This window comes from Marmota monax, unplaced genomic scaffold (genome assembly GCF_021218885.2).
Source record: "Marmota monax isolate L192 unplaced genomic scaffold, Marmota_monax_Labrador192_F-V1.1 WCK01_AAM20220418_F8-fsc00008, whole genome shotgun sequence".
In the NCBI taxonomy this organism is placed as follows: Eukaryota; Metazoa; Chordata; class Mammalia; order Rodentia; family Sciuridae; genus Marmota; species Marmota monax.
The window spans coordinates 19,211,540-19,452,500 of record NW_026694432.1 but is presented as its reverse complement, the minus strand read 5'-3'; the positions used below and the strand labels follow the sequence as shown (position 1 = coordinate 19,452,500).

General features: G+C 40.9%; 6 protein-coding genes, 3 long non-coding RNA genes and 1 pseudogene across 16 annotated transcripts in view; 4 read left to right on the top strand and 6 right to left on the bottom strand.

The window, feature by feature from the left end:
• Eya3 (EYA transcriptional coactivator and phosphatase 3) overlaps positions 1-22,286 on the bottom strand; it is a 105,055-nt gene extending 82,769 nt beyond the window's left edge. For 2 of the 3 annotated variants that reach the window (XM_046468620.2, XM_046468622.2), the window contains exon 1: positions 22,134-22,286. The gene's annotated coding sequence lies outside the window, so the exon portion shown is untranslated. The remainder of the gene's footprint in view (positions 1-22,133) is intronic. The other variant, XM_046468621.2, reaches the window with a different exon arrangement.
• Positions 22,287-30,625: 8,339 nt separating this feature from the next.
• On the bottom strand, positions 30,626-37,090 carry LOC124110226 (uncharacterized). Its single transcript, XR_006857225.2, has 3 exons — positions 36,868-37,090; positions 35,549-35,736; positions 30,626-30,810 (listed from the first exon to the last, which is right to left on the bottom strand). It is a non-coding gene; the product is annotated as an uncharacterized LOC124110226 (long non-coding RNA).
• A 29,135-nt stretch (positions 37,091-66,225) lies between these two features.
• On the bottom strand, positions 66,226-98,579 carry Ptafr (platelet activating factor receptor). 4 transcript variants are annotated; one of them, XM_046469408.2, is made up of 3 exons: positions 84,591-85,177; positions 71,875-71,952; positions 66,226-69,502 (listed from the first exon to the last, which is right to left on the bottom strand). In XM_046469408.2, the coding sequence occupies exon 3, from the start codon at positions 69,454-69,456 to the stop codon at positions 68,428-68,430; it is 1,029 nt and encodes a 342-aa protein (XP_046325364.1). In that variant the 5' UTR covers positions 69,457-69,502; positions 71,875-71,952; positions 84,591-85,177; the 3' UTR covers positions 66,226-68,427. The 4 variants fall into 4 exon arrangements, with proteins under 4 accessions (XP_046325364.1, XP_058427009.1, XP_046325365.1 ...); XM_058571026.1 differs by lacking the exons at positions 71,875-71,952; positions 84,591-85,177 and adding an exon at positions 98,425-98,579; XM_046469409.2 differs by lacking the exons at positions 71,875-71,952; positions 84,591-85,177 and adding an exon at positions 96,030-96,144.
• A 3,579-nt stretch (positions 98,580-102,158) lies between these two features.
• Dnajc8 (DnaJ heat shock protein family (Hsp40) member C8) lies at positions 102,159-124,488 on the bottom strand. The gene is made up of 9 exons (XM_046469284.2): positions 124,351-124,488; positions 121,844-121,945; positions 114,533-114,589; positions 111,501-111,567; positions 110,814-110,908; positions 109,089-109,160; positions 105,741-105,832; positions 104,793-104,868; positions 102,159-102,973 (listed from the first exon to the last, which is right to left on the bottom strand). Exons 1-9 carry the CDS (start codon positions 124,426-124,428, stop codon positions 102,851-102,853), a joined length of 762 nt encoding a protein of 253 aa, XP_046325240.1. The 5' UTR covers positions 124,429-124,488; the 3' UTR covers positions 102,159-102,850.
• Positions 124,489-127,234: 2,746 nt separating this feature from the next.
• Atp5if1 (ATP synthase inhibitory factor subunit 1) lies at positions 127,235-130,412 on the top strand. Its single transcript, XM_046418837.2, has 3 exons — positions 127,235-127,394; positions 127,487-127,578; positions 130,154-130,412. Exons 1-3 carry the CDS (start codon positions 127,308-127,310, stop codon positions 130,293-130,295), a joined length of 321 nt encoding a protein of 106 aa, XP_046274793.1. The 5' UTR covers positions 127,235-127,307; the 3' UTR covers positions 130,296-130,412.
• Positions 130,413-134,598: 4,186 nt separating this feature from the next.
• Positions 134,599-136,521, bottom strand: LOC131423186 (uncharacterized). The gene is made up of 3 exons (XR_009224271.1): positions 135,563-136,521; positions 134,888-134,959; positions 134,599-134,788 (listed from the first exon to the last, which is right to left on the bottom strand). It is a non-coding gene; the product is annotated as an uncharacterized LOC131423186 (long non-coding RNA).
• A 9,734-nt stretch (positions 136,522-146,255) lies between these two features.
• Positions 146,256-166,353, top strand: Sesn2 (sestrin 2). Of its 2 annotated transcripts, none has more exons than XM_046469349.2 (10): positions 146,256-146,760; positions 154,577-154,639; positions 156,842-157,039; positions 157,424-157,606; positions 157,717-157,929; positions 158,953-159,103; positions 159,452-159,732; positions 160,108-160,298; positions 163,820-163,964; positions 164,514-166,353. In XM_046469349.2, the coding sequence occupies exons 1-10, from the start codon at positions 146,671-146,673 to the stop codon at positions 164,598-164,600; spliced, it is 1,602 nt and encodes a 533-aa protein (XP_046325305.1). In that variant the 5' UTR covers positions 146,256-146,670; the 3' UTR covers positions 164,601-166,353. The 2 variants fall into 2 exon arrangements, with proteins under 2 accessions (XP_046325305.1, XP_046325306.1); XM_046469350.2 differs by having other exon boundaries at positions 146,267-146,760; positions 159,614-159,732.
• Positions 166,354-168,341: 1,988 nt separating this feature from the next.
• LOC124110128 (uncharacterized) lies at positions 168,342-174,173 on the bottom strand. The gene is made up of 3 exons (XR_006857182.2): positions 174,064-174,173; positions 173,687-173,914; positions 168,342-169,581 (listed from the first exon to the last, which is right to left on the bottom strand). It is a non-coding gene; the product is annotated as an uncharacterized LOC124110128 (long non-coding RNA).
• Positions 174,174-174,185: 12 nt separating this feature from the next.
• On the top strand, positions 174,186-175,227 carry LOC124109699 (ribosomal biogenesis factor-like; annotated as a pseudogene).
• Positions 175,228-194,264: 19,037 nt separating this feature from the next.
• Positions 194,265-205,338, top strand: Med18 (mediator complex subunit 18). Of its 2 annotated transcripts, none has more exons than XM_046469029.2 (3): positions 194,265-194,389; positions 194,946-195,090; positions 204,216-205,338. In XM_046469029.2, the coding sequence occupies exons 2-3, from the start codon at positions 195,018-195,020 to the stop codon at positions 204,767-204,769; spliced, it is 627 nt and encodes a 208-aa protein (XP_046324985.1). In that variant the 5' UTR covers positions 194,265-194,389; positions 194,946-195,017; the 3' UTR covers positions 204,770-205,338. The 2 variants fall into 2 exon arrangements, with proteins under 2 accessions (XP_046324985.1, XP_058427008.1); XM_058571025.1 differs by having other exon boundaries at positions 194,279-194,374.
• The last annotated feature ends 35,623 nt before the right edge of the window (positions 205,339-240,961 follow it).

The following is a 240,961-nucleotide window of genomic DNA, read 5'->3' as shown; positions in this document are numbered from 1 at the left end:
TTAAGTTTTGACATTATTTTAACAACAGCTTACATATAACTTGATAAAAATCCAAAAGCACCTAAAATTGTATATTCAAATGTTTATGTAGAAAATTGTTTAAGGACATGTTAAAAATGCTTCTAACAAGAGTGTTCAAGACATTAAGCTAAAATTGAATATAAATTCTGAAATCTTATCTGAACTTTTTCCTCATGAAAAAATTTCAACTTTGAGGAATAACAACTTAAAGAGCAAAGATGCTCCTGTATCCTCAAAAATCTTAAAAGAAACTCATAACAATAATACAGGCAGGAAGATTCATATGATTTTCTTCCTCTTATTTCTCTCATAAGAAATCAAGTTACTTAAACACTGTACACAAACCCAGGGTTGCTTCACTTTATGATTCTGAGCTAAAATATTGAACTTCCAAAAGTTAAAAAATTTGCTATTTGAAGAGAGCTCACATTTGGTTTCACCATTCTAGACAAAATTTTCTCTTGCAAACATAAGAAAACACATAACATAACATGCTACAAGGAACTCATAGTATTGTAGATTGTTGGTGGTCATCATTATTTTAGAGTTGAGGAAATTAAATCCAAGAGATGAAGACACTGGCTCAGAACCTGTTAAGCATCAGAATCAATGGCAGATCCTAAGATTCTGAGCTCCCTTGTCTGAAGCTCTTTCCCCCCTTTACACAGAATTGAGCAAATGGCCCTCCTTTTTGAAAATTATATTCCTAATATTATTACAATAGGCTGCTTATTCCTTTTCTTTCACTAAATTTCTATTCTATGTTACATTTCTTGATCTTAGGGTATAACAAATCTGTAAAGTTTTAAAATGTTTTAAATTTATAAACATGAAACTTCTTTTCCAATGTGTAAGTTGGCACTTGAAGGACCTCCTAAAAATCCAAAAATGAGATACTTTTTAAATTAGTTATAAATTCCCGAGGAGTCTAGCAAAAAACAGTTTGATTTCTCTTTACAATCATAAATCCTTCATTTATTATGTACAGATTTTTATTTACTGCTAGTAAATTAATTTTAACTACAAATTATATTAAAATAAGTTATTATACAATTTCTAGGCAAAAGCAGGCATCATGTTTTCACAAAAACAAAATCTCTCCCAACCCACTAAAACCTGTTACTGGTGAGAGATCCCTACTTCATTATTAATTAGTAATTAATGAGTTCTTTAAAACTATTCCTCTTATGACCCCTATTTATGACTTGTAAATCTGGCAGTTTACAATTCCGTTAAAACACTTCATTTTACCTTGGACCAGGATTCCCGAAAAATCCTTATCTTAAATTTCACAATAACAAAGACAGACCCCTTTAGTCTTCTTTGTATCTAATAGCACACAGCAGGCATTCAAAAGGCTCTTGATTTCTGTAAGTATTTACTCAGAATCAGTTCAATATAAACCTGGCATAGTGGCACATGCATATATAATCCCAATAACTCTGGAGGTTGACACAGGAAGATCACAAGTTCAAGGCCAGCCTCAGCAATTTAGTGAGACCTTGTCTCAAATTTTTTAAAAAAAGGCCTGAAGATATGTGCTCAATCCCCAGAACCAAAAACAAGCAAACAAACAAAAGCCTTCAAAATATTTAGAGGCACAAAAACTCAAATCTTCACTTTTCCCATTTTCATCAGGGATGCCTAAGTCATAACTTTGATTCTTTACAATGTTAAAACTAATTCAAGTAATATCATGTTGAAACCTGTGTTAATTAAAAGTTCCCTTCAAATATAAACAAAGAATAAAATATTTCAAATGAATTTTTTTTTTTTTGTGTGTGTGTGTGGTGCTGGGGATTGAACCCAAGGCCTTGTACATGTGAGGCAAGCACTCTACCAACTGAGCTATATCCCCAACCCCTCAAATGAAATTTTAATGTCACATGAATAATAACAAGGGATCATACAAACTACTTACTCTGGGTTAAGAGCCCTTACATTTCTCCCTTTTAATTGGCTAAAGTTTTTAAATTAAACAAGAAAGAGAATGCAGCAAGAGAAGGAAGAGAGAAGAAAGGCAAGAGGACAGAGAAAGAGGTTTACTGAGGGAGAATCTTCTTCCCCAAACACATACACATAGCTATCACAAAATATATTTCCGGCCAAAGATGGTCCACATTCTAATGTCCAGAGAGGTGAATGGTACCTTATTTTGGAAAAGTGTCTTTGAAGATATAATTAAGGATTTCGAGACAAGATTATTCTGGATTATCTAGGTAGGTCCTAAATGCCATTACAGGTGACCTTATAAAGGAAAGGATATAAATATAATACACAGAGAAGAAAAGGCATGTATAGATGAACAGACTGGAGTGATAACCATCAAGAAATGGCAAGCAGTCTCTTCCAGAAGCTGCTAGAGAAAAGGAACAATTTCCCCTATAGCCTCTGAAGGGAGCGTCACCCTGCTAGCACCTCAGACTTCCAGCCTTCCCAACTTTGAGAGAATTCATTTCTGTTGTTTAAAGCCTCCAAATATGGCCCAGTGACTCAGGAGATTGAAGCAGGAGGATGGCAATTCCAGACCAGCCTCAGCAAATTAGCAAGACCCTGTCTCAAAAAAGGGCTGGGATGTAGCTCAGTAGTAGAGCACCCCTGGGTTCAATCCCTAGTATGGGGGGTTGGGAGGCATGTCCAAGCTTGGTAATTTGTTTGTTATAGCAGACACAGGGAATTAACACATTTAGTGAAAAAATTTGTATTTTTGGTTTGTTTTTTGCTATTACCTCTTTGCCTGGGATTGTTGGCCACCTCCTGGCCATTGAATGAAATACACAAGCTGCGAACAAAGGTGGGAAATGAAGAAAAATATGTAAAGAAAAGAGAACATGAGTGTACATACAGTTAAAAAAGAGCTTCCAAACATTAAGAAAAATGGGATGAACATAAAACAACCAAAAACTTTCCAATTTGCCTCTCTAATAGAACTGTAAAATAACTCCAAAGTTAGCATTCTCCTGCTTTCACTCTGGGTCAAACCCAAATTTAAGCAGTAGAAGAAATACTCAAGTAATAGAATACTTGGCAGTTATGGGTTCTTCATGGATCTTGAGAAGTCTTACAGATATTTCCAATGTCTTGAGAACAAATTCAAGAACCATTACTTATAAGACAGCACTTAATATCGAGAGATACATATATAGATAGATAGATATGTTTTGTGAAATAAATTTACTGCTAGAGTTAAATCTCAAAGATACATGAGTACTCTTTTCTGGTTGCTCTTAACCACCAATCTTAGGCAAACTATGGTACAAGATTAAAGACTATATTTTTCTAACTTGAAGTTCATATTTCGTTTTGAGTTTTACATAACTTTCATATTAGTCACCTTGCCATTCTCCACAAAAGCAGTTACTAAACATTTGTTAATTCTGTAACACTGCTATGCACTGTACTAAGAATATTGATAAAAGCTGGCTTGTAATCCTAGTGACTCAGAAGGTTGAGGAAAGATGAATGTAAATTCAAGGCCAGACTCAGAAATTCAGTGAAACCCTCAGCAACTTAGCAAGATCTTGTCTCAAAATAAAAAAAATAAAAAGGCCTGGAATGTAAATGTAAAATGCCCCTGATTCAATCCCGTGTTTCCAACCCCCATTACACACACAAATTATCTATTGATAAATATGCTTGTGATCCCAGCTACTCCAGAAGCTGAGGCAGGAGGACCACAAGTAAGAGGCCAGCCTGGGCAATTTAGCAAGCTCCACCTCAAAATAAAATTTAAAAATGACTGGGGATGCAGCTCAGTGATAAAGCATTTGCCCAGCATATGCTAGGCCCTGGATTCAATCCTCAAGACCACAAAAATAAACAAACAAACAAACAAATCAAAGGATGGTACTAAATAATCAGAATTCTTGTCATTAGAAAACTATGACTTTTCTACAATAAATGACTTTTTTTTTCGCATGTATTTCTTTCTTTGGAACTATGTTTCTTTTTTGTCTGTCTTGAATAAAGCCCTAAAATTCTTTCTAAACAAAATATCCATAGACTATATTGAGCCAGAAGAAAAACAGTGAAATAGAATCCATAGCATATTATGCCAAGTTATAAAGATGTATTCTGAAAGAAATAATTATTTTTGGTCACTATGTGTCAAAAATTCATGTCAGTGTTGAATATACTATTTAACTTAACACCAAAATGTACATATCAAAACAATGAAAACATAAAGCATTAGCTAATTTCATCAACAAAAGCAAAGTAAATGTGAAGGGTAATATTTAGGGATTTACTAATTTTCTTGGGGGGGAAAAAAAAAAAAAAGCTCCTAATTGAGGCAATTTTCCCAGAGGTTCTTTCTACTGTTTTCTGGTTGCCTAAATAAGAGGATCCAATCTAGAAGCTAGCAATCCCAAACTCTGGAATCTCCTCAATGCAACACAAAAAGAATGATACAAGTTCATTCATCAAAAGAAAAGTACAGCCATAAGCAGAACTGGAGAAGCTGAGACAGGAGAATGAAAGCTCAAGGCCAGCCTCAGCAATTTAATGACACGCCAAGCATTTAGTGAGACTCTGTCTCAAAAAAAAAAAAAAAAAGTACATGATATTCAAAGCACTGTGAGATAGAGAAAACTAAAAAAAGTTTCTTGTAAAATACAGAATCAAACAAGTATCTTATAAAATCAGTTATAACATGTTACAGCCAGAAATTAAAATTAAAATAAAATTACACTAAATGCAAAGTGGTATCCTGAACTGGATTCTGGAATAGTAAAAGGGCACTACAGAAAAAGTAGTGAAATCTGAATAAAGTCTGGAATCTACTAAATAGTAATATATCAATGTTTATTGACAAATGTGCCATGTTTAAGTCAGATGCTAACAAGAGGTGAATTTGATGGGAATAAATGAAGGGTAAAATTTCTATCTTTGAAAGATTTGTGAAAATCTAAAACTTTTCCAAAATGAAAAACTTATTTAAAGATGCTACTAACAAACCTAATAGAATGGCTAAAATAAAACAGACCAAGTGCTGTCAAGGATGTAGAGCAATGAGAACTCTGTACATCTGGAACAATGTACAATTAGAAATTGTACTCTGCTGATAGGAATGTAAAATGGTACAGAGCAACAATTATGGAAAACAGTATGGCAGTTCCTTATAAAGGTAAATATACTTTTACCGTAAAACCCAGTAATCCCACTCAGAGGTATCTACCTAAGTGAAAGGAAATCATTTAGGTAGATATGTTCACATAAAAACCTCTATGCAGTGAGTGTGTTTCAGTGATATATATATATATATATATATATATATATATATATATATATGCCAAAATTTGGAAATAATTCAAATATCCTTCAAACTGGTAAACAGATAAATAATCTGTAGTATAGCCATACAATGGACTACTGCAACACAATTTACAGAACAATTTAGATACATTATGCTAATAGAAGAAGCCAGACTCAAGCCTACATGTTTTAAATTCCATTTATATGACATTCTTTATATGATATTATTACAGGAATATAAAATAGATCAGTGGTTGCCAGAGGATCCAATCTAGAGGCTAGCAATCCCAAACTCTGGATTGCTAGGGATGGAGGAAGAGTAGGCTACAAAGATGCAAAAGGGAAATTTGGGGGGATGATATAACTATTCTGTATCTTCATTGTGGCGGCAGTTACACAATTATAAGCATTTTTGAAACTCACATATGTATGCTTAAAGAAGAATTTTCTGTATGTAAGTTATACCTCAAAAATTATAATGAATTAAATTTTTAGGAAGAAAATCACATATGAAATTGATAAAATTCTATGACTGGCCAGGCATGGTGGCACCAGCAGCTCGGGAGGCTGAAGCAGGAGGTTCACACACAAGCCAGCCTCAGCAATTTAGTGAGGCTCTGAGCAGCTTAGCAAGACTCTGTCTCAAAATAAAAAATAAAAAGGGCTGGAACTCGGGATATGGCTCAGTGGTTAAGCACCCCTGGGTTTAATCTCCAGTACAAAAAAAAAAAAATGACTATAATACAAATAAATAAAGTTATAAACACAGCTGGACCAACAGTTTTTAAGTACAGAGATCTGACATGTTGGCTAAAAATTATAAACAGTTGGGTCAACAGTTTATTTATGAGTACAGAGATTTGAAACACTGGCTAATAAAATTATAAACAAACTTGGATCAACAGTTTATTTATGACTAAAGAGATTTAAAATGTAAACTATATTACCTGATATCATCATAACAGAAGAGTTTTCCATTAGACAGATGACTTAAATAAGGTCAAATTTTATAAATTCTTATTATTTTAAATGTGACTGTAGTGACAGAACAATTCTACCACTTTAAATTATTAGAGACCTATACAACAATCATTCAGAAACAATTACACCTAAAGCAGATATTGATAATCACTTAAAAATAGAAAAACTTAGATTTCTCGACTTCAGAACTGTGAGATAATAAATTTGTTATTTAAGTCACCCAGTCTGTGGTGACAGGGCAAACTAATATAGTTCTCATATTGTCCTTTAGTTCTTTAGATATGGTTTCCTTTAGTTAAAGTCTTTGCCTAGTTAAGTCCAATAACTGGGCTTTCTCAGGGACAGTTTCTATTACTGCTTTATTTCCTAAATATGCGCACATGTTTTATTGTTTCTTTGCAGGTCTTATAAAATAAAACTCTTCTGAAGACCAGGCATAAATAATATAATGTGGACAACTCAAGAAATCAGATTCTCCTTCTATCCAGTATTTGTTGTTGTTACAGCTTATTGTTTCTTTCTTTTAGTAATCTGAACTAATTATAGAAAGTTTGGGTTCTTTGTCATATGTAGTCATTGAAGTCTCTGCCATTAGTTAGTGGTTACCTAAGAGATTTCCTTAGGGTGGCTGGAACCAGTAAGTCTCCCAGTCTGTACTGATTGGCTCCTAACACGTTAGGGCACACCTTTAACATAGTCAAACAGTTTCTAACTGTGTTAGCCTTCACTTGCTGCTTGCATAGAACCTCAAGATCAACCACAATTGACAGCTTAGGGCCTTTTTTGGTCTTTTTTAAGCATATTTATATACAGCCCCACACATATGAACAGTCTTCTAGATTCCCAGAAATCTAACAGTCTTACAAATTCCCTTAAGGTAATCTCATTCCCCAGCTTTTCCTTTCAGGTTTTTGAATTAGCCTGTTGTTTGCCCAACTGTTACTCACCATCACAGGCACTAGAAATATTAAACACTTGCTTTTAATTGTTTTCAGGGAACATTTGGAGGGGATGGGGAGACTGTTTATACTGGGTGACCTTCAAGTCAGGTCAAATATAGTTGGTCTTGTGAATGAAGTCTTTGAAGAAACCAGCAGATTCATAAAATAATGACAATTCTTGAGGAAAGGAGCTTTAAAGAAGCTCCAATTTATTCTGTTCCTTCCATTGGCTAGTTTTTACCAGGCATGAGCTGTCAAGCAAGAGAATGAAATGATCTGATTTACATAGGCTGAATGATATGTGAAGAATAGACTTTAAGGAAATATATACCTTCCCTAGGCAAATTGTTCAATGTGTCTGAAAAGCATTTCCCTGGGCTTTATCCAGGGACAAACAGATGCTCAACACTGAGAGCAAGGGCCAGGAAACTGATGAATTCTCTAGATACTCTTCCATTCTTCATATGTGTCTACTTGGAGTCTGGTACATTTCTGAAACTTCTACATAAACTTTCTGCTGTGAATTCTTCACCTAGTTTCTCCATCAATCCAATCTGTTTCCTATTTTTCAAAAAAAAAAAAAACAACAACATTTAAATCTCATCAGTTGAAGCCAATCTTTCTTGATTTGACATCTTTTGTCATCTTTTAAAAGTTAACATACAGAGCTGGGATTGCGGCTCAGTGGTAGAGCATTCACCCAGCCCGTGTGAGGTGCTGGGTTCAATCCTCAGCACCACATAAAAAATAATAAACAAAATAAAGGTATTTTGGTCAACTATGACTAATAGTTAACATACCTACTTAAAATCCTTAGTACTCATAGTCATGCAGAAGCAGACACAAACATCCAGGCAATCTATACACGGCTGGCCTCCCTTCAAGGTTCCCTTTATAGTGATCCTAAGAGAGGTTTCCAGCTTCTACAAGGCTTCCAACAGCATAAAACACATGTCTATGGCAAAAAAACAAAAAACAAAAAACAAAAAACAACCCATCACCTACACTGCAGATGCCCTGATGTACTTTTGACTGATGACTTTAAGCCATTACCATGCTGGTCTGCTCCCTCCATAAATAAACAGGCCAGCCAACTGACTGTGGTAAAGTTGGTGAATTCTTCTGGCTACTTTATTTGGGAAGCATGACTGACTAACATGTATTGTCAGCTGTAGAGATATTTATAGTAACTTTACACTTAACAGAATACATCAGAACATACTGAGAAAGTTATATATATAGACTATACCAAAATCTTAATAAGAAAGATATTTTATCAGGAATAGAACTATTTTTACAATTTTTAACATTACTTCTTAGAAAATCATCCTTTGAAGTAATAAAAATATCCTTAATAAAAATTAACACAAAATTTTGCCAGCAGTGTTGCATACCTGTAACCCCAGTTTCTTGGGAGGCTGAGTCAGGAGGCTCATAAGCTCAAGGCCAGCCTCACCAATACAGGGAGACTCTGTTTCAGAATAAAAAAATAAAAAGAACTGGGGATGAAGCTCAGTGGGAAGGTGGCCCTGGGTTTAATCTGTAGTACCAAAATAATAATAATACAAACTTTCCATCACAAGTTTTCAATAATAAAATAGAGAGATGAGCTTCACAGGAAAATATTCCAAAACCATAGCAAAAAAAAAAAAAAAAAATACTGAGAAGGGGCTAAGGTTGTAGCTCAGTGGTAGAGCGCTTGCTTTGCATGCATGAGGCACTGGGTTCAATCCTTGGCATCACATAAAAATAAATAAATAAAAATAAAAATATTGTGTCCATCTACGTCTAAAAAATATTTTTAAAAAATATTGAGAAGGAACTGTTTAATCTTAATTTTCCGTTACAAAGTGATCTTAGTAATAGCTCAACAGTTCTACTACATTCCTTCCAGTACTCCTCAGACTTCCCTTCAGTTTTTAGTCATTTGTCAGTCACAGAACATTAGAATTCCTCTAATGTTTAAAGATCCAGACTCCACAGAACTCAAAAACTTGAGAACTTATTTGGAGATTCTAGCAGGGGAGCACAGCTACTCATAACCCCCTCAATCAAAGAATGGTTCTCCTCTATTGGGGAAGGCCATACTCTTTGTCCCAGTGCACAGCTTTGAAAGGAAGACACATGGAGAGGTGACAGAGGAAGGGAATACCCTCCTAGCCAGCCACAACAGCCAAATCAACCCTGGTGATCAATGGGGTGACAGATGTTGCAGCCAGATTACCCTCATGACATCCCAGACTCCACAGAACTCAAAAACTTTGTATCTTCATCCTTTAATCTGTGAAGTCAACATTTTTAATAGGATCACATTATTTTTTATGTGGGTGTTGTAGCCTGGACATGAGATATATTCCAACATAAATATCTTAGAAATGTGTTGCTTCCAGTTATACAGAAAAAAAGTACCACATTTCATCTATTTTCTCACATTCTATATATCTATTTATCTTACCTACATGTCAATCCTATTTGAAATTGAAGAACATCTGAATATTTACTATGTACTATACTAATGGCAAAACTAAATCTTTTGAAATTATATAATTTTTAACTGTCAAAAGAACCACAAATCTAGGTTCAGTTCTCTTACTAATGTTATACTGCTCTAAACTTATTTATTTCTTTGAAAAACCTATAAAACAAAAAAAGCTATCATTCATAGTTTCAGTACTATCAACTCATTATTTTACCTTTTTCAACAAAATTCATCTAGGCAAGAAGCAGATTTGGCAAGCATAAGGAATTTTTAGAGCATAAACTCTGGGAGTGGGCTGGGATTGTGGCTCAGCGGTAGAGTGCTCAATTCGCATATGCGGGACCCTGGGTTCGATCCTCAGCACCACATTAAATAAATAAATAAATAAATGAAATGAAGATAATGTGTCCAACTACAACTAAAAAATAAATATTAAAAAAAAAAAAACCTCTGGGCGCCAGACCACTTAGGTCCATACTAGCTCTGCTATTAATGAATGATATAGGATCTTCTTCTTCTTTTTTTTAATCTAATGTGTTTTTTGAAACATTACCTTCATTTTATTTATTTTTTATTTTGTATGTGTTGCTGAGGATTGAACCTAGTGCCTCACACATGCTAGGCAAGCACTCTACCACTGAGCTACAATCCCATCCCTGGTATAAGATCTTAAAACTAGTTATTTAAATTTCTTAGTCCTCACTTACTTCATTGGTAAAATGTGAATAGTAATAGTGCCTTTCTCATAACTTGTTATAAAGACTGCATAAGTTAATATCTATAAAACTTTTAAAGTAGTGTAAGACACATAATAAGCATGATGTGGTATTTTGGTTTAGATATTAGGTATCCCCCAAAAGCTCAAATATAAGACAATACAAGAAGTTTAGAGGTGAAATGATTGGGTTATGAGAGTCTTAACCTAATTGGTGTATTAATAAATACCCTGATAAGGATTAACTGGGTGATAACTGTAGGCAGGTAGTGTGTAGCTGGAGGAGGTGGGTCCCTGGAGGTGTGCCTTTGGGGTATATATTTTGTCCTTATTGAGCAGAGTTTTGTCTTTGCTTCATGGTAACCACGTCCTGAGCCACTTTCCTCTTCCACACTCTTCTGCGGTAATGTTCTGCTTCACCTTGGGCCCAAAGCAGTGGAGGTGGCCATTTACAAACTGAGACCCCTGAAATGGAGAGCACTAAAAAACTTTTTCTCCACTAAAATTGTTCTTGCTAGGTATATTGGTCACAGCTACAGAAAAACATAGGCTAAACAGAAAAGAAATCTGGTCTTCAGTGAAAATCAACCCATTAACTAGTTCCTATCAGATTTTTTCCAAATGGCAAAATATTAGAACTATCAAGGATAAGGTCCAAATAACAGGAGATTCCTATGAGAAAATAAATAAATTGGGCCTGTACGCCTGATAACTTCTGTCACTTGGCTTTGATTCCAAAACTCTACATAAGAACTTTCCAGCCAGGTCCTAAAGAAAATATGTTTTCAAACTCCTGGGCTTATCATTAAATGTCAATCACATCCTGTTATTCAGCAAATACACAGAACTCATCACAATCACAGTCTCGGGAGATCCAACTGTGAGTCAATACTATTAATAGCTAACATTTATTTATTTATTTTTGAGAGAGAATTTTTAATATTTATTTTTTAGTTCTCGGCGGACACAACATCTTTGTTTGTATGTGGTGCTGAGGATCGAACCCGGGCCACACACATGCCAGGCGAGCGCGCTACCGCTTGAGCCACATCCCCAGCCCCAATAACTAACATTTATAGAATGCTTTTTTAATGGGCCAGGCACTGTTCTAAGTACTTCTCACATAATACTATTTTAATCCTTTCAAAATATCTATAAGATAGATATTATTTAGTATCATCACCATTTTACAGATGAGAAAACTGAGGTAGAAAGATTAATTTGCCCAAGGTTATACATATTTAGTAAGTGACCAACCTGGGATTCAAGCTCAGGCAGGGTAGCTTCAAAGCCTCAACATTCAAACCATAACTTGCCTCATAATGGAACAGCACAGATAACATTATTGATTTTAAAAGCCAAATGAGCTGAAAATGTGTGATATGTCACCAACAGCCAGGTAATGAGAAAATACTGAAAAGAAGGCAAGTTTTCTTTATTCATTCTCTTCTCTCTGATCTCCCAAGTGAGTATGAGTTAATACAAGTAAAGTGTTTTAAATAGTGCCTGGCACATAGTAAGCACTCATTAAGTGTTAAGAGGTGGTACTGGTAAAAATAGTAGAGTATGCCTACTGACCCTGTCTCACTCTAATGGCTAGGACAGACTAGGATAGCTATTGCTATCTCTTTGTCCCTCTGATTTCAAGAAATGAACTAAGACAATAAATAAATGCAGTCTATCATCACAAACCTCAATAATGTTACTTTAGCCTGACCACAAACACAAACTGTTTCACTCCTCATTCCTCTTTTCTTGGTTTACAAAACCTTTGGTGGAGCCAGGAGAAAAATAGAATAAAGCAGCTTTATAACTGCTTGACTAGATGCCAAAAACAGAAGCAAGATTTGTGAAAAGCAACTGAATGGGCCTAAATATTGACTGTTAGATGGAAACTAGCAAAGGATTCTAATGACAGAAGCTTGGTATAAGACTGAATATTTTCAAACTCATAATTCTAGATTACCAGTTTTTATGTGCCTAGATCTGGTAAAGTGATGACAGGAACAGTATCAGGATAATAACACCTCTTTCTCTCAATTGTTTACAATTTTTTAGGCTAAAAGCTTTACGGACAACTTAGTGAGTCCCTAAGCAACTCAGTGAAACCCTTTCTCAAAGTAAAAAGATTTTTAAAAAAGGGGGTGGGGAGGGCACGCACCTGGGGTTGTGGCTCAGTGATTAAGCACCCCTAGGCTCAATCCCCAGTACAAAAGAAAAAAGAAAAAAAAAAAAAAAAAAAACCTTTACAGAATCAGAATCAAAGTACATTTCAGGAAAGAAAACAAGCAAACAAACAACACAAACTAGCAAATCAAGCATTTCAATTCCCAAAAGACAATGTTAGGAAAAAAAACTAGCAGTCACTAGAAATGCTGTTGTACTGCATTATTAAATTATCATAGCAACTTAGTGAATGAAGACCAGCAGTTTTAATGAAATACAATATGACAAAATACAATAAATAATATTTATTTACAATAAAAAATATTAGGAACTTGAGGTATACCTCAGTAGCAGAGTGCTTGTCTAGCGTGCATAAGCCTGAGTTTGATCCCTAGTACTCAAAACAAACAAAAATACATATATACATATTATAATGTACCATCAGTAGTAAAAATAAATATGGTTTCACAAAACTTGTTTCAATTTTAAATACTAATATGTATATATATGAGTACTAACAATGTAAAATGCATCTTATAGTAAGCCATGTTCAAAAAAACTTTAAATCACTTTACCAAAAACAAAAAACTGACCTGTCAAAAAAAATAGGAAAATACCACTTCAAACTATACACAAAGGTTTGGTGGTTCTATAAATTATAGTTTTATTTGAAGAAAGCCTCTGAAAGAGAACAAAAGGGAAAACATCTGTATATGAATCAATAGTTCAAGATTTAGTCCTAAACACACAAAAAATTTCACTTAAAGTAAGTTACCTACACTAAAAATATACTAACAGGAGGGCAGGGGTGTAGCTCAGTGGTAGAGAACTTGCCTAACTTGTATGAGGCCCTGGGTTTGATCAAATACACACACACACACACACACACACACACACCCCTAAAAGGCGATATGGAAATGAGATAAAGCAAATACTTTCAATTCATCTATTTAATGGCCACCAAATATGAGACATGGCTATTCTCTGCCAAGCTCTAGTTCTCCCAAGAACACTTAATCTGTCAGTATTATCTCATCACTGCTACCTAACATATAGCCGAGGAAGACCAAGAAAAAGCAGATTTGAAATTTTCTGCTTTACATTATCACAAATGTTCCCTAAATTTGACATCTTTAAATGTAAAAAAGAAAAATTCAGTAAGGTACCAACACAATGATTATTAGGGTTTTTATAATATAAGACATTTATGTACTATTTCTTTTTTTTTATACCTTTATTTTATTCATTTATTTTTATGTGGTGCTGAGGATGGAACCCAGGGTCTCACACATACGAGGTGAGCACACTACTGCTGAGCCACGAGCCCAGCCCCTTATGTTCTTTCTTATCCTAAATTGTTCTCTAAAGTCTGACATATTCCAAGACAAAAATTCGTACACACGTATTTTTAGATCATGCTGTCGGCAAAGTCAGATTATCAAATTTATATCATCAATCTAGTCAGAAAACATTAATATCACTGTGTTAAAGTTTCCTCTTATTTTGAAAGGGGGAGGAAAGTAACAGATGAAGCTGACCTAAATCTTCTTTAAGTAGTATGGAAACTAAAGCATAAAGTATAATCCACCTAAGAGCTAATCATTCTAAAAGTACTGACCACAACAACCAACCAATTTTCCTAAACTCAGTAATTGCTACATTATTAAATTTCAAATGAAAGAAAACTATTAAGAATTTAAAAGACAAAATAGAATCAAACCCTCTTATAAAAAAGAAAATTGAGCAAAAAGTTGAATGTTTAGGCAAAGGTAAAGGACATCTAAATCCCAACAAGTAAGTCACCACAGCAAAGCTTACTTTTTTCACTTTTCATAACAAAAGCCAAGGGGGGAAAAGTCAAGACAAAAGCTACTATTAAAAAAAACGTGTGGGCTGGGGATGTGGCTCAAGCGGTAGCGCGCTCGCCTGGCATGCGTGCGGCCCAGGTTCGATCCTCAGCACCACATACCAACAAAGATGTTGTGTCCGCCGAAAACTAGAAAATAAATATTAAAAAAAAAAATTTAAAAAATGTGTATTTAATTAATATCTGAATTAATAAGAGAAGTTAACAAGTAAGACTTAAAATAAGTAGTATTTCTAATCAAGTGTTACTCCTTACTAGAATTATAATTTTTCTGTTAACCAGATTCCATGATTCTCAACTCTTCAAAATATTCAGAAAAATAATGTATTATTATCTGAGTACAAGACTAATATAAAATCATCTTCTTCCCCCAGATAGCAATTGAAATGTTTTCATTTGAAATAATAAAGGCACAAAATAATAATACAATATTATTAAGCTCTAAATGGGGGTTATTTGCATTTTTTAGTTTAATGAGGACCTGGTTTTGGAAAAGTTTGGTTTTCTTTTCTTTTTTAAAAATTTATTTATTTATTCTAATTAGGTATATATGACAGCAGAATGCATTTGGATTCATTGTACACAATTGCAAAAGTTTTCTTTTTCCTAAAGTAAAAATAAAAACACTATTACACTAATTAAATATATTACTACATATTACTGTATTTAGGACATGGTAGTCCAAAAAGATGGTGTGATTAACTTTTGCACAAATTTTCAAACCTGGAAATGAGACCAAAGGTAAGTCAGAAATTTCAGTTTCAGCCTTCTGTTATCATACTCAAAAGTTGTTAAATTCATTTGAGAGAACGTTAAGACTTTAGCATTTAAAGACTATTATATATTTAATATTCTGCAGATCAAAGACAGTAAAAACAAATATATGTGTACACACACACATATGTATGAAAACTTTAAGGGAGCATTTTATTAAAAACACTACCTTTTCACTGTATAAGGTCCCAACAACTCAGGAGGCTGAGGCAGGAGGATTGCCAGTCTCAGCAATTTAGCGAGGTCCTAATAAGCAAGTTAGTGAGACCTGACTGAAAATAAAAAATAAAAAGGGCTGGGATGTGGTTCTGAAATACCCCTGGATTCAATCCCCAGAAGCAAAAAACAAAAACAAAAGAACACTACCATTTCTCCAAGAAACTCCAAAGTAATTTCCATAAGATAACAATATTAAGAGGGGGAGGGATTTGATCAGTTTGCTTTCTAATATATGTTTTTTGAAATCAGAGAGAAATACATGTAGTAAAGGTTTACAATTTGTCTTAAGTCACCACTAATAAAAAGATGAGGTAAAACCTTCCTCTAAGGTTCCCAACCAAAAGGAATATTATTTTGTGTTTCAGAGAAATTTGATTTTCTTTAAACCTTAACCTATAAAGAAGTAACTGAAGTAGTAAACCTTTGTACAAAAAAAAATCAGAAAGACTAAATTCAAATTCAAATCTAAATTGTTATTTTGGGGCAAGTTATATAACCTCTGTGTCTTAGTTTCTTCATATATAAATTGAAGATAATAAAAATAGTACTTACTTCATAGGAGTAAGAATTAAAAGAGTTACTACATAGGGCTGGGGAGGAGTGCCTGCCTAGCTCAAATGGGCAATGCCAGTTGATCCCAATAACTAACACACACACACACATACACACACACACACAGTTAAAATAGGTAAACCAAAAATACTTTTACTTTTTTACCACTTCTTTTACTTTTTTACCACTCTGGATTTTTACAGTTCAGTTGTAAAAAAGTTTCCCAAATGAAAATTATTTAATTGTACCTATAAAGAAAGAACATGATTTTATACTTAACTATGATGCAGATTCACACAAAAACCTTAAAACCCACAAATGATGAGAAATCACTGCTTTCAAAGCAACAGAAAATTATAATATCTAACTTAAAAATTACATGCCATCATCGCTATAAAGAAGTGATACTTTTTCTCTGGTCCTCAGCGCTTAAAAAATATATATTTAGGATTATATTTTCTTTTTAGGCACCAGGAGCAAAAAAGAAAAAAAACACTGAGCAATATCCCCAGCCCTTTTACAAAAAAAAAAAAAATTTTTTTTAGTTGTTGATAGACCTTTATTTTATTTATTTATATGTGGTGCTGATAACTGAACCCAGTGCCTCACACATGCCAGGCAAGTACTCTACCGCTGAGCCTCATCCCCAGCCCTCTCCAGCCCTTTTTATTTTTTGAGACAGGGTCTTGCTAAGTTGCTTAGGTCTTAAATTGCTGAGGCTGGCCTTGAACCTGTGATCCTCCTGCCTTAATCTCCTGAGTTGCTGGGATTACAGGTATGTGCCACTGCATCCGGCTAGGATTTTACTTTAATTGTAATTAAGTATTATGTTCTTATATTTAATTCTGAAATGAACAATACGAACAAATTAAGAATTTAAATGCAAGGTGGGTGTGGTAGCAAACTCTGTAATTCCTCCTACTTAGAAGGCTGAGGTGGGAGGATCATTTCAGTTCAAGAGTTCAGGACTAGTCTGGGCAACATGGTGAGATTCTATCTCAATTAAAAAAATTATGATTCAAATATAATTGTCAGTCCTATAGAATGTCATCTAGTTCATTTGACCCTAGCCTAAATATGTATATTGTAATTGACAATATACAAATTATATTTTACTGAAAAAAAATGTATTGCAGGGCTGGGGTTGTAGCTCAGTGGTAGAGTGCTTGCCTCACACGCGTGAAGCACTGGGTTCGATCCTTAGCACCAAATAAAAATAAATAAATAAAATAAAGATACTGTGTCCATCAACATCTAAAAAACATTTTAAAAAATGTATTGCAGGGCTGGGGTTGTGGCTCAGTGGTGGAGCACTTGCCTCATACAGGGGAGGCATTGGGTTCAATCCTCAGCACTACATATAAATAAATAAATAAAGATGTTGTGTTCATCACTAATAATAATAATAAGTATTGCAAAGATACAATAGTTATTGATAATTATTTTCTAGGGAGGAAAAAAAAACCTAGACGTAGCTGGTACAAACATTAATAACCAAGCTTAAAAGTGCATCCAACACTACCTGTAGTAAGATCTTTTTTTTTTTTTTTTGGTACTGAGGACTGAACTCAAGGACCACTGAGCCACATCCCCAGCCCTATTTTATATTTTATTTAGAGACAGGGTCTCACTGAGTTGCTTAGTACCTTGCTTTTGCTGAGGCTGGTTTTGAACTCGCAATCCTCCTGTCTCAGCCTCCAGAGCGGCTGGAATCACAGGTGTGCACTCGGCTTGTAGTAAGATCTTTAAGATTTTAAATGCTGACTGCCTTGGGCTGATCTGTTAACTTATTCACAATAAGTCAGTATTACTTAAACTATACATTTCCTTTTCTGATTCAAAATGTTTTAAGGGGAAAACAGTAAAGACAAATGAAATCCTGTTTTATGTTTGTTTTTTTTTTAATTTACCATGAATAACAGAAAATATCTTAATTAATTCTATTTTTAATAGGTAGCTATCTTAGGACTTAGTTGATGGGACTTAAAAAAATCAGGATGATGATATGTTCCATTATTTATTGTTTTCTGACAGCAAAGCACACCTATCAATAGAATAATTTGAGCCATACCTACTATACAGGAGCATGCACTTGTATTTTATTCAGAAGATAAAGTCCACTTATTTTATTTTCTACTTTACTATAAATATAACAATTCAACTCTTTGGTATAAACCAATTAGATGACATATTGCAAGAAGAAACTGTTCCTAATATTTTAAAATATATATATTTCTATTTGAGCTCTTCTTCCATTTAAATCATGCATGAGCTAAAATATCCTCTAGTTATATGTAGTACACAAAAATCTTTCAAAAGAGGATGAAGTCATGAAGCAGCTTAGGCAGATCACAAAAACCACAATACAGCAAGGTACAAACGGTAAGGACATGTTGGAGGTATATTTTGTTTTCTAAATATTTAAAGCTGTATTTTCCTTAAAACACATCACAGGAGGGCAGCAGAATAGAATAGACAATATGATTGATGTATGTACATTCCATGTATATATTATATGTCAAAATACATTCTGCTGTCATGTATGACTAAAATAAACAAATAAATAAAAATTAAAAACAAAAAACACATCATAGGGTCCAAGGACAAAAATTAAAAGATGTAAGATGAAGTACAGTACTAAAAAGATGGTAAAAAAATAACCAAAAATTTATCAACTCAAAATAAACAACTAATATGCAGAAATGTATTTTTTTAGTCGTCAATGGACCTTTGTTGAGAGCCACAGCAGAAGAGGCCCCAGCAAACTTCCAGCTGCCAGCAAACTTCCAGCTGCTGGCTGATGATTGGCTCACAGCAGCCCCAGCAACATCTAGCTGATTGGCTCCTCTGCAGTGATGCTCATTGGGCTGTTTCCCTGCCCTTTCAAACCACTGAGCTGCTCATTGGGGGACTTTTTTGGCTCCGCCCACGTGACCCAGCCAATCGGCCTCAAGAGCAGGAGGATTGTGGGAGGTGGAGAGAAGCTTGTGGGGGAGAGAGAGGCTTGTGGAAAGCCGGTGGTGGCAGTTGAGGCTCTGAGGGTTTTTCCTGAGAGGCTGTTTTGTTTGGCATGTGTGGTTCTAAAAATAAAGTTAGTTTCTTTTGACAAGTGGCTCCTGATTGTGCCCAGCCAGACTGCGGCAGACCTTTATTTATATGCAGTGCTGAGAATCGAACCCAGTTCTCACACATGCTAGGCACGCGCTCTACCACTGAGTCACAGTGCCAGCCCCAAAAATGTGTTTTAAATTAAGCTCCTGAATTTACAAACTAAGACTTTACCAAACTAAGTTAGAAATGTCTATAGAAAACTAACAGTGAGCCTGGCACAGTGGCATACACCTATAATTCCAGCCACTCCTAGAGCAGAGGCCAGCCTGGAGTACCTAATGAGTGAGACCCAGTCTCAAAAAGAGCTGGGAATGTAGCTCAGTGACAGAGTGCAGGGATGGGGGGTGACACAGGTACTAAGCTGTCTCCAGTGATTTGGAAGGGGCTGGTAGTTAGGTAAGAGGCGCAGGCTTCTCAATAAACAGTCTAGTGTTCTAGACTAAGACCAGCAGCACAAAAACTGCTACAGTGAGAATGTAGAATGCTCACTTCACTTCATGGGTTTTATGCAGAATTTATATCATAATAGGCCAAAGTCATTTCAGAAGACAAAAGAGAAAGAGAATCCTAAAACTTTTCTATTTCTACTTCTGCACAAAACAGTTTCCTTCCCTAGTCCCTCTTTAAAGGCAAAATGATTTTGGCACAGATTAAAAATCTGTGTCATAGATTTCTGATCCTAATAGCTTCATTCCTATGACATAAACATTTGAAATGACCAATTAAATAATATACTGTGTTCTCCATCCTACAGCTTCTGATAAAATTAAAATTCATTACTCTAGTGAGTGAATATACAGGACTTCTTTACTTAAAAACAAACAAAAAATCTTGGGCCTGAAAAGTGGCGCACACCTGGAATCCCAGAGACTCAGAAGGCATCCAAAATTTGAAAATGGCATCAGCAACTTAGAGAGACCCTGTCTCAAAAATAAAATTTAAACGACTGGGGGTATAATTCAGTGGTATAGGACCCCTGGGTTCAATCCCTAGTACTGGGGTTGAAGGTTGCCTTGGGAAAAAATATCAATTCTTTTAAGCCCTGATTTCCTTATGGGTAAAATGAAGGGTATGTTTGAACTCTGTGGTTTCCTGAAACTGTAAACTGGAGAAATCTATATAGGTTTAAACTTAGTCATGCTCAAGAAATACAAAGTTCCGAAATGAGAATGGAAGAAAGATGGTCTGGCATCAACACAAATATGGGTCTATCTACAGAGTTGCCATGGCTTTGGGGAACAATATTCACAAACCTAGAGGTAAGGAAGCAAATGGAGTTAGCCATACTCATTAGGGTTAGGTTTTTAAAGATGGGAAATGATGGCCAGTTGAAAACAAATAAAAGCTAGTTTCCAGTGCAGATGCTGGGGAGGACGTACAAATTTCTAATGGGCTTCTCTCAGCAGTTACATTTTGATAGCCAACCAAAAGGGTTATTCTTTGTGGCATCTAGCCTAAGGAGGCCAAGTTCCAAAGTCCTTTGCTAAAAATAAGCAAAGGTAAAGCCCAATTTTAGAATAAATTAAGGTCTATTTTGCACACTCATATGTATATGTATCATGTAATAAGGGAGAACTCCGCCAACAGAAAAGCAGATACTAATGTTGTATTTGTTCTGTTCACATTTAAATACTAAATTTTAGAGTGTAATTTATATGATTACAGAAACTGATCACACACAAATGAAAACCTTTGCAATCAAATGCTAGACATACATCATTAACGCAACAAAAATAAAAATTATCCAACTCCTGTACCTCAAAATGTACCTTAGACAACAAAATTTGAGAAATAGGATACCAGCCATCATTAAATCCAGTTCTTTCATGTTATAGATAATTTAAAACCTCCAAAGAAATTTAAGATAGATGACAGGCCTCAAAGTGAAAAAAAGATATTTTTAAGACTAAGGTGGTAGTGATAAAGAAAAAACACGTTAGAACATTTTAATATGAAAATTATTGTAATATGTGACTTACGAAGAAGAAAAACAGAAAACACATTAATATGATAAAAATGACAAAAAATGTATAAGAAGCAAATATAAGGATACATATCTGCATACTGCATTCAAGTAAAATTACTTTGAAATTACCATAGTGAACTCTTTCGTCGTGGCAGTCACAAAAAGACATAAAAATTTTTGACAATAAACCTAAGTTTGAGGCTAACAATCTCCCACAAACTCCTTCTTCTGTCATAGCACTGTCTGCAAAGTAAAGCTCATGCAGTACAAGAACTGACCGTCCCAGAACATCCGCATTTTTGCCTCAGCTGTGCACATCCACTCTCCTGGGATAGCGAACACAAAACTGACAGAACTTCCTCATGACTTGTCAATTAACAAGATCACACAAGCCCAACCGCCAGCAGAACCGTGTGCCTGCCACCTGTTAGCTGCTCTTGAGAGAGCCCCAAAACCGAGCTCCAGCAAAGCACTGGGAACGCCTTTGTTGTTCTCTTAACTACGGAAGCTACCAGAGTTCAGTCTAACCCCGCGCCTGAAAGCAAAACTTCCCCCAGGATGGGCAAGTCTTCCAAGGTTGGGGCTTTGACAAAGCCCTCCTGTAGCTACGGCGAAGCACAAATGTCATCTGCTAGTCCCAGAAGGGGGTAAGGGTCAAAGGTGAGGAAAGTTGGGAGATGGATATCTAGGATTCTAAGAAAAGCTCAGTTTCGCGGGGGAGGAGGATGAGCACAACGAGGAGGTGGGCCGTCCCGCTGGGTGAAAGAACAGTGAAATCCCGGCTCAGGGGTCGGGGAAGAAAGGTGCTAAAACGAGACTAAGAGGAAAACGGAGAGACAGTGGATCAGGCGAAAGACAAGAAACCGAGTTTAAAAGGGATGGTTAGGCTGAGGAAAGAAAGGCTAAACTGAGGTGAAAGAGGCGAGGCCAGCGTGAAGGAAAGGGCCGAGATGAAGGAAGCATAGCAGAGACAAGGAACAGGCAGAGAGACCCCCACCCACAAGGTCCAAGGCAGAACTCTTGACCCGTCTTCCTACAGGATGTATTCGACTGACTGCGCTCAGACCCTATCGGCAGCGGAGACTCACCCAAAGGCTGCAGAAGCCCCACAACAAGACATGGGGACCGGTCCAGACCCACGGTAGAACCAGCACAGTGGAGGAAACCGCGGCGTTAGCGTAACCCGGATGCGCATCCTTAGGAACCGGAAGTAAGCGACCAGGGTCACCTCGCAATCCACACCCGGTTCGGACCAGAAGCCCCTGGGCGCTTGTGTTGGGCCTCTGGGGGCGGGGAAGTGCTTAGACCCTGCCCACTCCGCGGCCCTGGCGAGCCCCGCCCCTGGTCACGCCCAGTTCGGCGCCCTCGAGTCAAGTAGCGAAGGCTGAGCTGATCCTAGCTGCACTGCTAAGCCACAGTAACCAGTTAAGGAGTACTACAGCCCTCTTTTTCAAGGAGGTCTTTTTAAAATGCGCGTCATCCCTGCCTCCCTAAAGGGAACGTGAGGAGAAATGCTGGATTTAGAAAAACTGTGGGAGTTAGAATGGGTGGGAAGTTCGGGAAGACGCTTGGAGGCTGGACCAAGATGATCTTTTTTATGCCCATAGTTTATTCCTAATATTGCATTGAGCTTACAGTTAACCTCAGTTCATGCACATTGTCTTCAGAAGCAAAATTTTTAAATTCTTCGTTAATTTTACATTACAACCCAAATATGGACAAAGCGCAAGGTTGAATTCAGGTTTTGTGGAGATCCGAAGTATATTCAATTTAGGAGACCCTCTTTAAGAAAAAGAATCCAAAATTACACACACAGTATTAGATATAGAAGTGAGTTTTTTTATAATAAGAGAAGAAATCACATTTTTTTTAACTCACAAATTAAAAATCGAGAAAAAAGCTCGGTGTGGTGGTACATACCTGTAATCCCAGCTACTCAGGAGGTTGAGGCAGTTCTGGGCCAGACTGTCCTGTCTCAAAAATAAAAAGGGCTGGGGATGTAGCCCAGAAGTACAGTGCCCCTTGGATTTGATCCCCAGTACCACCAGTAAATAAACAAATAAATAAATATTTTAAAATCCAGAGGAAAACCAATACTTTATTATCTTAGTGCTTCTTATATCTCTCAAATACATTTATCTACACTTTTTGGCTGTATACTAATTCCTCACCTCTTTTAATGACAATTTACTAAGAAACATCATTTGGTAAGATCCTTCACTCCTCTTTCTCACACCCCACATCTAATTCATCAGCATCATCTATACGAGCTACTTTCAAAAATCTGTCCAGAATCTGTCCATTTACTGTCTCTGTTATTATAAGCCACAAACTGTGACTCTGAGCATCCTATTTATACCCTTGCCCTCCCACATCTGTTAACACAGTAGCGATGATTGGAGTTCAATCCCAGGGCTGCAAAGGCCTAAGCATACTGTATTCTAATTCCAAAGAAAGAACTTGGAAGACTGGACAAGAGGATTTGGATTTTACACAGTCCAGGGTGGCAGGCAGGCCAGCATAAAATGGATGACCACACTGTGCCTATAAGCAGGGAGAATATATGAAGGATAACTTGCATGCCAACTAAACATGTGGGTTTTTTCAGAGGTTTTAGGAGCATATGACTTTACTTCACAACCAAGGTCATCCTGTTTTGATTCCCATCTAAAGATTGGAGATAAAAGAAGTGGCCAGTTTCACTCCTCCTTGCCCCCCTCAACACATTCTTGGGAGTCCTTCTTAGTTCACCTTCAGAAACAACAAGCCATTAATACTGATTTAGTGATTACCCCAACAGGTGGGCTCCTGTTAAAACCTTAGTCAGATCATGTCCCTCTTTCAATGAATTCCTGTCTTCGAGTAAAAACCAAATGCTTACGCTGATCTACAAGACCCTCAAGATTTGACACCCCGCCCCCAGTACACCTCCATTCTGTCATCAGTCCACTTAAGGCAAACTGGCCTCTTTGCTGTTTTTCAAACCTGCAGATAGGCTCGGGGCCTTTGTACTTGCTGATTCTTGTGCTTGAACTGCTTTTCCCCTGCAAACACCTGCACCAATTCACCCTGTCACTTCATTTATGTCTTTATTCAAATATCACTTTCCCAATGAGAACTTCCCTGACACTATAAACACTATCATTCTTCTTGTACCTTCTACCTGTTTCCCACAAAATTTTTCTCTAATAAGTGTTCTCCCTCCAACAAGTAGCTTATAAACTTGATTTAATGTCCCTCCCTCCCCAGAAGAATATGAACTCCACAAGGGCATCTATGTTTGACCATTTTGTTCATGGAAATAGTTAGCACCAGAACAGAGTCTGGCACATTGCAGGTGCCCCATAAGTGTTTGTTGAATAAAAGAATTGATTATTCATTTATTTGGGGGCAAGTTGCTCATTAATTTGTTTTTGCTGTTGGAAAACCATGTAAACTTAACCACCAACTCCACCAGGGGGAGACCATGAGCGTACAATGGGACATCTTCAGAAAGGTTATTCCTGAAGCATTTAGGGTACATAAACATGATTCTAAAACAGAGCTATAAAGAAGCTCGCAAATTCCTCCCCAAAGCAGAGAAGGCTGTAGCAATTAAAAACAAACAAATAAACAAAAACCTTCCAATGCCTTTTACAGTCCTTTGAGAATAAATTCTAAGCTACTTGCTGTGGTTTCTAATAGGCCCTTCTTGGCCTGCCCTTCCCAGCTTTCAAATGGCATGTCCAGGCTCCTTCTCCTCACATATCCTGAGCTCCAGTCATGCTGGTACTTTTTTCTCTTTCCTTCACAAACCAAAATTTTAGCCTCAGGACCTGCTATCCCCCATCTCTCTCTCTCCCCAACCTTCCAATGCATGGTTCTTTTTTTTAAAATATTTTTTTAGTTATTGATGGACCTTTATTATTCATTTGCTTGCTCAGAATCTAACCCAGTGCCTCACACATACTAGGCAAGTGCTCTACCACTGAACCACAACCCCAGTCCCCCAATGCATGGTTCTTTATACTGGTCTCAGTTAAATCTTACCTCTGAAGGTCTCCCCTCATTTCCTGTCTGTCTTCTTTTTCAAGTAGCTCCCTTGTCCCTTCTATATATGTTATTCTTTTTTAAAAATATTTTTAGTTGTAGATGGACACAATATCTTTGTTTTATTTATTTATTTTTGTATGTGGTGCTGAGGATCGAACCCAGTGCCTCACGCATGCGAGGCGAGGGCTCAGCCACTATGGTACAACCCTAGCCCCTGTTATCTTTCTTCGTGTTCCTATTGCCACTTTCAGTTATCTTGTTTACTTGTTTATTATCTGTCACTAAAAAGTGGGGTCTTTATCTCTCTTGTTCATTGCTTAATTGGAAGCACTACATGAGTGATTGGCATATAGTGGGTGCTAAATAAAGAAAACAAAGTAATTACTAACATTTACTGAAGTTTTTACTATGTGTCACTGACTTTACATAGAAAATATATAAGTGTTGTGGTTCTTTATCAATTTTCCCACCAAACTTGGAAAGTATTATGATAATCTTCAGTTTACAGGTGAGAAAACTGAGGCAGGCAAAAGTTTTGTATTCCCTAAGACCATACTTGGGAGTATATTTAGGTTACCATTACTTAATAAACTATCTTAAAATTCAGTGACTTGAAACTGCACACCACTCTATTATTTCCTTTGTTTGTTTGGGTTTTGTTATGTGGTTCTGGGGATGGAACCTAGGACTTTGCATATGCCAAGCAAGCCCACTACCACTAAGCTACACTCCTAGCCCAACCACTGTCTTATATCTCACATATTTTGAGTCAGGAATTTAGTCAGTGCTCAACCAAGTGATTCCTCTGTTCCATACAATATCAAGAAGAGTCAGTAATGAGTGTTCTAGCTGGCAGTCTAGTAGGCTAGTCTGGAGGGTCCAACTATGTCTCTTACTTATGACACTGGCACTTAAAGGGAAGGACTGAAAGGCTCATCTCGCCATGTGGTCTCAGAGCCTCGCCATGTGGTCTCTTCATCAAGAAAGTTGAATGTCTTACAGGACAGCTGATGATGTCTCCAAAGAGACAAGTTGCAAACACTGTCATTCTTTTAAATCTGTCCTGGAAAATGGCATAGCATCACTTCCATCCCAGTCTATTAGTTAAAGCAATCATAGAGCTCACCTAAACTCAAGGGAGGTAACATATACGCCATCTGTGTTGGGTGGGATGTCAAGGAATATGTAGTCTTCTTCCATCACCACAAAATATTTCCTTTGCCCCCTTTCTCTGATTCTTTTTTTCTCCCTAGGGCTGTTGTCAGAATAACACAGATTTATTGCCGTTTCTGAAATCTTTCTGATGTTCACCAAAAGAGTTTCTGAGAAAACATTCATTTTGGTCTGAATCTCCCTGCTTTTTTACCAACTACTTTGTAATAATTTAAGCTCTGAAGACAGAGTAAAAAATAAATCAAACAAACCCTCATGGAGTTCACATTCTTATCAATCCACAGACAGAACATGGTGTTGAATATATGCAGCTAAAGCTCAACTGAAGCTCATCATCCTTTTTCATTTCATTCTATGGAGCCTTTCCTAAACTGTAGAGGAAGTGCTCACATTTCTTTTCTTTTTTTTTTTGAAATGAAATTTCTATCTGGGTGTGGTGGCATGTGTCTATGTGGTCCCAGCTACTTGGGAAGCTGAAGCAGGAGGATTGCTTGAGCCCAGGAATTAGGGACCAGCCTGGCAACATAGTGTGACCCCATCTCAAAAAAGGAATATGTAGTCTTCTTCCATCACCACAAAATATTTTCTTTGCTTTATGCAAAGCCCTGGGTTCAAACATTTTTTTTCCGCAGGCTCCAGATACAAACTAGATATTGTCAATTAGATGCTCTTGGGTAAGATTTTCAAGGTAGAGTTAAGGAAGAGGCATTTTCCTCTCTGTTGCCTATTTCTGTTGGCCTTTATGATCATCAGTAGAGACATGGGGTTTTCTATAGCAGGATGTCAGTTTCTAGTCCTCCTCCACTGTGGTGAGCCATTCTTATAGACCGTGGCCGCCATTAGAAGATGGCGCCGGCTTCCACTGTGGCCTGTGATAAACAACTCCTTTTTTGGAGAGTTGGCACGCAATCCCTTACCACCCTATGAGAGAGATCCACGTGGCAGCTTGGGATTGGTATGCGGGAGGCTTTATTAGGCTGTGCTTGGGCGCTCGGCGGGGGGGGGGTGTCACTAGAAGATGATACATGAATCAAGGCCTGAATAAACTGCTGAAAGAAGAATCCTGTGTCGTGTTTTCCCTTGCCGGCGAGGGGTCGCGACAATTGGTGGCCCGGACGGGGAATTATATTCCTCGAACCCAGGATCCAGAACTTTCAGTAGTCAGGGTGGTGCACCGGTAAGTTCCCAGGTAAAGTGGGAATCCGCAAGCTAATAGCGGGACGCTCCCCTGTAAAAGGAAGAGAGCGGGGATTTTTGTACTTTCACTTTCTTTATAGCTCTAAAAACATTATGGGCGCTACCTCTTCAAGCCCAATTTTGTTGGCCCTAGATGGGTTGTTACATTCAAAAGGACTTAAGATAAAGCAGAGTACTTTGCAGATGTTTTTAAGAGAAGCTGATAGAGCGGCTCCTTGGTTTGCTTTTTCAGGGAGTCTTACGATTCCTAGCTGGGACAAATTAGGGAAAGATCTAGATTTCGCTCGTGAGCAAGGCACCTTAGAGGGTGGTGTTATACCACTTTGGAAGTTAGTTAGAGGATGTATAACAGATGGTAAATGCCAGGTAGCTGTGAGTGAGGGTCAAGCTATTCTTGAGCAACTGCATGAGGAAAAATCTGAAGGATCATGTAGTGAAGTGGCAGAGAGTATTAAAAGTAACAGTAGTGAGAAGGCAAAAGAGCCTGAAGATAAAAATAGGAGAAGGCTCTACCCAGACTTGACCGAATTAAAAACGCCTGAGAACACAAGCGACTCAGAGAGTTCTGAGGACCTTGATATATTGTTACAACAACTACATAAGATAAAAATGAAAAAGAAGAAAAAGGAGACACAGGGCACGCAGGCCTACTGTAAGAAGGGGAAGGGAGTTAACATCCGTCAACAAAACTCTGAGGAGGAGGAGGTAGAATATCTAGAAGAAGATATGGTGCCGATTGCCCCACCTCCGTATGTGGGGGGGAGCCAAGGTTCCGGGAGATCTTTTCATGCACAAGTTTGGAGGACAGTTAATACAGATATGGGACTTGCATACCCTGTATTTCAGGACAATAACAGGGGAAGATATCATGAGCCTTTAGACTTTAAGATAATTAAAACCTTGGCAGAATCTGTCCGCACTTATGGCATAGATGCCGCTTTCACCCTTACTCAGGTGGAGGGACTTACTAGATTTTGCATGACTCCTTCAGATTGGGCTAGTCTAGTCTGCGCTTGTGTTTCCCCAGGGAAATACTTGGATTGGAGAGCATTTATGCTAGAGGGTGCAGTAGAGCAAGCTGCCCAAAATCATGCAGCGGGACGCCCTGCCTGGGATAAGGATATGCTTTTGGGACAAGGCAGGTTTGCTAATCAACAAACAGGATACCCCCCTGAGGTATATGAACAGATTAATAACATTTGCATCCGTGCATGGAAATCACTCCCAAACAGAGGAGAAGTGTCTGGCAATTTGACAAAAATTATACAAGGCCCCACAGAACCTTTCTCAGACTTTGTTGCCAGGATGGTGGATGCCGCAGGAAAAATCTTTGGTGACCCTGATAGAGCAATGCCCTTGATTAAACAACTTGTCTTTGAACAATGTACTAAAGAATGTAAAGCAGCTATTACTCCTTATAAAAACAAAGGCATAGAGGCCTGGATGAAAGTCTGTAGAGAAATAGGTGGGCCGTTAACTAATGCAGGCCTTGCTGCTGCTGTCCTTCAATTATCACATAAATCCAGCCCTGTTGTCGGAAAGTGTTTTGGGTGCGGTCAAGGAGGACATTTTAAACGAGAATGTCCTAACAAGAAGGGAACATCCAAAAATGAGCCCGTAGAGATTTTGGAATTACGGCAGCTATGGTGACAGCTGTGGCGGTATCTGCTGCTGCAGCAGTTACAGCTGGAGTAGCCATGGCCAGCCAAGTACAAACTGCTGCCACTATTAATCAGGTTATTCAACAAACATCCACCATACTTGAATCTCAAAGTAAAATTAATCAACACATTTTATCTGGGATTTTGGCTGCTAATCAAAGGATAGATCTGCTTCAAGCTCAAGTTGAGGAGTTGTCTGTTCTAGTACATTTAGGTTGTGTTGATCAACGTGCACATTTATGTATAACCTCTGTCAGATTTAATGATTCCAGAAATGCCTCCCGCATCATCGGAGAGTATCTATCCGGAACCTGGTCCATGGAAGCAGAAAACTTGATCCAGTCTCAACTAACTCATATTGCTGTTCTGAATAGCACCCGTGTCGAACCAGTGACTTTGGGTCAATTCACCAGTTGGCTATCCTCTGCCTTTTCCTTTTTTAAGGAATGGGTGGGAGTGGGCATTTTTGGGGCAATGTGTTGCTTCGGTGTTGTGCTTTGTTTGTGGCTTCTCTGTCGCCTTAAAACTCGCCATGCGCAAGAGAAGGCTATGATTGTACAGGCTCTTGCGGCCTTAGAAAATGGCATTTCTCCACAAATCTGGCTTGCACATCTTAAACAGTGATTTCTGGGCATGGCCATTGCACCCCAAGTTAGTTTCACATTGCACTGGGATTGGCATGTCCTCTTCCTTATTCTCTCCCAGTGCTGAATAGCCCTTGCACTCTGCAGGTCTTGTTACCATTGCACGCAGATGGGTTTCAGGACTGGTCTTTCTTCTCGGCTATAGACCTTTTACCTTCCTCTGGGGTTTAGGGATGGTGTTGCCAACTTAAATTTTGTCATTACTACCAGGCTACTTGTGTTATCCTACTTCTCACCGTCGTCACGATGCAGGATGCGAGGCAAGGCACTGCACTTGAGTGATCCCTCAACGGACCTCAAGGAAAGCATGTCCTATTGCATGCGGGTTTGACGTCCACGCCCCGCCCTACGAAAAAAGGCGTCGGCTGATATGGGACCAGGTCTAGGGAAGGGCCCTCCTTAGGACTGAACCATACACTGCAGCCACTTCTGCACAGTGGGATAGGACCTCTACTTTCGCCTGCATTGTTTTATAAAATAGAAGGGGGAACTGTGGTGAGCCATTCTTATAGACCGTGGCCGCCATTAGAAGATGGCGCCGGCTTCCACTGTGGCCTGTGATAAACAACTCCTTTTTTGGAGAGTTGGCACGCAATCCCTTACCACCCTATGAGAGAGATCCACGTGGCAGCTTGGGATTGGTATGCGGGAGGCTTTATTAGGCTGTGCTTGGGCGCTCGGCGGGGGGGGGGGGGCGCTAGAAGATGATACATGAATCAAGGCCTGAATAAACTGCTGAAAGAAGAATCCTGTGTCGTGTTTTCCCTTGCCGGCGAGGGGTCGCAACACTCCACGAGTTGATTTTTTTTTTTTTTTTGGTACCTGGGATTGAGCCCAGGGGCACTTAACTACTGAACCACATCTCCAGCCCTTTGTTTTTTATTTTGAGACAGGTCTTGCTAAGTTGCTTAAGGCATCACTAAGTTACTGGTGCTGGCTTCAAACCTTCTGCTTCAGCCTCCCGAGCTGCTGGAAGCATATGATTTTCTTGATTGTCCTCCCAGACAGTACACAATAGCTCCACAGCTTTCCAGGACTGAGTGGACATGCTGAGCTCCCTGGCCATAAGAAAACCAAGAACAAAATGTGTTTTATAGCAGAGGACAAGACTTAATAGCCATAAACTACTTAGACACTTAGGAAGCAGCAATCCTAGTGCACTAGCTGCAGCAGCAGTCCCTTCAAAGTCAGGATGGCTGGGTCCATTCCTTGTTCCCTAGCAATGTTTGGCTATGAAATGGGATTAAGAACATTTTTCCTGATTTATGGTGCACTGTAAGCTGTATAGTACTATACAAATAAAAGCTATCATTCTTAATTACATCAGTAGCTCTCAAAGTATGATCTGGATTTCCCCTGGAGTTTTCAAAATACCATCAGGGAGTAAATTAAAACAAAACTGCTTTATGAATCAGGCTTGATGGTACACACCTGTAATCCCAGCTACTTGGGAGACTGAGGCAGGAGGATCACAAGTTCAAGGTCAGCCTGAGCAATTTAGAAAGCCCCTGTCTTAAAATTTTAAAAGGGCTGGGGTTGTAACTCAGTGGTAGAACAATTGCCTACCATGTGCAAAGCCCTGGGTTCATTCCCAGTACCAAAATAAAATAAAATAAAAAATAAACCTACTTTACTGCTTTAAAAATAATACTAACCCAGGGGTTGGGGATGTAGCTCAGTGGTAGAGCACTTGCCTGGCATATGTGAAGTCTTGGGTTTTATTCCCAGCACTGCAAAAGGAAAAAAAAAAAACTAGCCCATTATTTGCCTTTTTCACTCATTCTTTCAAAAACATGGAGGTGCTTTCCAAACTATATGATGAAGTCCTTACTGATGAAAGTGTTATAACTTGTAAATTTTTTGTTTTTAAATAAATTCTGACATTGTGGAAAGACAGAAATCTGTCCAATCCATATTAATGGCATAGCTCGTTTACAACATGTAACCCATATAAACAAAAGCTCTTTGGGGTCCTCAGTAATTTTTAAGAGTTTTAAGAGATGCTGACGTCAAAACATTTGAGCACTCCCGCCCAAGGTCACTGTGTTTACTCATTCTTGTACTATCTGCAGTGGCCCCCACTTTGACCATTTCTGGATGCTTCATTCCACACGCAGTCATACCGCTGCCGTGTCCAACCCTCTTTTACTAGGATGCCTTTCTATTTTGATTAACACACTTGCGACAGAATCTTCTTGCACAGATGTCCGATAACAGCTGTCTTGGCACAGCCTCAAACATAACTGTGGTCTGTTCTCATGAACAATGTTAGACCTGCAGACCAGTCCCTCGCCTTGCGGCTGCTAAATTATTCTTTCTGGCTGGACTCATCTTGTTACCTGGTTACTAACCCTGCCTTTACCCTACTGAGTGCTAGTCCGACACATAGCCTCCTGTTCCTACTTTTGATTTCCTTTCTGTTCAGATGACCCCTTGCTGTGGAGGTCATTTGTCAGCTGCCCACAACTAAGCTGAGCCATCCCCACCCTTATCCCTGTCCAACTCCAGAGTGTGAGCTGGGTCAAACTGAGGTCACTTGGAGGCTTCTACCCACCAGAAAATGGATTAATATTTGCTTTTAAATATGGCTACACCTTCCCCCAAGATTGCCATTGTCTGTGCCTTTATGTGCTGTAATCACTTAAAACAAACACTGTTAGCAATGGGTATTTCTTGTAGATAGAATTAAGACAATTAATTATTATATGTAACTGCCAAGGTTGGTATTTTTTTTTGGGGGGGGTACTGGAGACTGAACTCAGGGGCACTCGACCACTGAGCCACATCCCCAGTACCCCACTTTTTAATCTTTATTTATTTTATTTTTTATGTGGTGCTGAGGATCGAACCCAGTTCCTCACATGTGCTAGGCAAGTGCTGTGCCACTGAGCCACAACCCCAGCCCCACCCAGACCTTTTTGAATTTTGTCTAGAAACAGGGTCTCACTGAGTTGCTTAGTGCCTCGCTTTTGCTGAGGCTGTCTTTGAACTTGCAATCCTTCTGCCTCAGCCTCCTGAGCTGCTGGGATTATAGGCATGCACAACTGCCTCCCCACTCCTGGAAAGGTTTTTTTTTTTTTTTTTTTTTTTTTTCCCCACCTCCTCCTCCTCCCTCTCTTCCCACCTTCTCCTTTTCCTAAAGAAAGTATGTACAGTGATTGAGAACGAGACTCTGGAGACAGAGTGCATGTTTGAATCCCAGCTCTCCCCCTGATAGTTGTGTCCCATTTGATAGTTGTGTTTGATATTGTAAAAAGACACAAACATGTTCAGTCTGTGGACAGGTCAAGTAATCTCTTAGATCAAATAATCTCTCTGTGCCTCAGTTTTCTCCTGGGTAAAGTAGAAATTTTTTAAAGTAGCACTATTGAAAGAAAAAGAGAGGGAGGTTCTATGAGGATTAATATATGTAAAGACCTTAGAAATGTGCCAGATAGGGCTGGGGATAGAGTATAGGGGGGAGCACTTGCCTAGCATATGTAAGGCCCTGTGTTCAATCCCCAGCACCACCTCCACACACACAAATTATGCCAGATACATATAATATATAAGTGATTAAAAATCAGAAAAGGGCCAAGCACAGTGGCTCACGTCTGTAATCCCCAGCAGCTCCGGAGGCTGAGGCAGGAGTCTGAGGCAGGAGGATCATGGGTTCAAAGCCAGCCTCTGCAAAAGCAAGGCGCTAAGGTTTCACTGAGTTGCTTAGCACCTCGTAGACATATTTTATGTCTCTAAATAAAATACAAAATAGGTCTGGGGATGTGGCTCAGTGGTTGAGCACCCCTGAATTCCATCCCCAGTTACCCTCCACAATCAGAAAAGAATGAAAACTATGAAATTTCCATTATTTATTTATTTTCTCTTTTTGGCACAGGGGATTGAACTCAGATCTTGGGTGCTTTATCACCTAGCTACATCCCCTAACCTTCCTTTAAATTTTTTACTTTGAGACAGTGTCACGCTAAGTTGCCCAGGCTAAAACTTGCCAAGGCTGGCCTGAATCTTGTGCTTCAGCCTCCCAAGTAGCTTGGATTATAGGTGTGTTCCAGGGTGTCTGGTGCTTTCATGAGTTTAGGGATATGGGGGAAAGTTATAATAAACCTTAAAGTCCTGATTTTCAATAGGAAACTTGAGGTGAAACACTATTAACCTAAGGGCATTAAAGAATGCCAACCGCTGGATTATCTGTCTCCTTTGTTTAGAAAGATTAAGAAAGAAGGTTAGTGAATCTTTATATGAGAAGAATCATAAAATTTAAGCTAAATCTAAATGAGTTCTGAATCATGTCATTGTAAGAATAGTCTGCTTAATTAAAGAGAAAAAGAACTTTTCTGTAATATAAATTACTTTTTAAAATGATATTATATAAATTACTTTTTTTAAAAGGTAGTATTTACTTGAAAGCTAATAATTTTTATTATAAGAAATTACATTTTTTTAAAAAAATTACATTTTTAAATTAATGTTTGTGACAAAAAATAGTGGTTATTCATTTAGAATGGTAAACTGCTAGGTGTAGAGGAGCATGCCTGTAATCCCAGGGACTCGCGAGGCTGAGGCAGGAGGATCTCAAATTTAAGGCTAGCTTCAACAACTTAGCAATACATTGTCTCAAGATAAAAATTAAAAGGGCTGGGGATGAAACTCAGTGGTAAAGTATTTCTGGGTTCAACTCCCAGTACCCAAAACAAACAACAGAAAGAAAGTAGTAAACTCTGTTTATTACAGTATTTACTCCAACTTGGTGACAAATTAAACTCTTGTGCTCTTGTGACCTTACCTTACTGATCTAAATATAATTAAGTTGGCCAGTATAAAAGTCTGGAAAGATTCTCTTAAACTTGGGAATAGATCTAAATACATTCCTTCAAGTGAAGAAAAGTGATAAGAAAATAAGTATAACAGTAACAAATTAAGGCTGGGCTGTAGCTTAATGGTAGCGAGCAGGCTTAGCATGCATAAGGTCTTGGGCTCAATTCCTTACCACAAAAGAAAAAAAAAAAAGCAGTACAGAAAATGAGATTTTATACATGCTACAACATGAATGAACTCTGAAAATATTATGCACAGCACAGACAAAATTTCTAGCATGAGAAATCTACTGCTTTTATATGACAGTTTAATATTTTCCAGGAAAGAGACAAATTACAACTGTGAAATGAGTTGTGAACCATAAAACCAATAAAAAGCATTCAGAGTGCGCAAACGCGAGGCGAGACAGGAATTATATTTACTCCCTTGAATACACTCCCACTTTCCTCCCAAAGTAGGAAATGGGAGAGAAAATAGAAAAAGATTCTCTGGTTCCCCTGAGTAGTAATCTCTCAAAAATATGCTGCTATTTATGGAGCACCCATCCTTCCCTGCCCCATGTTAACCCTTCACGTGCATCCCTTCACCGAACCTCCCAACGACACAATTAATTATTATCTAATAATATACTATACTAATATTTGAATGTACTCAGATTATCTCCACTTTCCAGAAAACTGAGGCTCAAGGTTGTGAAATCACTAAGCCAAAGTCCCAGAAGTCACAGCTCGAGACTCCAGCCCTGGGGTAGCAGCACCAAGCAGCTCCAGCTCCCTGAGGCTTAAGCCCCGCCCCCTGAGGTTCCTGAACCAATCCGAGAGAGGCCAATGGATATTGACCAAGTCTGCTTGTCTCCACCCACTCTGGACCCAAGAGCTCCCATAGCGCTCAACTGCTGGCTCCTGAGGCACCTGATCTTGCCTGAAGGACTGGTTCTGGGTGAGCTGTAGCCACTCTGTGTCCCATCCTCCCAAGATATGTCACCTGCAAAGTACTGCTTCTCCAGGTTAGCATCATCTCCAGGTGCTAGGCTTCTCCCACTCTCGTTCACCTTGACTTAGTAAAGCCTGATGGTTAAATGAAGCAAGGAGTCTTAGGGTTGAACAGAGCTTCGTTCCAGTCTCTCCTTCACCATTTCCTCTGTAAGATTCTTCATGTACAAGGTACTCAATCTAAAAATAGGGATGGTAAATGCTTTAGATTTGGATGTGATTTACCCCTCAAAAGTTCATGTGCTGGAAAACTGGAAAAAAAAATAAAAGGTTCATAGGCTCAATACTGCATTGAGGTGTTGGAGCCTTTAAAGAGGTGGCTAGTGAGAGGAAATTAGGTCATCGGGGCTCCACCCTCCTAAATGGATTAATACTGATCTCTTGCAGAGTGGGTTAGGTCTCAAGATAGTTAGGGAGTTAGAAAGCAAAGCCATCCCATAGGCTTAGCCTCTTCTGCACACAGCCATTTCCTTTTCTGTTCCTTTGTCGTCTGTCACAGCCAAGGTGGCCATGCCAGGATGCAGGCTCCCTGCAATTTGGATCTTCCATCCACCCCCAAAATCATAAGCCAAATAAACGTCTTCAGTTATAAAGTACCCAGTCTCAGATGTTTTGTTGCAGCAACACAAAATGGACTAATACAATAGTCCTGCCTTTTTAGTAGGATGGTTGTGAGAATAAAATGTACTCATCTTTGGAAAACACCTGGTAGAGTGCCTGGCACCTTGTAAGCACTCAATAGACAGATTTGTCATTCTTAGGACTTTCATTGTTATCCCTGTGCTATAGCTATCCAGACTCTCAGTCTCAATTTTCTGGTTTGAGGCCTACACTTCATGTCTTCTCTTATCAGTATTTCTTCTCTTCCCTTCATATACACACACACAAAAACACACACCGCACCTAAATCTCTCCATATATAGATATGTGTCTCTGAATATATGTGTATATCTATCTATAGATAGGTGTAGATATATATCTGAATTCAACCCTGGAGGACTCCCACTCACTGATGGGTACTTCTTCAACTATACAGACTTCCCAGAACCAAAAATTTGACCAGCCTGACTTTTCAATTATTAAACTTATTTCAGGTGGACATTTGATGCAAAGCCCACCAATTTTTATCTGAACGTAGGTGGTAGACCCTTGAGAGAACCGATAAAGGATTGGGGGGACACAGGGTGGGGCTAGAGCCTGCGCTCTTGAGTCAGCTGAGCCTGATCTGGAACTTGCAGGCTGCGAGGCAAGGATATACTACTACACATCTCTGAACCTCCATGTCCTCAGCTGTGAAGTGGAGAGTCTCACCATTAACTCGCAGGGGTGTGATGAGGATTCTGTGGGACAATGCTGGAAATCCCACGTGCCCGGCACAGAATAGGCATGGATGATGTTAGTGTCCTTCCTCCAGCAGCCCATCATTGTCTTGAAATACTGCCAACAGCATCCGAAAATAAAATGCCTCACTTCTAAGGAAATAGCAAGGCTCCGTTTTCCCTGTTGTCCCCTTGACTTTCCACCCCGTAGTCACTCCCTCCTTTCTCTAAAGCTTAGTCATTCTGACACAGAAAGGCTATTCCCAGGGACACAACCCACACACACGCCCAAAGCAGCCCTGCTCAAATGCCACTTGGTCAGAAGCCAGACTTGCTCTTTAGAAAAACACATCAGAGATCTGGGGACTCAGCTCAGTGGCAGAGAGTTTGCACCCACAGGCCCTGGGTTCAATCCCCAGTACTGCAAAACAAAAGAAAACCATGTTCACCCTGGGCACCACCACCTCAGGGAAAAATTCTCCAAGACTTTAAAAATTGCAGTAAAAATGATTCATGAGTTAGAGAATAGGACTTCTAAGGAAAATTACAGAATCTAGATTGTTTGGGTTTAGGAAGTAAAGGCTGGAGGGGACAGGGCTGGAGAGGCGCTGCTGAGAAACCATATTCAAGGACGTAGAGCCAGCTTAGCCTGGTGGCCCACACCTGTAGTCCCAGCTGTTTGAGGGGCTGAGTCAGGAAGATCACTTGAGCCGAGAGTCTGAGGCCAACCTGGACAACCTAGTGAGAGCGAGACCTGGTCTAAAAAAAAAAGAGGCAGAATCAAAGATTCCTAGTAAGTACATGCTGTATGCTGTAGATTGGGAGGGAAAATGGCAGAGCATCAGAAGGGTCTTGGGAAATCCACTGAAGCAGGAACAGAAGATGGGGGACGCTTTTTATTTTTAAATCTATTTACTTATTTGTATGTAGTGCTGAGGATCCAACTCAGTACTTCACGCATGCGAGGCAAGCGCTCTACCACTGAGCTACAACCCCAGCCCAGGGAGACCCTTCTTAAGACAAAGAATGAAAAATTATAAACACAAAATTGCTAGGGTCTTTCAGGCTTAAAAGGGTTTGGGGAAGGTAAGGGATCCTGAAGTTGAAGCTCTGCTGACTTCCCAGTAAATTTACCTCTAACCAGGAATGTGACAAGTGGCCTGGTCAGAGGGCTGGGGGCGTAGGTCAGTGGGACAGGACCTGTCTAATATTCATAGTTTCCATCCCCAGAACTGCCCCACCATACACACACACACACACACACACACTATGTGCTGGTAACATGGATTTGGGAAATGGTTTCAGTTTGCCTGTTCTATAACCCTGACTAGAAACTCCTTCTCTCCCATCTTCCCCTAAATCATGCCTAGTTAGTCTGCAAAATGCACACAAGCCTGCCCTCCTTCCAGGAATCCTACCATTTGTGACCTTCCCCACCACAGTGACGTTGTGCCCCACCTTCGTGTGTGCACCTGTTACACACTCTGCTTATCTGTGCCATTCCACTTGTGTTAGTTATTTTTTTTTAAGAATTTTTTAATTTTTTTTTTTTTTTTTTTTTAGTTTTCGGCGGACACAACATCTTTGTTTGTATGTGGTGCTGAGGATCGAACCCGGGGCGTACGCATGCCAGGCGAGCGCCCTACCGCTTGAGCCACATCCCCAGCCCCTTGTGTTAGTTATTTATTGATGTGTACAAATTCCTCCAAAATGCAGTAGTTTTAAACAATACAGGTTCATTGATTCACGGTTTCTATGGATCAGGTATCCAGGAGTGACTTTGCTGTGACCTTTGTCAACCTAAGGCCTGACTGGAAAAGATCTGCTTCCTAGCTCACATGGTGATGGTTACAGGATTCAGTTCCTCTCAGGCTGCTGTATTAAGGTCTCAGTTCCTCAAGTGCTGTGGGCCAGAGGCCTCCCTGGGTTCCTAGCCATATGTAGGCCTCTCCATTAGGCGGGCATGGTAGCTTTCTTCATCAAAGTGAAGATAAAGGGGGAAGGGATGTTAGGTAGACAACTAGCTGTTGCCCCCTTTACATAGGCATGGTCACCTCACTCCTTTTAGTCCCATACCTAGATGGCTCATCACCTGCCAGGCCCCTGAAGACATTTGACCTTTCAGTAGTGGCTCAGGGTTGGAAAGTAGGAAAGATCATTTCTCATCCTGTATTATCCATTGTTTTCCTATTTCTTCTAGCCAATTAAAAAAAAAAAAAAAAAAAAACTCTTCCCAAGATGTAGCAGGGTATATGGCTGCCAAGCTCAAAATCACATTTCCCAGCCTCTCTTGCAGCTAGTTGGATGTGACCACCTAACTAAGTCCTCATCTTCAGAAAATGAATAAAATTGATATAAACATCATGTCTACATCTTAAATAGAAATTATTCGCCATCTATTTCCTCTTTTCATTTTTCTGACAAGATGGAGTGTGGATGTATCGATGGAAGCATGTTTCCAAGGAAACAGCAAAGCAACATGATAAGGAACCTGTCTGCATCTCTAAGTGACTACCTGTAGCAGATCCACTTACCTCCACTGACCCGGAACCACTCCAATGCCTAAAGAGATAAAGCAACTAGAAAAACTAGAAAAACAAACAAAAATAAAAACAAAAACAAAACTTCCGGGCAAGCTCTGGGAATTCCACCTGCAAAAACTTCTTGTTTCTCTAGGGTACTTCTCAGGGTGCAAAAGAATCGCCCGGAAGCGTTGTTAAACCACAAAGTGTTGAGGACTAGCCCTGGAGTTTCTGATTCAGTAGATGTGGGTGGAACCTGGGGTTTGGGATGTCTAACAAGTTCGCAGATGCTGTTGCTGCTGGTCTGGGGATTACAGTAAGAGAAGCTCTGGTCTAGGGGAAACACGTGAAATGACTCAGTGCCTCCTGCCTTCCATCCTGGGGTGTCTCCACTTCTGGTTCCAAAGTCTTAAGAAAATCTATTTGACCCAGGACTGAGACATTCCTGTGGTTCTGTGATTGGCAGCCCAGTGAGTATCACCTGGGGTGGGGTGGAGGAGGTTTCCCAAAAGAAGGAAATACTGGACATACAAAACTAGATGTCCTCAAAGTGGTAGCTGGACAGACTTTCACCATCTGGAGCAAGGTTTGCTGCAGCAATGTCTCCTCTCAGAGCAGAAAGCACCAGAAGACAGAAGGGGTTGTGGGGGAGAGATTGCGCTCCTACAGATGATTTATCTCTACTCAAACTCATTGTGTTTTTCTGCCCAAGAGAGGGGATTCCTGCCCCTTAGAGGCCTGTCATCCATTTCCCATTCTGCTTTTGGTGACTCTGGGCAGTGAGAGGAGGCAGGAGACTGTGTAAGTCCATCTTGACCAGTTAGGCTGCCACCCAGGACAACAGGTCATCATGAGTATTATAGATTTTCTCAACCTTGCAGATAATGACACCAACAGATAGTTCCTAAAAATCCTGATCATCTTATTTTCACATCATATTTTCTATGCTATAGGAGAGGAGATACTTCCTTCTACACTCTTAGGTCCCTGTGGATAGCCTCAGAACTAAACTGACATAAGAGAATAACAGTAGAAAAGGGTACAAATGTATTTAATATTTTTACATGTCTTAACACAGGAGTCTTCAGAAGGTGGATGAAGACCAGAAGAAGTCGTTAGGCACAAAAGCTTTTATTCATTTTTACACAAAGAATGATAACATTATAGCAATATAACAAAAGAAAGGGGATTGGGCTAGGGGCAGTAAATTGTGGGACAATGACCAGAAAATATCTGGAGGAAAGTAATGGAAGATAAGAGTTATTTTTGGTTTGTTTGTACAGTTCTATTTTGGTGTCAGTCTGCAGTGTCTAGCAATGACTGCTCTTCTCTTCTCAGACAGGGAAGGAACCTTTCTCAGAGAATCTTTCATGAGATGCATTCAGGTGGAAAGGAGGAAGTCAGAGAGCTTTTCCTGAATCTGTTTCTCAAGGGCCTTTAGTTCATCATAATAAACATGTGAAAATGACACATTCTGTGGTAGCATGTCCTAAACCCCTTTACTCACAATTTCCCTTCTGAAAAATTCTGTACCCTGGTGGCACACACCTGTAATCACAATGACTTGGGAGGCTGAGGCAGGAGGATTGCAAGTTTGAGGCCAGCCTCAGCAACTTAGTGAGAACTCTGTCTCAAAATTAGAAGAAGAAGAGGAGGAGGAGGAGGAGGAGGAGGAAGAAAGAAAAAGGGCTGGGGATGTGGCTTAGTGGTAAAGTGTATCTAGAATCAATCCTTGGTACAGGGGTGGGGGGTTGGGGAGAAAGAGAAAGAGAAAAAAAAAAAAGAAAAATTCAAAACAAAACTTTGTTACCCTAAGAGAACAAGCCCATAGTTATTTTAGTCGGGATTGTCATCCATCAGATTTTCTTAAGATGGGACCACTTGAGCTTATAAACCTACATGATGGTTTAACACTTAAACATGAGTGTGTTAAAACCATCACATTAATATTTACAGAGCAATCAATGTAATACACCATACTCTAAGAATAAATGGCAAAACCAACATGATTTCTCAATAGACATATTAACAACATTTGGAAGAAAGTAACAGCACCCCTTCATGACAAAAAACACTCAACAAACCAGGAATAGAAATTTTCAGTGTCTCAAACTGATAAAGGACATCTACCAAAACTTACTGGCTTAACATTATTCTTACTGGTGAAAGACTGAATGCTCCCCCCTGAGATGGGTTGTTAAGATTAATGGTTGTGTGCCGCAGTCTGGCTGGGCACAATCAGGAGCCACTTGTCAAAAGAAACTAACTTTATTTTTAGAACCACACACGCCAAACAAAACAGCCTCTCAGGAAAAATCCTCAGAGCCTCAACTGCCACCACCGGCTTTCCACAAGCCTCTCTCTCCCACACAAGCTTCTCTCCACCTCCCACAATCCTCCTGCTCTTGAGGCCGATTGGCTGGGTCACGTGGGCGGAGCCAAAAAAGTCCCCCAATGAGCAGCTCCGTGGTCTGAAAGGGCAGGGAAACAGCCCAATGAGCATCACCGCAGAGGAGCCAATCAGCTAGATGTTGCTGGGGCCGCTGTGAGCCAATCATCAGCCGGCAGCTGGAAGTTTGCTGGCATCCGGAAGTTTGCTGGGGCCCCTTCGGCTGTGGCTCTCAACAGTTGTGGGTGCGGTTGTGGCTCAGTGGTAGAGCACTCGCCTAGCATGTGCAAGGCCCTGGGTTCAGTTCTCAGCACCCCATAAAAATAAAATAAAGATATTGTGTCCAACTACAACTAAAATAAAAAATTAAAAAAGATTAATGGTTGCTATCCTCTGGAAAAAGGGGAAACAGGAACTATAGGGTGATGGGTCTGGGTTTCTTTTGGGGATGATGAAAATGTTCTGAAATTCGATGGTGGCGATGGTTGCAACACCTTCTAAATGCATATACCAAAACCCACTGAAGTGTATGCTTTAAAAGGGTGAATTTTATGGTATGTGAATATATCTCAGGGGCCTATAGCTGGAAGGAAAAGAAAATCCCATAATTCCTGGAAGCTTATTTGGGACAGAAAGAGAATCAATCATTTGTTATTCTATTGTCTTTCACTTAAAAAAAAACTGGTGGCAAAGAGCCTAAGAATATTACTTTGTTAAGGGAAAACACCTGTATTTTTCATGTTTCTGTCCCTTCTTTGTGATGTTAAAGAATATGTAAGATGTTAAAAATAAATGTTGGTGAAGATGTGGGAGAAAAGATTTATTCATACATTGCTGGTGGGACTGCAAATTGGTATAATCACTATGGAAAGCAGTATGGAGACTCCTCAGAAAACTTGGAATGGAACCACCATTTGACCCAGTTATCCCATTCCTTGATATATACCCAAAGGACTTAAAATAAGCATAGTATAGTGACACAGTCACATTAGTGTTGACAACAGCTCAGTTCACAATAGCTAAGCTGTGGAACCATCCTTCAACATGGATAAAGTGGATAAAGAAAATGGAATATTTGGGGCTGGGGATGTGGCTCAAGTGGTAGCGTGCTTGCCTGGCATGCACAGGGTGCTGGGTTCCATCCTCAGCACCACATAAAAATAAAATAAAAGATGTTGTGATCACCAGAAAAAAAAAAGAAAATGGAATATTACTCAGCTATAAAGAAGAATGAAACTATGATATTTGCTGGTACATGGATGAAAGTGAAGACTATCTTGCTAAGTGAAATAAGCCAATCCCCCAAAACCAAAGGCCAAATGTTCTCTCTGATAAGTGGATGCTAACACACAATAAGAGAGGGAAGGAAGAATAGAAGTTCAGTGGATTAGACAAAGAGGAATGAAGGGAAGGGAGCGGGGATGGGAATAGGAAAGACAGTAGAATGAATCAGACATCACTTTCCTATGTCCATATATAAATACACGATCAGTGAAGTTCCACATCATGTACAATCCCAAGAATGGGATTCTAATTAGAATAAGTTATACTCCATGGATGTATGTACAATATGTCAAAATACACTCTACTGGCATGTATATCTAAAAAGAACAAAGAAACAAAAAAAAATATTTAAGATGCAATGGACTTGCTCCTTTGTTTAGAAGGGCACTTCAATGAGCCTCTGTCGGTTACCTTCAGCCTGTGATTTAGCCTGAAGTCTGGGTCAGAGAAGAAAGTATTGTGCACTCTAGAGAAAGAATTTGAGAAGTTGAGAGCTGGAAGCTAGAAGGAGCTGGAGAGAGGCTGAAGGGGGTGGATGGTAGCAAGATGATTCCCGGGGAAGGATGTGACCAGAAAGAAATTCCTTTTGGCAGGAAAGGCCCATTAGATTTTAGGACAGTGACAATTTATATAGTCAGCCCTCTAGATCCGCAAGTTCTGCATCCTTAGATTCAACCAACTGCAAATGGAACATACTCAAAGTGAAAAACCCAGAAAATGTTGCTGACATATCGTAGTTAGGCCAACAACATATAAATCTATACAGAACATACATAGACGTTTTTCTTGTTGTTATTCCCTAGACAAGACAATATAATAACTATTTACATTAGTATTTACATTGCATGAGGTATTGTAGGTTATCAAGAGATGACTATGCAAATATAATAGAAGATTATATGCAAATATAATGCCATTTTCTATAAGGGATTTGAGCATCATGGACGGGTGTCCTATTGATCTGCTATGATACAGGGATGACTGTGTAGCTCTAAGTTGGTGTCGATACTGTGTGTTGGCATTCTCCCTTTCTCCCCCACATCTCAGTAGAACATGCTAAGTGTTAGAGATACTTGGAGAAATGAAGAAATCAGGAATGTGCCCAGAAGAGACCAAAAAGGCCTGTGAGAAGCCCTGAGGTTGTAGCTCAGTGGTGGAGCGCTTGCCTGGCGTGTGTGAGGCACCAGGTTCGAATCTCAGCACCCCCATATAAATAAATAAAATAAATAAAGGTCCATTGACAATTAAAAGAAAGCATTAAAAAGAAAAGATATTGTGTCCATCTACAATTAAAATTTAAAAAAAAAGACCTGTGGGGGAAAAATAGTATCAGAAAAGCAGGTTAAACGGTGAGAAACAAGCTGTCCCTTGGCCTAGGAGGCAGGGGTTCTGGGTGGTGTGGGGTGGGGTGAGGATGGGTGTCACCCCATCATCTCCTCATCCCTTGCCAAAAGCACAGGAAGTTGGAGAAGAGGACTGGAGGGCAGGTTTTGGGCTACATGTAATTTTAAAAACCTGATTCAAAATTATTTAGTCAATATAATAAAGAAATATTATTTCATATAACAAGAAGTCCTAAATTAAGCTTCAGGGTTGGCTAATTCAGAAGCTTAACTGAGCCATCGAGTGTCTTTGCCTCTTGCTGCTCTGTTACCCTTAGCTTGTTGGCTTGGCTTCTGGTCACCTCACATCCGGTCATCCTGTTTGCATATTAAAGTGAACTCCTATTGGTGAAAATTCCTTTGGTTCAAATGTCAGAAATCTAACCTAGACCAGCTTAAGAAAAATAGTCCAAAGAGACTTCAAACATATCTGGATCCAGGAGAGTTTCAGAGCTCTCTTTTCTTCCTTATTTCAGGATTATTTGATTCTGTTTGGCTTCACTTGTGACAGGCAGCAAGATGGCAGCTGGTGGTCAAGCCTTCATGCTGATCTCAGAGAGAGAGAGAGGAGAGAGTGATTTTGTCTTTTAATGTCCATATAAGAAGCAACATGAAGGGACTCTGTTTAACTCACAGACCTGTCCCTGGACCAATCACTGGGACCAGTAAGTAGAGAGCCTAGATTGGCCAGTCATGGATCTTTTGAACACCCCTGGAACTGGGAAGTCAGGACCACTCAAACTACAAGGACTGAGCTGAATTTGTGTGTGGGGGGGGATGTTTTCCCATAGATAGACAAGCCAAGCAACAGAAAATGTGGCTGCCACTCCCCAGATGGCTTTAAAACCTAAGGATAGCCAGGTTCCAATGCAAAATGATGCTAAATGGACACCTTCCAAGAAACCAGAAGGAAAGAAGGAAAGAAATGTGGCTTTTTAGCCACTCTATGCTTTCCAAAGGCTGAAGAGCTAGAAAGTAGCATAATCTGGACTTAGAGTTGATTTTTGGTTCCAAAGTCTATGCTTTTAGCACTGGGGTGATTGTGTGTGTGCGTGCATGTATGTGCGTGTGTATGTACTGGGGAGTGAACCTAGGGACACTGAGCCACATCCACAGCCCTTTTTTATTTTTAAGAAAGGGTCTTGCTAAATTCCTAAGACTGGCCTCAAACTTGTGATCCTCCTACCTCAGTCTCCAGAGCTGCTGGGATTATAGGTGCTATTACACCTGGTTTAAGGTGACTGATTGAAGGCAGAGAGGCCAAGACTGAGAGGAGCTGTACTATTGTGACAAGGAGAGGTGCCCTGAGGGTGCTGTGGAGAGCACTTACATCAGTGTGGAAGAACAAATCTGGGGAGCCCTTCTGGAGGACTTGATATTGTAATTGATCCTTAAAGGACTACAGAAATGTGTCCAAGAGGGTGAAGGAGAGAAGTGAGAAGGAAGTTGGTTGGGTAAGTAGGGAAAGCCAAGAGTTTCAGCTTTGGACTGTCACTGTTTTCATGAGATGGGGACTTCCTCGTCCTCCCTGGCTCCTGTCTCCTCCCAGCTCTCTACCACAGGCCACTGCATCACTATGACCCATCAGTTTTCCACTTGGGGGTTTTCCAGAAGCATCCTCACAGTAGTGGGATGTGGCCAGGGTTCTAGCAGCCTGCTCTTTGTATGACCATTAGCTAAACACTTTCCCTCTTGGGAATGGAGCTCCCTTATTTATAAAATTATGATGGGTAAATTGACTATAACGATGATTGCCCTGTAACTACACTAAAAACCACTGGTTTGTATGTTTTAAATGGGCAAATCCTGTGGTATGTGAATTGCATCTCAATAAAACTGTTTTTAAAAACAATTGCAGTGGGCTCAGTCATGAAGGAAGGTGACCTAAGGGCTACGGGGCTGCCACAATCCAGGTCTTATTACTCTGCAGCCATGTGACCTTGGGCACAGTACTTTATCTCTTCAAACCTCATTTTCCTCCTCCTAAGAGGGGAATTAGAGTCCTATTGTGCAAGGTGGAGTAGATGGTTAAGGGCAATTGCAGTCTGAGGCTGGAGCAGCTGCTGGCACCCTGGCTCTATCACTGCCTCTGCTTCCTCACTGGTTAAATGGGGATGAGAGAACTACTTCATAGGGTTGTTGGTACCTATAAGATACAGGCATATATGAAGTTTTTACAACTATGCTTGGCACATAGTTCAATATATAGTAGTAGTTTATTATATCTATTTTATATCCCAGATCCTGTTTGGGCTCTCTGTGACAAGGTGTAACTACCTACTCAAAGCTAGTACTGAATTTCCACTCCCCAGGACTGAGTATTACCCGAGTATTGTCTGAACCTTATCCTCAAAGTACTATGCAATTTGGGGTGAGGGGGTTCTGATAGCCCATGCTCCTCTTTTTTGAAAAATGCCCTTCCCATAGAGATGGGCTCCAATAACACTCAGCCATAACTAAATGGGAAGGGGTGGATCCCTCACCCAGGTTAGGGCAGTCAATTTATCTCCCCCAAAAATGTAGAATTAGGATTCTGGGATATGTTAGCAAGTGGTGCTGGAGCTGAGAAGTGACATATCTTTAGGCTGGGGCAGTCTTTGGAGTCAAATGAATATCAAGAAGCCAGAGAAAGAATCACAAAATAGATTTATAGAGAGTAACAAGAAACTCTGTAGCCTCTGAGGGAGAAGATCAGAGAGGTCCTCTCATGGATTCTTCCTTGGTACATTTTCTGTTTCTATAACAAAATGCCTGAGGCTGGAAACTTTATAAAGAAAAGAGGCTTAAGGATGGAAATGTAGCTTAGTGCTTGCTTAGCATGTGCAAATCCCTAGATTTGATCTCCAGTACTGAATGTTCTGATATGTAGATGCTAACATGCAATGGATTAGACAAAGAGGAATGAAGGGAAGGGAGGGGGGATAAGAATAGAAAGACAGTAGAATGAATCAGACATAGTTTCCTATGTTCAAATACGAATACACCAGTGGAACTCCACATCATGTACAACCACAAAAATATATATGTATAATATGTCAATATGTCAAAATATGTATAATATGTCAAAATACATTCTACCGTCATGTATAACTAAAAAGAACAAATAAAAAATAAATTTAAAAAAACCCTCAGGCCTCACATATGCTAGGCAAGCACTCTACCACCAAGCTCCATCCCCAACCCGAGCTTACAGTTGAAGACTGAAAAGTCCAATAATGGATGGCCCCATCTGTTCAGCCTCTGGTGAGGGGCCCTCCACTAAGTCACATCATGGTGAGAGCACATGGGACAGGGAGAGATCACATGACAAAAATGGGAGTCACGTAGGGGCTGGGGTTGTGGCTCAGTGGTAGAGCGCTTGCCTAGTACATGTGAGGAACTGGGTTCAATTCTCAGCACCACATAATAAATAAATAAAGATATCTTGTCCATCTACGACTAAAAATATTTTTTAATATTTTTTTTTTTTAGTATTCGGTGGACACAACATCTTTATTTTATTTTTATGTGGTGCTGAGGATCAAACCCAGCACCAAGCACATGCCAGGTGAGGGCGCTACCGCTTGAGCTACATCCCCAGCCCTAAAAATATTTTTTAAATGGGTCATTTATACTATCAATATTCATCACTACTCAAGAGCATGTGTGAAAATTCTGCTAATTCTGACTCAGAGAAATTCGGGGGGCCAGACCTTTTCTTTTATAATAATTCACTTTTTCAGGAACGACCTGGGTCCCTTGAGAACTACATCAGTGCCTTCCCGTGAACTAATTGCCTCTTACTGCCCCTCTCCTCTTAAGTGTTCCACCACCTCTAACACCACCACACTGGGGACCAATCCTCCAGCGCATAAAGCTTTGTGGGACATACTATATCCAAACCACAGCAGACCCCAAAGCATTTCATTCATTCAACAAATTTCTTGAGCATCTTTTACATGCCATGCCCAGATATAGTGGCAAACAAGGACAGTTTCCTGTTCTTACGAAAACAGTAAACCAGTAATAAAAACAGTAAACCAGTGGGGAAAACAGTAAACCAGTAAATAAAAGCTAAAATGTCAGGGAATTATGTCTACTATAAATATTTTTTTTTTTTTTTTTTTTTTTAATTTTTTATTGTGGGTTGTTCAAAACATTACAAATTTCTTGACATATCATATTCCACACTTTGATTCTAGTGGGTTATGAACTCCCACCTTCACCCCATACACAGATTGCAGATTCACATCAGTTACACATCCATTGATTTACAAATTGCCATACTAGTGTCTGTTGTGCTCCGCTGCCTTTCCCATCATCCACCCTCCCCCCTCCCCACCTCTCCCCTCCCCTCCCCTCCTCTCTCTCTACCCCCTCCACTGTATAACCCTGAGGGTCTCCTTCCATTACCGTGCAATTTACCTTCTCTCTCCCTTTCCCTCCCACCTCTCATCCCTGTTAAATGTTAATCTTCTTCTCCTGTTCTTCGTCCCTACTCTGTTCTTAGTTACTTTCCTTATATCAAAGAAGACATTTGGCATTTGTTTTTTAGGGATTGGCTAGCTTCACTTAGCATAATCTGCTCTAATGCCATCCATTTCCCTGTAAATTCTATGATTTTGTCATTTTTTAATGCAGAGTAATACTCCATTGTGTATAAATGCCACATTTTTTTTATCCATTCGTCTATTGAAGGGCATCTAGGTTGGTTCCACAGTCTTGCTATTGTGAACTGTGCTGCTATGAACATCGATGTAGCAGTGTCCCTGTTACTATAAATATTTAAAAAGAATGAGCAGCTGGGGAGGGATGGAGGTGAGTGAAAGGGCAGTCGTTTTAGTCTGGCTGTTCAGGGCTGAGCTTTCTGGGGAGGAGATAAGAAGTTACAGATGAGATCCCCAGGATAGAAGAGCAGGGTGTCAAGGAGACTGGATATTCACAACAGCAGCAAGAAAGCCTTGAGTTTTGTTTTCACAAAAACCACTGCAAATTTTTGTACAGAGAAACAACACAATCTTATTGCTTTTTGTAAAAATGGCTCTGGCTGCTCTACGAAGCAGGGACCGTGGGGGAAGGCAAGGGAAGAAACAGAGAGAATGTGTGATAGTGCGGGCCCTCGTGGTGGCCACCAGGACTCGGGGTTTTGGAGGGAGAGGGAAGAGTGGGAGTTGGGATCTATTTTGACGGTTCCAGTTCCTGCTTCTGGTTCCTCATGAGGCCTGTGTACATCTTGCCCCTGAGTTCATCCGATTTCCTCTTTTTACACTCCTTTCAAATTTCCTTCCTGCTTGGGCTAGTAGGCAAGAAGGGTTCTGGTAGGAGAGACTGAACGCATCCTGGCTAGACAGGCCGGCTTGCCAGAGTGGTCTAACTCACCATCCAGGGCAGGACAGGCCTCAGGTTTTATTTTTCATTATTTTTTTTTTGTAGGGGGTTACTGGGAATTGAACTCAGAGGCACTAAACCACTGAGCCACATCCCCAGCCCCTTTTTCTGTATTTTATTTAGAGACAGGGTCTCACTGAGTTGCTTAGCACCTTGCTTTTTCTGAGGCTGGCTTTGAACTCGCAATCCTCCTGCCTCAGCTTCCTGAGCCACTGGGATTACAAGCGTGCATGCGCCACGGCGCTCAGCCAGGCCTCAGTTTTATTTTTCTAGAGTTGGGCAAAGTGTTTTCTCTTGTGCGTGATACACACACAGTAATTAACAACCTCCTAAGGGATTTTTTTTTTTTCCTTTTTGGCAGGGAACTTAGGAAGTAGTCAAGGAAAATTTACTTTATGATGTGAGGGAAATACTTATGATCTGTTATATGCCACCCCCAGTGATGCCTGCCACACCAGATAAGAGGTGCCGATAACAGTATCAGATGCCCAAATATATAAAATAATGTGGGCCAGGGCTGTTCTAGAAGCTTTGCATATGTCAATTCATTTAAGCCTCGCACAGCCCTGGGGAGTAGGCTGTCACTGTTCTTATTTAACAGATGAGTTAGCTGAGAATGTTTCCGGTATCTAAAATTGCAAAACCAGAATTAGAGATGTAGTTTTGTGGCACTTGCCTAGGACATGCAAGGCCCTGGGTTTGATCCTCAGCACTGCGAGAAAAGAGAGAAAAAATAAAATCACAGAACTAGTAGTGGCAGGTAGGCGGTCAGCTGAGGTCTTTGGGATGCATGCTCTTAGCCAGAGTGTCTCCTGCTCTACTGGTATGTGGGTTGGGAGGATTCTTTGTTGCACAGGACTGTCCTTCTCTCTCATAGAGGTGAGTTTAGTAGCCATTATGAACATTAACTCAGTTTAACCTTCTTGGCAGCACCATGCATTAGGTGTTGTTACGTGATCTTTTTTGTGTGTGTGTGCCAGGGATTGAACTCAGGAGCACTTAACCACTGAGTCACATCCCCAGACCTTTATTTTTATTTTTATTTTTTGAGATAGGCTCTCACTAAGTTGCTTAGGGCTTTGCTAAGTTGCTGAGGCTGTCTTTGTACTTGTGATCCTCCTGCCTCAGCCTCCTGAAGCACTAGGATTACAGGTGTGCACCACCATGCCAGGTTGTTGTTACATATTCTTTTTAAAAAATATATATTTATTTTTTAGTTGCACTTGGACAGAATATCTTTATTTTATTTATTTATTTATTTATTTATTTTTATGTGGTGCTAAGGATGGAACCCAGGGCCTCACTCATGCTAGGCGAGCCCTCTCCTGCTGAGCCACAGTCCCAGCCCAGTTATATATTCTAATCACCATTTTACAGAAAAGAAAATTAGACACAGGGAGAAAAAAATAGTTTACTCTGACTTGTCCAGCTCATGATTGAGGATTCAGCATTTGAGCCCAAGAGTTTGCCTCCAGGTCCTATGCTTTTAACCATTCTGCTATCCTACCTAAGGGTTAAGAGAATAGATAAGGGGTGGAATGCCCTTGAAATAGAGTCCAACAGACCTTTCACATACAGCTCAGGAGTTCAAGAGAACCAATCCACGCTGGAAAGACAAAGATTTGCAGGAACCAGAGTCCCTTCCCTTAGGCAGGTTTGGCCAGCAGCAGATGAGGGATGTCTTAATCCATTTCATGTTGCTGTAACACAATACCTGAGGCTGGGTACTCTACACAGAAAAGAGGTTTATTTGGCTCATGGTTTTGGAGGCTGGAAAACTGAAACAGCACAGTGCTGGAGTCTGGTAAAGTCCCCTACTCTCCATTGCATCACAACATGACAGAGAAAATAGAGAAGGAAATAGCTGGGTGCAGAAGGGACCGTGTGTGTGTGTGGGGGGGGGGGGGGGCTGAGAATAATCAAGTGACAGTCAGGAATGCACAGCAAAGCCAAGCCCAAGGAATGTCCAGAATGCTGCCCTTCTGGTTGGTACCTTATCTTCCCCAACTGTTTTCCTCCAGCCCCTCCTGCTGCAGCTGTTCTTCCCATAAAGAACATCCTGGACCCTCTTTACCTATAAGTCTGTGCCTTCATACTCTTCGCTATATGCTCACACATGGCTTATGGCGGTGCTAATATTGGCACCACTGGAGACAAAGTCAAATCTTCTAACACTATAATCCCACCCCAAAAACAATTTAACAAAAGCTGGAGGTCAAAGGACAGGAGACGGAGTTGGCTGCCCTTCCTGACCCTGTCCCTATTAGCCAGTCATACATCATAGGCAACAGTGTCTGAAAAGCAGAAAAAGCAAGAGCAGGCCATTGCCCAAGACACCAGTCAACAGCTTTCATTACAGCTCAGCTGCGAGGCCCTGGCCCTGACCCCTAACTCTGTCTTCTGATTTCTGTTCAGCCTTTGAATTTGTGGAGGATTTTGAACTCAGACTCTGCTCTGGTTCCTCTTCCTCCTGCCCACTTCAAGAGGACCACCCCATCCAAGGTCAGTAGTTAGAACCTGTGTCTTGATTAGCAATTATTTGTTCACAAGTAAGAGAAACCAACTCAAGCTAGTACAAAGGAAGACTGTATGCTGAGAACCTGGGGGTTGCCCAGAGTCCAAGGCAATAACAGCAGCCATATAATAGAATGTGGAAATGGCCTCTGTTTCCTTCTTTCCTTTTTTGTCCCAGTACTGGGGATTAAACCCAATGACACTTTACTACTGAGCTACATCCCTGGTCCTTTTTATTCTATATTTTGAGACATGCTATGTTCCTGGGCCGTCTTTGCTCAGCGTCTGATCGATATCAGTGACCAGCAGCTCTTGACAGTTTCCTGTTCCCAGATCCGATCACCAGCACCATGTGATACCTTGATCTGATAATAGCCTTCCGAAAAGCTGTGAGGCAAGGGAGAAATTAGGTAGTTGAGAAATAATGAAGATACCGAATTCCTTTTCTCCTATAGTGGTGTATGGAGAAGACACTGCTCACTAAGTTGCTGAGGGTCTTGCTAAATTGCTGAGGCTGGCCTTGAACTTAAAATCTTCCTGCCTCAGCCTCTTAAATTGCTGGGATCATAGGCATGCACTACTGTGCCCCACCAACTCATTTAATCTTCAGAAGACCATGCAAGGCATGATATGTGGAATTATCTCACTTGCAAATGGGCTTAGAGAGCCCGAGACACTCTTATTCAAGTTTCCACAACCAGAAAGCAGCTGAGCTGGGGTTTAAACCTAGGAGGAGAACCTACATATCACCTGCTCTTTCTTCCACACTATGCTGCCTCTGCCCTGAAACAAATTTAGCACCTCCTTTCCCCAGCCTTTCTTGGTCTTGGCTTAATTCCTCCTCCTGCTCCCAAGACATGTTTTGGCAGTGAACTCCTAGCAGACAAACCTGTTCCCTTAGAAGATGACTTCATCTCATTCCTCCCCTGCCTTTCAGATAGAGAAACTGACTCTTAACATCTTCAACAATTTTCTAGAGGAATTCAAGTTTCTCCTCTGAATTGTAAAGTCATGGTACAGTGTACCTTTGAAGGCTTTTAGAAATTGATGTAACATTTTATCCCATGTTTATCTCCAGCTGTTAAATAGTCATCACTTCCACATTGCAGACCTACCAGAGTCAAAGCCAGGGGAACTGAATGAGATACATAGAAATGATGTCCCAGAAAAGAGAAGCAGCAACAGTTGACAAGAACAACATCCTCAATTTTCAAGATATTCACAGAATGTGTGTATGTTTTTTCTAAGTTCCCTCTTCAAAGAAACTATCCCACCCCAGTTCCAATTAACTTAATGGCACGCCCTAGTCATCTTTTTCTATTAAAGGGACAAAAATGAAGTCAGGAGCTGAAATTGTGGCTCTGTGGTAGAGCACTTGCCTCGGAAGCATGAGGAACTGGGTTCGATCCTCAGCACCACATAAAAATAAATAAATAAAAATAAAGATATTGTGTCCATCTACAGCTAAAAAAAATTTTTAAAGATGAAGTCAGCTATGAAATCCCTTATAAAAACTAAAAATGATTATAATAGTCATGGCTGGCAACAATATGACAAAACCACTTCTTACATAATTTGCTGCTAACATTGTAACTGGAACAACCCTTTTAAAAGCAATTTGGCAATGTATTTTAGGAGGCAGGAATCCCTCTCTTGGAGTTTTATCTGAATGAAATCGTATTACATAGGAAACCAAGTAATGAAAACTTTGATATATCAAAGGTACATTACTTTGATATACAGGTGCTTACACTGGGACAGGTCTCACAATAAACTCAGCCCAGGTGACCTCATTTAGTCCTCAGCACAATTCTATGAGGTGTGTGCTATTTTACCTCTCATATACCAAATGGGGAAACTGAGGCTACAGGAAATGACATCATTTGCCCATGGTTCAACAGAGTTGAATCTGTTGGGTTCTGTTGAGCAGCTGGGTTCTTAGGATCACATGCTATGTTCCTGGGCCACCTTTACTCAGTGTCTGATGGCTATCAGTGACCAGCTGCTTTTGACAATTTCCTATTCCCAGACCCAACCACCAGCACCATGCTGATATCTTGATCTGATAATAACCTTCTGAAAAGCTGTGTGGCAAGGGAGAAATTAAGTAGTTGAGGAATAATGAAGATGCGAATTCCTTTTCTCCTATAGTGGTGTATGGAGAAGCCATTACTCAAGCTTCTACAAAGTGCTAAGTACCCTAGATGGGTCACCATTAAAACCTAGGGAATCATTTGTCTCTCTGATAGATGTGAAAACTGATACTCAGCTCAAAGTCACACAGCAAGTAAGTGGTCACAGTCTCATAGCCTAGCCCAGCCTGTCTCTTTCTAGAACTCAAGGCTGTCTCTTTGACCAAGACTCACACTATAGTAACCAAAGTCAACTTGGGCAAGGAACATTGGCTGGTGGAGATGGGAGGATGTTTGGCTGCTGGGTCTAGGGGTTACTGACCCAGCTCCAGAGGCAGGTCCTGGATGGGAAGTCCCAGGTTTCGGATCTAAGGAGTGGAGAACTTGGTGTGGGCTCAGCAGAGACTTAACTGACTCAGCTAAGAGAAGAAGATAGTATGCAAAGTCTAAAACTATATTCAGCATCAGGTGGAGAAATAAATAGACAAATTGAGGCAGAATCCCAGTGAAGGACCAGGCCAGGGCTGGAGATGTGTCTCAGTGGTAGAGTATTTGCCTAGCATGGGCGAGGCCCTGGGTTTGATCCCTGGCACCACAAGAAAAACAAAATAACGACAATGATGACAAAATAAAGGACCAGGCCAGCATGACAGGAGAAGGCTAAAGACTGTGATTTGTGGGTCTCCAGGAGCACCCTCCAACACTTTAGGACCTTTCCTATATCCACCACTTCTTTCCCCAGAAAAGAAAAGGGACAAGTTCTAGGACAATCTGATTCAGTTCTGGGGAATCTCACTCCTATTTGTCAGCTGAGGGACAAATGGATACAGGGTCCGGAACCATCCACCCACTTAACCATACTTCATGCCCTCGCTGGCTCAAGGGGTACGTGAACTGACAGAGGAGTCCCGAGGGAGGCACTGGAAAGGCTGAGGAAGCTGGTCCACTGTAGGAAAATGTCTCTTCAGTGGACTTCTTCTCCACCCTGGAATATTGTCACAGGAAACAAGAAACCCTGTCCATGCCTCTTGCCCCCTGTCCTCTTACGTTAGTGACACACCTTTTCCCTTTCTCTTATGGTTCTAAGAAGACCAATAAAGGGAGAGTACTGGCAGGGGACCTAGGAGGGAAACTGGGTAAAGGTCTCTGTTTTTCCTACAAGAGCTGCTGTGCCCCGAGTTACTTCCCAACAGTAAGAAAATCTAGAGTGGATCAAAGATGAAGACTTCCTGCGGGAGGCCACCTCAGGATCAGTGACTCACTCCCTGGAATGTAGAATGAGGTGTCAAGGTGAGTATTCTGAGAAACCTGTCAGAACAGATCAGACTCACCTTTGAAAGAGGCCAAACCAAGCTATAGGCAAGACCACCCACACCAGAAGCACCATCTCCCTGCCTTGGATCCAGCCTGGCCAAGGCAGATGAAGGCGGACAATCTAGACAAGAGGGACAGGAAGAATGGGGAGCCTGAGAATATTGAGCACCTGCGGTGTGCCCAAAATTCCACGCATCTCAATGAGTACTCACTATCCCCTAAGAAGTCGAGATTCTTAACTTTCAACGTTTTACAAATGAAAAAAGATTAACTCAGATATTCCATTGGTATCAAAAGTTCGCTGAAGTGACCTATTCCCCAAAAAAAGTAACTTGGGGAAATTTATTTTTTAAAGACCAAAGGGCATGGCCTGGAATTCAGACACTTCAATAACGAGAGATGCTTCATACTCACCAGGTGTAAGGTATTGTTCCCACACTTTTAATTCTTAGGGAAACTGCATGAAGTAGATAATAATATCATTTCCATTTTATAGAGAACTAGGACCTAGAGAAGTTACATGACTCACCCAGGGTCACACAACTAGGAAGTGGCAAGGCCAGCCAGCATCTAAACCAAGGTAGTCTGGGTACAGAAACAGTGCCCTTAACCATTATACCAAGGGTTATATCTGTGTGTGAAAAGTAGCTGGGCCTAAGGATAATCTAGAGTGAAGGCTTTATTCTCTCCTGCTATAATCAATTCTCGGGTGGAAAATAGCCATAACCAGCTTCTGGGTTCCTATCTCCTCCACTCAAAAGGCCAGTCAGACCCAAACTGGAATTCCAAAATCCTGAGCAAGGGACTCTGATTGACCCATTTGGGTCAGTCCCATGCCCCTGGTCCAATCAGCCAGGTTGGGGGTGGAGGATGGGGACAGAGTCACATTACAACAGAAGCCCCATCACAGTAAACATATTGATGTGAGAGGCAATTACCAGAAAGAAAGGAAGATTGCACTCAAGTGTCATCACAAAGGAATTCCACCACAGGAAGCTGAGTCTCAAGAAGGCTGAACAATCTGTGCTCAAGATCACCCAGTAGTAAATGAGGAAGCCTGGATTCTAACCAGATTGTTTTTGTTTTTGTTTTCTCCAATCCTAAGTTATTTGCTCCATAACACACAGCCTCCCTACAAAAGGTGAGAAAACTTTGTTAGATGAATAAGGTAAGATCACAACCCAACTTCCATTCAACCAATATCCAGCAAGCACCTGTTATATATCAGGCCCTGTTCTGGGCACTAGAATTACATGATGAACAAAACAGATAAATATTCCTTTTCTCATAGAGCTGACATTTTAGTGAATGCACCTTTGCTGGGGCCCCAGATGGTGTGACACATGAAAAGAAAAGAACTTGGATTTTAATGTCTGCCACAGGTGCTGCCTCCTTTTATTTGCACGAATTGTTTTCCTGTGTTTTCCCCACAGTCACACCCTTTTGTCATGAAACTTTGCTATGCTTCATTGTTCTAATGTTGGGCTTAATCATGTGACTTGATTTGACCCATAGGGTATTAGCAAATGCCATGTGCTACAGTTTGGATGTTAAAGTTCCCATGTATTAAAGGTTTGGTCTCCAGGGTGATAATTTTGGAAGGTGGTGTAAACTTTAGGAGGTAGCTTCTAGTGGGAGGTCCTTAGGTCATGGGGGGTGTGCCCTCAAAGGGGCTTTTGGCTACTGGTTTCTTCTTCCTTATCTGCTTCTTGGCTCATGAGGTGAGTGATTTGCTCTACCATGTGCATCCGCCATGATGTGCTGCCCTTACCAGGGTCCCAAAACAGTGGAGCCACCTGATCTTGGATGGAAACTTCCAGAACCATGGCCCAAAATAAACCTTCTCTCTCTCCCTTAACCCCCTCTTAGGTATTGAACCCATGACCTCACACCTGCAGGCAAGTGCTCTACCACTGAGCCACATCCCCAGCCCAACCTTTTCTCTTCATAAGTTAATTGCCTCAGATATTTTGTGTTATAGTGACAGAAAGATGACTAATACACCTTACAAACTGGGGCTATATAAAGCACTTGTATGGGGCTGGGGCTGTAGCTCAACGGCAGAGTGTTTTCCTAGCATGCTTGAGGTACTGGGTTCAATCCTCAGCACCACCAAAAAAAAAAAAAATGAACAAATAAAATAAAGGCATTCTGTCCATTTACAATTATGAAAAAAAAATAAAAGCACTTGTATGATAGGTTTGCCCACTCTTGTGCCTCTGCCATACTTGTGGGATCATATCAGACTATTCTACTGGAGAAACAGAGTTGATATACCAGCCAAGGTCAAACTAGATCAACCAACAGCCAATCAACCTCTACACATATGAGCAAGTCCAATCCAGACCAGGAGAGCTGCCAAGTTGGCCATCAAATGAGCAATACATGTTTATTGTTCCATGCTTCCAAGCATGTGATTATTCCAAGCTATGTACAAATAACACTTCCCCAACAATAGTTTTATCAAGTACATCAAGATGGCCCATTCACTAAAGAAACCATATTCTTTTTTTTTAAAAGAGAGAAAGAGAGAGAGAGAGAGAGAGAGAATTTTTCAATATTTATTTTTTAGTTTTTGGCGGACACAACATCTTTGTTTGTATGTGGTGCTGAGGATTGAACCCGGGCTGCACGCATGCCAGGCGAGCGCACTACTGCTTGAGCCACATCCCCAGCCCAAGAAACCATATTCTTCTTGCCCTGCAGTACTGGCCCATGATGAAGGTTGATTCCATCAGACTCCCTGTCCTGAGAATTTTGAGACACTCAGCCTAGATAGGAGATCCTGTTGAACATTGCTCCTCATGGTGGTAGTGGCAGCTACAACCTGGGGCTAGACCTTTCAGCTCTCCTTTGGTTCCTCTCTGCTCCACTTACTTCTTCAGCTACTCATAAATTCCTTGATCCCCACCTACATACTTTCAATAAATTTTCTTTTGCTGAAAACAGGCACTGATGATGTCTTTTGTGTTCTATCTACTAGTCAAGTTTCAGGCCTGCTGCCTACCAGTTGCACTGTCCAGAGGCTTGATGGATAGGTGAACTCCCAAGAAGTTCTTTGGCCTTGATGTCACCCAAGAACCACAGGACAATGGTGTCTGAGCATTGGAAAACAAGCAGATATATCTCCTTGCTGCTTCTAGGTAGCAAGAGTCTAGTCAGGTAGTCTGTGCTGGGTTCACAGGATGCTCCCAAATGGAGTATTTGACTCTTTGAGCACTCGACTCTGACTCTTGAGGGACAGTCTTAAAAACACTGAGACAGCTGAAGTGGTCTCAGTGGGAATAGTGACAGTGACAATGCTAGGGGCATTGTCCACTGTCCTCCAAGTCCATGTTCCACCTTGCTCCTGGAACATGGACTTGGTTAGCTGCCCACCCTCTTGCTTCCTGAGCCTGGTTCACCTACTTTCCTTTCGATCCTAGAGTTCATTGGTTATTCCTTCATAAGTTCAATCACAGGATCAGTTTTAGTTGTATGTTTCCCAAAATGACTGGAATATTAAAAATGGCATCCATTTTACAGAGAAGGAAACCATAATGGGTTGTAATTTATTTATTAGTCTAGACCTCTGTTGGACTAGATTTTGTGCTCTTTGAGGACAGAGGCTGTATGATTTATTGCTATTGCCAGCTCCCAGGACAGAGTCTAGCAGTGAGAAGGAACACTTCACGTTTTGGAAGGAAGGGAGAGAAGCAAGGAAGGAAAGAAGAGAGCAAGAGAGATGGGGAGGAAGGAAAGAAAGAAAGAAAAAAATGTAAATGGAAGAGAAGCAAAAAGAGAACTTATCCTCTTTCCTCTGAGGCCAGGAAAACCATCAGCCTCTTTAGATTTATTTCCAAAAGCTTGAAGAAGCAGATGAGGTTTCTAGAGCTACATGCCCAGGAATGGCAGAGTCCCAAATCTTTTCCCGTCCCAGAGGAAAGGAGAGTGAAAAGATAAAAGGGTTAAGTTTTAGAGTCAAATCCCCTCTGCTTGCTGTATGAACTTGGGACAAGCCTCACTGTTCTGATCTGAAAATGATCATGTGATCAAGATTCTGAGGATTTAGTACTGAACAGACATGGGCCAAGTCCTTTTCCCCCTGTAGCTTACAGATTTATAGAGGTTGTATTGAGGAGAACAGGCATTAATCCGATAAATACAAATTCCTGAACAATTAGAATTGTGTAAGTTAGGTGAAATACACAGTATTTAAGGTCTGTAACGGAGCCTAGCAACAGGGTACAGTGAGGGGATTTGATCTAATCTGGGAAGTTGAAGAAGGATCCATGAAATAACCATAAGAGAAGAGTTGGAAGATATCTGACAGTGTCTTAGCAGGTGGCACAGACTACACAATGGCTAAATGGTAAGAACTGCAAGTTTGAGGGAAAGAAAAAAGGTAGAGAGCCCCAGAACACGATGGAAGACAGGTTTGAGAAAAATAGGGAGCGATCCTTCAGAGCTTTAAGGAAGAGTTTTGATTTCTCTCCAAAAAGGGTTAGGCCCTCTTAGAGAATTACTAATTCCTTGGGTATCTCCCATGTAAAGGTGAGATACACAAGTAAATAAACTTGTTTCTTTTTCTCTTATTAATCTCTCCTTTTTTTTTTTTTTAAATAAAGCTCTGTCCTAGCTAAGAACTAGGAAGGGTAGAGAGAAAATTCTTTTTCTCCCCTACAACTTCCATCCCATTGGCCAGAACTTAGTCAGGGGGAACTAGCTACAAGAAAATGTCATATTCTGGTGGCGAGGTACATGGCTACTGCTAATATAGAAGTTCTGTAATTTAGGAAGAGGGAGAGAATAGATATTAGGCCACTAATCACTACAGATAATTGTTCATGTTTTATGATAAAATAATAGTCCTTGACAGATTACAAAATGACTTTCTCTCTATTCCCTCCCCAGAACCTGCTAATATGACTGTGTAGTAGTTATTGTTGTTTGCATTTTTACAGTTGGGGAAACTGAGATTCAGAGACAGGCAGATATTACCTAAGGCAAAACAACTAGGAATGGCAGAACTAGGAGACAACTTCAGATCTAAATCCAAAACCCAAGTTCTTTCCCTTTTCCCCTCTGGCTTTCCTGAACTAATTTTGACGTCTGCTATAGTTCAAGGTCATTTGTGGTAAAACATTCCTAACGTTAAGAACCATTATCAGGCCATATGATCAAGTATAAACAATGAAACAACAGACCTCGAAGACCTTCAACCATCTGCTTCCTTTTCCTCTCCCCGCCACCCACCCTCACCCACCCTTCCCAGCTCCTCTGTGCCCACAGTGTACACAATAAGTGTGTGTAAAGTTACTTCTGGGACACTGCCTCTCTGGCCAACCTCCAGACGGGGCAACACTGATGCCAACTGTGGAGATGGGGGAAGGGGATCAACAATAACCTAAAGAGAGGCAGCCTCCCTGTCATTCAAGAGCAACCAATGCCCCCATCCAGTGCCAAATTATCCCTCTTCCTCCAAGAGGGATGTTGAACCACGACACAAAGAAAAGACCACTGACTCCAATTTTAAACCAAATTAAAGCAAGCTGATATTGTGGACATGAAGAGAGCTGGCCAGCAGCTTCCTCACCCAAAATTTCAGGACTTGAAGACAGCCCCGCTCTCAGGGAAGAAAAGGTTTTTATAGCACAAAAAGTTGCAAAGGGGTGTCTTGGGAACTTACAGCTAATAGGGTTCTGGCAAACGGAATACAAGGGCAGAGAGTAGATTAATGATCTACAAGCATGGTATTTCAAGGTAGGGAGTAATTTCAGATCCCAACATCAGAATTTATGTGGCGCCACTAAGGTTTCAGAGAGGGTTGTTATCTGGTCAGGGAGAACAAGGATTTATGAGGTGCCACTAAGGTTTTAGGGAGGGTAGCTATCTGGTCAAGGAGAGCCAGGCATGGGTGAGTTCAGAGCACAGGCAGGAATTCCCAACAAGTTTAGAATTCTCAGTATTTTATAGTAAAACAGAAATTAACTTTTCGTGACTTTGTGACGAGATGACTCCCAATCTTAAAGGGAATTAGACTGGGTTCATCAGGATGAGAAGGGAATTAACATTTATTGTACATACTTTTCAAATAAAAAAAAACTGAGGCTCAGGACATGAAATGATTTGCCCGGGATCACACAGTATGTGACAGAGCTGAAATTCAAATTATAATATCCCTACTATCAATTATTTTGGATATACAACCAAAAATGGAATTACTAAATCATATGGTGAATCCATGTTTAATTTTTTGAAGAACCACCATACTGTTTTCCACAGCCACTGCACTAATTCTCGTTCCTATCAACAGTGCACAAGGGTTCCAGTTTTTCCACATCCTTACCAAACTTATTATTTTCTGTTTTTAATTTTGTTGACATTTTGATTTGTTTTCTCATAATAATTGGTGGTATTAAATATCTTTTCATGTGACTTTTAGCCATTTGTCTAACTTCTTTGGAGAAATATATATTCAAATCCTTTATCTGTTTTTTTCTTTTTAATGTCAAGTTGTTTGGGTTTTTTATTAAGTTGTAGGAGTTTTCCATATATTCTAGATATCAATTCTTTTGTTTTCTAATATTTATTTTTTAGGTATAGATGGACACAACACAATGCCTTTATTTTTATGTGGTGCTGAGGATCAAACCCGGGTCCCGCCCACGCTAGGCGAGGGCTCTTCCGCTGAGCCACAATCCCAGCCCCCTAGATATCAATTCTTTATCAGATATATAATGTGCGAATAATTTCTCCCATTCCATGGGGGTTGCCTTTTCACTCTGTTGATAATGTTCTCTGATGCTCTATCCTCCCTTTCAAGGAATTTATTCATCCAGACATGGTGGCATATGCCTGTAATCCCAGCGACCTACGAGGTTGAGGTAGGAGGGTCACAAGTTCAAGGCCAGCCTCAGTATCTCAATGGTAAAATGCATCTGGATTCAATCCCCAGCACCAAAAAAAAAAAAAAAGGAACTAATTCATCTTTTCCATTCAAAGATCACAATCCCCTGATTCATATATGTGGCAATTGTGACTTCTTAAAACACTCTCTGAATGTATGTAGGAAGACCTGGGATGTCAAATAAAAGGAAAGCCTGACTAGTCACACTCTGTTCCTCTCTACAGTTTCACATTCTAAGGAAAATACAGGGTTACACAATATTAACTTGGTAAAAAGAAGCAGGGCCCTGGGTTTATGAACTGGAGTAAAAAGGGAGGCTGTGTGGAGAACACACAATCCATTAGAATAGATACAATGTTTACTATTTTTATTCTGGGCCACACATTGTCCTGAGCAATTCTAATTTCACAAAACCATTTATTATGTAAACAGTGTAATTATTCCCATATTACAGAAAAAGAAATAGGCCCAGAGAGGTTACATAGCTTACCCCAAATCATAGGCAAGCCAGAAATGGAACCCTGACTCTGGGCCCCAGAGGCCATTGTATTTGACCACTCTGTGACACTGAACAGGCTTTAGAGTCAGAATTAATTCAATTCCAGTTCAAATGACTTTTGAATACCTGTTTACTCTTTAGTCATTTGAGAGAAATTCCAACTGAAACTAGGATTTAACTTCACACCTACCTGCAATTTGAAAGTTGGAGAATGCCAAGTGTAGGGAGGGACGCAGGGAAAGAGAAACCTTCATGTAACTATGGAAGAGTCCCTGGGGGACTTCAGCTTGCATAGGGAGCACAAGAGACCTCAAAGTGGGAGCCAGAAGTAGCAAGATAGAGGCCCCCACTAGCTGCTGTTCCGTAGATTCCTGCCCCAGCACCCACCAACCTATCTAGAGGAACTGGATGAGAGTTACATCACATGGTCAAGAGGGGAGGTGAGAAGGGACACTACTTTCTGAGGAAGATCTAGGTTTCAATATTATTCTGCTACTTACCAGCTTTTTTACCTTTACCAATCTCTGAGCCTAATTTTACCCATATGTAAAATGGGCATGAAAATAACTATTCAGTAAGTGCTCAGTGAGACAGGATATGTGAAAGAGGCAAGCAAATAACTGGGGCTCAGTGGAAAAAAATAGGCCCCCTCCCTTCTGCACACCTGGGAGGTAGCCACTGTGTCTTTTTCAGTCAACTCGGGTCCTTGTTCATTTTATTCTTTAATGTTGATAAAACCACCTATCTTTCAGGGAAGGTATAAGGTTTCAGTGAGATAACAGATTAAAAAAAAAAACTGTTTTGCAGGACATGGCGGTACACATCAGTAATTCCATCTGCTCAGGAGGCTGAGGAAAGAAGATCACAAGTTTGAGTCCAGATTGGACAACTTGGCGAGACCCTGTTTTATTTTATTTAACAAAATAAAGCTAAATTTAAAAAGTGGGCTGAGGGTGTAACTCAGTGGTAGATGCTTGTCTAGCATGTGCAAGGTCCTGGGTTTGATTCTCAGAACTGCAAAAACAAACCTATAAAAGGCTCTCCACAGGTGCCTTTTACAGGTTTGGTTTGTTTGTTTGTTTGTTTGTTTGTTTGTTTGTTGGGTACTGGATGGATGGATGGATGGATGGGTGGTGGTAGGATGGCTCACTGGCAGGATGTCAGGAGGATCATGATTTGTTCTACAGAAATATATACTCTGTACAAAACCAGGTGCTTTACAAGAGGGTTTTGTTGTATCTCTTTGCAGCCTTAGGTCTTGAGCACGGATTTAACATAGATGAGTAAAAATATGGTATAAACAAACCTGTTCTAGTCACCATGATCTGCACTTACTACACTAGTATCTGTGATTCATCCTGATGAAGCCAGGTCTGTGTGAGCCAACAGTTCACCAACTGAGATCACACTGGTTTCTTGGGTCAAAGGATGAGATAGATAGGGGGATGGTATGTGAATTGTAGGGTGAGCCTTTCCTGACTCACAGGGCTTCTTGGAAATCCTAATTGGTGACGTTTCATAAAAAGAATTATAACTCAGATTTTCCCAGCACCCCTGACACTACTGCAAGAAGAAAGAGATACAAGTGAACAGCCAGCCCTGTTTTTGCTGCAGTTCCATGCTGTGTAACTTCTGTGATAACTTAGCCCCTCTGAGTCCTTTATTCCCCCTGCAAAACGAAGGAGTTAGACACCACCCCCCAGCTCTAAACTGTTCTGATCCTCTGAGAATCCTCCACATTGTCCATTAAAATATGGACTTTGGAACATATATTAAATTTCTTCCCCATTTGTTCCCACAGAGTCTCTTTAAACCCACTTGAAGTGCATGCATGTGTTTACACCCTGGGGAAGTCACACTTTTTGGAGACAGGCAGGTGTGAGAAACTGGATACATAAATGATTAAAATCTAGTTCCTGCACCACAAGATAGGGATGACAAACATTAAAATGGATTGACCTCAATAATCATGATAATTAAGGTCTATAAAGTTGGGTCCTCCCGGCTCTAAAATGTTGCCTGGAGGAATTTGGGAAGCCCTTAGGAGGTGTTCTAGGATGTCACAAAGAAAAGATGCCTCACAACCAGGCAAAGACTACAGGATGAGTAAGTGTGGCTGTCCTGGGGTGGTGAGATCTGGGCTGGGGCACAGCTACAACCTACTACAGTCATTCCACAGTGTCCAAAGGAGATTGATTCCAGGACCCCCACAGATACCCCAATACACAGACATTCAAATACCTCAAATAAAATAATATAGTTGTTGCATATAATCTCTGCACATCTTCCCACATGTTTTAAGTCACTCTAGATCTCTTATAATGCCAAATACAATGTAAACAGTGTATTAAGTAGTTGTTTTAGCCTGGCACAGTGGTGCACGCCTGTAATCCCATTGGCTGGGTAAGCTGAGACAGGAGGACTGTGATTTCAAAGCCAGCCTCAACAAAAAATGAGGCGCTAAACACTTCAGAGAAGACCCTGTCTCTAAATAAAGTACAAAAAATAGGACTGGGGATGTGACTCTGTGGTTGAGGTGTTCAAACCCTGAGTTCAAACCCTATTACCCATCCCTTCCCCCAAAAAAGTTGTTTTACTGTACATATTCGGTACAGATGCAATTTTGTTTCCAAATATTTTCAATCTGCAGTTGGTTAAATCTGGGGATGTGGAACTGATGGATATAGAGGGGCAACTGTATACTCCTTCTAAGACCCTGGCCCCAGGGTGGACATAAGATCCTCACCTGTGTATTGGACAACATCCTGGGAGAAGCAATGGGGTAATCATAAGTTACCATGTTATGAATATCAGTTGTTTTTTTATTGAGCAATTACTAAATGCAGATCCTGGGCACTATCCACATGACAGCAGGGTTCCCTGAGGTATGCTATACAAGTCACTGGGGCATATGTGGTAACTTCAGATAGAACACAGAGAAACATGTTTCCTAGTTATGTTTTTATGCTTAAATTTACCTTCTACTTGTGGCTGGTGGCATTTAGTTTTCATTTTCAATTTTAAGTTTTTTCTTTTCAATAAACATAAGTTCTAAAAATTGACTGCAGGAAAATATTTATTAAGTAAACATCCAGGTGATACAGCCATACTGCAAACATCGCAAGAAGATATGCAAATGACTGACATTCAGGAAATACTGTGCAGTAGCAATAAACACTTACTTCATTTGGGACTTTTTTGGTTGCAAGTAACAGACCCTATTCAGATTAGATTAAGCAAGATAAGAAAAGGTATCCTGACAAGGGAATTTCATAGGACACAAAGGAAGGAGTACAGAGGATAACCAGCAGGCCCCTGGAAGCGCTGTCCCCTCTTCTCTTCAGGCTCCTGTGGTTTCTCTCTGCACATCTTCTCTTGGGCAGAGCCATTTTCTCTACTACACTCACACGGTGGCCACCCCAGCCCCTACATCCACAGATGAACACACAGACAAATTCACAGCTCCAAGGTTTGCATGTCTTCTTGCAAAGCCTGAAACAGCATCCCTGAATCTAGTGCCCACCTCTCATCCTTTCAGCTCCAACTGGAAGACTGAGGGGGTCAAGTTCTCAGAAAAGGGGTGACTCTGTTTTAAGCAGTCACTCTGATCAAGGGGTGTCTGCCTTAACACTCACTGCTCATAACCCAACGAGGTAGGGTTTACTCCACAGGTAACAATGAAGAGGTAGAAAAGTGAGTTCCTGGTCCCTTGGCAGGAAGTGAAAAGCCAAAACTGTCTATGTGATATGTGATACCATAGTTCAAATATGTGATACCGTAGTTATATGTAATACCATAGTTCAAATATGCTGCTCTAACCACCTGGTCACCATCAGCTAGGGTCCAGCCCATAGCTACTGTCCCCAAAACAGGTTACTGACCAAATGGGAGACATTTATCAAGATCAGCAAACCAGTGCTTGCCTAGCAAAGCAGAAACAAGAGTCCCAGCTTCATGGGAACACTGGCTTCAAAGAATGAAGATTTCTTAGAAGGAGTACAAGGCTCTAAAAATCCAGAGAAGCCTCCTTCAATCCCTTGAATCTAAGGCTACCAGGCTCACACAACAGGTACTTGTCTCAGGGTAAGATTTGAGTCTCTTTTAAATATACTTGCCAAAAATCATAAATAGGTATCCAGAGATCCTCAAGAAAATCTGACGCCTGCCAGACCTTAGGACTATAATCGTCCCTTCCACCTCCTGGAGACTTGATTGGGAGGATCCTCCCAGAGACCAAGCAGGCTCCTTCTATGCAGAAACCTCTGGCTCTTCCTAGCCTAAGTGCCTGTTTCAAATAGAAGCCTCTGGACATCAAGGTGCCCTGACCTGGACAAATCCAAATTTTGTGGGGGTGGCTGCTCCACAGAAGGTATTTAATTAGGGGCTGTTTGGGGGGCTTTGGTGGTGGGGGGTACTGGGGATTGAACTCAGGGGCACTTGACACTGAGCCACATCCCCAGCCCTATTTTGTGTTTTATTTAGAGACAGGGTCTCACTGAGTTGCTTAGCATCTCACTTTTGCTGAAGCTGGCTGTGAACTCATGGCCAGGCCTAGGAGCTGCTAAGACAGAAAGATGGCTGGGGTGGCCATCTTTCTCCCCCTCACTCAGAGCTGACTGAGGCCCGAGGTGAGGCCTTTGCAGAGAGATACATGTGCCTCAGAAAACAGGCTCCCATTCTAGTTTTTTATTGTTCATGTTTTATCTTCTCTGGTTGCCATTGGGACAGGCTGCTGTGTGAATCAGAAGATTCCACTGAGCCACTTCCCCTGTGAAATGTCACAAAGGCCTTTTACCTGTGGGTGGAAAGAGGATGGCACCATCCTACATCAAACTCTGCCCCAAAGATTCTTCCACTCAGCAAATCTCTTTCCCAAAAACCCACTTTCGTCTTTAGCACTTGGGAGTCATTGCCCAGAGCTTTAGGCTGTTGCCCCTGGGGGGAGTACTGGGTGGCTCTGACTCTACCTCCAAAGTCAGAACCTGGCTCCTAGACCCATCAGACTCAGGGGCTCAGCATAAGTTCATCAGCCAAAGTTAGCATAGTATGTGCCCAAAAGCATATGAGGGGCTCATTCTAGCTCTGGCTTTTCCAGCAGTCCCTTGCTGCTCTCACCCCTGCCTGAGTGAGGTTGCCTCCAAGCTTAATGAGTTACCACTGCCAGGGAATGGTGACCACAGCAAATATCCCTTCTTCCTCCAGCTCAATCCAGGATATAGATGAAAGAGAAGAATTGGGGCCTGACCCCAACAAGCAAGGACTAATTTTTGAGAGAATCCACAGGGATCTGGTTAACTGGCATGACCACATCGGTGCCTGTGTCAGTGGTGACCCGGGAGCATTTCCGGCTGCTGCGCATATTGTAAAACTTTTCAGTGAGGTGTTTGCGGAACTTCTTGGTGAGGAAACAGTAGATGACAGGGTCTAAGACACAGTTGGTGCTAAGGAGGCAGAGGGTGACCTGATGTGCATCGTTTATAGCCTGGTGGAAGTAGCTGTCCTGGTAGCCCAACTCAGCCAGGGTCCAGGGCAGCTGCACCACGTGGTGGGGCACGAAGCAGATGATGAACACCGCCAAGACAGCGCAGACCATCCACAGCGCCCGGCGCTTCACTTGTGCATTGTGCTTCTGCTGCACGGGCTGCAGGAGGAGCGTGCGGATAATGACCAGGTTGCAGAAGAGGATAATGAGGAAGACCAGGAAGAAGCTGAACACGATGAAGATGTGGATGACAAGGACCGGCACGCTGCCCTTCTCATAATGCTCAAAGCAACGGGTGATGTTGCCCGAGCCGACCTTATCCATCACTATGTTGGTGGAGTCCAAGATAAGGAAGTAGGATGCAGCGGCCACAATGAACACCCAAATAACCAGGGACAAATAGATGCCACGTTTGCGGGTGGTGGCCTGAGCAGTCCTGATGGGCCGTGTGACTGCCTGGAAGCGGTTATAAGTGATGACTCCAAGGAAGGCCACGGAGCAGTAGGTGTTGATGAAGAAGAGGCAGCCAGCCACATTGCACAGAAATTTGGGTAGAATCCAGTTGCCCTGGTTGTAGTAATAGATAATCCACAGTGGCAGGGTGATCAGGAAGAGCAGGTCAGCCACAGTGAGGTTTAACATGAAGATCTTTATCTCATTTAGTTTCTTGGAAGGATACAAGTGGGCAAAGACCCATAGCACATAGCCATTGGTAATGACCCCCACCACAAAGATGATGCTGTAAATAATTGGGAAGAGAATGTATCGAAACTCGGAATCCACACGGGAGGAGCCATTTGGCTCCATTGTTGTAGGCTGAAAGGATCAGCTGATCATAGGGTCCCCGGTGTGCCTGAAAGACCATACAAAGGTACTGGTTAATAAAGAACCAAGAAAAGTCTATCCTGTTTCATCAACTCCAAGACTCCCTGCTGTGGTCTGCAACAATGGTGTCCCCTCCAAAATTTATGTTGAAACTTCATCCCCAATAACATTAGGAGGTCTAGCCTTTGGGAGGTGACAAAGGTGGAGCCCTCATGGATAAGATAAGCACCCTTATGAAAGGGTTTAGGGTTGAAGGGTACAATCTTTCTTGACATTTCCATCCCTCCTACCATGACACAGTGTTCAAGACGCCATATTGGAAACAGACACCACACCTCAACACACAGAATCTTTTTTTTTTCATTTATTTTTTATTCTAATTAGTTATACATGACAGTAGAATGCATTTTGACACATCATACATAAATGGAGTTTAACTTCTTCTCATTTTTCTGGTTGAACATATAGAATCTTGACCTTGAACTTCCAGCTTCCAGACCCAAGAGAAATAAGTTTCTACTCTTTACAAATTGCCCAGTCTCAAGTATTTTGTTATAGCAGACTAATACATTTACGTATTCTAATTTTGCATATTTTTAAATTCTAAAATCAATGTCATCTTCCAAATAATTGGCAGCATTTTTTTTCTTTCTACATAAAATAATGTTTTTATGAATCTATTTCCAGTCACAAAATCCATATCACAAAAAATTTTAATTTTTTCTGATAAAATATGAATATTTTTCTATAGACAGAATTTGAAATTAAAATTTTGAGACCTCCCAAGTATATAGCACTACGGGTGTATGCCACTATGCTTGGCAGAGGGCACATTTTATGTTGCTTCCCCCGCAGCAAAATTGCTAGCTTCTACTCTCCTGGGATCTTTTCCTTTCCTCAAGGTAGTTTTGCCATCTGATCTCGAAGATCCAGGATGATAGTTCTCAAAGGGCAGGCCATAGAATTAGGGATGGAGGATAAGAATCCAGGAGAAAACTATTTTCACAATAATACCAAGGCATTATTTTCCTTTCCACTGTGTTGACATTTATACTAATCGTACAAAAGCAATGGTAAGCAAAACTACTGGCTCCTTAGCACAAAGCAAGGAAGTGAGACCAAACCGTACTAGGAGTCATTGTATTCTTCACAGCCATGGACTGGCAGTGTAAAAATAATTGAAAAAATAAATAAAAAGTTAATTTGACTTTAAAATGTCCTTCATAGCCAGGCATGGTGGCACAGCCTGTAATTCCAGCTACTTTCAAGTCTGAGACAGGAGGATGACTCGTTCAAAGCCAGCCTGGACAAATTAGCAAGACCCCATCTCAAAATAAAAAATAAAAAGGGCTGTGGGTGTAGCTCATTAGCAGAACCCTTGCCTAGCCTTTGCAAGGCCCTGGGTTGGATCATTAGTACCACAAAATAAATAAATAGATTAATTAAGTGTCCTTCATAAAGTGAGGAAAGTTCTTATTTTGGTCAACTTTAGTATACATCTTTAATATTCTGTGTGTAAAATGGGAAACACACATGAAAGACTTCTATAGCAAATGGAAACAAAATGATGGTCAGCAAACAGCACTTCTCTGATTGTTTGAGCTGTGAACTGAACGTTCTTCATGGGTCGCCCTTCAAAATGACTGACAAACTATGGTTTTTCAGATGTGGGGAATTGGCAGACATTTTCTCATATATAAATGAAGGAAGCCTGTCACCTCAAATGATAGGATTAGTTGTCAATGGTGAAATTTGAGTGTTCAAGGGACAATAGGAATTTTTTGTATCTACCAGCTTGAGCTTCCCAGCTTTCTAATACTTAAAGAATTTTCTACCTGGGGTATAATTCAATGGTAGAGCACAAGCCCATGAATTACATGAGCCCATGGGTTCAATACCCAGCACCAAAAAATAAAATAAAAAAAATTTTCCAAGATTGCTGGAAATATTAACAAATGCAATTTTTATATTATATAATGAAAGGCTGACATTAGAAGACCTTCGTAAATCACTGAGCCAATATTTTCTGAATAAAATTATGTGTGGATTAAAGATCCATTCAAATGGCAAGATAAACCAATATACTATAGTGTAAAGGGTTTCAAAAAAGTTACAGCTGGGCACAATTGTGCACACCTGTAATCCCAGTGGCTCCTAAGGCTGAAACAGGAGGATTGCAAGTTTGAGGCCAGCCTGGGCAATTTAGAGAAACCAGTCTCAAAAAATAAAAAATAAAAAGGGGATGGGGATATAGCTCAGTGGTAGAGTCCCCCTGGATTCAATCCCTACTACAAAAAATATATGTAAATAAATAAAAGTTCATGAATATGATTCATGTCCTACATTGTAACTAATCTTTAAGAAATTACCATTTGTGCCAGGTGCAGTAGTGACACTCACCTATTAACCTAGTGATTTGGTAGACTGGCAGGAAGATCACAAATTCAAGACCAGCCTCATCAACTTAGCAAGATCCTGCTAAAGAAAAAATTAAAAATTTTTTAATTTAAATTTAAAAACTTAAAAATGGCTGGGGATATAGCTCAGCGGGTAAATTGTCCCTGGATTAAATCCGTAGTACAGGGGCAGGAGAAAAGAAGTGCACAGTGCACAGTTATATGAGGGCAGATTTCTTCACGTACTTCAACCCAAACAACACATCTCAACAGACAGAATGTAGAAACAGATATGAGGATCCAGCTGTCTTCTGTTAAGCCCGATTCTAAAGAGGTTTATATAAAATATAAATCAATGCCACTCCTCTCCTTAAATTGTTTATGTTTTAGAAAATCTAGTTATTTTTCAAAAAAAAGTTATGTTAATATGGAAGGAATTTATTCATGGATTTTTAATTTTTTAAAAATATTTTTTAGTTGTAGTGGACACAATATCTTTATTTTATTTATTTATTTGTGGTGCTGAGAGGCTGGGGATATAGCTTAGTTGGTAGAGTGATTGCCTTGCATGCACAAGGCCCTGGGTTCAATCCCCAGCACCACAAAAAAGAAAAAAATAAATATATGTGGTGCTGAGGGTCGAACCCAGGGCCTCACAAGTGCTAGGCGAGCACTCTACCGCTGAGCCAAAACCCCAGCCCCATCATAGGTTTCTAAATTTAAAAATGAAAATGTTTAGAATGTCTTAGCTTTCGTTTTGAATATGGTAAATATTGATGGATATACTCTATATAAACCAAAACTTTCTGAGGGCTCTCAATTTTTTTCTCATGTCGTGTGCACGGGTGTGGGTATGTGTGTGCATGCATGTCTACCTGTCTTACTGGGTATTGAATCCAGGTCTGACCCAAGCTAGGCAAGTGTTCTACCACTAAGCTACATTCCCAGTGTGCCCTTAATAATTTTTAAGGATAGAAAAGACTCCTGAGAGAGCCAGGCGAGGTGGTGCTTGCCTGTAATCCCTGTGGCTCAAGAGGCTGAGGCAGGAAAATCAAAAGTTCAAAGCCAGCCTCAGCAACAGTGACACGCTAAATACAAAATAGGGCTGGGATGTGCTAGTGGTTGAGTGCCTCTGAGTCCCTGGTACCCCCCAAAAAAATGATTGCTGAGAGATTTGAATATTGCTGCTCCACAGTCTCAGCTCCCCTTTCCTTTAAGCCCTCACCTGGGACTCTCGTACTGTGCAGTACTCTATCTACAACAAGGACACACAGATGGTCAGCCCTGAGAGACGTCAGGGTGAGGGCAGCCCACAGGGCAAGGCCCTTACTCTAGTTCTTTGGAGAAGTCATGTCCCTTTCCCCCAACCCACACAGGAAGTGCCTTCCTCTTCTTTGTGTTTTCCTTCTTCTTTGGGCTCTGGCTCAATAGGGTGAGGGCAACTATTTCTGGAAATATTTTTAGGACATCATGTGTCTTGCCCACTGTGCCAGGCCTGCCCACGCCTCAGGGCCAGGGTGAGGGTAAGGCAAGTAAAGCACTTACTGGGTGCAAAGTGTAAAGCAGAGCACTAAAACTTCAGTAATCAAGAGGAAAAAAAATGTTTTGTTTTTTTTTAGTGCTGGGCACTCTACCACTGAGCTACATCCCCAACCCTTTTTATTATATTTTATTTTATTTTACTTTTCCCAACCCTTTTTATTTTGAGACAGGAGCTCACTAAATTACCCAGGCTAGCCTTGAACTTGTGATCCTCCTGCCTCAGCCTCCTGAGTAGCTGAGATTATAGGTATGCACCATTGTGCCCAGCTGGGAAATAATACTTTAATGCAATATTTTTAAAAATCAAAATGAGTATTACTGATTCTCCCTTTTCCCTGGCACTAATTGGGATCCTGTCTTCACTTAAATTTTTTATATTTTGTTCATCATGAATTTTTTTGCATTAATTTTGATTTTTAAAAAAAATTTTAATACCACCATGTGAACATGGTGTACACACTGATTAGCCCAATTCACCTGCCCAGTCACCCATTCTTGGATTCGTTAGACAAGCACTTGGGGCTCCAAGACCTGAGCAGGGTACTGAGGCCTCAGAGAACAGTCCTTGTCCCTGCCCCTGCGTGACTCACACACCATTTTGCAAGAGAGAGATTCAGAGATAGATAGATTCAGTGATAAGTGCTCTGATGATGGAGGTGGCAGGTGTAGTGGGAATTCAGAGAAGTTGTGCCCAGCACAATCTTAAGGGTGAGGAATGACCTGGGATGAGGGAAGCAGGAGAGCTGGCCTCATGAAGGAAGAAGAATCCCAGGTAGAGGGGACAGCGTGTGCATAGTCCTGCAAGAACAGAAGATGTACCTTGTTCTGAGGAACTTGAGACCTTCAGTTTGGTGAAAACGTAAAGTCTGAGGGAGGTAAGGAGAGAAAGGGCTAAAAAAGTAAACACTGGTCAATCAGGAAGGGTCTTGAATGTCAGGCTAAGTAGTAAGTACAGAGGTTCCTCCACCTACAAGGGGATCATATCCCAATAAACTCACCGTAAGTTGAAAATGGCATAAATGAATATTCATTTGCTACATCTAACTTAACTTAGCAACAAGTACACTATAGAGTCTTGGTGATTTCCCCCTTGTGATCACACGACTTCCAGGGAGCTGTGGCTCACTGCCATTGCCCATCATGAGACAGTATTACTGATTCTCCCTTTTCCCTAGCATTAATTGTGATCCTGTCTTCACTTAAATTCAAAATCTGAAGTATGTTTTCTACTGAATACACATCAATTTTGCTCCATTGCAAGGCTGAAAAAATCTTAAATTGAGCAGGCGTAAACCAAGGGCCATCTGTACTCTATTCTGCAGAAAATGTGGAGTCACTGAAGGATTCTGAGTAAGGAAGAGAAAAGGCTGGACCTGAGTTTGGGGAAAATGGCTTTGACATCTCAGCTATATAAAGAATAAACTTTAAGGGCTGCAGATGAGGGGCAGGGAGACAACACATAGACAGCCACAATTATCTGAAGAGCCAGAGGCCTGGTTCTGGCAGAGTGAATAGATAGAAATGGATAGTTGTGAGAATTATTTGGGAAATTTGATGGACAGACATGGTGACAAATAGGATATTGATTGAGAGAAAGGGAGTAATCAAGGAGAACTGCTAGGTTTCTGGGCCAGATGACTGGGGCTCTGGTGGCCTGTCTCCATGGAGATGATACTGAGAAGGAATAGCATAGAGGGGTGAGGAGAATGAATTCATTTAGAGACATCACATTTGGGGTGCCTCTGAAACATTTAGGAAGATCAAGTTTAAACTCCTAAGAGCTGAACATCAAAGGAATCAAAGGCAGAGAAACCTATGGAGACAGCAGAGGTAGGTTGGAGAGGTTGGAAGAGAACCAGATCTACCATGCTGGAGATCTAAGGGAAGAAATTTTCAAAAGCATAAGATCAAGTGGTCAACAATGTGGAAAGCCACAGGGAGACCAATAAACAAACAAACAAACAAAAAAACACCAAACACTGAATGTGGCAATATAGAAATCCATCTTGTGTGATCAGAGAGCAGCTTCTAAGGCTGAGCTGAGGAGTGAGTGAGAAGAGAACAAGGGGAATGTCAAATTCTCATTTATGAAGTTCAGTTGAGTAACCAAATGCTGGGTATGGACCTTGTTTGGATCTTGATTCAAATAAACCAATTGGAAAAAAAAAAACAACCCTGTTTTTTAGACAATTGGGAAACTAAAGAACAAACTAAATAAATATTAGAATTAAGATATTAGCTGGGTATTGTGGTGCACACCTGCAATCCCAGCAACTCAGAAGGCTGAGGCAGGAGGATCGCCAGTTCAAGACCAGCCTCAGTAATTTAACAAGACCCTGTCTTAAAATGAAATTATTAAAGGGGATGGAGATATAGTTTGGTGGTACAGTATCCTTGGGTTCATCCTCAGTACTGCCAGAAAAAGAAAAAGAAAAGAAATTAGCACCAGGGCTGAGATGTGGCTAACCTGAGTGAGATCCTGGGTTCAATTCCCAGCACCACCCCAAAAAATATTTATGTTAATTATGTTAGATATGATAGTGAGGTTATAATTATTTTTTAACTCCTTACGCATTTGATACACATACGTATCATGTATTCATTGATAAAATTATATACAACCTGGTATTTGCCTACTCCGGGAAATATGGGCCTATATGCCAACCTCCAGCTCAAAATCGGCTTCCCAGAAACCCCACCTTGAAGAGTGGACATTCGGGTTTGTCTCACTGTGGAGCCTCCCCAGTCCACATGACCCCCACAGGAGGCCCAGGAGAGATGGGCTTCTTCCTTCCAATTACAGGGCCAGAATCAGTGTGGGGGTCCTTGGTAGAACCCTGGCTTTCCCAAAGCTATTGCCCTTGGTGCCCACAGGACCCATCACCCTGGCTCGTCCCATTTCTGCTGCCCTCCGTTCAATCCCAGGTTCCTGGGCCCTATGTGACTCCTTCTCCCTTGGTCTCTCCTCCCTTAGTGCCTAGTTGCACCTTGTTGATCAATAGAACTTTGAAGTCATCCAAAATGTAACCAGTGTGTCTCCTCTGGGGTTGGGGCTCACACCTGTGTGCTTTTATTCTTGCTATTTCTCTGCCTAGCACATCCCTCCCTCCTTCTCTTTGCCTGGCTGACTATGGAACAGCCTAAGATTGTTCAAACCTCAATTCCTCTAGATCATTTTTCCTCATTCTTCCTGCCTCCTACATCCATGTCCCCACCCCCAGGCCTTTGGGTTTCCCTCACTCATGGCTTTTTAATCTTATTGAAATTGCCTGCATGTGTCCTCTCTGCCTTCCAGAAGCAGAGACCAAGTTCGTTCATTCACCTCACAGTTATTGACATCCTGCTGGGTGAGGGCACTACTCTGGGAATACTGCAGGAATGAAATAGATGAGGTTTCTGTTCTCAGGAGTTTATTCTCTACTTGGGGGAGTAAACTAAAAATATGTAAAAAGAGCTGAGGGTGTGGTTCAGTGGTAGAGCATTTGCCTAGCATGTGGGAGGTCCTTGTTGCCATCCCTAGTACTAAAATAATAAATAAATTAATTAATAACTTTTAAAAGGTAGAGAGATAAAGAAATGATTTCAAATTGTAATGAATTCAATAAAGAAAAAAATTTTAAATGGTGACATGATGAAGATTGGGAAGAGGGCTGCTTTCAGGAGTGCTCTACCACTGAGCTACATCCCCAACCCTTTTTGAGATAGGGTCTCCCTACGTTGCTCAGGCTGGTCTCAAACTTGTCATCCTCCTGCCTCAGCCTCTTGAGTAGCTGGCATAACAGGTTGTGCACTACCACACCATGCAGAGAGCTGCTTTAAACAGAGTGGTCAGGAAAGGCTTCTCAGAGAAGGTAACATAAAGGAAACCAGAGATAGATTTACCATGAAGTCTGTGGCCCTTAAGTTTCCAGAACCCCTCCTCGGTCCTATATATAATAACGTATTTGATACCTTTTCTTCATAGAGTTCCCCTACAAATTTTATATGCTTTAAGGATCTGCAAAGCCTGTACTTTACCTGGGCTGAAATTTAAAAAGTGAGAAGGAATAAGTCAGAGGGCAATCTGGAAGAAGGATATTCCAGGAGAAAGGATGTGCAAAGGGCCTGGGTGGGAATAAGTCCAAAACATTCTGAGGTAAGAATGAGTTTATCATGTTTAAGGAACTAAAAGGTTAGTGTAGCCCTAAAGGAGTGAGAAATGGGAACACTGAAATGTGATCAGACGGCAACAGGCCTAGGCCCAGTTTGCATCTTGTCCTGTGATCATCTCAGAGTTTCTGGAGTGTTATTGAGCAGAGAAGTCATACCATTTGCCTAGCATTAGCTGCTGGGCAGAGAACAGAGGGCAGGAGGCAAGAGTGGAAACAGAGAAACAGACTGTTTGGAAGGTAAGACGTTGTGGTGGCATGAACCAGAGAGTGGCATTTCCAATTCCTCTCTCCATCCCCAGCACTCAATAAGAGCTTTGCCAGAGTAGGAGTTTGGGAAATATTTGTCCATTGAGCAAATACCCAGCAACCCACAGGATTACCTGTACTCCCAGAGCAGCTGCCTGAGTAGAGCGAGCCCTCTACCACTTTTTTACCTAAATAGCGGTCCTTGGACCAGCAACAGCATGTTAGAAATGCAGAACTCTTGCCCCACCCAGATCTGCTGTTTCAGAATCTGTATTTTAACAAGATTCCCAGGTGATTCATATACACACCAAAGTCTGAGAGATAATTTGCTCAACACAGACCAGCTAGAGACTTGTTTGATCTAACACTGTCCATGGCTCCCCATTGCCCAGAATAAGTCCAAGCTTCTCTCCCATCTCATCTCCCACAATTCCGTGCTAGTCATACTCTACCCTAGCTGTGCTGAACTTCTTTGCTGCTTCCCTAAAAAATCCTTCTCTTTTATGCCTTTGCACAAGCTGTACCCTCACTGAGAACTCCCTTTGCCTATTGGTCTACCTAGAAAAATCTTACCCTCTCTGACCTAATCTAGAGTGCTTCTACCAGATGAGGTAGCACATGCTTATAATCCCAGGGACTTGGGAGACTGAGGCAGGAGGATCACAAGTTCAAGGTCAGCCTAGCCAATTTAGCAGGACCCTCAGCAAATTAGTAAGATTCGGCCTAAAATAAATAAATAAATAAAAAGGCTGGGGATGTAGCTCAGGAGAAGGTTTGCCTCACTTGCACATGCCCTAGGTTTGATCTCCAGTCCTGCAAACAAACAAGCAAAGAGTGCTTCCTCTGGGATGCCTTCCCTGATTGCCACTGGCAAAATGGAGTTGCCTCCTTGTCTAGGACACTGGCACTGGGCGCACTGTTCAGCACAGCCCCTGACACAATACATTTTATTTTTTTATTTTTTTTTTTATTTTTTAGTTTTTGGCGGACACAACATCTTTGTTTGTATGTGGTACTGAGGATCGAACCTGGGCCGCACGCATGCCAGGCGAGCGCGCTACCGCTTGAGCCACATCCCCAGCCCCACAATACATTTTAAATATTAACTTCTATGTCTATTTCCTCACCAGAATGGAAACTTCTTGAGAACAGGGACCAATCTTTTTCATCCCCTTACCCCCAGTGTCAGGCACTAGGGAAAGAAAGAGGAAGGAAATAAGGAAGGAAGGAAGGGAGGGAGGGAAAGACTAAGCCTCCAACAAGTATTCCAGGGATCCTGACACAGTCCCTCGGGGGAGGTACACTGTGGGTGGGTGGGATGGGAAGAACAAAGCTCTAGAGGCAGAAAGACCAAGGTTTCTTCCTGGATTACCATTTACTTGCTACGGGATCCCAGGCAAGTGAACTCCATCTTTTCATTAGTAAAATCTTATAATTTGTTAAATGGTTCCATATGTGTGAGGCCCTGAGTTCAATCCCCAGTACCACAAAAAATAACCAACCTCCAGGAACAGTGGCTCACACCTGTAATCCTAGTAGCTCGGGAGGTTGAGGCAGGGGGATCACAAATTCAAAGCCAACCTCAGCAATGGTGAGGCACTAAGCAACTCAGTGAGACCCTGTCTCTAAATAAAATACAAAATAAGGCTGAGGATATGGCTCAGTGGTTGAGTGCCCCTGAGTTTAATCCCTGGTTACTCCCCACCAAAAAAAAAAAAAAAAAATCCAACCAACCTAAAAATGATTCCAAAGATGAATTCAAAGTGACTAGAACAAAACCTGGGCCCCAAATAACCAAGTCTTCCCCTCCTCATTGGCCCAACAGCTTGGAGCCAGGGGAGACTTTGGTTAACCACTTGACCCAGGAACTCTGACCCACATACTGGCTCTCCCACCAGCTCCAGATAGAGCCTCCAGCTAATGCCAACAAAGCTTTCAAAAGCTCAGGAAGAAAACAAGCAATTGGAGGGAGAGGTGGCTCAGACCACTCAATTTAACACATGGGCACAGTTCCCTGATGGATCAAAGCTGGGCAGCTGGCCCAAGCCCTGTCCTCAGCTGGGGGTGGGACAGGGAGGCCATAAATATTCATGGAGACAGAAGAATTCTAATTCTGTCATCCGGATCTCCTACCTTCTGCCCTGCACAGCGTTCAGCCCCCATCTCCAATGGAAACATTCCCAGCTCCTATGAACCTGGAGAAGGGGCTCCCATCCACTGATGGACAGTCAGACATGAGAGACCATCAGGAACTGGGCAGAAGAAAATATGTGCTGGTTAATTCCACAGTGTAGACTGTGAGTCTGGAAGTTGGATTCACCATTCAGGCCAGCCCCTAACATTGGGGACAGTTGAGGTCAAGAATAGAAATGTCTAAATATTTATAAGCTATAAGACAGATATATCCAAATTCATCTACATTCCTTATATTAGCAACTCCTTACAGCCCTGCAGGCCTGAGAGTGCATTCACCAGTTGAATTTGAGCTAGAAGCTGGGGCTGGGGGACACATACAGGTTCCCTATGGGCATACCCACTTGTATTCAAGAACCTCTTGCTCTGTAGGGAGTATGTGGTTGAAGGGGAACCTGAGTCAGCTCACCTAAACTCAAGGCACTGAGTACCATTTACCAGTGAAATGTAGACATTTCTTACTCATAATCATATTTCCAGCTCAAATCAGCTTTGCAAGATGGTTTTACATCCATTTTTTTTCAAATAAAATGCCTATTTTTCCAGGGGGAAAAAAGTGAGGTTAGAGAAGAAAATAGACTTTTGCATAGTCTCAGAGAGTGACAGACTGGACATCTTTTTCATTATGTGTGTGTGTGTGTGTGTGTGTGTATATATATATATATATATATATATATATATATATATTTTAGTGTTGGTACTGGAGATAGAGCCCAGGGTCTTGTGCATGCTATGCAAGACTCTACCACTGAGCTACATCCCCTGTCTTTTTTATTTTTTATTTTGGGACAGGGTCTCACTAAATTGTTGAGGCTGGCCTTGAACTTGTGATCCTCCTGCCTCAGCCTCCCAAGTAGCTGGGATTACAGGGGTGTGTCACCACACCTGGGGATTTTGAACTCCAAAGACCATCTTGACTCTCCTAGGCCAAGGTGTGGTCCCTGCTAGAAGCCAACAGCTCTTTGGCAACTCCTTCACTTATAGGCTTGTCCTGTGGCCCAAGAATAGAAGTTCCAGATGCTGTAAAGCCCCAGAAAGAGATGCCTTTGATCTGGGACCTTGATTTTACCTTTATAACCTGAAGTCATAAAGGGAAAAAGGCTTTGAAAAGGAAGATAGGCTCTGCTCTGTATCCACCTGACTCTTGCCTTGCATCAGAGCTGGGATCAAATTCTTCTTCAAACAGTAAACTCACTCTGTGACCCTGAGTCTCCATTTCCTCATTGACAAAATGAAGATTTGAAAATGGACCTTTAAAAAAGGAGAATTAGGGGCTGGGGATGTATCTCAATGGTAGAGCACTTGCTTCACATGCACAAGGCACTGGGTTGGATCCCCAGGATCCCCAGCACTACCACCCCCCAAAAAAAGAAAGAATTAGTTTAAAAATAAAATTCCATTTACAATAGTATTAAAAATAAGCCAAGCTGGGTGCTATGGCACATGCCTGTAATCCCAGCAACTTGAGAAGTTGAGGCAGGAGGATCATAAACTCAAAGCCAGCCTCAGCCATTTAGGAAGACCCTAAGCAATTTAGCGAGATCCTGTCTTTTTTTAAAAAAGGGGGGGAGGGGGATTGGGCTGGGGAATGTTGCTCAGTGGTTTGAGGCCCTTTGGGTTCAATCCCTATTTAAAAAAAAAAAAAAAAAAAAGAGCAAGGCCCAGTGGCGCATGCCTATAATGAGACTTAGGCAGGAGGATGGCAAGTTCAAGGCCAGTCTCCCCAACTTAGTCAGACCCTGTCTCAAAATAGAAGATAAAAAGGCTGGGATGTAGCTCAGTGGTAGAGCACCCTGGGTTCAATCCCCCATGCTGCAAAAATAAAATTAAATACTCAGGAATAGGCTTAGTCAAGGACTGAAGCCTTATACACTGAAATATACAGAACATTATGAAAAGAAATGAAAGGCAACAGAAGACCATTTCCAATTCTCCTCCTTGGAGACCCCACCTTGACACCAGGTATGCATATTACACTGATGTGACTCAACCTCCACTCAACTGGTCTAGGAAATCCCCATAGAATTGGGGGACCTAGAGCCTAACCAGGTTCTCTCCTGCTCCAGATACCCAGGTGGCACCTGTCTGTGAGTCACTCTCCCTCACCTTGCTTCCTGGAATAACCTGGGCAGGGAAGAGGGAGTGAGGAGATGCCTCCATCCCTGGGCCTCCCAAGCACAGGGTACTGGCTTTTGTTATACCAGGAATTGCAAGCACTTCTTCCCAGCCTGGAAGTCCTGGGTTTTGCTGGTGCCCTCAGGGCCAGTCCAGGGCCTAGCCCAGGGGAGGACATGGAGTACAATCACTGTCCCTGAAGAGTCTGCTCTCAGCTCTCTTCTTTCCTGGTTGAGCCTCTCCCAACTTTCTTCATCTACAAAATGATGACAAAAAAACCTTCACAGGGTAGTTGTGACAGCCAAATGAAGCAATTTGCTTAACAGCCGGGCACTCTCTTACCTACTGTTCTCAGAAACATGTGTTAATAAGCAAATCAGCTATATACCAAGCTAGTTAGATCTCTTTTGGAAGAAGCCAGGGGTGGTTGGAGAGAAAGTACCGCAATTGGAATTGAGGGTTTGGGTCTCTGGTCTCAACAGTGTCATGTACAATCTCAAGTAAGTCTCTTGCCAGCTCTGAGCCTTGGAACTTTTATCTGCAAAATGGGGTGCCCTGACTACCTTGAGGCATTGCTGTAAAAAGGAAGTAAGATTATGTGGGGTGGGGTGACAGAGAGTTTGGTAAACAGTAAAGCATTGGAAAATTGAAATAGACTTTTCAAATCAGAAAGGGCACTGCACATTTCGGTCATCAGCCACCTGAGCTCAGCTCCAAATCTGGGCCCTAAGGGGGCATAAAAAAAAAAAAAGAAAAGAAAAAGCTCTCTTCTTTAACAAAACCTTATTCACAGGCCTGGGATGAGGAGAGAGAAGTCCCTGGTCCCCACAAAAGGACAAACACAGGATCTCAGTCTCTCATCATATCCCTTTTCTTCCCCAACACCAATCAAGAAGAAATCCAGTTCTGGAGGCACGTTTTATCATTAACACCATGGACTAAGGATCTCTTACCCAAACCTTCATTGATCAGATGGAGAAACTAGGGGTTGCCCAAAGTGACAACAGTGTCAGGGTTGGATCGGGGCTTGTGGCTCACTGCTCATTCTCTACAAACTACAGCATACCACTTTATCATCAGGTGTTCAATGAATGTTATTGGTATGTTCTTACTACATGCCAAACTCTACTAAGGGCAAGGAGAAAACGAATTCCTAAGGCATTTCCTTATCCTAAAGCATTTACAGTAAGAATTACAGTGTCCTTATTAGCAGTGCATGTTGGCTCACATTAGTATATCATTTTACAATTAACAAAACACTTCCTATCCAGCTTCTTACTTCGTCCTCTCCACAAACCCAAAAGATCAGTATTTTATCCCCAATCTGCAAAAAAGGAAAGAGGCTCTTGAATTATCCAAGGACCCAGCTTGTCAGCAATCAAAACTCTGGGTACTCACCAGAGGCCCACAGCCAGTCACCTCCAGAGGCGACTTCCCTTTCTGGACAGGTTGTTGGCTCGCAAAGAAAGACAAATGTCTCTTTCTTTAGCTTTCCTGGCAGAAACCAACCTACCCCATCCCAGGTTTTAAGCACCTGGGACACAGCTGGGCATTTAGTTAGAGGTCATGAAAACCGCCTGGTGTTTAAGAGAGAGCCTGCTGTCCCTCAATCTTCCCTTCATTCCAGGTGAGTAAGCTCTGATCACTGGCCCCATAATTGGACTTTCTGACAATGAAGGAAAGGAGGTGCCAGCCTGAGCTTTGTCACTAGCAACCGAAATATCATGGCAAAACTAGTGGTGGGCCTGGTCCTTCGTACCAATATGCTGGTTATCTTCATCATCCCCCAGAGAAACCCAGCATTTTGTGAGTCCCTAAGTACCCAGCCCTGTACAAGACCCTTCCTCCTCTCCTGATAATCCCACCAGGGAGATGGCATTGGCCTCATTTAACAATTCAGGAAACTGCACAGAGAGGGGGGTATAACTTGACCAAAAAACACACAGCTAGTAAAGCAGATAGCATTCGGCTTCCTAAATCCAAGTAGCCCCTTCTCATCACCATCATCACCTCCTAGTGAGTCCTCTGAGGTCACCTCAGCTCTGCCTTGGTCTCAGAATACAAAAGAAGTGTGCTGGGCTCCCTGAAAAATTTTGGTCACAAGATGTTCTTTCTGGGCCTAAGAAAGATGCCAAAGTAGTCCCTTAAAAACAGAAAGAGTGGGCACGATGGCACATGTCTGTGATCGCATTGACTCAGGAGGTTGAGGCAGGAGGATTGCAAGTTAAAGGCCAGCCTGGACAACTTAGCAAGACCCTAATGGAAAAATCACAGAATAAAAAATAAAAAGGACTGGGGCTATAGCTCAGTAGTAAATTGTCCTGGGTTCAATTCCCAGTACCAAAAAAAAAAAAAAAAGAAAGAAAAGTAAAAACAGAACCACCCATTTGCAGCCAGTGGGCACAATCTTGGCCTCCTGAGGACATTTTCATAAACTTTCCCCTTTCCCAGCCGGACTGGGACCCCCCCTTACCTGTCACAGGACCAGTCATTAAGCCGAGGAGCCTGTCTCTCTGGGTCTGGGCCCTAGTTCCAGCCTCTATGCCGTCTTCTGGCAATTGCAGAAGTGAGGAAAAAGAACATATCACTGCCAAGTCACCCCCAGGAGGAAATGCAGTGACCCTAGGGCCTCTTCGACAGATGCCACAGGAACCTCCAAGCTGACCCACCAAGGCCCTGGGCACTAGGCAGAGCTTCTTGAGGAGCTAGGAGCGGGGTAGAGTGTGGGCAGCTCCGCAGGACCAGAGAGGCAAGGCCAAAGAGAGAGAAGCAAGAAAAGTATGAGGGGGTGTGCTCAGGAGAGACGGAAGAGTGAGAAAGAGGAAAAAGGAGAAGAGACCAAAAAACACTTAGCCAGCGGGGAGGGCGGGAGGGAGTCAGGAAGGAAAGGAGAGGGCCGAGGAAGAGATGGAGGGAGAAGGACAGAGGGAGGTAAACAGAAGTCCAAGAGAGGAATGAGGGAGCAAAGAGCAAGACCGAGGGAGTTAAGAGAGAGAGAGAGAGGTGGAGTGTGTGCCTGCAGATGCGTAAGTGCTCATCAGTGTCTGTGTGTCTCAGTGCGGGGAGAAATTGAGAGCCAGGGAGCAGGAAAGGGAGCGGCCACCAGGATATAGGAAGGATGGGAAGAGGGAGCTTGAAGCACGACTGTGGTCAGCAGCATGATTGGACAGGGCAGCCCTGGCGACCAAGAAACCCTGAGGCCCCAAAATCCTTGGGGACAGAGCACTGCAGGGCTCAGGGGAGGGCCCTGAGCTGGAGATTGGCAGCAAGACAGTTCATGGAGAATAGTGTGGGCAGTTGAGAGGGTGAACACAGGTGAACTTGTGGGGAGGGTAGAATTTAGGGGTAACAAAGTTTCTAATCCACTTATCCATGCATTTATTCAATCAACCAAGCAACATTTACTGAGAAGCCCTTGTGGTGGATACTGTCTAAGGAAACAAGTCCCTCAAATATAAGCTTATCTAATACTCCCTTGAGCAGAGAGGGAAACTGTGGCCCAGAAAGGACCAGGTCTCACAGTGAGGCAGGTGCAAAACAGTCAGGAGTGCAGGGTCCTGGCTCTTGATTCAGTGTCCAGCCTCAGCTCCACTCTGGTTGTCTGGGCTTGCCACTTCCTACTGTTCAGATCCCTTCTCCTGTTCCTTATCAAAGCCAAAAATGGCTCCTTTGACAGGTGTTTCAGCTCTAAAAACCAGAGCCAAAAGTCCAGTCATTCTCCCCAGCTCCATCCCCATCACAGGAAGACGCACTCAAACCACCCCCCACACACACTTGTAAATACCATCATGGAGATGATCACTCAGGTGCCCATTCTACTCTCCCTGTCACTCACATCTGCCCCCACACACCTCCTTCCTCATTCTCATTCACCCACACTGTTCCACACATTCTTCTTAGGTCCTAAGACACACCCCAGACCTCAGTCAGAGATCTCCAAACAGGCTCAATTTGGTCGTCTCTCCTTGTCTCTCTTGCTCAAGGGCCCTGAGATGCAACATGACCTGGTCTGTTTGCTGCCTTTAACCTTCATGCAAACTATTTCCCTGGAAGACGAGGCCCCAGCTCTGCTTCCCAACCTGAATCATCCTTCCCCAAATGGCATTGTCTCCTCAGCCCTCCTTTGGCCTCCAAGACTGGATCAGCCAGCCTCCATCAGCCAATCTTCAGGACTCCCAGCTCAAGGTCCAGGACTGTTTGGCTCAGCCTGTTTTCCAATAGTCCCTTCCACATGTATACATGTAGCAACTGTGTATCAGGATCTCTTTTGAAATTAATAAGCAAGGTAGGCCAGGAACCGTGGCCCACCCTGTAATCCCAGAGGCTTGAGAGGCTGAGGCAGGAGGATCATGAGTTCAAAGCCAGCCTCAGCAACTCAGCAAGGCCCTAAGCAACTCAGCGAGATCCTGTCTCTAAATAAAATATACTAAAAAGGGCTGGAGATGTGGCTCAGTGGTTCAATCCCAGGTACTGGGGGGGTGGGGGGTGGGGAAGCAAGGTAGGTAGGTGGACGTTACTACAACATTTTACAAATAAGGAAAGTGAGGTCAGCTCTTTCTTTCCCATGCCATAGCCATTCTGATAACAAATTCTATCAGCTCTACTTTAAAGTATATCCAAGTTTGAATCTAATCAAACCTCTAGATTTAACCTAAAGGGACAGAGGAATAAATTTGAGGGCCCCACAAGGAAGCAATCAGCCACACCCAGAATGCAGGACGTTCTATGGAACAATGGATCCACTTATTTCAAATAAGTCACATGAAAACAAAAAACAAACAAAGGAGGGCACTGTTCCAGATAAAAGGGACATAGGAGATACAAAGATCTGAGACAACACACGGCTCTTGTTTGGAACCCAGATCATCAAATCAACTATAAAAGGACATATGTACCAGGTAGGGTCCTGGACAGAGACGGCACACCCACAGTGGGCAATTGGGGACATAGGGCTTCTCTCTTTCTCCCTTTTCTTTTTAGAGAGTTGTGGACAGGGCCAGAGACCCAAAGGAATGGTGTAGTCTTCAGCAGCTGCCAAGGATGAGAAGCCTGTGTCATAGCACAACTGAGAAGAGGAAGCAGCTCCTGGAACCCGAAGAGGGTGGCTGTCTGGGGAGGTCCACCTGACAGGAGCTGTGACCTTGGGTAGAAAGCTGCTGCCGACCCTTAGTGTTGCAGCAGGAAGGGAAACAAGAAATAAATACCCCCACTGCTGTATTCTTCCATCTTGTGATGGCTTTCTCGTGCCTCGGTTTGGCTGACTCTTACAGTCAGCTTCAGGGGTAGTGTGAGATGGAATGTGGATAGTGAAAGATATGGAAAATGACAATCCCTGGGGAAAAGGAAAACATAATCCTTTCCCAGTGACAATGAACCCCAGAGGAAGAAGATAAGCTTGGGACTTTCCATCCTTTCCCAGCAACACTTTTACAACCTGTTTCCTGACTGCCCAAACACACACGTTCTGCAGAAGTCTCCAATGATTAAGTCACTCTCATTGTAACCTATAAAATGCAGACCCCTCTTGTAACTGGGGGCCATTTTCTATCCCCAAAATGAGCCCCTCCAATGCCTGGCTGATTGACTCTGCAGCTTAATAAATGGCATCACTGAGTCTGTTGAGGTATGCTCCTGTCTCTGTTACTTGTGCAGAGAATAGGTCTGGAGGACGAAACAAATTGTTCAGGGCACAGACATACCTGAGAAAATAAGAGAAATTGAAATATAGACAGTATTTCAGATTATTCTAAAACATTACTATTAATTTTATTAAGTGAAAATGGTAGTGTGATTATATAATAAAATCTCTGTATGTGTACAACATGCACACACACATATGGAAATATATATATGGAAATATTTAAGAATGAAATTACAGAGATTTTCTGTAAAAATATTACAGCAAATTAAGAAGAGGGCTGGGAGCATAGTTCAATGGTAGAGCAATTACATAGCATGCTCAAGGCCCTGCATTCAATCCCCAGCACTGCAGAAAGGAAGGAAGGAAGGAAGGACGGAAGGAAGGAAGGAAGGAGGGAAGGAAGGAAGGAAGGAGGAAGGAAGGAAGGAAAGAAAGAAGTAAAGAGAGAAAGAAAAGAAAGTAAAGAGAAAGAAGAAAAGGAAACAAGGAAGAAAGAGAGAGAGAGAGAGAGAGAGAGACACCAGGCATAGAGATACATGTCTGTATTCGCAGTTACTCAGGAGGCTGAGGCAAGAGGATTACAAATTTAAGGCCAGCCTTAGCAATTTAGTTGGCTATCTCAAAATAGTTATCCCTGTTTCAAAATAAAATTTTAAAAGCCTGGGGGGTGTAGCTTGTGGTAGAGTGCCCATGAGGCCCTGGATTTGATCCCCAGGAGCCCGCCAAAAAAAAAAAGAAAAGAAAAAGAGAATTCTAGCAAGAGAGAAGAAGAGAAACAGAAAAGAAATAGAGAATGTTGCTGAACATTGATAATTATAGAATCTGGGAAACGTTATTATAGTAGTCTGAATAACAGACTTAAAGATATCAGGTCCTGTGGGCTGGGGATATAGCTCAGTTGGTAGAGTGCTTGCTTCTCATACACAGGCCCTGGGTTCAATCCACAGTACCACAAAAAAAAAAAAAAAAAAAAACTACCATTTGACCCAGCTATCCCACTCCTCTGTCTATACCCAAAGGACTTAAAAACAACATACTATAGGGACACAGCCACATCAATGTTTATAGCAGCACAATTCACAATAGATAAACTATAGAACCTAGATGCCCTCCAGTAGATGAATGGATAAAGAAAATGTGGTATATATACACAATGGAATATTATTCAGCATTAAAAGAGAAGAAAATCATGGCGTTTGCAAGTAAATGGATGGAGTTGGAGAACATAATGCTAAGTGAAGTTAGCCAATCCCAGAAAAACAAATACCGAATATTTTCTCTGATATGGGAGGCTGATTCATAATGGGGTTGTGGGGAAGCATGGGAAGATTAGACAAACTCTAGATAGGGCAAAGGGGTATGAGGGAAACGGAGCAGGAATAGGGGTAGAAAAGACGGCGGAATGTGATGGACATCATTACCCTGAGTACATGTATGAAGACATGAATGGTGTGACTCTACTTTGTATACAACCAGAGATAAGAAAGATTGTGTTCTATATGTGTAATATGAAATATAATGCATTCTGCTGTCATATTTGACAAATTAGAATAACAAATAAATAAATACATTTTTAAAAAAGATATTAGGTCCTAACCCTGAAACCTGTAAAGATTACTTTTTATTTTTTGTTCAATTTAATTGATTGATTGATTGATAAATACTAGGGATTTAAGCCAGTGGCACTTTACCAACCAAGTTACATCCCAGCCCTTTTTATTTTTTATTTTGAGATAGGGTCTCCATAATTGCTGAGGCTGATCTCCAACTTTCTTTTATCTCTCTCTCTCTCTTTTTTAAATATTTTAGTTGTTGGACCTTTATTTTATTTATTTGTATGTGGTGCTGAAAATTGAACTCAGGGCCTTATCCAAGCACTCTTCCACTGAGCCATAACTCCAGCCCCTGATCTCCAACTTTCCATCCTCCTGTCATCAACCTCTCAAATCACTGGGATTATAGGCATATGCCACCACGCCCAGCTAAATTAATGATCTTTCTTTTTTAACTTTATTTTGTTTATTTATTTTTATGTGGTGCTGAGGATCGAACCCAGGGCCTCCCACATGCTGGGTGAGTGCTCTACTGCTGAGCTATAACCCCAGTTCCTAAATTAATGATCTTGAGTGGAAGAAACTACCTTGGATTATCCAAGTGGGCCTTCTTCATACAATCACAAGGGCCCACATGAGAGAGAGCCTGAGGGAGATTTGACACAGACAGAAGAGGAAAATGTCATGTGGCCACAGCAGCAGAGTGATGTTCCCACAACCCAGGAAATCCAGCAGCAACCAGATGAGACAAGGACTGGATTCTGCTGTAGAGTTTCAGGAGGGAGGATGGCCCTGCTGTGATGTCTTCATTTTGGCCCAGAGATTTTGGACTTCTGAATTGTCAGAGAATAAATGTGTGTGGTTAAGCCATCGAGTCTGTGGGAACTCGTTACAGCGGGTACAGGAAACCAATACAGGTGTGTAGAGATTTATCATACTCTTCTCTTTGTGTATATTTGAAATTTTTCCTGATAAAGTTGTCCTTGTGTGTGCACAACTCATAGCACTATCTATGAAATAGTCTTGCTAAAAAAGTGCAAATAGAATCAGCAAGTTCAGGAGCTTGAGTTGTGGCTCAGTGGTAGAGTGTTTGCCTAGCGTTCGGGGGGCACTGGGTTCAATCCTCAGCACCACATAAAAATGAAATAAAGATATTGTGTCCACTTATAACTAAAAAATAAATAATAAAAAAAATCAGCAAGTTCAATCACCACTTTAGAGAAAATACAGAGAGGACCAGGTTGTTGGGACACACCCAACAAGCTCAGACAATAGAGAATGCTACAGAACAGACAATCTCGCTTCTTCTGCAAGTAAATTCTAAGTGAGAAAAAAAGGTGAAGGGAAACACCGTAGATGAAATGAGAATTAAGAAACACAGCAACCAATTACTACATTTGAATGTTTTTTGGATCCTGATTCAAACAAATAGAAGAAAAAAAAGGAATTTATGAAAAATTAGGAAATGTGAACACTTTTTGGACGTTCAATTATATTGAGATAGTAATATTTATTATTAGGTATGTTAATTGTTTCACAGTTACATTAAAAAAAGAATTCTTGTCTTTTAGAGAGACACACAAAACATATACAGATGAAATTCTATATTTGGGATTTGCTTCAAAATAAGATGAAACACACTTCAATGGAATAAAATGAATAGATTATTGTTGAAACTGGCCGAGGGTACATGGGAATCCATTATACCATTAAGTGCATTCTTGTATGTGTTTTCAATTTTTAAGATAAAAACCTTTATCATTGTTTGTTTTTTAAAACATTTCAGCACTTGTTTGGATTTTGGAGATCAAAACAACAATGGAAAAGAAAACTGCCTCAATGCTATAATAATGGATAATGGGCTGTAATTTCCTCTGATAGCATCTTAGTAGGAGGTTAAGTGCTATATTTCTTTTTTTTTTTAATTTGTTAAGTGCTATATTTCATTCAATGTCAATGGAAGTGAAAATTATGTCCTCCGGAACATTAATTAATGCCAGAAAAGGGACTACAATAACAATGGAGATATTGACATTGAAGATGTAATGTAAAGTTTTGAATCAACTTGTTTCAAAAATTCAAAATTTGAGAGTATAAAAAAGCACTATTTAGGGGTTGGGTATTTAGTTCAGTGGTTGAGAGCTTGTTTAACATGCGTGAAGCCCTGGATTTGGTCCTCAGCCCTGGGGGAAAAAAAAGGCAATATTTATAAAATAATAAATTATTTCCTAAAATATTTAAGTGTGTGGATAACTAAAGGAATAAATTAAATATTTTAAGTAGGCATTTGAATATATCAGTGATTCACAGCCAGGGCTATTTTACACTCCAGAGGATATTTGTCAACATCTGGCCACAGTAGCAAGCAGGGTGTGTGTGTGTGTGTGTGTGTGTGTGTGTGTGTGTGTGTGCATGAGCTACTGGCATCTGGTGGGTAAAGACCAGTTTTATGGTCTGAATATGACGTGCCCCTGAAAAGCTAAAGTTAGGCGATGTGGGAGTGTTCAGAGGTAAAATGATTACATCATGAGAGCTGTAACCAAATCAATGGATCAACACATTTAACAGATTAATCATTTGAATAGATTACTGAGTTATAACTGTAGACAGATGGGGTGTGGCTGGAAGAAGTAGATCACTGGGATTGTGCCCTTAGGGATTATATTTGATCCCTGGCTTTTCTCCTTCTCTCTCTCTCTCTCTCTCTCTCTCTCTCTCTCTCTCTCTCTCTCTCTCTCTCTCTCTCTCTCTCCCCTTCATGGCCACCATGAGCTGATCAGCTTTCCTCTGCCACGCCCTTTCACCATGATGTTCTGCCTCACCTCAGCCCAGAGCAATAGCCATGGCTGACCATGGACTGAAGCTCTGAAACAAAATAAACTTCTTGACCCCATGTCTTTTAGCCAGGCATGGTGTCTCACACCTGTAGTCCCAGTACTCAGGAAGTTGTGTGTGTGTGTTTTTTTTACAATGGTGGGGGATTGAGCCCAGGGCTTAACACGTGTTAGGCAAGAGCTCTACTACTGAGCTATATCCCTAGCTCTCCTCTGAGTTACTCTTGTCAGGTATTTTGGTCACAGTGAAGAAAAGCTGACTAACCGCTAGGGATGCTGCTAACAACACAGAAGAGCCCATACAATGAAAAACTATTTGGCTCAAATGTTAATGAAGCTGGGATTCATTCTGGACTGTAGTCTTTATATTCTTAAGAGTTTATATATTCAGATGGCCTTTAAAAAAAAATCTCTTTGGGGATATTATCATCAAGAAAATATGGGGCCGGGGTTGTGGCTCAGTGGTAGAGTGCTTACCTAGAACATATGAGGCATGGGGTTTGATCCCCAGTACCACAAAATAGGGAATTATTTATTTTAGGGATTGCCCAATGTTTGGTTCACATTTCAAAGATTTCCCCATCAAATTTAAACTTGTTGGAAATTTAAATTAAGTTTACTTTTTTTTATGTTGCTGGGGATGGGAAATTTACTTTAAGTGAGAGATGAATATGAATGTAGATAGATGGGTAGGTAGGTAGACCACGGACCAGCAGAGAGATCCAAAATCTGATCACTTCTCACTGCTCAACTGCTGTGGTCCTGGTCCAAGCTCCTACCACTTCTCACTAGTTCCCTGCCTCCTCACTGGTCTTCTCTGCTTCTATCCCCATGCTCCCTAGCATAGCAGCACAGGTGAACCTCAATCAGATCATATCACTCCTCTGCTCAAAATCCTACAGTGGCTTCACCTCACTTAGAGGAAAAAAATCTTTAAAATGCCTGCAGGGCCCTGTAAGACCTGACTTCATCTCTACTTCTCAATTCCATACTCTAGTTGCTCTGATCTCCTGTTTCTTCCCTAACACACCAGAATCACCTGTCTTGACCTTTTGCACCTCTGTCTGGAACACTTCCCTGGACATCCAAAGTTCAGGTCTTTTCTCAAATGCCACTTTCTCAGGGAGGCCTCTCCTGACCACCCTAATAAACTGCAGTCATACCTCAACATTCCCCAGGCCTCTACGCTGCTTTATTTTTGTTGATAGCACTTACAAAACATCTAACATTCTATTTATTTTACTTATTTACTCACTTTCTGTCAGCTCATCTTAATTATAGCTCCTTGAATTTGTTTATTGTTATATCTCAAGTTCTGGAATTGTTGCTGGTACATTGCAGGTGTTAGGAAAAGTTTACTGAATTAATAAATAAGATCAGAGAGAAGTGACTTATCTAAGATAACACAGCAGGTATCAGAGTGGAACCAGGACCCAGATGCACTAAGCCCTATATCAGTCCCATCCCCCTATTATAAAGCCTTGCTTCCCAGCCTGCCCTTAACCTAGAGTGATATGGACACTTAATTTTTGTGAATAGCTTTGTACTAATCTATAAATGAAAGATAACATGGGAGGAAGAATAGCACAGGAAAAAGAGCATGGGTTTTAGAATCAAAGGGACTTGAGTTCAAATCTTGACTGCCACCAACTCTGTATGAACCTGAGAAAGCCAGTTTACCTCCTCATGCTTCAGTTTCCTATTTGCAAAATGAGGATAATCATATAGATTTCTATACAACCTTTCTCTGTTGTGCAGAATATGAGATTTGCGGGGGAAAGTTTATAAAGATTAGAAAGAAAAAGCAAATCATATGATTATTTACATAAAAAATTAAAGTAATTCCGTGGGAAAATTATTAGAATCGACAAAGAATTTCAACAAGATCTCTAGATATAAAACAACAGACAAAAGCAATCATGCTCCTATAAAGAAGTAAAAAACAGAAAATATCACTTAAAAAAGACATTTGTTATTTTATTTTTTGAGATGGGGTTTCACTCTGCTGCCCAGGCTAGTCTCAGACTCATGGGCTCAAGTGACCCCCTGTCTTGGCTTCCTGAGTACTGGGACTACAGGTGTGAGACACCATGCCTAGCTAAAAGACATGGGGTCAGTTTATAATTGCAAGAGAACAATTTTGGCTTTTTATTTCTTTCTATTTTTCTTTCTTTCTTTTCCTCCTTAGTCTAAGATGTGCAAGATATTGACGAAAAAAATTTAAGAATAATTGGAAAGTCATTAAATAAGAATTGAATAAATAGATGTATCAGATTTATGCAGAACAATATTATAAACACACCAGTTGTCTCTCTTTTTGTTTGGTCCTAGGGACTGAACTCAGGGGCACTCAACTGCTGAGCCACACTTCCAGCCCTATTTTGTATTTTATTTAGAGATTCAGAGACAGGGTCTCACTGAGTTGCTCAGTGTCTTGCTATTGCTGAAGCTGGCTTTGAACTCTCATGATCCTCCTGCCTCAGCTTCCCAAGCCGCTGGAATTATAGGCATGCACCATTGCCCCAGCACCAATATTTTTTTTTTTTAACTCAGAAGCGCTTCAACACTTTACCACTTAACCACTCAGATATATCCTCAGACATTTTTAATTTTTTTTTATTTTGAGACAGGGTCTCACTAAATTGCCCAGGCTGACCTTGAACTTGCACTTCTCCTGCCTGGGCCTCTCAAGTCACTAGAATTAAAAGCATGTGCTACCACGTCCAGCAAGACATCAGTTCTTCCCAATTTAACTTTTTGCATTCAATGAAGTCCAATCAAAATCCAAATAGAGTTTTCCCAGGAACCATACGAACTGATTCAAAAATTCCAAATGAAAATTCAAAGTTCCAAGAATAGTCAAGAAATTTTTGAAAAACAAGGCTATAAGAAAAGTAAGGATGTGATCCAACTTCCCCTATCACATGTGAAGTCTTCTTACAAAGTTACCAATGGACACAATGTTAGACATTAAGACAGAGAGACAATAACAAAAGAACAAACAGTCAAAAAGAATAGAATAGAGACCCCAGAAACAGAGCTCATCTATGGAGATTTGACTCAGGTAACAGTGAGGATGGTATTCTGACCAGTCCCAGACCTGCCTCATCCCTGACTGAGCAGCAGCATCCAACCACCTTAAGACTTCTTGGGGGGCTGGGACTGTAGCTCAGTGGCAGAGCACTTGCCTGGCACATGTGAAGCACTGGATTCAATCCTTAGCACTACATAAAAATAAACAAAATAAAGGCATATTGTCCATCTACAATTACAAAAAAAAAAAAAAGAAAGAAAAAGAAAAGACTTCTTGGGAAGAGGGGGATCTGTGATTTGTGCAGGTGTTTTGTTGGTGTATGTTGGGTGGGGTGGGGCAGGGAGATGTCTGTGTGACCACATGCAGTAGGTTTGTTTATGTGAGTAAGTGGAGGGTCTTCCGTATGGTAGTGTGTACATGTCATATGTCTAAAGATGTGTGTTTCATCCTGTGAGCTACAATATGGATCACATGTAGAGATACTAGGCCAGTTGGTGACAGTTTGTATATTCTGTTTAGTGAGGGGTCATGGGTTATAGAGATATATATATCTACTGATGATGAAGTTCTGTGTGTTATGTGTGTGAGAATGTGTTTTGTGTGTTGTATGTAAAGGAAGGCTACATCTATTGGTGTGTGGTTAGTGTCTATAAAGGGTAAGAAGATGTGTACATGTCTATGGGTGACAAAGAGAGGTTATATGTCCATGAGGTGGGGGAATAAAGGGAAATTAGAAAATCCAAACATGCTCCAAGGACCCCTCTAAGACCTAAGCAGTCTTAAGGATTCTGGGGAGCAGCTAGACAAAATAGCCAAGCCTGACCCTCTCACCCAGGCCAAAACCTCTTACCTGAGCAACAGTGAGGACAGTGGTCCGGGAGGTGACAGAGAGGCTGAGGGCCTCTGAGAGTAAGTTTTCTGGATATGCTCCCAGGGAGCTAAGGAAGCGGGGTGGGGAATGAGGAGGAGGCAGAAGCAGGCCCAGTGCCAAGTGCATTACTCATGTGATTCTACCCTCCAATCTTTTTTGGTGGCCGCAGCAACACGAAGAGTTGGGGAGGACTGCCTGATGACTCTACTGGATGGGCAGGGCATCTCAGGCCAGGAAGCCAGCTCCTCAGGGCCCCAGCCCCAAGTTCACCAGAAATACCCGTATACAACCAGGAATTTGCATATCAGCTCAGCCAGCACTGGGCTACACCCATCCGATGCTGAGCCCCACTAGAAGGGCTGGGCCTGGTCTGGCTTCTCTTCTGTTGGGGAAAGGGAGCTCTTCAAAAGTCCAAGTTTTAATGGGCACAGTCCCAAATCCAGTGAGCCCCAACCCGACAGAAAAGACTCAAAGCTGTTTTCAGAAGACACCCCTGTCTGTGGGGGACATATAGTTTTGCCTATAGAGGATCACAGTCCAATGGGTGTGACATAACTTGCCTGCAGGTGCCCCCAACCAAGGAAGAGACAGCCCTGCCTTCAGGTTTGTCTAGTCTGTTAGGAAAGGAAAAATTCTGAAGCCACCTCCAGCTGGAGGGAGAAAAAGCCACACCTCACTCATGAGTTCAGTAGTTGCTCTGAGGAGTCCCTAGTCTGACCAAGGCAAAAAAATATTCCCAGTTCTGACAAAAGCCTAGGACTGATTCAGAATTCCAACTTTATACCTGTTCTGCCCTGAAAGCTACCGCCTATCTCTACTTCCACCATCTCCTCACCAAAATATCTGACTGAACTTAGCAGGGAGCAGAGGTGGAGGCATAGAGGAAGGGAAACTGGGCCATGGCACAGTGGACATTCTTAAATACCAGTCTAAGAATCCACTAGATTGAGATTTGATTGCCACCTCTTGTTCTCAGATTGAGTTCTACAATGAATATCTCTGAGCTTCTGTTTCCTGGGTCTATAACAGTGATTCATATTCCCTATATCATAACCAGCATGATGCTTGGTGCATGACAGGGATTTAGTCAATGAAAATTTCTTAATTCAGGCTGGGGATATAGCTCAGATTGTAGAGTTCTTGCCTTGCATGCAAAAGACCCTGGGTTCAATCCCCAGCACCACCACCAAAAAAAAATTACTTAATTTACCTAAGCTCCTCCCTTGCACGGCAGCATCAGAGGTCAACTACTTTCCCCACATCAGACTCAGCTGAAGAACTTCTTAAAACTGAAGGTTAGGCTTGGGGCACAGCTTAGTATATACAAGGCCCTAGGTTCAATCCACAACACAAGCGCACACACACACACACACACACAAAGGCAGTTTTTCAGATTCCATTTCTGAACATTCTGATCCCACAATGCCCCCAGGAAATGAAATTTTATCAAGCACCTGGAGGATTCCAAGGTCTCAGTCTATGGCACAGAGCAGAATTGGTGGGACTCAGAGAAAGTCTGGGATTGGGGAAGAAGAGTTATATCATGTGGGGATTCTACCTTGCTAGCTCCACTTACCTATCTCCCACCTGGAGTATGTCTACACCACAGCTATGAAGATATTGACATCTCTGAGGGAACCTAGAGCTCTCCCAACATCCTATTTTGTGAAGAGTTGTCTGACCTTGCCCGGTAGTTCCAACCCGGCTGAGTTAATCTGGGAGCTTGTTAAAGATTCAGTTGTATCACCCCACCCCCAATGCACATACACACACACACACATACACACACACACATCCTGAATCCTGAGCCAGAATATTCAGGGAAACCACAGAATGACCTTTTAACAAGTGTCCTGATATCCTCAGTCACCAGCTCTTTCATCTAATTCTTGGAAAGATACACCACACTGGGGAAGTGAGGCAGCCACTGTGTACCCTGCTGTGCCAGGCACCTGGTTTCCCTGATCTTCTCAGTCCTCAGGGCAACATATGTAAGAGATGAGGAGGCTGAAACTCAAGTTTCAAGGCTTGCATAAGGAATCTTAGTTCATACTGTAGCAGATTCAAGCTCCAGTCTGCAGTGGTACACATGTACTTCCCCAGCTACTAGGGGAAGGGAGGCGGAGGATCACTTGAGTCCAGGAGTGTGAGGACAGCCTGGACAGCAGAGCAAGACTCCATTTCAAAAGTGAACAAACAAACAAAAAACAGGGCTGAGGCTGTGGCTCAGTAGTAGAACACATGCCTAGCACAGATAAGAAGCTGGGTTTGATACCCAGCACTGTTAAAACAAAAACTCGTCTGAGGTTTGTTCTTTTGCCAATAAATGGAATCTCACTAGAGTTCACAGGACAGAGTCAGGAGGGGTTGTTACCTTCATTTTGTCAAAGACGAGGCAGCTAAAGTCCAGCCAGAAGAAATGAATTGCCAGGGTCACGAAGCTAAATGAGTGACAAAGCGGATACTTCAGAGGGTGACTCCAAGCCCCTCTGTGCTCTTTTCTCAATACCTGTGGAGCCCTGAGCCCCCAATTCCAATGATAAGTACTGATAACTCCAGCAAAGGGTCCATGAACCAGATGTGCTAGGATGGGATTGGGAGGAAATGGAAAGAGGCAAATCCTGTTTCTCTGAGGTTCCACCCTCCAAGCAGGCTCAGACCCATCATCAACCTCCTACACACTTCCTTCTACCTCCACTGGGAGGTGAGAGGGGCCAGAAGGGTCACAGTCTGGTTGTGGCTGCCCTAAGAAGCAACTGAGGGGCCGAAGGCATGGGGGAAGAAGGGTCCAGGTGTCTGGACCACCAAAGGCAATGAGTGATTTTTTTCAGTAATTATACTTTATTTTAAAGGTACAATTCCCACTTTACACACAAGGAAGTTGAAGCTGAGCTTATGTCATCACTGGTCCAAATGCCAAGATTCTCACCCTACCTGACCGGCTCCTTCTACTTCACCTCTGCCCAGGGGCACCTTGGCAGCAGTTGCCTGCACAGTGGGAGGTATGGAATAGTGACTTTGTTCCATTACTCATAGCAAACCACAGGAAGAATAGTGGTGTGGCACCTCTATTTCTCTGGGTCAGTCATTCCTTCAAGTAGCCTTTCCTGTTAACCTCTTCATGGGTAAAGGGGATACAGAGCTGCCACGGCCCTCTGGAAGCAAATCTGGCCTAAGCTGCCTCAACTCAGTGCTCAACACACACCACTCTCCCTAGCCAGGTCATTACTAAAATGACTGCTCTGAGTGCCAGGCATGGTGGCATACACCTGTAATCCCAGCAACTCCAGAGGCTGAGGTAGGAGAATTGCAAGTTCAAGGCCAGCCTGGGCAATTTAGTGAAACACTGTCTCAAAATTTTTAAAAAATAAAGGGCTAAGGATGTAGCTCAGAGGTGGAATGGTCCTGGCTTCAATCCCTAGTACTACTAAAAAAAAAAAGACTGCTCTGAGCAGAATTCAGGGCTAGGACCTCTGCTGATCTTCCAGGTAGTTCTGTGGCCAAAATATGCCAGAAAGGAAATGGGAAGGCAAAAATATAGGCTATCCTCACTGCAACCCAAATCCCTTAACATGTGTGTTTTGCCTCACCTTCCCTCACTTCTAAGCTCCAGGCACAGCAAAGGATTTTCTAGTCTATGAATGGGGCTATGCTCTGATCTCCAGACCTTTGCCTATCTGTTCCCTCTGTCTTGAAACATCTTCTGTCAGGTCCTTTCCACCTGTGCCAGGCACTAAGCTGCTCCTGGCAGACATTCATCCTTTCCTCCTTGATGACAAAACTTGACTTCATTGGAAACAGTAGGTGCTCAGTCCCAAGGAACAAAGTTCAGTCTATGGCCTGCCTTATTCCTTTGCTATGTTCTCAGCCAGACTTTCCATTAGAAGTGTCCAGGGGACCCATTTGCTGGCCACTGGGAAAACTGCTTCCCTGATGACTTCTGCTTAATAGCTATTATAAGATATGGGGCTGACACAACCTTCCTGCAACTGAGAGGACAAGCCCTCCCAAGAGGATGAAGAAACACAGTAAGAACCTATTTACTTGGTGATATTGTTGAATTTATGAAAAATACCTGAAACCATCTGCTTTAATGTCAAGTGAAACCTTCTCCTAAAATATTCCTAACAGACCAGCATCTGCTTCTGGGTTCCAATTTTTAAAATGGGTCACTTTCTCCAGGAAGCATTCTGTGACTGCTAAGATTAAGAGCTCCCTCTGGAGCGGTGGATGCCTATGTCTCTCCTGATCTGTGTGCCCCAACTGTGAAGAAGACAGCAGGGTCTCCGTGATGCTCACCATTTTATTTCTAGAGTATCTGTTGAAGGAATATGCACACCTGTAGCTGATTCCTAGCACAGCCTTCTGGCTGAGGATGTGGCTCATTAGTAGAGCACCTGACTTCCAAGGAGCAAGGCCCTGGGTTCAGTCCTCAGCAACACACACACACACACACACAAAAAAAAAATCCAGCAGTCTTCAATCAAATCAGGAACTTGTCTAAATGTAAAACAATTTGCCAGGTACAGTGGCACACACCTGTAATACCAGTGACTTGGGAGGCTGAGACAGGATGATGGCAAGTTTGAAGCTAACCCCAATTGCTTAGTTAAGACTCAGCCTCAAATTTAAAATAAATAATGTGGGCTGGGGTTGTGGCTCAGTGATAGAGTATATTAATTTATATTACTAAAATAATACATTTTATTAAATGTAAAAATAAAAATATTGTGTCCACTTAAAAAAATTAATAAATAAAATAAATAATGTAGTTCAGTGGTAAAGTGCCCCTGGATTCAAACCACAGTACTGCCAAAAAAAAAAAAAAAATTAGGAAAAAAAAAATTAAAACTCTAGCACAACTGATGGTAAAGCTGTGCTCTTCAGGCCTGCTAAGCTAATAACCATGGTTGACCTCTAAGGAAGGAGTGGATTTAATAGCACCAACATGCTGGAAGGGTGTCACTTTGCCTGCCTAAAACCCATCAAATGCTGCTCCCTGCAGACTGCACTACCTCATGACACTTATCAGCCAGGTACGGTGACTGAACACAACCTCTTTCTACCTTAATCTGGTACTAGTCAGAGTCACACCCACCCATTCATAAAAGGTTTGGACATGCTCAGCTGTACTTGAAAGGACAGTAAGATAACCAACTTTCTATTTTCTTGTGCAAAGAAGCAAATTAAAATTGTTATATCTTGATATCAGCAGACATCATGCCTTTCATGATCATTTTGTTTACTCATCTTTTGATACTACAAAAGGAAAAAGTCTTGTTTTGAATCACCCAGCTTCTCACACCTTCACATATCTTCTTCACTTCTCCCTTTATGCCCCCTCCTGAGGGCTGATCCACTCTCATAGCAAGCAGAATGTCTGAGGATATACTATAAGCTGGATGCTTTCATCCATTGTTTTATTTAATCCTCGAAATGATCAGTATCTCAGGCTTGGATGCAGTGGTACATGCCTAAAGTCCTGTGGCTACAGGGAGGCCAAGGTGGAGGATTACTTGAGCCCAGGAGTTTGAGACCTGCCTGGGCAACACAGTGAGACCCCTGATCTCAAAAAAAAGGAAAAAATGACAACCATCAACTCGGGAGGCTGAGGCAGGAGGATGACTAGTTCAAAGCCAGCCTCACAACTTAGTGAGGCATTTAGCAACTCAGCGGGACACTGTCTTTAAATAAAATACAACAAAAGGGATGGGTATGTGGCTCAGTGGTTAAGTACCCCTGGGTTCAATCCCCAGTATCAAAAAGAAAAAAAAAATGACAAAAAAACAAACCAAAAAAATCAGTATTCTCATTTTACACAGAAAAAAATAGTACACTGGCAACACCGATTTGCACTATGGTAGCTATTCTAAACACACCAAGGATAAACCTTCCCTAAGAGAAGCCACAGTCTTTGTGTGTGAGGTACTGGGGATTAAGCCTAGGGGCTCACACATGCTGGGCAAGCACTGAGCTACATCCCCAGCTCTCCTTTTGCAGGTGAAGAAATTGGTAGGGAGCTATGTATGTTCAACCCCAATTTCAGGACTAGAGCAAGCTAGACAAGGGACCCATCTTTGGAATAACATCCGAGGGAGAGTACATCAGTGGTTTGGGTATAAAAATTTATTATACATAAAGAATATTACCACTAACGAATGCAGACAGGCTAGGACACAATGGTACTGGATGGAAGATGGCTAGCTCTTTGGAACAGGTTTATAAGTGGCTCAGTGCTTCATGCTGATTGGTCAGTCAGACAGAAGGGCACATGCCAAATACAAGAGGACTTCAGGGCATCAAGCGACTGCTCTGTATGCCCACACTGCCTTCCTTTTCTGATCCGGGGCTTCAAGAGATGGCACACCCAGAAACAAGAACTGAGGCAAAGGGGCTTCCTAATGCAGCCCAGTCTTGTCTCTGAAGTCACAGCAACACCACTGTAAGCAATATGTTTAATTGGATGATTTCCACAAACTATGGAGTTTCTAACCATCACAATTCAGTGAAGTACAAAACATTAAGTTACAGGCTGTGGGAAAGAAGGCAGCACCAATGGTGGCACCTTCCAATCCTGGTTGTTCTAAGGGTAACGGGTGGGGGGAGTATTTTTTAAACAGAGCCCCTCATTTCAATGTACAAAAGAATTATTCTGATCGATATTAAATTGTATTGAAAACAAAATGGACTAAAAAGCAAAACTATTCTATGTTGGGGTGGAGGTGGGAGGAAAAGAATGAGTCCTTCAGAGCAGGAAGGAGAGAGCTGGGGGAAGCTTCTGTGGCTGTGACCCAGGAGGGTCACTCACGCTGCTCCATTTTTACTTTCGGTGGTCTCAGGAAGGTCCGATTTTTCTTCTCTTTCTTCCCCTTTGTATTTGCTTGGAAGTTTCGCCAGCTGTCCACCCGACCATCTCGACTTTCCTAAGAAGAAAGAAAAAAGAAGAAGAACAAAACAAGTTTGAGGTGAGGACACTAGTTAATAAGAGGAAGGGCCTGACCCTGTCTTGCCATCTGCCCACCCTCTGTAGCTCAGCCCAGTTCAGCCCTCTGGAATAATACAAGAATAGAACAGAGCCAAGCTTTCTCCCACTTCCAGGGGCCCAGGAGTCTAATACCACCTCCCAGAAGCAGAGTGAGTCACAGGTTGGAAGAGAAGGGCACAATGAGTAATACTCATCACAATAATGAGGTCCTCATTTGTTGGAGACCTCTGGGCTAAGTGGTCAGCATACGTTCTCCTTTTTTTTTTTTTTTTTCTTTTCAGAGCTAGGTATAGAAGCCAGGGCCTGGGACATGGGACATGCTAGGCAAGTGCTCTACCACTGAGCTACATCCCCAACCCTAGCATATGTTATTTTTAACCTTTACTACAGTGTGTACTGCAACTAGCATTTCACAAATTTCTCTGGATTTCAGAAAGGTTAAATTGTTTTCTCAAAGTCACACAGCTAGCCAGCAGTCCCAGCCATTCTTTCCACTACACCTTCCTATTGTTCTCCTGAACTTGGATGAAGGCACCAAAGCCAGCTGTGCTGAGAGGGCCACAGAATCTATATCTTATTATCAAGGGACATGCTCTTTTCTTTCTTTTCATACATGGGACAGAAACAAAGTCATCAATTCTAGTTAACCAATGTAGCATTCCTTGCGACAAAAACACTCAGGGTCACTCCAGGGGAACTGGGCTGTACAAAATAACCACACAAGAGACACAGATACCTTTTTCTTTGGGGGTCCTGTGACGACTCCTCTGACCTTAAGGGTCCACAGAAAGAGAGAGTGAGTACTGAACCCTTTTATTGAGGTAAAGCCATTCAAATGAGGCAAGGGGTCAGGTTTCAGGAGTGTGAGTCTAGCTTTGTGATGTATCCTGTCAGCAGATTGACATCTAAGAAGGCCACACCCAAAGGCAGAGCAAGAGCAGGGGACACACAAAGGGCATTTCCATGGAACATTCTATCCCAACAGGGCAAAGGGGTAATATCACAAAGGAACAGGTGATCGTAGCTCAATCCATGGGGCTACAGGAAAGACACATTCTGCTACTTTGAGGAGCCGGGCAATATCCAGGTCACTATGAAAGTGACTAACAGAGTCTGTTGCGATCACAGGAAGGAGAATGCCAGTCATTCAGCGAGAATGCCTCCCACAAACCAACCCTGAGTCCTAAACTGTATAAAAGAAAGACCAGTGGGTGGAGCTATAGATCAGTGGTAAAAATGCTTCCCTAGCAAGTCACAGACCCTGGGTTCAAGTCTTAGCACTAAAAGAATTTAAAAAAAGACAAAGAAGGAAGATCAAATGATGCTACAACCCAGAAACTGACCAAGCAGTTTAAGTATATAACCAAGAATATCAAAGAAAAGTCAAGTTCAAAAACCTCAAATCTCAGCAGGAAAGACACAGGGGTCACAAGGACCTCAGTTTCTACTAACAGTCCTCTAGGTAGGGTACTACACTATGTTTACCCCCTTAAATTAAATGCACAATCTATTTTTCTTAGGCCCACTTTGCAGCTTTGCCTACTACAATCTCTAAAAAATCACTTGGGGATCCTCATTGCCCCTGCCAAAACTACAGAGCTTATGAGGTTGAGTCAGACCAGACTCAACCTCTACAGCTCCTACTCTTCCCCACATCCCCCATTTCCCTCTGTTTACCCTAGTCGGTCCTGGGAATGCCCCAGGAACCAAGTTTCCTTATCCTGAAATAAGAATCCCTAGCCACTTTAGCAGTTTACCTCAAAGTTTTTCTGCCATTCCCTTTCTCGTTTGGCTTTTTCTTGAGCTTCAATCTCCTCTTCCCTTTGTCGTTTCCTAGTGGAAAAGACATAAAAAAAATATTTATGTGATATTTACAAATTGTGTTAACTAAAAAATTTAAGGTATGTCCCTATAGAAGCAAACATATAAAGTCAATTCCTTAGAAATTTATAAAGATGGCTGTCTGGAAAGGGCTCAAAACATTTTTGTGAAGGTCTCATTCTAAACATGCAAATGAGACTGTGGGCAGGGGTTTGGGAAGGACATAGCCATCCCTGTTATAAAGAAAGATGAGGTAATCAAACCTGGCCTTTAGTAATCTAAAATGTTTGGTTTAGCCAGCAACAAAGTTATGTTGAGAACACAGACCACCTTATTTCAGAGAAATGAGTTTCTTTATCAAAAAGATCTCTGGACAACACCCAACTCTAAAATAACATATCACACAACCTCAACTAGCAAAATCTAGTTACTGCTGAACTCCAACCAACAATACAAAATACAGGAACCAAACTAGCCTCCATATTTCTGATGACTAAGTGAAATCATATATTAGTATAAATGATTACATTATACAATATTATATACTCACCAAAGTTGCAGCTACAAGTCCCATAAAAGGTTCTGGCCTCAGTAACAATGGCCTTAATTACCGTGCCTATTTTATTCCAGAAAGTCAGGAAGAAACACACAATACTTCTGAGTAAAACTAAAATCCCTAAAGGACAGGTCAATTTAGTATTTCCCAAAAAGTCAAACAACACTTCTTACCACGGTAATTCAAAATCTTGGCAATTTCAGATAACTATTTTAGACAACCTCTTAAATGATGTACTACCCAATTCCTTCATTAGGAAAATACCAAGAGACCAAAGTTAATTAATTTAGGCATTAGATATAGCTCAAAGGAATGTACAGATGTGTACCTTTCATGCATCTCTTTGGCTTCTCTCTCTTTTCTTTTAATTTCCAGCTCAGCAAAGAGTTTCATGGTCTGTTTATATACTGCTTGTTTGAACTACAAGAAAATTAAGGACAAAAGAAAATAAAATTAAGTATTTTACAACAACTTTGAATCAAGTACTTGCATTTGGAGCCCAAGACAAAAAGCAGATTAAACCCAGCAATGAAAAAAGATTCTTCAGAGAGAACCAGTCAACAATGCTGCTCTTAGAAGATAAATCATCTGTCAACCTAAGAGATCTTTCATCTTCTACCACACACACAGATGGCACCAGGAATCTGGCTCTGGCAAAAAGCTCTTAAAAGAATTCTACACTCTATTACCACCACTTGATGTTTTAGAGGGTACTCTCCTCTAAAGAACTTGTAAAAATAATTTTTATTTTTTTTTTTCACAAATATTTTACAATTATCTACTCAGCCAGACCAAAGCTGGGCAGTAAGCTGGTTGCTATGAAACTGATAAGTCTCAAGGGTCTACTAATAAGGCAGAGCTACTTGTTACCCCTCCACTATAATCCCCTAAGGGACAAAGTCACCCAACATAAAAATCCGTATTTCCACCAAGCACTGTGGCATATGCCTGTAATCCCTGCAATTTGGGAAACTGAGGCAGGAAGATGGCAAATACAAAGCCAGTCACAGCAACATAAGGAGACCCTAAGCAATTTAGTAAGACTCTGTCTCAAAAATAAAAAGGGCTGGAGATGTGGCTTGTTCAGTGGTAAAATACCCCTGGATTAAATCCCAAGTAACCAAAAAAAGAAGAGTCCATATTCCCCAGGTTTCCTGGTAGCTAGGTATGGCCCTATAACTTAAGTATTAGTTAGTCTATGGGATGCAAGGAAAAGGGATATATACAACTTCTGGAATGCTTTTTGAGGTTCTTCCCCCTTTCCTCTATTCTCCTGTTTGGCACATGGGTAAGCTGATGAGACAGACATCCTGAACTATGAGGATAGGGCAACATCCTTGTTTATAAAGCCAAAGAACAGAGTAGTCCAAGACCATGGATGACACACAGTATAGAGCTGCCACACCAGCAGCCACCCTCCCCAACACTATCATACAGGAGAGACAACAAATCTCTATCTTGTTCAAACTACCACCATTTTGTATCTCAGTTGTATGCACCTAACACAGTGACAAAACTGATAATACAGCATTGGGGAAAATACACAGGAGTGGTAGTTGTTGTTTCTGATGCTGAGGATCAAACCTAAGGTCTGATACCTGGTACACAGGTGCTCTACCTCACTCCCAGCCCACAAAGAGCCTTTTTAAAAAGTGTATTATAAGCCAGGTACAGTGGGGAATGCCTGTAATCCCAGCAGCTCAGGAGGCTGAGGCAGCAGGATCGCAAGTTCAAAGCCAACTTCAGCAATTTAGCAAGGCCCTAAGCAATAGTAAGACTCTGTCTCAAAATAAAAACAGAAAAAGGCCTGGGGATATGATTCAATGGTGAAGCACCCCTGGCACTCTAGCACCAAAGAATTAATAAAAAATAAATATTTTTTTAAAAATTTAACTGAATTATATAACAGCCTTAAAGAATTTATAAAAATTACAGAGAAATAAGTGATTGCAAGTTCAAAGCCAACTTCAGCAATTTAGCAAGGCCCTAAGCAATAGTAAGACTCTGTCTCAAAATAAAAACAGAAAAAGGCCTGGGGATGTGATTCAATGGTGAAGCACCCCTGGCACTCTAGCACCAAAGAATTAATAAAAAATATATATTTTTTTAATTTTAAGTGAATTATATAACAGCCTTAAAGAATTTATAAAAATTACAGAGAAATAAGTGAAAGTAAGTGACCTAGCTCTTATCACACAAAGTTATTAATAAAACCTTAGTCCCGGGGCTGGGGTTGTGGCTCAAGGGTAGAGCACTTGCCTGGCATGGGTGAGGCAGTGAGTTCAATCCTCACCACATAGGAGTAAAGTAAAATTGGGGTGTTGTGTCCATCTACAACTAAAAAGTATTAAAAAACAAAAATAAAAACAACACACAATTCCCTCCCCACTAGCTTTATTTTTTTTTTATTTTTTTGAGAGAGGGTCTAAATTGCTCAGGATCTTGCTAAATTGCTGAGGCTGTCTTTGAACTCCTGCCTCAGCCACTGCGATTACAGGCATGCACCACCCCAGCTTAAACCCAGGAGCGCTTAACCACTGAGCCACATCCCTAGCCTTTTTTTTTTTTTTTTCCTAAATTTTGAGACAGGATCTCACTGAATCTCTTAGGGTCTCACTAAATTGCTAAAGCGGGCTTTGAATTCATGATCCTCCTGCCTCAACCTCCCGAGCCACTGGGATTACAGGGATGTTACCATACCCAGATTTCCACCAGCTTTTAATTCTTTAGTTTCAGGAGTTCTTAAGAATAACTGCGTGCAATGGCCCACACCTGTAATCCCAGCAACTGGTTCAATCTCCAGTACCACAAAAATAAATAAATAAATAAAAAGCCAGATGCAGTGGTGCAGCTTGTAATCTCAGTGACTTGGGAGGCTGAGCCAAGAGGATTGCAAATTCAAGGCCAGCTCCAACAAGTTAATGAGGCCCTGTTTCAAAATAAAAAATAAAAATAGCTATAGTTCAGTGGTCAAGAACCCCAAGGTTCAATCCCCAGTAACACCCCCTCCCCAGAAAAAAGTAGAATCTCCCTTAACCAATGTCCACTAAATAATCCATGGGTTATCTAAAACCCTCTATTTTCTCTGCAAAGCATCACCTGAAGCACCATGAACACCCAGGACCAACAGACAGACATCTGTTACCAAGGGTTGGCTATATTCTTCCCAAAGCTTTCTACGCCAGCTATTAATTATTATAATAGCTACAGGGATTTAAATCTCAGAAATTGATGAATATAGTTATAAAATAAATGCTTATTTCTTTGAAAGATCCATTGCACTTGAGTTCTAAAAAGTAATTGCTGGTGAATTACATACAAGAAATCTGGAAAAGACTAAAAAATGAATCACATTTCTTGGATTGCTTCAAAAAGAATCCAAGTTTACAGTATACTTCAAAAGAAATTAAAAGTAGATAATATTTGGTGTGCGTGGCTTATACAATAGTCAACTGCAAACTCCAGTCAAAAGATGTACACCCAAAGTAGTAGTGACAGTCCTTCATCAGAGTAAGGTGAATGAATGTAAAATTATGTTTCAGTGTACAATTATAACATTTTAAGTTAAAATGTTTACAGCACATATGCATCTTTTTCAGGCCTCCCTCTCTTTAAACCCACCAATCAGTGCACCCAATCAAACAAGATAGAGTGGCTTTTCTCACATCTAACTTACCAGCTCAGGATCATCTTCCTCTACATTTGTAGGTTTTCCTTCCTTCTTTAATTGTTTTTTCCGCTCTTTTACCTAAAAAGAATTTTTTTCATCAGAAGATGAGCACCCACACTTTGAGACTACCAATGAGCTGCACACATCTGATGTGTACACTTTTCTGTAGATATAGACATAACAGGAAGCTTACAGTAAGAAACAGCAAGCCTCTCCTCACCAAAACAAACAAACAAAAAACTTAGCAATGCAACTAAGGAAAACTAGGAACATTAGGTCCTTTCTCTAACCTCATCTAAAATCCAATCTACCAGAAAGGATGAGAGAGGATCTGGAGGATCAGCAACTCCTAAGACTGAGTCAGATCCACATAGCCTTTGCTACGCTGAATAGATTACCTGTTTACTTTTCTTGACTTGTGGTTATACAGTTACAGAAATAAAAACTACAACAACAACAAAAACACTGCTTGTCACGTTTTAGAAGAAGCTACAAAATTGTGGCATAAGTGTAAGTAGGATTTTTTTTTAGCACTTCTACAACTACATTCTTATTCCTTTTCACTGTGAAACTCCCTGAAACCAATAATTTTCACATCACATTAACTTATATTTTTATCACTTTAGCCACCACTGAGTCTTAAAAAATAAATCAAATATACCTATTCACACAAGATTGATACCATTGCATTAAATAACCTATTATATCATCCAAAAGTCAAGTGCATTCCAAGCTCTGAAAGGCCCTACTGCCACCTTGTGGTAAAGAAGTCTAAGGGTGACTTTCTTACAGGTAAAATACAAAAAGGAAGGGTTCCTTAACTACTACAACGACTTACGGAGAAAAGGTCATGCACTTTTCTGATATCTACTAGGATTGGACCTACAGGTGCCATTTCCAACACATGACCAGTGGGATGCAGTTATGGTCCTTCATCTCTTCTTTAAATTTACTTTATTCATCTAAATTAAATTCTTCTTCTTCTTCTTTTTTTTTTTAATTATTATTATTATTATTATTATTAAAGTTCTATTTCAGACTCCAAAGCTCTTCAAAAGGCAGGTCACATTCCACATTCACTCACCATTGAAACAGCTCTTATAACAGCCTTGAGATTCTTGCTCCAGCAAGTAAAACATTAAAGACCTTTCTTACCTCAAGCATGCCTCTTCCCATCACTTATAAGATTTATAAAATTCCCCAAAAGCAAAAAACAAAAACAAAAAACACCAGCCATATCTGAATTTCTTTCAACTGAGTCTTTTCCAACTCTGTTATTAACATGAATATGTACCTTCTTTAAAAACAAACAAACAAAAAAAAAAACTTTACTTAGATTCCCCTAGCCAGCACTTCTCAAGTCCACGTTCCAAGCCCTTCACAGGGACAAGAACAAAAATCGAGAATCAAGCATCATATCACACAGCTGAATCACTTTTCTACTATGAGCGGAAATGTGGCAACATGTAATGAGCAGCTCTGTCCACAACACAGGACTGTTTGGGAAAGAGAGGAGCAGTATCCTAGCCATTCCTTATCCTGAGCTTTTCTCTTGGGGTGAATTTTAGCTTTAGGCACACACTATTCTTGACTACAACAGATCTGTGGTGGAGACCACATAAGTAGTCAGAGTAATGCTGGTAGGCACTACTATGTTACATTTACCCTCCTACATGATGCCCAAGGCTTGCTGATACTTCCTATAAACACAGCAGCACTATAAATACTTACAGTGTGTTCCACGTATTCTTTTCCTGCCTGAATTACATCCAGGGCCCTCTTCTTTTGTTCCTGATCCAGTAGCAACTTGTAAGCTTTGTCCACAGCTAATGCAAAACATTGAAATTAACTGTTTCTGCAAACACCCTCTGAAAATCTGAACTATACTCAGGCAGTGTAAATGGACTTGTGCTGTCTAAAAGCATTCCCTACTTTGTTAAATTATTTACTTGTTAAACTAAATTTTTTTTAAAAGCACTGATCTACAACAATAACCTTGAAAGCCTTTGAAAAAATTTAGTACACCTTCAAGGCTAAATACACCAGATCTAGATTAAAACTCAGAGATAAAATATTTCCTATTTTTTTATATTCAAAGAAAAAAATATCCTAAGCAATAACAGTCTTGTTGGCACATAAAAGTTTTAACAATATTAAGGTCTACTTTTTCTTTTTTTGCAGTGCTGGAGATCAAACCCAGGGCCTCATGCATGATAGGCAAGCACTCTACCACTAAGCCACATTCCCAACCCCCAAAGTCTGCTGCTTAAACAGCAACATTAAACAACTGTTTTACTGAAATCCACAGCCTTTTCATGACCAGAAAATAAAACTATAACATTCTTTTTTCAGAACAAGGAACAGTTAGCTCCTAGCATTGAAAATATATTACTCAGAAGCAGGTAAATTTACAAATACCTTCAAAAGCCTTTTGTGCTCTATCAGCATCATCTTGATTTTTGTCAGGATGCACCAATATGGACAACTACAAGAAAAGTTAGGATCATCAATAAGAGAAACATTTAGTAACTCTTGGAATGCATTACATTCCCCTTACTACACAAAATGCTTAAGATACTATGACCAAAAAAGGCTCAGTAGGAAGCATTTTTAAAATTTTGACAAATCTCATCAAATGCCCTAAAATATTGGTCTTTAACAAAATTCAAAAAGTAAATGCTCAAGTGGGAAACATTTACGCAAATCTGAGACCAAATGGAAGGCTAATATGAAGATGTTATAAAAATTCAGGGGAAGAAGGAAATCAAAAAGTACTATTTTGATCCTTATGCTGAGCACTGAGGGGGACAAAGCACGTCTGAGAAATCATCTTTCCTAAAAGAAACTTTTCCTAAAAGAACCCCTAATATAAAATAGTGGGTCTCAGATCCAGTTACACGACAAACATCTTTTCAAAAATACAGATGTCTACTTTCCACCCTCTGACCTGAAAATCTGGCACCTGGACTTCGTAAACCTCTATTACAACAGGTTTCAGATAATAATAAAGAATTATTGTTAATTTTGTTAGATGAGATAAGTAGTTGTACAAGAGAATGTCCTTTATTTTGGGGGGATATATACTGAAGTATTTAGGGGTGAAGCATCATGGTGTCTGCAATTTACAAATGATTCAAAGATATACAGTTAATGAAGTGAATGCTAGACATAGATGTTGGGTATGAGAGTATTTTTGTTCTTTCTTTTTAAAATATAAAATTTTCATAATAAGGATTGGAGTTGTGGCTCAGTGGTAGAGCACTTGCCTAGCATGTGTGAGGCACTGGGCTCAATTCTCAGCACCTCATATAAGTAAATAAATGAAATAAAGGTCCATCAACAACTAAAAAAATATTTGGAAAAAAAATTCATAATAAGAAAGTGAAAAAAATAAAGAAAACTTACACAGATGATTCTTCCAGACATCTGTAATTAAGATACCTGACATAATGTTATTGACAGACAAAACCCAACTTTTTCAAACAAAGGAACTGTGTTAAGGAACAAAAACAAATAGGAAATTAGGCCATTATACAAAAGGGGGGGAGGGGAATATAAAGCTAAATTGAGCATTACTAGAGCCATAATCCTGTGGTCTAATTTCCAACTTAAATCACTTACTAGTATGAGACCTTGAGTCACTCATCTAACCTCTATCTGCCTCAGTTTCCTGCTCTAGAAATGGAAGAATATTAGGTACCTATATCTAAGTGGGTTGTTGTATGAATGAGATTAATATAAGTAAAGAAATTAGCATACTAGTAAATATTGACAATAGTTAGTATATAAGAGGACATGATAAACACCAAGACATTCTAAGTGTTTTAAATACTTATTCATGAATTTTACAAGAAAGTAACAGGCATAAAGGTTTAAAGAAACTTGCCCAAGTTCACTCATACTGCTTGTGGGTGGTACAGTCAAGATTTAAACTAAAGTCATACAGCTCCATTGCCTCTCTTGTAAGGCCATATAATAATTCAATAAAAATTCTTGACTCTTAATGAGTTCTTAAATACATAAAAAGCTGTTTAGATTAAGGACTTGAATGCTTGCTTATTAAATTGGAAAAGACTGCTAATGCATTATATGAGGAAACAAGATTTTTGGAAAAGGAAAAAAAGTCAAATTTAAGTGCAGAGTAGAGCTCAGAAAAAAAAAGTTATAGAGTTATATAATGGGAAATGACTGAGCAGGCAAAGATAAAAACAATTTTGGCTTAACAGTAGATCAAAAGATGACTATGAGTCAGCAATATGGAGAAAATTCACTGAAGAAGCAAACATAATACTGAATATTAACAAGCATATCATACAAAACTGAAGTATTACATTCAGCACTGGTTAGGTACTATTAAAATATGAAATATATCAAAGAAGTTAGGGAAGGTTACCATAAAGTATAAAACAGAAAGCCCAAATATGTGGGGGAAAAAAGAAAAAAGAAATCCAGGCATTTTTTTTTCAGGAATAGTTAATGAATTCAGTTTCAGATAACATTGCAAATATCTTCGCAAAATGACTGATTTTAACTTTGAAGTATCCTTGGCATGAAATTAAAATATGATTAATGTATTTTTAAAAATAAATATAATAAAATAGAAAACCCTATTTGCAAAGATAAATTATAAGGAATATCATCATTCAACTCCTAGGTTATTCAGCTGTGAAAACTGAGACTGTTTTCAAAAAAGTTACTATAAAACTTTGTAGTTCAAGTCATTAAACATAAGAATAGCCAAGAATCAGAGGCTGGTAGATCTACTTTCCTGGGGAATTTTCAAAAAGAACTTTAAGTCAGGCAAGGTAATGTACACCTCTAATTTCAAGCTACATGGGAGGATGAGGCAGGAAGATCACAAGTTCAAGGTTAGCCTGGGCAACACAAAGAGACCCCATCTCCAGTTAAAAGCACTCTCAATGTTAAACCAGGTATTTCTTAGGTATCTATGTAAGTTGGGAGATAAAATTGAAAAATAAGACAGGCACCACGGTACACACCCGCAACTCAGCAACTCAGGATGCTGAAACAGGAAGATCACCTGAGAGTTCAAGGTCTGCCTGGGTAACATAGGCAGATCCTTGTCTCTTTAAAAAAAATTATTGAAGATCGAAGTCTTAAAGATAAAAAGGTGTTATGAATCACTTTAATGTGTTCTCTCCTAGAAGACAGGGGATTTAGTAAGCATGACTCCATATAAATTCTACTAGTCTATTCTTAAATTAAGGGGCTGGAGAGATTTTCTTTGGACATAAAATTCATTCTATTCACAGGTAAGCTAAAGTCATTAAATTATTTAATATTTTTATGAGTTTTTTAAAGAACAGTTATCTAGTCTTAAGTTGGGGGAAAAAAAGTTTAAACTTTGGCCTAAAAGTATCAGTTTGAATCATATGTTTTACAGATTTTTCAAAAGATTCAAACTCTATTACAGGAAAATAGTATTGTACCTGCCGAAACCTCTTTTTTATTTCTTCATCTGTCACTTCCGGGTCTATCTGAAGAACCTGCAAGAGTCAAAATCAAAATTGTAAAAAGATTAAATAATTTATATTTGAGAGGTAGCCAATAATTACATTTAATAGAGCTGGGATATATAGCTCAGTCAGTGATAGAGCACTTGCCCAGCATGCACAAGGCCCTGAGTTCAATCTCCAGCAACACACACACACACACACACACACACACACAGAGTAAAACTATAATCAGCATTTAGAACTGTACCCTTTGTTCTAGAACACTGACTGGCACATAATTCTAAAAATTGCTCAAGAAATACAAATGATCAAGTCAGTAACAGAATAAAAGCTATATTGATTTAAGGTTCTCAATTAAATAATGCTAACTTTCCATCAGAAAATTATTTACCTTACACCCAGAGACATATTTTGTTTTGTTTTTGTGGTGCTGGAAAGTAGAATCTATTTTCAAGGCAAGCACTCAACCCCTGAGCTACTCCATAGCCTTAGAGACATATTTCTATATCATGAGAAAATATATTTCTCCTTCATTTGTTAAGTACCAGCCATCCCACCTCCCCTTATTCTTTACAAATGTAAATAAAGCACAGCAACTCAGAGAAAAAAATTACACCCTACCTGATTTTCATCTCAGTAAGAAAAGGTCACTTTGTAATTTACATAGCCCAATGACTCTCAACCCTGAGTGAACATGAGAATCACTGTGGAAACCTGTGAGCAATACATGGGACCCACTTTAGGAAAGTCTGATTCCAACTCTGTAGAGGTAGAGTACAGACAAATGACAGGGACATCTATATTTTTTGAGCAACACTGTTTCAAAAAAAACAAATTTCATCACTCTTCTCTAACCTGATGTGTTCTGGTGTTGACATTCCCTATCACGGACTCTGACCCCATCACCACAAATATACTCATTCATTCAAATGTTTATCTTTATAACTACTACCTGAATATATTCATATGTACTAGAAATGCAAAAATAAATAGGGGGAACTTTTTTATTTTGTTTTTATTTTTGTTTTTGGTGGTACAGATTGAACTCAGGGGCACTCTACCACTAGTCCTTTTTTCATTTTTGAGACAGGGTCTTGCTTAGTTGCTGAGGCTGGTTTCAAATTTGCAATCCTCTTGCCTCAACCTCCCAAGTTGCTGGAACTATAGGCATGTGCCACTTCACCTAGCAGGGGCACATATTTTAACTGCTATAGTAAGTGCTTTTTACAGAAGAGAGTGGTATAAGTAGATGAGTTCGTAGTGCAGTCCATGGGTTTCACATAGCATGTTTATTTGGTATTTAGGGCCTGAGGATGGTGCCAAAAAAGCAGAGGTTAAAAAGAATGTTAGAAATACTGAAGAATAGGCCCCACTTCAGCCTGAATAAATTATAACAAACATTTTAACAAGAGTCCCATATGATCTGTATCATAGTAGAGTTTGAGACACAGCCATAAGGAATGATGACTGAGGTAGAAATAAGTACATTCCAAAGTTAGTAGAAATGAGGATTGGTTAATAAGGAAAGCAAAGAGAAAAAATGAAAATAAGTCTTGAAATAAAAATACAGAACAGAAAAATCAAAACTGAAAAAAGGTCTTCTAAGTTTAGTCAAACACTTGCAGGATCTTAGAAATACCTGGCAACAAGTAATATAAAGATTTTAAAATATATAGTCCACCAACAGCCATAGCAACTAGTAGGCAATGAAGCAGAATAATCATTATTGCATTAATAAACTATTTTTTCCTAATCCTGGGGATGGAATCCAGAGGCACTCTACCATTGAGCTATGTAGTCCTAGCTCTTTGTTTTTGAGACAGAGTTTTACCAAGTTGCCAAGGCTGACTTCAAACTTGTAATTCTCCTGCCTCAGCTTCCTGAGTCTCTGGGATTACAGGTGCACACTACCACACCTGGCTTTTAAATTAACAGACTTTTAAAGGGTATAACAGGACCATACCCATTCTCAAATACTAGGCACACAATCAAGGATAAGGGAGAAGTGAGACCAACTACTTCAAAACAAAAATTAGAGTCAGTGTACCCACTGATATCTTCCCAAGGGAAAAAGATTTGGGGGCTGGGGATACAGCTCAGTTGGTAGAGTGCTTGCTTGCATGCACAAGGACCTGGGTTCTAATCCCCAACACCACACCACCACACACACACACACACACACACACACACATATAATTGGGAGTCACTCAATGGGAAGAGCAAAGCCATTTAAGATTACCAACAAGGGGAGGTTAACTTTACATACAAAAATATTCAAAGGAGAACCATTGGTTTTAGGGAAAAAGCTTAAGGACCCTAAAAGGTGTCCAAAGTGAATGATAAAAAATGGAAATTCTCTCATCTTCACAAAAAGGTCTCTAAAAAAAAAATTACAGTTTAGAACTAATCATGCCAAATGTACTCCATAAATCTTGGTAGGTTCTTTTAAAAAATATATATTATGGTGTATATTTGAGATTTGTAGCATGTCATGGGATACACACAGAGAGAAAAATGATTACTATAATGGGTCAGTTAAAAGCATAAAATTGCTATACAGGAGATCTGGGGGACAACTGGGGCCATTTGAGTGTGGATTATATGCTGGATGATGTCTTTTATTTATTTATTTTTAATGATACTGGGATTGAAACCAGGGACGCTGTAACACTGAGCTATATTCTTCCTTAGCCCCTTTTTAAAGGTTTTATTTTGAGACAGGGTCTTACTAAGTTCCTTAGAGCCTTGCTAAGTTGCTGAGGCTGGCCTTGAACTTGTGATCCTCCTGCTTCAGGCTCCCAAATCACTAGAATTACAGGCATACTGCACCATACATGCCTGATGATATAATTTAATCAATGTTTTTTATGTGTGGTAATAGTATTGTGGTTATATGGGACAGTATTATTGGTTTTTGTTTTAATTGTAGATGAACACAATACCTTCACTTTTATTTATTTATTTTTATGTGGTGCTAAGGATCGAACCCAGTGCCTCACATGGTTAGGCAGGCACTCTACCACTGACCCACAACCCAGCCCAAGTGTTCTTGTTTTGGGATGCATGCTAAGGTATTTAGTAATGAAGTGTTAGAATATGTACAGCTTGCTTTCACACATATGGTAAAAAAAAAAAAAAAAGAAGAAGAAGAAGAAAAAAGACCCCACAAACACACAAAAAAGTTATTTTTCCAACTTTAATCATATATGCACTAATCACTGGCAACAAATATTCACCAATTGCCTTCAAAACTAATCAACTCACAATGGGCACAGTGGCACATGTCTGAAATCCCAGTGACTTAGGAGTCTAAGGCAGGACTGCAAGTTTGAGACCAGCTCAAAAAATAAAGAATGAGACCCAGTCTCAAAAAATAAAGAGGGCTGGGTAGAGTGCCCCTGAGTTCAAACCCCAGCACCAAAAGCACACAAAACTAATTCAACCCTCAGTCTTGAAGAGTTGAAAGTAGCCATTAAATAGTGAAAATAAATGTTTTACACCTGTCACCCAAACCTCTTTGAAATCAATTTTCTATATTCAGTACAAACTTCAGAAGCACTGAAGACGGCTAGATAGAGTAGAACATAAGATTCTAGAGTAGAACATAAAAAGTAATCCTGACAATAATGAGTAACACCAGGTTGCCAGTATGGCTCTAAGAAAACAAAGAGGTGCTAGGAGCAGAGATGAAACCTGTAATCCTAGCTACTTGGGAGACTGAGGCAGGAAAATCAAAAGTTCAAGGTCAGCCTGGGAAACTTATTGAGACTGTCTCAAATAAAAATAAGGGGCTGGGGACATAGCTCAGTTGGTAGAGTGCTTACCTTTCATGCACAAGGCCCTGGGTTCAATCCCCAGCACCACAAAAAAAAATAATAATAAAAAAAATAAGGCTGGGGATGTAATTCAGTGGTAGAGTATTTGCCTAGCATATGTGGAACCCTGGGTTCAATCCCCATCCCTGGGATTAAAAAAAAGCAAACAATTTTTTTGTGTGTTCCAACTCTGCAAAGGTTTATTGTAACTCCATTGTGCTTCAGGCTTTGGAGATATAGTAATGAGAGAGATGCAATGTATTGAACCTCAAAGAACTAATAAATCATCACACTGTGGGGCAGGAAGAAGACTTTACTGTGGCATTCAGATAAATTCCTGAACTCAATTACAGTAGTCTCCTTTGGGATCTTCAGGAATGTGGTCTTAGTTCACACCTGAACTCCCTGACCTGCTAATAATGTGTAAGTTCTGGAGTCTTGTAAAATAAATACCTTGAAATCCTAATACTAAACAGGATAAACAGAAAAGGTCTGTGGATCTGGCTGGTGGATCCTTACAATTTCAAAAGTAGCATCAAAGGACAGAGTACATCTAACCTTAAGGGCCTTTAGATTAAGAATAATCACAGAAACTGGGCTTGTGGCATACCTATAATCCCAGCTACTGGGGAGGCTGAGGCAGGAGGATCTTGAGTTCACAACTAGTCTCAGCAACTTAGTGAAATCCTGTCTCAAAATAAAAAATAAAAAGAGCTGGGGATGTGGCTCAATGGTTAAGCACGCCTGGATTCAATCTCCAGTACCAAATTTTTTTAAAAAAAAGAATAATTGTAGAGCCAGGCACACCTGTTATCCCCGTGAGTTGAGACTAAGGCAGGAAGATCACAAATTGGAGGCCAGCCTCCACAATTTAGCAAGACCATGTCTCAAAACAATTTTTTTTAAAGGCCGGGGATGTAGTTAAGTGGCAAAGTATCCCTAGGCTCAATCCCCAGTAATGAAAATAATAATAGTAACAACTATAGAATTCCTAAGAAAGATGCTTACATAATGGCTTAAAGAAATGTGTCCAAATAAAGAAATGGTAGGAAGGAGGGGGTGGGGTTATGGCTCAGTAGTACAGTGCTCGCCTAGCATGAGTGAGGCACTGGGTTGGTTCCTCAGTACCACGTTAAAAAAAAAAGAAAGAAAGAAAGAAAGAAATGGCAGGAAGGAAAGAAAAACACATGAACAATACTCCCTAGATAGAGATTTCTGCAATAAAACTCTCAGACTTCCAATCTAACTTTCCCAGTTTCTATCTGTTGCTCAGTAAGGACTATTGGAGGATGGCAAGTTCACAGCCAGCCTCAGCAACTTAACAAGACCCTAGGCAACTTAGTAAGACCCTGTCTCAAAAATTAAAAAAAAAAGAGTCTAGGGATGTGGCTCAGTGGTTAGCACCCCTGGGTTCAATCCCCAGTATCAACTAAAAAAAAAAGTTTGAGGACAGCCATCACTGCAGTGTCTCCTCTAACTAAAAAAAGACCAATATGCATACCTTTGTAGAAGATCTGATTCATTCAATGTCTCAAGAGGTACTACATTAAAAAACAGAAGTCACAGATTTTTCTAATGGGCTAATAACACATAATTCTGAATCAAAAAGTAACTTTAGGGCTGGGAAGCTATAACTCAGTGATTTCAATCAACAGCAACATCCCCCCCCCCAAAAAAAAAGCAACTTTGTAAGGCAATCACATATACTAACACATATACAAAGTAGCTGACATGTTCATATGAAATATAACAGACAATAGTTCTAAAGGACAGTCATAGAATCTTGCCTAAACATAACTTCACACCTTCCTGAGGATGCAACTTTAACATATCTATCTTCACATATTCAGAACTACTTACTATGCTCAGAACAAGAGCTATGAGGCAGTTGGTTCCACTTCTAGAATGATATCAACTACTAGTGCACTAAAATTCTAGCCTTTACATTGGTCCCCAATAATCTGTCACTTTTCATCAATCAGATGAAAATGACAATTAGCCCTCTGTAGTCACAGGTTCTACATCTATAGATTCAATCAACTATATGGATCAAAAACATTCAGAAAAACAGCTGGGGTTGCAGCTTGCCTAGCATGTATGAGGCACTGGGTTCAAATCTCAGCACCATATGTAAATAAGTAAATAAAATAAAATAAAGGTCCATTGGCAACTAAGAAAATATTTAAAAAACAACAACAACACACAACATTCAGAATAAAACTGCATCTGTATTAAACATAAAGACTTTTTCCTGTCATTATCCCCTAAACAATATAGTATAATGACCACTTAAATAGCATATATACTACAGTACAGAGAATGTGAATAGGTTAAATGTAAACATCACCCCATTACGTATCTCAGATTTTCCCTCTATGAATATTATGAATATAACAATATTCACTTTTCCACCTATAAGTATTATGAATATAACAATATTCACTTCAAAATTATATATAAATGTCAACAGTTAGAAGCTAGTTTGAACCTGTCACAATAAAGAAATTATTAAATATAATAAACTTTTTTAAAATGTTGTAAGAGGGCTGGGGATGTGGCTCAAGCGGTAGCGCGCTCGCCTGGCCTGCGTGCGGCCCGGGTTGGATCCTCAGCACCACATACAAACAAAGATGTTGTGTCCGCCGATAACTAAAAAATAAATATTAAAAAATTCTCAAAAAAAAATGTTGTAAGAAAATAGTTTTATAACAATATAATATAGCATAAAGTTGGGGCTAGGACTATAGGTCAGTGACGAAGTGCATTACCAAGGACCTGAATTCAATTCTCAGCTCCTCCAGCTCCCTCCAAAAAATACTATGAAGTGTATGATACTATTTTTAAATAAAACAGTTTAACGGGAGTGACTATATCTCTTAGATGGGATTAAACACAGTTATTTATTCTTGTTTGTTCTATTTTTTGCCTATATTTGTCAAGGCTGGCCTCAAACTTGTGATGCTCCTGCCTTAGCCTCCCTACTCACTGGAATTACACACCTTGTTTTACGAGTAGTTTAAATCAAGGATCCTAAATTTTTAAGGCTAGCTACCCCTTTACATCTGAAAATATTGTATATTTTGGTTGCTAATAGATAATGGAGGGGATAGGGCCGTGGCTCAGCAGTATAGCACATGCCTAGCATGTGTGAGGCACTGGATTTTGATCCCCAGCACCAGATTAAAAAAAGGTAAATAAACAAAGGTATTGTATCCATCTACACCTGAAAAAAATTTTTTAAAAAAGATAATGGAGAACATTTCAAAGGCAAAGACCATCTCATTTTCTTTAACATGCTGCCTAACTGTGCTCACAGTAAAACTACTCAAGTTCAAAGACAACCTACCTACTGCATAAAGTTCTTTACTACAGAATTTTCTGAATCCCAACAGATACAAATTAACTGTGTGTTCTGATATAAGTCTGCCTGCAGATATCAGAGAGACCATGGCAACATCAATCAGCTCACCTCAAATGGGTTCAAGTTGAAATAAGAGGAACCAGGACGGGTCAATCTTTCAATCTGATTTTTGGACGTCAGAACTGAATCTCTCTTCTCTATTTGTTTCACCTAAAGCGGATTAAACAATTCATTAACCTCAATAATAAGCTCAAAATTATCTTAACATAATACTCAGTAACATGTTCAGCAAACAATTATTTATACATCTAGATATTTTACTAAACACTGAGGAATAATTACAACAGCTACTATTTATTGAATTTCAATAACATAACAATTTTACATGTATTTATTAATCTAAATAATCCTACTTGATAGGTATTACTATTATCCCCATTTTGCAGATAAGAAAATAGACTTAAAAAGGTTAACCAACTTTTTCCTAACTTTGTAAAAGTAGAATTTTTATCCCAGCAGTTTGACTCTAGAACAGGAATCAAACTTCTTTTTCCCTTTAAAAAAAAAAAAAAAAAAGATTCAAAGAGTAAGACACTGGGTTCAATCCCAAGCACTGCCTTCTCCCCTACCCAAAAAAAGGATTTGAAGATAAATAAGTCATGACCACCACCCTCAGTTTCCACTCTAATGATGGAAGATTCACTTGTATATGTTTACACTTAATTTACAACTTTTTATTTAAAAAAATATATATAACGGTTACCATGAATCATGAACTATAAGGGAAGGAGCAAATAACTCCTCCCACATATCTCTAACAGAATTAGCAAAAATCCCTGTCTGGGAGACAATGCCAAGGAGAACAAACACTAGGTAGTCCTGAGGAAATATCCTAGGTGCCACTGTCAGGGTTGGAATGCTGGCTAGAATGAATCTCTAGTATGTTTTATAACATCTATAGTCAAAACAAGGTTGGAAAGAATTTCAACAACATAAAAAAGCCATTCCTTCTCACCATCTTCTCTCTTCACTTTAAAACAGAAGGATCACTCCTGTCATACTCTCTAATCCTCTTTCCCAGACTTATTTTCCTCACAATACTTATACTCATAACCCTTATTCCTACTTACATATTACACTGTATATGTCTATGGTCCTTCTCTACAGAATGCAAGCTTTATGAAGACAGGATCTTTTCCTGTAATTCACTACCATATTCCCAGAACCTAAACAGAACAGTAGTGCATGGTAAGTGCTCATTATATAGTGGTTAATGACTGAAGACTTTCCTTAGGCACTTTCTCCCATTGGATTTAAATAAACAAAGGTTGCTACTTTTTTAAATTAAGAGATGGTAAGTAAAACAAGTCCCAATATAATTGCTGAGTCACTAGAAGTCAATAAACTTTAGTATCAGGGCATGGACCTGTATATATTTACACTCAAGTGAAGTATTTCAAAAGGACAGATTAAAAAGGATGTGCTAATTCATGGTTTTAAATGTAATACTATGAAGAAGATACTATGTAACAAGTGTCCTTACAAATCCCAGAGTTAGCTGGGATGTAGCTCAGTGGTAGAGCTCTTGCATAGCACTCAAGGCCCTGGATTCGATTTCCAGCACCACAAGGGAAAAAAAAAAGTTTACAAATACCAGATATAAAAGATAAATGAGGCATGGTCCACAATTTTAATTAGCTCACAACTATTTCCTCATATCCATACCCTCTTACAGAGATCCCATCTTCAGCTTCACTTTAATTCTGGGAAAGATTCTTGTGCTTTATATTTTGTAAAACCCTTTCTTATATGTTAACTCCCTTAATTCTAATGAAAATTCTTGCTTTAATATTAATTTCCTTGTTTTATAGTCATGTAAACTGATGACCGTCAAGATTAAGGCCCTGAAAGAATTCAACCCAAATCAAGTTAATTGCCTTGCAAAACTTCAACCTGAGGGCCTTTGAGTCTTATGTTTTTCTTTCATATATTCATTCATTTACTCAACAAATACTTAGCAAGCATCTACTGTACCCTAGGCGCTGGAGATGCAATAGTAAATAAAGCTCGGACCAAGCATGCTCCCGTCCTGACACCAAGTTGTTACCTGCTATAAGATCCCGAACAAATTACTTCACCTCCCTACACCTCAGGTTTGTTATCTGCAAAATGGGGGGGAGACTGTAATGCCTACCTGTCATGATGCAGTGCCTAGTGTTGGTGAACCACAGAAATAATCACTAATACAACTCATTACAGAGGAGTCATGGCTTCTGTTTAGAATAAGACAGCTAAGTCACCCCCACTAAGGGCCCAACCTCTGCCAGCCCAAGCCTCCAGTCTTAGGGCACTGTGCCCGCGCTCAGGCACCCCGCTGGCCACATTTGTATTCTCCCTCCAAACGTCGGGCACCCATCACTCATACAATGCAAGGGGATTTCCCCAGCAGCTATAGCTGCCAGAGGCGCGCACACACCCCCAGACCCCGCTGCCCCAAAGGCCGGACAGGAGGAGCCGGCCAACGGTCCAAGCCAGGAGAGCCACTGCCTCCGTTCACTGCGAAAAAAGGCCAGAGTGGTATCTCCAGGCTCCAGTATTCCTCATTCTGTGTTCACCTCACTGTAAAAGGTCATAAATGCTTCCTCTGTGCTGCCTCCGCCGGCCGAAGCCCCGCTCTCTCCTGAAGCCGCCATTTCCCCGGCCCAGCCACCACGTGACCCTTCTGCGCAGGCGCTGCCTCACGTGATTCTCACAAGCCCGCCTCTCTGGCCCCACCTCCTCCACCCAGTCGCGATCCTTAAAGGGCTCCAGCCCTTAAGTGCGCATTGTTTGAATTGCGGTGAAACACACACAGCATATAGTCGGCTATTTTCAAGTGAACATTTCCGTGGGTGTTAGTACATTGACAGTGTTATGCAACCATCACCTCTATCTACTTTCAAAATAATCACCTCAAAAGGAGATTTGGTATCCATTAAGCAGTTACTCTCCATTGCCCTCCTCCCCAGTTCTTGACTGCAACTGATGTGTTCTGTCTCCATGAATTTACTTATTCTGGATATTTCACATAGATGGGAATCATACAATATGTGACTGCTCTGTATATGTTCCTTTCATTTAGCATAATATTTTCAAAGTTTATTCAAAGTCTGTTATGTATCAGAGTTCCATTTATGGCTGCATCATATTCCACTATAGCATTTTTATACCGCAGTTTGTTTATCTGTTCACCAGTTCATGGACATTTGGATGTTCCCACCTTTTGGCTCTCGTAAAATATTGCTGCTTTAAACAGGTATGTACACTATTTGAGCACTTGTCTGTCTTTTTTTTTTTTTTTTTGGTTGGGGGATTGAATCCAGGGGTGTTCTACTAGTGAGCTTCACCCCCAGCCATCCCTTTCTAATTTTGAGAAATTTTGAGACAGGGTCTTACTAAGTTGACCAGGCCGGCCTCTACTGATCCTCCTGCCCCAGCTTCCTGAGATTACAGACATGCACCACCACAGTAGGCTGTGTACTTATTTTCAATTAGGGGGTGGATATATACCTAGAAGGAAATTGTTCAGTTATATAATTCTATATTTTTGTAGTGCTGGGGATTTTTTTTTTTTATTTCTTGTGATGCTGGGGATTTATCCCAGGACCTGATACATGTGAGGCAAGCACTCTACCAACTGAGCTATATCCCAGGGATTTAACCCATGGCCTCATGCATGCTAGGCAAGCACTCTACCACTGAGCCACATCCCAGCCTGATGATTTTATGTTTAATTTTTTGAGCCACCACTAAGAGCTTTTCCACAGCAGCTGGTCCATTTTACATTCCCACCAGCAATGTATGAGAGTTCCAATTTCTCCACCTTCTCACCAACAGTTGTTATTTTCCTTTATATATCCTTTATTATGGCATCCCAGTGCCTAGATGGATCTTTTGCACAAGCTCAGCAAGATCTTCCATTGGACGTTCAGCCTAGGAGATGATCAAAAAGCAGCAGTATCACCAGGCACAGTGGCACATGCCTGTAATCCCAGCAGCTCCGGAGGCTAAGGCAGGAGGATCACAAGTTCAAAGCCAGCCTCAGCAACAGCAAGCAATGGGCAACTCAGTGAGACCCTGTCTCTAAATAAAATACAAAATAGGGCTGGGGATGTGTCTCAGTGGTCAAGTGCTCCTGAGTTTAATTCCCTGTACCAAAAAAAAAAAAAAAAGTTATCTGAGAACTAGAGAGTTCTGAACTGGAATGACACATGACACTCATCTAGAAACACACACAATTATTATTATAACTAGATAGTGGTCTCACAAGTTGTTTTTTCCACCAGGAGCAGTGGTATACACCTGTAATCCCCAGCTTCTGGGGAGACTGAGGCAGAAAGATTCCCAGCCCCCCCCACACACACATTATTATTTCCAACCTTCCTTCTCTGCATGTTTTCTTAAATTATCTGTAATATACACTTGAAAATATGCCCAGCAGCTATTTCTTCCCATTGAAGGCACACAAACCAGGGCTATTGTTTTCAATAAAAACCAGTTCTATTTCATAGAAAACAGGTTTTTTCACAATAATGAATAAGATAGATAATCTGACCTGACACTTTCATTTTTCTCTTCTTCTAAAGGAAAAAGAAACTTGGCCCAGAGATAGAAAACGACATAGGCAAAGGCTGTGAACTTCATGAAGGTAAAGACTCCTGTTGTCTTGTTCACATTATTAGATGGAAGGAAAGTCAAGGCAAAGCCTTCTTTAGACTCATATTAATGTTCTTTTCTATTCTTGAACCACATTACCAAAAAGTTTAGTTATCAAGCCTGTTCAACAGCATATTAACACAGTTCACAAATATTAATTCACTACCTACTTAAGGCCCTGATGACTTCACAAGTTTAAATGTGAAAATAGAAAGAGACAGAGAGCACAAAATAGGGGGATGTGATAGAATCGCTGGTCATAGAATGACTGAGGAGGTCAGGAAAGATTTCCAAGAAGGTGAAATTTAAGCTGGGACTTGTGACTGAAATGTCAATGCAACAAGAGAACACTGAAACCTCCTACGAGATAAACATGATTTCTTGTGTATTAAATCGGGGCGTGTTGGAGATCGGTGTACTGGACCTCAGCATCCTAGAAATAGGTTCCAAACGCTCCTGATCCCCATTTTATCGATGCCAGCAGGAAAAGAGGAAAAGGACGCTTCGAGTTTTCAGTAATATCGACTTTAGGACTGAAAGTACGTGGTAAGGGCAAATGCCACGCCTTAGTCCATTGGGTCCAAGAACCGAAATTTCGGCTTTAGTCACTATTACCCTCTTATCCAACCTGCTCTATCAGTGTTCTCCAGCCCTTTGGCATCTCAACCCTTGTTAGAGGTTGGCTAAAAATAGACCAGCCTCTCTCTGGATTTGCGGTTGCTCTTTCAGGAGCCCCGCCTCCTCTCTCTCCTGATTCGTTACTCCTATGTTCCTCCCGCCCCGTCACCGAATAGATTGGCTGTCTGAGCATCCTCGAGCTTAGCGCGTAGAGAGAAGCGGCCAAGCCAGTGAGCAGAGAGGTGCGGCGCTAGTAACAATGGCAGGCACGGCGTTGGCGGCCAGGGCGCGGCTCGGCGTACTGGGAATGAGAGCCATGCAAACCCGAGGCTTTGGTTCGGACCAGGTACGCTGCGGCAGTTTCTGCTGCCCTATCCCTGTGGGCGGATCGTCTCTTCCTTTCTACATCTTTACCAATATCCGGGTCTCTCTCCGCAGTCCGAGGATGTTGACAGACGCGCTGGAGCGATCCGGGAAGCCGGTGGGGCCTTCGGGAAGAGAGAGCGGGCTGAAGAGGAACGATACTTCCGGTGAGGCCCACCGGGTCCCAAGTCCAGTGCTAACAATCCCAGAGCCTTCCCATCCTTCTTAAGCCTCAGTCACCCCACTCATCCCTACCTGGTGCCTTGGGGTGCCCCATCCTTCAGCAGAAAACCCGGACCCCCAATTCATTACACCGTGACAGTTGAGGTCCGGACTTTTGCCATCTAGAGCGCGCTCCGAGGACCTCTCGCCACAGCACCAGGGCCCCAAGCCCAAGCCTTTCCCAACGGGTCTCCAGAATTCCTAGCCCGCGGCTCAACTCCTCTTTTGCCATTTACCATCTCCTTGCCTGCGGTGATCCTCCTTACCCCTTGTGGTGCGAAACGCCTCCAGATTCTTAGCGCGGTGTCGAGATCCTACTGTTTATTACTTGTAGACTCTCTGAGCTGACTCCTTCAGGCTTCACCCACTTTTCATCCCCTCTCCCCCTCCTCTAAACGCCTTAGCTTTGCAAACCCTTATGGGTTCTCTGAACCTTCAGTCCCACTCAGCCATTTCTAGACCCTGTGCGTCTCTATCTGCGCTTGATTGAGAGGGTTTTAGGAATTGGTAGCACCTGCTCATGGTTGGGCTCACCCATGCTGCAGATTTTTGCCCTTCTCAGCCCAGGCCAGACCCTGGGCTGGAAATTAGGAGTAAGGAGTGCACTGGGCTAAGGTACTTTCTTTCCCAGCCCCTGCGTTATCTTTGACGTCTGTTCACACTGGGGAGAAGCAGCAAGGAATTAATCTTGCTTCTTTTTCTGTTAGGTCTGTGCCTTGTCTTAAAAATTATCATTTAGAGTTTGGGGTTGTGGCTCAGTGACAGAGCGCTTGCCTCGCGTATGTGAGGCCCTGTGTTCGATCCTTAGCAATACATAAAAATAAATAAACAAAATAAAGGAATTAGGGCTGGGGTTGTGGCTCTGCAGTAGAGCATTCGCCTAGCATGTACAGCGCCCTGGGTTCGATCCAACACCATATAAAAATGAATAAAATAAAGGTTAAAAAAATAAAGGTATTAAAAAGTTATCATGGGGCCGGGCACCGTGGCACATGCCTTGTCATCCCAGCAATTTGGGAGGCTGAGGCAGAAGGATGGAAAATTGGAGACCAGCTAGGTGTGGTGGTGCTCGCCTGTAATCCCAGCAGCTGCAGAGTCTGAGACAGGAAGATCATGAATTCAGAGCCAGCCTCAGCAAAAGCGAGGCACTAAGCAACTCAGTGAGACCCTGTTTCTGAATAAAATACACAAAAGGGCTGGGGATGTGGCTCAGTGGTGGAGGGCCCCTGAGTTCAAGCCCCGATACCAAAAATGAGTAGAATAATCACAACACCATACTAGAGAGCCAGGGTCCAGCCCTTAGAGACCATTTAATTGGCCTCTACATTCTTATTTATTTATTTATTTTAGTTGTAGATGGACACAGTATCTTTATTTATGTATTTGTTTGTTTATTTTTATGAGGTGCTGAGGATCGAACCTGTGAGGCAAATGTTCTATCACTGAGCTACAGCCCCAACCCTGGGCCTCTGCATTCTACAGTTAAGGAAAACAGGCCTAAATGTGGCCATACCAACATTTTTATATTCTCCCTTCTTGAGAACTAATTGAACTGCTGAACACTTAAACATGCAAGAGATCCCCTCTTTTTTGGACTTTACAGTGAGCCATGCATTCTCTAGTCAAATTGGGATAGTTAGTGGATATTTATACCTTCTTTGTCACCCTCCTTTTGCTCCTTTTATTCCTCCTGGGCAAGCTAGCCCACACCTATAATAATATAATCCCAGCTACTGGGTAGACTGAGGCATGAGGATAGAAAGTTGGAGGACAGTCTTGGCAACCCTGATTCAGAATATAATTTAAGGCCTGGGATTGAAGCTCAGAGGTAGAGCGCTTGCCTCTCATATATAAGGCCTGGGATTGATCCTCAGCACCACATAAAAATAAATAAATAAAAACAAATTATAATTTAAAAGCATGGGGGGGGATATAGCTCAGGGGTAGAGTGCTTGCCTTCCATGTGGTAGGATCCTGGGTATGATCCCCAGTACCACAAGAAGGGGGGAAAAAAGGGCTTCTGACTCTCAGGGTTGTTTTTCTGAAATTTGAAAAGAATAGTTCATAATGATGGAGTTTTAGGCATTAGCACCAGGAAAATTGAATCATTTTGATGATCCTCCTTAAGGTGGATGTACCTTAATTTAGGATGGGGTATTCTTTGACTAGTGGGGGTTATGGGTAAAAGAGGATGGTCAAGTCGACTCCTATGGGATTGGGATGCCTGTCTTTGTTTTTTGTTGTTTTGTTTTGTTCTGGGGATTAAACCCAGGGATGCTTTATCACTGATCTACATCCCCAACCCTTTTTATTTTGAGACAGGGTCTTGCTAAGTTGTTGAAGCTGGTTTCGAATTTGCCATCCTCCTGCCTCCCAAGCCACTGGGAGGGTGTACAGGTGCACACCCCTATGTCCAGCTGGGACACCTGGTTTTTTACCTTAGGTATTAAAGGTTATGCTTAGAAATCTCTTTGGGGTAAAAAAATTGGAATCACACCTGAAGCCACTGTGTCCTCACAGAGAGAAGACTAGAGAACAACTGGCAATCTTGAAGAAACATCATGAAGATGAGATCAGTCATCATAAGAAGGAGATTGAACGTCTGCAGAAAGAAATTGAGCGGCATAAGCAGAAGATTAAACATCTACACAATGATGATTAAGTGCACACAGTTCCCCATAGAATGGCATATATCATTGCCCACTTCTACATAAACATAATTCTGGTTTACTTAATTGTTCTGTGTGTTGCCAGTAGATAATAAATGGTCATTATCGAACTGTGTTTGATGCCTTCTTCTATCTAGGAGACACGTGGTAGAGGGAAAGACTCCATGTATCTCCTAAAATGAATGAATTAGATTGGCTCCTGCAACAGGGAGCTCACAGAAAATGTGAAGCTTTAAAAGTCAGAAGCAATGTAGAGAATGGAGAAGGATGATTATTTCAAAAGACGCAGCATCAGTAATAGAATACTGCATTTATAAATGGATTAAAAGGATTCATGAACTAGTCATTCTTATTCTAATTTTGCAAATGGAGACAAATAATAACATGTACAGCATTGCCTGAAGTCACTTAGTACCTTGGAGTTGAGACTTGTATCCAGTTTTTTTTTTTTTGACTCCTTTCCAAGACTTTTTGTTTGTTTTATGGTATTGAGGATCAAACCCAGGAACTTGCTCAGCTCTACCACTAAGCTTCATCCCTCAAATTAGATCATAAGGCTGAAAATATACAAACTTGTAACTTATCTAAATAAAAAAAAATTGAGATGACATTGGGCCACTAGTAAAACATTTTCAGTTTACCAGTTCAATGCATCATTTACCCAGAATTATGAGTTTCTTGTTTCGAGACGATAGTACACAAAGACCTTTGGGGCCATTTGTGTGATAAAATGGCAAAAGAAAAGTCATTGACCTAGCTTGTTCAGACAAGATATCAGATGGTTGTTTTCAAAACTTAAACTTGCACATGAACACTGAAATCTGCTGATGGGAGGTTTATAGATACTTGGGATGTGGGAATGCCAGCAATAACATGACCTCAAAGATGAACCACAAGAAGTGATCACACTGAAATTGGGGATGTAGTGTTGGGTAAAGTGCTTGCCTATCATGCTCAAGGCCCTGAATTCAATCCAGCACTGAAAAAAAAAAAAAAAATCCTAAGTTCCTACATTGTGCTTTTTATTTTTTTAACAACATTACAAAACCGAAAAGTTTAAAATATTAGATAAAAATCAGTCTATTGGCCTGGGGATATAGCTCAGTTGGTAGAGTGCTTGCCTTGTATGCACAAGACCCTGGGTTCAATCCCTAGCATCAAAAAAAAAAAAAAAAAAAAAAAATCTATTGATGATTGGACAAAGCAAGAAAAGTTGGAACTTTAAAGTGAAGATGAACATAACTTGAATTGTTGAAAATAGTAATTTTAGAGCAGACTAATTTAAAAATACTTAAACTTTTGAAAATGGTAACTCTTGTCTTTTTATTATGACATACCTGTGCTTAATTTTTCTCATGTTGCAATAAAAGTAAGATATACATATTGAGTAACAATACATGTGAAAATCCTAAAATAATTTGTGTGACATGGCCCAATAACCAAACAACACAGCACAGGTCATAAGATTCACCTGGGATACAGAAGCACCCCAGGTTATTCTTTAGAATCAAGCAAAATTGAAAAACACTATTGCAATCCTTCCGAAACCAGCAGCATTACCTTGACCTGGGACTTTGTTAAAAATTCAAATTCTCAGCCCCAACTCCACCCCAAACTGGAGAGGGGAACCCAGAGATCAGTTTTTTATTTTTAATGTTCTTTTTAAAAATTTATTTTTTAAACAGATACAACATTTTTTATATGTTTGTTTATCCATTTTTATGCGGTGCTGAAGATCAAACCCAGTTCCTCTCACATACTAGGCAAGTGCTCTACCACTGAGCCACAACCCCAGCCCCTTAAAAAATGTATTTTTAGTTGTCATTGGACCTTTATTTTATTTATTTATATATGGTGCTGAGAATCAAACACCAGTGCTTCACACATGCTAGGCAAGTGCTCTACCACTGAGCCACAACCCCAGCCAGCAGAAATTAGTTTTAACAAACCTCCAGTTAGTTCTGATAGCCATTGGTGTTTGAGGATCATTGTCGTACAGGCAATTTCTCACAGAATCTGCTGACATGCTTGGGCAAACAACATTTTTATAAATGCAGATTACTAAGTATAGTTGGTCCTCAATATCTATGGGTTCTGCATTCCAGGATTCAACCAACTGTAGGGAAAAAACAAACTCAAGCCCTGCATGGTGGTGCATGCATGTAATGCCAGTAGTTTCGAGGCTGAGGCAGGAGATTGCAAGTTCAAAGCCATTCTCAACAATTTAGTGAGACCTTAAGCAACTTAGTGAGACCCTGCCTCAAAATACAAAATAAAATGAGCTAGGGATATGGCTCTGTGGTTAAGTGCCCCTGAGTTCAATCCCCAATGCCAAAATAGGGAAAGAGAGGCTGGGGATATACCTCAGTTGGTAGTGCTTGCCTCACGTGCACATGGCCCTGGGTTCAATCCTCAGCACCACAAAAAAAAAAAAAAAAAGAGAGAGAGAGAAAGAAAGAGTGTATAGGCAATATACAAATACTACACCATTATATAAGGGACTTGAGCATTCAAGGATTTTGGGCCCTGGAACCAATCTCCCAATACTGAAAGATGACTGTATAATAATAACAACACTATACATGTTTATTATTTTTAAAGCCTATAGCATTCAGTATTACCAGGCAGTCTCCCGTTTAAATACTAACCAGAACCCTGATTAACTTCTGAGATCAAGCACATTCAGGGTGATATGACCAGACTAGTTCTTTTTCACTATTTATTTATCTATTTATTTATTTTGTAACTATAGATGAACAGAATGCCATTATTTGTTTATTTTTATGTGGTGCTAAGGATCAAACCCAATGCCTCACACATACTAGGCAAGTGCTCTGCCACTGAGTCACAGCCCCAGCCCCCAGACTAGTTCTTAATATCAATGCTACTTTAAAATTAAAAAGATAAAAATATGGCCAAAATTGTTCTATGAAACATATTAACATTTTAAACAATATTGTGTGTAATAAAACCTAGGAAAGGCTATACTGGTTATTTCATTAGTTAAAATCCTTTGTATTTACATGTAACAAAACCCAGCACTGGCTGGCTTAAGAAGGAGAGAAAAAACAATTTATTGGAAGAATAGGGGCTATTATCTCACAGAATCTCAAAACTTGAACAAACTAGACTCAGTAAAGACAGAGATCAGAGTATTTCTGTGACCAACAGGACTAAATTCTTCTAAGAAGTTTCTAAACCATCTATGTCAAAATCATTGGGATACTTTTTTTTAAGAATTCTAAGGAATTTTACACAATGAAGTTATTTAACAATTGCACAGAAATTTATATTTATGGAGCACTTTACAATTATTTGCTCATTAAATCTCAAGAGATTTTTGGGAAATATGTACATTTTAAGGTAGGACAAAGGAAAGAAAAATAGGTTCAAAGGAGATTTAAGGAAGGACAAGGAAATAAAATTTTAAAGTACCATATATTTTTTTCCAGACCTGTCACTCCCAATTTTCTGGGAAATCTGTAAACCCAACTTTTGTGCTATTAATTAGCTCACCAATAACTATATTAAACAGTTAAACAGGATATGATTTTTTTTTTCTGTATTAGGAGCTGAGGGGCTGGGGATGTGTCTCAAGCGGTAGCGCACCCGCCTGGCATGCGTGGGGCCCGGGTTTGATCCTCAGCACCACATACAAACAAAGATGTTGTATCTGCCGATAACTAAAAAATAAATATAAAAAAAAAAATAGGAGCTGAACCCAGGGGTCCTACACATGCTAGGCAAGAATTCTACCAGTGAATTACATCCCCAGCCCGAGATACAATATTTTGAGAAACTTATAATTTAGGGGACTTTCCAGCATTATCTATTGATCAGATAATCCACTTCAGCCTAAGGATCCTGAGAATAACCAGACCACCATAAACCATCTTGAGATCAACAAACTAATGTCATCTTTATATATATTCCCATACTTCTCCCCAAGTTTCCTTTAGAAGAGAAGAGCACATGCCTATAATCCCAGCAATTTGGGAGGCTGAGGCAGGAAGATTGGGAGTTTCAGTTCAGGCCTAGCAATTTAGCAAGACACTGTCTCAAAAAAAGGGCCGGAGATGTAGTTCAGTGGTAAAGGGTCCAGAGTTCACTTCCCAGTACTCAAAAGCATTAAAAAAAAAAAGAAGAAGAAGAAGAAGTGGAAAAAGGACCCCCTCAGTCTAGTTCCCGCCTCTTATCAAGATCCTCTTCTAGAGATAAACTCTTTTCCCATGACAATTCCATTAGTTTAATCATATAAAATAAAAAGAGCTCAGGATGTAGCTCAGTGGTAGAGTTCCTCCTAAGTTCAATCCCTAGTACAATAAAAAAAATCTCCAAGATTGGGGCCTGGGTGTTGGTATTTTCAAAAAGCATCCTAGGTTTTCCCAATATGTGACCAGAGTTAAGAACTACTTACTGTTGGGCTGGGGATATGGCTCAAGAGGTAGCACGCTTGCCTGGCATGTGCAGGGCTATGGGTTCGATCCTCAGCACCACATAAAAATAAAAAATAAAGATGTTGTGTCCACTAAAAAAAAAAACTAATAAATAAATAAATTTATTTAAAAAAAAAAGAACTACTTACTATCCAGGGGCTATGGCTGTGGCTCAGCGGTAGAGCTGCTTGCCTAGCATGTGCGAGGCCCTTGGTTCAATCCTCAGCACCACATAAAAATAAAGATATTAAGAAAAAAAAGAACTACTGTTCAGCTGCATATCATTGAGCAGTTTGTTCACCCTGTAAGGCCCCAGAATAAAGGGGTTCAGGAAAGACTAAAATTCAGTCCATACACTGCTCGCCAAGCAGTATACTCTATTTTAGGAGTAGCATCTCTTCAGCTTGTCCAATTTTGCCTAATTCTCAGATACAGGACCCTTAGGTCATTCTCCTGTTCTTGGACATGCATTGTTTCATATCCTACAGAGTTTATTTTCAGTTTTTTTAAAATTACATTCAATAAATTTACTTTTAGCATCTACTATAGGCCAGGCATTGGGTATGCGCTAGGAATACAATCACAAAATATTTATAGTTCCTTTCCTTATGGCATCCATAGCCTATTGGAAAAGACAAATGATTAAACAGAGAATTAAATAATAATGTGAGAAGTGCTCCAATGGAAACAAATATGGAATACCAGGGAAGGACACAGGGCAGATGCAGTATCCAGACCTGGGGCTCAAAGGAACCTGATGGTGGGAGAGATGTAACTGACCAAGGAAAAAAGAAGGGGATGGTGCTGGGCATAGTGGCACATACCTGTAATCCCAGTGGCTCTGGAGGCTGAGGCAGGAGGATCTTGAGTTCAAAGTCAGCCTCAGCAACAGCAAGGCACTAAGCAACTCAGTGAGACCCTATCTTTGAATAAAATATGAAAAAGGGCTGGGGATGTGGCTCAGTGGTCGAGTGCCCCTGAGTTTAATCCTCAGTACCAAAAAAAAAAAAAAAAAAGAAGGGGATGGCACCAAGTGTGGTGGCACATGCCTGTAATCCTAGCAGTTTAGGAGGCTGAGGGAGGATCCAGAGTTCAAAGCCAGCCTTAGCAACTTTGCAAGTCCCTAAGCAACTTAGCAAGACCCTGTCTCAAAATAGATAAAAAAAAGGACTGTGGATGTAGCCCAGTGGTAAAGTACCCTGGGTTCTATCCAGTACAAAAAAAAAAAAAAATGGTGAGAGTTATATGTGAGGTTGTATAACTAGTAGCAAAATTTCTACTTCTGGACATTCTATTCCATTTAGTTTTATGCAAACTAGCTGACTTTGGCCTGGTCTTATCCAGAAAAAAGAACATTGAAGTTAATGAGTGTTAGAGCTGGGTGCAGTGGAGCCAGTTGATATTCCCAGCTACCTGGGGGGCGTTGAAGCAGGAGGATTCCTTGAGCCCTAGAGTTTAGACATGTTTCTTCAGGAAAAAAAGGAAAGAAAGAAAAAAGTTAATGAGTGTTTATTTTAACTACCAAATAAGGTAGTTAAAAGAGCCTTGAGAGTAAGATCAGAAATGCTGGTTCTACTCCCCATTCTGCCACGGTTTTACACTTTGACCTTGAACAAGGGTGTGTCAGAGAGGGTGAGCAAGAGCCCAAGAAGTAGGGGGCTGGCACTGGAGTTGTACCTCAGTGGTAGAGCTCTTGCCTAACAGGTTCCAGGCCTTGAGTTGGATTCCCAGAACTACCAAAAAAAGAAAAAAAGAAAAAAAAAAAGGAAAGAAATTAAAGAAAAAAGTGTAGCAGAGACAGGCATAATGCCACACAAGAAAGGATTAAAAGTTCAAAGCCAGCTTCAGCAACTTAATGAGACCCTGTCTCAAAAAATAAAAAGGGCTGGAGATGTGCCTCAGTGGTTAGTAAGAGTGCCTCTGGGTTCAATTCCCAGTATTAAAAAAAAAAAAAAAGTGTACAAGAAAGTAAAGGTGAGGGACTGGGATGTAGTTCAGTTGGTAGAGTGCTTATTTTGCATGCACAAGGCCCTGGGGTCGATCCCCAGCACCACAAAAAAAAAAAAAAAAAAAAAAAAAAAATCAAGCCACTAGAGGGGTTTAATATAGTCTTGTGCTTCATTCTCACTTTTTTATTCAGTAGTACTGGGGATTGAACCCAGAGCCTTGTGCATATGAGGCAAGCACTCTACCTACTGAGGTACATGCCCAGTCCCCTGTATAGTTGTTCCTACAGAGGCCAGCTAGGTAATGTAAATGAGTCTAGTATTCCAGTCTCAGTGGGAACTGAGAACTGGAGAAGACAAGCCCACTTACTCATTTTGGCTGATGGTTGGTGGTACTCAAACTCTGATGTCAGATCTTCCTGTTTTCTAAGAGACTTCACGAATTAGGAATTTTAATATGAAGTATCCCAATTTTTAAATCTTAACAACTTATTCAATTTTTTTTAAACATAGAGGACTAAAAAATATATGTTAGCAGGCCAAATTATGATCCATTACATGTCCAACTTCAACCTGGACAATACAAGCAAAAAGGTTTGTGTGTGGTAGTTACTTGGTCAGAGTATTTTCAGATGCCTTTGCATACCTGAGCTATTTATATTTGTTTCTGTGTCCTTGCCTGTTTGATCTTGGCTGTCAGATATCAAGCATGATTCAGCTCTATACTCTCCTCCCCCACATCCACCAAGCACCCATATGAGGCATTAATAAAGTCCCCAGAAGTAAACTTTTTTAAGTTTTATAAGCAGAATTGGGGTATAGCTTAGTGATAGGGTGCTTAGCATATTAAATCCCAAGCACTGAAAGAAATAAAAATAAAATTTTATAATTTCCATCAGCAGTTTTGGATATATTTGTGCATAGCATTCAACTTATGAATTTACTTATAGGAATTTAATTAATCAGGGATATATTATAATATTTTTATATAAGAATTTTATCTTTATGTAAAATAATGACAAAATTGGGAGAAAAAAATCTAAATATCTAGCAATAAAGATTAATGAACATATTATAATGCACATGAGCATTATACAACCATTAAAAATTAAGAGTCAGGGGGCTAGGGTTGTGGTTCAGAGGTACCAGGTTCGATCCTCAGCACCACATAAAAATAAAATAAAGATATTGTGTCCACCTATAACTAAAAAACAAATATTTTTTAAAAAATTAAGAGTCAGTAGATTGGGAGGATCCTGAGTTCAAAGCCAGCCTCAGCAACAGTGAGGCACTAAACAACTCAGTAGTGAGAGCCTATCTCTAAATAAAATACAAAATAGGGCTGGGGATGTGACTCAGTGGTTGAGTGACCCTTGGTATCCCCCCCAAAAAAAAATTAAGAGTCAGATGCAACTTATCAAGACCCTATTTTAAGATTGGGGATAGAGCTCAATTGGTGGAGTGCTTGCCTCATGTGCACAAGGCCCTGAGTTCAATCCCCAGCACCACCAAAACCCCTCAGGATTCCCATTCCTGTGGGTCTTCCTTTCCTTTCAAGACCCTATCTCAAAATAAAATTAAAAGGTCTGGACATGTAGCTCAGTAGTAATCTCAGTAGTATATAACTCCTGAGTTCAATCCCCAGAACAAGAACAGGAGGGAGGGGGAAGCAAAAACCATTACATTGATTCTGTCTTGGTAGTAAAATTAAGATATGATAGGGGCTAGGACTATGGCTCAATGGTAGAGCCCTCACCTAATATATGTGAAGCACTGGGTTGGGGCCTCAACACCAAATAAAAATAAATAAAATAAAGGTATTGTGCCTACCTACAGCTTTAAAAAACAGATTTGAAGGTCCCACACACAGTTAAAAATGTTCTCTTTTTTTAAATTAAAAACATAATAATCAGGGGCAGGACTGTGGCTCGGTGGCACACTTGCCTGGCATGTATGAGGCATTGGTTTCAATTCTCAGCACCAGTGAGAACCATTAAAAAATTAAGAGTCAGGGGGCTGGGGAGGAGCAAATAATTGAGGCCCTGCGTTCAATAAATAAAATAAAGGTCTATCAACAATTAAGAAAAAAAATTTAGAAATCATAATAATCAGGGGCTGGGGATGTGGCTCAAGCGGTAGTTCGCTCGCCTGGCATGCGTGCAGCCCGGGTTCCATCCTCAGCACCACATACAAAGATGTTGTGTCCGCCGAAAACTGAAAAATAAATATTAAAAAAAAGAAAAAAAAAAGAAATCATAATAATCAGCCAGTGCGGCAGCACTTACCTGAAATCCCAGCTGCTCCTGAAGCTGAAGGAGGAGGATCCCGAGTTCAAAGCCACCCTCTGCAAAAGCAAAATGCTTAACAACTCAGTGTGACTCTGTTTTCAAATAAAATACAAAAAATAGGGCTGGGGATGTGGCTCAGTGGTCGAGTGCCTCTGAGTTCAATCTCTGATACCCCCCCAAAAAGTAATAATCTTATCATTTAAATTAAAGAAGTATATAGTCTTGAAACTTCTCCATTTCCCTCTGCTCCAAATTTAATCCACAACATCTGCAAACTTCACATTTTCCTAGATTTGTTTCCTCTGTGTAAACCACATGTACATCAATGGAATCATCCTATATGAATCATTGTGGAACTTTTTTTCCTTTTAACCTAACACTAAATCCTGCACACTTGAGCTGGGGGTATAGCTCAATTGGTGGAGTGCTTGTTTAGCATGCATAAGGCCCTGGGTTCAATCCCCAGTACCACAAAAAAAAAAAAAAAATCCTGCACATTTTCTATTTCAGTCTATATACAGCTACCTTCTATTTCTTTGTGTAATAAATCAATTTATCACTCTAACCATACCCCTTTGATGAGCATTCTGGTCACTGCCAGTTCTTCACATTTACAATAATAGAGCAATGAACAGCAATAAATATTAGCTAAGGGCAGAAAGCCTGAAAGAAAAAAATTAAAAACAGAAAAAAAAAGGGGTTGGGGTTGTGGCTCGGCGATGGACCCCCCTGGGTTTGATCCTCAGTACCACATAAAAACAAATAAGTAAAATAAATGTATTGTGTCCAACTACAACTAAAATGTAAAATATTAAAAAAGGGAAATATTTTGGGTTTTTAATCTTTACATATTTCTGTATTTTCTAAGATTTCTGCAATAGTTATGTCATTTACAACTTGGAAGGGAAATATAAAGCTACTTAAAATATCTACTTAAATAATATCTACTCAAATATCTACTTAAAAGAAGAAGAACAAAGTAAGAATTAAAAAGTAAGTCTTGGGGGGCTGGGGTTGTGGCTCAGTGGTAGAGTGCTTGCTTAGCATGTATGAGGCACTGGGTTCAATCCTCAGCACCACATAAATGTGAAATAAAGATATTATGTCTAACCAAAACTTAAAAATAAATATTAAAAAAAAAGTAAGTCTTGGGGTCTGGGATTGTGGCTCAGTGGTAGAGCACTTGCCTAATAAGTGTTGAGGCACTGGGTTCAATTCTCAGCACCACATAAAAATAAATAAACAAAATAAAGGTTTGTGTACATAAACAACTAAAAAAATTGTTTTAAAGTAGTCTTGAAATGAGACAGACATTATTACCCTATGTATTATTACGTGTACAGCCAGAGAAATGAGAAATTGTGCTCCATTTGTGCATAATGAGTTGAAATGCATTCTGCTGTCATTTATAACTGATTAGAACAACAAACAAACAAAAGCAATCCTCAATTGAAGGGCAGTCTTGGATGCTTCCTGCAGAGGCGGGGCTGGGAAGACAGAGGGAGAGGCGAGTCGCCAAGGTCTGCACCAATCAGAGTCCGGTTGATGGGCAGACCCTGGAGAAGCTGGAGACACTCCCCGTCCCTTAAACAGCCACAGAGATCGCTTGGGTAAGTAAGCAGCCTGGAAACCCTGCTGGAGCCTATCCTGCGCATCGCTGAAGATTGCTATTGGCTGCTAGAAAAACCCATCCCACCTTCATCCTCATTGGCCCCCGCGGTTTACGTAAGAGGAGCCTGTTGCTGAGCAAAAAGTAAGTGCAGTTGCTTTCGTTGAGAAGACATTAGGACTGAAAACCTGCTGGGCGTCCTTGAGTCAAAACAAAACGAAACAAAAAAGCTACAAGTTTATTCAGCTCCTGCTAAATGCCAGGATCCATACTCCAAACTTTAAAATATTAATAGTTATCTTGACTACCCACTGGTTGTCAGTCACTGAGCTAGATCCTTAAAGAGTCACAACACTATAAATAATAATTACGACTTATGGAGCACTTAAATCCGAGTCAAACCTTAGCTCTCATCCGTACAATACCCCCGTGGAGATAAACTTTATCGCCCTGTTTGACACAACAGGAAACAGGTTCAGAGAGGTGGAGTGACTTGTCCAGGTTCACACATCTAGAACAGGTTAGAACTGGGAAAATTTAGACTCCAATACCTTGATTTCAAATCCAGCCTTTGGTGGGGGCGGGATACGGAAGTTTTTGAGGGGTAGGAGAAGTGGAACATTCTGTAGCCAGAGCCAGGAACAGGCCTCATGGTTGCTCTCTGAGAATTGAGATGTTTAGAGCTTTTGGGAGTGGAGGCTGGGGGGAGGGGCGGGACAACAGAGCAAGGGACAAGTTGTTCTTTCCGGAAACGTGAGGTTCTTAGGGCACCCTATTAAGTCATAGGTGCCCTTGGATCTCAAGATTCTAGTCTCGTTTCTGTGGGCAACTTTTCTTTCGTTCTTCCTTTTTGTGGTGCTGGGGATTGAAGTCAGGGCCTCATAGATGCAATGCAAGTAGTCTACCACTGAGCTACATTCCCAGCCCTGCTTGCAGGTTTCTCTGGGAGCTGGGGCAAATTCTTCCTTCTCTCTGGACCTGAGGCTTATTGCTTATAGGATGAGGGAGTAAGCCAAACAATGGGAAGTCCGCTTAGGCTGCAGTCTTTTAGGAGAGTGGTCCTTAACACTGCATGGTGGTAGTATTTCCAAGGGCTCAGAAGGCTGAGGCAGGAGGATGGCAAGTTCGAGGCCAGCCCCGGCAATTTAACGAGACCAAAGCGGGAGGGAGGGTTCTGGAGATGTAGCTCATTGTTAGAGCACCCTGGGTTCAATATTCCTCAGTAACAAGCCAAGACAATAGAGAGGTCCTTGCTGGCAGCAGGAGACTCTTCAGTAACCACCCGAGCTTTTCTTAGCTATTGCCTGGCTTCTTTTCAAGAACTGAAGACCTTGACAAGGGACCTAACAAACGTATAAACTGAAACCGGTTTGGGGCTGCAGCCCCCCACCCCCACCCCCTACTATTTTTCTATTCTGGCTAAGCTGTAGCAGGGTCAGGCCTGCAGGGGGCGCTAAGGGCTCACTCCGCCGACAAAACTAAACTTGAGCTTTTCAGCAAATTGCCTGAAAGCATCCAGTGGGTTAGTTTTCACATTTTCTTTCTTAAGAGGATTGAGCTTTTCCAAACTTGAAGATTTCTGTCTTTGATATGCAATCGAAGAAAGCGAGTTATATGCATGGCCCAACACCCGCCCTCTCCACAGTGGATCTTAAAGATTGGTGCTCATTTCAGTTCCTTTGTTTTACAGATGAATAAACAGACTCTAAGATGAGGTGGTGGGGATCGCTTTGGGCGAAAAGACTGAAAACTAACACTTGAGTTGCTTGACTCCTGAGAAGTGCTTTTAGGAGACAGTTGGCTCTGTTCCCTAGAGTCTGTAACCACGACTTGCCTCCTGATGTGCAACTCTGAGGGACAGTTTCAATGTAGGTTGTCGGCTTAACAGCTCAGGACCTGTCATCTCCATGCAGGAAGGACCTCACTCAACACCTCACACAGTGCCTGCTTAATGAGTAATTGAATGAATGTTTGACTAAGCTTTGGCAGGTGTGTCCCCTTTGGCTTTATCAAACTCATTGGAGTAGAGTTTTTTTCTCTGAAAGCTCTCCCCGGGCAGAAATTGTGTTCTGAGGTTGGAATCTGGGAAAGGAAAACAATACGAAGAGCTCAGAAAATGACTTCTGGGGTGATAAATCATCACCCCTGGAATGGTCGCAGTACAAGGTCATTATAATGCCAGAATTGGAGAGAGAAAATTAATTCAGCAAAACTAAATACAGAACAGATGAGAATCCCATTAGGTTCATAATCTGAAACAGGATCTGAAGCTGAAGAAATCTCAAAAACATTTCAAATCTAATCTAGATGTGGCTTCAGGACTGAAATGTGATTGAGGAATAAAAATAGCTTTGGCCAATCAGTGGCCTTAACATAGCTGATGCAAGAGTCGAGAGAGTATGGCAACAAGAGGAGGAAATCTTGAGTGAACCAAAAATATAAGGCGTGGGGGAGGGGAGGAATGTGCCCCTGCCATTATCACCAGCCCCTCTCCAAGCCCCAGCAAACTGATAAATTCAAGGCTGGATTTCCAGAGCCCAGCACAGCACCTGGTACACACTAGATGGTCAATAAATATTTACTGAATAAAGGAGGGAGGGAAAGAGCAGGTTTGCTCTGAGTAGAGCCGGTTCAGTGATTCATCTTTTTGCTGGTTCTTTTGCTTAGATTTCAGCTGCCCTGGCCATCTTCAGATGATAACTTAGCTTCTCATGAAGACTCTCTGGAAAAGGGATGTGCTGGCCCATCAATTATAGGCTACTTGACAGTTATGTTTTTCACTCTCAATTAATATATCTGCTTTAAGCATCAGTTACATGTGCCAGCATGCTTCTTACATATTCACAGTCTTCTGTCATCACCAGTGTGGTGGAGTTTCTGCTATAGAGTCATCCTGAGTTTGAATACCTACTCAACATTAATTATCTGATCTTAACCAACATACCTCTTGAGCTCAGTTTCCTCATCTGTCAAATGGGGACATAATGCCTTGTTACATAGAACAATGGATATATGCTGGACTTTTACTGAAGCTCAGTAAATATTAATACTTGTGCCTCTTCCTCCGTCCTTCCTTGGAGACTGGATTACAAAACATCACCAAATTTGGAATATCAATCCTGTTGCTTTTCCTTTTCACAAAATCACTGACTTTGAAAGTAAAACTTTGGGAACAATTCAGTCTTTTTCCTGCAGATTCTATAAGAGTAAATCACATATATTAAGAAATATTTACTGGGGGTGCTACAGATATAGCCCAGTGGTAGAATGCTTGCTTGCTTTTGAGTCCCTGGTCTTATCCTCAGCACCACTGCCTGGCACATGCCTGTAATCCCAGCAATTCAGGAGGCTAAGCAGAAGGATTGCAAGTTGGAGGCCAGTCTGGGCAATTTAGTGAGAATTTGTCCCAAAATAAAAAACACAAAGGGCTGGGGATGTAGCTCAGTGGTATAGCAGCCCTGGGTTCAACCTTCAGTTCCACCAAGAAAAAGAAAAAGAAAACTCACTTTATGCTATTGAGGTGGTGTGGTGGTGAGGTGGTGAAATACTATCACCATGCAGTGTTAAGGACCACTCTCTTAAAAGACAGAGACAATTCAACACAGTTCCTATCTTAAAGGAATTCTAATACAGCCTGGTACGGTCAAAAGTCGATACTGTGTGAACTTAACAAAACAAGCAATTTTACCTTGCTGAGTTGAAGTTCCCTCACTTTGTATAAATGGTCAATGATATTCCATTGTTAGTTGAAGGAAAGGGGCAAGACATATAGACATGATAATGAGTCAAGTTTGGAGACCAACAGTATAAAAAGTTAGAAAAAATGGGCTGAGAATCTAGCTCAGTGGTAAAGTACTTGCCTAGTATACAGGATGCCCTGGGTTTGATCCCCAGCACTACCACCAAAAGAAAAGAAAACAAAAAGAGAGATAGAAAAAGGTGTTGAGGAGTGGGTGGACTACTTTCAGCTGAGCTGAAGAAGCAAGGAAATGGCATTTGAACAAAGGCTTCATTCAGGCCACAAACAGGAATGAAGGCATTGAATGCCAGATACACTTTCAATGGGCAGAGATTTGCAAAGAGAAGTACTTAAAAGAAAGGTTTGAAGGCCAAACAAGGAGCATGGGTGTGGCAGATGAGAAAGCCGGAAAAAGTAAGGTAAGGCATATCTTGGCAGGCCTTGATATCAATCTTGGGGGGGGGGTCTTTATTCTGTAGCTGATGAGAAACCAGTGAAGCTTTTTGATCTGGACATTTAACATTACAGAGTGATTGTGTGTGTGTGTGTGTGTGTTTTTTTTTTTTTTTTGCTGGAAATGGAACCCAGGGCCTTTTGCTTCTAAGGGAGTTCTCTAACACTGGGCTACCTCTTCAGCTCACACAGTACTTAATTCATAGGAAGATTCAGTGACTACAGGCATACTATTGGCAGGACATTGTGCTAGGTGGCATAGAACAGGAGAAAAAGATGTAAAAAGGTGGACCCTGCCCTCCAAGAGCTTATAATTAAAAGGTCAGATAAGACATATACACAGAAAATTACAATGCAAAGTAGAGTGTGAAAAGTGATGAGAGACCCAACCCAAGTGCAGAGGGAGCTTAGGAGAAGGTGAGATTATTTTCTTTCTCCCAAGAAGCTGGAATCAAGAGAACACATCAGAGCTCATCTTGGAATCATAAGCCTAAAGGGACCTGGGAGGCCTAGTTCACTCTGGCCCCTGCCAGGATTCCCAGTCCGAATAAACAAGAGCTTTCAAAATTGAAATAAAGAGAAGGGTTCAAAAGAAAACAGTGAAGGAAGAAACTGTGAAAAGTGAATAGGAGATTTGGCCTTGAGGTGCTAAGGTGCTGGTAGAGGCAACTTCCTTGCAAAAGGAGAGTTGAAAGCCAGGAAATGGATGAGATCAGAGAAGTGTGGAGAGAAGAGTGATAAAAACTGAAACTAGGGGAGCACCCAAGTTTTAGGGAGTGGGAAGATAAAGAGGAGTCAGAGAAGGAGTGGCCAAAGGGAGAAGTGAGAATAAACCCAGCAGAACACCTTGTTACAAAGTTTCGAGAAAGAGGGTGGCAAGTGTGGAATACAGGACTGGAGGCACCAAAGGAGAAGAGTGGGGGAAATGGCAGCAATAGGGATCGAGATTAGACGTGAGGTTGCCAGTGGCATTTTAGTGCATGAAGGCTTTTCCAGAGACTCCACGAATAAGGTGGATTCCCTGTGTCTGGTACACTTGGAGGTGGAGTCCTCCCCCGGGTCTGGGGGAAGAGAGTGGCGTCCTTTGGCCCCAAATATCTGATATTCGACGCTGTAATTAGCACCGCTGGAATCGACGAGCCAAACCTCTCCCAACCCTAACCCGTCGCTCCAGGAACTGAAAAGCTAAAGAACTCATTTGAGAGGATTTCACACCTGGCTGTCTGGTCCAGCCCGGTAAAGTCCCGTTTCATCATGCAACCCTAATGACTCTGTTGGCTGTCAGTCTTGTCTGGTATTGCCAGTGATCTGACTAACCCCTCTTGCAAAAGTTTGCAGCATTCGTCGGAGGCCGACTACAGCTCCCAGAGTTCCTGGGCGCTGCCCGATGCCGATTGGAGGAACAGTTAGCTCCAGAGGGAGGTGTTGCCCCCGCCTTCCCGAGAAACAGGCATCTGATTGGCTGTGCCGCGGGGCTTTTGTGTCCCCGCCCTCCCCCGGGGACCGCAGCGAGCTGAGAGGCGCTGCTGGTGTCAGAGCCAGGCGAGCGCTTGCAGTTCCGCGGAGGGGATGCTGAGGAGCGCTGGGTCCGCGAGCAGCGCTGGCTATTGCGGACTTCCGAGGCACCTCAGGCCGTGAGAACCCCTGCATCTCGACCAAATCCAGGCCCCCAAGGCCATTCACTGTTCCAGAAGCCAGCCTGGGAGAAGAGTCCAGCACAGCAGTAGCCGTCTCCGGATCTGTAGCGTTCTGGAATCCCGAGAGACACCCTGGGGTTCTCGAACCGCCCCCAGCAACTCCCAGCTCCAGCTTCCTGCGTGCGTCCGTCCGTCCGTCCGAGACACCCCACCCGTGCTCTAATCTCGGCGAGCCGCGACTGAGTGCTGGTGCACACACCATGATCGTTGCGGACACCGAGTGCCGCACGGAGCTCCAGGGCTATCTGCCGTTCTCCCGGGGCGGCGTAGGCGCCCCGGGGACCGGAGAGGTAAGCTGCCTTGGATCGACGACACTCTTCCCTGAGCCGCGTCCAAGCCTCAGGCTAGCCCGAGCTAAGTCGGTGCGCCCCCCGGGCTCAAAAGGGGGAGTGGAGCGTGTAAACCTGGACTAGGGTTGCATCAACCGGCAGCCTTGGGCCTCCCCTCCCCTCCCGTCGTCCCTCCCTTCCTCCCTTCTCCACTCCCCCTACCCCCCGGGGCTGCGGAGCCCTCCCTGGCTTCATCGGACTCCTTGGCCAATGAGAGGGAAGCCTTCTCGAGGCTCTCCCGGGTTTGGGCTCTTGTCGAGAGAGTCTTCAAGTCCAGGCAAATCCCTGCCGCTGCAGCCCCGCCACTCCTCCTCCCCGCCCCCTTCCGCAGATTCCCTGTCTCGGCGGTGGCAGGCCAGCAGAGGACTTTCTGGGATGTCCTGGCTCCGAGCCTTGGGGAATGGGACACCTGGGTCTGGCCGGCTAAGGTCGACTTCCTTCCCCTTGCCCTCATCACACCTCGGATTTGAAACGGGGTGCGGGTGCTCTGGGGGATTGGCTGGCGGCGGCAGCAGCAGCAGCTCAAGCTGGGAGAAGGGTTCCCGAAGAAGACTGTGCTAATTAGGCTGCTCCCTGCTAAGTGGTCTGGGGTCCTCGAAGTTTGTTTAGCAGGGACTCTCCTCCTACCCCCACAGAGCGTGGAGGGGCTTTGTAGGGAGGCAAGAATAAGGTCAGACCTAATTTAACATCTCACCCGCGACGAGCAGTGGAAATAATGAACATGTTATCATTTATTAAGCACCTATTAGATGCCAGGCTTGAAGCTTTGAGTCTTCTAATACAGCAAAACAAGCTACACTATAGCCCCTTTTTCCAGGGTGAGAAGGGGCTTGAGGAGAGGCTTCTTTCACTAACCCCATAGAGTACCTCATTCTTTGGCCTAGGATTTTGGAGTGGGCTCGGCACTACAGGGAATTTTGCTTGGTTCTTCAGTTTCCAAATCTGGGGTATCATGGAGGTGTATTGCTGGGAGTTGGTAGAGTTCTAGTCTTAAAGGGGGTAACCTGGGGAAAATCTCTGCTCTGTGTAACATGATTTCTGAATGGTTTGCTACCGTTTTTTTTTTTTTTTTTTTAGTTACCTTACCCTTTCATACCATGATTTAGGAGCCCCATTTAGAGGAATGACCTCTTCTGCCTCTTCACAGCTGAGTTACTTTAATGTTCATGAAAAAAATGGAAATAATGTTATTATTGAGACCACCTGGGTACTAGAATGGGCCATTGATGGGCTGGGCTTGTGGCTCAGTGGCAGAGTACTTGCCTTGCCTTGCACAAATGAGGCACTGAGTTTGATCCTCAGCACCACATAAAAATAGATAAATAAAATGAATGTATTGTGTCCATCTACAACTAAAAAATTTAAAAAACAAACAAACAAACAAACAAAAAAACCGAATGGTCCAGTCTGGTCCCAGCCCTCCACTGAATTCTCTGTGTTCTTTTTGCCAAATGATGGCTCTCTGATTGCAGTTTCTTCTCATGGGGATTGATGGTATCTCTAAGAGGTTGTTGGGAAAATTAACTCAGAATATGAGATTGTTGGGAGAATTAACTCAGAATATGAGCAAAGGACCAAGTATAGTACTTGAACATAGTAACTACACCCCAAATCCTGGGCTACTGTCAGAATGTGGTCACACATTCCCCATTCTTCAGAGTGACTTGTAAGGGGCTTCCTGAGCCTGTTGCCTCCTGCCTGAGGTGAGAATGAGTCCATTGCTCCCTGGGACAGTGCTTAGAGAGTGGTCTAGGAAGAAAAGAAAGAGTACCTAGGTACTCTTGGTCTGAGTAGACATTGAGGGAGTGGCCTTTAGAGGAAATCACTTTTCAGCAGTGGGAAAAGCTGCTGATGCCTGTAGTTTTTGTTGTTTTGTTTTGTTTTGTTTTGGGGGGGTGTACCAGGGATTGAACTCAGGGGCACTTGACCACTGAGCCACATCCCCAGCCCTATTTTATATTTTATTTAAAGAAAGGGTCTCACTGAGTTGCTTAGCTGAGGCTGGCTTTGATCCTCCTGTCTCAGCCTCCTGAGCTGCTGGGATTACAGGTGTGTGCCACAGCACCCAGCTTCTATGTATTCTTCTCCCTTGAGAAAAGAGGACATGAGAAGGTGTCTGTTTTTAGTGGAATCTTTAGAAGACGCAGCCTGATGCTCAAGGCCTAAGGAACAGCCCCTTAACTTACTTCACCACACACTCCCTTTTCAGGATGCGAAGACCTTCATATATAAGACTCTCCAAAAACTTCCCAGTGCTGCACTCTAATACTAGTAATACAAAGCTCTGTTAGGCTCTAGAATAACTTCCTCAAACATCACTTCCTCTGAGGAAGCTTTTCCTCCCCCACCAAATGAAGTCCCTTTGCACAGCCTTTTCCAGTCCTCTTCTCCATTATAGGAGCTTTGGGTGCAATTATGTGGAACAGTTAAGTGTTTCATAACTGCAGGTCTCATCCCCAGCCTGCTCTGTGCATCTCATAAATGCTTGCAATTATCTGCCCCTTGTTGGCTTAGCTGACCTTCTTGAACTGTTCAGGCTTTGAAGTCAGATCTGAGTTGTACCTAGCTGGGAGAGGACCTTTCTGAGCCTCAGTGACCTGTCTCTAAAGAAGAAACAAGAACATCTATTTCCCTCTGGGTGCTTGGGAGGTATCCGTGAACTCAGGTGTGTCAAACACTTAGCTTGGTGCCCAGAACAGGGTGGGTGTGCTAGTGTGTGATACCACTCATGCACACACCCCACAGCTGGATGGAGGTTGGGTTGCTTGTGCTGTCTTCCTCTCAGGTGTAAACAGAGGGAAATATCTTACTTCAGCTGACTGGGGGTGGGGAGGGAGTGTTTGCCCCTTCCCTGCTGGTAGAAACTTAGCATATATAAGAATCTGTAGCTGAATCTCAATGCTCCCAGGGTCTGCATACCAAGAACAAAGGCTGGCCCACTCCAAGAGGACAATGCAGGTAGTGGATAGAACCCTGGGAAGCCAGACTGAGCTGCATTTAAATATCCAGGCCTGGGGCCACTTCCAGGAGCTGTATGGTAGAATATAAAGGCCCTTTGATGCCATAGGTATTACTTGGGTTCACATTACAGATTGAATATTTGTCCTCTGGTGCTTAACATTTGGACCTTTAATCTTTCCTTGTGTGCAAAATAAAGTCCCCTTTACCCTCAGATTGATGAAGATTAGATGGAACCTGCATTATACATAGCTGAACAAATACAGAAGTTAACATCTAGTGAGTGATTGCAATAGGAGCCAGGCACTGAGGTCTGAGCTGATTATCCTCTTTTTCACAACTGGTCTGAGGACCTCCTGTTGAGTGGTCTCCCAGAGTGCTGTTTGACTTCAATGTTCCTGCTGCCCCCTGTGATGCCAGAGTTAGAACTATAAATTATAATAGCCCCTATTGGTTCTCCTTCTGTTCCACATTGGCTGTGTTACTTTGGGTAAGTGACCTGCCCCCACTGGGTTTCCCTTTCTCCATCTATAAATTGCAGGTAGCATCATGCCCTTATCAGGTGTGCTGAATGTGTGTTCTTAAGTATGGAAGCCCCTAGCCATGTGTGGTTATTTAAATTTAAATAAAAGTAAACATTTCAGGACTTTTTGTTCTAGTCATGTTTGGAATGCTCAGCCACAGTGACTAGCTACCCTATTTATTTATGCAGATGTAATACATTCCATCAAAAACATTGGGTCATCACAGAAAATCCCATTGGCCTATTCTGTGCCACACACTGGGGTAACAACAGTGAACTAGATCTAGTATGTGCCTTGAGGTGAGAAACTTTATGACAGGTGCTGTGATTGGGGATAGCCTGTCCCTGGGTCTGGGGGTAGACAAAAGGAGCTTTTCTCTCTTAGTGAACCTCAAGTGCAAAAGTCTTGTAACTATTGAGACCTTGAGAAATTTAGAGAATGGGGAATATTGTTCCTGTACTTTAGGAAGCTGTCTGTTTGCCAGATCTCCTACCTCTTTCCTGACTGAATGACCAAAAGTGACTTGTCCTCTCTGAGCCTTCTTACTCTGTAAAATGGGGACCCAAAAAAGTGGTTTTATGTCTAGGAAGTGCCTCTGAAGTCAATGCTTAAATAATGGCAAGCAGTATTGTTACCTTCTATTCTTCTTCTTCATCATCATTATTATTATTATTGACTCCCTACTCCAGGGAATGGAGGGCTGATTTGGAGGTGTCATCTCTTGGCAGTGAACGCTGTCCTGCCTGAGTCCCTTGGCCTTCCCCTGCTGTCAAAGTTGGGGAGGCCTTCAGGGATTAGAGCTGTAGAGCCCAATCTCTCCGTCTTGCTTTAAGGGCTTCACCTCTGTCTGGAGTGCTGGTCCCTTGTGTCTTTACAGGCCCTGCTGCCTTCTCATTGATTAGATATGAACACAAAGGTCACCTCCCCAGTGGCTCTTTCTGCCTACTTAGACTAAAATATTCCACACTGTCCCATCTTGTCATTGCAATCATTGTTCTAAGATTTCATTCACGTCTCTGATTCGAAATCTGTTCATTTGTCCACGAGATTCAAAATTATATGAAGCCTGAGACTTTGTATTTTCACTGCTGTATTCTTGCTGCCTATAGTATAGTCACCAAAATTATTTGTCATATGAACAAATTAATTTCAGTCCCACCTGGAAAACACTTAGCATGGTGCTTTATGCTTGACACACTGATGAATAAAAGGTGCAAACAATGGTCTGCACCCTGGCTGTACATTTTGCTGGGATCCCACCTCATACCAATGCAATTAGAACTGCTGGAGGTGGGACCTTGGCATTGATAATTGTTAAAAATTTTTTTTTCAGTTGGAGATGGACATAATTCTTTCTTTCCTTCCTTCTTTCCATCCATCCATCCATCCATCCATCCATGTGATGCTGGAGATTGAACCCAGAGCTGCACATATGCCAGATGAGCACTCTTCCACTGAGCCAAAACCCCAACCCCTTGGCATTTGATATTTTTGAAAAAGCTTCTCAAGGGATTCTGATGTACTGTTTGGACTAAGAAACCCTTGTTTGGGATAGCAGTGAGGTTAATGACATCTGATTTTTATTAAGTGCTTATGGTGATAGAGGAGCTGTGGTAAGCCTTGTGGCATTCTCTCATTTAATTGCCATGGTGACATAGTGAACGTAGTACTAATGCTATTATTTGGTGAGGAAACTGAGGCTCACAAATGAAACTGTCATTTGAGCTCTGGCAATTTATGTCCAAAGCCCCTGAATTTTGCATGTACTCTATACTGTACATTATCTATCTTTGCCATCATCATCATCATTATTCATAAAAATGTTGATGGATCCGGACCCATCATTTAAAGATCTAGGGGTTAACCTTCTTCCTTGTCAGAATTTGGAGTTAGTTAGTTAAATCTGGAGTTTCCCCAGGTTCTACTCAGCACCTCTTGGAGGCCCTCTATGTCCCCATCTCAATTCTGCCCTCCCTTCTGCGGTTCTCTGTCTCTCCTCAGGTTCCCTGAGGGGGAGGCTAAATTTGTGGAGTCAGCAGTCCTTATCTCCCAGACAGAGCTGTTGGGCTTTTTCTCTCTGGTGAGGGAGGAGGGAAGCTGGAAAGGGAGTGCTTGGGGTTGATGATAGTCAGTGTGCTGGCCTTGGACACCTGGCCTATTAGTTTCTAGAAGTTGGGCTGAAAGGGACCTGAACAGTCAACTCAGCCCCTTTCTTTGTTTAGGATTAAGGCCCAGAGAGTGTACACAACTTTCCCAGAGCCATACAGCAAATTAGTGGCATAATTGGAGGCCACATCTGGGACTTCCTGGTCTAATAGTGTTTCTCCTTTGTGGTTTTCCAGACTTTAGGGGGCTTTTGACCAACTAAAAAAAAAAAAAAGGTTCAAGTAGAGTTTTTAGTTCTTGGACACCTAAGATATTAAGTCTAGAACTTAATGGGGAAGGGAGGATTGGGGAACTTTCCCTCTCCAATAAAGGCATAACTTTTTTTTTTAATATTTATTTTTTAGTTTTAGGTGGACACAATATCTTTATTTTTATGTGGTGCTGAGGACGGAACCCAGTGCCTCATGTATGCTAGGTGAGCACTCTACCACTCTACCACTGAGCCACAACCGCAGCCCATGAAGGCATTACTTTTTATTTGGGTAAATTTTTTCCAAAGCCAGTGATGGGTCCCCCTTAAATTAACAAAATAAATATCCTTCCTGAACCCCATCTCTAGGACTAGGAGAAACGGATTTAGTGAGTGTGTGATTCTGGTGCCTTATTTTTCTTTCTTTCTTTCTTTCTTTTTTTTGATACTAGTGATTGAACCCAGGGGCACTTTGCCACCAAGCTACATCCCTGGCCCTTTTTATGTTTTATTTTGAGACAAGGTCTTGCTGAGTTGCTTAGATCCTCACTAACTTACTCATGCTGGCCTTGAATTTGCAATCCTCCTGCCTCAGCCTCCCGAGTTGCTGGGATTACAGGCGTGCACCACCATGCCTGGCTGATTCTAGTGGTTTCTGCAGAGGCTCAAATACCATCATAGCAGAATAGTACCACCATCTGCCTTGTATCACCTGCCCTGATTCCCTCCATGCCTCTCTGCTTTTTCTGTTTTCATTCACAGAACAGGGTGAATGACCTGGCACTCCTTTCCACAAAATATGATCTGGGAGAAGAACAACTTAAAACAGATCATCAGAGGGCAGTGTTTTCAGAAGCAAAAGCACTGGGGATTGTGGGGTCACAGATGAAGGTCAGAAAAATGTTTCTAGTCCCTGAAGGACTATGAAAGAGCTCTGTAAGCTGGGCCATGCACGTTTGTAATCCCAGTGACTTGGAAGGCTGAGGAAGGAGGATTGCAAGTTCCAGGTCAACCTTTGCAATTTAGAGAGTCTCTCAGCAATTTAGTGAGACCCTAAAAAATAAAATAAAAATTAAAAAGGGCTAGGGTGTAGCTCAGTGGTAAAGCAGTCCTGGGATCAATCCCTAGTATTCCCAAAAAAGCTCTGCAAAAGGAACAGCCAGAGGGAGGGTGGTGAGCCTGGCCCACTAACTGATTTAGAAGACCTTGGAAGGGGTGAAGATAATTGATCAGATTTACACTCAGAAAGTTAGTCTGGGGCTGGGGTTGTGGCTCAGTGGTAGAGCGCTTGCCTAGCATGTGTGAGGCACTGGGTTTGATTCTCAGCACTGCATATTAATAAGTTCATTAAATAAGGGTTCATCAACAACTAAAAATATATATATTAAAAAAACAAAAAAAAATCTAGCTGCTGTACAGAGGATCACTAGGGGCAGGTGGGCTATGGAGGTCAGGAGACAATTGGTGGGGTTGTGGGTGATAGTAGATGATAGTTGTATATGAGGTGGTGGTAGTAGTCAAATGATCATGAGAGGGACTGAAGCTGCTTCATAGGCATCAAGGGTATTTGATTACTGGCTTTGGGATACACACTATGGGGAGTTTTGTATGTGTTCTTGGGGCTGCTAAGATGGTGGTATCCCGAGATGTCCAACATGGTGGTTGTATATTTCTTTTCTCTGGATCCCTCCCACCAAGCAATGCTAGGGCTCCTGGGTCCCTTCCCAGTTCTTAAACAATTCAGCCTGGGATGAGCCTTCTTTCCTGTTTACCTGTTCACCATCCAGTAAATGGGTACAAATTTCCCACCTGATTCCTCCATGCAGAGTAGACCAAAAAGATGGTTTTAGGAGGAGGTTTGAGAAATAACAGTCCTCTTCGTTGTCCTCTCTTCGTTGTCCTCTCTTCTTCCAGCTAACCTCTATGTTTTTCTTCCCAGGAACAGAAGGAGAGCCGGTCTCGTCGAGGCCGAGGGCCCAGCGCCTTCATCCCAGTGGAGGAGGTAAGCTTGGAAGGAGTTAGAAATCTGGTACCTGGAAAGAAAAGACATGAGACATTGTGGATCAGGGTCTTTTCCTATCCCTTAACTTGCAGCTTTGAATCTACACACAAAACAGCTCTGTGGAGCAGGCACTACCAACACCATTTTCCTGAGGAAGAGTAGGCTTGGAGAAAGTAATATAACTTATTCATACTTTAGCGTCCCAGATCAATGCTTCTATTTTCTTAATGAAATAGAACTACCTCTGTGTATCTTCTCACCCTTGATTGTATGTCTATTACAAAAAATGATTTGTTTTTAAAGTAATGTATGTTCATTATTTTAAAACTTCCAGTATGTCAGAAACCTCTAGTGTCTTGTAATTACACCCCCAACACAAGTCATTATATTTGTTAACCATTTACCATTTGCTACTGTTTTCTGGATTTTTTTTTCCCCCAGTATTGGGGATTGAACTCAGGGGTACTCTACTGCTGAACTGCCCCCCGCCTTTTGTGGTGCTGGGATTGAACCCAGGGCCTTGTGCATGTGAGGCAGGCACTCTACCAACTGAGTTATATCCCCAGCCCTGACCTGCCCTTTTTTATTTTGAGACAGGATCTTGCTAAGTTGTAGAGGCTTATCTTGAACTTGAAATCATCTTACCTCAGCCATCTTAGTCACTAAAATTACAGGCATGTGCCACCCCATCCAGCTTAGGCTTTTTCTTTTTTTTTCCCATACAGATAGTTACTTTTGTACAGAAAACCAAGATCATAGCTTTCAGTTTGTTTTTCATTTGTTTTGTTTTTTCACTTTATAATACAACAGAGACATCTTTCACCTACAGAGTTCGTTCATTCATTCATTTTTTATTTATACTTATTAATTTGTAGTGTTGAGATTGAACCCAGGGCCTCATGAATGCTAGACAAACACTATACCACTGAACTGTACCCCAGCCCCCACCCTTTCATTTATATATACAGATATCTGTTGAATTATTAATCTGTGATGCATCATCTTACGAACTGTGGCTAGAAAATAAAATAGGCAAAAATCTGTCTACACGGAGCTTACATTCTAGTGTGTATGTGTGGTGGAATTACCCTCAAAACACACAGAAAATTTTAAAAATTGATTGCTCATTTTTCTTCAGCGTTCAGTACAGAGGAATAAGTTTTTATTTCCTGTCCTCTTGCTCTCCCAAATGTGTGGGCCAAATGGTTAAGGACCTTTAACAAACCCCTAAGTTCTGTATTTCCCCCTCCTTTGTAAATGTAAGGTGAGCAACCACACAATGATTATTTATATCTGTAGCCTCTTTTATAATAAAGGAACAAAATAGGCTATGGAGTTTATCTCGGTTTGAATCCTGGTTCTGTCATTTACCAGATCTCTGACTTCAAGCAACAAACAAAACCTCTCTGATTTTCTCATCTGTCAGTGGGGGGAAATAATAGGATTCACCTCACAGAAATATTCTGAAAATTCGAAGAGATAATGCAGGGAAAGCTCCAAATTGGACTTGGCATGGACAGAGTGCTCAGGAAACGTGAACTATTTTGCACGTCTCCACCCTTGGCTGGGTACATTTGCCAGGTTCAGACAGAAACTCCATGAAGGCAGGAGAAACGACTATTGTTCCGGGATGGAACCCAGTGCCTTGTGCATGCCACTTAGCTACAACCTCGCCTCCAAAACCATACTTGCAATCTCTGTTCCTGAGTTTTCCTGTTTAAAAATGGGGAAGGGGCTAGTGTGTAGCTCTCCGTGTTAAAGCATTTTCCCAGCGTGTCTGAGGTACTGGGTTTGATCCCTGGCACCACAAAAATAAGAGAAAATATAACTTCAGTTTTATCATTATTGTGAGGATTATTTTATCTTAGATTTTTTGGTACTGGGGATCAAACCCAAGTCCTCAGGCATGCCAGGCAAGCACTCTGTCACTGAGCTACACCTCCAGCCCAGTTGCTGTAAGGATTAAGTAAGTTCATAGTACTTCAATAGTACTTGGCAGATAATGACCATTATATAAGTCTTGTCTATTATTATATAAAGTACCAAATAAGTATTTAATCAATTAAATATTTTTTCTTCCCCATTCCCTCTTTGGATATGATGGTGGTTTTCAGTCTTTCGCTATTATAAACGCACCACAAAGGATATGTTGGTCTCAGATGGGAAAGACAGGAGGGAAACCATGTTCTCTTTGTTTGGCAGGTTCTTCGGGAGGGGGCTGAGAGCCTTGAGCAGCACCTGGGACTGGAGGCGCTGATGTCCTCAGGGCGGGTGGATAACCTGGCGGTGGTGATGGGCCTGCACCCTGACTACCTCAGCAGCTTTTGGCGCTTACACTATCTGCTGCTGCACACAGATGGGCCCCTGGCCAGTTCCTGGCGCCACTACATTGCCATCATGGTGAGCCTGTCTGGGCTGGATGCTTGTAGGGATGTCCTCATGGGGCTTCTGTACTTGAATCTCTTTGCTGGGGACTTCTTGAGTTTATCTCATAGATGACGGGGGGAAAATATCACTTTGTCCAACTATCTATACACTTTAGGCTTTGAATAGATGCATCTTTAGACACATCTTTAGTGTCTACTTCGTCTACTAGTGTCTGTAGATTGAGTAACTGAGGTACAAAGGGGTCAGGTGACTTGCAAGATGGTGGTAGAGCATGACCTGAATTTCCTGCCTCTTAGGCAACAATAAGCCCTACACTATCTCTTTCTAAGGGGGACCCACCTTGAGTACAGCCCAGAAGGACAAGGGTGACCCAGACTTTATCAACCTTCTCCACAGGCTGCTGCTCGCCACCAGTGTTCTTACCTGGTGGGCTCCCACATGGCTGAATTTCTGCAGACTGGTGGTGACCCTGAGTGGCTGCTGGGTCTCCATCGGGCCCCTGAGAAGCTGCGAAAACTTAGCGAAATCAACAAGTTACTGGCACATCGGCCGTGGCTCATCACCAAGGAGCACATCCAGGTGCAGTGGGCCGAGAGGCATGGCCCTGAGGGAGCCCAGTGGCCAGGCTGGGGCTGGACAGGAAACCCAGGGGCAGACACTGAGCAGATCTGACCTTCTTTCCCCTCCAGGCCTTGCTGAAGACTGGGGAACATAGCTGGTCTCTGGCCGAACTCATCCAAGCCCTAGTCCTACTCACTCACTGCCACTCACTGGCCTCCTTCGTGTTTGGCTGTGGCATCCTTCCTGAGGGAGATCCAGAGGGAAGTCCTGCCCCTCAGGCACCATCACCCCCCAGTGAGCAAAGCAGCCCTCCAAGTGGGGACCCACTGAACAATTCTGGGGTAAGTTACAGTTCTGGGTCTTAGTGGGGCAAAAAGCTGTTGTGGCCTCTGGTCCTTGAACGGAAGCCACAACTTTCTTATGTCCTCATGCTGAAAGGCCACAGAAAAGTTATTGTTTGACCTTTTTTTGGTGGGGGGAGCTACTTGGGATTGAACTCAGGGACACTGAGCCACATCCCTAGCCCTACTTTGTATTTTATTTAGAGACAGGGTCTCACTGAGTTGCTTAGCACCTCATTTTTGCTGAGGCTGGCTTTGAACTCATGATCCTCCTTCCTCAGCTTCGCAAGCCACTGTGATTACAAGTGTGTTCTACCATGCCCAGCAAATTATTTGACTTTGAAGCTCAGCTTCCTCGTCTGTTAAATGAGAATAAAGACCCCTACTTACAGTGGGTTGTGAGGATTCAGTGAAATATCATGTGACTGGACTTTTATTGTGGGTATTAACACTTTAAAAATACAAAGTTTGATGGGCTGGGGGTATAGCTCAGTTGGTAGCGTGCTTGTCTTGCATGCACGAGGCCCTGGGTTCAGTCCCCAGAACCACCAAAAAAAAAAAAAAAAAAAACCCTGAGCCAGGCATAGTGGTACACTCATGTAATCCTAGCTACTTGGGAAGCTGAGGCTGGAGGATTACAATTTCAAGACTAACCTGGAAATTTAACAAGACTCTGTCTTAAAATCAAGAAGGGCTGGGGATGTAGCTCAGTTGTAGCATGCATGAGGCTCTGAGTTCCATCTCCAGCATCACCAACAAGAAGAAGAAGAAGAAGAAGAAAACAGATGCTTTGAAAATTACTTCTGAGGGAAGTAGCTGCTTAGGGAAAATACATGTCTCTGCTGTAGCTTCATAAACTTTCCCTTGGGAAGCATAGACCACGTGAGTTGTCTAGCTCAGTGGCTGGTGCGGGAGGCTGCCCTAGTCATTATGATCATCCAGGCAGTCCTGGTATGTGGGAAGGGTGAGTAGTTTTCCACAGGGCGAGGGAGGAGAAATGGTGACTACTGGATCCATCTTCAGGGTTTTGAGGCTGCCCGGGATGTGGAAGCTCTAATGGAACGCATGAGGCAGCTACAGGAGAGCCTGTTGCGGGATGAAGGAGCCTCCCAGGAGGAGATGGAGAGCCGTTTTGAGCTGGAGAAGTCGGAGAGCTTGCTGGTGACTCCCTCAGGTAGAGGATCACAGTAGCCCAGGGTCCATGGGCTGCCCCTTCTTTCACCATCTGGTGGGAATGGACTCCTCCATTTATCATGTTCTCTGAACTCTAGAGGCTGCCATCCTTCAGCCTCCTTGCCAAGAGGTTCCAAGAATGGGCCTTGGGCTCAGACCTGCCTTTGAGTCTCATCACTTTAGCCTTTCTGTGTGACCACTGACTAGTCACTTCCTGTTGCCGGTCTTCAGGTTTGTTGTGTAGAGTAACTGAAACAAAGTGCTAAGCCCAGAGCCTGGCCTAGGGTGAGCAGCCCCATGGAACTGCCACCATTAGTGTTACTGGGGGCCTTACCTCTTCCTCCCCCAGGCCTGGCTCCAGCCGAAGTCCTGCTCCCACTCACTAGCGACGGACTCTCTCTGGCTCTCTGCTCTGCCTCCCCATGCCCCCCTTTGAGGATTAATCAGGAGTGGAGCCCTTTGTGCTCCATGTCTCGACCTCACAGTGACTTCTTTCTGACATGGTCCTCAGCTGACATCCTGGAGCCCTCTCCGCACCCAGACATGCTGTGCTTTGTGGAAGACCCCACTTTTGGATATGAAGACTTCACTCGGCGAGGGTCTCAGGCCCCACCCACCTTCCGTGCTCAGGTAATGCCCTCCCTAATGGTCATGGTTGTTGCTTCAGATTATGAATAGGCAGGGGACAGAGGGTTTGAGTGGTTATAGAGTTGAGTACATTCTCCCCTCAAGATCCCATAAAGGCAGTGGGGACCCCATGTATCCTGGAGGGACCCATCTATTCCCGAAGCTTAGGGAGTCCTGATCACAGGGAGAAAGTCAACATTGAGGTATATCCACCTTGGTTTCTCAGGCCTAGAGCAAGCAGCATGTTAGGTTTGTGGCATAGGAAGTAAACATTATGGAGAGGCAAGGTGTGCTCTAGAGGTCTAGAGGACAGGGTCTCTGGCCAACATTGTGCTCCAAAGTCTCACTTATCAACTGAACTCTTCCCATATTCCTCAGGATTATACCTGGGAAGACCATGGCTACTCACTGATCCAGCGGCTGTATCCTGAGGGTGGGCAGCTGCTGGATGAGAAGTTTCAGGCAGCCTATAGCCTCACCTACAACACCATCGCCATGCACAGTGGCGTGGACACCTCCATGCTCCGCAGGGCCATATGGAACTACATCCACTGCGTCTTCGGCATCAGGTGAGCACACGTTCTTCTGTCAGGGCATGCACACACAAGTCTTCTCTCTGAGCTCACTCTTATTGCTTTTGTTATTGTTGCCTTTCCTTTCTGCTTACTATTTTTCAAAGCCCAGTTTATTTCTTAACTAATTTTAAGAGATAATAGGAGTGCTCATTTTCTTTCTTGAACCTTGTAAATGAAACTCTTAATCTTACCTGCTGAGATAACTATACATAAACATGTTACATATATAGCATACACATATATGTCCATGTCACTAGAGAGAGTTAAGTTTATATTTCCATTCTGAATAGCAGATTTTCTCATAGTGAATAAAGACAACATAAATACCCATCAATAGGGGACTTTAAATAATGATATGGCCATTTAGTGAAATATTGTGCAGCAATTAAGGGTTGGGGATAAAACCCAATGGTGTAAGGCCCTGGGTTTAATCCCTAGCACTGGGGGAAAAAAACAACAAAACAAAACAAAAACAGAAATATGCAACTATTATAATATTATAATATGAATATAGAGATATATTTATATTGCCATGGGAAAACATTCAAAATGTTTTGAAAGAAAAGAAGCTTACCAACCAAAATCTTCTTTTTGTATCTTTTTTTCTGAATGCTTACTTGTTCATGGAAAATGTTATTTAACAGTGGTTATCTGTATAGTACACCATGCTAAATGACATTTGTTGCTTCTAAATATTTTCTGATTTAAAAAAAAATTTTTTTTTTGGAGAGAGAGAGAGATTTTTTTTAATATTTATTTTTTAGTTTTTGGCGGACACAACATCTTTGTTTGTATGTGGTGCTGAGGATCGAACCCGGGCCACACACATGCCAGGCGAGCGCGCTACTGCTTGAACCACATCCCCAGCCCTGATTTTTTTTTTTTTTTTAAATGGTGCTGGGTTTTGAACCCAAGGCCTTGTGCCTGCTAGGCAAGTGCTTTATCATTGAGCTACATCTCTGGTCCTCTTTTCTGACTTTTGAGTAGGTGTTGTTTTTAAACGAATGGCACAATAGTCAATATGTTCTGCAGTTTGATTTTTCCACATCTAATAATGTAGTGTGAACCACATTTCTTATCAGTATGAATAAATTTCTTAATGTTTTTTAACCAGTGCATTGTATTCTGTTATGGATATATTATAATTATTCATTCATTTTCCTGTTGTTGGATATTTAGGTTGTTGGCAGTTTTTCTTTTTTGCGGGTGCCGGGGATTGAATCAAGGACTTTGTCATGCAAGGCAAGCACTCTACCAACTGAGCTACATCCCCAGCCCTGTTTGCAGTTTTTCAATGTTAAAAATACCATGTGCACTGACTAGGCTTTATAAGTAAGCTCTTTTTTTTGGTATTAGAGACCAAACTCAGGGACACTCAACCACAAAGCCGCATCCCCAGTCCTTTTCATTTTTTACTTTGAGACAGCGTCTCACTATATTGCTTAAGGTCTCACTAGGTTGAAGCTGGCACCAAACTTTCGATCCTGCTGCCTCAGCCTCCCAAATCACTGGGATTACAGGTGTGAACCACCACGCCTGGCTACACAAGTTCTTGTAGATAAATCCTAGATAGGATATTACTTGTCAGATTTAAACCTAGAACAATTATTTTGTTATTAAAAAAAAAAAAAAAGCCAGTGCTGTGGCACACACCTATAATGTGTAAAACACTTGCCTAGCCTGCTCAAAGTCTGAGTTCAGGGCTGGGGATGTGGCTCAAGAGGTAGCGCGCTCGCCTGGCATGCGTGCGGCCCGGGTTCGATCCTCAGCACCACATACAAACAAAGATGTTGTGTCCGCCGAAAACTAAAAAATAAATATTAAAATTCTCTCTCTCTCTCTCCTTTCTCTCTCTCTTCTCTCTCTCTTTAAAAAATTCTCTCTCTCTCTTTAAAAAAAAAAAAAAAAAAAAAGTCTGAGTTCAATTCCTAGTACTGCCAAGAAAAGAAACAAACAAACAAAAAGTCACTCTGATAGCATGATGAAAAAAAAAAAATCAACAAAAAATTAAGGAAATAAGAAATTTCCCAAAAATCTGCTACCCCAGTTCAACCTCATCCATATCCCAAGATGTTTTTCTTGCTATTTTTTCTTTCTTATGTAGTTGCTTTTATATAGTTCAAATTATAGTGGCTACTTCACTTGAAAAAATATACTGGGTATTTGTAAAGAGAAATAAAACCTTGATTTTTAGAAAATTTAGAAAACATAAGGCCCAGGAAGTAGCTCAGTGGTAGAGCATTTGCTTAGCATGAGTGAGGCTCAGGGTTTAATTCCCAGCACTGGAGGAAAAAAAAAAAATATCCATGACACCACCAGCTTTTATTACCATAAGATACTTTATGTTTTTTTTCTATGCACAAATAACCAAGATATATATAATTTTACAAAAACAAGATCTGCTGCCATTTTCTTGCCTACTCCTTTTACATATTTTACTCATATTAAAAACATTAGTGTAGTTCAGTAAACATGTGATTTTTTTTCTTGCTTTTCTCATTCAATTGTTTATACTGAGTATCAAAAAATTATTCCCAGAGGCTGCAGTTGTAGCTCAGTGATAGAGCACTTGCCTAGCATGTGTGAGGTACTGGGTTTGATCCTCAGCACCACATAAAGGCATTGTGTCCATTTACAACTTAAAAACAACAACAACAACAACAAAAAAAAAAATAGGCTCTGCTGTACATGTTGCTTGTAGAAAAATTGTTTTTCTTGGGGCTGGGGCTATAGCTCAGTGGCAGAGCAACTTGCCTTACACGTGTGAGGGACTGGGTTCAATCCTCAGCACCACATATAAATAAGTCAAGGAAATAAAGGTTCATTGACAACTAAAAATATATATATATTAAAAAAACTGTTTTTCTGTGTAGCTATAAATCGTATTTCATTGAATGAGCTATACCTACTGGGCCATCCTCTTGCTGATCATTATGGAGTTCCACCTCTGGGATGGCAAGATGGCATTATAAAATGTGGGAAAGGTAGTTTTTTCCCAGCCCTCAGGTTTAGGAGTCTTCACTCTCCAACATGGTCGTTGCTTCTAAATTTTTCTCTGAATTTCTCTGTGACTCAGTGTGACTTCAGCCTTGGAGACAGACAGAGCTGGGTTTGAAACCCATTCCCTGCTGTCTGACTTAGAGAAAGTGACACCTCGAGTGTCAATTTTCTCATCTGCAAAGTGGGATTCATGAGTACAGTGTATTGTATATAAAGCTGTATATCACAGTAGTGTGTAGTAGTTCTGAGAATTCCATGAATACCTGGTCACATGGCACATTGGTGGTACTCAGTTCAACATGCTCATTCTCTGTGCATTCCTTGGACTGGTCCCCCACAAGTTTGTTGGCCTGTGATATATGGTATTAACTTCTTCTAAGAGGAAATGGACTTCTTGTTGCTTCCTACCTTCTGCCTTTTCTCTCCATTCTCTGTTCCTCTTTCTATGGGGTGGGGGTGGGAAATGAGCTTTCCTTTTGGGAACAGAGGATGAGCAATGCTGTTGGTCTTTCCAGATATGATGATTATGATTATGGGGAGGTGAACCAGCTCCTGGAACGGAACCTCAAGGTCTATATCAAGACAGTAGCCTGCTATCCAGAGAAGACCACCCGAAGAATGTACAACCACTTCTGGAGGCACTTCCGCCACTCAGAGAAGGTATGACCCATGGGGAGGAGCAGGATGGAGGTAGATGGGCCCAGCCAGTGGAGAGGCCAGGGAGGTGGGATACCTGGGAATGTTGTCTTGAGTTTACATCCTCCTCAGCTGCTAACAAACCTGTAAAATGGAAACACAGGTACCAGCTTCACCCAGTGTCCTCAGTGGCAGACTGGTAGGTAGTTCAAATCATAACACTGTGACTTGAGGCAAGTCTCTTCACCTCTCTGAGCTTTCCCACTTTACAATGGGAATCAATTCTGCCACCATCAAGGTTGTTGGGAAGATGAAATGAAAAGATGTATTGTAAACCCTTGATCCTGCACAGTTAATGGTAGCTCTTATTTAGCCCTGTGGGATAAAGAAGTTAATCATGATAAGGAAGAATGCACTGGAAGTTCTTCAGTGGTCATTGTACCAAATTGCTCAGAGCACTATCAAAGGTCAGGACATCTCTGTGGCAAAAGGGAAGGGTGAGGTGAGTGGTCAGGGATAGTGGCAGTCTGGGAGGGTAGAGGATCCATTAACAAGCCTTGCTCTGTATCCCAGGTACATGTGAACTTGCTACTCCTGGAGGCCCGTATGCAAGCTGCCCTGCTGTACGCCCTCCGTGCCATCACCCGCTACATGACCTGACTCCCTCCCACGTAGGAACCATACCTGGAGCAGCTGATCCTGGGGATACCCTCCGCCCTGGAAGAATTCCATCTGGAGACAGATCTGGGACCCTTTCAGTTCCATGCCCATCCCCACCCTGCTGTGGGTGGGCTTGTGTGATGTGCAGCCCCCGAGCCACACCCTCTTTTTTTCTCACTGGAATGGACAGGATCACTGCACTGACTCTGGGATCCCAGCTCTGTCCCTGGGAACTGGAAGAGGATTAGGAGATCCCAAGGGGCTATGCATTTTTTCCTTCCCCTGCCCCCCAGAGGCAGAAGGCATAGAAGGGAAATGTGCCAACCTCAGACTTGTGTGCTAGCAGGCTGAGCCCCAGGCACCACAAGTGCTGTGGCCTTCCTGGACTGGGAAGTCCCTGGCTAGCCCCTGTGAGAGAGGGCCAAAGACCTCCAGGGACTAACACTCCAGGCAGCTTTGCCTTCTTTCCCCCATCATTCTCAGAGTTCATTACCTCCCACTTGCTGTTCACCCATTAATGTGAAAGCCAGGGTCACAGCTGGCCTGTGTGCCCTGTTCCCCAAAAGCCTTTTCTGTTGGGCAGAATGGAGACCCCCTGGTACCCTCATTGCCTGAATCCTAGTTTAGTTCTCTTACCTTCTTTCCCTTGTATGCCTTTCTCCGGTGATTTGAGGTGGGAGACCCCAGGAGAGAAGCCAGACCCAACCTTTTGGACGTGAACTGTTTCTAGAGATTTGGAGCCACTGTTGGTCACTTTGCCTCTGAAGAAGAAGAAGTATTTGATGATAGATTCTCTGTGTTTGGGTCCTTTGTGGTTGAGGTCAGTCCTCTTCTCGGCCTCACCCTTGGAGCCACAGTTGATATCTGGGAGGAGCAGAGGGAGCCTCTTCGCCCTAGGCTGTGCTGCCTGTAGAGGCTGGAGCTCTGCCAAGGATATTTGCCAAAAAGCAGGCCTTTCTAGGTGGCTGAGGTGGCACTGAGACTCAGTAAGAGAGGCAGACACCAGGGTTCTCGTTTGGGCCCTGCCACTGATTGGGCGACCATGCCACATTGCCAGGCCACCTTGACCACCACAGTTGCAGACGGAGGGATGGGTTTGAGTTTCCCCAGTGTCTGAGGCTTTGCCCTGGGATCTCAGGCCAACCTGTCAACAGCAAGCTGATTTTTCTTACAAGATATTACAAAGTCCTCTGGGGACCCCCATTCCTATAATTGTTTTTTCCTGGCTGCCTTCCAAGGACCCTCACCCCCATCCTGGCATCTGATCTGTCCCCTCTCCTAGATTTTAGGTTTGCTTGGAGGCAGAAGCAGCCAAGGACTAATCCCAGGCACTTTCTGTAGCAAACAACTGTGAATTATGGCTTCTCTTGCCCTTCTTAGCAGTAGGTGCCTCCTCTTGATCCAGTTTGGAGGTACCTGAGAAAGGCAGGGGCCACAATGCTGCTGCTTCTGACCCTCCTCCCTGGGGCAGGGCAGGAGATAAGCCTGCCAGTGTGCCACATTTCATACCCGTGCAGGCACGGGAAAGCGACTGGGCACCCCCTAAGGCCTGAAAGCCCTCCCTACAAAGAAGGTGGGCCAGAGGGAAAGGGGCCCAGCGTGGGGGTTTGAGTTCTAGAGGGGACATGATGCCTCTGTTATTGTCTCCTAGGTTGGGTGGGAAGGGTATCCAGTGTTCAAGTGCAGAAATCTTTGACCTTGTTAACAGTTACGTATGATAAGAAATAAAAGTTCACCAAGGTTTTGTTTTGTACTCATTGTTAATGGACTGTTTTTCCATTTTCTGAAGGCCAGGGTTCATCTCATAACACAAGCAGAGAGCTATGATTGCATCATGGACCTGACCTGACAGTCTCTGCCCTGCCGATTACTTGTGTCATTGATTGCAGGGTTGGAATTGTTGACATTGAAAGTCTTAACTTCTGTGGCTTGGGTGTCCAGCCCTGCCACCCAACTCTAGCTGATCTGGCATGGTAAACTAACAATGACCACGTCATTTTCAACCAAGCCTCGTCCTGGGGTGGATATGTGGAGGCCATTTCTCTTGAGTTTGCCACAATCTTGCAAGGGAATTAACTTGGAGGTGAAATGACATTGCTGAGGCCACATAGCTAGTCCTTGGAGAAGCCAGGATCCATCTGTTTGACACTGAGGCCTTGGCATCTCACCTTGTTTTGTTTTCTCGTACTACTGGAGGTCCCCCACCCTACCATATTATGATCTGCTTCTCATCCTTCCCTTTCTAGAGGCACCAAGGAGACAGAATCAGGTTTAAGGAGTTAAATTGTGCCCATGTCATTTATAGCTGTGTGACCTTAGTCAAGCTTCTTAACTTCTCTGGGCACCAGGAACTAAGAAGTTCATCAGGAAAACCACATGATGACTAAGCTAAAGCTTATTCTGGCTTCCCATTTGCTCTGAACACTACTGTCATAAACTGAAAACTAGACCTTACTGGAAGCCTCCCCCAATTGACTCTCAAGTTCACTTTTCCCTTGAGGTAGCTTTTTATTTTTGCAGTATATCTATACATTGGCTTTTCCTTCTAGAGTCATTTGAGAGTGTGAGAGAATGTGAATCAGACTTTGAGTCCAAAGCTTGGATTCTGGCTCTGACTTAGCCACTTGTATACCTGGGTGGGGAGGCTATTAATTAATTTCACTGGGCTTCGAGTCTCCTTAACCACAAAAATTGGAATAAAATATTTCCATTTCTTTTCTAGGTAGCATTGTGGAGTGTGGCTGTTATCAAATGTTTTCACATTTAATCTTCACAACAGCCCTTTGAGAAAGGAGTGGTGTTTCCACTGTACAGATGTGGAAATGGAACCATAGATGAGATCTAGGGAACATCAATTTAGCAGGTAGACCTAGGTTCAATTCCAGCTTTGACATCAATGCCTTGACTGTGAGCAAGTTACTTCAGGTCTCTCTCCTAAATTTCCTTATGTATGGAAAGGAATTTATATTTCGGATTACAGGAAGGTTGTAAAAATTAATGCATGAAAGCCACCTAGCACAGTTCAGGGATCTCTGCCTTGTACTGGTGAGCAATTCAGTATTAAGAAATTTGCCATACCAGGTGCAGTGTCACACACCTGTAATTCCAGCAGCTCAGGAGGCTCAGGAAGATCACAAGTACAAGGTCAGCCTCAACAATTTAGACCCTGTCTCAAAATAAAAAGGACTGGGGATGTAGCTCAGTGGTAAAGTGCCCCTGGGTTCAATCCTTTGTACACCACCACCCCCCAAAAAGGGAAGAAATTTGCCAAAGATTGTGCAAATGAGGTAGAACTGGAACCCTTATCAGTCTGATTCCAGGGTTTTCTACGTGGCATTGCTTTTGTTCCCAAACTAGTCAGCATTATTTTTTATCATGTTCAATTCAATTTGCACATGAAATTGAGAACTGATACAGATTGAATATAATACATTTTAGACTTCTGCAGCCTGCAGTCTTAAGACCAGGACACATCTACCCAGGTCGGAGTTTGTGGGAAGTCTGCTAGTGGCTGCATTCTTTTGTTTGTCTGGCTTTTGAAGATATGCTTGGATTGAGGGCTGCTGAGAGTGAGTAGGAAAACAAGCTGGGTGAACCTCTGGCAAGTTTCAAACATTCACCAGAGTCATGGCAGGTGGGTTGGAGAAATGGTTCACAGCCTTTTGTGCTTTAGAGTCTCCTGGAGAATCAGTGTATGGAGGCAGAGCTGAGAAATGTGTATCTTTAACAGCTTCCTTAATATTCTTTCATTCAACAGATGTTATATACAGCAGAGATACAACAGTGAGGGAGACAGACAGGGTTCATGCTTCTTTGGGATTTATTGTCAAGTGGCAGAGACAGATATTAGATCATTACTCAGCAAATTATTTACATTACAATTGTGATGAGCACCCCACAAGAGACATGAGCAAGGCAGAGTGATGCATGTCTGTCATCCCAGCAACTTGGAAGGCTGAGGCAGGAGGATCACATGTTTGAGGCCAGCCTTAGCAACTTAGACCCTGTCTCAAAATAAAAAGGGCTAGGGATATATCTCAGTGGTAAGTGCCCCTGTGTACCCCCCCCCAAAAAAAAAAAAAAGCAATGAGGTGCCTCTGAGGACATTTAAGACCTAGCAGTGGAGACCTCTTTCAAGGAAATAAGTTAGACTCTGCAGAAACTACAACACATTCAAGAAGAGAGGATTTCCCCCACTGAAGCACCTTCTTGGAACCTGAAGGCTTCACGAAACAGAACAGTTAGAAATGCTCATCTGCATTCCTTTGTAGTGGTGCTCGGGTGTCACGAAGTCTAGGGCACACATTCCTTCCCACATCCCCATTCCATTGAGGGTGTTGGCTGCTGAAAGACCTGAATCCCTCTCTGGGAACTGTCCTGGGTTGAAAGGAGCAAACTAACTCATGGTTATGCCCTCCAGATAGTCTGCTTCCAATGACTGGTTGATAGGAGAATGAACAAAGGCCTGGACCCTTTGCCTTCCTTTGAAACAGCTCTGACAGATTATTCCAGCTCTAGAATCCCCTGTCAGATCAGCTGAGCCCTCCACTGCAGCTGCATTGCAACCCAATTTCTGCCTAGCCCTGCTTCTCACTGTCCTCTGATATTGTTCCCCAGTAAACCTCCTGTATGCAAATTTCCATCTAAGTCTGCTTTCCAGAGTACTTGACCTAAGACTCTCTATTACAGATGGTGACAATAAAGAACAAACAGGGGGAATGACTTGTTTGAGGTCCCACAAGCCCGAACCTTCAGATCTTTAAATCTCTGGCACTAGCGTCAACACTCTGTGCCAGAGACCTACAACTTCTTGCCTTAATTTTTTCTTCCTGAGGCTGGAGGCAACAGCTGCAGTGGCCAGCATAGGTTCTCACTCACATGGCTGGAGAACTTGGGCAAGCCTCTTCCCCTCTTTGGGGAGAAGCTTAAGTATAGTGCCAGAATGTCCCATCTTCTCTCAAGATTGTGTGATCTCCTGGCCCTAAAAAAAAAAAAAAAAAAGTCTTAGCTGAAATTCTTTCCTCCCATGTCCAGATCACCTCTGACCTAACAGTTGGCTCCTACTGGAACAGAGACTTGAGCTTCTGTCTCATTTCTGAGTGTCCAAATTCACATGTCGAGGAAGAACTCTTTTTGCTAGGTGCAGTGGCATACACCTGTAATCCCAGGAGGCTGAGGTAGGAGGATCACAAGTTTGAGCCCAGCCTCGGCAACTTTCTGAAAATAAAATTTAAAAAAGAATTGTAGCTATAACTCAGTGGTAAAGAACTCACCTAACATGCAAAAGGTCCGGGGTTTAATCCCCAGTACTGCCAAAAACAAACAAACAAACAAAAGGAAAAAAACCTTGTAGGGACAGAATGATCAAGGAGAACATGAGGAAGGTTGAAGCTCAATGAAGAAAGCCATAGACAGATCCAGCAGAACTGTACAGGGCATATCAAGAATTTTGGACCTTGACCTGGGGAATATAGCTCAATGGTGGAGTGTTTGCCTGGTATGTGTGTGTGCCAGGCCCTGGGTCTGATCCTCAGCACTGCCAACAACAACAACAAAAAATGGACTTTATTGTGTGATCAATGGGAAGTCTTTAAAGGAATTTTTTTTAAATTATAAAACAAATAGTACTTATTAGAGGAAGGAGTGAACAAGGTGGTAGGAGTTATTTAGGCCCTCCCAGTGTGTCAGGTTCCTCACTAAATACTTATAGTCTTAATATAATTTAGTTCTCACCAGAGTCCTCTGTAGTAGAGCCCATTAGCTCCATAGTACAGATGGACTCAACTGAACCTCAACTCAAGAGCCCCCCTCCAGAAAGATTTCTCTGGCTCCCTGGAGGATGCATCTTCCTTCTTTGGCCCTTATAAACTTTTTTTTTTTCCTTTGGTGTGCACGTGTGTGTATGTCCACACACCAAGAATGGAAGCCAGGGCTTTGCACATGCTAAGCAAGTGCTCTATCACTGAGCTACATTTATAGAAAACAAATAGACTCTTATGGTAAACATGCTTCCAGGAACAGAGATATAAGTTCAGTGGATTCAAATCCCCATGGTCTTTTCTCCAAATATCTAGCCAGGAGGCTATTATGAAGTGAACAGGACAAGTGATTTTATCACCACAAGCTTTTATTTTTGTTTTTTCCATCTAAGATTATAGTCATCTGTTTGGCTCTCTCATCTCTGAATTTGATTGTGAGCCCCAAGAAGGCAGGGATTTTTGTCTGGTGTGTTTTGTTTTATTCCCACAGTAGGGACTGAGTAAATAAGTGTGGAGTCCATGTTTATAGACACCAGGATGCCTGGCCTAGGTACTGGGCACTGTTGGCAGCACTTGAGAAATCACAGCCTCTCAGCACTGTGAACTTGGCTGTGTTCCCATTGCTTCTCCCCGCCTGGTTGTCTGTTTTGTGACCGGCTCTCAGCTACTCAGCATCAGTCTAGTGTCAGGGAAAGAGCTTGGACTTTGGAACCAGACAGATGAGGCTCAAATCTGAGTGCAAGTCCATCTGGAATGAGATAGAATATAAACAAACAGAACCAAGTACACTGTTAAACTTTAGTAACTTTAATTTTCTCATCTATGAAAGGTTACCATCTACATAAAAAATATTTTCATCAGGATCAAATTAGCAAATGTTTATAAAGTGCCTGCTTAGTTTAGATCCTTCTTTCAGCAGAAAACAAGGGGTTGGTTTCAATATGATTTTCTTAGACTTCACTTCTTTGGGTCTCAGTTTCTCTTTCTCTAGTAAGGGATAGAGAAGTGGGTATAGCTCAGTCATAGAGCACTTGCCTAGCCCCAGGCCCCAGGATCGATCCCCAAATAATAAATAAATAAAAATAAAAAGGGGAGATAATACTTCCTAGGTCATAGGGTTGCTGTGTCCATTCAATTAAATCAGGTTCTTACCCAGGCATGAGTTGCACCCACCTCCCCAGGACATTTGGCAAAGTCTGGAGACATTTTTGGTGGTCATAACTGGGGGTGCTTTAGTAGGTAGAAACCAGGGATGCTACTAAACATCTTACGATGCACAGGGTAGTGTCTTACAACAAAGTATTATTCAGGGCAAAAAGTCAATACAACAATTAGTACATATTAACTACGTGATAAATAGAAAACAAATAGACTCTTGTGGTAAACATGCTTCCACGAACAGAGATATGAGTTTAGTGGATTCAAATCCCCATGTTCTTTTCTCCAAATATCTAGCTGTGAGGCTGTTGTGAAGTGAACAGGACAAGTGGTTTTATCACCACAAATGCCCTGGAAACCAAAGGGTAAGCAATATGTTCTGAACAGGAAAACTGCAGCCTTGGACCTTGGACTCCTAGTGGGGGCAGGGGCATTGGGAAGGCTCACACCCTCCCCAACAGGCAGCATCTCCCCTGGATGAGTTCCAGCTGTTGTCTGGGTCACTGCAAACAGAGACCTTTGGCCTGTTCCAGATCCAGGATTACAGCCCATAGGTTCCTCCCAGTTGACAGGAGTGCTCAGAAGATATACTCCAAGTCAGCAGGAATTAAGTGGGCACCCCAGGAGAACTGTGTCATGTGACCTGATGACACAGCCAAGATGAACTGAGAGGTGCAAATCAGTCCAGGTGAAGGCACAGCCAAAGCGGAAATGAGATTCAATTCAACAGAGTGAAGCATTTAGCATTTAGCAACATTCATCCCCTACTGTGTACCAACCACTATCCATCTCCTGTGTGGGAGTCTGTTTGGAATAGTAGTTAGGAGTGCAGTCTCTATGTAGAGAAGGACATTTGAATCCCAGCTCAGCCAGCACAGGTGTCCGTCCTGTGCAAGGCACATCATCTCTCTGGCATACTTAGTGTTTTGTGTCTCAATTTCTCTCTCTCTCTCTCTCTCTCTCTCTCTCTCTCTCACACACACACACACACACACACACACACACTACAAGGGCTATTATCATCTCTCATTTTTATTTTTTTGCTTATTTTTGTGGTGCTAGGGATTGATCCCAAGACATATGTCCACTCCAGGGCAAGAGCTGTACCATTGAGCTACATTCCCAGCTTCATCATCCCTCTTTTACAAAGAAATAAATGAAGGCTAAAGGAGGTAAGGAAGGGCTGGGGGTATAGCTCAGTGGCACAGTGCCTGCCTAGCCTGGGTGAGGTCTTGGGTCTAATGCCCAGCACCACAAAAAACAAACAAACAAAAAGAACATTAAAAGAGGTGAAGGAGTTTATAAGTGTCACGTGACTAAGTAAGTGACAGACTTTGAGGAACATAGATTAATAGGGTACAGTCTCAGCAGAGAGCCACAATAAATGTTTAATTCCAATCAAAGAGACAATGAGAGCTAGGCGTAGTGGCACATGCCTGTAATCCCAGAGCCTCTGGAGGCTGAGACAGGAGGATTCTGAGTTCAAAGCCAGCCTCAGCAATGGCAAGGCTCATTGAGACCCTGTCTCTAAATAAAATACAAAATAGGGCTGGGGGCGCTGGGGCTGTGGCTCAGCGGTAGAGTGCTTGCCTAGCACATGCGAGGCCCTGGGTTCAATCCTCAGCACCACATAAAAATAAATAAATAAATAAAGGTAAAAAACAAAATAGGGTCAGGATGTGGCTCAGTGCCCCTGAGTTCAATCCCCAGTACCCCCACCCCACAAAAAGAAAGAGACAATGAGAGACACACTCACAGAGTATTCAGGTGGGGTGAGGCAAGTCTAAGGTCAATTCCAGGTGAGGACAGTACAAAGGCCTCATGGGGCCTTGGTTGAACTGGTCTTTGAAGATAAGTAGGAATGAAAATAATCAGACTCTGCTTTTATAGACTGATGTCCCCAAAAGTAGGACCATTAGGTTGGGCTATGGGGTGTGTGTATGCAGGGGTAGGAGCAGAAGATCTGGCTGGGAAAGTTGATAAACTAGGCAAAACTATTCGGTGGAAATGGGCAGAGGTGATGTTCAACAGATTTAACAAGCCAACGGGTATATGCACAAATTAATCAGAATGGATACTGAACTATAAACATCTCCCAAGGGCCATGCTGGTGAGGACAAACTGAATTCCATGCTAAATAATCTGGAAAGAATTTCTGCATTTACTTACCCAGCCTCCTTTCCACCTCTTAGAAATAGCACGCTCTTGTTTGCTTTAGTAATTCCCATGTCCCATTTGGTTTGGTGGTCCTAACTCCACTCTCATATCCCCAGATGGGGGTGCACAATGGAGTCTGGTCTGGCTGATTAGAGAGCAACAATGACTGTCAGCTGGGCCAGTGAGAATTCTTCCCCAAATATTTATTGGAATTCTTGGGGAGAACAGGAATCAGGAAATCTAAGAGAAAGGAAAGTCAGGTGGGGAAGGTACTGGGAAAGAACTTTAAGCAAAATTCATATGTACAAACATGCCACAATGAAACCCACCCTTCTGTATTTAAAGAGAGAGAGAGAGAAAGAGAAAGAGCTGGGCATGGTGGCACACACCTGTAAACCCAGTGACTTGAGAGGCTGAGGCAGGATTGCAAGTTTCAATTTGGTCTGGCAATTTAGTGGAACCCTATCTCAAAATAAAAAGAACTGGGGATGCAACTCAGTGTTTGCCTAGCATGTGCAAGAACCTGGGCTCAAACCCAGTATTTGGGGAGGGGGAGGGGAGCCTGAGGGGAGGAGATAAAGAGAGAAAGACCTTTTGTTGTTGTTGTTATATTGAGAATTGAGCCCTGTGCTTTACCACTGAGCCACATCACCAGATCTTTTTATTTTTTTATTTCAAGACAGGGTCTCACTAAATTGCCAAGGCTGGCCTCAAAGTTGCAATCCTCCTGCCTCAGCCTCCCTAGTCACTGGGATTATAGGTGTGCACCACTGATCCTGGCTTGAGGGACCAATTATTTACAGTAATATTTCAGTCTCTAGATTCAGCTATGCCTGAAGTCTTCACATATACTTTTTAGTTCAATGATCAAAAATTATCTTTTATGAACAAAACAAGTTGAGTAGGCCTTTTTGCCATTTGCAACCAGAAACATGCTAATACAATTATAAAAGTCCTCAAATGTCATCCTAAGGAATTCTACACAGGCTCTAGAAAGACATAAAAGGAAAGGGGAACTGGGCACAGTACCACAGGCTGTAATCCCAGTGATTCAGGAGGTGGAGGCAGGAGAATCATAAGTTCAAAGACAGCTTCAGCAATTTAGTGAAGCCCTAAATAACTCAGTGAGACACTGTCCCACAATTAAAAAAAGGGGAATCATGTGCCTGCAGATGGTGTCACCTGGAACTTGAGCAGGCATGTAATGGGTAAATCAGGTCTGATGAGAGATGATGGCTAGAACAAATTAAGAGGACAGAAGTCCAGAAGTGTATTTTATATATCTAGCAAAAAAAAAAAAAAAAAAACTCTTTAAGGCTAAAAACAAAGCAAAACCAATTACCCCTAATCTTAAGAAGATAAACATTGTGAATGGTGAAAAAGTTAACCAAGTAAATAAAGCTTTTGTAACAAACAGAAGGAAGCTGCACACTTCTCAAAAAGCCTCTCTCCAGAACCTCTGCAGGAAGAACTGATTCCTGAGCATCACGAAGATGAAACCAGTCCATGTTGAAAAAGCTACAAAATCAATGACTCCTGTAATACAGTGGTGAGGCATGAAATTCCCCCCAAAAGATCAATAAATTAAATGTTTTGTACAGATAAATAAATAAATAAAAAGGGTTGGGGATGTAGCTCTGTGGTTATGCTCCCCTGGGTTCTTTCTCCTGTACCAAAATAAAAAAAGAAAAGAGATAAAAATAAATTCAAGGGACTGGGGCTGTGGCTCAGTGGCAGAGCACTTGCCTCATAAACATGAGGCATTGGATTCAATCCTCAGCACCACATAAAAATAAATAAAATAAAGATATTGTGTCCATCTACAACTAAAAATATATTTAAAAAAATAAAATAAATTCAAGGTGTCAGCTGGTATGGTTCCTCTGAATGATCCAGGGGTAAATTCATTCCTTGTCTCTTCCACTTTTTGGTGACTGTTTGTGTTCTCTGACTTAAGGTCTTGTCACTCCAATCTCCGCTTTGGTCACCACATTGTGTCTTAGCCTGTTTTGTGCCGCTATAACAGAATACTACAGACTGGGTACTTTATAAGGAGCAGAAATGTATCTCTTACAGTTCCGGATGCTGGGAAGTCTAAGGTTGAGAGGCCTAACTCTGGTGAGGGTCTTTTTGCTGCATAATAACATGGAGAGGTATCATACAGTGAGAGAGCATTTGTGGGAGGGAGAAGAAGGGAAGGAGACCAAACTCATCACTTTGGGAAAACAGCTTGAATCCATTAATGAAGGCAGAGCCCTCCCACTCTAACCATCTCTTAAAAGTCACCCCTCTCGACATTATTACACTGGAGATTTTTCCCGTCATATGTACTTTAGGGGTCATGTTTAACCATAACACATTGCCTTCTCTTCTGTAGTCAAATCTTCCTCTTATAATGATAGTGAGTTTATTGAGGGCCTATCTAGATAATCCAGGATAATCTCCTCATCTATATACATTTACCTTAAATACATCTACAAAGAGATTAAGTTGTGTATGTTAACATTGACAGGTTCATAAATTAGGACTTGGAAATCTTTGGGGGCCATAATGTCCTACCACACCCCTTGATTAAAAATGTTTCTTGAGCATGTCTATAATCCCAGTGACTCCAGAGGCTGAGGCAGGAGGAAAGCAAGCTTGAGCCTGGCCAGGACAATTTAGTGATACCCTGTCTCAAAATTTAAATAAAAAGGTCTAGGGATGTAGCTCAGGGGAGAAGCACTTGACTGTACAAGCAAGGCCCTGAGTTTGATTCCCAGTATGGCTAAGCAAAATTTCCTTTCCTACTAATATGAGGAAATGAATCCAGTGATGAATAGGATCATAGCTCTACAATTGGCTTGAGGCTTGTGTTTAGGATATCTGTGCTGATTGCTTTTCTGCTAATTCTGGGTGAGTGGGAAAGTTGCTACTATAGTATCAACCTTTATGCCAGACACAGTGGTGCATGACTATAATCCCAGAGGGATTACTGAGGCATTAGGATCACAAGTTCAAAGCCAGTTTTAGTAATTTAGCGAGGTCCTATACAACCTAGAAAGATCCTGTCTCAAAATAAAAAATAAAAGGGGCTGGGAATGTAGCTCAGGGGTAGAGAGCACCTAGATTCAATCCCCAGTACCAAACCAAACCAACAAAAACTCTTAGCTAGCAGGGCGCGTTGGCACATGCCTGTAATCCTAGCAGCTCGAGAGGCTGAGGCAGGAAGATCAAGAGTTCAAAGCCCGCCTCAGCAACAGCAAGGTGCTAAGTAACTCAGTGATTACCTGTCTCTAAATAAAATACAAAATAGGGCTGGGGATGTAGCTCAGTGGTTGAGTATCCACCCCTCCAAAATAAACCCTTAGCTAGTTAGGCACAGTGGCACACACATGTTCCTGGCTACTCAGAAGACTCGGCAGGAGAATTGCAAGTTTGAGGCCAGACTGGAAATTTAGACAGACCCTTTTTCAAAAATAAAATGAAAAGGGGTCTGGGTTCAATCTCCAATACCAGAAAAAAGTAAATAAGCCATTAGCTAGTGAGAGGGGCAATTTCCCTTTGGAGTGGGAAGGGACAGATTTTGGCAAAGGATTCTGGTATCAATTTATGGAGCTTTCTATGCTTCAAGAAATTTACATCTTTTATCTACATTTTCATCCCACAGGGCTTTTTTAAAAAATATTTTTAGTTGTAGATGGGTGCAACATTTTATTTTGTTTGTTTAGTTTTATGTGGTGTTGGGGATCAAACCCAGTGCCTCATGGGTGCTAGGCACATGCTCTACCACTGAGCCACAACTCTAGCCCCCATAAGTTATTTTTAATTTTAATTTAATTTTTATTTTTTGGTACTGGGTATTAAACCAGGGGTGCTTTACCACTGAGCCACATCCCCAGTCCCCCACATCTTTTAAAAATCTTTTTTAAAAAAATCTTTATTTTATTCATTTATTTTTACGTGGTTCTGAAGATTGAACTCAGGGCCTCACACCTGCGAGGCAAGTGCTCTACCACTGAGCTACAGCCCCAGACCCCTTTTTTAAATCTTGAGACAGGGTCTCACTAAGTTGCTTAGGGCCTTGTTAATTTGCTGAGGCTGGCCTCAAACTTATGATCCTTCTATCTCAGCCTCCTGAGTCACTGGGATTACAAGTGTGTGCCACCATGCCTGGCTAGTTATTTTTAATTTTGAAAAATATTCATAAGCCCCTTACATGTTAGGATACATACAGCAAAGGGCTCCTGAGCTGCTAGCCTTGGGAGAAGCTGAAGTGCGTGGTCTGTTCTTCAGGATGTGGTCTCTGGGTGTCCCCAGGTGCTAGGGTCAGTGCAAAAATTCTCTGTGGCTACTGAGTCCTTAGGAAGTGCCTACTTTACCCTAGTGTAGGTGGAATTTGCCCTTTGTTGAATTGGAGCCATTTATGTTTTATCTCTAAAAGACAAATTTGCAAGGTGAACATTTTATAGAATAAGGAAATTCAAATTTAGAAGGGGTAAACCTCTTGCCCAGGATCACAAAGACAGTAAGCAGCAGAATCAGGGCTCAGAACTCAGGTCTGCATATTGTGGACACCAAAAGCCCAGAGAGGTCCTGGCCACCACACCACACTGACTTTCAAGAAATAGGGGTTCCTAGCCTCTAACATGTTCCCCTCTCCCTGACATTGTCCCTGATGGTTATTAGACTAGAAAAACAACCAGGAGATGTTGTATACAACGTTGGCACCCCAGTTCAGTCATTCATGATGCCTCAAGGACCAGAGTTCACAGTTTGTGCTTGGCATCCCCATCAGGGATTTGACAAGCAACATGTTTGTCAGACACCACGTCCTTTCAAGGCTTACCCAGACAGCTCCAGCCTGTTGGTTCCAACCAGAAGAGCAGGCTACCAGGCTGAGTCACTGTCCAGCTTGTTTCACAACCTGTTTGTGCATTAGGCAGCAGAGGCAGGGAGGGTCACTGGGTGCATGGTGTCTTCTTGAGGTCCCAGACAGAAAGGTAGTTCCCAGTGACGAGTACAAGGAAAGCTTGGTTCACCTGTGGCCACCCAACTTTCACACACAGGTTTCTTTGGCTTTTTGTGTGCTTCCTTTTGATTTGAGATACAATCCTGAACCAAGAGAAATTGCAACAAGCCTCAGTTCCTCGTCTGTAAAGTGGGAACTATATTCATATTTAAATTATTATATACTCTACATGCACTATATAATTTAATCTTTATGGTAAGCCAGTGAGGATGTTATTGTTTCATTTTACAAATGCAGACAATGAGAATCAGAGATGTTATATCACTATCCAAAGACAGAGCTGGTTGATGCAAGGTTAGGAATCCACTTCCAGTCTGCATGACTAAGAGGCTTATGTTCAGAAGGAAATGGTGAGAAAAGTCTGGCTATCATTCAGGGCTCACTGTTCCATGCTAAGTCATTGAGGTGAGTCTCTTTTGCTTTGTGGTCCTTGATTTCCCCATCTGTTTTGTGAGGAGCGGGACAGGAGTTAGACTAAAATGTCTGAAGGCCTCTTTTACTACCTCCACCCCCAGTATTGGACATTGAACCCAGGGCTCCTCAACCACTGAGTACACCCTAGGCCTTTTTATTTTTTGAGTCTGAGTCTTGCTAAGTTGCCCAGGCAGGCCTCAAACTTGCAATCCTTCCTGCCTCAGCCTACCCAGTAGCTGGAATTGCAGTGTTTCTTTCACTTTTAAGTGTATGGTCCTATGATTTTAGGTCAGAAGATATTTTCCCAAAGTCACACCCTGAGCATGGTTCCCTGCACAGCCCATTCTTGAGCTCCCTGTGGAAGAAAAGCAGGTAACAGTGATGAAGAATTCTTCCATCTTGGCGATTTCCCAACAAGTCACAGCTCTTATAACGTTCTCATTATTTCCATTGAGCCATGTTCACATTCATCAAATTAGGATGGTTACAATGCCAGCCCCATGTCACAGAATATGCCACAGTGCTAGGTGCATCATCTACATTTCCTTTTTATCTTCATAACGGCCATAGGAGAAGATGTCACTGCTTGAGGTCACTTGGCTTATTGCAGGTAGAGTTGGTATCTCAGCTTAGGTGCATCTGCCTCTTGCCTTTCACCACACTCCTCCTTCCCTAGTCTCCCAGCCTAGACGGTGGGAGCATGTACCAAATGATGGATGGAAAGCACTTGAGCTGTGGAGTCCTGTGCACATGTGAACTATTAAAGGGTTATCATGGACTCTTTTTCCTACCATAGTGGCAGGTAGGACCTCACTCTTTAACTGTTTTTGCATCCTCAAATAATGCCAATGTGGGCCTTTCTATGGGTTCTTAACATACAGGTGCTGACTGATAAAACTATTCACTAAGGATAAACAGGTGGGATAAGTCCACAAGGAAGTACAATAATATTAGGAACTAACGTGGTACTTGCCAAGTACCCTGTGCCTAAGTTTTCCTTCATTTATTCTCAGCTTTTCTCTGCCATTATTATTTTTGTTATTCCACATTCTAATTTATTTATTTTGGTACTGGGGAATGAACCCAGGAGTGCTTTACCATTGAGCTATATCCCCAGACCTTTTTATTATTTATTTATTTATTTATTAGTGGTCAATGAACCTTTAATTTATTTATTTATATGTGGTGCTGAGAACTGAACCCAGTGCCTCATACATGCTAGGCAAGCACTCTACCACTGAGCCACAATCCCAGCCTTTTATTTTTTATTTTGAGACAGGTCCTCGCTAAATTGCTGAGACTGGCCTCAAACTTATGATTACAATTCTTCTGGATCACCAGTGTGCACCACCTTGCCAGGCACTACATTCTTATTCTTACTCTTTTTCCCAAAGATGTGGGAGAAGATAACTCTAAGAGCTAACAGAAAACCAATCAAACAATTCCCTATTGGTTCATCTACCTGACCTCCATTCTCATTTCTCTCCCCCCTCTCAATGTCTCACAAGGAGGGAGGTTCTGCCATCTCTGACAGCCTTATCTGCTAGCGGGGTTTCCATTAGGTTTCTGTAGAAGTCTCAAATTTCTGGAGATTTCACTCTGTTTACTCTTCTCTGCTTCCTAACAGGGTTCTATCTCATATTCTGCTTTAAGACATGCATTTTTTTTAAAGAGAGAGATTTTTTTTAAAATATTTATTTTGTAGTTTTCGGTGGACACAACATCTTCGTTTGTATGTGGTGCTGAGGATCGAACCCGGGCCGCACGCATGCCAGGCGAGCGCGCTACTGCTTGAGCCACATCCCCAGCCCCTCTGCTTTTTAAATTTACTGATACTTATTGTGTATCAAATTCTGTGCTTAGAATTGCAGTAACTTTCCAATTTTTCAAAATGGGGAAAGTAACTGTCATACACATTAGAATGTCCTCCTAAAATGTTAAATTTTCTTACAATGAGCATGTAATGCTCTTGTAACCAGAAAAAGACTATACATTTTTTTTTCATTATTTTAACCAATTTTACTGCTGTGGTTTGGGTGGGCTTGAGTGTGGCCCCCAAAATTTCATGTGCTGGAAGGTTGGTCCTAGGTGTGGTGTGGTGGTATTGGGAAGTGGTGGAACTTTTGAGTGGTGGGGCCTAGTGGAAGATGCTTATGTCACTTGGAGTACTGCCAATGGAAGGGGTTAACATAGTTACCATGGGCCTTGGATAATTCCTCTGAAAGAAAGCTGCTATAAAATAAGAACAAGCCTGGTCCTTGAATCTCTCTGGTTTTCTGTCTCACCATGTAATCTCTCCCTCCCTCATGCATTCACACTGTGTTGCCATCTACCGTATTGTGATGCAATCAAAGGGGGCCCTCACCAGATGCCAAACAGATAGGATCTCCTGATCTTGAACTTTCAACTTCCAAAACTGTGAGTTTAGGGGCTGGGATTGTGGCTCAGCAGTAGAGTGCTCACCTAGCATGGGTGGGACCCAGGTTAGATTCTCAGCACCACATAAAAATAAAGGTTTTGTGTTGTGTCCATCTACACCTAAAAAAAAAAATTATATATATATTTTAAACCTCTTTTATTTATAAAGTACCCAGACTTGAGTATTTTGTTATAGCAGCAGACAATGGACTAAATTTATCTAAATGCAAAATGTGTGAATTTAAAGTATAGCTTGATGATTTTTGGAAAATATACACACCTGAGTACCCACTACAACAAGCAAGATTTAGAATATTCCCATTTTTGCAAAAAGTTCCCTCATATCCTTTTGCAATCAATCCTCTCATTTCACCCCTCACAAGCACAGATCTGATTTCTCTGACTTTAGATTCATTTTGTTGGTTCCAGAACACCATATAAATGAAATCACAAATTACACATTCTTTTGACTTCCTCGATTTAAATTATTTTTAGATTTATCTATCTTTTTATGTACATCAGTACATAAAATTTTTATTGCTGAGTAGAATTCCATTGTAGAAATATCACAATTTGTTTATCCCTTCACCTGTTATAGACATTTGAGTTGTTTCAGCTTTTTAACACACTCATCAAAAATGTGGAAAACAGGGCTGGGAGTATCACTAGAACATATGTTTAGCATGCCTGAGGACTTGGCTTAAATCTCCACCACCAAATAAATACATAAAAATTGGGGGAAAAAAGAGACAAATGGAGAGAAAATAATCTCTAGTCCCACTAATCAAAGACAATTACTGCCAGAATTAGAGTGTCTGGTTTTTCTTCCTCTGTGTACAGACATTTTTCAGATTCTGTATTTAAAACACATTACAGCCCAGTGTGGTGGCTTGGGAGGCTGAGACAGGAAGATCTGGAGTTCAAAGCCAGCATCAACAGCTTAGCAAGGCTGTAAGCAACTTAGTGAGACCCTGTCTCAAAATAATATTTTTTAAAAGGTCTGGGGACATGGCTTAGTAGTTAAGCACCCCTGTGTTCAATGCCAAGTACCAAATAAATAAATAAATACATTATACATGAGATTTTATAACTGGCTTTATTGGTTAATATTATATCATAAATATTTTCCACAAAATGTCTTCTGTAACCATTTTTAATAGTATATAACATTTTATTACTAAGATGTGAACCATGTCAATTCAGAGATTTAGGTTGCCTATGACTTTTTTTTTTTTTTTTTTGGCAATGCTGGGAACCCAAGCCAAGGTCTCACACATGCTAGGCAAATGCTTAATCACTGAGCTACATTCCCAGCCCTAGCTTATCCTTGTATTCCTTCCTAATGATGCTTAGTCTATAACAGGCACACAATAAATGTTGACAGTATTGTATGCCACAATTTACCTTGCTATATCTGTACAAAGAACTAGCCAATTCTCTTTATCATTTCCTTTTCATTAGTTCCTTGTTAAATGCTTATATCCTGCCTCCTCAACCACACTGCTTGAAAGCAGCATCTAAGAACACCTACCATGTGCTAAGCACAGCAAGTATCAATAATGCGCTTAGAAGAAATTTTGACAAGTAGATAATCTCCCTGATTTATAAATTTAAGAAACAAATTCAAGTCAGGTGCGATGGCACATGCCTGTAATCCCAGCGGCTCCTGTGGGCTGAGACAGGAGGATCTTGAGTTCAAAGCCAGCCTCAGTAATTTAACCAGGTGCTTAGCAACTCAGTGAGACCCTGTCTCTAAATAAAATACAGAATAGGGCTGGGGATGTGGCTCAGTGGTTGAGTGCCCCGAGTTCAATCCCCAGTACCCATGAGAAAGAAAGAAAGAAAGAAAGAAAAGGAAGGAAGGAAGGAAGGAAGGAAGGAAGGAAGGAAGGAAGGAAGTCAGAGAAATTAAACTGGCTCAAGCTCATGTCACCAGTATGTAGTAGAGTTCAAATGTTAAAAAATTCATATGTAAGACTCCAATTCCCACAATAGTTTTGGGAATAGTTAAAATTGCCTTTTGCCTTGCTATATATATGCCAGGTGCATCAGACAATTCTCATAACAATAACAAGAGGAAATACTGATATTCTCCCCATTGGGGAGATGACAGAGAAGGGAAGTAAAATGCCCAAGTTTTCATGGCTGGATAGAATTCTAACCAAAGAACCCTGACTCCAAGGCCCATCTTAAACCCTAACTGCTAAACCCTTCTGCTTCTCCACAAAGTCTTCTTGAATTTTTCTCTCTCTTCGTAGTCTCCCCCAGAAAATGTGTGAGTCAATGTTATAGATAATGCCATATGATGACCCTTTTGACCTAAAGAAGGGGTTAATAGCAATGAGGTCTTAAGGAACCAGAAACAAACCCTTTTACTTCCAAATATTGCATACTATAGCAGATTCACAGTCGGGCAGATATGAGGTTGGGAAAACATCACCTGTCTCCGAGGGCTGGTAGGAGGAGTAAATGAGTGATATAGATTCACAGAAAGTGCTTACTCCAGAGCCTTGCACCCAAGAAGTGTTCACTAAAAGGGAGCTATCAAAGAGCCTCCATCCAGGAAATTTGAGATTCAGTGGGTTAATTATCCTCAGACAGAAAACAGCACTGACTTCCCCAGACAGCCTGGGAGGGTAGAAACCCAAACAATCAGTTACAGTTCAGCTAAGACAGAGCTAATCTTTAATCTTTTATGGATGTATGTAATACATTAACTGTTAAAGCCTGTCCCCTCGAGGCAGTTCAACACCTGGTCAACAGAGGCTGGAGCTGAGTTGGCTGGGCTAAGTGGAAAGGAGCAAGTAAATAGGCCAATTACCCTTCTGCAACAGACTTTCCTAGGTCCCCACCTTGAGATTAAATGCTCATGCTGCCTGTCATCCAGGGGGTGGGGATGGGAGGTGAGCTCTTGAGTCAGCACCCAGTGAAGAGTGCAAAATGATCTGACATGTTTTACCTGTCTCCCAGCAAACCAAACTTCTTAAGAACAAGAATTGGACCATTTATTATTTGTCATTGGGTGTTTACTGTTGGTAGTTGCTATTAATAACGATGTTGTAGTTATCATAACACGGAAAAAAATCCCAAGGTACAGAATGACTAGGGCTATGAATTATGAAGTCATAAAGTTCAACTCCTTATTTTCTCAATTCTAAGATGCATTTTTATCAGGCTTCCACTTATAATACACGCTTTGGGGCATTTCTCGATTGCCTGAAACTCTGCCCTTAAAATAACTATTGTAGCTTAGAGTGCATGTAAGTAACAAGGAAATGTAATAGTTCAAAATTCCAGTCTGGGCAAGAATTCTTTCTACCAGTTTCTACCAGTTTCAATATTTCCAAAGACAGGGGTTCACCCCCGCCCCCCCCACCTTCCAGAAGTGGGGATTGAACCCAGAGTCTAGCACATGCTAGGCAAGTGTTCTACAACTGAGATATATCCCAGACCTTTTTATTTTAAGATAAGAGTCTTGCTGAGTTGCACAGGCTGGCCTTGAATTTGCAATCCTCTGACTCTGGCTCCTGAATAGCTGGGATTACAGGTACAGGTGTGTGTCATAGTGACAAATTGGGAGTTTACTCCCCCCCCCCCCCGCCCCACCCCAGTACAGGGGATTGAGCCCAGGGGCAGTCCTACCATGAACTACATCTCCAGCCCTTTTTATCTTTTTATTTTAAGTTGAACAGGCTGGCCTCAAATTTGCAACCTTCCTGCCTCAGCCTCTCAAGTCACTAGGATCATAGGTGTGCAACATGGCACCCAGCTAGGAGTTTGCTTCTTACCTAGTAACTTTTCCGTTACTGGACATCATCATTGTAATTGGTAGCTCCTTGTATAAAGCTGAAATCTGTCTCCCTGTCATTTCCACCCAGAAATTCCACTCCTGTCCTTTGAAACTACACAAAATTAAAATTTTCTTAGAATGCTTTTATGAATTGAACACTTGTGTCTCCCCAAAATTCATTTGTTGAATCTATTTTATTTATTTTTTAAGAAGTAATTGGACACAATACCTTCATTTTTATTTGTTTATTTTTATGTGGTGCTGAGGATTGAACCCAGGGCTTCACATGTATTAGATGAGTGCTCTACCACTGAGCCATAATCCCAGCCCTCATTTGTTGAATCTTTTTTTTTAATGGCAATTCTTTTATATATATATATATATATATATATATATATATATATATATATATATATATATATATTTATGGATCTTTATTTTTATTTATCTATTTAAATGCGGTGCTGAGAATCGAACCCAGGGCCTCACACATGCCAGGCAAGTGCTCTACCACTGAGCTACAACTCCAGCCCCATTTGTTGAATCTTAATCCCCAGTGTGATATGGGGCCTTCAGGAGGTAATTAGTTTATAAGGGTGGGAGCCCTCATGAATGGGATTAGTGTCTTTATTATAAGAAACACAAGAGGGATTATATTTTTCTCATGGATATGTATGAGCACAAGAAGACAGTGGTCTGCAATCCAGGAAAAATTCCCCCACCAGATATTGGACAAATTAGGACCTTGATCTTGGACTTTCCAACCTCCATAACAATGAGAAATAGTTTTTGTTTAAGCCACCTAATTTATGATGATTTGTGATAGCAGTTGGAAGACAAGAAAGTCTTAGGAAAATAAATCTGTGGTAGACAGCTCTGGGCTTTAATTCTGACTCTGACACTTACTAGCAGGACCTGTAAAGTGTGCTAAACATTTCATTATTGAGAGGTTTGGGGGACATGCTACAGGGAATTGAACCCAGGGATGATTTACCACTGAGGTAAATCCCCATTTCCTTTTGAGACAGAAATAAATAAATAAATAAAATAAAATAAAGAGAGTCTCTCTGAGTTGTTCAGGGCCTCCTCAAGTTCCTGAGGCTGACCTCAAATTTACAATACTCCTAGGGCTGGGGATGTGGCTCAAGCAGTAGCGCGCTCTCCTGGCATGCGCACGGCCCGGGTTCGATCCTCAGCACCACATACCAACAAAGATGTTGTGTCCGCCAATAACTAAAAAATAAATATTAAAAAAAATTTCTCTCTCTCTCTCTCTCCTCTCTCTCTCTTTAAAAAAAAAAAATTTACAATACTCCTGCCTCAGCCTCCAGAATCAATGAGATTACAGGTTCAACATGTACCTGTAATGAGTAATATGAGATTTATTTATTTATTGGTTGCTCAAAACATTACAATGATCCTGACATATCATATATCATACACTTTATTCAAATGGGGTATGAATTTTTAATATGAGATTTAAATGAGAAAAAAAAAATGCATAAAGTACCTGGCACCTGATGCTCAATCAATGTAAGATACTCTTCTCTTTCTCTCTCCTCAACTCCTTGGGCTTTGTCATTTTTATATGCTGGAAGACAAATGCTGTGACTCACCCTTCCCCAGTCTTTTCCAAGGTAAACATTCCCCAGTTCCTAAACCATTCTTCTAATAATAACTCTGATTCATTGCATACCTACAATATACAGTATATGACAGGCACTACTGAAGAACTAAGAAGTTATGTCTTGCTCTAGAGCCACAATTTTTTTTTTCTTTCTTTCTTCTTTTTGGGGGTACTGGGGATTGAACTCAGGAGCATTTAACCACTGAGCCTATTTTGTAGTTTATTTAATAGAGACAGGGTCTCACTGAGTTGTTTACTGCCTCGCTGTTGCTGAGGCTGGCTTTGAACTTGTGATCCTTCTGTCTCAGCATCCCAAGCCACTGGGATTACAGGTGTGTACCACCACACCCGGCTAGAGCCACACTTTCTAATCTAGATTGTGTAGCAATACTATCCCATAGAAATTTCATATGAGTCATGTATTTTTAAATACACGAAACTACATTTTATTTATTTATTTATTTATTTATTTATTTATTTATTTATTTTGAGAGAGAGAGAGAGAGAGAGAGAAAATTTTTTTTAATATTTATTTTTAGTTTTTGGCAGACACAACATCTTTGTATGTGGTGCTGAGGATCGAACCCGGGCCACACGCATGCCAGGCAAGCGCGCTACCGCTTAAGCCACATCCCCAGCCCATGAAACTACATTTTAAAAAGTAAATTTAATAAAATATTTTTACTTACACCAAAATAGTAACATTTCAATATATACTCCATATAAAAATTATTGGGACATTTAATATTTTTTCACACCATCTTCAACATCCAGGGTGCATCCTATACACATGGCATATCTTAATTTGAACTAGCCAAAGGTGACTCTTGGCTACCATGTAAGATAGCACATATCCTGGGAAAATCAAAATTCCGTCTGGAATTTAAGGGCTTGGATTTTACTGCATCCAGTGCTGACTACATGTATGAGACCAAGAAGAATGTTTAATAACCCTTCTGCTAAACTTTGTCCCTAGAATCATTTTTCTCAGCAAATATAGTGTTAATGAAGCACCCGTACTGCACCAGGCATCATTCTAGGTGCTGGGGATGCTGCAGTGAATAAAATAAAGCAAAGGCCTGCATACATGGAGTTTTTCATTTTAATGGGATGAGAAAAATACATTGGAAAATTGGTGGTGAATCACCTGGTCAAATGTGCCATGAAGCTGGGCATGGTTGTGCAGGCCTTTAAGCCCAGTGGCGCAGAAGACTGAGGCAGGAGGACCTTGAGTTCGAAGCCAGCTTCACCAATTTAGCAAGGCCCTAAGCAACTCAGTGAGACCATTTCTAAATAAAATACAAAAAAAAAAAAAAAAAAAACTGCTGGGGCAGGGGCATTGTGGCTCAGCGGTAGACCGCTCACCTAGCATGTGCAAAGTGCTGGGTTCTATCCCCAGCATAACATAAAAATAAATAAATAAAATAAAGGTATTGTGTCCAACTACAACTTAAAAAACAAAAAAACAAAACACACACACACAAAAAAAAAAAAAAAACCTCCGCTGGTGATGTGACTCAGTGGTTAAGCATCCCTGGGTTCAATTCCTGGTAACAAGAACAAAAAAGTGCTATGAAGAAAAATATAGCAGGCTATGGGAGCAGGACAGATAATGGACTGCAATCTATTTATTTTGAGATGGAGTCTTTTTTAATATATATATATATATTTAGTTGTAGTTGAACACGATACCTTTATTTTATTTATTTACTTTTATGTGGTGCTGATGATCGAACCCAGGGCCTCACACATGCTAGGCGAGCATTCTGCTACTACCCCAGCCCTTGAGATGGAGTCTTGCTATGTTGCTCAGGCTGATCTTGAACTTCTGGTTTTGAGTGATCCTCCTGCCTCAGTCTCCCAAGTTGCTGGGATTATAGGTGTGTACCCCCACACCCAGCAGGGAAGACCTCTCTAACAAAGGGATATTTGAGACATGAAGAAGCAACAGAGTGAAACTTGAAATTCATTGAGGAACCAGAGTTCTGGGAATACTATAATTACAGAAGACTTAAGATGGAAGCGTGCTTGACATGGCCAAGTTAGAGCAATAAGAACAGTGTGGCTGGAGGGCAGGGTGGCACGGAGGGGGATATTAGACATACATGGTCAGAGAGGTGATGGGATGGATGTTGGCAGACCATAGAAGCATAAAGACTTCTGCTTTTACTCTGAGTAGAGGAATCAGACATGAACTGATGAGGATTTGAGAGAGAATGAAATTGAAAAATGATGGCTATACTTTTTTTTTTTGTACGGCTATCTATATAGAAAGTAGTTAATAAATGTCAGTTACTCATGGAGACATACATGGAGTTTGTAACACTAAGGTTGGGAGCCTAACACTGAGTTTAATAGGGCAGTAGATCTATCTTAGTTTTTGATAGACCAGTCTAGAAAGCTGACAAAGGAAGCATGTATGGGTATGTGTATGTTGCAATCCATGTGATTAGTCAGCTGTGCTGATGAAGACTGGCCAAATACTGGTCCTACTCCTTTTACCATTGGCTGGGAAATGTTGAATATATGAACTTTTCTCCTCCTTTACTGCCAACAACTAATTGCAATAACTGAGAAAATTTACAATGGAAAAAGGGCCCATGAATTCATAAAGAAGCATATAAAAAGACAGGTTTGGTGTCAAATAGAACTGACTTTGTGAATTCCAACACTGGCTGTGTGGCCCTAGACAAGTTACTCACCCTTTGGAACCTCTTTTTCCACTTCTGTAAAGTACAGACAATTATATGTTCCTATTTTTTTAAAAAATTGAACTCAGCTTTACCACTGCGTTATATCCACAGCCCTTTAAATTTTTTTTTTCAATTGTAGGTGGACACAATACCTTTGTGTTTTTGATTTATTTTTATGTGTGCTGGGGATGGAACCCAGTGCCTCACACGTGCTAGCTAAGTGCTCTACCTCTGAGCCACAACCCCAGTGCCCCCAGCCCTTTTTTAAAATTTTGAGATATGGTCTAAATTGCTTAGGGACTTGCTAAATTTCCCAGACTACTTTCAAAATTGGGATCCTCCTGCCTCAGCCTTCAAATTGCTGGAATTACAGGCATGTACCACCACACCAGAAATATGTCCCTTTGGTAGTATTTGGTTTGAAGCAGCTATTTAATGATTAGTAACTATTCTGGTGTGTTAAATAAGATTTTTAACATCTACTACATCTGAATCACATAAAGAAAATACATGGGGCTTGAGGTGTTGTTCAGTGGTAGAGCACTTGGCTAGCAGAATTGAGGTACTGGGTTCAACTTCCAGTACCCCCCTCACACACACACACACACACAATAATAAAATACACACAATAAACCATGATTCTTTCCTCCACAATGTTTACATTCTATCTAGGGAGATGAGTCAGGCATAAAATATGTTCAATAAGATACAATGTTATTGGGCTTCAATGGTAGCTCAGAAGAAGAGTAGTTTGTTTACACAGTGAGGCAATGGGTTCCATCCTTAACACCACATAAAAATAAAATAAAGGTATTGTGCCCATCTACAACTAAAAAAAATACTTTAAAAAAGACACAATGTTATCATTCAAATGAGAGATATAAAACTAATATTAGCAACCATTTATTGAGTGCTTACAATAAGTTAGGCAGTATACTAAGTGCTTTATAACCTTCTCATTTAATTTGGCAACCTTCCTCTTAGAAAGTACTATTTTTGTCTAAGGCCTTACCACACTGAATGTGCCTGATCTCAAAAGCTAAGAGGGTCAGCCTTGGCTCGTACTTGCATAGAAGAAAGTATAGGTGTGGTGGTGACACACCTGTAGTTCCAGCAGTGGGGAAGCTGAGAGGATCACTTGAGTCCTGCAGTTGGAGAGCAGCTTGGGCAACAATGAGATACTAGGTTTCAAAACCAAAAATTCTATTATTATCTCTTTATAAAAGAGGAAGCTGAGGCTCAGAAAGGGGAAATGAATTGCCCAAGGTTGCACAGGTGGGTGGGGCAGAGCGCAGGGGTGAACCCCATTCTAAGCTCTAGGATTTATATTCTTATGAAAGTAACCAATTCCTATAATTTAGGGATTGTCTAGGTTTAACCATATTATTCACACATTTCCTATCTATCCTTTTTTTCTTTTTTTTTTTTAAAGTACTACCAAGGCTATTCAAGGTAGGAATCTAGACACAGGTGACTATCCTCTCTTTTCTCTCTCTGGTTAGTCATTAAGTCATTCTCTAATTTACATTTCGAAATCTTTTTCTCATAGTTATCTCAGCCAGAGTGGATCATAGCTCTCCAGGCTGTCTTCCTAAGTTTTTCCCCACATTGCAGCTAAGATGATCTTTTCATTTTTATTTTATTTTTTATATTTATTTTTTCATTGTAGTTGGACACAATACCTTTATTTTATTTATTCATTTTTATGTGGTGCTGAGGATTGAACCCAGAGCCTCGCACGTGCGAGGTGAGCACTCTACTACTGAGCCATAACCCCAGCCCTTCATTTTTATTTTTAAGTTCTTGTTTTTGTTTATTAGTATTGATCCCAGAGTGTGAGCCAGATTCCCCAGCTCCTCCCCCCATTTTGAGACAGGATCTCACTGAGTTGCTTAGGGCCATGATAAGTTGCTGAGGCTGGCTTTGAACTTGGGATCCTCCTGCTTCAGCCTCCCAAGTTGCTGGCATTACAGTCATGTACCACTGCACCTGGCTAGGGTGATTTTATATATATATATATATATATATATATATATATATATATATATATATATATATATATATATATTTGTAGAGACAACAATAACTTTTAATTATTTTATGTGGTGCTGAGGATCAAATCCAGTGTTTCACATATGCTAGGCAAATACTCTACCAACTGAGCTACAACCCCAGCCCCAAAGGTGATCTTTTTAAAGCTCACATCTGATCTTTAGTTTGGTATGTAAAGTCCTCCAAGATCTGGACCTTATTCCTCTTCCATTTCTTTTTTTTTTAATATTTCTTTTTTTGGTTGTTGATGGGTCTTTATTTATGTGTATGCGGTGCTGAGACTCGAACCCAGTGCCTCATGCATGCTAGGCAAGCGTGTTACCACTTAGCCATACTTCCTCTTCCTCTTCCATTTCTTACTCCTTCTTACCTCAGATTCTACAGCCTAATTCTACTTAATTTGGTGTCATCTGGTAATGCTGTTTCCATCACCTGCAATTTCCTTTCTTCCCTTTTAATCTAGTTAACACTTGTTATGACACCATCAAGTTACTTTGTGCATTAATGACCTTTTCCAGGAAGACTTCCCTGATGCCCTCAGGATGGCTGAAGTGTCCTACTTGCTTCCAAAACAGCTGGCCTGTTTATATCTCATTACCCAATTGTATCAAATCACATGGTACTGTTTCCTTAGTATAACTCTGCTTCCTACTAACCTGCTGATCAACTCTTTTGAATGCATAGTTGGAGTCCACACTTAAAATGAACATCTAGCTTTTGAAAGTCAACTGTGTCCAGTTTAAAAAAAAAAAAAAAAGAATCCTGGCAGTTGATGAAGCAGGTGTATAATGACAGATTCTGGAGATGGAGGCAGAAGGATAGCAAGTTTGAGGTCAGCCTCAGCAATTTAGTGGGACCCTGTCTCATAATAAAAAATAAAAGGTGCTGGGGTGTAATCAGCTGAAGACAGCAAGTGCTCACGCCTGTAATCCCCACAACTCTGGAGGTTGAGGCAGGAGGATCACAAATTCAAGGCCAGTCTCAGCAACACAGTGGAGGTCCTGAGCAATTTAGTGAGATGCTGTCCCAAAATAAAAACAATTAACAAGGCTTAGGGTTAGGGCTGAGGTTGTAGCTCAGTTGATAGAGCACTTGCCTAGCACATTGAGGCACTGAGTTCCATCATCAGCACCGCATAAAAATAAATAAAAACAAGGGTGTTTTAAAAAAAGGCTTGGCGATATAGCTCAGTGGTAAAGCATTCTTGAGTTCAATCCCCAGTACTAAAAAAATAAATTTAATTAATAATTAATTAATTAACTATTTTAATTAAAAAATAAAAATAAATAAAAGGTTTGGGGATGTAGCTCAGTGAAAAGCACCCCTGGGTCCAATCCTAGTACTGGAAAAAAATAATAATAATAAAGGTGGAGGGAGGCTGTATAGAGAAAGGAAACCAGAGCTAGAGTTAAAAGTGTCAGTATAGTATAGTCCCAAAGAGGATGGACCAATAAACTGCTTGATTTGTATCCCAGCCTCTCTACTCCCTTGCATGTAATTTAACATCTGTTGTCTAAGTTTTCCCACTGTACCACTGTTAATAGTGGCACTTGATTCATAGGGTTTCTGTGAGGATTATTAAATTTTGGAAATTTTGTTTGGGCTCTAGGGATTGAACCCAGAAGCACTTTACCACTGAGCTACATCCCCCTTCCTTTTTATTTGAGACAAGGTTTCCCTAAGTTGCCCAGGCTGGCCTCAAATTTGTGATCCTCCTGCATCAGTCTCATGAGTTGCTGGGATTAAAAGTCTAGGCCACCTGGGCTGGCTTTACTTTTACATTAACTATGCGAGACATTATTTGTTAATCACTGAATTTTTTAGTATCCTTTTAATTTCTGCACTTCAAGTGAATGCTTCATTCATCTTTCCCTAATCTCTGCTCCCTCCACACTTTATGTGCTTGACGTTAGCAGAGTTCAATAAATGTTGAATTTACAACCCCCACCCCATATTTTTTATTTATTTTTGAGGCTGGGTTGTCTTATATCGCCCAGGCTGGCCTCAAACCATGGGCTCAAGCCACCCCATCTCAGCCTCCTGAGTAGTTACAGGTGCACGCCACTCCCTAGTATTTTAAAATTGAGGTTAATATCCATAGCAAAGTGAAAAAAAAAAAGGATATTGCTGAGATCCCCAGTTGCTCACAACATTATGCTAAGCAATATAGGGCGTCTTCCTTTTCACCTTCAGGTATCTAATAAAAAGAGGTCTTTGTTTTATAACATTCTCCCCTTCTCTTCGTGAAGCTCCCTTTCTTGTCCGAGTCAGCGTTTCTGCGATCAAAGTTTAAATGTAAGTTCTTTCTTCCCTTCTACCAGTTCCAAGAGATCTCCTACACAAAAACATCTCTGGGTCATCGAACTTGGAAAAAAATAAATATTTTCTTGGATGAGGACCTATGACGTCAAGCTTCCTCCGCCACCACAGAGCAGTTACTGTGCAAACCAGTGCCGCATGTTTGCGCATGCGTTTCCGCTTGCCCGCAAAGAAACAATTTCTGACCCTCTCGGCACCCTTACGTCGCGAGGCGGCAGTGTCTCGCCTCGTTTGCGCGACGTCGGCTTCCTGCCGGAAGTGGGAAGAGGAGGAGGCGGGGCGGTTATGCTTGTGGTGTGTTTTGCTAGGCTCCTGTGCTCTGAGGTCTGGGGAATAATTGTCGCTCAAAGGCTCTGCGGGCGGAGTGCGGGCGGAGGTGTGTTTCTCCAGTGTAAGTGCACACGTCCAGGATGCCGGCTTAGGACGATCTGTACTATCATTTTATAAAAGAATTTTATGCTTCCGCGAGGCTCTCTCCTACTCGGCCGCAGGCTCTGCCACTGACTTGATGCGCACTGTGACTTGCCTTGTATCCCTCTCCGTGTCTCTGTGTCTAATCTGTAAAATGAAGGGAAGACAAGATCCCTAAAGTCACTTTTCAGGTTTTCCGAATGTAATTGAATGTCTGTTATGTCTTTTGAGCCACGTAGTCCGGAGGGTTAGTATCCTTGACCCCATTTTATAGGGAAAAGACGGTGAGAGGTTACGTGACTTCCTCAAGATTGAACAGATACCTTTTTGAGGTTTTAGAAGTTGAAACTAGAATGTTACTCTGTAACTCCATGGTCAAATTTTCTTTGTATATTTCTATATCGTCAGTTCCTGGAACTGGCCACATAAGGGGATACTCAAAAATTTTGAATGAGTTAATCTTGATTCCAGGGCCAATGCCATGCAAACCTGGTATCTCTCCATCTCTGATGTATAAACAAATGTTACTTTTCCAGGGTATCCTGTGCCTTTCCTTACTGGGTGCTCTGAGTCCAGTTCTGTAGTCTTCAATTAATCAGACAGACACCATGGAGGCACCCCCAGTTACCATGATGCCTGTTACTGGGGGCACCATTAACATGATGGAGTACCTGCTTCAGGGTAAGTAAACCAGAAAGCTGGGATTACCTGCTTTCCTCTTTTCAGCTTCTGTGGATATGAAAGACTTACACAAAGGTAACCTGCATAATTTCTGACACTCAGCAGACAATTTCCATCCCCTGCAGTGCTGGGGATTGAACACTGAACCTCATGCATGGTAGACAACCTCTACCCCAGCTCCTTATTTTTTAAATTATTTTAAACTTAAAAGTATGGTTTCAAGGGGCTGGGGTCCTGGCTTAGCAGTAGAGCGCTCACTTAGCACATGTGGAATGCTGGGTTTGATCCTCAGCACCACATAAAAATAAAATAAAGGTGTTGTGTCCAACTACAACTAAAACAATATTTTAAAAATATGGTTTCAAATTCATTAAGCACTATAAATTTGCCAGTATAACATTTGAAATGTTGCACCTCATATCTGTTGAACTTTTTCATCTTGCAAAACTGAAACTCTATACCCATTAAATACTAATTTCCCCTCTCTTCTACTCCCAGGCGTTAGCAACTATCTTTCTACTTTCTCATTTCAAATATCTTAGATACCTCATATGAGTGGGATAATACAGTATTTGTCTTTTTGTGACTGACATATTTCATTTAGCGTAATGTACTTGGGATTCATCCATTTTATGATATAGGACAGAATCAATCCCCATATCTATCTATCTCTCTCGCTCTCTCGCTTTCTCGCTCTCTCCCTCTTTTTTCCATACTGGAGATTCAACCCAGGGTCTTACTCATGTGAGGCAAGTTCTATACCCTGAGCTACAACCCCAGCCCTTTTAAAATTTTTTATTTTGAGACAGGGTCTTTCTAAATTCCTCAGGCTGCGCTTGAACTTGCCATCCTTCTTTGTATTACCCTTCCTTAACTTCTCAAGTAGCTGGGATTACAGGGATTTGTCACCACACCTGGCCAGAATAACCTTTTTTTTTTTTTTTAGTTGTAGTTGGACACAATATCTTTTCATTTTATTTATTTATTTTTATGTGTTGCTGAGGATCAAACCCAGCCGCCTCACATGTGCTAGGCAAGCGCTCTACCTCTGAGCCCCAGCCCCAGCCCCAGCCCCTGTGCTTTTTTCTTTTTGGTACCAGGGATTGAACCCAGGGGTGCTTAACCACTGAGCCACATACCCTTTTGTATATTTTATTTAGAGATAGGGTCAGCAATAAAAGAGAATAAAACTATGGTATTTGCAGGTAAATAGATGGAGTTAGAGAATATAATGAGGCTGGCTGGGTTGATGGCTCATGACTATAATCCCAGTGACTCGGGAGGCTGAGGCAAGAGGATTGTGAGTTTAAAGCCAGCCTCAGCAATTTAGTGAAGCCCTAAGCAATGCAGTGAGACCCTGTCTCTAATAAAATATAAAAAAGGGCTGGGGATGGGACTTAGTGGTTAAGAACCCCTGGGTTCATTTTTCAGTACCTGCCCCCTTAAAAAAAATTGCTGAGGCTGGCGTTGAACTCACAATCTTCCTATCTCAGTTTCCTGAGCCATAGGGATTCCAGGTGTGTGGCACTGTGCCTGGCTTTATTGTGGTTTTGATTTATATTTCTCTAGTGGTTAGTGATATCGAACCTCTTATATTCTTGTAGGCCATTTGTATGTCTTCTTTGCAGAATTGTCTATTTAGTCTTTGCCTACTGTTCCTTTTTTTTGGTCCAACAGCTAGCATATGATTGTATTTATTTAAATTATTTATTTATTCTAATTTATTATATGATGGCAGAATGCATTACATTTCATATTACACATATAGAGCACAAATTTTCAAGTCACTGGTTGTACATAAAGTATTTTCACACCATTCGTGTCTTCATACATGTACTTAGGGTAGTGATGTCTAATTCATTCCACCTTCTTTCCTATCCCCACGCCCCCTCTCTTCCCCTCCCTCCCCTTTGTCCTATCTAAAGTTCCTCCATTCCTCTCATGCTCCCCCCCATCACCATTATGATTCAGTATCCTCATATCAAAGAAAACATTCGGCCTTTGGTTTTTTTCACTTAGCATTATATTCTCTAACTCCATCCATTTACCTGCAAATGCCATGATTTTATTCTCTTAATGCTGAGTAATATTCCATTGTGTATATATACCAAAGTTTGCCATCATATAATAAATTAGAATAAATAAATAATTTAAATAAATAAATAAATAAAATCATATGCTAGCTGTTGGACCAAAAAAAAAAGAACAGTAGGCAAAGGCTAAATAGACAATTCTGCAAAGAAGACATACAAATGGCCTACAAGCATATGAGAGGTTCGATATCACTAATCACTAGAGAAGGGAATCTGGGTTGGTTCCACAATTTAGCCATTTTGAATTGTGTTGCTATAAACATTGATGTGGCTGTGTCCCTGTAGCATGCTGTTTTTAAGTCCCTTGGGTATAAACTGAGGATAGCTAGGTCAAACGGTGGTTCCATTCCAAGTTTTCCAAGGATTCTCTGTACTGCTTTCCAGATTGGCTGCACCAATTTGCAGTCCCACCAGCAATGTATGAGTGTGCCTTTTCCCTCACATCCTTGCCAACACTTACTGTTGTTTGTATTCTTGATAGTTACCATTCTGACTAGAGTAAGATGAAAGTTTTGGTTTTCATTTCTCTAATTGCTAGAGATGTTGAACATTTTTTCATATATTTGTTGATTGATTGTATGTCCTCTTCTGAGAAGTGTCTGTTCAGTTCCTTGGTCCATTTATTGATTGGGTTATTTGTTTTTCTGGTGTTAAGGTTTTTGAGTGCTTTATATATCCTACAGATTAGTGCTTTATCTGATGTGTTTGTGGTAAAGATTTGCTCCCATTCTGTAGGTTCTCTATTCACCTCACTGGTTGTTTCTTTTGCTGAGACGAAGCTTTTTTGTTTGAATCCATCCCATTTATTGACTCTTGGTTTTAATTCTTATGCATTAGGAGTCTTATTAAGGAAGCTGGGGCCTAATCTGACATGATTGAGATTTAGGTCTACCTGTTCTTCTATTTGGTGCAAGGTCTCTGGTTTAATTCTTAGGTCCTTAATCCACTTTGAGTTGAGTTTTGTGCATGGTGAGAGATAGAGGTTTAATTTCATTTTGTTACATGTGGATTTCCAGTTTTCTCAGCACCATTTGTCGAAGAGGCTATCTTTTCTCCAATAAATGTTTTTGGCGCCTTTGTCTAATGTGAGATAACTGTAATTATGTAGGTTTGTCTTTGTGTCCTCTATTCTGTTCCATTGGTCTACAGGTCTGTTTTGGTGCCAATACCATGCTGTTTTTGTTACTATTCCTCTGTAGTATAGTTTAAGGTCTAGAATAGTAATGCCACCAGCTTTATTCTTCTTGCTAAGAATTGCTTTGGCTATTCTGGGTCTCTTATTTTTCCCAGATGAATTTCATAATTGCTTTTTCTATTTTCATTGGGATTTTGATTGGGATTGCATTGAATCTGTATAGTGCTTTTGGTAGTATGGTCATTTTGGCAATATTAATTCTGCCTATCCAAGGACAAGATAGATCTTTCCATCTTCTAAAGTCTTCTTTAATTTCTTTCTTTAGCATTCTGTAGTTTTCATTGTAGAGGTATTTCACCTCTTTCGTTGATTTGCAAGTATTTCTTTTTTTCCTTTTTGAAGCTATTGTAAATGGGGTGGTTTTCCTAGTTTCTCTTTCTGAGGATTTGTCATTTATGTACAGAAATGCTTTTGATTTATGGGTGTTGATTTTATATCCTGCTACTTTGCTGAATTCATTTATTAGTTCTAGAAGATTCCTGGTGGAATATTTTGGGTCTTCTAGGTATAGAATCATCGTTGGCAAATAGAAATAATTTGAGTTCCTCTTTTCCTATCCATATCCTTTTAATTTCTTTCGTCTGTCTAATTGCACTGGCTAGAGTTTCAAGAACTGTGTTAAATAGAAGTGGTGAAAGAGGGCATCCCTGTCTTGCTCCAGTTTTTAGAGGGAATGCTTTCAATTTTTCTCCATTTAGAATGATGTTGGCCTGGGGCTTTGCATAGATAGCTTTTACAATGTTGTATTCCTGACATCCCTGTTTTTCTAGTGTTTTGAACATGAAGGGGTGCTGTATTTTGTCAAATCCTTTCTCTGCATCTATTGAGATGATCATATGATTTTTATCTTTGAGTCTATTGATGTGATGAATTACATTTATTGATTTCCGTATGTTGAACCAACCTTGCATCCCTTGGATGAACCCTACTTGATCGTGGTGCATTATCTTTTGATATGCTTTTGTTGTTTTCAGTTTGCCAAAATTTTATTGAGAATTTTTGCATCTATCTTCATTAGAGATATTGTTCTGAGTTTTCTTTCTTTGATGTGTCTTTGTCTTTGTCTGATTTTGGAATCAGGTGACATTGGCCTCATGGAATGAGTTTGGAAGTGTTCCCTCTTTTTCTATTTCATGAAATAGTTTGAGGAGTATTGGTGTTAGTTCTTCTTTAAAGGTCTTGTAGACCTCAGCTGTGTATCCATGTAGTCCTGGGCTTTTCTTGGTTGGTGGTGTCCTCTATTTCCTTGCTTGAAATTGTGTATATAATCCTGATTTAGTTTGGGTATATCATATGCCTCTAGAAATTTGTTGATGCCTTTGATATTTTCTGTTTCATTAGAGGACATATTTTCAAAATAATTTCTGTAGTGTCCGTTGAGATATTTCCTTTCTCATCATGGATGTTAGTAATCTGAATTTTCTCTTTCCTTCTCCTCGTTAGCATGGCTAATGGTTTATCATTTTTATTTATTTTTTCAAAGCACTAATTTTTTGTTTTGTCAATATTTTCAATTGTTTCTTTTGTTTCAATTTCATCGATTTCATCTCTAATTTAATTATTTCCTGTCTTCTACTGCTTTTGAAATTGATTTGTTTTTCTTTTTCTAGGGTTTTGAGTTGTAATGTTAGGTCATTTATTTGTTGACATTTTCTTCTTTGAAGGAATGAACTCCGTGAAATGAATTTTCCTCTTAAAACTGTTTTCATACTGTCCCAGAGATTTCGATATGTTGTATCAGTGTCTCATTTACCTCGAAGAATTTTTTAATCTCCTCCTTGATATCTTTTGCAATCCATTGTTCATTCAGTAGCATTTTATTCAGTCTCCAGGTATCAGAGTAGCTTTTATTTTTTTATTTTATCATTGATTTCTAATTTCATTCCATTACGGTCTGGTAGAATGCAGGGTAGTAACTCTACTTTTTTGTATTTACTAAGAGTTGCTTTGTGGCATAATATATGGTCTATTTTAGAGAAGGATCCATGTGCTGCTGAGAAGAAAATATATTTGCTCGTTGATGGATAATATATTCTATTATATGTCAGTTAAGTCTGAGTTATTGATTTATTATTGAGTTCTATAGTTTCTTTGTTTAGCTTTTGTTTGGAAGATCTATCCAGTGGTGAAAAAGGTATGCTAAAGTCACCCAGAATTATTGTGTTGTGGTCTCTTTGACTCTTGAACATAGATAGAGGCTCCATTGAAATGTGGATTAGGTGGATATAGGGCATGTATATTTATAACTGTTATGTCTTGTTGATGTATGGTTCCCTTAAGCAGTATGAAATGTCCATTTTTTTTAAAGGTGGACACAATATCTTTATTTTATTTTTATGTGGTGCTGAGGATCGAACCCAGTGCCAGGCGAGCACACTACCACTTGAGCCACAACCCCAGCTCCTGAAAAGACCATCTTTATCCCTTTTGGTTAACTTGGGCTTGAAGTATACTTTATTTGATATGAGAATGGAAACCCCTGCTTGTTTATGAAGATCATGTGAATGGTATATTTTATCCCAACCTTTCACCTTCAGTCTGTGAACATCTTTTCCTATGAGTTGAGACTATTGAAGGCAGCATATTGGTGGGTCTTTTTCTTAATCCAGTCTAGCAGTATTTTGGTTGGTGAGTTTAGGCCATTAACTTTCAGGTTTATTATTGAGACATGATTTGTATTTCCAGTCATTTTTGTTTATTTTTGCATTTAACTTGACTTGGTTTCTCCTTTGATTGGCTTTTCCTTTATTATAGTTCTTCCCTCTGCAAATTTTCATTGTTGTTTTTCATTTCCTCCTTGTGGAATATTTTGCCAAGAATGTTCTGTAGTGCAGGCTTTCTTGCTGTAAATTCTTTGCTAAGTTGCTGAGGCTGGCTTTGAACTTGCAATCCTCCTGCCTCAGCCTCCTGAGTTGCTAGGATTTTAGGTTTGTGCCACCACACCCTGCTCCTAACACACATCTTCACCCTAACCTGTTCAATATCAAACTGTTGATTTTTCCACCTCAAAATCTTATTTCTCCTGTAGTCTTCCCATCAAAGTAAATGGCAACTCTCAGCTTTCATCTTCCCAGGCCAAAAACCATGGAATCATCTTTGACTTCTTTCTCCAACATCCTATATCCACCTAATCCACATTTCTAAAACAAAAGCAAAATCCACCTTTCACCCCCTTGATCATTTCTACCTGGTCCAACTTGCTTTCATTTTTTTGCCTTGCCTTTGCAGTAACCTGTCTCCACCTTTGCCTTTTTTTTTTTTTTTTTTAATGTGGTCTTGCTGTGTTGCCTAAGTTGGCTTTGAATTCCTGAGTTCAAGTGATCCTTCTACCTCCTTAATAAGTGGGACTATAGGCATGTGCCATCATGCCTGGTTCATCAACCTCGTCTTCTTTAATCTACACAATAGGCAAGTGGTCTTTTTTAAAATATAAGGCAAATATGAAAAATAAATAAATAAAATATAAGGCAAATAAATCCTCTGCTCAGAACCCTCCAGTTTCCTATGTGATTTAAAATAAAATATAATCTAGACCATTTTCTACAAGATCCTACATATTATGTTCTCTGTTATCTGTCCAACATTATCTCTTCCCACTTTCCCCCTTGATCAGTCTCTTTAGCCAGAATGACATGCCTACTATTGTCTGAAAATAACAAGTATTTGGCAATGTATTTCTCTTATCCCTTATGCTAAAAATGTTCTTCCTTCATATATTCCCAACACTTTCTTTAGATCACTACAAAATGTTACTATATTGCAAAAACTAACAGTAAGATTCAAAAGACTGAATATTTGAAAACAAACAGGGTTCTAAGTACAGCAATGGACTACCAGGTCCTGGTAAGCATGTGATTGAAGATTTATTTAAGAGTTGTGCCAGGGCACACTGTGCTAGGCAGTAGGAGGCCCTGACCTTACAGAGATTACAGTTTATTAGAGAAAACAAAAAATAAAAAAGTAAATAAAAAAATAGAAATACAAGGAAATAAAAGGTAGATGATAGAATAATTGGTGGGGAAGGTTGGGGGAAAACCGAACTGAGGGGCTGGAGTGGTCAGAAAAGGTCTAAGCAGATGAACCTGTGCTGAGATCCAAAGGATGAAAATGAGATGATTAGGGAAAAGAGTTGTCAGGGCAGAGGGATGATCAAATGCAAAGACCACGAGGCAGGAAAGAGCTTGGCAGATTCAAGGAAATGAAAGTAATATTTAAAAGTCATTATGAGGGCTAGGGCTATAGCTCAGTGGCAGAGTGCTTGCCTAGCACATTGAAGCACTGGGTTTGATCCTCAGCACCACATAAAAATAAACAAATAAAATAAAGGCATTCTGTCCATCTATAACTACAAAAAATAATAATAAAAAAAAGATAATTATGAAACCTGGGATCATCTAAGCAACTTAGTGAGACCCTGTCTCAAAATAAAATAAAAAGTTCTAGGGATGGGGCTCAGTATTAAGTGCCCTTGGGTTCAATCCCTGGAAACAACAACAACAAAAATGTATGTTAGGCATCCAAATGGAAAAATCGAGTAGACAGTTTGGATATATGAGTCTACAGTTCATGATTTAAATGTGGGAGTCTCAAGAAATAAAATAGTATTTAAAGCTATGGGATCAACTCAGGTCACCAAGGAAGGAAGAGACTTATTTTGGAGGAAGGGGGTGTTTGGTGTTTTTTTGTTTGTTTGGTACCAGGGCTTGAACGCAGGGGTGATTTACTACTAAACTACATCCCTGGCCCTTTTTTATTTTTAAATTTTGAGATAGGGTCTCACTAAGTTGCTGAGGCCCTCACTAAGTTGCTGAGGCTAACCTTGAACTTGTGATCCTTTGCCTCAGCCTCCTGAATTGCTGGGATTATGGGCATGTGCCACCATGCCTAGCAAAGAGACTATTGATAGAGAAAAGGACCAGGAATGAGTTGTAGGACCTTCCATCATTTAGGCAAGAGGAAGAGATTAAGCAGAGAAAACTTAAAGGAATAGTCACTGAGTTAGGTGAAGAACCAAGAGTGATTTGTGTCCTAAAGGCCAAGGGTATAATTTGTAACAACTGTGTTAAATGTTGCCAGAAGGATGAATAAATGAAGACTAAGATTAATGTTTTTATGAAGCAGTTCATTGTCTTTTCAAAAAATATATAAAATGGAAATTTTAGAGCTGGGGATGTGGCTCAGTGGTAGAGCGCTTGCCTAGCATGTACAAGGCCCTGGGTTCAATCTTTAATCCCCAGCATCACAAAAGAAAAAAAAAAGAAACTTTATATGTTCTTACATAAATGGAAGATTTATGGGGCTGGAGTTATAGTTCAGTGGTGGAGCACTTGCCTAGCATGCAGTGAAGCCCCGAGTTCAGTACCCAGCACTATACACACACACACACGCACGCACAAAACAAAACTTGCTGGAAATAGCAGATAATTGTGGCCAGGGGTATAGCTCAGTGATAGAGCACTTGCTTAGCATGGGTGGGGCCCTGGGTTTACTCCCCAACACCAAAAAAGAAAAAAAAAATCAATCCCACAAATATGATTGTTAAAATAAACGACATTCTCACCGTTGTCTTTTAAAGTCTCTGAGGCCAAGGAGCAAGAACTTCTGGACATTAGCATTTCTAGGGAGATCCTAAAGAAAGGGAAATAACTTTCTCATAATGTTATACAATAGCTTGGCAATATAACTCCTTATATATTAGGCCTGTGTTTTACATAGTACTACACTAAACTGTTGGGTTTTTCATTTAAGATTTTTGTTTTGTTTTTTTAAATAATCCTTTGCTAATTCTTTGACCCAAAATGAAAGCTGAGATTTAATAGTGCTTTTTCCCTCTTTAGGAAGTGTTTTAGACCACAGTTTGGAAAGCCTTATCCACCGCCTTCGTGGTTTATGTGACAACATGGAACCTGAAACTTTCCTTGACCATGAGATGGTATTCCTCCTGAAGGGCCAGCAAGCCAGCCCATTTGTCCTGAGGGCCCGGCGCTCTATGGATAGAGCAGGGGCACCCTGGCATCTGCGTTACCTGGGACAGCCAGAAATGGGAGACAAGAACCGATACGCTTTGGTGCGAAACTGTGTGGACATTGCCACATCTGAAAACCTCACAGATTTCTTGATGGAAATGGGCTTCCGCATGGACCATGAGTTTGTTGCCAAGGGACACTTGTTTCGTAAGGGCATTATGAAGATTATGGTATACAAGATTTTCCGCATCCTGGTGCCAGGGAACACAGACAGCACTGAAGCCTTGTCGCTCTCCTATCTTGTGGAATTAAGTGTTGTTGCACCAGCCGGGCAGGACGTGGTCTCTGATGACATGAGGAACTTTGCTGAGCAGCTGAAACCTCTGGTTCACCTGGAGAAAATAGACCCCAAAAGGCTCATGTGACTAAGACAGTCTGTCCTCATATGTTAGAAAAAAGATGTTATAAATGCCCCAGTTTACCACTGCCAGCCAGGTGTTGCTCAGGAAGGACAGTGAGAATTTACTTGGTTCTTTGCAGTGTATTCCTCGTGAGGTTTCACATTCATGGCAGCCTTTTTATTTAAAAAAAATTTTTTTTATTTTTTGGTACTTGGAACTGAACCTAGGGACGCTTAACCACTGAGCCATATTCTCAGCCCTTTTTTGTATTTTATTTAGAAACAGGGTCTTGCTGAGTTGCGTAGGGTCTCCCTAAGGTTGCTGAGGCTGGCTTTGAACTTGGTATCTTCCTGCCTCAGCCTCCCAAACCGCTGGGATTACACGTGTGTGTCACCACACCCAACCATGGCAGCTTTTTTAAATTAAAGGCTCAGGATAACACAGAATATGTCTAATCCCTCTGCATAAAGAAGGGAAACTGGGACAAATTAGCTTTGGAAAGAAAAGTCTCTTAATTATTATGTGTAAGGTTTGTAACAGAACCTGTGAGCTTGTGTTGAATAGTAATAAAAGCTGTTTAAAAATGTCTATAATTCTGCTTCTTTGGTCTCTTATTTTATACCCTCAGGGGAGATTCATTAGAAGTTGAAGCAACAATAAGGGTAATTCTTAGTTTTAATTTTTTGTTTGTTTGTGGTGCTCAAAATCAAACCCTGGGCCTCAAGCATGTTTGGCAGGTACTTTATCACTGAGCTATACCTCTAGTCCCTCAGTTTTAATTTTATGAAAATGGTAGTTCTCACTTATCATAAAGTGGCACATTTGTTGATGAGACATTTTAAAGTACAAAATAGTAAAAATAATATCTAAGGAAATACACTATTTTGGTATATAGCTTTCTAGTCTTTAGTTTTTATAAATTTATGTACATACATATATATACACATATATGTTTGTTTTGGTTTTGGGGGGGTACTGGGGATTTAACCCACTAAGCCACATCCCCAGTCCTATTTTGTATTTTATTTAGAGACAGGGTCTCACTGAGTTGCTTAGTGCCTGTTTGCTGAAGCTGGCTTTGAACTCAAGATTCTCCTGCCTCAGCCTCCCAGCTGCTGGGATTACAGGTATGCACCACTGTGCCCAGCTATATATTTGTTTTTATAAAAACATTTCATACATATTAGGTTTCTGTTTATTTCCCAGGATATTAATCTGTAGTGTTCTTTTGTAAATGTAAAAAAAAAAAAAAAAAAAACATTTATTGGGTTCTAATCATGTTACAGTGCTGTCCTAAATTCTTTATTTTTTTGTTCTTTTTGCGCATAACAGTAGAATGTATTTTACCTGCATACGTGGGGTATAACTTCCCATTTTTGTGATTGTATATGATGTGGAGTTACCCTGGTCATGTATTCATATATGAACATAAGAAAGTTATGTTTGATTCATTCTATCTTTGCTAGTCACATCCTCCCTCTGTTCCCTTCATTCTCTTTTAGACAAAGGAGAATGAACTTCACAAAATCCAGTGAACTTCCATTCAGCCTTTGGTTTTTGGGATTGGCTTATTTCACTTATCATGATAGTCTCCAGTTTACAAATGCCATAATTTCATTCTTCTTTATGGGTGAGTAATATTCTATTGTGTGTATGTACCACATTTTCTTTATTCACATTCATCTGTTGACGGGCACCCAGGTTGGTTCCATAGCTTAACCCAAGTTCTTTATTTATGTTAAACCAGACCCTTCGGGGCCAGTGGCAGAGCACTTGTCTTAGAGTGCCTGAGACCTTGGTACCTAGCACCATTACTAAATAAATAAATAAATAAATAAATAAATAAAAAGACCCATTTTGTAAACAGGTACAGAGTAATTATCTTTTTCTAGGTTATACAGCTTTGATTAGCAGAGCTAGTATTTAAATATTGGCAGTTATAATTACTCTTTGTATTTTTATCATTTAAATTTGCAATAAATTGATTCCTCTACTTTTAGATTTTTAATTTTATTCCAATGTTTTGCTTTTATGCACAATGCTATAATGCTGGTGCTTTTGATTAAGTCTTTGTTGATAGCTATGATTATTCAGGATAAATTTAGGGAACTGCTGAGTCAAAAGGTATGTACTATTTTTTGTGGGGAACACAAGGGATTGACTCTGGGGTGCTTAACCTCTGAGGCACATCTCTAGCCCTTTTCATTTTTTGAGACAGGTCTCACTAAGTTGTTTAGGTTCTCGCTAAATTGCTGAGGCTGGCTTTGAACTTGCAATTTTCCTGCCTCAGCCTCCTGTGCTGGAATTATAGGTTTGTGCCACAGAACCTGGCTGGGTATGTACTATTCTAAGACTTCTGCCATGTATCACCAGTGTCTTCCAGAAATGTCCCAGTTTTCATTCCTACCAGCAGTAAATGAAGTTTCCAACACTAGGTTACCTGAAAATTCATTTTTCTCATTTGAAGATTAATAGTAATAAGTTTTAATTTTTAAAAAAATATTCCTTGGGGCTGAGGTTGTGGCTCAGTGGTAGCGCACATGGCTAGCATGCGTGAGGTACTGGGTTCGTACCACATACATGCGTACCACATACAAATAAATAAAGATCCATCAAGAACTAAAAAATATTTTTAAAAATTCCATGCTCAGGTTTACATTTTGTAAATATTTATTGTACACACATGTGAATATTTTTTCCTTATTAATTGTTCATCTTTTCCTTATTAATTAGTAAAGATCTCATATAATTTTTCCTGTTTATCATTTGACTTATAACTTAATGGGGTTTTTTTAGTAAAATAAATATGGATTATTTTAATGTTTGTAGTAGAGTTTCTAATATTCTAGAGAGATTTCAGTTTACCAAAACTTAAAGGCCAGCCAGGCCTGGTGGCATGTGCCTGTAATCATAGCAACTTGGGAGGCTAAGGCAGGAGGATTATGAGTTTGAACTCAGCCTCAGCAATTTATCGAGTCCCTAAGCAACACAGCAAGATTCTGTCTCTAAATAAAATATATTTAAAAAGGCTGGGAATGTGGCTCTGTGGTTAAGTACCCCTGGATTCAATCCCTGGTACCAAAAAAAAAAAAGATATAGGTCATTAAAAATTTTCGGGCTGGGTTTGTGGCTCAGTAGTAGAGTGCTTGCCTGGCATGTGTGTGAGGCGCTGGGTTCGATTCTCAGAATTACTGCATATAAATAAGTAAAATAAAGGTTCATCAACAATTTCAAAAATTTTTTTCATTTTCCGTTTTATTCTGTAACTTCCACTTAGTTATTTCATTTGAACTATATTGGACAATTCACAATTCACTTTGGATCACAATTTTTTACTCAAAAGATAATAGAGCTGGGGGGTTTAGTTCAGTTGTAGGATGCTTGCCTAACATGTGAGACCCTGGGTTCAATCCCCAACACCACAAAAAGATGCAAGCAAAATGTTCAGCCAGGTGCTGTGGTTCTAGCTACACCAGAGGCTAAGGTAGAAAGATCACTTGAGCCCAGGAATTGGAGATCAGCTAGCATAATGTAGCAAGATCTGTCTCAAAAACAAACAAATGAAACAAACAAAAAAATGAATGTGTGTGGTGCTGAACAATGAGTGCTGAACACTCATTGACTTGGGTGGCTGAGGCAGGAGGATCACAAGGTCAAGGCCAGTCTGGAAAACTTAACAAGACTGTCTCAAAACCAGTCAAAAGGATTGGACATGTGGTTGAGTATCCCTAAATTAATCTCCAGGACTGCAAACACACACACACACACATACACACACACCAAAAAAAAATAGGATGCTTTGTGCTACAAGTAACAGAAAACCCTCTTCAAAACTGCCTTAAACAGGTTTGAGGAAGGTGTTATCTTTACTAGAATGGTGTCCTGGGTTCCATCCCCAGCACTGATGATAAGTTCCAAAATGGGATGGCTTCCCAGTTTGCTAGCCAATTGTTTCATCTGGGATTATTTTCTTGGGCTTCCCCAGCATATTTGCAAAGTAGTTTCCCCCACTCTCTGTTATGACATATTGCAGTTAATAGCATATTAGCATAATGATTCAGGTAAGACCCTTTCTTTTGTAGCCTCCACCTTTATTCCCCCCCATTTTTTTTCATTTTTCATTTTTTTTTTATACCAAGGATTGAACCCAGGGGCACTTAACCACTGAGCCATATCCCCAGCCCATTTTTTTATATATATATATTTTTAATGTTTATTTTTTAGTTTTCGGCGGACACAACATCTTTGTTTGTATGTGGTGCTGAGGATCCAACCCGGCTGCACGCATGCCAGGCGAGCGCGCTACCGCTTGAGCCACATCCCCAGCCCCCGCAGCCCATTTTTTTTTAATATTTATTTTTTAGTTTTTTGGCAGACACAACATCTTTATTTTATTTTTATGTGGTGCTGAGGATCGAACCCAGCGCCCCGCGCGCCCGAGCATGCAAGGCAAGCGCGTTACAGCTTAAGCCACATCCCCAGCCCTCCCCAGCCCATTTTTACTTTTAATTTTGAGACAGGGTTTCACTAAATTGCTGAGACTGGCTTTGAACTCGCAATCCTCCTGCCTCAGCCTCCTAAACCACTGGGATTACAGGTGTGTATCACAGACCCCACCACCCCCCACATTCTTTTTTTTTATTATTTTTTTTAGTTGTCTTTATTTTATTTATATATGGTGTTGAGAATCGAACTCAGTGCCTTACACATGCTAGGCAAGCGCTTTACCACTGAGCCACAACTCCAGCTCAACCACTCCCATTCTAACCTCTACTCTTACTCCCTCTAACCTCTAGGCACCCACTCAGATAGATATCTTTGATATGTTTGTGATGCCTGTCTGATTTCCTTCTACTTTCCACTATCATAAGTAGATAAGTGGGTGTGTAAAATTCACATAAATGATACTGCGCCATCATTTATGTTCCTATTATTTATTTTTGCACACTGCTGGCAGGCAAACCCAGTGTCTCACAGCTTGTAATCACTCTGCCTCTGAGCCACATCCCCAGTCTATTTTTTTTTTTTTTTGCTTTTAAAAATTAATGTTTTTCCTGCCTGCACAGCAAATGATGCAATGTTTGTAAAACTGCTTTGACAGGCTAAGCAACTCAGTGAGACCCTGTCCCTAAATAAAATACAAAATAGGGTTGGGGATGTGGCTCAGTGGTTGAGTGCCCCTGAGTTCAATCTCCGGTACCCCCCCCACCCCTCAAAAAACAACATTGTGGGCTGGGGTTGTGGCTCAGTGGTAGAGCTCTTGCTGAGCAAGTGTGAGGCACTGGGTTCCATTCTGACACCACATAAAAATAAACAAAATAAAGGTATTGTGTCCAATCTACAACTAAAAACTTTATTTTAAAAATATTAACATTGTTCTGGCATCGTGGTACATACCTTTAAGACCAGGTTCTTAGGAGGCCAAGGCAGGAGAATCACAATTTCAAGACCAGCCTAGGCAACTTCGTAAGCCCCTGTCTCAAATCAAAATGAAAAAGAAGGGCTGGGTCTGGGCATGGTGGCACATGCCTGTAATCCCAGTGGCTCTGGAGGCTGAGGCAGGAGGATTACCAGTTCAAAACCAGCCTCAGCAATTTAGCGAGGACCTAAGCAACTCAGTGAGACCCTGTCTCAAAATAAAATATAGAAAAGGGCTGGGGATGTGACTCAGTGGCTAAGTGCCCCTGAGTTCAATCCCTTGTACAAAAAAAAAAGAAGAAGAAGAAGCATTTGGTATGTAGCTTCCCAGGCATGTGTGAGGCCCTGTGTTCCATCCCTAGCACTGAAACAAAAAGAAAAACACATTGTTTTGTGATACATTCTTGTTGTTTTTCTAACTCATAGTTTCCAACTTGCATGTACTTTCTTTTTTTCTTTTTTTTTAGTTGTAGATGGACACAATACCTTTATTTTATTTGTATGTGGTGCCCGGGATTAAACCCAGTGCCTTGCGCATGCTAGGCAAGTGCTCTACCACTGAGCCACACTCCAGTCTTATACTTTCATATTAATGGTAGTAATATTAGTACTTAAATACCACATAACTCTGTAACAGGTGCTTTAAATGTTTTCATTCACATACTTTTTATTACAACCCTGTGAGATAGATATTATTCTCATTTTGTAGATGAGTGTAGGCATGGAGAGGTTACTAAATTCTACTTCTGTTGTCTAGAGTCAAACTAGTAAGTGGTGGAGATGGAATTTCAACTCATGCACTCCACCTCCAAAATCCAGGCACATATCCAATGTTTTATTCATTCAGACCCTTGATGATAGATTTCCTTCTACTTTCCACTATCATAAAAAATGCTAAAATAAGCAAATTCTTAGATTACTGTGAAAATTCATTTAAATTATATTGCTATGGGCATGTTTGGACCTACCAATTATTGCCAGACTGCTTTTTTTGTTGTTGTTGTTGTTTGTGGTACCAGGGGTTGAACACAGCAGCATTTTATCACTGCACTATATCCCCAGCCTTTTTTTTTTTTTATGTTGAGCAGTCTCCCTAATTCCCAGGCTGGCTTTGTATTTGTGATCCTCCTGTCTCAACCACCGCAGTCACTGGTATTACAGAAGTGCAGCACCACACCTGGCTCAGATTGCTTTTCAGAATTGCTGTACCATGCCCAGCATGGTGGTGGATACTTGTAATCCCAGCAGCTCAGGAGGCCAAGGCAGGAGCATTATGAGTTCAAAGCCAGCCTTAGCAATTTAGCGAGGCCCCAAGCAACTTAGGGAGACCCTGTCTCAAAACAAAATATAAAAAGGGCTGGGGATGTGGTTCAGTGCTTAAGCACCCCTGGGTTTAATCCCCTGTACCACCAACCAACAAACAAACAAACAAATGGCTTGTATCATTTATGTTCCTTGTGCCATTACATAAAAATAAATATCCACATCCTTACCAGTCCTTTGGGTTGTTAATTCTAGTCTTTGCCAGTTTGATGGATATAAAATGGTATATTTTTTAAAATATTTTTTAGTTATACATAGACACAATATCTTTATTTTGTTTATTTATTTATTTATTTGTGGTGCTGAGGATTGATCCCAGTGCCTCATATGTGCAAGGCAAGTGCTCTGCCACTGAGCCACAACCCCAGCCCAAATGGCATCCTTTTTTTTTTTTTTTTAAGAGAAAGAGAGAGAGAGAGAGAGAATTTTAATATTTATTTTTTAGTTTTCGGCGGACACAACATCTTTGTTTGTATGTGGTGCTGAGGATCGAACCTGGGCCGCACGCATGCCAGGCGAGCGTGCTACCGCTTGAGCCACATCCTCAGCCCATCTTTTGGTTATTTTGATATGCATTTCTCTGATTATAATAAATTAAACAGGAGTTTTTGTGTGTGTATGATACTGGAGATTGAACCCAAGGATGATGATTTACCTCTGAGCTGAATCCCCAGTCCTTTTTATTTTGAGACAGGGTCTCACTAAGTTGCTTAGGGTATCCCTTAGTTGCAGAGATTGGCCTCTATCTTTTTTATTTTTTAGTTATCAGTAAGCCTTTATTTTATTTATTTATACACGATGCTGAGAATTGAAGCCAGAGCCTCACAAAATGCTAGGAAGCACTCTACCACTGAGCTACAACCCAGCCCCTGGCCTCTATTTTTCCATCCTCTTACCTCAGCCCACCAAGTCTCTGGGACTACAGGGGTGAGCCACTGTGCCCAGCTCATTTATGTACAGATATTTTTAATATGTAAAACTAAGATTATCTATATTCTTTTCTCTTTTTTTTCCCCATTTGATTTCTTGTCTTGTTGGTTTGCAGAAATTCTTTATATATTCTAAACATTAATCCTGTGTTTGTTTTAAATTCTGCAGTGCCTTCTCCCAATATCTGCTTACATCCTTAACCCTTTTTCTATTTGATTTCCTCTTGTATTTTTGTGTATTCTAGACATTATTTCTTTGTTCTTAACTTTGTGAATACCTTCTCTCTTCATGTTAACTTTGTCTTTGCTGTCATTAGTTAAGTAGATATCCTGAATTTTGAGAGTTTCTGTTTGTGTTTGTTCGATTTTTTGTCCTAGAGACCAAACTCAGGACCTTGTTCATGGTAGGCATATGTTCAACCACTGAGCCACATTCCAGCAGATGTCCTAATGGTTTAAAATCTTGTTTATGAAGTCTCTGTGTGTGTGTGTGTGTGTGTGCATGTGAGTGTGTGTGTTTTACTGGAAATTCAACCCAGGGCCTTGCACATGCTGAGCAAATGCTCTACCAATGAACTATATCTCCAGCCCTATTCTTTTTGTACCCCTAGGTAACATGATTTTCCTACATTTTCTTACATTAGCTTGATAGTTTATCTTTCACATTTAGGTCTTTGATCCATTTGGATTCCATTTTCTATATGGTTTCAAATAAAAATACAGCTTTCTTCTCCCTACAGTGAATTCATTTTTCTCCCACCATATAAAAAACAATCTTCCAAGTGCTTATTATGTCACCTTTAACACATATTAAGTTTCCATGTGTATATACTTTATTTCTAAGTCTCCGTGCTATTCCATTGGAATTTTTCTTTGTTAAGTGCCAGTTGAATGATGTTTTTATTACTGTGGCTTTGTGGTAGAGCCAGTTCTACCAGTAGAGCAGGTATCTCTACTTTATTTTTCCCCTTCATAATAGATGTTGCTTTTGTAGATCTTACTCTTTCATATTCAGTTTAGAGGAGGTTTTACAGATGTTATTGAATATGTCTAGACTAATTTGGGAGGTAACTGGCAACTTTATGTGGGACATTCCCTCTGAATTCAGTGTGGCTGGCTGACTTTACCTCTTTCAAGTCTCCGCTAAAATGTCAGAGAAGCCTTCCCTGGCTATACTAAATTAAGTAGCACCATCACTCCTTGTCACTCTCGACTATCTATCTTTTTTTTTTTTTTAGTATAGCATTTCTTTCTATTATTTCACTGCTTTTCTACTAGAATGTGAGATTAATGGGGACAGGTGCTTTGTTTTGTTCTCTTCTAGGCAGCATTGAAGAAACTGCCAAGAGAGAAGGTGTGCTTTCATGCACACATCCCTAGCACCCACAACATCTGGACTATGGTAGGTACTCTAAATATTTGTTAAATATGAATTAAAATCTTCACACTGCTGAGATCATCCCAAGTATGACATTTATTCAGGACTTCTTATGTCCTGAATGGAGTTTTTTTTTTTTTCTTGACAAACTTCTTAGGCATTGCTTTTATGCTAATTTCTATAGTCAACAAACTCATGCATATCAGCCTGCCACCTGTTTTTGTAAATAAAGTTTTATTGGAACACATCCACATTCTTTCTTTTTTATGTAAATTTTTATTTACATATGACACAAGAATGCATTACAATTTTTATTACATACATAGAGCCCAATTTTTCATATCTCTGGTTGTATACATAGTATATTCACATCAATTCGTGTCTTCATACATGTCCTTTGGATAGTAATGATCATCACATTCCACCATCATTAATTACCCCATGCCCGGTCCCTTCCCCTCCAACCCCTCCACATTTATTCTTTTAACAATTGTCTATGGCTGCTTTGTACTATAATGCCAGATTTGAGTAGCTTCAATAGAGACCATATGACTGACAAAATGCAAATTATTTACTGTCTGTCCCTTTATGGAAAAGATTTGTTTATCCTGGCAATACCCTACAGTTTAGTTGTTATTGTAGACAGTATTGTATTTTTTAGTACTTTGTTTTTGTGAGGGGGAGGGATGCTAAAGATCAAATCCATGGTATTGCACATGCTAGGCAGGCACTATACTACTGATTCCAGCCCTTTATTACATTTTTTAAGGTGATTATCCTAGTGGGTCGGAATATATATCTAGTGATAGAGTGCTCACTAGCGTGCTTGAGGCCATAGGTGTGATCCCAAGCTCCAGCATCCCCCTCCCCCCAAAATGCTTAATGTTTCAATAGCTTGCCTGTTGATTCTTTTGTTTTGTTTTGTTTTCCCTACAGATTGTCATATCATTGATAAACAATGACTGTTGTATCTCTTACTTTTCTATTCTTATATACTTCTTTCACTTTTTCTTGTCTGAAAAAAAATGGCCTAACTCTCCCATGTTCTAGGAAATACTTATGTTAATAACTAGCTTCCGTGACTTATTCTTGATCTTTTTTTTAATTATTTAATATTTATTTAATATTTATTTTTAATATTTATTTATCTTTTAGTTTTCGGCGGACACAACATCTTTTTGTTTGTATGTGGTGCTGAGGATCGAACCCGGGCCGCACGCATGCCAGGCGAGCGCGCTACCGCTTGAGCCACATCCCCAGCCCTAGTCTTGATCTTAATGCTATTGCATCAATTTTTTTCTACTAAGTCTGAAGGAAAAATTATGATTTTTTTCAATCCTTTAACTCATTAATGTGGTCAACGATATTGACAGATTTTCTGCTATAGAGCCATTGTGTTCTCTTGCCATAACTCCTATGTGTCAAGATGTATCATTTAAATACCCTTTGAATTTAGTTTAGTTTATTATCTTATTTAGGATATTTTCATTGTTAAATTCCTTAATTGATATTCCAAGTTCTATAGATGATGACTTCTTCCTATCTGTACAACCTTCTCTGCCGAAACTGCAAGCCAAGCACAGGGCAGGATGCCAGGCTACAGCAACAGCTAAGATATAGTCCTTATGTTTTTTAACCAGTCCCCTTTTATGGGTGTTAATTCACAAGATATGAAAGGATTCAGCCATGATTTGAATCTTTGAATTCTTCTTCTTTTTTTTTAGGGTACTGAGTATTTAACCCAGGGGCACTTTACCACTAAGCTAAATTCCCTGCCCTTTTTAATTTTTTTAAATTTTGAGGCTAGGACTCACTAAGTTGCCTAGGGCATTACTAAATTGCTGAGGCTGGCCTTGAATTTGACATTCTCCTGTCTCAGACTCAGAGCTGCTGAGATTACAGGCCCTTACAACCATGCCCATTTCTAGACTCTAGAAATTTCCATGATAATGGCAGAAACAGGTATTTATAGAATTTATGTATTCATGAAAGCTGTGTGAATAAAGGGCTTCTTCCCAAAGTGAAGACCTTTAGCACTGGTCAAGCATGTCAACTTTCTTTTTCTATGGATACAGTTCGATGTTCTTGTTTATGTATTATCTTTGGTTTTCTGTTTTTTAAATTTTAGTCGTAGATGGACACAATACCTTTCTTTCTTTCTTCTTCCTTCATTCCTTCCTTTCATTCTGATGCTCTTGTTTATGTATTATCTTTATTTTTTTAACTTTAGTTGTAGATGGACACAATAACTTCCTTTCTTCTTTCTTTCTCTTTCCCTCTCTCCCTCCCTCCCTTCCTTCCTTCCTTCCTTCCTTCCTTCCTTCCCTCCCTCCATGTGGTGCTGAGGTTGAAACCCAGTGCCCCACACATGCTAGGCAAGTGCTCTACCACTGAGCCCCAGCCCAGCCCGGATCATCTTCCTTAGTGTCCTTTCACGTTTGCCTTTTCCACTCTTTTCTCTATCAATGTGGCTCCTGCACAACCTAAAAGCAAGATGGAACCATGGAAAGCTTGTAACACAAGAGCTCCCATGTGAGAGACAAAGGTAGCTTTCAATTTTAGCCATGTCATTTACTAGCTAGATCACCTGGGACATAATGCAGAAAATCCATTTCCTCATCTGTCAAATTGGGAACAAAAATACTTTCATTACAAAAGCATACAACAAACTAAACTGTGAATATTTTCAACACAAGGCCCTACAAGTTGCCAGGATTTCTATTACTGTCCTTCTGTGATCATTCCTGACCACAAGAAGGCCATGAAGTCTTTCCTTCTCACCTCTGACTTTTGACAGCAGCTACGTAGAATCACTCACTTCACATTTCATCATGTTCCCTGCATGGTAATTCTGTGTGTATCTGTTTTGACTTCTGGCTCTACCATTTAATCATTTTGGTATCTTGGGCAAATAATTTAAATTCTCACAAAGTCTATTTTCTCATCTGCATCTCATCTGCAAAAGGATCTGTAGGACCTGTTTTCATAGGTCTGCCAGACAAATTATCAATATGCATAAAACCCAGCAGAGTCTTGGCCCTATAAAATGTGTTTTTTTTAAATATTTTTTTTTAGTTGTACGTGGACACAATACCTTTATTCATTTATATGTGGTGCCGAGGATTGAACCCACATTGGCTCCTCATTTGCTAGGTGAGTGCTCTACTGCTAAGCCACAACCCCAGCCTTAAAGTGTGTTTTGTTGCTGTTTTTTGTTTTTGTTTTTGTTTTGTTTTGTTTGGTACTGGAGATTGAACTCAGGGCACTTTACCACTGAGCTATATCCCCAGCCCTTTTTATAAGTTACTGAGGCTGACCTCAAACTTGATATTCTTCTACCTCAGCTCCCAAGTTGATGGAATTACAAGTGTGCCACATAAGTCTTTATACCTGTTAATTGTTTTCAATTCTAGTATTATTAACAAGAATGTATGCTTCCTAAGGGGAGGAACTATGTTTTTTTTTTAATATTTATTTTCTAGTTGTAGTTAGACACAATACCTTTATTTCACTTATTTATTTTTATGTGTTGTTGAGGATCAAACCCAGGGTCTCGCATGTTCGAGGCGAGTGCTCTACCACTGAGCCACAGGAACTATGTTTTAAAAAAAAATTTATTTAGTTGTAGATGGACACAATACCTTTGTTATTTTTATGTGGTGCTGAGGATCAAACCTAGCTCCTTGCACATGCTTGGCAAATACTCTACCACTGAGCCACAACTGCAGCCCCAGAAACTACATTTTGTAGTACAGAATTATGATTATGAGCACAGACTTTAAGTTTTTTGTGTGTATAGTGCTAGGCATAGAAAACAGGGCCTCAAGCATGACAGGCAAGAGCTCAACCCTCAGCCCCAGATGGAATTTGGGGTTCAAATTCAAACCCTACTGCAGGGGCTAAGACTGTAACTAAGTAATAGAATGTAGGTTTAGCATTGTTTAATGCCATGGATTTGATTTGGCAGCAGGGCGGGGGTGGGGGTGGTACTGGTGATTTCACCCAGGGACACTTTACCACTGAACCACATCCCCAGTCTTTTTTTTAATATATTTTTTTAGGTTGTCAATGGACCTTTATTTATTTACTTTTATGTGGTGCTGAGAATCGAACCCAGTGCCTCACACATGCTAGGTAAGAGTTCTATCACTATGCCACAACCTCAGCCCCAGTCTTTTTATTTTAAGACAGGTCTTGCTAACTTGCTTAGGGTAGAACTTGAGATTCTCATACCTTAGCCTCCCAGGTCACATGAATTACAGGCATATATCACCATGACCAGCCATTGCCCTGGATTTGATTCCTAGCACCAAAACAAAACCCTGTTTAGGCCTTAGTTTTCTATTCCTGTAGAATGAGTGTAATCAAAGAACTCCATTCCTAGAGATTGCTGTAGGGATTAAATGAGATAACCCACTCATTTAAGAGCACAGTGCCTGGTTGTAAATATTTATCTAGTGTACTAAATATTTTAACACTTACTAAATGTTTTATTCTAAATACTTTATTTCTGTGAACCCCAATCCCCTACCCAACTTAACATGACTCATCTAATAGAATTTCAAATATTTTTTGAATGAATGAGTGAGTGAATCAATGAATGCTGACTTGTAGGCCAAAAGAATCTCACTTGTGTGAACTGGTCTGTTCCAGGTTAACACTCCACATTCTTCTTCAATGAGTTGGTTTCTAAGCCATGATACTCAGCATCCGTGAAAATCAGGAAGAAATTATGAAAAATGGGAGTTTTCAGACCCTGGCTTTTTAACTTTAAAGAAATCACTAGTGCTTTAGTGCTTGAATGTATTTTTCAGATCTGAAAAAATGAATTTTAAAAAGTTTTTCTAGGAAAAAAATGTTAAAATATACAACATTCAGGGTCATGGAGAACATTGAGCAAGGCGTACCTTTTTGGAGAAAATAAAGGTCAATGCAACTATTATTGAGGGTGTGTGTTTACCCTAAGGAAATAATTAAGGATGATCACAAATGTGTATCATAAGGTTATTTATCTTAGTGGTGTGTCTGATAGCAAGAAATGGAAATAATCCAGATGTCAAATAAAAGAGGATGGAATACTTAAATATTACTTCATCCATTCTATAAGATATCATTTCGCCATTTAAAAAAATTTGCAAATTTAACGACATGGAAATATTCCAGTTAGTTAACATATTAATTATGTGACCTTCGACTCTTTACCATTAAGTGGTAATACTAATATTGCCTTTCTTAAAGGGTTATTAGGAGGATTAATGAGTTATTATGTGTTAAAAAAAATTGGGATAGTACCTGGCCCATCATAAACATTTATAAGCAGAAATTGTAGCCAGAAGGTGGGGTTGAACCCTGGGGTTCAATTCCCAGTAATTAACACACACACACACACACACAAAAAAAAAAAAAAAAAAAAAAGAAGAAGAAGAAGAAGCTGTACTCATCCAGGAATTTTAAGGAAAAAAAAAATGTGTATGGAATGCTATTTTCTATTTATTTTTATTTTTTATGTTTTTGTGATGTTAGTAATCAAACCCAGGGCCTTGCACATGCCAGACAAGTACTCTAACACAAAGCCATATCCCCAGCCCCTTTTTTTGTTTGTTTGTTTGTTTTTGCTGAGAACAGGGGATTGAACCCAGGGCCCCTTTACTGAGCCACATACTTTGTCATTTTAATTTTTTATTTTGAGCAGGGTATCCCTACACTGCTCAGGGCCTCACTGAATTGCTAAGACTGGCTTCAAACCTGTGATTTTTCCTGCCTCAGCCTCCTGGTCACTGCAATTATAGACATGGGCCATCACATCATGCCTGGCTGCTGATTTAAACAATAATATGTACAAAAGCCAGGCACATTGGTTTGGGAGGTTTGAGGCAGGAAGATGATAAGTTCAAAGCCAGCTTCAGCAATTTCGCCAGCTTCTAAGGAATACAGCAAAACCCTGTCTCAAAAATAAATAATTAAAAAGGGCTGGGGATGTGGTTCAGTGGTTAAGTGCCATTGGTTCAATCCCTGGTACCAAAATAATAATAATAATAACAACAACAACAGAGAAGCCAGGTGTGGTGGCACAACTGTAATCCCAGCAGTTAGGAAGGCTGAGGCAGGAGAATAGCAAGTTCAAGGCCAGCCTCAGCAATTTATTGAGACCCTGTCTCAAAAGGTAAAAAGGGCTGGGGATGTAGCTCAGTGGTTAAGAGCCCCTGGGTTCAATCTCCAGTACAAAAACAACAACAAAATTACAGAGAAAATGGTATGAAAGTAAATACTTACAAATGTTCCTAGTTGTTGCATGATGTTGGAAATATGCTAATGTTTTTGCATCTTTTTGTATAAAGAAAGTACACTTCTTTTGTAACTTAAAAAACAATAGCAACTTGCCAGGCATGTTGTCTCATGCCTGTAATCTTAGCAACTTGACAGGTTGAGACAGGAGGATTATCACAAAGTTCGAGGCCAGCCTCAGCCATTTAGCCAGACTAAGCAATTTAGTGAAATCCTGTCTCAAAATAAAAAATTAAAAGGGCTTGGCGGGGGACTGGGGTTGCAGCTCAGTGGTAGAGTGCTCGCCTAACACATGCGAAGCCCTGGGCTCAATCCTCAGCACCACATAAAAGTAAATAAATAAAACAAAGGTAATGTGTCATGTACAACTAAAAATATTTTTTAAAAAAATAGGGAACTTGGGGATGTGGCTCAGTGGTAAAGTGCCCCATACCCCTAGTTTAATCCCTGCTATAAACAAACAAACAAACAAAAAACAGAAAAATAAAAGAAAGAAAAAGAATATTGCTTTAATAGGGAACTAAGGATGTCTGTCTAGAATTTTCCACTCTGTGCCAGCTGTTTAGTCAGATGGCCTGAGTACAAGTGTGAAGAGGGAGTCAGGTTCTCCTACACTTTGAAAGTTGAGCTCTCTTCTTAAATGAGAGAGCATCCTAGCCCCAGGATGCCCTTAGGCAGTGTCAGGTTCTTAATAAGGATGGTGACCAACAATGTAAAATCAACTCTGAACAGGATGTGAGTCACCACACTGGCTTTTTGTCAACCTGACTGTAATTGTTTGTGTTTTTCCTTGGTGGTGTGAATGTGAACTGAGACTAAATTTAAAAAATAAACATACCAGAAAATAAACATCTAAATAAGTAGTTCCCTTCAAAAAAAAAATTTTTTTTTGAGAAAACAAAGTTTTTATTTATAAAACTTTGCTATTGTTCAAATAATTTCTTGGAGTGGGGAGGGGAGAAATCAAGTTCATTGATTTCAAAATTAGTTTATATGAAATATATTTCTAGTTCTTTTTTAAAAATAATTTTTTTAGTTGTAGATGGACACAGTACCTTTATTTTATTTTTATGTGGCGATGAGGATCGAACCCAGTGCCTCACACATACTAGGTGAGCACTCTATCCCTGAGCCACAATCCCAGCCCTAGCTCTTTCTAAAAAAATATTTTTCACTGTAGATAGACACAATACGTTTATTTTATTTATGTATTTTTATGTGGTGCTGAAGATCGAACTCAGAGCCTCACATATACTCTGCAAGTGCTCTGCCACTGAGCCACAACCCAGCTCATTTTCTAGCATTTCATTTATTTTATTATTATTTTGGTACTAGGGATTGAGCCCAGGGGTACTTTACCACCGAGCCATATCCCCAGCCCTTTTGATTTTTTATTTTGAGACATGGTCTCACCAAGATGCTCAGAGCCTTGTTAAATTGCTGAGGCTGGACTCAAGGCTGGCCTCAAAGTTGCGATCCTCCTGCCTTAGTTTTCCTAGTTGCTGGGATTACAGACTTGAGTCACTCTGCCCGGCTAGCTCTTAATTTATTAAAATGATGATACCCAAAACTTTTTAAAGTGTAGTAAGATGAGCATCCTCATGTTTCTAGTGGCATTGTAAATTTGAGAAAACCCACCAGAAAGCAATTTGGAAGTAAATATCAAGAACCACCAACAGGGGGCTGGGGATACAGCTCAGTTGGTAGGGTGCTTGCGTCAAATGCACAAGGCCTTGGGTTCAATCTCCAGCACTAAACACACACACACACACACACACACACACACACACAAAATAAAAAATAAAGAACCACCAACCGGGCGCTATGGTACATGCCTGTAGCCTCAGCTACCAGAGGATGAGGCAAGAGGAACACAAGTTTCAGGCCAGCTTGAAGGCTGTCTCAAAATAAAAAGGGTGAGGGGAGGTGCTCAGGATGTAATTCTGTGGTACAGTTAGTGCCCCTGGGTTCAATCCCTAGTCCTGGAAATAAAAACAACAAATAACTGTCAATCAAAAGGAAAATAAATAAATAAACAAATGCTCATGCCCTTTGACCTGGCTGTTCTATTTCTGGTAATTCAGGTTGAGGAAATAAGCTAAGGTATGGGGAAAGAAAATTTTCATAAAAATAAAAAATACTGGGCTGGGGATGTGGCTCAAGTGGTAGCGCGCTTGCCTGGCATGCATGCGGCCCGGGTTCAATCTTCAGCACCACATACAAACAAAGATGTTGTGTCCGCCGAAAACTGAAAAATAAATATTAAAAACTTCTCTCTCTCTCTCTAAAAAAATAAAAATAAAAATAAAAAATACTGAAAAACCCAAGTGTTCAACAAAAGAATCACAGTTCAGTAAATGATGGCAAATTCATTTGATGAACTATTGTGCAGCCAATAAAGTTACTATTATGAAGACCCTACAGCAATATGAAAAATGTTTAAGATATAATATTAAATTAGTTTAGCATGTTACAAATTATATGTAATTATTACCACTTTTTTTTTTAAACTGGAGATTGAACCCAGAGGGTCTTTACCACTGAGCTACGTTCCCTGACCTTTTGTTTTGTTTTGTTTATTTTAGGACAGTATCTCCATAAATTGCTTAGGGCCTCACTAAATTACTGAGGCTGGTCTTGAAATTGCAATCCTCCTGCCTCAGCCTTCTAAACTGCTGTGATTACAGGCATGTGCCACCACGCCCAGAACTATCTTTAAAATTATGCATTAAGGAAAAATAAGCAAACCATACCAAAATAATAACAGCATTTTGTGTTGTAGAGGTAGAGTTGTCACTGGATGAGGTACAAGGAGGTCCCCAGAAGGGAGAAAGGGACTTCAACTCAGCCCTGGCAAGTTCTTTGCTTTATTTATTTATTTAGTTACCAGCGATTGAACCAAGGGGTGCTTTACCACTAAGCCACATCCTCAGCCCTTTTTACTTTTCATTTTGAGACAGGATCTAGCCAAGTTGCTTAGGGCCTCACTAAATTACTGAGGCTGGCCTTGAACTTGCGATCCAATACTCAGCCTCCCCTGTTGCTGGGATTACAGGTATGTGTTGCTAGGCCAGGCAGCCGATTCTTGACTTAACTACAGAAATTAATTTCAGGATGTGTCAAAAGAGGCACAAGTAGGGGCTGGGGTTATGGCTCAGTGGTAGAGTGCTTGTCTCACATGAATGCAGCCCTGGGTTCAATCCTCAGCACCACATAAAAATAAATAAATAAAATGAAGGTATTGTGTCCAATACAACAAAAAAATAAATCTTTAACAAAAAAAAAAAAAAAAAAAAAGAGGCACAAGTAGAGATTTACTCAGGAAAGCCAATAATAGAGTAAGGCAAAAGGAGTGTGATACTCGGATGCTGGAGAGTAGGACAGCTCTGAGGGCCTCAGGTTCCTTCTTTTAAAGAAAGCCTTGTAATTAGGGGTAGGGATGAGCCTAATGAGCTCAGTTTCTTTGATTGTGGAACACAGAGTAGGTCCTGGTGATCTGGTTCTTTTCAAGATCCTCAGGATGACATTTCTAGTTAATAGATAGCACTTGGACTGCACCTGTATCTTGGTTCTTTAAAAGTTTCTCTTTCTAGGCTTCTTTTAATTGGTCTAAAAGTACATCCTGTAAATAACCAAGAATATAGGCACTGTTTAACTGGATTTGCAGTATTTAGGCCTGGAGGAAAACAAGCCTGGAGTTTCATGGAGTTTTTTTTTTTAATATTTATTTTTTAGTTGTAGTTGGACACAATATTTTATTTATTTGTTTGTTTATTTATTTATTTTTATGTGATGCTGAGGAGTGAATCCAGGGTCTCACACTTGCTGGCCAGCACTCTACTGCTCAGCCACAACCCCAGCCCTCCTGGAGTTTTTAGATTTAAAGTTACAATTCCTGTTTCCTTCCCTATTTGTCTCCTTTTTACCTATCTTTATTTCTCTACCCTACCTCAGGCTGATAGGTAATTTCCTTCTTTCTTTCTTTCTTGTATTGGAGATTGAACTCAGGGTGTTCTACCACTGAGCTATATCCCCAGCTCTTTTATTTTATTTATTTATTTTTAATTTCAAAATGGTCTTGCTAAGTTGTTCATGTTGACTCAAATTTGTGATCCTCCTGCTTCAGCCTCACAAATCACCAGAATTATACATACATCACCATGCCCTGTGATGATTTCCTTTTAAAAATCTCAATAGAGCTTATTGATTTTATCTTTAAAATTAATTTATTTAATAAGGATAAAATCTACATAAGAACCATATAAGATAATCAATTCTACCTAAGGTTCTCTTTTTACCTATTAATTAATTATTTAATTTTTTAACCCTGGGGATCAAAACAAGGGTCTCACACATGGTAGGCAAGCACTCTATCATTGAGTCACATCCCCAGCCCTATTAATTTGTGATTATTTTAAAAATTGAATTCATCTATATAGAAGATAAAGATTCACGGCCGACATGGGTGTTCAAAAGAATGTGTCATACACCTTATAGGTGCTTATGAATTGTGCATCCCAAAACTGTTTTGGAGAGTGGGAAGGTCCCTGGAATGAGAACCCTACCTCCAGGATGAACCACCACTACCATCCCCCCCCCCCCGTTTTTTTTTTTTTTTTTTTTTTGCTCTGGGGTTTAAGCCCAGGGGTGCTTTACAATTGAACTACATCCCTAGTTCTTTCTTTTTTCTTCTGGGATAGGGTCTTGCTAAATTGCACAGGCTAGCCTTGAACTTTCCATCCTCTTACCTCAGCCTTCCAAGTTGCTAGGATTATAGGCATATGCTACTGTATCCAATGATTATCATAATTTTAAAATTGTTTTAAAAGAATCAGTCATAACAGGGTTCTAGACCTCAGCTTGACCTTAAATTGGGCCTATTCCTGAAATTCAGGCCTTATCAGGTGTGCCTGATAAGTTAGGTGGCCTACCTTACAGTTATTGTTAAAATTTATTAAGCATTTACTATATCTTGGGCACCTGCTAAAAACTTTGCAAAAAGTACCATATTCTAAATTTAAATTTAAGTGTATTTTTAAATCGATCATATTTATGGAGTACCATGTATATATTGTGTAGTATTCGGATCATATTTAAAGTTTTTTTTTTTTTGCAGTACTGGAGATTAAACTCAGGACTTCACACATGCTAGGCAAATACTCTGCCGCTGAGCTAGATCCCCAGCCTATTTCCTTTTATTTTGAGACAGGGTCTCACTAAATCAACAAGCTGGCCTCAAACTTGCTGTCCTTCTGCGTTAGCCTCCTGAGTGACAGAGATTACAGTCTTATGCTATTGTGCCAAACTGTCACACTAGACAAATGTTAAGATCCTTGATTTAGGAACTACTGTTCCAGCAACATCATTTACCAGAACTAGAAATTATTTTCAGACATTCAGAAATTAGATCTTGCTTTTTCTTGGAAGCAAGACTGGATCACTCTTTTCTGTTTTCTAGGAACTGGCAATCAGAGAAGTGAGGACAGGTCTCAGGAGGATTTCAGTATTGGGACTGGTTTGAAAGATGAGTACAATTTCAAAGGCAAGGGAGAAAAGACAAGGACAAATGAAAGCACGAGTTGGTTGAGAGGATAGTTAAGTCTTCCAACTTGTACAAGTAAAGTAAGATTTGAGCCAACACTTCCTCTTCTAGGAATTTACTCCAGGAAAACTATTAAGAGAGACTAGGGTGTAGCTAAGTGATATATATGCTTAGCATATGCGAGACCCTGGGTTCAATCCCCAGCATGTGTGCGTGCATGTACACACACACACATACACACACACACAGAAGAAGAGAAAGAGGAAGGGGAAGAAGAAAAGAAAAAAAAAGCAAAACTAATAATTCTGATTGCCTGTGTTATGTTATTCATAATTATAAAATAAATGAATAAGTAAAACCTAGAAAGAATAAATATATCCTACAGTAATGATAGAAAACAATGTATATAGTAAAAATTATGCAACTATTTAAAATGTTAACTGTAGAAAATTTAATGCATGAAAAAATGTTCACAATATATAAAGTGAAAAACTCGAGACATAAAACATGACTGATAAGATTCCATTTTAAAAATGCATATGTATATCACTTCCTCATTCAATTATGATTTTTTTACCCCTGGTACTGGGGGGTTGAACTCAGGGTCTTGAACATACCAGGCAAGTGTTCTACCCCAGCTCTTTCTATGTATTTTGTTTTATTTTATTTGAGACAGTCATCTCCCTAAATTGTTCAGGATAATCTGGAACTTTCAATCCTCCTGCCTCAGCCTGCCCAGTAACTAGGATGACAGGCAGGCACCAACATGCCCTGAATCTATGTTGGAATTTAATGGCTACTGTTTTCTAGATGCTTGCAATGTACCAGTTTTGTAAGCATTTTGACATAATTTTGACAGTCTACAATTTTCAGAATTCAACATTGAACTTTTAAGATTTCTAATTGTTTTCTTTTTCTCTTTTGATACCCAGGATTGAACCCAGGGGTTCTTAACCACTAAGCCACATTTCCAGTCTTATTTTGTAGTTTATTTAGAGACAGTGTCTCACTGAGTTGCTAAGCACCTCAGCATTGCTAAGGCTGGCTTTGAACTTGAGATCTTCCTGCCTCAGCCTCCAGAGCTGCTGGAATTACAGCAGGCACCACCATACTCAGCTATTTTTATTTTTATTTTTATTTGTTTGAGAGGGGGATCTTGCTAAATTGTTTATGACCTTGCTAAATTGTTGAGGCTGGCCTCAACTTGCGATCCTCCTGCCTCAGCCTCCTGAGTCAAAAAGATGACAGGCATGTACCACCACACCAGTTCCAATTGTTATATCTATTTTGTTTTCAACTGTATAAACAATATTTCAATTGACTTAAACCAAAGGTTAAGAAGCGATTAAACGGAATATTTTATCCCATGAGCAAGTAACTATGAGGACTGAACATAAAATAAATGACCAGAATTTGGCACAAATTATAAGATACTTGACAAATTAAAATTATTTTTTCTTTTATTTTTAATTTTTTAAAAAAATTTTATCTTTATTTAATTAATTTATTTATTTTTATATGGTGCTGAGGATCAAACCCAGTGCCTCGAGCATGCCAGGTGAGTGATCTACCACTAAGCCACAGCCACAGCCCCTTAGTTTTTCTTTTTTTAAAATAATTTATTTATTTTTAGTTGTAGTTGGACACAATACCTTTATTTCACTTATTTATTTTTATGTGGTGCTGAGGATCAAACCCAGGGTCTCGCACATGTGAGGCGAGCGCTCTACCGCTGAGCCACAACCCCAGCCCTATTTTTTCTTTTAAATAACAAAAAATAAAATAAAATAAACTGCATGGGTACATGTATTTGCTGGGAAGAGAAGAAAAATTGTTAATAGTGGGATTATGCATAATTTAACATTTTTTCTTTTTGCTTATCTGTATTTGTGAAGTATTGCATTAATTGTGATTATATTCCTTTATTGAATTTTGTATTTTGAAAGCATACCCAAAATTAGAAACAAATGCAGCTCGGTGCACATATGTAATCTCAGCTTTTCTAGAGTCTGAGGCAGGAGGATGGCAAATTTGATGGTCAGCCTCAGCAGCAGCCTGACCTTGTCTCAAAATAAAAAATAGAGGGTTGGGGATTTAGCTCAGCAACGAGTGCCTGCCTAGCACATACCAGGCCCTGAGTTTGGTCCTCAGTTCTGGGGAAAAAAAAGAAATAGAGCTGGCATGGTGGCACATGCCTGTAATCCCAGCTTCCCGGGAGGCTGAGGCAGAAGAATCGCTAGTTCAAAGCCAGCCTCAGCAAAGGTGAAGCACTGAAGAACTCAAGTGAGACCCTGTCTCTAAATAAAATACAAAAAATAGAGCTCAAGATGAGGTTTAGTGGTCGAATGTCCCTGAGTTCAATCCCTGGAACCAAAACAAACAAATAAATAATATAACTGCAGTGTGGCTCAGTAGTAGAGCATCCCTGGATTCATTTCCCAGTACTGCACACAAGCACAAATATTTTTCTTTTAACATTTATTTTTTAATTGTGGGTGGACACAATACCTTTATTTTATTTTTACATGGTGCTGAGGATCGAACCCACTGCCTCATGCATGCTAGGCATGCGCTCTACCTCTGAGCCACAACCCCAGCCCCACAAATATACATTAAAAAAAAATATATATATATATATATATATATATAGAGAGAGAGAGAGAGTCGTAAATGGACCTTTATTTTAATTATTTATATGTGGTGCTGAGAATCGAACCCAGGGCTCGCACATGCTAGACAAGCACTCTACCACCGAGCCACAACCCAGTCCCCAAGCAAAAATATTTTGATGCTTGTTCATATGCTTTGTTGGAGTCAGGATCCAAACAAGGTCAACATATATTTGCTTGTTTGGTTTTTTAGCTTCTTTTTATTCTGTTTCCCTCCTCCCTGTTTTTTCACACCAGTGGCATCAAGTAGCATAGGAATCCAGATTATCTGGTTTACAATACAGAGTTCAATCCATCTGCAGTTGGTGGCCCCCACTGAGAGGTCTCTTTGCCCAGTTATCATTAGCTTTCTTTTGTGTGTGTGTTGGGGGGCGGTGCTGGGGATCGAACCCAGAGACTTAGTGCCTACAAGGCAAGCACTCGACCCACTGAGCTATATCCTCGTCCATCATTAGCTTTCTTTATGACAGAGGGAATATATAACTCTTGTCCCATGGGAACTTCCAGAAGAACCTTCAGGTTTAACTGAGGAGAGAAAATTCAAGAGAGGAAGACTCAGAAGGACAACTACCACATTCTATGCTTATTTTAAACAACCTCAGTTGCTTTTGATTGTCTGTTTCCTGTCTGAGGACTCTGTCAATCCATGCCAGGAAATCCATCTCCTTTTGGAGACCCTGCCCTAGCCTCTTGGCCTCTCAGGTTGATCCTGGGAACAAGCTGGCACTGGAGCTCTGGGGATAGTTGGTGGTTCTAGCCCTAAAACTTTGTTATTTCCATCCCCATCTCCCTTGCACTATTGCCTGACTTTGGGAGATCAGGAACTTCATCATCACCTGGTCCAGATAGAACGCAGGCAAGACTCAGGTTCAAGTTCACTTGGACAGTATGTTCTTAGCTTTTTTTTTTCCCCTATTTTTAGTGGATATTTGGGATTGACCTAGGGGTGCTTTACCACTGAGCTACATCCCCAACCCTTTTTATTTTTTATTTTGAGACAGGATCTACCTAATTTGCATAAGGTCTTACTAAACTGCCCAGTCTGGCCTTCAACTTTTCGATCCTCCTGCCTCAGCCTCCTGAGTTGCTAGAATTGTAGGCATATATGCCCAGCTTGTTCTTAAGCTTTTTTGTGTATGTGGGGTGCTAGGGATCAAACTCAGGGCCTTTCCCCAGCCCTATTCTTAGCTTTTCTTAGCTCCTTATCCTGAGTGCTTGAGACCCAAAGTTTTTTTAGATTTCAGTTTTTTGGGTTTAAGAATATTTGCATAGATTTTATCAATTGAGCATCCCTAATCCAAAAATATGAAATCTTGGGCTGGGGATGTGGCTCAAGCGGTAGCGCGCTCGCCTGGCATGTGTGCGGCCCGGGTTCGATCCTCAGCACCACATACAAACAAAGATGTTGTGTCCGCCAAGAACTGAAAAATAAATATTAAAAAAAAATTCTCTCTCTCTCTCTCTTTAAAAAAAAAAAATATGAAATCTGAAATGCTCTGAGATCTAATTTTGGGGTTTTTTTTGTTTGTTTGTTTGTTTTGTTTTTGGTCCTGGGGATTAAATCCAGGGATGCTTTATCACTAAGCTACATCCTCAGCCCTTTTTATTTATTTATTTTCTTTTGAGACAGAGTCTTGCTTAGTTGTAAAGCTGATGTCTTCCTAGTTGTAGAGGTTGGCCTAGAACTTGCAGTCCTCCTGTCTTAATCTCCTGAGTAGCTGGGACTACAGGTTTGCACCAACATACCTAATTTAGTAGCAGAATTCTTAAAGACAACAACCTCCACTCAGAGAGACAACAGTCTCTTTCCAGTCACTCTGTCTAAATCAGGACAGGTAACCCTCTACGTCTGGTGCACAGTTGTCGTCTATTCCTTCTCTGTCCTCTTGGAAATTTCCTTTACTTTCTCCTGGGTTGGCTTTTCCTGCTTCCTGAATCCGGTAACTTTCTTTATCTTTGTAAACCACCTAATTTTTGATAGTCTCTGTAGGCTAGTAGCTTCTTATGAAAGGATATATTAGAGGTAAGACCTTAATTTAAAAAAACAAAAAGTTTAAAATTTTGGTATCTGATCTTGTCTTTATTTGTGTTTTGGTGCTAGGGATTGAACCCAGGGAGAGCTTTACCACTGAGACACATCCCAGGGCATTTTTATTTTTTCATTTTGAGACAGTCTCCGTAAGTTGCTTAGGGTCTCACTAAGTTGCCCTTGCTGGCCGGGGGTTTACAATCCTCCTGCCTCAAGCCTCCTGAGTTACTGGGATTACAGGCAAGTACTACATGCCCATCTTGCTTTTTTTTTTTTTTTTAATATTAGCCTGTAATTCCAGCAGCCCGGGAGCCTGAGGCAGGAGGGTTGTGAGTTAAAAGCCAGCCTCAGCAATTTAGCAAGGCACTTAGCAACTCAGTGAGACCGTCTCTAAATAAAATGTAAAAAAGGGCAGGGGATGTAGCTCAGTGGTTGAGCTTCCCTGGGTTCAATCCTCAATACAAAAAAAAAAAAAAAAAAAAAAAAAAAAAATATATATATATATATATATATATATATATATATATATATAAAATAAAAATATATATATAATCTGCAATATGTATATGGGGTAAAAATAGGAGTTCATAATCTGCTTGAATCAAATGTATGAAATATGATATGTCAAGAGCTTTGTAATGTTTTGAACAACTAATAATAAAAAAAAAAAGAAAAAATATATATATCTTTACTTTGGGGGGCAAAAATATGTGTTCCCATGCTAGGAGACACAGCAGTTTAAAATTTTATCTCTTATTTACATACAGCGGGTGTGCCAGCACAGCCCCTTGCCAGGTTCCTAAGCCTCGTAGACAGGCTCCCCTGGGCTGATATACTTCAGCTCTGATGGCTGAGTTGTGTTATGCCAGGAAGTTGGCTCAGCCAGGAGTTCTTGGACTGATGTAATAAAAGAAATGCTATGATTTCCTCCAGTCATGGATATTTTCCAGTACCTTCCCTCATTTGGGGTACTAGCACCTGCGGTGCAGCTGCTCAGTCTCCTTGACACCCAGGCTTCTAAGCTCTGAGGAGTGGACCAGCTCTTGATGTGGATGACCCAGGGACAACTCTCTTGGTCCAGGGCAGTGTCTGCAGGGAACCTGACAGGGTTGGGGTGGGAACAAGCCTTTTCTTAATTTGGGGGCAATATTCTTTTTTTCCACGAGGAGGCAAATGCAGGTTTTCTAACGTGTGGGTTTATTTCTGAGGATTATCCACATTTTTGGATGATGGCATCAACAATTTAATAGGGTATGGAGTGATAGGTTGAAAATCATCATCTTTTAGAAATTTGAAGGCACTCTTCCCTTCTCTTTTTCTAGTGTTGCTATCTAGAAGTCTGAACCCACTCTGATGCCTGAGATTGACTTATTTTCTCCTTGAACACACAGAATCTTGTCACTAATGCTAACATTCCAACATTTCACAACATTTCTCTCTCTCTCTCTCTCTCTCTCTCTCTCTCTCTCTCTCTCTCTCTGTTTTCCTTCTCTCAGTACTGGGGATTGACCCCAGGGCCTCACACATACTCTACCACTGAGCTACATCACCAGCCTTATTTATTTATTTAGAGATAAGTTGTCTAGGCCATTCTCAAACTTGCAATCCTCCTACCTTAACCTCTCAAATCCCTGGGATTATAGGAGGGAGCTATTGTGTCCAGCTCTCATATTTTCTATATCTGTGTCTTTCTATTTTCTAGGAGTTTTTCTCATTTCTGTCTTCTAATATTTCTTTTTTTATATCTTCTAATATTTCTATTGGGCCATAACTTCTGCCTTCATATATTTTTCATTTCTAATGGCATTTATTATGGCTTAGATCTGAAACATTCCCCAAAAGCTTATGAATTGAAGAACTGGTCCCTAATGCAGCAATGTTCAGAGGTGGGGTTTTGGAAAACGATTAAATCATGAGGGTTCTAACCTCATTAATTGATTAATGAATTCATGGATTCGTAATTTGAATGTTCTCTTGGGAGATGGTAGAAATTATAGGAGGTGGGACCTACATGAAGGGAGCAGGTTCTTAGGGACAGTATCTTACCCCTGGCCCTCTCCCCTCTCTGTCCTTCCTGATCACAATGAGGCAAGCACCTTTACTGAAGTTTTAGTGGAATTGCTGGAGGAATTATTTATATAAAAAAGTTAAATGCATGGGAAATTACAGCCATAATTTTTTTTATGTGGTACTGAGAATTGAACCCAGTGCTTCACGTGTGCTAGGCAACCACATTACCACTGATTCACAGCCCCGGCCCTAAAGCCATAATCTTTATCCAGAATTCTCTGTTTTTTTTTTATAGAATCTTCTATATTCTACTTCTTACTACTAACTGACTGACAGGCAAATTACTTGGATTTCTCTATGCTTCACTTTTCTCATCAGCAAAATTAGAAAAATAATAGTACATATTGTGAAGACTAAGAAAAACATTTCATTCATGTTTTAAAATATTTATTTATTTATTTGGTACCAGAAATTGAACCCAAGGGCACTTAATCACTGAGCCACATCCCAACTCTTTTTAAAATTTTTTATTATTTTATTTTTTAGTACTGGGGATTGAACTCAGAGACACTCAACCACTGAGCCACATCCCAGCCTTATTTTGTATTTTATTTAGAGACAGCGTCTCATTAAGTTGCTTAGCACCTCACCATTGCTGAAGCTGGCTTTGAACTCATGATCCTCCTGCTTCAGCCTCCTGAGCCACTGGGATTACAGGTGTGTGCCACTACCACTGGCAGAATTGATTTTTTTGGTGTGTGTGGTACAAAGATCAAACCTAGAACCTTTCATACACTAGCTAAATGCTCCACCACCGAACTACATCTGCAGCCCCCATTTATTTGATATAAAAGATACCTTTTTCCTACATTTTTACATCTCCAAAATTAGAATACTTAGCAAAAGTTCAAATATGTTGTAAACATTCAATAAATGGTACGTTAGGTTTACTGAAGGATAGTAATGCACATAATGCATTTCAAGAGTACCTAGAACTAGATTTGTAATAAACATTGAAGACATTATTATTCACACTAAGCCATACTTAACATTCTGAAAAATGCTTCTTCCACATAATCCAATCTGAGATCATTCTTCTACATCAGTACAAATAGATCTACTTTTTTATTTTTTTAATATTTTATTTTTTTTAGTTTTAGGTGGATACAATATCTTTTACATTTATGTGGTGCTGAGGATCAAACCCAGTGCCTCAAGTATGCTAGACAAGCACTCTACCACTGAGCCACAACCCCAGCCAACTTTACTATTTTAAGTTACACAATATTCTATAGAATGAATGTATCATATAATCATTCCTCCATACATTTTTGTTTCATATTTTTTCTGAAATACCAATAATGGATGCTCTTGAAAACCATCCTTATAAACCTGTGCTAGTATTTCTGTAAGATAAAGACCAAGAAGTAGAATTGCTCTATTACACTCATATGAAAAGTGTCTAATAGAAGATTCCAGAATGAAAGAAACATTAGAGTGATTAACCAGTACTCTGATTTAGGCAAGTAATATACAATATGTCTCAAAAAAAAAAGTGGCTGGTCATATAGCTCAGTTATAGAGCATTTGCCTAGCATGCTCCTGGTTCAGTCCCCAGTAACAACATCCCAGTACCACATATGCGCGCGCGCGCACACACACACACACACACACAAATATTATGAAGTTAGCACTCAAAGGGAGTTAATACATATAAACTGCTTAATATAGAACTCACACTAAGTGCCTTTAGTTTAATTTTTAGGTATGATCATGATAATTTTAATTTTTTCTTTTCTTTTTAAATATTTTTAGTTATAGAGGGACACAATACATTTATTTTATTTATTTTTATGTGGTGCTGAGGATCGAAGTTAGTGTTTCCCACATGCTAGGCAAGTGCTGTATCACTGAGCTACAACCCCAGCTCTCTGAATTATTATTATTATTTTTTTGTGTGTGGTTCTCGGGATTGAATTCAGGGTCTCCCACATGCTAGGCAAGTGCTCTACCACTGAGCTACATCCCCAGCTCCATTTGAATTTTTTTTTTTTTTTGGTACTGAGGACTGAACCCACGGTCACTTTACCACTGAGCCATATTCCCAGCCCTTTTAAAATATTTTATTTAGAGACAGGGTCTTGCTGAGTTGCTAAGTGCCTCTCTAAATTGCTGAGGCTGTCTTTGAACTCATGATCCTCCTGCCTCAGCCTCCCAAGATGCTGGGATTACAGGTGTGCCCTGCTGTGCCTGGCCCCATTTGAATTTTCTTTACAGTACCTCATGCAGTGTTTGGTACGTGGTTAATAATCAAAACATAGAGCTATTATGACAAGTTACCATATAGTTCCTAACTGTCAGAATTACGGCTTTGCTGTTTAGTGATTAACATGATCTGTAGCCTAGTACTTAGGAACTTGCCTCATCATTTCTGTAATTCTGACAGTGTCTGGCATCATGCCTGATACAGAGTAGGCACTCAGTACATTACTGTTAGGTCACATTAAATGGAACAGAACATCCATTCAGATATTAGCACAAGAGCTGTGTCATTAAATAGCTGTCATTCCAAAACTGACCACCAACCATGACACAGACATGATTTCACAGTTCATAAGCCACACTTCTGACTTCCTGCATTGCAGATGTCTCAATTATATTTCATACCACTCCAATGACCTTTAGAAAGAAAGGGCGAACTAAGAAGTATTTAGCTTAACAGCTAAAAGAAGGCGCTTTGACAGGCTTACAACCTGGTTCTCACACTATCTGCTGGGTCAGTAAACCTCTCCAAGCCTCTGTTTCCTTGTGAGGAAGGGGTTAATAATAGCACCTATCTCATCAAGTTATTATGAAAATCGTGCCTTCTTCTGCTGTTCTCTTTGCCTGAGACTATTTCCCCATGTTTCACCTTATTAATTCCTCCTGCTTTTTCAAATCAGTGATCGCTTCTTCCAGAATGCCTTCCATGCTGCCTCTGGTAGGTGGGGTCCATGGTTACACTCTCCCTGTAGCAACTGCCAATTACTCTCTGTAATCATTTCTTTAAATGTCTCACTTCCTTTCTGGATTGCAAATTCCCAAATGATAAGGATGATGTTTATTTCATTAATTCCTTTTATCTCTAGTGTCTTGTAGTCCCTAGGTACATAATATTTTCAGTGGACTGTATTTGTTAACTTAGTGAAAAAGTGAAATAATGCACATAATACAGAGCTCAACATTTAGTAGGTCTCAACAAATGAAATTGCTATTGCCAGGCAAAGTGGCTCACGCCTATAATCCTAGCAATTTGGGAGGCTGAGGCAGGAAGATTACAAGTTTGAGACTCAGCCTGGATAACTTAGCAAGAACCTCATCAGCAATTTAGCAAGACCCTGTCTCAAAATAAATTTGTTTTGTTTTGTTTTGGTACCAGGGATTGAACCCAGGGGTGATTAACCATTTAGCCACATGACCAATTCTTTTTTATTTTTTATTTTGGGATAGGGGTTCTCTGTGTCACTTAGGGCCTCAATAAATTGCTAAGGCTGGCTTTGGACTCACAATCCTCCTGCTTCAGCCTCCCAAATTGTGCCACCATTCCCAGCTAAAAAATTCTTTAAAAAATTTTTTAAAAATGGGCTTGGGATGTAATTCAATGTTAAGTGCCCTAGGTTAAATTCCCAGTAACGTATACACAGGAGAGTCGGGAAAATGGGGAGATAGATATGGAATTGCTAATATTATGAACAATGAAGTATTGGTACTGAGTTTATTCACCTTGAGCAAACTAAATATAGTGGGAGGAGCAATTAAATTGGAAATAGGTACTAAGAGTCTAGTTGTTATGTGTGCGTGCGGGCGTGCATAGCCGTGCCTATAAGTGGGGATTGAACCCAGAGTGCAATATCCTTTCACTAATATGCTGTATGTGGATCCCATACTTGAAATCCTTCTACCTAAGCCCCCACAGTTGCTGGGACAACAGGCATGCACCACTGCACCTGGCTTCTAGCTCTACATTTTGTTATGAATTTTTAGTGACACGTTTATTCTTATTTTTCCATTATAAAAATGAACATCAGATATTCACCTTTTTGAGCAACTCAACTTGGTTCTAATAAAGTCTGCCCTTTGCCAGGTCACGCTGGAAAGGCTGTTCTGTTTATGTCCAGAGTTTCTAGAACTAGATCCTATACTGCCTGTGTACTCTGCTTTCTAAATTGTTGACTTCTCCATTCTGATCCTGAGTAACTCCTAGTTTGTTACCCCAATTGGCTATCTTCCAACTTTTAGCTTTGAAGTACTGATGCTACTTGGTGTACAGTGGAGTTATGGCCTGATAAATCCATTGTAAGTCGGAAATATTGCAAAGTCAAAAATGTATTGAAGGACGGGCATGGTGCATGCCTCAGGAGGCTGAGCCAGGAGGATCGTGAGTTCAAAGCCAGCCACAATAACTTAGTGAGGCTCTAAACAACTCAGTGAGATGCTGTCTCTAAATAAAATACAAAAAAAAAAAAAAAAGGCTAAGGATGTGGCTCAGTGGTTAAGTGTCCTGCGTTCAATCCCTGGTACCAAAGTAAAAAAGCATGTAAGCCTGGAGCAGTGATACTGCAATGTCAGATTAGTGGGACCCCAATAGACCTCCAGGAGCTGAATCCGATGTAATCACACAAGAGTCTTTATTGCAAGCTCCAGCCTGGACTCAAAACTGTTCCCGATGCAGCGGTCCCAGGGAGTGAGTCCTGGTCCTTTGTTAGTAGGATTTTATAGGTTTTTTGGGGGGGATACTCTATGCATCACAACATCACACAGCAAATCATTCCATACCACGGGAAAATCAAACAACTCTTTTTTTTTTTTTTTTTTTGAGAGAGAGAAAAATAATTTTTTAATATTTATTTCTTAGTTTTCGGCAGACACAAGATCTTTATTTGTATGTGGTGCTGAGGATCGAACCCAGGCCGCATGCATGCCAGGCGAGCGCACTACTGCTTGAACCACATCCTGAGCCCTCAAACAACTCTTAACATTGATTAGCATATTCACTGGCGGGAACAAGTTGGGTAGGGGTGATTGGTTAGTACAAGAGGGGGATTCCTTTGAACTGATTAGTTTAAGCCACGAGGGGTGTACATGCTAAACCACATGGTTTCCCAACATGTTATCAACCACCATAAACTACTGGGAGGGGGCCATCTGGCATTCCAGGTATTTTCCCTGTCCCATGCTGATTGGTGGTTGCTAGGGGGTTGCTATGGGTCCTCACCTAGCCTAACTGAGTCAGAGACACCTGGCACCACAGATCTCTCCTGATATTTGCAGACAAACAATTCAGCAGGGTGGGTATGTGCCTAGGAGTGAGTGCTCTGTGGGTTTTTCCAAGGACAAGGGTCACGCCCCCTTTCTTGGACAAGCTTTGAGGTAGAAGCTTTTTTCAAAAATGGAGCTACATCAGTTTCTCAATACATACCTATAATCCTAGTGATTGGGAGGCTGAGGCAGGAGGATGGCAAGTTCAATGTCAGCCTTGGCAACTTAGTGAGGCCCTGTCTCAAAACAAAAAATGAAAAGGGCTGGGGATGTGGCTCAATGTTTAAGCACCAATAGGGTCAATACATTTGGGGTAAAAAATACATTTATGGCTGGGGATATAGCTCAGTTGGTAGGGTGCTTGCTTTGTAGGCACAAAGCCCTGGGTTCAATCCCCAGCACCGAAAAAAAAAAAAAAAAAAGAAGAAGAAGAAGCATGTATTTAAAGACAGGCATTGCCAGGCACCGTGGTACATGCCTGTAATCCCAGCAACTTGGGAGGCTGAGGCAAGAGAATCAAACTTAGTGAGGCCCTAAGTAACTTAGTGAGAACCTGTCTCAAGTGAAAAATAAAAAGGACTGGGGATTGTCATGTTTCTGGTGACAAAAACACCCAGGGTCACTCCAGGGGAACTGGGGCCGCAGGAAATAACCACACAAGAGACAGAGATACCTTTTTCTTTGGGGGTCCTGTGATGGCTCCTCTGACCATAAGGGTGAGCAGAAAGAGAGACCGAACGTGTGCTGACCAGTTTTATTGAGTAGTAGCCTTCAAATGAAGCAAGGGGCAGGTTTCAAGGGGCTGAGTCTAGCTTCGTGATGTCTGCTGTCAGCAGGTTGACTGACATCTAGGAAAGCCATACCCAAGGGCAGAGCAAGAGAAGGGGACACACAAAGGGCGTTTCCATGGAACATTCTATCCCAAACAGGGCAAAGGGGTAATATCATAAAGGAACAGGTGAGTGTAGCTCGATCCATGAGGCTGCAGGAAGGCACAGCCTACATATGAAGACATATTCTGCTACTTCGAGAATCAGGGCAGCCGTCTAGGGCCACTGTGAATGTGGCTAAATCACTACGAAAGTGACCGACAGAGCCTCCAGCGATCACAGGAAGGAAAATGCTGGTCACTCAGCACAATGGCCCTCCACAGGGGATATGGCTCAGTGGTAAAGTGCCCCTGGGTCCAATCCCCAGTACCAAAAAATAATAAGTAAATAAATAAATAAATAAAATAAAATAAAGCCAGGCACTGTGGCACACTCTTTTTGTCCTAGCTACTTGGGAGATTAAGACAGGAGGATTGCAAATTCAAGGACAGCCTGAACAACTTAGAAAAACCCTTTCTCAAAATTTTGAAAGGGAGAGGTGCTTGGGAATGTAGCTTAGTGGTAAAGTGCTTGTATATCGTATATGAGACACTGGGTTTGATCCCCAGTATAGAAAAAAAGAAAAAAATTAATAAATCTAACCTCCTGAACATCTTAGTTTAACCTAGCCTACCTTTAACATGCTCAGGATATTTGCATAAACCTACAGTTGGGCAAACTCGTCTAACATGATGATGTCTATTTTATCTCATGTAATTTACTGAATACTTGTATCAAAAAAAAAAATGCTAGCAACTGAGTACACTATAGAGTATTGGTTGTTTCCTTTTCTGATTTCATGGTTGACTGGCAGCTGAGGCTCACACCACCACCCAGAACCACAAGCATATTGTATCAGATGTTGCTAGCTCAGGAAAAGATCAAACTCAAAGTACCTTTCTACTAAGGGCATGTTGCTTTTGTAACACTGTTAGGTCAAAACATTGTAAGTTGAACCATTGTAAGGCAGGGACTGTTTATACACACTTGTCCTCACGAAGTTCAAAATCCTGAAGTCTGGAGCCTCATCTTCCCACCTTCTTGTTCATTGGATTCCAGTCCACAGCTACTCTGAAGTTTCCTGGAGGCACTAATGTCTTTGTCTCAAGGTCTGTGGACATGACAGTCCCTCCAAGCACTGGAGTACTACCCCCCCCCCCATTACTACATCAGGCTAACCCCCACTTGACCTTTGGGTCCCAATTTTAGCATCATTTCTCCAGGGAGCATCCTTTGCTCCTTTGAAGACATTAGGTTTCCCTGATATGAGCCATCTTTCTTGTACGTCAAGTGTGATATATTCTTAGATTTTCTCATTTCAGAATGCCTTTATTTTATTTGTTTATTTTTATGTGGTGCTGAGGATCGAACTCAGTGCCTTACACATGCGAGGCAAGTGCTCTGCCACTGAGCTACAGCCCAGCCCAAATTTTCACATTTTTTAAAGAGAAGTTCAGAATCTGGATTTAAATGTGAATGTGTGTGTGTGTGTGTGTGTGTGTGTGTGTGTGTTTTGTAGTGGCTTAGTACCTTGTGCATGCTAGGCAAACATTCTACCATTGAACTACATCCCCAGTCTGAATTTTTTTTTTTGCGGGGGTTCTAGGGATTGAACCCAGAGGTGCTTTACCACTGAGCTACATCCCCAGTACTTTCTATTTTTTTTTTTAATTTTGAGACAGGGTCTTGCTAAGTTGCTTAGAGTCTCACTAAATTGCCAAGGCTGGGCTGGGGTTGTGGCTCAGTGGTAGAGCACTTGCCTAGCATGTGTGAGGCACTGAGTTCGATCCTCAGCACCATATAGACAAATAAATAAAGGTATTGTGTCCATCTACAACTAAAAAAAATTTTTTTCTTAGACATTGATTCACCTTTATTTTATTCATTTATTTATATGTGGTGCTGAGAGTTGAACCCAGTGCCTCACACATGCTAGGCAAGTGCTCTACCACTGAGCCACAACCCCAGCCCCTACAATTAAAACATATTTAAAAAGAAAATTGCTGGCTTTGAGCTTGTGATCCTTCTTCCTCAGCCTCCCAAATCAGTGGGATTATAGGCACCTGGCCGAAATTTTTGTTTTTAAGGTTGGCAAGTAATTTTAAAAATGTAAACCCTACTTCACAGAAGAAAAAATAGGAATGACCAACAAATATATGAAAAAATGTTCAACATCTCTAGCTATTAGAGAAATGCAAATTAAAACTACACTAAGATTCCATCTCACTCCAGTCAGAATGTCAAAATATACTCTACTGTCCTGTTTATATAAAAAGAATTTAAAAAATGTATCCATTCGGGCTGGGGATGTGGCTCAAGTGGTAGCGCGCTCGCCTGTCATGCATGCGGCCCGGGTTCGATCCTCAGCACCACATACAAACAAAGATCTTGTGTCCACCAAAAACTAAAAAAAAAATAATAAAAAAAATGTATCCATTCATTTGTTGAAGGACACCTAGGTTGGTT

Coding starts and splice junctions, on each gene's coding strand:
- Ptafr (XM_058571026.1), bottom strand. CDS start 69,456: ATGGAGCCAAATGGCTCCTCCCGTGTGGATTCCGAGTTTCGATACATT.
- Dnajc8 (XM_046469284.2), bottom strand. CDS start 124,428: ATGGCGGCTTCAGGAGAGAGCGGGGCTTCGGCCGGCGGAGGCAGCACA. Junction 109,161..110,813: donor AAGAATACGTGGAACACACT/GTAAGTATTTAT, acceptor AATTCTTTTTAG/GTAAAAGAGCGGAAAAAACA. Junction 104,869..105,740: donor GCCAAAGAGATGCATGAAAG/GTACACATCTGT, acceptor CTTTTCCACTAG/GAAACGACAAAGGGAAGAGG.
- Atp5if1 (XM_046418837.2), top strand. CDS start 127,308: ATGGCAGGCACGGCGTTGGCGGCCAGGGCGCGGCTCGGCGTACTGGGA. Junction 127,395..127,486: donor GAGGCTTTGGTTCGGACCAG/GTACGCTGCGGC, acceptor CTCTCTCCGCAG/TCCGAGGATGTTGACAGACG. Junction 127,579..130,153: donor GAAGAGGAACGATACTTCCG/GTGAGGCCCACC, acceptor GTGTCCTCACAG/AGAGAAGACTAGAGAACAAC.
- Sesn2 (XM_046469349.2), top strand. CDS start 146,671: ATGATCGTTGCGGACACCGAGTGCCGCACGGAGCTCCAGGGCTATCTG. Junction 157,607..157,716: donor TCACCAAGGAGCACATCCAG/GTGCAGTGGGCC, acceptor TTTCCCCTCCAG/GCCTTGCTGAAGACTGGGGA. Junction 160,299..163,819: donor CACTGCGTCTTCGGCATCAG/GTGAGCACACGT, acceptor TGGTCTTTCCAG/ATATGATGATTATGATTATG.
- Med18 (XM_046469029.2), top strand. CDS start 195,018: ATGGAGGCACCCCCAGTTACCATGATGCCTGTTACTGGGGGCACCATT. Junction 195,091..204,215: donor GATGGAGTACCTGCTTCAGG/GTAAGTAAACCA, acceptor TTCCCTCTTTAG/GAAGTGTTTTAGACCACAGT.